The 288358-nt window shown below is 44.5% G+C and overlaps 4 protein-coding genes across 8 annotated transcripts; 3 read left to right on the top strand and 1 right to left on the bottom strand.

Moving 5' to 3' along the window:
* Positions 1 to 27327: 27327 nt before the first annotated feature.
* On the bottom strand, positions 27328 to 41238 carry PERP (p53 apoptosis effector related to PMP22). Its single transcript, XM_058566190.1, has 3 exons — positions 40903 to 41238; positions 31614 to 31754; positions 27328 to 28756 (listed from the first exon to the last, which is right to left on the bottom strand). Exons 1-3 carry the CDS (start codon positions 41114 to 41116, stop codon positions 28530 to 28532), a joined length of 582 nt encoding a protein of 193 aa, XP_058422173.1. The 5' UTR covers positions 41117 to 41238; the 3' UTR covers positions 27328 to 28529.
* A 31603-nt stretch (positions 41239 to 72841) lies between these two features.
* ARFGEF3 (ARFGEF family member 3) lies at positions 72842 to 230891 on the top strand. Of its 5 annotated transcripts, XM_058566185.1 has the most exons (35): positions 72842 to 72992; positions 79046 to 79097; positions 110757 to 110838; positions 113403 to 113534; positions 131018 to 131086; positions 139394 to 139525; positions 142386 to 142508; positions 145690 to 145732; positions 148080 to 148158; positions 156761 to 156865; positions 157684 to 158017; positions 162456 to 162568; positions 163335 to 164245; positions 177767 to 177933; positions 178982 to 179147; positions 183519 to 183626; positions 183947 to 184162; positions 184321 to 184431; positions 186143 to 186293; positions 187545 to 187865; positions 189929 to 190062; positions 192022 to 192167; positions 193699 to 193878; positions 204204 to 204348; positions 205846 to 205968; positions 210500 to 210603; positions 212273 to 212417; positions 215275 to 215403; positions 217357 to 217533; positions 219006 to 219120; positions 219950 to 220052; positions 220268 to 220399; positions 222613 to 222734; positions 227775 to 228993; positions 230380 to 230891. In XM_058566185.1, exons 1-35 carry the CDS (start codon positions 72908 to 72910, stop codon positions 230569 to 230571), a joined length of 6666 nt encoding a protein of 2221 aa, XP_058422168.1. In that variant the 5' UTR covers positions 72842 to 72907; the 3' UTR covers positions 230572 to 230891. The 5 variants fall into 5 exon arrangements, with proteins under 5 accessions (XP_058422168.1, XP_058422170.1, XP_058422169.1 ...); XM_058566187.1 differs by lacking the exon at positions 139394 to 139525; XM_058566186.1 differs by lacking the exon at positions 142386 to 142508.
* A 32401-nt stretch (positions 230892 to 263292) lies between these two features.
* On the top strand, positions 263293 to 267997 carry SMIM28 (small integral membrane protein 28). Its single transcript, XM_058566811.1, has 2 exons — positions 263293 to 263522; positions 266752 to 267997. The coding sequence occupies exons 1-2, from the start codon at positions 263322 to 263324 to the stop codon at positions 267133 to 267135; spliced, it is 585 nt and encodes a 194-aa protein (XP_058422794.1). The 5' UTR covers positions 263293 to 263321; the 3' UTR covers positions 267136 to 267997.
* Positions 267998 to 278165: 10168 nt separating this feature from the next.
* On the top strand, positions 278166 to 284747 carry HEBP2 (heme binding protein 2). The gene is made up of 5 exons (XM_058566183.1): positions 278166 to 278276; positions 278564 to 278664; positions 279291 to 279426; positions 281089 to 281269; positions 283977 to 284747. Exons 2-5 carry the CDS (start codon positions 278578 to 278580, stop codon positions 284173 to 284175), a joined length of 603 nt encoding a protein of 200 aa, XP_058422166.1. The 5' UTR covers positions 278166 to 278276; positions 278564 to 278577; the 3' UTR covers positions 284176 to 284747.
* The last annotated feature ends 3611 nt before the right edge of the window (positions 284748 to 288358 follow it).

Below are 288358 nucleotides of genomic sequence, written 5' to 3'. Positions count from 1 at the left end.
TCGCTACCCAGCTCCCTGCACCTTCGTCCTTTACCATCAGCCAGGGTCCTCCCCTCAGCGCCCACCCCACCTCTCTGCTGTGCCTCTGGACTTCGTCAGAGAGAACTGGAGGGGCCCAGCTTCAAGCCGCTTAGATGTCAACCTTAATGCCAGGTTGCTCCTGACTCTATGCTCCAAATAGCCCCCAGCTGCATCCAGTTCCTCCAAGCCAATAACCTTCTCAGCTTCTGCCAGTCCCTTCTCTCTAGGAGGAGAGCTCAGCTCTTCAACCCCCTTTTCGGTTCTGTCCTGTCAGCTCCTGTCAGCTCGTCTGCCTGATCACACCCCACAGGCGTCTTCACTGAGCGACTGTATCCTCACACGCCCCCGCCAGTGCTCTAACCTGCCTGGCTGGACCTCCCTGATGCCATCACCTGCAGGACCGCCACATGGCATCAGCTCCCATCCTTTTCACAGGCCGCGCTCCACCTGCCTGGACTCGCCCCCACTGCAGCTGTGTGTGCCTGGCCTCCACCCTGCCCACTGGGAGGGGTGTGCCCACTCTCCAGATGCTCTCCTCTGCTCTGTGTGGGGCAACCACTTCCTGAGAGCTGACACCTCAGCTGTGACGCTGCTTAGGATGAAAGTTTGACCCGTGTTGAGGTCAGCAAAACTGCCCTTCTATCCTCCATCCCACATGGAGCTGTGTCACCACCTCAGTGGAGGTTTTCCTGAATTCCCCAAGCTGACCACTCATCCTCGGTGAACACAGAGTACACTGGATAGATCTCTGTGAGGACACCTGTCACTGTAATAACATTTGTTTTTAATCTACATAACAGGGTAGAAAATATTCTCTTCCTTAGTAGCAGGCATGAGATCGCTCTTCGGGCAGGAAACATTTTTGTTGGGAAATAGTCTCTTAAGATCACTTGGACTCAGTGAGCTCCTGAAGAAATGTCACCTTTCTTTCTGTGCTAGGGCCTCAGAGAAAAGGTCAAGATTACAGCAGACACGGAGAAGGATTTGTGCGATCCTCGAAGCAAGTGAGGAGAGTAAAGGAAGGAGAAACATACAGGCGGGGAGAGAAAGAGCAGAGCCATCGAGATACAAAGGCCACACATTTTGATGGGACCCTTGCCCTGGAAAAGGCAACCAGCCTCGGAAGAAGAAGAGCGTTGTCTGGAAGCAGCAGCGAGTTTGGGTTTGGCATCTTGGTGTATGTGAAAGGAGTCAGAAGCAACATGTGTGGACATGGACCCTGGAATCATGAGATTGCAAGCCCTTTGGAACTCGTTGTCTATATAGATATATCTTTTTATATCTCTATATATTGATAGATCAAGATAGATGATAGATGATAAATGGATAGATAGATCAAGATAGATGATAGATATAGATAGATAGATAGATATGGATAGATAGGTAGAGAGATAGATGATAGAGAGAGAGAGATAGACAGACAGACAGATAGATATATAGATGACAGATAGACTGAGATAGATAGATATCTTGGGGAGACTTAGGGCTTCCCAGCAGAGGCGTGGAGGTCAAGGCTCTTGCACCCAGATGTCAGAGACGTGTGGAGAGTAGGGTGGGCCGCTGACATTGGAATAGTCCAGTGTGCCTCCTCCGTTAAGCAAAGACCACATCTTGTTCCTCTCTGTTCAGCCTTGATTCACACAGCACCTGCTGACACACAGGAAGGCTCAGCAAATGTGTTGTGAGTTGGTGAGTTCCTGCAGCTATTCTGGGAGCGGCTTCACCTTGTAAGGCTTATGCAGGACGTCCTTCTATCTTCTTCTACCTCTAAGAGCCTGGAAATGACCATCTGAATAATCCTCACCACGCTTGTGAAGAATCACCTCAAGAGAGTCACCACGCCAGTGGATGATGCTGTGCTGCGTGGCTCGCTGGGCAGAGGGCACAGAGCGCTGGGCAGAGGGGTGGCCACACACTCCTCTCCAGAGAGTGCTGAGACCCACCTTCCTGAGTCAGCTCAGGGTGCGGCCGTGTGCAGGGCCCCAGGCGAAGGGTGGGAATGCTGTCAAAACCTGGGTAGGGCAGGGCGAGGTCAGGCAGGAGGAGCCGTTTCAGCTTCTGTGTGTGTGTGTTCATTTAATTCTCACAATTATCCTCCTAGGCTGGGGCTGGGCGTGAGCGCTCTGCAATGTAGCAGAAATGGAGGGGACCCCAATCAGACACGAGCTATGAGAGCTTGAGGATTGTCAACCCGACAAGAAAACGCACACCTGGCCCTGCCTGGTTGGACCCATCCCTTGGCCTGGCGTCCAGGCCTTCCTCAGTCTGCCCAGTTTTCCTAGCCCACTGCTTTCACAACATCAGAGAGAGGCCTTCAGAGGGTGGCCTCACTTCCTAATTTGGAGGCTGTATGGGTTGGAACCAAGCAATAAAATTTCCACAGAAATCATGAGGGCAGGGACTCTGAGGGACAAAACCTTGACTTATAATTGAATGAGCCACCCATTTATCGCTGGGCTGTTGGTCACTTACTCGGTGTTCTGACCAAAAGACAAGGCGTCTCCATTTAAAGAGCCAGTTCATCCAAGTTCTCGTCGTCTGACTTCCGCGTGCGGTTCACCCAAATGAGTGCTTATGCACTTTCCGGACCGTGTGACTGACACTGAAACGTGTTATGTACCAGAGCACATAATTCTCCTGGAAAGACTCAGAGTAACTGCTGCTTACTCCCTCTGAAAAAACGTGCCAGCCTGTGTCCTCCAGGAGGAGGGTGGCCAGAGGGAGGCTCATGACTCTGGGCCTCTTCACAGCTGAGTTCACAGAAAGAATCAACAGTTGCTTGCTTTGGGTTTCCTTTAGCCAGAGGTGAGGCTGGGCTGTTAGGCTGCATTGTGGTGACATTCAAGTGATCCTTACTGGAGCTGTATAAGGAATACTGGTCCTCTGCAGGTGTGATAACTTAGACCTTGAACACAGCGCTCAGCAGACCTTGCCATTAGGGCCCCCCACGTACTGACTCACGTAATCCTCACAACCTTACGATGGAGGCACGCTGACTGTCCTCTTGTGACAAACTAGGAAACTGAGCCTTGAACAGATTAAGTAGTTTGCCCCAGGGGATAGTTAATAAATTGTGGAACCTGGATTTGAACTCAAGAAGCCTGACCCCAAGACCTGTGTACCTGAGCCGTAAGCTACTCCATTTCAAGAGCTGAGAGAAAGGGAAGACTGACCTGTGAATGTAGTACACAACCAACACGAATTAACTACATGGACTGGGAAACAGCAAAACCACTGGAGAGAAGAGCTCCCCTTCCGTGTGGTTATCCTTCTGTCCGTCCTGTAGTTGTCTTCCTTTAAACCTGACCTTGGCCTGCACTGCCACAGGAAAATGGAGGCTGTGGTTAAAATACAGTGAGAAACCAAAAAAGCTTGCTTTGGGGTTTCAGTGTAGGGATAACGTAAGGAATTTTCAAGGGTAATTTGATTTCCTTTGTATTTCCTTGTTTTTGGAAACAAAAAACAAAAAAAATTTGTTTTTCCTTGTATGCTGAGTTTGGACCCTAACCCCCAATAAAATGCGACTCCATTCGGTTGATGTGAGTGATCTGGGCAAATTTTGTACCATTTCTGTCATTGCTGAATCGCAGTCAAGAGACGTCACAAGAACCGCTGTGCCCTGGTTAGGCGTTCAGAGCTTCACCCTCCTTCTTTGCTGGATGAGGAGCCTCCTACTGCTCAGTGGCTGCGCTCGGTAGGCACCAATGTAGACTTCACAAAATAATAGCAACTAAATAAAAACAACACAGATTTGCAGTCATACGTTGATCAGAACTCCACTAAGTGTTCCTCCATCACACATAAAGCACACGTTGACAAGGACCCCTTCCTACAGAGCCCATTAGTGTCCTCAGGGGCTGTGCGCAGCATGTCTGCCCACAGAGATCCAACGCTGATTGTTCTTCCTCGTTGAAACGCATTTCCATCGTGGATGTTCCAGGGTCGGTTAACGAAGGCATTTAGCCAAAAGCACTTTGGGCCTCTTTCATAATGTTAGCTATTATTTTTGCTGCTAGTTTTAGAAGCTTCTCATCAACAGTGTAGATCAAACTACTTTTGCTCTAAGAAGCTCACTTGGTGTCAATCTTCAGGCAGAGAAGAGGGGCCCCGGACGGGAAACTGAAATCAAGAACAGTGTGTTCAGGAACTAGGAAGAAGGGTGCATCTCCCTTTTGGTTTAGACCAGTGGCTAATCACCATACTTCAGAAGCACCAGAAGAACTAAAACAATAAAAAATAATTCCTGAGCCCCACCCTTGGAGTTCTGATACTGTAGGTCAGGGAGGGAATTACCTGGAAACTTTCAACAGTTTACAGGTCATTCTGATGGTCAACATGGAACAGAACTCTATTGTAAAACTAATCCATTCTGGAAAGCTCTCTGTACTGCATTCCTTTCTATTAGTTCTAGACCTATCACCAAAATTTAATTTTTTCAAGGTTTAATGTTTATAAAAGATGAACAGCTATTATTTAGCATCTATTAATGAGAGTTTAAGATGACAAAATTGACTTTTTGACACAATACCTGTATTTTCTTTCAAAATCAAGCAGGAGTACCCCCTAGGAGAAACTCCACACATTGAGCAAACCCCGGTAGCAGTCACATTCCCGGTTATCCCTACAAGAAGGGGCTGACAGACCGGACGCGTGCCATAAATAAGAAGGGACGATGAAGGTACCTGAAACACTCTCAGCGGCATAATGATATCCCGCTGCCCATTCACCGCTGTCCTTAGAAGCCGGGAGGCAGCTGGGGGCAGCGAGGTGGACACATCACACGCAGGCAGACATCAGATGTGGAGTTGACTCTTCTCTCCGTGCCCTGTATTCCTCAGCAGTGCTGACAGGAAACATGCTGCTCTCCCAGCGGACTCGGGAGATGTGGACGGTGCCCAGTTTCTTCAAACACATTTGACCAGAGTGTGATCTCCCTTACTCTGTAGGAGATTTACATAAACACATGCATTTTATTAGTTGGTTTGGATATTGAACTTTAGTAATGGTGTGTGTTTCATTAATCCAGTTACTGATACCTGTTAAAAAATTTGGTTCTGGTTAGTTTAATTCTGAAATAGAGATTTCTAGAATAATATTTCTGCATGATCCCTCCAACCCCCACCATGAAGCTAACCCTGTTGTGGACACCGGGATTTAAACACCAAGGACGGAATTCCTGAAAGATTGGGTAATAAGGTGATATTTGCCACACGCACTCAGACTGAGAGGTGGAAATTAAAGTGCAATCCAGGGCCTGTCTTCCCCTCCTTCCACAAGAAAGGCATGTTTTCAACCCAGAGTAGGTTTGTTTCGTAAACCAGGTTCTCTAGGCCCATAGACTCACCTCTGCTTACTGCCCACAGGTCACCTCCAGTGTCAGTAATGGACTCGAGGAAGAGTCCCAAGTCCACATTGACCAATGGGTCCGAGAGGAGACTCCTTTAGAGGTAAGGGCTGTGGTAAGAGGAAGCTCGAGGGGGGAGTAAATCTCAGGACACAGGACAGAAGTGGTACAGCCCACTGCACCTCCCCATCAGGAAAGTCTCCTTTCAAGGAAAGCAATCAATTTAGAGGTTTGACATTTTTTCCTTATTAAGTAAAGTTGCACATCCTACAGAGATAATATTCCCATCTTACGGAAGAAATAACTGAGGCCGAGATAAGTTCAGTCTCTTTCCCCAAAAGAACACAGCTGCAAGTGGTGGTACAAGAAGTAAGAACTGTGCCGCTTACTGTTTCATGTCACTGGTTTTCAAACTTTAGGGGATTATAGCATACTTTATTTAATCTTTTTTTAAAATTGTAGTAAAATACATAACATAAAATTGCCATCTTTATTTTTAAGTGCACAGTTCAGTAGTGTTAAGTATATTCACATTGTTGTGCAGCAGATCTCTAGAACTTTTTCATCTTGCAAACTAAAACCCTATACCCATTAAATGACGCCCCATTTCCCCATCCCCCCATCCCCCCATCCCTTGGCAACCACCATTCTATTTTCTGTTTCTATGAATTTGACTACATTAGATACCTCATATAAGTGGAATCATACAGTATTTGACTTTTTGTGACTGGCTTATTTCACCTAATATAATGTTCTCAAGGTTCATCCTTGTTGTAGCATGTGACAGGATTTTCTTCCTTTTTAAGGCTTAATAATATTCCATTGTATGTATACATCACATTTGGTTCATCCATTCATCTGTCGATGGACACTAGGGTTGCTTCCACCTCTTGGCTATTGTGAATAATGCTGCTACAAACATGAAAGAGTAGATATCTCTTCAAGATCCTGCTTTCAATTCTTTTGGGTATACTCCCAGAACTGGAATTGCTAGATCATGTGGTATTCTATTTTGAATTTTTTGAGGAACTGCCATACTGTTTTCCATAGGGACTGCACCATTTTACATTCCCACCAACAGTGCACAAGGGTTCCAATTTCTCTACATCCTTGATAACACTTGTTATTTTCTGGTTTTTTAATAGTAGCCATCCTAATGGGTGTGAGGTGATATTTCATTGTGGTTTTGATTTGCATTTCCCTAGTGATTGCTTATGTTGAGCATCTTTTCATTTGCTTGTTGGTCATTTATATATCATCCTAGGACAAATGTCTATTAAGCCCTTTGTCCATTTTTTAATTGGTCTATTTGATTTTTTGTTATTGATTTGTAGGAGTTCTTTATATATTCTAGATATTAACCCCTTAGCAGATACATGACTTGCATATATTTTCTCTCTTTCTGTAGGTTGCCTTGTCACTCTGTTGTTTGTGTCCTTTGATGCACAGAAGTTTTTAAGTTTCATGTGGTCCCATTTATCTATTTTTGCTTTTGTTGCCTGTGCCTTTGGTATCATATCCAGAAATCATTGCCAAATCCAATGTCATGAAGCTTCCCCTATGTTTTCTTCTAGGAATTTTATAGTTTTAGGTCTTACATTTAGGTTTTTAATTCATTTTTAGTTAATTTTTTTCTATGGTGTAAGGTAAGGGTCCAATTCCATTCCTTTGCATGTGGATATCCGGTTTTCTCAAGACCGTTTGTTAACAAGACTGTCCTTTCCCTGTTGAGTGGTCTTGGCACTCTTGTTGAAGTGCTCACTGCCCCAACTAGGCTCCCTTAAAAGCTTATGATTAAAGCTCACACATGTTGTCGTAAACATGAGATCTTTCTCTGATGTAAATTACTTTGTTATTCCTTTATCTCTTGGGTATGCATTTCAATGTCATTAATTATAGCAAAACAACAACAATAACTTATGCATTGATCAAAATTTGGTTGCAAGCCAATGACAGGATTGTGGTCATCAATGTGCCTCAGCATGCCAGTTGAGCACCACAATGCTATAGTGTAGCCTCTCATGGAAGGTATTTCTTGGAAGCCTAAGAATGTTTTGCCCATCTTTACTAAGCTGAATAATCATATGAATTTAATCAAAAAGATTAAATTTTCTGACTTCTGCGGAAGGCATTACCATTTTAAAGCAAAGTTCATAAATAGGACCAAACAATGACTGCCATTTGACTCATGAATGAGTAGGAAGTATGTTGCTCAGAGTATCTTAATAGACTTAGCTGGAGCCTGGACCATTTCATCTTGGGTCCTTCTGGGCTCTTCAGGAGAATGAATTGAGTCGTGAGTGACTGGGAATTGGGAAGCTTGGTGTCATGATATTCTGGTCCAGGATGTATTACAGATAGAAAGAGAATCATCAGCAACATCTCCAAGATGGACAGGTTCATGCAGCAGAGGCAATGGACATGCCCTGCTCGTCCCTCTGCTGTGTTCTCCTGCCTGTCCAAAGGCAGGCCAAGGGATAACAGCAACCCCCCACTTATACACCAACCATCAGCTCATCCACGTAGCCTCAGTGTTGATTATCTCCAGTTTACAGAGGAGTACATTTTAGGTCCATAGAGATGAAATACTTGGTCAGAGGACACAGGATCAATGATAAAGCATGGCATCCAAATTCAGATTCTTAGACTAGTAGCTGGCTTTCTTGACTCTGCTGTTTCCTTGACATTAAAAAATTACCTAAAAATTCTTTACGAGAATTTGCTACACAGGCTTTAAATACACAAGGTACAAGATTACTTCACTACTATCTCTCACGTATTACTTCAATGCTTTTGGAGACTGGCTGCTGTGACACTGTGCTCCCCTCATCTTCCTCCTTCCTTATGAGCTGCTCCTCCTCAACCTCCTTTACATCTCCAGATGCTGCAGACTCTTAGGTCTTGTGCTCGCCCTTCTTCTTTCCCGCTTTTCCCATGGACTCTAATCCAGCTCCATGGCTTTAAATAAAATCTTTATGCTGATGAGAGCTGACTTCTCTTCTGAACGTCAGGTGGACATATTCAACTGCTTACTCAAGTTCTAGACTTAGATGTCTAGTGGGCTCTTCGAATGGAATATGTCCAAAAGAGAATTTTAGGTTTTCTCCCCCAAATCTGCTTCTGCCTTAGACTTCCCATCTTACTAAACATCCAGTTGCTCAGGACAAAAATGGAGGGGTCATCTTTTATTACCCAGTTTCTCTCATCTCTCACCACCTCCTCCAACCATAACCGTATCCAAGCAAGTACGTCAGCTCTACCTCTGAAATATATCCAGATTCCAGTCACTCCTCGCCGCCTCCGCCACCACTGCCTTGGTCCACACCTCCATCTTCTCTAACCTGGGCGACTGATGCAGTCTAGCAACTGGTCCCTCTGCTTCCAATTTAATCGAAGCACACCCCTCAGTCCCAGTCCATTCTCCAGTTAGCAGACAGATGTTCTAAAAGAATAAATCAGACAATATCATTTCCTAGCACCCTCCAATGCTCCCCATTGCACATAGAATAAAATCTAAAATCGACATGATCTGGCTTTTGCCTCCCTTGCTGAACTCATATCTTGCCGCTTTCTCCTTACTCATTACATCCCAGCTGCACCGGCATTCTTTCTGCTCCTCAAACATGACAAATCCTTTCCCAGCTTGTTCGTCCCTCTGCCAGAAACACTCTTCCCTGAACTTTCCCTTGGCTCTCTTCTCCTCAGCATTCTTCCTCAGCCCAAGTGTCGCCTTCTGGGGGAACTCTTCCCCGGCACTAAAAGAAGTCACCACAGCTCCACCATTCTCTCCCGTTACCCAGATTGCTTTTTAATAGCACTCGGCCCTGTCTAGAATCATCCTATTTATTTGACTTGTTTGCTGACTGTCTCCACGCGTCAGAACGTCAGTTGACTCAGGGTGGGAACTTTGTCTCGTTCGAGTCTGCGTCTCCAGGGCCTGGAGTAGCACCGGGCACAAACCAAGCGTGGGATAAAGACGTGCTGAGGGACGAACGGCAAAACGAACAAGTACAGACAACCTGTGAAACACGGAGGATCAGGAAAAACATTTCAGCCTCCTTACCCGGAGGTAGCTACTCCTCACACACTCTCAGGTTTGGTCTTTTCTCTCTCTCCCTCATTGTGTGTGTGCACGTGTATAATAAAACATATGTAGTATACACTATTTTATGGCCTGCTTTAATCACTTGGCAATAACTATTAAACACACACCCATATCTATAATAATTATTGTGAAGTTTAAATATGCCTGTTTGAAAAACAAGAGAGTAAAAAGTAAATAATGAAAGCCACATCCCACTCAGTCCAGTTCCCAGAAGTAACTGCAGTGAGATTGGTAAACATTATTCCACGGTTCTTCCTTTGTTCACATCAATACACACACATATATATGACGTTGTATAACACACATATATACAAATATATTATATATATACATAAATATGGAAAAATAAGATCACAGAACTCAAACTTGCCTTTTTTATTTCAGAATAGATTGAGATCTCCCCGTGTCATAACACGTTGAAAATTTTAAGGGCTTTTTAACCTTTAAAATGGTTGCAGCGTGAAGAGAGAAGCAGGCCAACAAGAAGTAAGCTGATTCTTGCTTCAGAGAGGCTCAGGAATTGAAGACAAATTGTGTCTCTGAAGGCAAGGACTCGGGTGGGGTTGAACACAGGAGCACAGAGTCCAAGTCTTTATAAGAAGCATACAGAAGCCCAGTTCCCCTTCCCTACTACATGGTCAAGCAACTACTTCTCGTCAATCTTGACAGAAGACCAGAGAGTGCCCAGAGAGTACCAGGGACAAAGCACAGCCAAGGGCAGAATAAGGCACGTGCCGAAAACAGGTGGGCCCTGTCAAGTCCACATACTCAGTGGTGAAAGTCCCAGCCATTCTCCTACCGGCTCCCAGAATAGTGGCAACCAGGCTCTGCCTTCTAGGCAACAGATTGGAAGATTCCGCTTCAGGAAAACCGATCAGCTCCAGAGAAGAGGCTTACAAACATTGGCAATTTGGAGTCCTCCAAGCCAACAACCAGTTTCACCTCCTTAACTATGGTGAAGTCTCCTGGGGAGGCGCCAATCAACACACACAGAGCTTCCAAAAGGGACTTGCCTGTGTCCCGCTCTTAAATATAAATGAATGACCAAGGACCACCAAACATCCGAGAAAAGTCTCAAAATGGAAAAATGGAGACCAAAATATATACATAAACAACCAAAAATGGAGTTCAAAGGAAAAAGAGACAGAAGTGGGACCAAAATCAAACTTCAGAAACTTATTATTGACACCTTACGAGAAATAAGAGAAGATTTTGCTTCCACAAAATGAAACAGGATGGTAGTTTTCCCAAATTAAGAAATAACTAGAGAATTTTAGAAAACTCTTGGAAATTAAATATATGGTAGGAGAAAATTTTTTAGATTCAACAAAAAGACTGAAATATTAATATTGAGAAAATCATTGCAAAGGAAGCACAAAAAGATGGAAAATGAAAGAGAAGGTAAAACAAAAAGAAAAGGGATGGAAAAACGAGGGAGGGAGGGACAGAAAATTAGAAGGTGTAACTAAGAGGTCCAACATACGACGAACAGGAGTCACGGAGAGAGAACAGAGAAGAGAATTACTGCAGGTGGATAAAAACCGACACTGAGGCACATTCTGGATTTCAGAACACGGGAGTAAAGAGAAAACACTAAAATCTTCCAGAGATGAAAAAATGAGATACAAGCAGAGGATTGGCAATCAGAATGGCATCTGACATCTCAAGAACAACATGGAGTCTAGAACGGATACCTTCAAATTCTGGGAGAAGTCATTTCCAACCTAAAATTCTAAGCAAATGAAAAATGAATCAAGAATTAATTCCAATAAAAACAAAAAGTTGTAAAAGGAAGGAAATGAAATCATTTACTATGAGACTCAGCTGAGAACTACATTTACATAGTCATCATAATATAAAATGTGAATATTGATATAACCAAAAATAGTGACATTGCACCATTGGGAAATAGGGAAGAAGTGTCTGTACGTGTGCAGGCACGCCCATGCAAGTGTGTGCATGTGTGTGTGCACGTGTGTACCTACACGTGTAGGGGCAGCAGGATGGATAGAAAAGCGTTATATCCTCCTCTTTCACAGTAAGAGGTCAATACAAAATAAAAAACTCAAGGGAAAAAGGCACATTATTTTGAAGGATGGAGGTAACCATCAGAAGAAACACCTAACTTTTCCGTGGTTGCTTCAGGAGCCTGGACACGAAGAGCCAGGAGAGAACGGGTAGGGCCTGCTGTTTGCATGATAAGCTTTCCGTATTACATGACTTTTAAAATCAGCATATGTATCATTTTGACTTGAGCTTCAAAAGGACACAAAAACTTGGGAAAGTATTTGCACTGTTTCTGGAAATGGGTTAATAAGCATTAAGTTTAAAAAATAAGTGATATTTGCATTTACAATGCTGTCATGGAAAGGCTTTCACGGTTTCTTAAAAGTGAGAAAGGTTGCAAGCTGTAACAAAATTTCAGTTGTGTCTGTTATAGAAATATTTTTTATTTGGAAACATCTTAAGTATTTAGAGAAGTATAAAGAACACAGTGCATACATTTCTGTGTCCACTAACCACAAGTGAAAAAAAACTAACATTCTGTCATTTTTGCTTCAGGTTTTTTAATAAACAAAAGAAATAGAATGTTATAGATGAATTTGAAGTCTCCCTTATTCTCCTCCCCAATCTCATTCTCTTTCTCCTTTCCTAAAGGCAACCATACCACAGATTTGGTGAATATATTTCCAGTCCATGTTTTATGCTTTTGTTACACACAATAATCTCCATGAACAATGTAGTATATGCTTGGTGAGTTTTTAACATTTTGTAAATATTTTCATACTACGTGGATTAGTCTGGAACTGCATTTTCCACATGAAATTCCTTAAATTTATCTATGCTGATACCCACAGATCTAATTCATAGTTTTAACTGCTATATAGCATTTCATTGTTTAAAATTTATTTATCTAAAATGTGTTTATCTATTCCCCTATTGATGGACATTTAGGTTGTTTCTAATTTTTACTATCAAAAGTTGTTTCAGTGAAGGTGTCTGCACCTGTCTCCTAGTGCACATATCTGAGAGTTTTTCTGATGTATAAACCCAGAAGTTGAATTTCTGATTATGGAATAAGCACAGCTTCAACTTTTCTTAATACAATGTTACAAAGTTGTTGTTCCAAATCATTGAGGCTCTTGACACTTTCACCAGCAGTTTAAGTAACCACATGGAGCTACTTAAGTTTCCTCAAGGTTTCTGATTTTGCCAGTCTAGTGGGGGTGAAATAGCGTATCATTGTTTTATTATCATTTGTCTGAAAATTGGTGAATTTGACCATCTCTTCTTATGTTCCTTGGCCATTCAGGTTCTCAGTTTCCGAATTACCTGTTCATATTCTTTGCCTATTTTTTTCTTGGGTTATTTCTTTTTATAATTCATTTGTAGAAATATTTTAAAATATATTCTGGATACTAATGATATATGTATTATGTGTGTGTATATATATATATAATATCTTGGTTTTTTAATGACTGCATGACAAGGAGGAAATTTTATTAACACCTAGAATTGGTAGCACCATAAGGATCTTAGAAAGCAGTATGGAAGCGTATTTCAAAAACTGTAAGTTGAAGGGAGGTACTTCTTATTACATGGTAGGTTCTGGAATATCTCATTTAATCATTTGAGCAAAGCTGTAAGATGGGCATATTTTTCCATTTTGCATGTAGCAAACTGAAGATCAAGCCCATTGCTTGGGTCATGCCAACACTAGTGGAAGAGGTGGGATTCTAGTTGATAACAAAGTCTGTACTTTTTCATGGCACAACACTTACTCTCATTAAAATATGACTCCTGACAATCTATTCCCAAAGAAAAAAATCTAGTGGATAAATGCAAATACATAAAAACGTTCATTGTAGCATTTCTTGACAGTGGCAAAAATATTATAAAAACCCAGGCCCCCAACCTAAGGGAATAATTGATGAAGGCACCCCTGATAATGCAGGCAACCATCTGAAAAGTTAACAGGGAGAGTCCCCATACAGCTGTTGCTGGTTAACAAGAAACCAGTTCTCTAGTAATAAGTCAGTCCACAGTGATGGTGGATGACCAAGTAATTGATTAAAGTGACTTTCCAGGCCACAGAGGCAAACACTGTAAGGGATTCATTCATTTATTCACTCACTGACTAATTCATTTGTTCAGGAGGCACTAACAAACACCTCTAGGCACCAGCCCTTATGTTCTGTGCAGGCAATAGAAAACAAACGAGACGAAATCACCGCCCTCGGGAGCTGGCAGATTAGCATCATGAAATGGAAGCATAAATGCAGAGGAGTCAACACTTACACACTGCGAGTGGGCGGTGCCAGAGAGCCTCACCAACAAAACATGGCTCTCGTATTTCCGTACCTGATCTCGGCTTGCCCCTTGGTGATGGCAGGGGAGAGGAGAAGGAAGAAGTAGACTTAGACTTGCCAATGAAAGGTGTCGGCCTCTGCTGGGTTAACAGTCTCCCTTAGGTGACCTTAGTCCCTCCAGAGGCAAATATTCAGTTACCCAACACTTACACTGCTTGGTTTCATCCTTTCCTCAAAGGTCTCCCATCCATCTCCCCCTCCCAGGAAGAGGCAAGGTGCATGTACCTGTTTGTGGGGGGAGTGGTCTTAACTATGAATCAATCACAATCTTCCTGACTGAGTCCCAATTGCCTCTATCTCCACTTCATCCCTGGAGTGACAAATGGGCTGTTTTTTGGTTCTAGCAATAGCAAGGGAGCTTCTCAGGGACCTTGGCCACCAGCTGCTGCTGACGTGGCCCCCCCTTGGCTTTAGTGGTGCTGTGGATCCCTGTAGCCCTGCAGATGCCTGTAGCGCTTAAGCAGCCATGTGGCAGAGGAGAAATCATAGGCTGTCTTGCCAGGTGGCGGGAGGGTGGGCCCCAGCCCTGCCCCCACAAGCTCTGTGATTTTAGGCCAGTTACTTCACTTCTCTCTGCCAGGGTTTCTTCATCTGTAAACTGGGGATAAGCAACACCGTTATCTCTCTTGTTGGGTGGTCCAGAAGATGAACTGAAGTAATGCCTGCAAAGGCACAGACAGTATCTGGGGCGTTCCGTCAGTCTCTTCTATTGTCGGGATCTCGAGTCAGCAGTCCGAGGCTGGAAATGCTGGACCTGGGCCAGAATATCTTGGGGCAGAGGGGAATAACGGTGCTCTTTGAGGCTTTCTAACAAAATAATGGCCCCTCAAAGACATTCAGATAGAAGACAGATGAATCTGGTGTGGAAACCAGACGCTGCTGAAGGATGTGAAAGACAGCAACCCGAAACTGACGACTGAACAAACATAAGGATGCCGGAACAACCAGACCCTCGTGCCGTCACTCCCTCCCTGACCACCCGAGGTCGTTTTCCAGCGAGCACACGTCTCGAGGGGGCGACCTGACATCTCTGACGTCTCACTGATGAAGACTAGAGGGTCAGCCATCAATTTCTGGGTCAAAATGTAGAATTTAGCACTGGCTTTCTCTCGCTGGTTTACAGTAAATTCTGCAGAAGTCACGTAGCCACTTTATATCAAAATGCCTATTCTCTCGCACAAGGATAATAAAAGGCAAAGCACTTTGAAAAAAAATGCTCCATAAACGTCAGCCGTTTCTCTAGCTTCTGAACTCACCAGATAGTGAGTTGGCCCTTCATCCTCCCTCGGCCTGCCTGGTGACGTAGTGGGGTAGCGGGTGGGGTGAGTCGGATCCCATCCACACCACTCAGCAAGCTGACCTAGACGGCTTCTTTCTACAGTTCTCAGCGGGAGGCAGGGCACAGATACCACACACCCTACACATCATTGGCACCCTCTCAACAATCTCTGTGATCTCTGCCCCTCCTTAGCGGGGAGAGCCACAGTTCAACAAGGTTTACAGGAGAAAACAATGCTATACAATGTTTCAAATCATCTCCATTATATACAAACAACAGAAGCTCCAACTTCCTCAACACTCAGTGTGTGTCTGGTATCATGCTGGCCTCTTTTCATATATTCTTTCAATTAAATCTCACAACAACTATAATTATCCCCATTTTACAGATAAATAAACTGAATCTTAAAGATATTAAATATTTGCTGAACGTCACACAGCTGGTGACGAGCAAAGGCGTCTGACACCAAGGTCTCCTCAGTCGCTGTGCGATTCTGCGTCACGGATTTGCAGTGATGCGGTGTGAGACTGGGTCCGCAAGCTGAGGTGGCCAGGGCCTGGCGGCCAGCTGGTGTCTGGGCTTCAGAGAAAGGGGGGAACCAACCCAGATAATCTCAAAGAAGAATTCAGATCTTCCAGGAGAATCCAAAAGGGAGAGGAGGGAGGAGGACAAGGGAGAACAGAGGACGGAACGCTGTCCGCTGAGACCACGCTCCCAGCTCCCCCAGACTGTCAGGGAAGGTCGAGGACATTGTGAAACTCTCGGTGCCCTCCGAGATCTTGCAGAAACATTGAAAGCTGTTCAGTTCTGCATCCAGGTGGCTGTACGTGTATATAGTGAGATTGAGAGACTGACTTATTGATAATAAGGAATTGGCTCATGTAGTTTTGGAGGCTGACAAGTCCCAAGATCTGCAGTTGGCAAACTGGAGGCCCAGAGCGACGATGGCGTAGTTGCAGTCCGGGTCCAAAGGCAGAAGACCAATGTCCCCGCTTGAAGACAATCAGGTAGAGACAGCAGATTCCCTCTTACTCAGCCTTTTTGTTCAATTCAGGCCTTCAACAGGGCCCACCTGCGCTGGCCAATCTATTTCACTCAGTCTGTGGATTCAGTTGTCACTCTCATCCAGAAACACCTCACAGACACTCCCAGAGTAATGTTTAACTAAACATCTGGGCAACCTATGGCCCAGTCAGGTTGACACATATAATCAGCTGTCACAGACAGAAAACCTCCAAATCGTGTCTGGTTCAAACATACGATGCAGAAAGCAGAAGGGTCCATTTGGTTGGGGGAGGTGGTTTCCTAGGAGGTATGCTGCTTTCTCTAAATAGTGACAGATGGGAATTTGGGCGAGGGAGGGAAGCACACTTATTTTTATTTTGTAAATATATTTTTATTGTGGTAAAATATACATAACATAAAGTTTACCATTATAACCATTTTTTTTTTCAGTGAGGAAGATTAGCCCTGAGCTAACATCTGTTGCCAATCCTCCTCTTTTTGCTGAGGAAGATTGGCCCTGAGCTAACATCTGTGCCCATCTTCCTCCACTTTATATGTGGGATGCCACCACAGCATGGCTTGATGAGCAGTGCATAAGTCCACACCTAGGATCCGAACCTGTGACCCCTGGGCCGCCAATGCAGAGCACATGAACTTAACCACTACGCCACTGGGCCAGCTCCCCATTGTAACCATTTTTAAGTGTATAATCCAGTGGCATTAAGTACACTCACAGCATTATTTAGGCAACCACCACCACTATCCTGGTATGTCTTTGATAGGTAAAAAGTGTGTGAAAGATCATTCTTGGCAGAGGAAAAGAGTAAGCTAACATAGAAAAATGAAATACCAGGAAACTGCAAAAAGTTGGCTATAGCCAGAGTGTAGAAGGCAGTGATGGCGTGTGTGTGTGTGTGTGTGTGTGTATGTGTGTGTGTGTGTATGGGGCAAGGCAGTGGCTGAGAGGGGAACGACTTTCAACATATGAGTCTAGGAAAGTAGAACCAGATCACGGAGGGTTTTGTAAGCTGTGTAATTCCATTGCAATTTAATCCTGCAGGCTACGAGAAGCAACAGAAGTGAATGGGGTGAATAACGCGAAGAAGTGATTCCCAGTCAGACATCTGTGAAATGAGGACAGGTCTGTGTATCGGATGCTGTTGGTGCCCACCTGGAAAGCCCCTTGGCCCACTCCTGAGTCCCTCCTGAGCTGTGGTGGATGGTTCCCATGCTGATCCCAAGCAGCTGTCTCCCTGCGCCTTTGCCTGAGGGATCTGCCAGCTTGCTGGGCCCACGAACGGGACTCCTCTGAAGCGCTGAGGATTTAATGCCCAAGAAGACCCTCAGCCAGTAAGGGACAGAGGTTAGTTGATAAACACTTCACCTTCTGCCTCTCTGGTGGGGTAGTTCTACATGGTTGCTCAGAGGGTCCAGAGCAGGACTGAGCCCAGTCATCTACACCAGTAACCAATAGTAGTAATGTTAACATACACCGTTTTGGGTTTTCTTTTTTCCCTGTATCAATTTCATCACTTTTCCTCAGTTGGGATTCCTGGGATCACCTCCCAAATACTGCCTACTCCGTAATCCTTGTCTCAAGGTCTACTTCTGGGGAAAACTAAACTAAGACAAGAAGTTCCAGGAGTGGTGTCAGGATGGATCCTGCAGTGGACTCAGCCTGGTCATTTGGCCCCAGAACTGCAGGTGGTCAGTGTGGCTGGACCACTGCTCACGGGAGCATCACAGTTACTGGACACTCACCTGTGAGGGCGGGGCTCGAAGAGGCGGCACTGGCTTCATGGTCTCCCTAGCGCCTGAAAGATATACAGGCAATACAGTGATAGGGATTGTGGAATTGTTAACCCGAGAAGTGAACAAAAGTCTCAGGTCCACCAGCCATCAACTCACAGAGGGCCTCCATGGAAGCCTCTAAAGAGGTCCTCATTGCCTGCGTCTGTGGGGCAAACTGAGCTGAAAACCAGGTCTAGGATTTGATATATGAATGATAGACCTACAAAGGAGGCCGAAAGCACAGTCCTAGGAGGTCTTCCACCTGAAAAATCATGCCGTGAGAGGGAAAGAGTTGGACTCTAAGACCTGGTGCGGGGACACTGGGTGGAAAGCTCCAGACGGGCAGAATGGTCCCCTCCCCCTTCGCTTCCAGCCTCCCGTCGCTGGAGCCCTGCAAAGGCCTTCCTGCGGCAGATGCCTCACGAGGTGATGGTGTCCTTCCCTCACTTCTTCTGGACCAGCCACAGGGTGAGGTCTTAGAATACCCTGTATGGGTGAGTAAAGTTCATGCTACAGGAGAACGTGGCCTATCCACCAAAAGAGCCGCAGGCGCTGGCTGACACGTCCAGTAGGCACTGAGGGAATGTACATGGGAGCGGATCTTGAGGATCTTGGATTGAGAGATGGGTTGTTAGAATGAACTACCTCTCAAAAATAAACCGCCCACTTAGAGAGGAGTCCGTTACACCAGACACTTCCATCCTGGAGGGGTAGGGTCAACCCCTACCTGGGTTGACGTTTATTTCAGTTTCCCTTCCCTGCCTGCAGTGCCCTTGCAAGCCCCATGACCCAAGGACTTGTGCTCTTCTGGATTTATTGACATGAGATCCCGTGTAACATTTCCTTGACTAAGGGAGCTAAGGTGTGAGGGGTCACACGACCATGAGACCTGCTGGTGTTTCCAGGGCTGTGTCTCCCGGAAGCTGCTAGACTGATAGCATGTTAAAATAGCCTCTTGGAGCCTCTGCTAAGGAACTAGCTCACTGAGGCCACCTTTCAGGGCTGGGATCAGCCCTTTTTGCCGTCACTCCAGGATCTTATCGGGGCAATTTGTGCTCTCTCTAACAGAAATTTAGGCTCTGCGGAATCAGAGGTCTGGATCCCCAAGGTGGGTCAAATGCTTGAACCAGGGACATAGCAAGGGTTCCACTGAAACTAAAGCCACTGGCCATTGCTGGTTCCTCACACAGGTGGACCAACGGGCAAACAACCTGAAGTAACATCCTGGTGGGGTTGTTGGTCTTGATTATCACAAGGGGACAGAGTTGCTGCTACAAAGTATCAACTAAAGCCTCAGTGACAGTGGCAGCTATGAGGTTGTCATCAGTTCACGAATCCTCCCATTTTTTAATGCAACTTGACAGCCTACAGCCCACAGCTACCTTGAAGCATCAATATCAGAGCTACTCAGTGTGGGGCAGGACGACGTAAGCAAAGCCAGGAGTGTAACCTGCAGCCACGGTGGACGGCTGCCTTGTTCTCTGACAGTGGCCACCCAAGTGTCTGTCTCTCTGCCTCTGGGCCCAAGAGCTTTACCTGGGGCAGCAGGAGTGGCTCACCTGCACGCAGGGCAGCCCAGATGTGCCGGGATTTAAACCCTGGGAGCAAATGTCAACAGTGAGGGACAGCAGTCATTGGATGAACGACCCAGCCTCCCTGTCCTTCAGCGGGACTATTTGGAGATTCATTCTGCACAGCTCCTCAGAGCGTCCTGAGCAGCGCGGAGCCCCAGGCAGTGGTCTGACTGCAAAACATGCCTGATTGTCTTTTTTCTAAGCTCTCCCACTCTTCTCATGCCTTCCTTGTGCTTCCTGAGACCCCTTCCCAGGGAAACTACCTCTCAAGTCCTGTCTCAGGAGTCCAGTTAAGGCAGGTGCCATGAAAAAGGGAAGCATTCTGATGTCAAAACCTCCTTTTGACGACTTATAATTCACTTCAACACATTAATAGTTCTGAAATTTGTATATCAAATTCAAAAATTTTTACATCAAAATCAAAAACAACACCAAAACAAAATTTTTTAAACTATAGTTGCCTGTGTATTCCTGGACACATCTGTGTGGTTAAGAGAATGGACTTTGGAGTGAAACCGAGCTGGCTGGATGGTGGCTCTGCTGTTTACTCTGGAAATCGCTGACCTCTCCAAGCTTCAGTTTCTGACTCTAGAATGGGAGAGAATGTATCTACCCAATGGGATTGCTATCAGGGTCAGGTGAAGCCTGGCACACAGTAGGGGAGTGAGAAATGGTAGATATTATTGCAATTACTTGACCATAGAATCTTTTTTAGTAACATCTATTAACATTTGGGACACCAATATTTTTTGGAATTTTTTGTATGCCTTCCTCTAGGGAAAATCTGATCTCTTATCTTGTGCTGACAACATTAGATCACAGTTCTATAAGTGACTTTTCTTTCACAAAAGTCTTAAAGGCATTTGTAGACTTCAAAAGAAGAAAAGGGTTCCTATCAGTTATTTCCTACGCATGAGAAACCTGTGTTTATTTAACACGTCAGCTTGGATGGAGTAGAAGCCTTAGAAGCGTCTTTGAGGATTCTCATTTTGCCCATTTGTTCCAACTTCTTTGTTGGGTGAAGAAGGTGTTTCAGGAGAAAGTCCTGTGTTAGAGTGCGGAAGCCGCAACACCTATCTGCCAGTCCTGCCTCACCCTGAGATGACTCACCCCCCAGGAGGAGGAAAGGACCAGCTGCTCTGTTACCAAAACAAACAGTGAGAACACCGAAGAAAGCACAACCCACTGCCGAGACAGGCGGCCGGTGTCTACTACTCTCCCATTCCTCATTTACTTCCAAAAGCAGCCTGACGTCAACACAGCGATAAATTCGGAAGACTTTTCTAACCTCTTCTTAGAACAAAAACTGTCATGTTAGGAACATGGACATGTCCATGTTAAGAACATGGACAACCGGGCATGTGTTACACACAGGCCCCTGGGCACCAAACAAGCAGAACTGAGAGGAGTCAGGTGGAGGCTAGAAACAGGCTCTGTGCTGGAAACCGCTTTCCTTCAGCTTTACCAAGGTCCCAGGACAGCGCCCCTCTATGCAAGCATGACAGACAGCTCATCCGATGACCCCAGGGAGCCGCATGAGGCAGCTCAGCTGAGAAGGAGCCGGTTGTTGCTGGAAGCCTGTGGTTACTCTGCTCAGTCAGGACGTGCAGAAGTAGCGTTATGAGCCTAGGAACGTCAGTGCAGCGTTTCTTTTTATTTAATGTGGCATAGTTCCCCTTAGGTTTGCGTATTTCCAGCACATGTAGAGAGAAAAAGACATCATAGGACTTGGCTTTGACTTTAATTGGTGATGTTTCTGACTGATGAATTGACCGTTTGGAGACATAAATTAGAGAGTGGGGAGCATGTTCCCCCTTGTACTGAGTCCCTGATCCCCATGATGAAAGCACCTCTGTGTTCTGAGCCTCACAGAGGAGAACTGGGGAGGTGAGTGGGGGGTGCAGGAGGGATGGAAGAGGCTTGACTGACTCCTGGAAACAATCCTGGTGGTAACTTCATCTCTGCGGGCTCCCCTCTGGAGTGGGCCTGTCCCACTGTGGTGTCTGGATGCCCTCACCCCACAGCAGGGGCTGTGGGCGGAGGGAGGTGGGGGGCCGCGAAGCTGCCCAGGGCGCTCCTGGTAGAGGCTGCATCAGTTCTTTTCCTAAGTGATAACAGCCCACCAGAAGCCCCCCAGAGTGTGGGCCGGGAGGTGTCCTGCTGGCTAAAGCACTGCCCTCCGATAAAGGCGTTCGTGTTTGCTGGTGGTCAGCCAGGAGTTCACTTTACCATGTTGACAGCTCTGGTCCTGCTGTGTCCAGCTTCCAACCACCCAGGCATTTCAGAGGAGATTATTCCAACGGGAAACTCTATCAACGTGAAATTCATTGTGGCAAATGCCAGCTTCCTATACACATTTCAGTTCATCAATCTTCTACATCTGCACTCAAAACCATTTTTCTTTTTTTTTTTCCTTGAAAAAAGGTTTAAGCATTGAGATGTTGCTTGACTAGGAACCGGGGGGCAGGGGGTGCATTTGGAAACATGAATTTTCACTGAAGCATTTCAGTTTAAGAATATCCACCGAGTAACCAGAATACAAAGCATAGAAGAGAAAACAGAATTCGCATATGGCACTGTTACTGGATACACACTCAGGTTACTTACCTGCCACACAAGAGGGGCCAAATAAAACTGGAACGCCAGGCTTATGGCAACGAAAGAGCTTTTATTTCTGGTGACATTAGCTGGGAGATGAGAGCTCTCAAATTTGTCCCATCTCCCCAAAAGATGGGAGGCAAGAGGTTTTAAAGTTTTCGAGGAGAGCATGTGCTGGGGTTTAGGTAGGGGAGGGGAGCATGTGGCTGTGCTGGCTGGCACCTTCCCACCAGCCTGTGTTTGGCCTTGAAGACTGAATTTCTTTCCCTTGACTGTCTGGATTTTTCTGGTTAGTTCTCATCTTCAGCCTGCGTTTGGCCTTGTGAGGCTGAATCTTGACGTCTGGACCTTGATTTCCTGGGAAAGACAGCTCACTCACATAGGAAGGAGGGACAGAAAGTCATGGTCGGTTTTAAACAACAGTTGATTATGCTAACTATGCACAGCTGCAGTTAGCAAAGCTTATCTCAAAGGTTGGCTCTCTTCTTCTAGCCCAGGGAAGATTTTTCACCTCTTCATGCTCGGTTTTAGAACCTGCTTTCAACGTCTCACTCAGCAATTTACTTTTAGTGAGTAGATTCAGAGTTTTATTTCAAATCTAAGTGTTCCTTCCTAAAAATAACCAATTCAAAAACAGTTGATAATAGCAGGTTAATTACCTTGAATCTTTGTACCGGAAAAACTGGCTGGGCAAACCATTATACAACCATCTACCATGACTATTTGGTGACTCATTTTATCACTAAAACAATCTTATGCCACTTAAGCCAACAGGATTCATTTCTTTCCCAGAGAACTGTCTTGAACACCTACATACACACTTGTGAGCTTTCCTTTACTTCTGCAGCTAAAGGGAGTAAATTTTTGAGACTGACAACTAAGCACAGAATAAGTGACAGGGGCTGAGCCTCTTTTCATTTCCATTTCAGGCAGTCTTTCCCCACACCTGAGGTGAGTTATACTCACCTCTGCCACACCCAGAAAACACACCCAGATACTTACCAGAATTGAGAAATCCAGGACAAATGGCTGGTGCGTATAAGAAGGCAAGCTCACCAAATAATTATCTCAAAAAGCAAAGGGCTCTGACCAGGCCCAGTCTGTCTTCAGGAATTTTAAAACCTGAAACCACTCTACAGAGATAAGATAAAGCAATCTTTTGACCCCAATAGACCTGCTTTTAAAACCCCACTGTGAAAATAACTGTTGCAGAAAGAGCGAGGGAAGAAGAGAGTTCCAGACAGGGAGCCGGAATGGACTCCCCTCATCCCAGCTTCCCGGGCAGGCGGCTCTCGCCCGGCAGAGGCACCGGCCACAGTTCCCATCACGTCCTTGCTGCATAATTGCATGAAATATCCTCGTTCAGGGCCATCCCCTTTCACAGCAATTTAGATTTCAAAATTCTTTGAAATCCTATGATGGTTTTACTGGAGTGTCACTGAATTTCCTTCTGCAGAAGGGAATTAAGTATTAGAGGACTGTTAAGAACATTGACTTGTATCTTCCACCTAACTTAAAGTCAAGGTGTCAGGGTTCAGACAATTGCTTCCAGGGAGACGATATCCTCTCAGACGTGACAAGTGTCTCTCACATCTGCCCTATTTTATTGGAAGATTTTGGGTAAAGGTGGAGGGTTGCATAATTAACTTGTGATTTAGAACATTTTCATATTAAAACAAGCATGGCTATATTTCAGATTAAACATTTATATAAAAATTTAAGATAAAACATGGGGTTATGCCTTCACTTTCCTCTGCTTAGAGTACTGGTGAAAAAGATTTAGCTGCGATGAGATATGAATGTGAAGAGGAGCTCTCCTTCCGTGTGTTTCTATGTCTGATCAGGAATATCCGGAGTGTAACAGAAGACAAAGGGCGAAAGATGGTGTGTCTACACCCAGTAGTCCATGTTCTATGTGAATATTATGTGTTCATTATGTGGTTTATTCTGTAAGACATATTTCAAAGTATCCTATAAACAATAATTAAGGCTCACGACATTCTATACAGTGTATGGATGATTCTAGTGTCTTAAAAAAACTACACTTCAGTTAGGACAAGTAATCTGTAATGTTGAAGCAGTACATCTTAGAAAGGCTGAAACTGAGTGCTTCAAAAAGATGCGACTGGGTTTACTGCCGAGGCCTCCCCATCAGGCCACCAAGACTCACTCAGCGACACCCTGGGATGACTCGGAAAATGGCTTCTACCTGTGAGGCTTAGAAGTATCACCTCCCGTGGCCCAGTCCCAGGGAAGTGCTCCGAAAGAAGGCAGTCCAACCGTGAAAACCCGAAACAGGGTGAACTGTGTTCCTAAACACTGGGCAGTGAGATAATGCAGATCCTACAGATCGATTTTTTAAGTCCCTTTTCCCTCTCTCCCATTCATTTCCCTTGGCTGCCCTCCCCCAACTCTCGCTGAAGCAGCAGCCCCACCCTGGCGCGTCCTGGACACTCTGGTGCTCCACCTTTATTCCAGACCTCTGCATCATGAAATGCCACACACACCGGGAAGGCACAGCCCTCCCTGGCAGACAGAGCAGTGGAGGAGGTATGGGGGGAGGGGACGCCTGAGGCACTCGTGGGCGATGACACCACTGCACCCACACCACCACGCTGTGTGCGTGTCTGTTGTCACTGTTGTTGTTTACCAGCTGTCCGACCTGGAGAAAGTTACTTCACATTCCTGTGCTTCCCTTTCTTCTCCGAACAACTGAGACTAGCTGAACCCTTTCGGGGGGTCTAGGTGAGGACCACGCGGGCTGCACATGGGAAGCACTTAGACCAGAGCATGGCCACCTCCTCTGGGTTTTGCCTGCAGGTGGCCACTTTAGGCCAGTTGTTCGGTGCACATTGGGATGGGAGTCTGGTGGGGAGGGGAGGCCAGAACCGGTGAGCTCCTCTCGGGCAGACCCTAACGAACCCGAGGATGTACACTCTCCTCCTGCCACTCCAAGCCTGGCACCTCTTGCAGTTACCGAGCGGCACCGCTGTCACTCCCCTGACAGCAGACTTGAGTTTACTCTGGGCCACAGCTTCATCGCGCTGTTGACAGCGTCACTCAATTTCCACTGTCCAGAAATCTGCCAAATCTCTGGCCAGCTATGGTATCCCTCTTCTGTTAAGGATCTGCTCCCTCTGGTACTTGTGCACTAGTCCCCACTTGTTTCTATAGTGGACAGATGATGTATTTAACGGAGGCCACTCCACCACCTGGAATCAGAAGCTCTCTGGGATACAAATAAGGTTTTTCTTCTAAGCTTTGGGGTTACTTATGCTCATGACAGAGTCTATATTCACTTAGTTAGTAGTTCTTTCAACTAAAGGAATATTCCTTAATTTTCAATTTAAGAAAAAAGTCCATCACAATACGAAAAAGATTTTACCCATTATGAAAATCAATTTGAAAAAAATACACCAAAAAAACCAGCATCACTTTACCCTTTTTCCTTTTTCCCAAGAATGTTTGAGTAAATTAACAAATGAGCAGATACACACACAAACACACTGGATCAGAGAATTTTGAAGGAAAAGAGATCACTTGCAACCGTTTTACAGGTGAGGTTATGAGACCAGAGGGGCTGTGAACTGCCCAAGCCTGCACAGCGAGCAGGTGCCCAGGCTGGGGTGAGGCTCAGACATGCCCTTTCCAGGTCGTCCAGAAAACAGCACAGGTCAATTCAGCACTCACGTTTACTATATTAATAGGACTGTCTTTCAGTGGAGTTTGTAGCAAAAATCAACCTAATTATTATAACTGCATACCTCCATTGTTTTCATTTCCTTAAAAAAGGAAAGCCTATCGAAACTTAATGTCAGTCCCACAGTGTGTGGTTTTGAAGCTAAAAGTAATGACACTCCAGTTACCTTGTGTGACAACCAGAAGACCTTAACATATTACTCCTTTTTTACATTCAACAGTAAATGGCACTTAGCACATCCGACTACTCATAGTGTGAGTGTGAGATAATTGTTTGGGAACCTAGAACTGCTGATTTAAAGGGTGGGGGCTCTTAATGTAATTACAGAGCCAAAACTCACTCAGCTTTACCACAGGAAATTTATGCAATGCATTTTTCACCTTCAGAGGGTTTCTCCACTTCCTCATTACTCTCCAGAATTCTCTGGAATTCTCCTGCTCTGTTTAGGTCACAAAGGGAGCTGTCCTGGTGAACGTGAAACAAGGAATGGAGAGGCTGAAAGAAGTGGGATGTTTTAGCCAAAGTGACGACCCTCTGTGAGTCTTCGTCACAAAGAGTTGAGGTTGAAACGCTTCCGCTATATCAGCTCACTGGTCCCAGGAAGCTGTATTTTTCCTAAAGGTCAATCATTAGGATTTAGTGTTATTTACTGAGGGGAAGAAGAAAGTTGGATGGGAAAAATCCAAAGGCAGCAGGGCCTGCTTGTACCTGCGAGTCATTTCACGTGTGATAGGAGACCCAGCCTCTTAACCTCTATGTGTCCATCCTCTTCCTGAATTCTCTGCTATTATTTGAGAAGATGGCATAATTATAGCTTCAAATTCCCTACATGTCACAGAAATTTTTTTAATGTTGATGTAAATAATTACCTAGACTACATACTTCTGAACTTATGATGAGAAACATTCACCTCGTATTTTGAAAAGCACAGAAGATTCAGTGCCAAGAACCAACTGGCCAACAGAGGCACAAACAGGAAATATCTCCATTCTCCCACCATGCCACACCGCAAGCCTTCTTTATATACACCGTAGTGGAATAACTTTATATACATTTATAGACACCATAGTAGAATTAACCTATGACCAATGGCAGGAAAAAGCCATCCAACAGGAGGTGGCAAGAGGAAAAGAAGAAGAGAGCTGCCTGCCGCCCCTCTACCCACGTGAAGAAGGTCCATCTCAAGGGGAAGCTGTGCCACGAAGATGAGAGAGGATGAGCCTGCAGCTGCAGCACACACAGCCCCCGGCGTCTGGCCGGGCCGGCAACCTCAGTCCATTTCCCTCTGGTGGTGGCACCAGGTAGATACCATCTGATATCTGTGTCCTGGGCCTCAACTGGTCATTAAGGGAGAATTCAGGGACTCAGACTACGAGAATCCATTAAAGCGCATTCAAAATTGTTACTGGACACCAAAAATGAGCAAGACCCTTAAAACTAAGAACCAGCAACGTTTCATTTTATCCAATGCTCTTACCACTCCACCCAAAGCATCTTTAAAAACCCCCTTCCCCAGATGTGAAAAAACAGGACTGCAAAGTAGAAACAAGAGTAGAACACCTGGTTTATTGGGAAATATTCATGTTGAAAACTGCCATTGCTTATTCTGCAACCTACAAAATAATAATTTGATATATAAAATGAATTGGTTTTCATTATATAAGTACAAATGGTAAAAAAAATAATAATAATCCATGCGATACATCATATATTTGTCATTCAGAGAAATCTCCCATCCCTGAATTCCCCTGCTGCATGTTCAGATATTTTAAATTGTTTACCAGGGAAGACCAGGTTTTTAGCTATAAGTGTTTGCTTACAGAGGCAGCCTAGCAGAAGCTGTATCCGCACGATCAGAGCCCAGTCACCTTGAGATGGAAAACTCAGCCACCTCTTCTCCTTCTGTCACAGGAACGGCCCTCCTTACCGAGCAGCCTACCACATCTATGGGTCGGGATGAACCAGACCCAGGCCATCTTTCAGTCCAACCTACTTTGGTCCTGAACATACAGACACAAAACCGTACAGACTTATCAACACAGCATTTTCCCACACCCTAACCCTATAAACCACTTTAAAAGAGAATATTTCACCTTAACATTTCGCTACATAAGGAGGCCCCACTACTGCAACAGCCTTTGGCCATGAAAGAATACTTTCCTAGATGCCATATCAGGTTAACGTGAAGCTTGGCAAAAAATCCATTATTTAGGATATTAATTAGAAATTCTCACAAACGATATGCATTTAGGAAACTATTTTGCTTCTTTAAATAGCTGAACGCTTAAAAAAATATTTATTTTTTGCATTTCTCTTAGAATATTTGGTCATTGACAGTTTTACCAATATCTCCCTCTTCTCCTTAGCCCTTAACAAACCCAGTCCATTCTATCTGGGAAAAACAGAAACTTGATCAGACTACTTAAATCTTTGAAGCCTTCTCATTTTTACCTTATAAAGTGGTAAGTTTCACATTCATATTCTTTTACAAATGTGGTATAAATGGCATGGATAGACATAAGGAAATATTGGCATATTATAGTAATTAGTTCAAAGAAGTAAGTCGTTTAACTCTACAAACACATAAAAGATGACTATGAAACTATAACACCATTTAAGAAATATTTTCTCCCAAATTATGTTAGCATTTTGACTAGTTTAATAGGTTGCAGGTATTCTGGAGGAAACTGTTTCTTCCCCCAGGTCCCCCCAGCAGCAGCGACTCCCTCCTCCTTCCCCTCCTTAGGTGGACGTGTAGAAGTACCGAGGCTTGGCGTTGCCCAGGAGGTCGTCCTCGTAGTTGGGGAGGCAGCAGAAGAAGAAGGCACAGCCGATCATGATGATGGTGGCCGCCCACCCAAAGCCATAGGCCCAGTTGTAGACGTAGGTGACATCAGAGTTGGCATGAAGGTTGAAGGTCTGGGTGTACTTCACGGGGTAAATGACCAGGGAGATGATCTGGAACACCGCTAAGGGGAAGAGAAAATCCCAGAGTATGAATGCACCAACGAATGAAGGAGTGCATGGTAACAACAGATTAACTCCCTCTTCCATACGTTTCTGCCTTAAAATCAGTGTTAAATCCATCTAAACAAGGCTAAGGAAAGGGGCTGGGGGCCTCTAGTTAATCATGAGCCAAAAAATGCTACTGGATATTGTGTCAGGGATGTCAGGCACTGAATGTATGAAATACCATCAGAAATCCATTGGGGACTCTCTCTACAGCACGTGTGCAGGCATCGCACATACGAAAGCAAAAGTGCAAAGCCATGGTGCACAGAGAGGGCAGGACAGTAAAGAAGGGTCTACTTTCTCGTCTATTTCCTGTGCCAAACACATAGCTAATATTTTCAGTGTTAGCAAAAATCACATCTCTGCCTACACACGTGTGTGTGCACACACAGACACACATTTACAACTCGATGTTGATATTCAGTAATACACCATTGGAACATTCATTCAATAAATTAATGAAACAGCGAACCGATGATGGGAATGATCCATGCAGAGAATCTTGAGAAAGGCCTGCAGAGGAAGTGGGAATCTGAAGAAGAGAAATGGGGAGATGGAGGGCAGGGGGATAGAATTAAAAGAGGGTTACCCAGTGCCTTAGGGAAGTGTGACGGAGGAAATGGGAAGGAGCACATCAAGGAGATTTCTCAACTCTTTGGTAGAGGAGTCCCATCATTACAATTATTATTAATGCTTGTATTAATATTTTAAGCCACTTTAAAATAAAAAGAACTTTGTTAAATCTACATTTGTGGTCTTTTTCAATGAGCATGCCTAATTCTATAAAGCTATAATGAGTACATACATGCTATGCTACGTTATGCATTTTTTACTTAATATTCCATGTGTGTACTGCCATGTCGCAGAGTATGAGCAGGGTATAAGTATCAAGGCGGCCATTACCAGACCTTAATGTTTTAATGCTAAGATGGATGAAAGAGTTTTACTAGGACACTTTTAATTGTGGCAAAATATACACAGCATAACATTTATCATTTTAACCATTGTTAAGTATACAATTCAGGGACATTAAATACATTCACAATGTTGGGTAACCACCACCACTATCTATACCTAAAACTTTTCAACATCCCCAACATAAACTCTGTCCCCATTACCCCCTCCCCTCCGCCCCAGGTAATCTCGGATCTACTTTCTGTCTCTATGAATTTGCCTCTCCCAGGTATTTCATATAGGTGAAATCATAAAATATTTGTCCTTCTGTGTTTATCTCATTTCTCTTAGCATCATGTTTTCAAGGTCCATCCACATTGTAGCATATATCAAAACTTTATTCCTTTTTACGGCTGAATAACATTCCATTGTATGTACAGACCACATTTTGTTTACCCATTTATCTGCTGATGGACACTTGGGGCATTTCCACCTTTTGCGTGCTGTGAATAATGCTGCTAAAAACACGAGTGTACAAATATCTGTTCAAGTCCCTTTCCATTTTTTTGAGTATATACCTAGAAGTGGAACTGCTGGGTCATACAGCATTTACTATGACTTTTCAGTGACCGTTAATGTCCTAGCATGTTACTTCTAATGGTGATTTAAAATAGGCATCTGTCTAGTCTTGTGAGACAAGTGAAAGGAAGCTATACCAAATGTGTTTCTTCGATAAGGTCTCATAAGTCTGAACTACAAAACACCAAACAGAAGTGGAGGTGGATGCAACAAGGCTCCTTATGTTTTGTGATTCCCAGCCGTTTCTGACTTTAAAATATTATTCCAAAAGCCAACTTTGAAACATGAGGGACACTGGAGTACACCTTATTTTTAATCAGGAGAAAGCTTTCCATGTACAGGTGAGGGCGGGGCCCCACTGGCTGGTTCTCTGAGGCCCCTCCCTCCCCAGCCGGGCCTTCTCGCCCTCGCTTGTCCTGCCCTAAGTCTGTGAACTCAATTTTTCTAAGCACAGGGAACCCAGCCCAAAGCCGTCTTCCTCCAGCTCATGCTCGATCTCACGGACCCTTCCAGTCACGAGGCTTCTTACCTGTCGAGACCATCCGCTCACTTTGCGTCTGTGCCCAGGTCTGTGGCTGCCTTTCTGCTTTGGTCCCAGGACCCAGGTTGGCATCTTGAGAAATGACCTGCAGCCTTGCTCTTATCAGCAGCTTCTCTTTCTCTCCTCAGGAAACCCCACTCTGCGTCTAAAGCTGACCCTGCTCCTCTGACACACTCCCCCAGGACCACGTGCCTGCCTAAAACCTCAAATACTTCTTCCTCCGAGATTCTAATTCTCGTATTCTATTAATAAGTGTTCACTCTGAGCCCCACCCTCCTGCATCACTAGATCACCCGGCCCCAGCACTAGCTCTCCACTGTAAGGAGGCAGTTCCGCACCCCGCCCCTGCCAGGGCCCCCAGCCCCTGCAGAACACCCTCCCGTGACCCACCACATCAGAAGCTCGAAAAACCCCTTCAACAAGTGAGATGGTTCTGGAAGATTCCAGTCCCCTCGGCACAGAGCTCACAGGAGGCCAGCACTGGGCCACCGTGGAGACGCTGCACCTCCAGGGCTGACACAGCCCTGGTCCCTGGGGGAAGGGTGTCACTGGACACAGGGTCACCTAAGAGAGAGAGCAGCTCACGCGTGGATGGGGAGCACAGAACACCCTCTGAGGAAATACCACAGAGGAAAGGGATCAGATCCTGGAACACAGCTCCCCTCTGCTACTTCTGCCCTTGAGGACACGTTTACTAAGAACAGATCAGGAACTGTAATCGGCATCTTCTGTGTGGACTGGACACTAGTACACTCCGGTCGCCGAAGGTGCGATGCAGAATTGCCGACACAGTGTCTTACCTGCCAGGGCCAGGAGGCCTCCAATGACTCTCAGGAAGACCAGCATCTGCGGTCCACAGAGGGCAAAGAAGGAGAGGATGAAGCAGATCACCAAGATGATGAAGCCACAGAAGAGCATGGCGGCGGCTGCCCTGCCCCACGCTGCAAGGGAAGGGAAAGGGCAGTTAGCAGGACGGACAGGCCAGGTCCACGGACCACTCTTCAAAGCGCCCGGAGCTCTCTTCTTTCTAAGAATTACATTTGGGTGGAAGGACAGTTTTCCTTTTGACAATACTTAAGCATCTCCATATTTCAAGGGAAGAATTCACAGATGTAGGAGGTTTATATACTGATGCACAGTAACGCCTTCTCCCCTCGGTTTTGGGGCAAATGTTTATACCTCTGAAATGGAACTGAAACCTCATTAAACTATCTCTCATTTCATAAATTGCCCATATAAACAGGTATATTTAAAAGGTTCACTCAAGTTCCAACATAACATGATCCTAATAAACAACATTTTTGCTATTGAACAATCCAAATGACAGTCTTTTTAGGAAATATTTCAAACTCCTTTAAAAAGATCTTTGTTTTATATTAATGTTTGGTTTCTGCAAAAATAATCATTGAAAATATATACTTATGACAAGGCAGAGATGTGAGATAAAGCAACTTAATTATAAAGTGACTGTGATTTTTATCACAAGTCTAGGTGCAAGCAACCTGTCTCAATTTTCACCTAAATTTTAACTTCTGAAGTGTTCAGAGTTCGCTGCAGAGTTCTTAGTTATTGATGCTGGCCCCACCAGCAGTCAGGATGAGGGGGCAGCTGAGTTTTAGGTTTGAAGCTCTGCAAGGGCACCTCCCACCCTGTGCAATCCACTCTGCACCCGTGCACATGGGGGGACCGTGACCCTCGGGCTGACAACCCCAGTCAGCACCTCCCGTGTTCACCCTGCACCCTCTCTTCGCACACCTTCCCTCCAGAGGTAATAACCAACGTTTGTGGAGGGACTGCTCGGCACCTGGCACTGGGCCAAGAACTAGACGTGCTCTCTTAATGTCACACCGCTGTTTGAAGGCTCACATTCACCATTTCTTCAGAACTGAGGACCTGATAAGGCTCTGAGAGTCAAACAACCCGCCCATAGCCACACAGCTGCTAAGGGGCCCAGGCAGAGTCTGACTTCTAGAAACAGAAAAAAGAGTCTAAAAACAAGACTCTTTTTTAAGATATAATTTACATCCCATGAAATTCACCCGTTCAAAGTGTACAATTCAGTGGTTTCTACTATATTCACCACTTACAATTCCAAAATCTTCCTCTCCCCACGAAGAAGCCCCATGTCCATTAGCGGTCACTTCCCATCCCCCTTCCTCCAGCTCCCAGCAACCACTCATCTTTCTGTCTGTATGGATTTCCTATTCTGAACGTTTCACATAAATGGAATCATATGCTGTATGCCTTTTGTGACTGGCTTCTTTCACTCAGCATGACGTTTTCAAGGTTCCTCCATGCTGTAGCAGGTGTCAGTACCTCATTCCTCTTTATGGCCAAAAAACATTCTATGGTCTGGATAGCCCAAATCTTATTTATCCGTTCCCTCCTTGATGGACGAGCACGCACACTTAAGCTATTACTTTTCATTGCATTTGAGGACAGCTACACATGCCTCTGCCCTGGCTTTGTTCCCACCCACATGGCTCGGCTGCTGAGTCTACCTCACTGACTTCTAGGTCATTTGACTAGTCAAGTTAAACAAAGACACAGGAGAGCAGGAAGGGCGAGGGCTCTGTAGGCAGCTGGGCCTCATCTATACGCTGCCTCTGCCTCTGTCAGCCAGGCATCTGTAACCAAGGCCAAAAACGCCTTATTTCAGGGTTATTGTGAGGACGAGAGTTTTGTGGAAAGCCAGGGAGCTATTAATCCTCCAGCCCTGGTTGTTCACCAAGCTCCTCATGGATTCGCACCTCGAGTTTTCACCTCCTTCTGCCTCCACGAGGTTCTGAAACATCACACAAAGATGGTTCAGTTACCCCCGCATGTCTGCATCTCCATCCGTCACAGACAGACTCGAGCCAAGTCCCTGTCCCCACACCCCTTCCACACCCTCCTCTGGACTTATGAGTGGCTGGGGCATAACAGGTTACCAAGGAGAAGAAACGTTTATATGTCTCAGAAACACCATGTTTTCCCACAAATTACCCCTCAGTAGCACCGGTCGGGATGGGGCTGGGACGGCACAGACCTAGTTTTACATTCATAATTTTCATTACTTTCCTCCAAATCTTCTTGTTCTTCCTGTGAGATCAATAAGAGATTTTAGAGGCAAGGTAAAATAGATCATCTCAACGTGCAGCCCACAGACCACTGAGTCAAAATCACCACTGTCACTTACTAAACATACAGACTCCTGAGCCTCCCTCCAGACCCACTCAATCAGAGCTGTAGAGGCAGTGCCCAGGAATCCGCATTTTCCTGGTATTTCTTACATCCACACTGAAGTTCCAGCACTAAGACAGACAATTAATCTCCTCATAAAAACAGACGCAGCACTGCCAAAACCGAGGACATAGCTTTCAGTATGCGACCCTCCGTCAATCATAGTCTCATTTTTGTAGATTTTTACGGTTGCTGCCAATCATTAAATTCAACTAAATCCAATCACTCAATTCAAATAAGCAGACACTGATTTTTCCTTTGAGTTCACAAATCTGTGCAGTGAAAAGCAACATCTCTGTGGACGCATGCAGAGGAATGCAGACACGATGCAGAGAAACTGCACAGCAGATGTGAAGTTTCAATAAAAACAGGAAAAACATCCTAACAAGAAACATATTTCAATAACCAAACTTTGACAATCACAGATTAAGATTTCAGAAGTATAGCTAAATAAATTGTGTGACGTTGCTATAAACAGTAATAGCAATAATTTTACTTGTTTACTTGAGGAAAATTAATACAAAGTTAGATTGTTCTATTACTACTTCCTCTAACATCACAGCTGAGGTGTAATTTATGCTTAGTTTCAGGTATTTGAAAGGAATTAAATAAAAGAAATAGTAACCAATTCCCCCAACCTAGAGCCAGACTTCTCTTATACTGTGTCAAATCAATTCAGTTAGTGTCTTGCTTATTTAAAAGGCTGAGTCTAAAGAAAATCAAAATGGAAATTAAGGGACACTGAGTCTTGAGAAACAGAACATGTAAAACCTGCTCCTGCTGCACAGAAACACCTACTGAATCATTTCACGATCATTTAAGACAAATCTCGGGGTGGTTGAAGGTCCTGACTGATGAGTGACGAGCACAGCACTCTGCCTTCTCAAGTCGCGGCCACTCTGCTGTCAAATGATGAGACGGGCTCCACCAGGTCTGCACAGGGCTCCAAGCCCAATATTCTGCCTGAGAAGGGGGCTGACAGCCACGCAGACTGAGACGGCAATTCTCCATAACTCTGTACCCTAAGGACATTTAGCCTCACTTAATGACCCAGAATGAGCCTAATACCTACAAATTTACCCAACCCTTTAGGGAACTATTTATATTTTTATATTATACCATGAGAGCATCCCAATGGAAAACATCAATTTTTAAAACTTATCCTAAAGCAACTTCTTCGGTGATTCAACAGATGGTCCTCAGTACTTAGAAGGCAGACTGTCTATCTTTATTCTGAAGACAAGTCTGTCCTTCACTGTTATTTTATACACTAAATGTTATTGCCTTTCCTGATTGTGTGTGTGTGTGTGAGTGGGTGTATGAGAGAGAGTGGGGAAGATTCTCACCCTCAGTTATCAAGGCCAATTATCATTTACCAGGTAAACAGATGCCGTGTTTCTGTATAGAAAGGTTTTCTGTTTGTTTTGTTTCCTTAAGGGAAGATCAGTTTGGTGTTATACATATTCTTTTCTGTCCTAAGTTTATTTTCTAAGTACCACGTGGAGAAGTTCATATTGTCACAGAAAGCAGCAGCATTATAAATTTACTTATAATTTAGATTCGTTAAAGATCCATTTATCCCCCCCCCCACAAAGCCCCAGTAGATAGTTGTATGTCACAGCTGCACATCCTTCTAGTTGCTGTATGTGGGACGCGGCCTCAGCATGGCCGGAGAAGCGATGCATCAGTGCGCGCCCGGGATCCGAACCCGGGCCGCCAGCAGTCGAGAGCGAGCACTTAACCGCTAAGCCACTTAAAGATCCATTTACATGAAGAGCAGCTTATCAAATTTTGTTCTCGATTGCAAAGATTCAACGTTAAGTCAACAAGACAGAAACCATTCAATGATCATTAATGAAATTCTGAGTTTTTCCTGGGACATGTTTTTAAGTTTTCTGCATGAGGAAGAACGCTGTATCTTTTTCCAGAGATGACTAGGAAAACACAATGTTACAGGGCAAATACGGCTGAGAAAAGACCAGTAAGGTGAACTGATAAGAAAAGAGCAAAAAGTAACAATAAATAAGTACCTTGAACGTCAAGCTAGAAACCATAAATCAAACTGAAGCTTGTGAAAAGAAACAAAAAAACTTCTATTTTAAGACAAGGCGAGCACTACTAATATGTTTAATGTTGTGGGTAATATTTTGGAGACTGTCACCAACTTTTCCCCCAAAGTTAGGATTTCTTTTAATGGATTTGCTGCATTCGTCAGTAGTTTTAACACGTGGACACCAAACATCGACCAAAACAGTCTGTGGCCGACCTCTCACTCAGTGCCCTGCAGACACCAGGCTGTTGCCCAACCCGAGCGGGTGCTTTCCAGAACAAAGGATTCAGCTATTAACAATTCTAAGGCCCCACCTGGTGAATCTGATTTTGGTCAGATTTCTTCATGTTGTTTTCAGAGGGTTCCTGATGTCATTCACAGGCAGAACTGAAAACCGGATAAAGCCATAGTTTAAAAAATAAAAAAGATCCTGTCTACAAGTGGACACAAGCACGGGTGGATGACATATTGAAAAGGCTGCGGCAGTTTAACGAGGAGGTCATCGCAGTAAGAGAAGTCGTGCTCCTGAAACAGAACGCTCGCCATCACCTGGGATCTCGTCACACTGGCAGCAGGCCTCCCAAGAAATCTCCCAGGAAGAAGCGATGCGAGGGCAGGAGGAACGCGGGGTCCCACCGGCGCGCGCCAGCGCTGGTGCGAGTCCTTCACGCTCGGCGCTTGTGCTGGAACTGAGCCCACGATGCTTCACAGAACCACGACATCGGCCCTGCACGGGCTTCCTTTCACGTCTGCGCGGGAAACCGCCCTGCTCAGGAAGACGTGAACCCAGGGCTGCGCCCTGGGCGCAGACAAGATAACTCGGGGACCTCAGGACCTCCCCTCCAACATCAGACAGCCCGTCCGGTCGGAGGAGGCTGGAGGGTAGAATCTGCGGGACGCACCTTCAGCTCCGTTGGTAGAAGAGAAGAACTTGTAAACAAACAGCATCGTGGAGAGAACTGAACGAAGTCGCCGAACAAGGAGAAGCCGGAGCCGTCGGGTGTGGACTAGCGCTCCGGCGAGAGCCCGCAGGCGCGGGGCCCTCGCCTCCCTAATTCCGGTGGTCTGCCAGTCTCGGCCCCTTTCCGGGGAGAAGACAGGTCAGGCCCCGAAAAGGCCCGAGGCCCTCGCTGGACCACCAGAGCCTAGTCTTCTAGGTTTTATAAACCAAAATATATATTTTTTAATTATGAAAATAAATCAAGAGTGGCCAATTTATTTTGCTATGTAAAGACTAAAACACGTGCCCCAAAGAGTCATCTATCTACGAATGCCTTTTCATAAAAGAACCTTTCAGTACCTCATCCTGCGCCCCAAAAAACCCCAGGAGCATAATCTCAAAATGAAGCCCCTTAAGTTCAATGTAGCCTCATGTAAACCTATTAACTTGGTAACCTATTTTTCTCATTTCCTGTTCATTTCAGATCCATAGGGCTAAGTGACCTAAAAATATTTCGTATAATACTCTGATTCTTTGACTTGTCCAAGGCTGATGTCATGTAAAAAACATTCGCCAGGGGCCGGCCCGGTGGCGCAAGCGGTTAAGTGCGCGCGCTCCGCTGCGGCGGCCCGGGGTTCGCTGGTTCGGATCCCGGGCGTGCACCGACGCACTGCTTGGTAAGCCATGCTGTGGCGGCGTCCCATATAAAGTGGAGGAAGATGGGCACCGATGTTAGCCCAGGGCCGTCTTCCTCAGCTAAAAACGAGGAGGATTGGCGGATGTTAGCTCAGGGCTGATCTCCTCACAAAAAAAAAAAAAAAAAAAAAAAAACATTCGCCACATTCTGTGGATTCAAAGGGTGTCGTCTCTGCTGAGAACGAGACTCTGAGCATCTGAATGGGATCCAAGGCAAACTCTGAAACACGCCACAGTGACTCCCGCTGTCATTCCTGCGCAGAAACTAGTCCCCACCAGCCTCGCCGGACAGGCTGGAGCCTGCTCCGACCTGAAATCTACATCGCTGTTGCTGAAAATATCCTCCTGAGTGTTCTCTCTTAAAACTGGAAAGAAGGTGCCAGCAGTGCAAAAACAGTATGCGTGGACACGCATTCAAATTTAATCTTGCATTTTATTTATATGTGAAATTTGAATGATCATTTCAATGTTTGAATCTAAATTTTCTTTTCCTGTTTTGAGAAATATAAACCATGATTTTTTAAAAATTCAAACAAGTATCTGTAAAACTGGGTATTTATTTAGTTGTTACTATCACGTAAAAGAAAATATTCTGTGTATAAGGTGGTTCATTTATGAGGAAAAATGAGGTGATATGGTAATCTGAAAAATTTTTTTTAAAAAACTGTTAATAACAGTGCAGAATATATTATTCTGCTTTTTACATAATTCTAAGGAATTCTTTACCTTTATAAAAATCACCTGTATTATTTAGTCTTAATACCAGTACTTGCCAGGAATAAGCTGTGTCTTTAACACCAAATGAACATATTAATGACATCGATATCATCTAATAAAAGAAATGGCCAAGCACAGTGTAATAAAAAGGTATACTTTCTTTTGTATACTGTAACAGTTACAATGGTAAATCACAGCCTTTATTTTCTAGTACATATCAACAAGTTTTTACAAAGTGGATGTACACACAGTTCTCTATATTGAGACAGCATTTTAATTAGAGCCATCAACCACCCCTTGTGTTTGCACATACACAAGTGGGGGTGTGTAAACTGTTTACCACGTTTCAGATAAAGTATGACCTGGTGTAAACATATATGACGGGTGTAAACTGTTTTCGGCAAGGCCTTACTGGAGCCATCTGAAGATCTGAGGAGTCCAGAGACTCCTAGATAATTGCCCCACGGTGTAGGAATTCACGCTTCTACACTGTGGGGCAAACTCACCAAGAGTCCCTGGAGGAGATGGGGCAGAAACGTAATGACACTCCACCTCCTCTCTGACTCCAGTAGCTGAGACAGGCTTTCCCGGTGGACTCTCACCCGTTTTCTTCTTCCCAGGGCCACCTAATACGGAGGATCTTGGATGCATGATTTGACTCTATGTCTTGAGCAAAAGCCACGTTGAACATGTTTTTGGCATTAAGTATCTTTGCAAAGGTCACAAAGACCAATTTCTATATCAAATTGAAACATAAACTATACACTGGGTCAGCGTTTTCTTTACAATTAAAAAAGTTAATGCTTTCGACTTCTGTCTAATTAAAAAATTAAACTGAGAAACAAAACCTGCTTACTCCCTTCCCTGTAAAAAACACTGTATCAGTCTGAGCTGGAAGAGCCACACCCTGGGAAGGTGAGCTCATATTGCAAGTCAAGAAAAAGAAAGCCTGCATTGTGCATGTTTTACAAGAGGCAGTGCTCTCAGCCCAGCCCTGCAGGCCAGATCCCGTCCCAGCAACTGGGGGTGGCTCTGCCAGCACCTCTGCCTGGGCAAGCTAACCCTCTCACTTCACGTGCCAGGATTGCTGAGTGTCCTCTGGGTCTGTGTAGTCTTTGGAGGGAGGTGTGGTTATCCAAGTCTGTTTAAAAACACACCCGTTTAAGCAGGCCTAAGTCCCCTGCAAGAGACTGAGTTTGAATGCATTTTAACTAGAAGATACAGATATATTGCTTCAAAGAAATTAATTCCCTTTAAAAACCTAAAAGACTTGGGATAATACAGACCCTGGCAGGGCAGCTGTTTCTGTTTTAAGAGGAAAAACACAGACCTTCAGGAAAGCAGGAATTCGGTTCAGTCTTCACATTTTATTACCCGCTAATGAGGACCATGCCTCCTTTTGGGGGAAAGTTCACAGTGGGAACTTCCAAACACTTCCACCCCAGATAAGATGCAGCAGGAGCCCAGATACAGGCCACAAATAAACAGAGCGGTTGCCAGCCCGGGGCCACTGGGGGGAGAGTAAGAATCAAGTCAGTGGTCCCAGCAGGGAACGAGGAGAGGCGGGGCGCCTTCCTTCTCGTTTAAACCTGTTCAGCTCGGTCGAGAAGGCCCTGTTCCCCGGTATTTGGCTTTAAGCTTGATTACCCACTTAAACGCGCCTGTCCGCAGACCCAGCCGCGCGCACATCTACAGCAGGCAGAGGGCGGCTCCCACAGGACCCCGCTCCTCCTGCCACTCAACTAACAAGTCAGACGAATCCTCCACCTGCAAAATATTAAATGTCAACTCCGCTTCATCTGGGGGTGTACAAGATGTGCTTGCTGTTCAGACTTCAAATCAGATCAAAACCAAGTTCTCTGAACAGCAATGCCGCGCTTGAGCCAAAAGACACCCGGGGCCGAGAGCTGACAAGCACAAGCCCGGAGGGTCAACACCGCGGGATCCCCTGGAGTCGCGGCCGCTGAAACTCCCACGGAAGCGGCTTTTCTGACGGAGGAGGAGCCGCTGCCGCTTGGTTCGGGGTAAACGAACCAGACAGCGACCCGAAGGCCCGCGACTTAACCCTTGTATTTTAATCCTGAGAAGAGCCGGAGGCGGCGGAATGGGAGAAAGTTCAGGTCACCAAGAAAATACTCTCTGTTCATTATATTCACTCCTAGACCCTTTTCAGTGGCTGGAATCCTCTCCAGCACGTAACCGACAAACCCCTCCAAGAAAACACAGTTTGAACTAGGACCGTTCTCTTTCCGTGTTGAGCCTGGTCTGGGCACCCTAAGCTACTGCATTCTTTTCTTCTGGTCGGATGCATGAACCCAAGTTCTAAACAGGTATTTTTTGAATCACCTATCACTCCGGACCCTGTTCAGCCCTTCACACCGGCGGCGTCACGAGGCCGCGCGCTCCCAGGCCGGCGCACGCCCGGCCGCGGCCCGGAGGGCTTCCCGGAGGCGGCGGCACTCACCGTATTCCATGAGGCTAAGGCAGCCCTCCTCGGCGGACCCGCTGCCGCCGCCCTCATGGAAGCATCGCCACCACAGCGAGGACGTCTCCTGGTGGTTGCTCGACTGCAGCCAGCCGCGGCCGGCCAGCGCGATGATGTCGAAGGTGATGGCGCTGAGCAGGAGCAGGGGCAGGATCCACCTGCAGCGCTCGCAGGCCAGGCCGCAGCGCAGCATCTCGGCGCGGGCGCGGGGACCGGAGAGGAGGCGCGGGGCGGAGGAGCGGGGATCGGAGGAGCGGGGCTCGGAGAGGAGAAGTGCGCGGAGAGGGGCGCGCAAGAGAGTGGGGCGCGAGCGCGGGCGGCGCCACAAAAGGGGAGGCGGCGGGGAGGCGGCGCCCGGAGGCCCCACCTGGAGGCGGTGACTCAGCGGCTGGGCCGGGCGGGCGGGGCTTCGGTCACTGGGGGTGGGGCGGGCCTACCCTGCTCCGAGCGGGCGGCGGGGCGGGGCCGGGCCGGGGACTCAGGGGCAGGGAGGGTCGGGGGTGCCGAGGGGGCCGGGGGAGGGGGGAGGAGCAAAGGCATCGGGGGAGCCGGAAGGGCAGGGGGAGCCAGGGGGCCGGGGGCACAAGGGCCGGAGCACCTCGGCCGCAGCCCCGCGCCCCCGCAGCCTGCTCTTCCTACCCCTGGACCCTCGCACCCCAAGCGTTTTTCTTCTCGGTGCGTCCGCGTGCGCACATTTCCAGCCGCGAGACACCGGCTACATAGGGAACCCCCGAGGTCGGACAAGGGTGTGATTGTCGACGCCACGTTTAGGTCTCCGGCAGCTTGAGGTGGGCCTTCCGATCGGACCAGAATTGAACGCGCCGACCCCGGGAGCCGCGCGGAGCCCCGCCGGGGCACCGGCTGCACCTCGGACCCTCGGACGGGCCAAGGTGGGTTGTCTGCGCCCCGGTGTCCGGGAGTGGGGAGCAATCATCACTGGTGTGTGAACACCGCGCACTGAACACAGGCTCAGTTCCTCCGCTTCCGGATAGTCCGCTCCCCGCCACAAATCTCCCCCTGTGTTGACCCCACTCGATCCACTCTCTCCTTGGACTATTTTGAGGTTTCTCCAAATAAAAGCGATGTGCCAGCATGCACCCATACCGAGAATCCCACCTGCAGTCCCGGCCCTGCTTCCGGCGCCCGCGTGACCGCGCAGGTGAGCGGTGAGCGCGCAGGTGTGTGGTGACCGTGCAGGTGGGGGAGGGCGGGGGAAGGGACGCCCCAGAGGAACCAGCTCTCGGGGTCCACACCGCGGCGGCCTCGGGCACATCCCCAAGAACATCCCACGAGGGTCATCCCTTTTCTTATATCTCCAAAGGTTTCTTCTGGATCTCTTACTTTTCCCATTAATTTAATATAAAAGACACGGGAAGCACTTAGCCATGTCTACAGTTTAACCCTCTGTATTTCAGTCTCGTGCTCTCCAGAGAAACAGGATACTCCTTTGTCTTGTGCAGGTCTCCGGCACGTTTTGAGGATGAATAAAATAAAAGTACTGAGGAAGTTAGTGTCTGGAACCACATGAAATCCTTTCACGTAAACTTGCTTCACGTCCTTTCATCAGAGGCAAACATCTTCACTTGGAAAGAACAGCACAGGATACCTGCCAAGCTCACTGCATGCGGCATACAGTGTGTGAAGAAAATGTGCCCTCGGGTGTTCAAAGTAATGAAAATATTTATTCAGTTAGCTGTGATAATATACTTGTGAGGAAAAAAATCATATTCTTACAAACCAAATAGAGTGCTGATCATAAACAAAGTGGTTTTAGACAAAATGAGAGCTTCATTGGTGTCTTGATGTCTCTGCATAATTTTGGACTAGATATAATTTCTTTTTCTTGTTCCAGTGAATTTGAGGAAAAGAGCTCATTAATGCCGAGGTGAAGGCAAGGAAAGTGGCTCAGAATTTCTGGAAGAGACTCAAGCGACCTGGTTGGGTTTTGGCAATAACCTACCTACACAGATTCACAGACTGTGAACTAGATGCCCAGGTTCAGATCCTTCCTCATACTGGCTGTGTGACACTGGGCCGCCTAACTTCCTTGCGCCTCAGTTTTCTCATCCATGACAGGGGTCGTGCTCACCCCACAGTGTTGCGATGACTGTTAAAAGAGCTGAGAAGTGTAAAGAGCTCAGGATGGTTCTTGCACAGAGTGAGTCACAGCATAAGGCTTGATGACAAAGATGGTTTTCATAAAGCTTTTCCACTTTAATAAGATTGAAGAGGGGCCTTTTCACGTTTATAAAGGGCTAGTTCCATCTATGAATACCAACCAAAAATCATTGTCTTAGCCAATGCACCGTTCATCCAGCCTGGTCCAGAAATGATGGATTATAGGGTAGGTAGACAGTTCCCCCTGCTGGACAACAGAGGGATTGCAGAGAACTTGACACCGTAGATGGTACCTGAAAAGTTTTTATTTTTATAAATTTTGGGGGGTTTATGGTTATAAAAGCAATGAAATATGACTAACATAAACACATAAATATATAATTTAAGGATGAAAATTTGTAGTTGCTTTGCTCTCCCATCTAGAGAAGTTCTAGTCACAACAGTACCAGCTGCCCGACCTTTGTGGGGAGTTCACCATGGGCCAGTGAGTGTGTCACATCACCTGTCACCTTCACGTGGACGAGGAGACGGGGGCACAACAAGTTAAGTCACTTGCTGGAGATCGCACAGTCCTGGGCAGCAAAGCTGCGCTGCACCCAGGGCAGTTTGAAACCAGAGACAACAACCACTCACAGGAGTGGGGATGTATTTCTCCAAAAGCTTCCTCTTTCCTTCCCTTCTCTCTGCCTTGTAACGTCCACCTGCTGCCAGTTCTCTCCCCAGCTGTGGTGAAACGGTCCCCACGTGGACTGTCAGGCTCTCACCAGCAGAGCAGCGCCGTGGCTGCACGGTGGTGGATAGGGCAGTGGACAGGGGATAAGGCAGTCCGACTTGTGGCTCCCGCTGCCCATGTCCCTCCAATCCTTGTCCAATCTCTCTTCCCGCTGCTTATGCAAACTTTTCATTATCTCCATTCCCTCACCTCCTGTTCCTTCCTCAGCCGACCTAACCTCTCTTCTACCCAGTGATGGTAGAAGTTTAACAACCGACTTCGAAGGGAAAAGAATCCTTGATTTGTAGCACTTGCTGGTTTCCATGATGTCAGGACTTCCCGCATGGCTGACTTCCTGATGGCTTCCCCCGTGGCTGCCAATCTGATGTCCCTGAGCCCAGAGTTAACGAGAAATACACATACTAGTCTCATGTGGTCAGAGCACAATACCCTGTGTCTACCCCCACTATCCTGCTCACACTGCTCTCACGAAGGTCACCAGTAAGCTCGGATTTGCCAAATTCAATGGATGTCATTGGCCTCTTGGTTGCATTAGACTCTTCGATGTCTCCCTCCATGAAACTCTCTACTCTCGGCTCCTACAAAGCCCGGAGACCACCAGGAACACACCTCTAGTCAGATAAAGTCAGATTTATTAACTCGCTGCAGCGAGGGAGCCACAGGGACCCTGGGGGTGTAAGGGGTGTTAGCAGGGCCTAGAGATAAGGTTTAGGCTTATGTTAGTGATTCTGGAGAGGAAGGAAGTGGGTGTTTTGTTCTGAGTTACATTATGTCAGGAAAGGCCATATCTTGTGGTCGTGTGGAGTTTTGTTTTCTCTGTGTTCAGATATGATTATCGCATGGTCTTGGTTTTGTCTTGTTCTGTCACGATTGCACAGTGGCGTTGTCCGATGTTAATTTTCTGTGAAAGCCCCTGTGCTCAGCATCGGATCCTCGTGGCCCAATGACTGGTTGCCAGGCCAACCACCAGCCTTCTGGGATTTTTTTTCCTTCTTACAGGTTCTCCTTGAATCTCTCCACCATCCCTCCCTTTCTCCTTAAGGAGCTAGTTTTCTTCTGCCCCCTCACCCAGTGTTGGAGTCTCTGGGGTTCTTTCCGTGAACGATTTTTCTGTTCATTCTGTATCTTTTCTTTCTGTTACATCATCCTCTGTCATGATTTCAGCCCAGACTATACACTCGTGACTTGTGAATATATACCTCTAGCCCACACTTTTCCACTGTGCTTCAGAACGTTATCTCCAACTTCCAGCAAGTGGCAGTGGATTCTCCCTCAGACGCTTTAACCTCAACCACTACAGAACTCTGCTCCTGAATGATTGTCTTCTTCTGTGGCCTCCGTCACACCTCCACCATCTTGGTCACCAAAATTAAATCTCCAAGATCGTCCTTGACTCCTTCATATCCAGTTTAAACCCAGTAGTTGAAAGCTTTGCCACCTACTTTACCTCCCAAATATTTCAGCAACGCAGACTCTGCCCCAGCCCTGCTGCTCCTGCCTGGTTCGTGACCTCTGCTGCCACAGCTGCCTCCTGACTGCTCTGCAGTCTCCAGTTCTGGACACTTCACCCTGCAAATCCATCCTCCAGAGATGCTGAAAGGATCCAGCCACACGGGACCTGACCCTCGCACTCCCATTCGTGCCCTTCACTGACCCTCACCACCTCTACTATCAAGGAGGAGACCCCTAAAGCAACACACAGGTCACTCTGCGCTCTGCCCATTAGCCTCTCCAGCCCCATCTGCCACCTCTGCCTGCCTCACGCTGTCCAGTCGTTTCTCACCTCTCGCGAATGTGATACTGACATTATTTCTGGATCACCTTTCCTCCCCGTTCCCTCCCTAGTCACCCAGTTACTCCCTATTGATCTTTTACCATCGCTTCAGACCCCACGTCCCCCGGGAAAACACCCCTGGACCTCGGCCGGTTCCCTACGTTCCGGCCTCTAGTCTGTGCCTCCTTCCCCGAGCGCCCAGGTCACCTGGGCCTGTGCTGATCACAGTCTCATAAGGAGCTGTCCACGTCCCAGCAGACACGAGATCCTTGAGGAAGGTGACCACGTCCTACCGTCTTTGCGTCCCCAGCACCTTTCCTAGCGCAGGTGTGGAGTGCCTGTCTGTGACCGTGTGAGGGAGTGAACGGCCGTGTCCTAGCCGCCTGTGGACCTGGCCTCGCTGGGCTTCAGCGTATTCATCTGCTTGTTGAGGTGGTTGAAAAATGAACTGTAAGGAAACTTGTAGCTCTAAAATGCTCCGAAAATATAGATAAATGAAAACATTCCAAGAATCACAATTGAGAAAATATGTATTTGTTGGGAACAGCAGATGGCAGTAGAACATTGTTTTTCAGCATAGGATTTGCACAACTTAAACTTGACCAAATACCCATAGAAAAGCTAATAGTCACAGAGCGAGATTTTTTAATGCCTCTGCACTTCAGTTACAACACTGTGTCCACTCACTCGGTACTCAGGGCTTGGGGACAACATCACTACCAATTGATGCCGCTGCCACTGCAGTGCACCCCGGGCCGCAGGAGCGGAGAGGAGGGCATGCCCCTCGCCCTGGAGCCATCAGCACAGTTATTCAGTGGGAGACAGCCCGTTTGCTCTCTGGACCTAATTCTAAAATCCCAGCTCTAAGACCTCCTGGGACCAGTGTGGCAACATTCCAGAAGGGACTCTTGGAGCCTCTCAGTGGGCGGGAGTGATGAACATTTGTCTATAATTGCCGTTCCAAGAACTCAGCTAAGCTACATGACAAATCGTGTCTTTCTAAATTCTGACACCTGAGAGTTAGACACTGTTATGCCCATCTTACAGACATAAAAACCTGAAACTGAGTGATTAAGGAAATCACCTTAGTAAGTAAGGAGCTTCCAACTTCAATCTCCTTGCCGCAGTGTCCATGCTCTGTCCACTCTGTCACACTGACGCCGTGACCCCTGAGTTGAGGTAAAGGTTGTTTCTTAGGCAGGCACAGCATTGGAACAAACAAGTGACGGAGTTGATGAGGGTCAGTGTAGACCTGCACTACACCTAGATCATGCCTGAATCTCCACGTCAGTTCCAAGTCACTAGGTCAACGGAAGATAAAGTCCTGAGCTCAGATAATGTCACCTGGAACGCAGAAGTGAGTTAGAAACAATAAAGGCCAGCGTTCACTGAGCGTGTCAAGGTACAAGGCGCTGTTGTTAGTGCACAACATGCAGTACTGTCTTTATTCTCAGATCAACCCTCTGGGGCTGGTGCAGTTACTCTGTCTACTTGCAGATGGGGACACTGAGACACAGACTTCAAGGTCACTCGAGGTTGGTGTTAGAGCTAGAATTAAAGCCCAGACCCAGCTTCCTGGTCTGAGGCCTCAGCGCCCGACCACTGCACAAACAATAATAACAATAGCCATTACCCTCACATAGCCCCTGCTCTGAGCCAGTCCCTGTCTGAAGCGCACATTAATTCCTGCTGTCCCCATGGTATCATGGGCAATGTGCAGCTATGGCTTCTGCTTTCAGATGAGGAAACTGAGGCACGGAGAAGCTAAATGCCTTTCCCAGACAACACAGGTAGTAAGTGGCAGAGGGGGCCTCAAACCACACATTTTGGCTGCAGGGTCTGCACATTAACTCCAAAAACTCAATGTTAGTGTGCATATCTTAAATGTATTGGAGTACATTTGAAATTTGTAGAGCGTATGCAGTTGATGAATATTTTAAGACTGCTTATCTCTCCAAACCAGTTCCAGAGTGTTCTCTCTCTCTCTCTCTCTAGCACAAAGACGATTATTGTGCTCCTGGGATGAGCCCTGAAATGCAGGTTTTATATTCTAGGCTTATTTCAGCCTGGAAACTTTCCAATAAATATTCAGTTAACACTTAAATGTGTAATACATACCCTTAAAATACATTTTTTAAAAATACACTCGCAAGATAGGGAAAGGGATGGGGAAGCCCAGGCCCAGGCTGAGCAGAGTTGTATTAAGAATTACACAGGCTTGAGCCGGCCCTGATGGCCTAGTGGGTAAAGTTCGGCTCACAGCTTCGGTGGCCTCTCCTGGTCGCAGAACCACACCACCCATCTGTCAGTAGCCATGCTGAGGCAGTGGCTCACGTAGAAGAACTAGAAGGACTTACACCTAGGATATACAACCATGCACTGGGGCTTTGGGGAGGAAAAAACATTTTAAAAAAAATTACACGGACATGTTTCTTTGATGAACTGAAGGAACCATCCATGTTTGTGAGACTTTTTGCATGTAAAATTCACACATTTCAGTCTGTTTCTGACATAGACATTTTGTTTAACTTAGAGCTTTCGGTGAGTTCTTCTCTGTTCTCTCTGAGCCCAGCCCATAATGAGATCTCAGCCACCACTTGGCCTCGTCCCCTGCCCCACACAGTCTCCCCATTCAAACACCTCCCGGGGCATCCACGTAATCTGCCCGCCCCGTATCTCTTGATTTCAGGAAGTATAACTGCCAAACGATAAATTGGATTGCCATATGGATAGAGATGAGAAGAGTGCTCTCAAATGTATAAATGTTTTGTAATATTTAGCACCTCCACTGAGGGAAAAACAGTGGTTCCCAGGCTCAGGGAACCTGCACTGAGCCGGCGTCACCGTCGTGCGGAGGCCAGTGTGGAGCAGCTGGGCAGAGGCTTCATCATGGCTCGGTCAGAGAGCACGGAGACGACCGCCGGCTCTGAGAACGCACGCAGAATGTCCGTGCCACACGAGGACGTCTTCACATTGCCCTGACAAACTTCAGATTCCTTCTTCTGGAGGTGCGCTTGGCAGAATGGGGCATTTCTTGTCCATGAGGGTCTCCTCATCGCTGTTTCCATTCATCAGACTCAAATGAAGATTCCTTGTACCTAAGTGAAGCAAAATCTCCATGTCTTTTTCTCCTTCTAGTGTCCTGTGCACGCACATATGCACACACATTATATGAAATAAGTATGCTTTGCTTTAGTAAACCAGTGATAAACTTCTGGTTTGGGAAATTTAATAAATTTATGAATACATCATTATTAAATTTATAGAAATATTTATCTTTATGATCTTGGGATATAGCTAGAGAATACTAGTGGGCTTAACAAAAATAAAAATCATTGAAATCTCAAATGGTAAAACACAAATTAATTGTGGGTTTTTTCCGGATTTTTTTTGGTTTTTACAAACCACTTTATGAGTTACAAAATACTTTGTAATTGATGCAGTGATTTGCAGTTTAATTATGGTTATTTTATTTCAAGAGGACCACTTTTTTACTTTTTGAAAGATTTAAAGTCGTGTTTCTTTTAAAATAGCTTGAGTTAATCTGCACTCCATCTGTTGGGTTTGTGGCTGCACGGAAGGATTAGAGCCCCCACCTCCGTCTCCTTTGCATTGACAATTTAATGTGGGGGACAGCTCACACTGAACATGCATGAAAACAAGTGGCATTAAAAGGTATTTATGACTAAGTGCTCAGTGGAAATGTCTGAGTGGATGCTCAGAGGAGAGCTGGAAGGAGAATTATGTGGCAGGCAGATGTGTTGGTTTTCTGTTGCTATATTATCACTTATCACAAACTTAGCAACTTAAAGCAGCACCTCAGTGTTAGCTTACGGACCTGTCACTCTGAGCTCCAGGCAGGCTCAGGCTCCTGTTCAGACTATTCTCTACCCAGGGTCTCCAAGTTGAAATCAGGGTGTCAGCCTGGTCAGCATGGAGCTCCGGGAAGAGTCCGCTTCCAAACTGACTCAGGTGGTCAGCAAAATCCAGTTCTTCATGACCGTACATCTGAGGTTCCCACTTCCTTGCTGGCTGTCAGTGGCCCTCGCTGCTCCCTAGCCTCTTCCGTCTTCAAAGCCAGCAGCACCTTCTCACACTGAATCACTCTGACCTCCTCTTCTGCAGCCAGCTACAGAAAACTCTGATTTAATGGGCTGTGCGAAGAGATTGTGCCCACCCAGAGAATCTCCCCTTTGCCGTATAACAACGTAACACGGTCACAGGAGTGATAGCTCCTTATACTCCTGGGTCCCACCCACACTCAAAGGGGGATTATCCAAGGGTGGGGTTATTGGGGCCACTCATAGAATTCAGGGGCAGTTCATGAAGAAGGAGGGACCAGAGTGTATCTTAAAGGAAGGATGGGTTCTGGATAAATACATGTGCTAAAAAATTTACTCCAGAGAGAGGAACAGATTTTTTTCATTCAATAGGTATTTACGTGATATATTGATATCTGATTATTGGGATTAAAGTGAGGCGCCACGGAGGTGTGCATCCTGGCCTGATGGAGCTCACAGAAGATAGTGCCCACAGACAGAACTGCCTGAACTGTGCTCAGGGATGGTGAGTAGTCCACAGTTCTGGGGACAGAAACGACTCCTCTAAAGAGACGAAACATGGTAGAGTGTAGAGTCACATGGTGTGTTTGTAAGACAAAGCTCAGATATGTGACACTTGACAGTTTTTAGGAGGATGCAGGGATTTTGCAGCCCAGTGGCCTCTGGAAGGAAGATGTAGAGACACCTAACCCTTCCTCTAGAGACCAGAAGTTGTTAAAACCTGCCCAGGTGAGCTGGGTGCCCCAGCCTAGGGAATATCAACAAAACCCTGAATTTTAAAACACTGAAGACATAAGAGATGGCCCAGTGGGCTGGTCCCCATGGTGAATTGTGTGGTCAGAGGAGGGACAGTGGCTCTCGGCACAGGTGGTGGTGGCTCCTGGGTCACAGCTCACCCAGCCCCCCGGCTGGCACACAGGCCCGATGGGATGAGCTGGTGGGAGCTGGGCGTTTGGAGCCTGGGCTGGACTTGGTGTGGAGCATGTGGGAGTGAGCTTAGAACCGAGGGGGTACTGGTCCTCGACGAGCCTCTGTGGCGAGGATGGAGCCTGCAGAAGCGGGCACAGAGGGTCTGGGGCAGGAGCTTTCCTCCAGGCGGAGAGCGCACTGTGACCGTCAAGGTCCAGCAGCTCGTTCTGGCAGATAATGAAAACTACTGTGAGCCGCTTCATGAAAAGGACTTCACATGCGTCAAGTTTACGAATGCAGGGACAGAGCAATAGGGGCAGAACTGGGTGTGACCTCGCCAGGCAAGGCTCATTTGCTTTACAGCCACGTGTCGCTGAGGCATGGGGACACGTTCTGAGAAACGCCTCGTTAGGCGATGTCACCTTGTATGACCATCACAGAGTGCACTTACACACACCCAGATGGTACAGCCTACTGCACCCTAGGCTCTATGGTACCCATCTTATGGGACCACTGTCATGACTGACAAGTCGCTATGTAGTGTGTGACCATAATGAAATCCTAACTCCTTTCTGAGCCCTGAAAGCCCGTCATCATCCGTCCCTGGCTAATCTTGCCAACCCCATCTGATGCCACGTGCCTCTCCCCACCGGCTCCTCCTGGCCTCCTCACTGTCCCTCCAACACCCATGCCCTTCATTGTCCCGAAGATTTTGCAGTGACTGCTCCCTCTGCCTGGAACACACCTCCCTAAGCTCTTCTCATGCCCAACTGTTATGACAGGTTTGGGGATTCGATCGGAGATATAAAAGAAACTTTCCACTCCAAACAAATGGACTGAAGGTATATTTTATTATATGGAGGATAGTAAAGGCGATAGTCCACAAACAGGTCCGAATAGGTCAAATATTAAGAGGGAAAAACATCAGCTTGACTGGAAAGGGAAAACATCCACATCAACTGAAGGGAAATGACACAAATCGACCGGAAAGAAAAACACCAGATGGACCAAAAAGAGAACACCTCAGATTGGTTACTCACAGCATCTACACCCCACTGCTGGGGAGAGTCCCATAAATTGACACGGCTGGGCGGGAATCCGATCATCAGAGGTCCTGGGCCGGGCGTCCCCTCCACAGGTGAGACTCTCACCAGGCCTCGGTTTCCAGCAGTTTATATAAGCAGTTACGGTTTACAGAGCAAGCATTCAGTGTTCCCATGCATAGATGGTTATCAGTGGCATATGTGCACTGAGCCTCCTGGCTGTTGTCCTAGCCCGGCAGTTGTGTATGTGCATTGTTTTCCCTGGTTATCATCCCAACCCAGCACAGATGGTCAGTCTGTCCCAGGCCATGGCGCCCAAAGGATCTTGAAATTCTTACAAATTGCAACTATTTCCATGGAAGAAGGGCCAGTTCCCGGGGAAAAAGGCCTGTTTCCACCACACAGAAAGCAGCTTTATATTTCTTTGTGTGCTGGTGGCTGTAGGTCAATGGAGCAGCCAAACATGGCTGTACTCATGTCAAGACACCAACAGTCTTCTCCCTCTGGCTCCAATTCATTCTCCTTCTTAACGAGGCCAGGGGTGATCAGGAGGGGTCAGGGGGCATCAGGGGATCAGGATGGGTCAGGGGTCAAGGGGACCCCGGGGGGTCGGGGTACCCCCCACTCAGTTACTCTAGCACATTGCCTGTTTATTTCACTTAACGTCATCTGTGTGTCCAGGGTCCCCAAGACCACACTCAGACTCAGTGATCCACTAGAGAGAATCACAGGGCTCAAGCAGTTATCTTCACAGTTGTGGTTTACTGCAGGGAACGGATACAGATCAACACCAGTGAAGGGGAGAGGTGTGTGGGTGACATCGAGGAGAAAGCAGGGGCCCCTCCCAGGAGTCACAGGGAGACACCCTCAATACCCCAACAACCAGGTGAAGATGCCAACCAGACCTGTGCACTGAGCCTGGGGGTCCAGACGTTCTGTTGCGGATCAATCCCTGGGCTTGCAGAGCCCATGTCACTGACCTGACTACTCCGTTTACAGCCCCCCACTCGTGTCCCCCAGAGTTCAGACTGACCCAGCACGGCCCAGGGTCTCAGGGGTCTGAAACACCCTCGTCAGGCAGGACAGTCCAAGGCTCGGAGGTTGTCTCCCAGGAGCTGGTCCAGGGCCAGCCTGGAAGACGGGCCTTCCTCTGGAAGGCGCGGAGTCTGAACAACCTGGGCCTTTGAAGACAGCCCTCTACCACACAGTCTGAAACGTCTTGTTTGCTGTTCAATGCTTATTGACTGAGGGTCTCCCTCCTGAGAAGACGGTTCCGTGGAGGCAGAAGGACCTTGTCTGTGTCCTCCAGTGCTGCATGCCCGGAAATCAGCCCAGGTCCTGGCACAGACAGACACTCAGTAGGTTTCTGCTGAAGGAGCAAATGAACATTTGAAGAAGAATTTACAGTAAGTGCCTCTTGTCTCAGCCTCTTGCAGGAATTTTGTCACGCTTACTCACCTTAAGTGCTTGGAAGAAAGTTATAAAACACAACACTTTCACAGAGAAAACAATCCTCTAAAGTTAAGTCCTTATTAGCATAAAATTCCAAGCATTCCTGCAAGCAATGTTTTCATGTCATGATTATTCGACTTAGCATGAAAATCCTATCTAAACATGTCAGAGGTTTGAAAAATAATTTTGGCTTTGTAGTGAATCTTACTTCATCACAGAGCCTGCCTTTCTCAAATTACAGTAATAATCCTGTTCTAACGTTTTCTGAAACATTTATGAATTCCTTTCACTTACGTGTCAGTAGCGTTTTAATCTTCTGAACTCCCTGATGGAAATATCTTTTTATCTAATGTCGTAATTTCTTGTAACATATTCCAGTGGAGTAAAAAATCCTTCTATAATGAAATGTTTCCAATATAGACATTTCTGCTTTTGAGGGGGTGGGGTTATGATTATGTCACCCGATGCTCGGCTGTGCCATCAGCTCTGCCCACTGATCATAAATTCAGGAGGATGACTCACAAACACATAGCAGATAAAAATGACTTAAAGTCTCTGTTTCTGATTCTTTCATTAAAAACTGCTGCTAAGAAGATATGATTATTCATGATTCAGGCACAGATTATAAAGTGAACTGGTCACACATGGCAGTTTGTTTCCTGGGCTAGGGGTTTACCTAAAGCTAATATGACTGACACGACACTGGGGCAGGACTGCACTGGAAAGTTCGTAGTGTCTTCAGCAAAAAGTGAGTTGTTTAAGGGATGATGGCAGGACCGATGACACAGAGACACTTAGTGTCCCCTGCATTCACTTTGTGGGAATCTGTGTTTTGAGATGAAAGGAATTGTTAGAAAAAAAGAGATTGCGAGTGAGGATGTGTACAAGCTCTGCAGATCTGCATAATCAGGATAATAATAAACCCTGCTGTGGACAATGAACTGAAGCCACAGTCTCATGATGCTCACACTGTTCCTGTTTAGGGAGGTGTGGGTCCCTTGCTTTTGGAAGCATCATTGCTCTGCCCTGAGAAGTCAAACACTGACATAGTCTGCTCAGTGCTAACCCTGGACTCTGGTCATAGTAAGAATCACCTGGGTGCTTACTAAGGTCACACCTTTCTAGGCTCCAGGCCTACAGAGGATGTTTCTGTAAGGGAGGGTATGAAGAATCCCTCTTCCAGGTGGTATTCAGGGCCAATGGGAAAGGTCCTAGACAAACCAGGCCATATGGTCATCAACAGTGTGGCTGGGTGTACGTGTATTTACAAGAAGCCCAAGTGACTCTGTGAGGAGGGATGGGAATCCTCCTGAGGGAACTGTCCCCTCTGTTCCTCGGAGCCTACACTACTTGTAGGAATAGCCTCTGCCTGGAGGGAGCCATATGCTGCGACAAGGAAGGGCCTCAGATGTCACATTTTGCCTGGGACTGAAAGGATCCCCAGCACAGGGGACTCTCAGTGCTAAACCACGTCCTGGGCAAACGGGACGAGTTGGTCACCCTGTCGGGGGAACCAGGCACAGTTGCTTTTCCAGAGACTTAGGAATGGGAGAAGTCAATGGAGGGAAAGTCAGAAAGAGCTGAGAACTCTTGTAGGAGTGGAATATTATTTCCACCCAAAGGCACAAGCCCATGAGAACCCCTTCCCATCTGAGTGTATGCATTCTTTTCCTGGGGCTGCCATAACAACGTACCACAAACTGGGTCCTTAAAAGAACAGAAATTTATTCTCTCACAGTTCTGGAGGCTGCAAGTCTGAATCAAGGTGCTGGCAGGGCCATCTGGAGGCTCCAGGGAGGAATTCTTCTTTGCCTCTTCCTGGCTCCTAGTGGCTCCCAGCGATCCTTGGCCTTCCTCGGCTTGTAGCCGCATCACTCTGATCTCTGCACCCACGTCCGCTGACCTTCCCCCTGTGGGGGGGCGGGGGGCGGTGTCCAAAACCCCTCTCCTTTCTCTTGTAAAGACACCAGTCGTCGGATCTAGGGCCCATGCAAATCCAGTGTGACCTCATCTTAACTAATCATATCTGCAATGATCTTGTTTCCGAGTAACTCGCATTCTGAGGTTCCCAGGGGATGTGAATTTGGGAGGAGGGCACTATTTAAACCAGCACAGTATATAAGCTATATTAATGGAAAAAGAACTATTTTAAAAGATGGTTCTCACATCCCCCTCTGTCTGGAGATCCCGCTACCTGGCACTCCTACTCAAAGATACTCATCTGCCTAGTCGTCCATGTTTAGCATCCCCACCTCACAAGCACAAAGCCCTGAAAAGCCCAACATCACTCCCCACACACAAGGGTGGCGCCCCTGGGTGACAGTGTCACCATCTGCAATGTGGAATCACGTTTCTCAACAACACTGGGCCTCACAGGTCCTCAGACAAGAAGTGTGTGCTGAACAAGAAGCATCTGGGCCTTGTTACTTATGATTTTGGAGTTTGAGAGGGAAAAATAGAACAGAATAACATTTATTAAGCATTCACCTCTGCCAAGTCCTTCCCATGTGTTATTTCATTTCCTCTTCACAATAGCTGTGAGGACAGGCAGCATCAGGGCCAGCTTCCCACTGGCCTCTCCTCTCAAAGGTGCTTTACCAGAAGAGGGGCCCCAGTTCCCATGAACTTGCTTGTTCCCAAGACCTCCTCAGAGCTCAGCAGGGATTGGGTACCATCTGCCTGGAGGCTTTATCTCACTTAGAAGGGCAAACTTTAGTAAAACATAAGAATTAAGGTATTTGGGCTTGTGTCCCTAAACAGTAACAGCTGTCTTCTATTCGCTATTCACAACACTTGGCTCTTTATGCAAGCCTCAGCGAGGGTCCATTCTTCTCTCAAGCAGGTCAGCAGGGGCTGTGAACGAGCCCCGTACCACCCTCTGACACCTGCTCTCCCTTCATCTGCCCACGAGGGAGTTGACTGTACCTGTGCCCTAAGACCTCGCCTACGCAGCTGGACCCCAAAGCCCTCACTGCACAATACAGAGCTGCCGAGACGGAAGCTGAGGTGCGAGGAGTCTGAGTCTGGGGAGACAGGAACCCTCTCTAATGCGGGTCCCTAGGGGACAAGGTGCGCTGGAGGCACATCCAGACCACCAATGGGGACCTGGAGAGAAGGCCCGGGCACCTAGTCTGGGACTCCGCCCAGGTCCTCCAGGAGCCCCGCTCAGATCCTCTAAGAGCCCCGCACAGGTCGCCTAAGAGCCCCGCCCAGGTTCTCCAGGAGCCCCACCCAGGTCCCCTAAGAGCCCCGCACAGGTCCTTTAAGAGCTCCTTGGCTCTGTCAGGCTCCAGTGACGTGGCCGGCTCTGGGCCGCTCCAGATTGCAGAGTAGGGACTTCCACGCCTGCCCGGTTCCCGGTGGCCAGCACAGCAGCGGTCACCATCTGAAGTAGCCGTTAGTTATCCACAGCATTCTGTCTTTGCAGAACGTTGCACTTGGCAAAGCTTACTGAATGACGTGGCGTATGCATTCTTTTAACCTTTCAAACAGTTTGTATTTTATCCAGGATTGCAAAAGATACTTTCTTTAATGCATGGAATGAAAACGTTCACTAAATCACAGTTGATGTAACTGCTTATAAGGACATCACAGTAGCTCGTTCTGACATACTTGTATGTGGCTCACAGGAAAAATAGATCAAGTTCGAGGAAATTCTAATCGTTTTTTCTATATATAAACTGTCATGTTTTCAGAATTGAATTTATAAGAGGCTGTGTTAAGATAGTTTCAAACATACCTAAGAAATAGACATGTAATTTCAAAGGCCTTCTCTGTTTTTTATATGTGGCAATAACTTTCCCGTCCAAAATGTTTGAAGGAGTGACAGCAGCACACGGGTGATTTTATATAAACTTTGGGTCCCAAGTATATTAAATATTTGAGAAACGATAACAATAGAGCTGCCCAAGGTAAGAGCATTGGATCAAAAAGTCGGGATTCTTGGGTTCTCAAACTCTCTAGTAACCAACCATGTAGACTAACACTTCTCAACATCTTCACGCCTTAGAAGTCTTGTCTGTAAAATAAACATAGTCAACGAAGTTAGTCATTCTCAAAGTGTGCCTCCTTGCCCCCAAACCCCAGAACTTTCATTCTGACTTTTCTCACTCATTCTCACTGGAAATTGCAAGAGGCTAATAAACAACCCTACTTTCATCTCTTGCTGAGTTTGGAAATAAGTGAGTGATCAATGCTGGAAATAGAAAGATGGAGACCAAAACACAGGTTTGATTACTGACGAAAGTGTCAACAGCTCTGAGAGTGGAGGTGATGGCCTATTGGGGGATGAGAGGGAGAGATGGAAGAGAGGAGGGGCAGAAGAGAGGGAGAGAGAAGGACCCATGTGTCTTGACATGAGTACAGCCATGTTTGGCCGCTCCATTGACCTACAGCCACCAGCACAAAAAGAAATACAAAGCTGCTTTCTGTGTGGTGGGAACTGGCCTTTTCCCGGGAACTGGCCTTTCTCCCACGGAGAGAGTTGCAAGTTGTAACATTTCAAGGCTCTTGGAGCGTCGTAGCCCGGAATGGACTGGCCATCTGTGCCGGGCTGAGACAATAACCAAAGAGAACAATGCACGTACACAACTACTGGGCTGGGACGTTAGCCAGGGGGCTCAGTGCACGTACGCCACTGATAACCATTTATGCATGGAAACACTAAATGCCTGCTCTGCAAACTCTGTAATTGCTTACTCTGAAAATTACTGATGGTATAAAAACTGCTGGAAACTGAGCCCCGGTGAGAGTTCCACCTGTGGAAGGGACTCCTTGCCCAGGACGTGTGATCCTTGCCCAGCTGCGTCGATTGGCAGGGCTCTCCCGGCAGTGGGGCGTGGATGTTGTGAGTAACTGATTTGATGTGAAGTAATTGATTTGATATGAAGTAATTGATTTGATGTGTTCTCTTTTCGGTCATCCTGGTGTTTCTCTTTCCGGTTGATTTGTGTCATTTCTCTTCAGCCGATGTGGGTGTTTTCCCTTTCCAGTCGGGCTGATGTTTTTTCCCTCTTAATACTTGACCTATTTGGATCTGTTTGCAGACTGTCGCCTTTACTATCCTCTATATAATAAAATATACCTTCGGTCCATTTGTTTGGAGTGGAAAGTGTCTTTTACGTCTCCGATCGAATCCCCGAACCTCTCTTAACACCATGAGAAAAGAGAGCTGGGATTGAGTGTGAGGTCCCTCTAACGAGAACCGGTAAAAAAGACAATTAGAAAAATGGAGAGGAGACAAGGCAAATGTGGTGTCACAGACTCCAGTAAAGGAGCGTGTTTCAAGGAAAGGGTGGTCGATGATGTCAAATGTGATGATACATTTTCACGTATTGAGGAATATGAGGTGGCTATTCTGGTTTAAACCTGACTCAGCCTGAACTAAAGAAGCCTGACTTACAGTCTATCAAACATACACTGTACATCTGCTTTAACCATTAAAGTAAAGAATGCATTAAACATCATCTCAAAGCCAAAGAATCCATCCTTCCTTTCCTATCAGCCAGCATCAGTGCTCCCGGAGATAAGTTTCCCTTTCTGGACATCAAGGTCATATTGACCTGTTGATCTGTAACTAAATATCTCTCTGCAACTCAGATGAATATGTATCCTGGGCATGTTTGATGTATGTTCTTTGTTCTAAAAATGTATAAAATGGAACTGAAAACCATGCTTCTCCCAAACACTTTCTTCCTTCATGGAGATTACCTTCCTGGGCTGCAGTCCTCAGCTTGGTTCAAGTAAAACTTGTCTTATTTCTCTTATCTATAGAATGGTTATCAGTTATTTGCATCGACAAATGCTACTAAGAGATACAATAAAATGAGGGCTTGTCTAAGGTATTTAAAGAAAAGAGACCAGGCAGGAGGGGCAGGGGGAAGGCAGTAAAACAAACCACAGGGCAGGGGAGGCATTGGGAAAGTGTCAGTAAGGAGCCTGGAACCCTCACCCACCCCTCGTCCCCTGGTTCTCTTCTCCCGTCTCAGGTCAAGGCTGAGACACGCTGCTTGTGTGAAGGCTCTCAGCCCCGAGTCTTGGTTAGGCGCCCCTCTACATGCTCCTAGAAGAAGCTTACTTCCCCTCAGGGGAAGGACATGTTTCTTTCTTGATAGTAAACAGCAGCAACCAACTCTGATAAACTTCAGCAGAAAGACAACTTTTTGGAAGGGTGTCTGGTAGCTCACAGAATTAATGGAAAGGCTGAAGGACTAGGCCTAGAAAAGAGGCCAAACCCAAAGGAGACCACAGATGAGGGACACAGGTTCAGGGTCAAGTCTCTGGGGGGTGGGGGTCAACCAGCGGCCACACAGGTTCCTTCACTGCAGAGTGAATCCAGGCTGTCCCCGTGCCTTCACTTTATTCAGTTGTGGGGGAAATCCTACATATGAAACAGGGGATGTGATGTTTATGTGCAGCGTAGAGTATTGACGTGAACGTCTCTGCAGCGGCTGCTGGGCCTAGGTTCTGAAACCCTGAGTGCTCTGCTGATGACCCTCCCTCCCCTCATCTCGGAGGTGGCCGATGTCCTGGATTTGGTTTTATAGTTTATAGTTTTATCACCCGTTTGTGTCCCCAAACTCTATGCAGCATTGTGGGCTCTGCCTGTTTTTGTACTTTATATAAGTGAAATCACACTGATACATTCCTCTGTGACGTGGTGTGATACTGTGATTTATTTTTTTTTTTTTAAAGATTTTATTTATTTATTTTTTCCCCCCAAAGCCCCAGTAGATAGTTGCATGTCATAGCTGCACATCCTTCTAGTTGCTGTATGTGGGATGCGGCCTCAGCATGGCCGGAGAAGCGGTGCGTCAGTGTGCACCCGGGATCCAAACCCGGGCCGCCAGCAGCGGAGCGCGCGCACTTAACCGCTAAGCCACGGGGCAGGCCCGATACTGTGATTTATAGCAAGAAATATGTATTTGGTCTTCCTCCCATTCCTGGCACAGAGCTCCTAAAACCCTTGGAATTTCCTAAGTGATAGAGCCATAAAGGTGACTTTCATTATGTTAATGAAGGGACTTTTGGAAAGTGCCTAAGGATGGGGCCTGGTTGCCAGGGGAACCGACCGAGTGATTACAGGGTTGCAACTTTCAGTCCCACCCCCGACCTCTGGGGAGACATAAGGGCCTGGAAGTTGAATCAATCACGAATGGCCAATGATTTGTGCAGTCATGACTATGTAATGAAACCTCCATTAAAGCCCAAAAGGACAGGGTTCAGAGAGTTTCCTCGTTGGTGAACTCGTGGAGATGGGGGAGAGTGGCACTCTGGAGAGGGCTGGAAGCTCCGTGCCCTTTCCCCATGGCTTGCCCCATGCCTCTCTTCCATCTGGCTCTTCCTGAGTTCTCTCCTTTTACAATAAACTGGTGATCTAGTAAGTAACATGTTGCTCTGAGTTCAGTGAGTTGCTCTAGCAAATTAATTGAACCTGAGGAGGGGGTGGTGGAACCAGTTGGTCAGAAGCACAGGTCACAACTCAGACTTGTGACTGGTGTCTGAAGTGGGGGGGTAGGGTGCGGTCTTGTAGGACTGAGCCCTTTACCTTCGGGGTCTGATGCCCTCTCCAGGCAGGTAGGGTCAGAATTGAGCTGAATTTTCGGACATGCTGCTGGCATGCAAGACCTGCATGTTGTAGGTGTGGGGACCCCCCTCCACCTTGAAATTGAGGCTCAGGACACTAAAAGATGTGGTTTTGCTCACTACATGTTTCTGCGATTTGTCTGTGTTGGTATGAGTACCTATAATTCATTCGCTCTCACCACTTTATTATTTTAATGTACAAGAACTAATTTATCTTTCCTTCTGTTAATGGAAGCATAGTTGCTTCCCTAGGCAACAGTGCTGCTAATTATACATCCATGCCACCCGGCACACATATTTAAGAATTCACTCAGGGTCTATATCAAAAGTAGAATTTCTAGGTAACAGGGAATGTGTATATTTAACTTCACTAGGTAACGGCAAACTGTTTTCCAAAATGGTTTTGACAGTTTGTATTCCCCCTAGCAGTGATGAGCTTTCGCGTTGCTGCACGTCTCCATCAACGCTGAGCGTATCCAGCCTTATCATCCTTCTCAAGCTGGTAGGTCAAGAGAGTAGCTCAGTCTTACTCTGGCCTGAAACTAAGTTTCCCCAGTTACTGCTAAGTCTGGTAGCTTCTCATATGTGTATAGGCCTGCATACTTGCTCTTCTGCAAGACTTCTGTTCATGTCTTTCACCCATTTTTCGTAATCAATTCGTAGGAGTTCTTCATATATATTGAATGTGAGTCCCTTGTCAGTTTGTGGATTCCAAAAATGTTCTCCCGAGTTGGACTGCTCTTTGATTCCTTAGTGGTGTTTTTTGATGAACAGAATGTCTTAATTTTAATGTAGTAAATTTCCTTTATGTTGTTTAAATTTTTGCATCTTGTTTAAGAAATCTTTCCCTCCTCTGAGATCGCGGAGATATTTTCTTCTATTTTCATTTAAAGGTTTGACGTTTCTGTCTTTTCCAAGGTCTTCACATATCTGAGTTTTGTTTTGTTGTTTTTTAAGCGTGAGGTAGGGATCCATTTTTATCTTTTCTATATGCATATCCAGTTTTCTTGGCATCATTGATTAAAAGATGAACCGTCACCTTTTCCCACTGGTCTGCAATGCCAGCTCTGTCATATACTAAATTTCCTGTTATGTGAAAGTCTGGTTAGGGTTTGGCTTCTGTCCGCTGGTCTGTCAGCCCATCCTGTGCCAGCCCCACGTGGTTTTAGTCACTGTGGATAGAAGTCATTGATGGAAGTCTTGACTTCTGGAAGGGCACGCCCCTTGCTGACAGTTTCTTTCTCAAGAACGGTTTAGCTCCTCCTGACCTTTGCTTTTTCAAATGAGCTTTATTTTTTATTTTATTATTTTTTATGCATAACTATTTTTTTCAAAGAAATACTTGTAAAAATGCCTGATACCTAGGAAGTGCTTGATAAATTTTTATTCTTTCTTCTCTCATCTTCCATAAAAGTCAAGTTGTGATTCTTGAACAAACAACTTAGAGCCTCGGAAAATAATATAATTTAAGTTTTGCTGTGAGGTCGGAATAATTTTCCAGTGGAAGACTTAAAGTCTCTGTCCCCCACACATTTACCAAAGCTCCCTTTAACGCCGGGAGTCTTTTCCTGCCTTCATCACAAGTAACAATGGAATTAAGGTGAGAGAATGTCACATGTTTTCACACAAATGGTAGCAACATAAAGGGAAATGAGAACTATCACAAGTTGTCGGTTTAAGACCGATTTCTTTTTGATTTTGGTTTTTATGGCAATATGCATAGCTAATTACATTTGAGAAAATATTTCCCTTCAATTTGATCACAGGATCTCACAAATTCCCTTTACTTCTTTTTTAAATTTATTTATTTTTTCGCCTATTTCTCCCACCCTCCCACCTCCTACCACCCCTCGCATCCACCAATCTGTTCTCTGAATCTATGAGCTTGGTTTTTTGTTGTTGTTGTTTTTAAATTCCACATATAAGAGAGATCATATGGTACTTGTCTTTCTCTATCTGACTTATTTCACGTAGCATAATGCCCTCAAGGTTCATCCATGCTGTTGCAAGTGGCAAGATTTCATTCTTTTTTTTATGGCTGAGTAATCTTCCATTGTGTGTATATATATATATATATATACACCACATCTTTTTTATCCAGTCATCCATCAACGGACACCTAGGTTGTTTCCATGTCTTGGCTATTGAAAATAATGCTGCAATGAACATGGGGGTGCAGATATCTTTTTGAATTAGTGTTTTCATTTTCTTCAGATAAATACCCAGAAGTGGAATTGCTGGATCGTGTGGTAGTTCTATTTTTAATTTTTTTAGTAACCTCAATACTGTTTTCCATAGTGGCTGCACCCATTTACAATCCCACTAACAGTGCACAAGAGTTCCCTTTTCTCTACATCCTCTTCAACACTTGTTATCTCTTGTCTTTTCGATAACAGCCATTCTAACAGGTCTGAGGTGATATCTCATTGTGGTTTCGATTTGCGTTTCCCCGATGATTAATGATGTTGAGCATCTTTTCATGTACTTGTTGGCCATCTGAATGTCTTCTTTGGAAAAATGTCTATTCAGATCTGCCCATTTTTTAATTGGATAGTTCGGGGGTTTTTTGCTACTGAATTGTATGAGTTCTTTATAAATTTTGGATATTAGCCCCTATCAGATATATAATTAGCAAATATTTTCTCCCGTTCAGTAGGTTGCCTTTTCATCTTGTTGATGGTTTCCTTTACTGTGCAGAAGCTTTTTAATTTGATGTAGTCCCACTTGTTTATTTTTGCTTTTGTTGCTTTTGCTTTTGGTGTCAAATTCAAAAAATCATCACCAAGACTGATGTCAAGAAGATTACCACCTATGTTTTCTTCTAGGAGTTTTATGGTTTCAGGTCTTACATTCAAGTCTTTAATCCATTTTTTTTGTGTGAGGAAGACCATCCCTGAGCTAACATCTGGTGCTAATCCTTCTCTTTTTTGCTGAGAAAGGCTGGCCCTGGGCTAACATCCGTGCCCATCTTCCTCTACTTAATATGGGATGCCGCCACAGCATGGCCTAACAAGTGGTGCATCGGTGCACGCCCAGGATCCGAACCAGCGAACCCAGGGCCACCACAGCGGAGCGCACGCACCTAACCACTTGCGCCACCGGGCCGGCCCCCTTTTTAATCCATTTTGAGTTAATTTTTGTGTGTGGTGTAAGATAGTGGTCGAGTTTCATTCTTTTGCATGTCGCTTTCCAGTTTTCCCAACATCATTTATTGAAGAGACTGTCCTTTCCCCATTGAATGTTCTTAGCTGTACTACATTGGCTGTACTATAAAGCTATAGCAATTAAAACAGTATGGTATCAGCATAAAAACAGACGTATAGATCAATGGAACAGAATGAGAGCCCAGAAAGAAACACACGCATTATGGTCAATTAATTTACAACAAAGAAACCAAACAAATTTTAAATTCAGCCTTTTGTGCTCCATGACAAGACCTGTTGGGAATTTCATTAGAATTGCTCGTTATCCAATATTTTGTCTTCTTTACACAAGTGAGATATGTCTCTCCATTTACTTGAATCTCCTTAATATTCTTCAATAAATACTTGGAGTAGTCTGTACAAAAGACCGGTACCTGTTTTCTATATTTATTCCTAGATGTTTTATATTATTTTATGCTACTAAACATTTTTTTTTTTTGCTGGTGAATAGAAATACAATTGTCTTTTTGTGTTGATACTACATCTAGATATCTCGCTAAACTCTTATTAATTCTGAGAATTTATCTGTAGATTCTTTTGAATTTTCCAAGTAGATAATCATATCATCTATAAATAAGGACTGTTTCATGGATTCCATTTCTAATTCTTGTACTTTTTCTGTCGTGTCATTGTGCTGCCCAGGATCTTCGCCAGTACACTGTTGACTATCGGTAGTGCTAGGAGCATCCTTGTCTTGGACCCATGTCCCTTCCTTCTTTTTGGTGCTGCCTTCAGAATCGGAATCTCAAATGGACACATTGATGAGGGAAAATATATGCCACACTTTAGCTTCCACAATATGATGCAGGACTCTTTCTCTAAACTTCTGAGGAATTCCTCCCAAATTGGAAGGATATTCAGATGCCGGACAATAGAAGTAACTTGTAATTGTCTGTATACTTGTCTTTATCCACAGCAAGAGTCTCCTGACCATCCTAATCACCATGTATAATAATGTGCCTATAGGAGAATTTATTCTTCATTTCAAATTGAAATTCTAAGAGCACATCTCCCTTCGATGCACACATATTACCAGAATGGAGAATTCTCCCCCTTCTAAATCACTGATGGAAGCTCCTATGGCCTGTTGCAGGGTCTTTGAGAAGCTAAGGCTTAGGGAATGGCTGAGGATGCAGAATGGAGCATTCTAAAGGACTAGAATTTCTTGTTAGTGTAAGACCCCAGAGGTGACTTTTCAAGTCATACCTTCAGTAATTCCCTTCCTCTTCTCCGGAGGGTGTTTCTACTTCTGTTTCCACAGTATCAGCTAGAGCAGCACCATGTTTCCTTCAGCCTGGGTTGCTAATGAAAGAAGCTTTTGTCCTTTTACAGTTTTCTAGAGGATTACTGCTAGCAGCAATCAGAGAGAGCCTTGGTAAAGAGGATCCCGCCATTACATTCACACACACTTGCGGTAACAGAATTAAAAATTTCTATGTAGTCAACCACAAACAAAGTTAAAAAACAAATTACTAACTTAAAAAAATATTTGCACTCTATGTGACATAATTACTATCCCTAATATAAAAACAGCTCTTACAAACTGATAAAAAGAGATGATAATCCTAATTTTTTAAATGCGCAAAGGAGGCAGAGATGAAACAATAAAAATAAGATGTTCAACTTCATCTTTTAGGTTTAGTTATAAACTAGAACAGAAACTAAATACAATTTTTCCACCTAATAAGCTGGTAAAGGGGAAAAGATTTCCAATACGTTGTGACGCTGAAGAGTAGAAATAAAAGTTCTCTTGTGTGCTGTCGGTGGAGGCAAACATCCGTGTTCCTTGAGCAAGTCTGGCAACATGTTGTTAACCCTTTAGCTGTGTATGCTTTTTGACTCAGCACCTCCACTTCCAGGAGTTTACTCAAGGGAGATATTCTAATAGCAAAGTAACATAACAACTACAGAAGTGTTCACTGAAGTCTCTATAACAGTAACAGCTGGAACCAACAATATTGATCAAAGTTTGTTAGAGTCATCCACAGAGTAACAAGCAGCCATTAAAAAGGAAAACTTGACTGTGACAAGCTAGTGACGGGAAAGACGCAGAATGTATGAGAGCACGTATAATGTTTCCTACATAAAAGTATTCTGACCCGTGGGCACGCACAGGCACATCTGCACACATGGATCCCTCAAGATCCACAAGAAAGGCTGTTCATTACACTTTGTTAATGAGCAGGTGTCAAGCCTGTGGCTGTTTACTTTATCGTTTATAATGTTATATATAATTTCACGTAGACTGGACTCTGCCTGATTCCCTTTTCCCTGGCACCTTTGTTCCTTGAGTTCTAAATGCCTTCACAACTCTGAACGCTGATGTTTCTCTTCCCAGACCCTGAGCGGTCTAACACCGCTGGGCCACCATTTCGATGTGGCCTCTGTGCACTAGGATGTGAGCCACCAGGGGCTCAGGGAGAGAGGTGGCAGAGACCAGCTGGCTCGCTTCCCAGCAGGCCCTTCTCTCCAGGATCTCAGCCCGTGGAGTCCTGACTGCTCCTGTTGTTTTCGATGCCTTCAAACAACTGCTTTTAATTTTTTAAATCCAGTTTTATAATTGCTTTCAACCGTCAGGTTGTTCTGTGCAAGCTGCTGTATCATAGCCAGAAGCAAAAGTCCAATGTATCACATTTAACTACATGTTAATTATTACTAAAATAGAAAACTGTTTTGCAAATAAAGCCATCATTTTTCAATGTTAATATCTATTTTGGGGTATTTAAATTTTTTCCTTAAATAACGGTACACTATATTTTACACAAATTACTTAAAATCTATTAAAAATAATCATTTACTTTTTTAAATGCTCAAGATCACAAATGATTTTATAAACCATCTTCAAATTAAATGCTATTTTCCTAGGCTGAATTTAGCACAAAATTGGATTTAATCCAAAAATATACTTATTGTACTTTCAGATTATACTGGTGTATATTCGGGTTAAACAATATTGCAGATAAGTTTCTTTAATATGTTGTGAATTAGGCATCAGAGTAAGTGAAAGGACCAATGATTTGAATATCAGGTAAAACAAGCTTGAAAGGGAGATTTGAGCTGGAAATATGGATCTAGCATCATCAACCCAGGTGGTCAGCATCTGAAGCAACAGCAAATTCACTACATTTTACCAGACTTGGAAATTTTGCTGGATTAGGACTGCTTCCTAAATGTCCATGAACAGGGAGCTGTGAGGGCTCTCGACCCTTCAAGGAAGTCTTCTACGCATCCCTGGTCACCTCTCTTTCCCATTCCCAGACTTCTGATGCTCTATCTATTCACTTCTCCTCAACAAATGTCTTCCTGTGTCACAAGCAAACAGAAGCCATGAGGCGTGGATCCCACAAATTCCTGTCCCCACATCAACAAACTACACACCATCAGATCCCAGTCTCCCATCTTCCCCTCCTTGTCTGTAGGTTGGCCTTCATCCCGTAACTGGGCCAGTGACTCTGTCTGTATTCTAAACACCGTCTTTCCCATCTCCATAGGATGCTTGTTTCACCTGTTCTGCTGGCTGTCACCTACCTCTTTAACTTCTGCCTTTATGTCTCTTTTCTTTCACTATATAAACCTGCTTCCCACCAACAGACTCTTCGTCTCAAATCTCCCGCTGGTCTAGTGTTTTTCAAATTTCAGGTCTCTACCCATTAGTGGATTGTGAAAGCAGTTAGTCTATTTCAACAGAATATATTCTTTTTAAAAATGAAGTAGTGTGGAACCTTCAATATCGGAAGGCAATATATACATTCTCAGTCACACTGTCCACGTTGCAGTAAATACTGGGGACAACTGAGGTGAGTGACAGCTGGTGGAGGGGCTGTAATGACCGTATGCCTTGGCTGGGATCAGCTGGCTATTCACTCTTCTGTCCACTGGTGTCTCATATGGTTTTCTGGATTTGATCATAATTGCATCAGAAGACTTAATATTTTATAGTTTAATTTATGTCAATGTAATTTACAGTTAATTATGAAGTAAAGTTTAGAATTTATCCATTGTTGGCAAGGGCAGCAAGACTTCTCATCAAGTTTTAGTTATGAGTTAATAATTTTTTATGTGTTTTTTGGATTAGGCATAATTGTTAGGCAATTTTTGACTTTGCAATAGTTGTACATTTTAATCAAACTCTTATAAATTATTCTCAAAATAGGTTATTTTATTATTAGAAGAAATAAGAATGATGATGTGAAAAATGCAGAAGCATGTTCTGGTTGCACTGCCAGATCTGGACCTATAAATAGCGACAACATTGGGAAAAATGTTTCTTCTAATCAATAAATTTTTTAATTTGAGCTTAATCCAAAAAGAAAAAACATGCAAGCTTTTTAAATAAAGATTAAGTATAGCTTGTTAAATGCTCAGAACCATTGAAAATGTATTATTTGCAATGATTTTCTTGCAAATGAAAGCTTAAAATCTTAGGGAAAAAAACAACTTGGAAATACAGCAAGCCAAACTTGTTGATAAGACTTTCAAATATTTTCAAAGAGAGAAAAAAAGACATAAATTTTTTAACACTATTTCACGTTGGCTAATGAGAAAGTGTTACTGTCATATTTCATTGCATATATGTGGCAAAAGAGAAAAATTACATAGTTGCTGAAAAAATTATTCTCAGCATACATGGTCACGGTGAATCTAATTCTTGATGAGAAATCAGCAGAGAAATTTAAAATTATACTTCTAAGTGATAACACATTCCTTTAACAAATTTGTAGTTCTACAGCACATACAGAATAGAATTAATATTTATTAGGCAGATGTAAGCAGACACAGATTGTGTGATTCTGCTTAATGAGAAACTAATATTTCAACTTACTACACTTTCAGTTTATGCCAAATATATATCACAAGACAATTTTTATAAAGGATTTATTGTGTTTTTTAAATTTAACCTAACACATAACTGGTTTAAGTCACTTCATAGAATTGGAAAAATACGTTACTTGAAAAACATACATTGGTAAATTGTAATAGAATTGCAAGTGATTCAGAAGCAAATATGACCAGGAAACATAGCAGAGTGATTTAAAATATTAGAAATTACCATCTACATTACTATTTGGAATCACCGTTTCATATACTGTAAGGATTTGGCATCCTAAGAATTCTACTGAATCTCTTGAAAACAGAAGTAGTGATAGTGGTTTAATTTCTTTAAGAGAATCTTTACTTTCTGATATGTTTGTTCAGAAATTGCGGCTATGGCTGAGATTGGTGGTCACCCACCAAATCCTCTTCCTGCTGCCACAGGAACAGAGCTGTGGCAGGGCCTGGGGACCCAGATCGACTATATTGACCCAGGTGTGTCTCTGCAACTCTCTTCACCAATGGAATAGAGTAGAAGGGATCTGTGTGACCACTGCATCTGAGGCCTGGGCTCATCAATCTCTCTTCCTCTCCCTATCAGCTAGAACACAACCTGCCAAGGACCCATCTCTGGTCACAGAGATGAGAACAACTCCCTCTGGGATGGTGGAGTGTAAGATGCAAGATACGAGGTCCTTGATCTCCTGGAACTGCCGTACCACCTGCACCTCTGACGCAGGACTTAATTTAAGAGAGAAATAAAGGTGGGTTCTGTAAACCACTGTATTTTTGGGTCTTCGTTCAAGCAGCTTCGCCTTTCCATTAACTGATATATGTGTACGTTATATGATGCTGGAGTTATTGTTATGAGGAAAATACTAATCAAGTTATATGAACTCAAGAATGAGATTCACATTTTTCTGTTTAAAAGCAATCTCATTTGGCTAACATTTTTGGAGATGATATTTCAGCAACAAAATTGGCACAAAAACTCATATTTTTTGACATTTTTAATTAACTGAATTTGGATCTACAGGGAAAAAGTAACATTATATTTCAAGATGTTAAATATATCCAACAGTTACAAAATATATTTTAAGTAATCACCATGGTTACTATATGTCCTCAACGCTTTCCAACACAGGAAGAGAACGTTATTAATGATGATACTTTGAATGGAATAGAATTAAAGATATTAATGATATTGCAAGTTTCTGTTTCAAACTTCAAACATTTCCAAAAAAGAAATTTGAAATAGCAAGGAAAAGTATATGGATAAAAGATCCATTTGTTTTTCAAAATCCTGAATCCATATTTGAGTTAAAGTTGATGCCCAAAGAAGAAAGCCAATTGCTAATGCTTTGTTATTCAAACACATTAAATCATGATTATAAGTTTGTCACCAATTCAGATTAAGATTAAAGAAGAATTTGCTGAAATTTGCAATTTCAGTTGCTAAGTAGAGTATCTTGTTATTAATAGCATTCACAGCAACTTCGTTGTGTGAACTAGAATTTTTAACCAACATAACTAAGAACAGCAGGATGAAATGGACATCAAACCAAAAAGCACCTGGGGTGTGCATGCAGCCTGTCCACGTGTCTCCAGCCTGGAATGAATTTAAGAACAGGCCAGCGTGTCTGCAACAGTGAACAAAATTATATTTAATAGTAACTGTTATATTTAACAGTATTTTTTTATAAACAAAGCTTTTGTTTCAGTTTTTTAACCTATCTATACATGTATCTACGTGTATACCGGGTGGTGATGTAAAGGGTATTTCCTACTGTAAGTTAACATTAAAAAAAAAAAAAAGGGGTCTTTCAGATGTTAGCTCAGGGCTAATCTTCCTCAAGCAAAAAAACGAGGCAGATGGGTGACAGATGTTAGCTCAGAGCTAGTATTCCTCACCAAAAAAACAAAAAAAAGGGTATTTTAACTATTCTACGCACTTTCCTTCACAGCCAACATCGCGAGTGGGTTGTTTACATATGTGTTTCTACATGCTCTAACTCCACTGCAACCAGGCTCTGCCCTCATTGCTCTTCTAGGACAGGCTTCCTAACTAAGCTCTCATATCCATCTGATCCTTTTCTGTGTTTATCTTTGTCCTCTCTGTGGCCATTGACCTTGTTGCCTGGATATAACTTTATTTCATTTTCCCATCACCTTAAAATATAACACTGTGCGATTATAAAAGTGTTTAAGGAAAAAATAAACTCACCTATAACGCCATCAGTTAATATTTTATGTTTATTTTCCAGTTATATATATGCATGTACTTTTATGTACAGCCACATCAAATATTTAAATAATAAAATTGGGATAATTTAGTGCACAGAAGTACATAGCATTTTACAATCTTCTTCTTTCGTTTAACTGTATAGTAGAAACCACTTTCCATGTCATTCAATATTCCTCTCCCACATTATTCTTAAAGGCTATATAGCATACTGCTTTATGGATACATACATCATGGAGTATTTATCCATTTCTCTATTGTTGAACATTTAGATAGTTGTCAGTTTTTTAAAATAATTGAATGACACATTGAAATCTTTGTAGAAAAATCTTTATTCACTTCCATAATCACTTGCTTAGGATGAACTCCTAGAAGTGGGATTGCTGAGTCAGCCATATCTATGCTGTATGCACATCCAGAATCCCTCTGGGAATATAGTACCAAGTTACCCTTCCACCAGCACCCATGACATGAGAGGACCAATTGGCCAGCTCCTTACTAACACTAGGCAATACCATTTAAAATCTCTTAGCCAATTTGGTTGACTAAAAAATCACATTTTATTTAAAAGTTTGTGCTCTTTTGATGAGGAGGTGCTTGAACATTTTTCATAGGTTATAAGTTATTTGTATTTCTTCCTCTGTGAACTGAATTCATATTCATTGCCTGTTTTTTTAGAGTGTGCGTCTGTTTTTAATACTTCATAAAAGCTTTTTAACAAAGCTATCCAAACTTTATATCTCTGAACTGATTTTTTTTCTAGTTTGTAGTTTAAGTACATTTTTTTAAATTATAAAGAAAATAAATACTCTTAAAAAGAGTAAAAAATATAAATGCACATAAAATTAAAAGATGAGTTACTCTCTTTCCTCCTTCAATCCACCCCTCAGAGGGGCATTTGCTTTTTAAATTTGAATGGAACTTTTGATGTAAAGGGGCTACATATTGAAATAGTCAAATCTATTTACCTTTCCTTTTGTTCAGTTTCTGTCTTGGTTTGTTAGAAATAATCTTAATGCATTAAGATAAGTACATTCTCTTAAATTTTTTTCTAAACTTTTTATGGTTCAATTATTAAATTTTACTCTTAAACACATTTGTAATTTATTTTCCTATGTGGTATAAAGTTGTGATCTCTCTATATATTTTCCAAATAGTTAACAATGTGGTCTGACATAATTACATTGCCTACTACAATGTTTTTGAATTCTTTTTAAGCACTGGAAACCTTTCTTCAATGATGGCTCCGTGGGTGTGTGGATGGTGAGTAGAAGGGTCCTTCGGGCCTAGGACTTTGCTCGGTACCAAGATGGTTCAAGGAGCAGTCTGGACACCCCTGTCTGTTGGAAGCCCCCCTGGCTGCCCTCCCACATCTCGGGTTTCCGACTGCTCCTCTTGCTTCCTCCGTGGGCACTGGCTCCTCTGCCAATCACTGAGGGAAAGGGGTCCCAGACTGTCCCCCCTGGCTTCCTGCTCTGCCCATTCCATCCAACCTCCGCCAAACCCTAGGCATCCGCAGTTCTCGGTATTGATGGCCTCAAATCCTGGTTTCTGTCTCAGAGCCCTGTCCTGAGCTCCCGGCCCAAAGTCAAACGCCCTCTGGGTGTCTCACCATCTCAGCCTGAGCGTGTCCACACCTGAACTCACGCTCCCCGCTGGCAAACCCTTCTCCTCCGCTCTTCTTTAACGGGGAGGACGGAGCCACCACTCTCCCATTTTCCCAAACAAGAGACCTGAAGTCACCCCATTTGCTACCACGCCAACCGGTGAGTGAATCTCACGCTTCTGCTCCCTGAATACCTCCGGCTGCGTTTCCTCTGTTCCCGTCCACCTGCCGCCGGGCGGGGCCGGGGGCGGGGCGGGGCGGTGGGCGGGGCTCACGGAGGGGGCGGGGCGGTGGGCGGGGCGGGCCGGGGCCTCGGCGGGGACGCGCGCGGTCGGGAGCGGGCGTGAGTCGCCGCCGGCCGGAGCGACTAGCTCAGCGTCCGCCTGGGCGCAGGCCGGGCCTCGCGCGCTGCCCTCGCTGTGGACGGCCGGGCCTGCGGAGCTCAGGATGGAAGAGATCCTGCGGAGGCTGCAGAAGGAGGCGTCCGGGAGCAAGTCGAAAGGCATCAGGGAGAGCTGCGCCTGGGCCCTGGGTAAGCGCGCGGGCGCCTGCGGGCCGGGCCGGGCCGGGCGGCCCTCCGGGGGCGCTGCGCAGCGGCATCGCACCTGGTGCGTTTCGCGCAGCTGCTCGGGGAACTGACTGGGGGCGTCGTGGTCCGAGCGGTGCCGTCACCGCCTCCCGGCGCCCCTTCTCCAGACCCCAGGGGGGCGGTCCCTCCTCCCTTAGGCACGACGACCCCCCCAGACACGATCACCTCCTCAGACACGACCCCCCCAGACACTACCACTCCCCCAGGCACGACCCCCCCTCAGACACGACCCCCCCTCAGACACGACGCCCCCAGACACCACCACTCCCTCAGGCACGACCCCCCCCAGCACGACCCCCCCTCAGACACCACCACCCCAGACACCACCACTCCCCCAGGCACGACTCCCCCAGGCACGACCCCCCCCTCAGACACGACCCCCCCAGACACGATCACGCCCTCAGACACGACCCCCCCAGGCACGATCCCCCCAGGCACGACCCCCCCTCAGACACGACCACCCAAGACACCACCACTCCCCCAGGCACGACTCCCCCAGGCACGACCCCCCCCTGACACGACCCCCCCTCAGACACGACCACTCCCTCAGACACGACCCCCCAGGCACGACCCCCGCCTCAGACACGACCACCCCCTCAGACACGACCCCCCAGGCACGACCCCCCCAGGCACGACCCCCCCTCAGACACGACCACCCAAGACACCACCACTCCCCCAGGCACGACCCCCCCCCAGGCACGACCCCCGCCTCAGACATGACCACCCCCTCAGGCACGACCACCCCTCAGGCACGATCCCCCCTCAGACACGACCCCCCGCCCAGACACGACCCCCCTCAGACACGACCCCCCCCTCAGACACGACCCCCCAGGCACGACCCCCCCTCAGGCACGATCCCCCCTCAGACACGACGCCCCCAGACACGACCCCCCATCAGACACGACCCCCCCTCAGACACGACCCCCCCAGACACGACCCCCCCCTCAGACACGACCCCCCCAGACACGACCCCCCCCTCAGACACGACCCCCCAGGCACGACCCCCCCTTAGGCACGATCCCCCCTCAGACACGACCCCCTCAGACACGACCCCCCCAGACACGACCCCCCCTCAGACACAACCCCTCCAGACACGACCCCCCCTCAGACACGACCCCCCCAGGCACGACCCCCCCTCAGGCACGATCCCCCCTCAGACACGACCCCCTCAGACACGACCCCCCCAGACACGACCCCCCCTCAGACACGACCCCCCCAGACACGACCCCCCCTCAGACACGATCCCCCCTCAGACACGACGCCCCCAGACACGACCCCCCCTCAGACACAACCCCCCCAGACACGACCCCCCTCAGACACAACCCCCCCAGACACGACCCCCCCTCAGACACGATCCCCCCTCAGACACGACCCCCTCAGACACGACCCCCCCAGACACGACCCACCCTCAGACACGACCCCCCCAGACACGATCCCCCCTCAGACACGATCCCCCCTCAGACACGACCCCCTCAGACACGACCCCCCCTCAGACACAACCCCCCCAGACACGACCCCCCCCAGACACGACCCCCCCAGACCCACCGGGGGCTGGCGGACACGGGTCCTGATGAGGGAAGGGGAAGCATCGGCCGGATCCGGCCGGTGCGTGGGCGGGTGGCACCGGGAAGGAGCGGCTCCTTGGTGTGACGTTCCTGGTGGGCCCGCGTGTGAAGCGTCGGCGTTCGTGGCTGCTGCTCGGGAGGAAGAACATAAGGTGCGACGGCGTTCCTCGGCCTCAGACGGCGGCCTCCTGGGGTGCGAGCTGTGGGAGCGCTGAAGTGAGCTCGGGCGGGCAGAGGGGTGTGAACACCCCTCTGACTCGGGGGCCGAGCTCAGCGGGGAGAAGACCGACCGCCATTCCAGCACGGCGGGAATCCGGGCCGCCAGCGGGGCGCGCCTGGGGGAGCAGGGGCGACGTGGCGCTCTGAACAGCGAGGCCCGGGAGAAGGCGGGCGCGCCCGGGCCCCGGCCGTGCCCAGGCCGCGGGTGCTTCCTCAGTTGCCGCCCCGTGAAAAGACAAAACTGAATCCCTCTCTCTCTCCGCCCAAACAGTCGGTGCTTGTCGGGACCCCGAGCTGTGGCTCAGCCTGAGGAGAGCGCAGAGCCGTTAGCGGGCTTTCCGCCAAGGGCAGAGTTCCGCTGGTGTTTCAGGGGACTGTCCCCGTTTAGGTCTGAATTCTCGTGTGTCTGAGTGTGTGTGTACAGGCAATCACAGCAACATCCTTTTTTTAAATTTTTACCTGTGCGCATCATCACAGAGTTGTCTAGCATATTTTCTAGGAAGTTTGTCTTGTAGGCAGAAGCAGGACTTGACCATTTTAGTTTACTGTTAAAGAAAAACATACGTAAGTGAGCAGCTAGGCTCTTAAAGCCACAGAACTGTTTTTGCATTGCCATTGTCATCCAGCGGAGAGATTCAGAGCCGGATTCCCGAGTGCTTCTAATGAAGGGTCACAGGTGGCTGTGAGCCCGACCTCACTCCAAACGTGCTTTCCTTGGAGTCATTATTGCTGTCAGTTAAGCAGATTTAGATAATAGGGAGAAGAGTAATCTAGTATTTTTAACGTTTGAATTCTGATACTCAGCATCTTGTTAAATCAAACTGCAACGTTGCTGAGTTTCCATCCTTGAAGCTACCTGGGAGGCTCAGAGCTGAGACGGGTAGATTATCTGGGTGGAGCCTGGAGTCCAGCCTGACTCTAAGAAGTTGGTGGGATTCCTTTCCCAGTGGTGGTTCTCTAGTTAGCAAGAGGAGACATAAGTGCATGAAATAGTTAAATAACAATATGGGGCATTCATTGTGTGGTTGGAATGAGTAAACGAGGAAAACAGATCCAAGAAGAGGGGATGAATGTGGCGTCAGGGGTGTGGGGGGGAAATTGGTGTGAGCTGGTGGGGCTTTTGAAGTAGATTTGACTTGAAGAATGGGTAGGCTGTGGGTTCCTTCTTGTCTTTGCTTTTTTATTAGCATACATTTATTAAGACCTCCCCTGTGCTGAGCAGTGGAGATATAAGGATGAGTAAGATACTTCCTCCCTGTAGGATTTTGTTAGAAAGGCATGTTGGAGGGAGAATGCAGCATAAACAAAGGCATGGAGACATGGTTTCCTGTTCTCTTTCCCACTTCAGTCCATTTTCCACTGTTCCGTCAATTTTTTTTACTATAAAACACTTTTCACTCCTGAACCCCTGTAAGTTCTTTACAGATTAAAGTGCGAATTTCTTAGAATGCTCTTCAGAATCAAGCCCCAGCCTTCTTTCTTATCGCCCCCCAACCAAGGGCTCAACAGTCTAGTGGCAGTCGGCTGTAGCCCTTTCCTGAGCATGTTGTGCACTGCACACTTCTCTGCCTTTGCTCATGCTAGTCCTTCTGCCAAGAATTCCCTTTCCAGACTCCTCAAGGGCCGACTCACATAGGAAGCACCCCTGAGCTCCTCAGTCAAATCATTTGCTCCTCTGGCTTCAGAGCCCTGCTCTCACAGCTCTCTCAGAGCATCTGCTGCTCTGCATGATAGATGGTTGTGTGCACAGCTACTCTTCTAGGGGCAGGATAACTGAGAAATATGTTGGCTTGACGAGACCAAAGCTAATTCAAGCTGACTTAAGCAAAACAGAATTTGTTCACTCTATTAACTAAATATCCCTTGGAAGGCTAGCTGTGGGTTGAGTTTGGTTCAGGAATTATACACTGTTTCAAGGACCTTGCTCTGCCGTTTGTGGGCTGACTGACATGCTCTGCATGTGCCTCCACAGCTTTGGCCTTGTGACTCACCACATTTAGACCATCTCCTGAGAAAGAGGCATCAGCACACTTAGACCATCTCAGGAGAGAAGGATCATCTCCTACTCGGACCACTGTAGGCGAGAGGGGTCACTGTGACATTTAGACCGTCATAGGAGAGAGGAGTCGTCTCCTTCTAAAACCGTTGTAGGCTAGAGGGGTCATCTCCACGCTTAGGCCATTACAGGAGACAGGGGTCTTCTCCCACTTGGACCATCATGGGAGAGAGGAGTCACCAAGACATTAGACCATCTCAGGAGAGTGGGACTCTTCCAGTCACTCCTATATTGTCCTTGGTTTTGCTTGTTCTCGCTTGACCTGATGGGTCATGTGTGTATACTTGAACCAGTTCTCTGACCAAGGGATGGAATGGGCTAACTGGCTTAGGCCTAGGCCACAAATCCTGGGGTCAGGGAAGGATGATTTCCTCTGAACAGAATTTGGGTGCTGCTTCAGAAGGCAGGGGAGTGGATGCCAGTCAACCAAAACAACAAATGCCGACAGCGTGGACTTGAGCTCCTTGGGCATGGGGGCTGCAGCTTATACTTCCTTGTGGCTTCTGTACCTACAATATGAGAGGCAGATGTTCAATAAATAAATATTTAAATAAATAAATAAATAAATAAATAAGGGAGCATCAGCTTGTGGAGAGCCGGAAAGAGTGCATTCTCCTTCAGGAACTGGCAGTCCCGGGGGCTTGTGGGCTATGAATGGCAAGATGGAGTGGAACGGCAGAACGTTACAAATGGAAGGGACCACGGCCTCATTTAGAAACTCTTAGTATTTCAGATAGATCAGGGGACTCATGTAGAATGGATTTGGAAAACGAAGGAGAGGGGAAAGAAAATTAGAGGCTGGAACGCCAGGTGGAAAAGAAGGATAGTCTGTCCGACAACTACCCTTCTTTCTATCTTCCCACCGCTTCTCCTTCCAGCTGCAATTGCTGTGACCTTCACAGCCCGACTTCCTAGAAACTTCTGAGAAAGTGTCTGTACTGATTAGGGCATTGACCCGCATCCAGAGTTGAATATAAACCCCTCTGTCTGGTGAGGAAAACTGCCATGATTTGGTTGCTTGGTGTCAGAACCTCCCCAGGAGGAGTGGCAGCAACTTGTCCTGGACACCGGCCCTGCCGTGCTGACCCGCAAGGCCTGTGAGCTGCTCCCTGCACCTGGATCTCAGGGCTTCATCTTCTTGTTATCCTGTCTCATCTTAAGGACTGTCCTCAGTCCTTCCACTTCCTCCCTTGGCCTTGTGGCCACACCACCACTGACCCTACTGATCCCATCTTTCTGTTTTGTGGGTTACCCGGCTTACACCCACTGTTCGCCCCATTGGCTACACAGGCCCGGATCCTGTCATCATGTTTTGGCCTGTTCTTCCTCCTGAATCTCAGGGACACAGCTGGTGTCTATTGTTCCCTCTGATCTCTAGGCAGGGTGGGGAGAGATTTTTCTCCTTCCCCAGTGAAAATGGTTCAGATTGACAGGGCTTGTTAGCTCTAAGCAGTGAAGAGAGGCATCAATACAGTTTGGAATGAAAAACTGGAGACAAGTTGGAGCTATTGAAATAGAACAGTTTTTTTTTTGGAGAGAGTAGGGAGATTTTCATTATCTCTACAATTGGAGGCAGTAATAGTGTGAATAATCCACTGCAATGGGCAAGTATTGAACATCCAGGTTGAATTAATGAGATTTAAAGGTGAGCCTCCCAATCAGTACCCTTAACTATAGTGTGATTAAAAAGAAGTTCAAGCTTCCCTCTCATAAATGTGTGCGAGAATAGTGAGATGTGGCCTAAAGTGCTTCGTGAACTTGAAAGTCTCTCACAAATGTAAGTTTTTATTTAAGGGTATTGAAACTGTATTGTCAAGGAAACAGCTTTCCTTTCTCTATTTTGTTGCAAGAACATAGAACGTTAGCCAGTTATAACTGGATTGAATGGGCATTCTGGTTCAGGTTAGGAATTTAACTATTAATTCTGTGTGTCTATAGGGAAATACATCCTAATTTTTAACCTTCCCCAGGGAAGTCTCTGGGGCTATCAAGGGAGAAGGGTTTTTAAGTATGGATGATTTGCATGCAGAGAATTGAGAATTGATTAATGTATAATTATAGGAATTTCTGGGGAAAAAAGAAACTAACAGTGAAATTATGTACAGATCCTCATTCTTTTCGTATTTATTTTTCACTTTGTAATTTTCCTTTTGCAGAAACCCTGGGTGGTGTGGATACCATTGTTAAGATCCCCCCACACTTGCTGAGGTAAGGAGACAAGTTGTTTAATACAGTGGAAGTGAAAAATGCCGGCTGTGTTTTCCTGAAAGCCTGGATGACCTCGTTGGTTTATAGCATTTTACTGTGAAGGACGGCTTTTTTGCATCCATGAACTGGGGTATTTCATGAGGTTAGCATGATGGGAACCTGATTTCCACCTGTTTTTGGAGAGAGTGAAGTCAGTGATCCAAAGGAAACAGCTGTAGGAGTCAGGGGTGAAAGGATAAAATTAGTCAGGTTGACAAATGACCATAACCTAAGTGAAGATGTGGCCAGTGGACAAGATCTTCCACTGCAGATTCGGAAATGGCACCCCCGCTAGGGGGATGCAGCCCTACGCCATGTGGGCTGGACGTAAGCTCTTACTGGCCCCTTGGCAGGACACCATCTCACAGCTCTGCAGCCGCATGCAGCAGCCCTGAGACAGTGAACCAGTTTCCCCACCTTCCTCACCTGTCCCCATCCTTCTCTTCCCCCTCATCCTGAGAGAAATACATGCCCTTTGTGGAAAATTTGGAAAGAACAAATAAGGAAGTATTCCATAATGACACCACCTAGGGATAACCACTGAAAACAGTTTAATAGATTTTCTTAACAGATTTTTTCCACACACATATGTATTTACAAATTAATATGAAATTTTATTTACAAGTTTGTTTTCTGCTTTTGTTTTAGTCAACATCATATGAAGAACATATTCCAATGTCAATATATGTTCTTCAAATTAAAATATTGTATATTCTTCTGTTATACAGCTGCTATAATATAATTTAGTAGTTTTCTTATTATTATTTGGATTATCTCTAGATTTTTCTTTGAGATAATTAAAAATTTTGAACTTACAGTCTTTTGTTGAATATAGTGTCTATACTGTCAGGACACTATGATTTATTAGGTATTTTTTTTCTTTTCAAGTAGATTGGACAAGAATTGTGTTTCTGTCTTTTTAAAAAATTTATTCTGGAGCCGGCCCAGTGGCGTAGAGGTTAAGTTCATGCGCTCTGCTTCGGTGGCCCAGGGCTCGCAGGTTTGGCTCCCAGGTGCACACCAACACACCGCTTGTCAAGCCATGCTGTGACAGCATCCCATATAAAATAGAGGAAGATGGGCACAGATGTTAGCCCAGGGCCAATCTTCCTCAGCAAAAAGAGGAGGATTGGCAACGAATGTTAGCTCAGGGCTAATCTTCCTCACACACGCAAAAAAGAAAAATAAAAAATTTATTCCTTTTCGTGTAGTATCTGCTACAGGCTGATATATTGAGGGGAATTCATGTATTAATCAAACCAAGTGTACTTTTGTATGTGTAATGCTCCTAAATGGACAGAATGTCTGGCAGCAGCGTTGTTGCCTAGAAGAGGGGAGTTCAGCGGGGGAGATGGGAAGACTCCAAGAGGTATGAAGGCATGGGTGGATCAAGGGAGACCATTTCCTGGTCCCTGACTTCCTGGTGCCCTTCCTAAGACTGGTTTGCTTCAAAACTAGTTTGCTATGTCTGCTTTTCCATCTCACCTTTTACAGTCAAAGGAAGAGCACGGCTGTTGCCCGTCCCATCCTGAATCTGACTGTGGTGTGTGGTCCTAGGTGCAAAAATCTCTTCCCACCAACAAAAGCCTGTGAAAATGTTAGTGTCTGGGTTGGTAAAGGGGGTGAATATAATGACCAGGGCAGACATCTTTCTGCAGGTTAGTTTTTACTTCTTGGCTTTCAGCAAAATTGAAGGAGGACTTATAAGTCCTCCTATCCTATAAGTTATAAGATAATAGACAAAAATGTTTTTGATAAGTCTTTATTCTTTTCTTATTTATGTAAAAGTTTCTTACTGCTTATATCTATGAAAATGAAAAAAAAAAGGTATGGAATTGATGATAAACCCCACCTTGTCATAGCAATAGGGAATACTCATCCATAGGTGTATGAACTAATTGAGAAAAATAAATAAGCCCTATCCATTTCTTTAGAAATGCATTTCTAGTAAAATTATACTTTCCATGTTAACTATATTAACATTCTTATAAGTAATTATTAATGTTGTTTGGATCACTTGTGTGCATTAGTAATGATAGCTCAAACCAGAAGAAAATGGAACACATTTAAGCCTTATGGCCACAGGAAATTAAAAAAAAAATAACTTTATACTCATTTTTGTTACAGAGAAATATACTAGGGAGATTAATAAAAGCCTCTCAAGTGTTAAAACATATTATATTGAGGGAAAATTCTCGGGGGAAGTGGAATGGAAATATGAGTTCAAGGAGAAAAGAGAACAATGCAGCCTTTTTTACTGTTAAAGGGGAATTTGTTCATGTATTTTTTGATGGCGTTTGTTCATGTAGTTTTCAAATTGGTGTAATATTTAATTTCTTTAGATACATTTAAATGAGTGATATGTTTTAATTAAAAATTTTAATAATTCCAATATGCCAGAATTATAGCCTTGGCAATTAATTAAAATTATGGTGAAGAGATTTAAATGTCAACTTAAAATGTGTGAGAAAATTTTAAAAATTTCTTAGTGGCTATATGAACAAAAATGTTTGATGACACTGGTCTAAAGGTTGTTTCTCAATCCAAAGGGTTGTTGAACCTACATTGAGACTTTTTGTGGTTTTGGGTCTGTGACAAAAGGTCTGCCTTCAGTGTTAGGGGCCAGAAGGTGACGATGATACCAGAATAGATTCCTGGTGCACTGGTTGGGAATATTCGTCAAAAAACAGATGGCATTTTCCAACTCTTGGTGTGTGTGGCCAGAAGAGTTGGAGAAAATACAGTGTTAATGGGCCTAAGGACATAGGTTTGGTTTCTCCTTTAGCCATTTAGCTTTATTTTCTCCACGATCTGGAGATTTACCCCAGAGCCAACTAGCCATCTTGTACAAGCCATGGGAGGTAGTCACAGAATTGGTGGGAAGGATGCAAGATGAGGAGCTGTGTGTGGATATGTGTAGGTGTCTTTACATATCTTCACCATTATTAGAAATATAATTCAGAATGTTCATCCTAATGGTGAAGAGCAGAGGATGTCATCCTTGTGTACAAAGGAATATGCATTATTGTATTCCAGGGGTGCCATGAGGTCTGTCAGGCATTCTGTGCAGAGGACTCAACCATGTGGACGAGACATAGCAGATGGAGCTGTGCACTCAGAGGTTTTACTCTGGGGGAGGAGAATGAAGACATATATAGCTGGAAAATACTGTTATGTGGTAGCAAGTGTACATTTATTGTAGAATTTTATACATATAAGGAGGTTTCAGTTTGTGATTTGCGATAGTGGGGAGCCTTTGAAAGCCTCTTTTAGGGGATAGGAATAAGCCATAATTAGAACAAAAAAGAGTTACTGAATCAATATAGTCTGGCTTACTCTTGCCCTCTGTTGTCACGGAGGGATATAATGAGGAAACGTACCGTATGGGCTTCCCCCTTGTTGTGGATCAGCCTTCCTTTATCCCTCGATTCAGGAACCAGAGAGTACTTTCTGTCCAGTCCTTATGTTTAACGTGGCATCTTCCACGTTGTTTGAGCACCTGCTCAAAAGAACCTAGTCCCTGTGTTTGTCTGCTCACAAGAAAGAATTTGGGTATGTTAATTATTTTTCTTCAATTATACTTATATTTTAATTATTTTTTCTTCATTTATACTTATATTTAGTATATGGAAAAGAAACCAGGTTCATAAACTATTTCTTGCATTCTCTTGATTTTGTATTCAGATTCAGTTCCATTTCTGTTACATAATCACCTGGAAGTGGCTATTTGCAGATTTTTTGTTGTTGCAGGTTTTGGAAAGGGCTCTAGGGAAAAATTCAAATGTCAGATACTTTTGCTGTGCTATTTTTCTTATTTTTTCTTTTGCCATTGATTGCTTTTCATGTTAAATATATTAACATTCTGATAAATAATTACTAATATTGTTTTCATCAGTGTATACATTGGTAATGATAGCTCAAATCAGAAGAAAATTGAAACCTTGAGAGACCTATAGTTGTATTATCTTTTTTTTTTTTTTGCCATTGGTTGCTCTGAGGACTTCTTGTACAAACTAAAGTCCAGATGTCACATGAGTGATTTCAGTGACTCTAGTGACTGCATTCAGTCATGCATAGGGCATTCTGGGGAGAAACCCAGGATAAAACACTTCAGATGGAATTAAGGAGTGGTCAGAGGCATTGCTTATCTCTGCCCGGGCTCTTCCATGGAGCAGATGCCCACTCTTATTGTTGATACGGTGAGCAGCTTTAGCAACAGGGACAGGAATTCATGCGGAGTGCCCAGCGAGACTCTGTGTCAGGGGTGGAGGAAGGCCCACGGAGCCGTCCTGGGCAATGGTTCCTGAACTGGTTAGTAGACAGTTGGGTGAACATCTTTCCACCTGCCTGCCCTGTGTCTTGTTTTGGTCTTGGGAGTGAGTTTTAACCGTCCTTATCTTGCTCCAGGAGGAGCCTGTACCCCCACTGTCTTTGCTCCTCTTTTCCTTCTTAAACTTCAGGCCTCACACACGTCTTCACAGGGTTGAAGACAACCTCTGAATTAGTGAGGCCATAACGGTGTCCCTCACTCAGGAGGCCGTCGGTAGCTCAGGCTCTGCCTTAGATGGGGGCTGCCATTTCCATGTCCTCCTTGTTTTACAAGCACAAGGCAACTCAGGATGCTCCCTAATAGTGACAGATTTGGTAAAATATCTCCACCAAGACAAGCTGCCACTCACAGTCACTGACTCCATCGTTCGCACTGGTTCTTCAACCAAGTGATAAATGAGACCTGGAAGTTACTGATAAGAACTATTAGTAGCAATAACATGAAGTGTTTTCCATTCTCTGACATCCTTCTATTTACCCTCTCACCTGTGGTTTGGGAATCAAGTGATGTAACCAAAATAACCTAGTCATTTATGGGCTTTTCGGAGCTGATGTGTGTGTTTTGTGAGGCTGTCACCAGGCTTCCCTGGCAGGGAGCCCTGGGCTGAAGCCCACCTGGAGGTACCACAGCTTCTGTAATGTTTAGCTTCTTGCCAGTTGGCACCTCAGCTGTCCTCCCCGAAGCCCCTGTCCTTGTGGTGGCGTGGTTCTGATGGTGCCCAGTTCTGTCTGATCATTTTTCTCTCTGAAATGATGAAGAGCCTGTATTTTATCCAACCCTATTTGTTAAAAGGAAGAGGGCCTGTGCCTCTTCTGTGGACCTCTCAGTACCTTCTCAGTTGTTTGCAGTCCCTGGCTCTTCCAGATCGCTCTTGACCTCCTGGCGTGTTCCCAGGGAATCTTCTGCTTCTGAGTCTCGGTTGGAGTGGTCAATCCCTCCACTGGCATCTGAGCCAGAACGCCGTGCCCATTCTCCTCTCCAGTGGATTTGGAACTCCAGGTTCTGGCTGTGGGTCTGGACGCCCTCACAGCTGCACATAAATCTGCAGGGAGGGTGCTTTCCAGCCCGTGTCAAAGCCCAGAGACCCTCAGCCTCCACCTCTTTGGATGTCCTGGCCGAGCTGCCGCCTCTCTGACTCACTACTCCATCATCCCTGTCAGGTTTCCGGTGGTTCCCTCCCCCAGGACCGGAACCAGGGTGAGGCACGTGAGGCCACATCATGCAAGGACAGGGCCAGATCCTGTCTTCGTGTGAGATTTTGATATTTTGTTCATCGTGGAATTTTTACATTAATTTCGAGTGTGGCATTAGAATATCATTTATCTCGATGGCTGAGTTTTTTAGTGCTCCGTTAAATTTTGTGCCCAAGACCAGTGCCTCCCTCCCTCACCTGAGCTCCGGCCCTGCACTCCCATCTTGGCAGAAAGTTCTCACAGCCTCCGAGGTGCCCACTCAGGGCAGGCTTCATTCCACCTCCTCCAGACCCGCAGATTGCTGTGCACTAGGACCTTGGCTTCTGTCCTGCTCTGAGCAGAACCTCAGTGGCGTATGCCATCAGGGAGCAGCTCTTTCCCACAACTAGGGCCACATTTGGTAAGTCCCACTCCCAGACCCTCACCCACAGGCACCAGGGTTCTACTGGAGGTACCACCCACCCTCCCAGCCTCCTCCTGGCCCAGCTCACAAGTCGACATAAGAGCACACTTGTTATGAGGCCTCTTCCTTCTGCATGCCGAAGCTTGGACCAGAGTTGCAGATCTGGAGGTGTTTGGTTAGCAGTCCAGTGCTCCCCATTAGGTGGGGCACTGAAATACTAGGGGGACATTTTCTGAGCTCTCTTCGTCAAGAGTTTCTGCCGTGTGTCTCAGGACAGGCAGCCTTTCTCACTTGCTCATCCTGCTTATCCTTGAAGACTGAACTGAGTTTGGAGAAGTGACCTTCTCTCTTCTGTGTCCTCACTGTAGCTTTACTTAATCCTGCCAAGGCTCTTCTCCATCAGGATGGCAGTTGTTTAAGGGTTCTGTTCTTAGGCGCCATCCTCAAGGGGTTCATACATATAAATTATTTGTCTTCGCATCCCCGGGTTCAGTGCCCTGTCCATGTTTGTAGGGCAAAACTGCTTCTCCAAACTCTGCATCACACGTCCCGGGGAACCTATGCCTTCCTCTCCTAGAGTCTTGGAAAACGTAGTATTTGGAAGAGTCCATGGCAAATGGAATCTCAACTTTTGCAAGAGAACTTCTAATATCTCACTGACTGAAAGGGTAGATCCCAAGAGTAGACCCAGAAGCCCTGTACCCACTCCACTGACCTCAGCTAGTATAGCCTTAAATCCCTCACCTTCTACTCAACCAGAGCCCTGACAAGCCTGATGTGTATTGGATCAGGGGTGGGAGTAGGTGGTAGTTATTGAGACCCTGATTAATGTTCTATGTCAAAGGACATTGAATATACAGGGGTTTCAGCTTCACTAGGTTCCCATGCTGAGTCCATGGCCCACCTGGAAGACATGCCCTGCCCTGCTCGACCCCTAACGTGAACTTGCCTGGTGTATCTCTGTTCTAAAGGACAAAGAACCTCCACCCCGTGCTGCTGCAGTCCTGGATTTTCCTTCTCTTAGCCCAGGTTACTTACGACAGGACTGGTCCAGATGAGATAAAACTGTCAAGGGAATCCTCGAGATGCCTTATTAATAAGGCAGCCGTTGGCAGCAAAGCTCTGGCTGGCATTCCTCAGTGCCCCTATTGGGAAGAGCCCAGCCGTCACTCTAGCCATGGCCCAACTGCCATTTTGCTTACCTTCTCTGTGGTTCTTCAGAGCCACCTGTAGCCTCATTACCCATTGCTCTTCTGCCAGTTGTAGTTCCTGAAAGTGTCTGACAGCCCTTCTTCCCATTTGTCCTTGTATGTGTCCCTCTCCCCTCTCCTGTCCCTCCCGGCTGAGCCTCTGCCCAGCCCTCTGCTTCCTTTTGCCTGCCTGGTCCAGACACTTCTTTCAGCCCAGACGCTGACGTGTTCCCCCTTGTCTTGATTTGGAGACCTGCTGATTTCTCACCAGGGTGGGAGCACATTCATCAGCACTTATACTTGCAGAAAACCATCCATAATAGCATCCCATTCTTTATACGGTTTTATTTTAATTGCTTTTCTGCTGCTTTTATCTATTTTAGTGCTTTAATTCTGTGCTTTAAACCCTGGAGCAGCTTCTACAGGATGTGCAAATTTTTTGTTTGTTCTTTAGTTGACTAAACATGTCCACGTTAACTGGGAAGGACTATGTGTGACTTAAAATGGATGAGGGCAGCAGATACCTCAGTAGCGGTTTTTGGCATCAGTTTCCATCGCATTGTTATTTCTGCCTTCCCTGGAGAAGTGTCCTGGAGAAGTGCTGAGCTTCCTTTGGTGCCTCCTGCTGTCAAGAGGAGGAAATGGAGGAGGCCAGTGGAGAGCCCCCAGCTTGTGCTAACTGAGTGGAGGTGTCAGCGTACGTGTAGACGGGCATTTCTGATGAGGCTCCCGCGTTGTTCCAGGGGAGCTGCAGGCATCTCGCTTCTCCTGCACTTAAACTCATCCTGAGGTCTCATCTCGTGCTGGTTTCTGCCTTTCCTCCCTGCTATAGCCGACTTCCTTTGCAGAAGCACACAAATGTAAGTTTTGGCTCTGTTGATCTTTTGCTGGTTCTGCACCAAGAAAAAAAAAAAAAAGAATAGGAGATGTAAGACACTTTGGTGGGTCTAAGCCTGGCTCATTTTCAGTCTTAGAGAATTCTTTATCTCAGGGAGCCATGAAAGGAAATATGGAGGGAGACATTGTCAGCCTTGTGGGGTCAGTGGGGACCATTTAAGTGAACAAGGACTTGCCCTGGACTGTTCCAGTTTCCTGAGATCAGGCTTGCCCTAAACGGGTGAGCAGAACGATGTTTCCATCTTGGCCACAAAAACCCGTCTTCAAGGACAAAGGGGCCTGTGGAGAAGCCTGAGCCGTGCGGATGCTGAAATCCACGTTAAGCATCAAGGTGCCCTGGAGGTCTCGGTTCTCTGTTTCCTTTCCCTGCTGCTGTGGAAGATAAAGAGTGTTCCTGTCACCTTTTAACATAGCATAAGTAACAATACCAGACCATTTCCTAACTTACAAACAGCTTCTTCTGTGTGTTATCTGCCAGCCCGTAAGCCAATCCTGATGGTTTTCATGTTCTATTCCCTTTGATGAGGAAGACCTACAATTAGCTCTCAATTATAAGGCTTCTCCTTGTTAATAGCCCCTGACCTAAAAGCATTCTAAGTGATGCAGTCAATTGGAGAAGTGCATAGCCCACCCCAGCTAGGATGTAGGGTGTTCGGCTTGAGGGATGTTTTGGGATGTGAGCAAGACATTCATGTTCAAAACCCATCCGTGGCCATTCATCCTTCCTTTGTGACAAGTAGTTGATGTCTTTATTTTATAGCACTTGGCTCTAAATGGATGTGTTAGAAGGAAACATAACCCCATTTTGAAAAGGTATAACAGTCCAGTCATGAATTTTCTTTCTTAGGCCTCTTTTTTCTTTTTGAATGGAATAAAGGTAGGGTTTTTGCTGCGTGTGTTATTCTGTGCATGGCTTTCATAAATAAACTGTGCTTTACAGGCAATTTAGGTCCAAATTTCCTGTTTTAATTTCAAAGTTATTTATTATTTATATTGATGGGTTATAAAAATGGATTCCAGGAGGTGGGTAGGGACCTGAGCTCATTGATTCAGTGACGTAAACGGTCCAGGCAGGTGTTCATATCTCCTTTTTCACCCTCTAGGACTTGTCTACTGGGGAAGGCGTGGTGCAAACTCTAGAATCATATTTAGTTTCTTTGGACATCTTTTTTTATTAAATATTCTATATTTTTGTTGTATTTTTACTTTACTGCACATTTACGTGCAGTTGAACTGTTTATAAATCGGTGGGGTTATGTAACTGCACAATGACCAGATGTATCTTTTTCAAGTTAAGTCCAGTAAATTTGACACAGGAGACAGCCCTTACCCTGTTTAATGTCCAGTACTCTGTTATAGTTCGATGCTTCTTAGCATGCTTAACAACCTGATGATTCACATTTTCCCAACTAAATTTGGGAAACATTATGATGTAAGTTAACATTTTTAAACATTTACTGTGTGGCAGGGACTCTCTTAGGTGCTATACATGCTGGTCCCTGCAGCCCTTCCGAGTGGCAGGGGAAACTGAGGCTTGGAGAGCCTCCTGAGGCGGCCCGAGGATCGGACACAGAGTCCACCTTCTTACCCATCAGGGAGTGGTACCTTTCCCATTATTAATTTAACACAGAAGCTTATTTTTTCTTATTTGTAATTTATGTGAAAAGCTGAGATCTGTGAAGTTAATTTCATGCAGTAAGTTATTTGATGACGTGCCATTATTGAAAAGAACTCTTGGGAAATCTGCTCTGTTTGGCCCCCACTCATTCACGAGTGCAGCTTACTCATGTAGGGGCAGGATCACCTGGTATTGAAACAGCTTTAAATGCAATTTCCAAGGAGCCAGAGCTGTGAAAAGGGAGATTTCCTATATTCAGACTGAGGGGGAGCCATGAATTATTAGAGCTCTCCAGATTGGTGCCTGTACGTGGCTTTCCCAGGAAATGACCGCAATTGACTTTTCCTCTCTGTAAGGCTGAAGGAGACCTTAAGATAAGACCCTAGGTTGGAATTGACGTGAATACCCACTGGGGAAGCCTGAAGAATTATGTCATTAACTAACTAACCCTCACCTCTCCGGACTGCTGCTCACTTGGCTGAGGGAAAAGGTGGTTTCTTCAGGGGTTCAGATGAGCAAACCTGCAGAGTTACCTAGAGAAGACTTAGTGTAGGGCTTGTTTTAGGCCTAAACTGAAGGAATGCGTCCAGAACAGATCACTTTCCGAGTGGGAGCAGACCTGGGCTAATTTTTAATTTAATGAAGTCTTGAGAGAACTGTTGTATTTCAAAGATTTTTCTTCCCCCTGAAACTGTAACTTCTCCATTGCTTGCTTTATTTTGTAAGCCCCATTTTGTTTTTCTATATTTACCAGCTGGGAGAAAAACTCTTCAAAGACAAAAGGGGTTTTGTATCTTATTTCAGAGACTGTTGGAAGCGAATCAGCCAGGAACTGTGTCCCGCTGATTGTGGGTTGTTGGGAAAGGGCAGAGGGAGGGGCTGGACACAGGCTGCCCAGGTGGAGCTGGGGAGGACTGCTGTATTCACCTGCAGGCTTTTAGCTCCTCCTTGGGAGTAAAGCTGGATGTGGCAGACAAGGCTAGTACCATGACATTTGCTGAAAGGGGGGAGGGGAGCACTGTGTGTTTCAGAGAGAGTAAAAATATAGATGTCATTCAGAGTCAATAGGATGTTTGATTAAGAAAGAAAACTATTGTTAGTTTAAGGTGTGTGCGCCCAAGCCTGCAGTACAGTGGACGCCTTTATAAATATTTGTTCGCTGTGACTGCCTTGCAGCTCTCAGTCTTGAATGCCGACACCTCTGTCAGAGGCGTCTGGAGCTGTGATCGGTGGTCGGGAGACAGTGTTAGGTGGATCTGGGCTCTGGTGGAGGAGCCAGTGGCAGGGGGCAGGTGTCAGAGCCAAGCAGACACTGTTCTGCATGCTGGGAACACCGTGGGGACAAGACACAAACTCTGCCCTCCAAGAGCCCAGCACTTGCTGAGGGGAAAGTACACAGATAATCGTAAGGCACTAGGTCCTGGTTGTCCCACGTGTGACCATCGGGACCCTGTGAGCTTCTGTAAATGGAGATGGACACTAAAGGTCGTGGGGTGCCTCTGTTTCCCCAGTGTGAGCATTGACCAACCAGTAGTAGAGGCAGGAGAGACAGATCTGGAGACCCCATTGCAGGCCCCAGAGGGCGACGTGGTCTTCCCCAAGGGCTCAGCATGCCTGCATGCTGCCCTCTGTCCAGGAGAAGAGCCTCCATTTTACCTCCTCTGTCCTTCGTGTCTCCTCAGCGTCCTAGCAGGAGAGCAGCGTCCAGCCCACAGGGCTTACCTCAAGTCCCTCCATGGTACTGACACATTTTTTTTTCAACTTTATAGAGATATAATTGACATATAACATTGTGTAGGTTTAAGATGTACAACAAGGTGATTTGATATGTGTATATGTTGTGAAAGGATTACCACAGTAAGGTTAGTTAACGTGTCCATCCCCTCACGTAGTTATCATTTTGTGTGTGTGTGTGTGTGTGTGTGCAGTGAGAACTTTTAAGTAAGATCATACAGTATTTGTCTTTCTCTGACTTACTTCACTTAGCATAGTGCCCTCAAGGCCCATCCATGTGGTCATTAATGGCAGGATTTCCTTCTTTTTCATGGCTGAATAATATTCTGGTGTGTGTATGTGTATACCACATTTTCTTTATCTATTCTTCCGTCACATTAATGCAGCAGTTCTTAGGCTTTTTGGTCTCAAGACTCTTTAGACTTTTAAAAATTATTGAAGATCCCAAAGAGCTTTTTAAAAAAATTTTGGGTTATATCTATCAATATTTACCATATTATAAATTATAATAGGAATTTAAAAAATATTTATTAATTTGGGGCTGGCCCAATGGCGTAGTGGTTAAGTTCGCACGCTCCGCTTCAGCAGCCTGGGGTTCACAGGTTCGGATCCCGGGCACGGACCTATACACCACTCATCAGCCATGCTGTGGCAGCATCCCACATACAAAATAGAGGAAGGGCACAGATTTTAGCTCAGGGACAATCTTCCTCAATAAAAGAATTTATATATATTTATTAATTCATTAAAAATAAACACATTACGTTATTATAAAAGACATTTTTTATGAAAAGTAACTACTTTCAAAACAAAACAGAGAAGAATGTTACATTTTTTGCAAATCTCTTTACTGTCTGGCTTGATAGGAAACAGCTGAATTCTCAGCTCTGCTTCTCTATTCAGTCAGTCACAATCTGTTGCTTTGGTTGAAGTAGATAGAGAAAATCCAGCCTCTACAGATAAGTGGTTTAAAATGGGAGGGGAATTTTAATTGTGACCCTTTTCAGATAATTGTGGATGTTCTTTCTTTTTTTTAAATAGGAGTTGACTCTTTCAATTTCTTATTTATTTATTTATTTATTTATTTTGTGAGGAAGATCAGCCCTGAGCTAACATCCATTGCCAATCCTCCTTTTTTTCTCTTTTTCTCCCCAAAGCCCCAGTAGATAGTTGTATGTCATAGTTGCACATCCTTCTAGTTGCTGTATGTGGGATGCCGCCTCAGCATGGCGAGACTAGCGGTGCATCAGTGTGTGCCCGGGATCCAAACCCGGGCTGCCAGGAGCAGAGCGCACACACTTAACTGCTAAGCCATGGGGCCGGCCCCAGTGGATGTTCTTTTTTGATAAACTCCACTGTATACTCTTGAGAGATTGAGAATGAAAATGATTTTGACCTTGTGGACCCTGTGGGGGCAGAAGAAATTTCCTCTACCCTTATAGGTTCTTATGACTTCTCTAAGAATTAAATTCACATGAGACAGGTTAACAGGAGAAAATCAAATTTAATTTTGTGTGTATGGGAACCCCACATACATGAGAGTCAGAGACAGAAAGGTAAAGTGAGGTATATGTGCCATCCTGAGCCAAGGAAGGGATGAGGCCTAAGGCTTCAGAGGGGAGGGGGCAATTCACAGGATGATAAGAAGAGCAGATGTCAGTCGTTAGAGGCTTGCCCTGCCGTACAGATAGGTCATAAAAATTTACTTCTGGTAATAACTCTTATTATGGGCAAGGCCCCCAATTTAAATTCTTTTAGGGAGAGGTAAAAGTTTCTCTTGAACCTGCAGGGTTTTGGTTGCCTTTAGCTCAAAATATTCCACGTGCCAGAGTGGTGCATCCTGGGGATGCCTGTTCTGAACCCCTTCCACCCTCTGAAAGGTCTTAGGCGTCTAGGCTACACTGTGAGAACCATTTCTTCCCCATTTTAGATGCCAGAGTCTTGAATCATTCATTCCTAAGAGTCACCACCTCTTCTCTTAGCTGAGAACAGGAGCTGCTCTCAGCCCTGCCTCCTCCGTGCCTTGCCCTGGGCTCCTGAAGCTTCAGGCCGCACGGTAGTTGTGTGGTTGTGCTTTGGAGGAGGGGCTCTCTGTTCTGCCTCACAGGCCTGTGCAGCTGCCACCTGGGTCACGCTGTTTACCTCTCCCATCCCCCGTTGCTGTGACGTCCCCCTGTGACAATCCTGCGAACAAGGTACTGTGTTTTTAGGAAGATTACATACGACACCAAATGAGACAGTACCTTGCAGAACGTACAACATCGTAAGTGAAATGTCACCTGATAAAACAGGCTCACAGTGTTTTGCCAATTTGCAGCGTGATTAAGGTTTTTTTCCCCTTCTGTGCTGAGTTTCAAAGTGTGATTTTAGATAGGAGAACAAGGTCTGGGAGCAGATAAGAATCTGGATGTAAGCAGTGTTATTTCCGATTCCTGAGAATACGAAGAGGCCTAATTGGTCCTTGGGAATTATAAACAAATCAGCCTGAGCAGGCAAGATCTGGGAAACTTCACTGTGGCGGTTGTAAATGTTCTTTAGAAGAGATCCTGGCATCTGAAATAAGGGAACTGGAACCTAGTGCCACTCTATCAGCATGTTCCTCTTCCATTTTTACGAGACGTTTCTTTGAGCTGGCCTCTTCCGTGGCAGCCCACGGTGCAGGTGACTGTGGATGGAGTGTCGGGGTGGGGGGAGACACTGAGTTTCCAGTGGTGCTGTGGATGGGGTGTCGGGGTGGGGGGAGACACTGAGTTTCCAGTGGTGCTGTGGATGGGGTGTCGGGGTGGGGGGAGACACTGAGTTTCCAGTGGTGCTGTGGATGGGGTGTCGGGGTGGGGGGAGACACTGAGTTTCCAGTGGTGCTGTGGATGGGGTGTCGGGGTGGGGGGAGACACTGAGTTTCCAGTGGTGCTGCAACACGCACCTACCTGACGATGATGGGCTTGTGCTGTTTTTAACGAGAAGACATGCAGGGGTATCCTCAGCTTAAGAGGTAATTGTTGGCGTTTGTAAATTCTCTGGTCCTTCCGTCCTTTTTCTCTGGAACAGAAACCTTTGGTTGCCTACCCTACATCCAGCTACCCTCTACCCCCACAGGACCTGCCTGGTATCAGGAACTGCCTTCCCTATCAGCCCCATGCCTCAGAGGAGCTGTCCCATGGGAGGCTCGACTGTCTGGTCTGGCCACAGGCTTGCCTGCATCAGATGTATCAGTGGTGTGAGAGGAATCTGCCTCATCTTGTGAGGGTGAAGCTCCTTCTTCCTCTGAAACTTATCACATTCAGATGATGCTTATAGCAGCTACAGCTATTTGCAGCTGTGAGGGGAGCCAGCAGCAGATAAAGCCGACACGTCGAGGGTGGGTCATGCGTAGAAGGATGGATAGAACCTGGGTCCTGGCTCTGTCGTGGGAGCCTGAATTTCCTACACTGGGGGCCAGCGTGCCTCCTTGTTGAAGCCACTGGGGGCTGGGTTTCCTGTCACGTGCAGCTGAAAGCCCCCTCACAGACACACCCTCCCTAAAGGAATCCACGTGACTCTCAGGGACCAGGGGTAGGAGGACAGCCCTGGTGAGCATGGCAGCCGCAGCACACCTGAAGACCTCTTGGTGGATCCTCGGCCTCTTGTGTGGCTGCCATTTGGCCGTTTTGATGTTCTTTTGATTTCTTCTGTAGGCTGAGGGTTGAAACCCTGGAGGAAGCATTTGGTAGCTGGTGAAGCAGTGAGAGAGGAGAGCTGAGACGTCTGGGCGTTGACAAGCTGTGGGGCTCTGAGACGGCCGTGGCGTCCTCCCCCACACCCTGGGCACACAGGTGTATATTATAGCCTTGTCCTGCTGCCAGAAGTAACTGGTTCATTGTGACCCCCTGCTAGACCCTAAACTCCATCGTGCTTGCACCCAGGGCCCCTGGTGTCATGTGCCTGCCCCACAGTATCGAAAGCTACCAATTATGGAGCACTGGTCTGTGCCAGGGGTTGTGCTAATGACTGTATGCATGTCTTATTAACTTTTACAATGAGTACAGTAGGTACTCTTATTATCTGTGTGTTAATAGGAAAATAGGCTGGTGTGATAAAATCATGTGCTTGAAGTCACACAGTTAGTCTGTGGTAGACAGAGGTTCAAATACAGGTCTGACCTGAAAACTGTTCTTTTTTCTAGTATGTTCTATGTCTTCAATGTGGTCGCTGAATATGTGTGATTTAGATGTGTAAGAATAGGAGTTATTGTCCCTGTTCCTGCATTCAGGAAGTGTACTGGGACAGAGGGCACATATGCGATGTTTGAGTACTGGCTCCTCTCTAGGAACAGGCTTTACCAGAGTATGTGAGTTATGAGTGCATTCAGCTGCAAGTAATGGAAAGCCTAACGAACAGGGCTTTAAATGAGATAGGGCTTGTTCTGCTCATACAGTAGGCAGTCTGGAAGTAGGCTGTCAGCACTGGTGTGTCCAGGACTCTGCTGGCCTTCCATTGTGTTTGGCTCTTCATACCGTAAAATGGCTGTTGCAGCTCCAGTCATCACATGCCCATTCAAGACAGAAGACAAAAAGACGAAAGGCAGAAGGGCAGTGCCAGCTAAACAGGTCTGGTTCTTTTTATCAGGAAAGCAAAAGTTTTCCCAGAGCCACAGGGAGGCTGGAAAATAGGTAACAGGATTATCGGGAAAGGCTTAGACCAATCTTGATCTACCAGTTGGGGCTGACCCCGCTGTCAGCAAAAACAGAGTTGGAACCTAGTTGCTAAGGCGAAGGCTGCTGACACGGCAGCCACACATTTCACAGAGGCAGAGGCTGTTGGAGCTTGGAGAGGTGATTGAGACATGCCCGCCTTTCGGATTAGACAGCCGAGACGTTGAAGAACACCAGCGTCTGAGCCAGGGCTGGAGAAGACGGCTTGTCTCCTTGGACCCTGCTGTCTTCTCGCTGTGCCTCCCTGACGTTTCCAGGAAGTGTCTGCTCTCAGAGCCCGTCCATATCTCCTGCTCGGTTCACCCTGCCCTCCTCGTGTCTGGTGACGAGCACTGCGTTCCCGAGAGAGCTTCGTGTCTGCCGTTGAGGGGCCTTTCTCCACACTAGGTTGAAAGTGAGTGGGCCCTTTTTACCTCGTAGAAGGAGAGAGACCATTCTTTAGCTCAGAGAGCCTGTGTGGTGGGGTTTTACCAATACACATACTAATTGTAGCAGAATAATAATTATAGCGTTTAAAATACGTGCATACTTGATAAGTTTATTGACACATTTCCCTTCCTTCCATGCAAACGTCTGTATCGGCCTTCAGGGTCTTAGCTTGTTCTCGCTGGTGTTGTGGGCACATGTGTGTGCACTTCTGCAGACTCACTAAGTCTCCTTGGATTTGGGGCATTTACAGCCATGCCTGTTGCAAGTGGCCGTGGTGCCTTTGCTGCTTGTGGTCCCTGTGGGTGTGAATGTCAAGAATAACTCCCGCAGACGGATGTTACCACCCGTGAGGGGTCTGGACCGCCTTCCTGGTCTAGCCAAGCTCGTTCCTTGCTCTCCCGTTTTCATGCCTGGACTGGGATTGGGCAGGCAGCTTTTACTGTCTTAGTTTTACTGTCTTTTGGTCTTTAAAAATTTCACTAAGAGAACAGTCTGATACTGTTTTTTCTCTTCAGTGCGTAAAAAAATACGTGCATATTTATTTTTCTTCCAGTACATGTGCCTTTAGAAAGGTCATGCAGTTATATAATAGCTTTGATATTACCCGGAGGGGAGTAAAGCTGAGGTATTGTAAACGAAACTGCCTGCTGGGTGGTGGGTTTACAGCAATTTAAAACAGGCTGAGGGGTAACCCTAGTGCCCAATTACAAACCCAACCTTTAAAACTGAGTGTATCCCGAGAAGCAGTCTGGTCCTCACATCAGGCTGTTGAGTGGCAGAGGCACGTCGATCTTCAGCCGACTCTGCAGGCCGGGAGGGAAGTGCAGCGTCTGTAACGTGTGTAGAGCAGGCAGCTCGTAAGGAACCAAACCAACCTTTGTGGCTTGCATTCAAAGCCTGTTTTTATTTTTTTATTCGTTTATTTTTTTTTTTGTGAGGAGATCAGCCCTGAGCTAACATCTGCCAATCCTCCTCTTTTTTGCTGAAGAAGACTGGCCCTGGGCTAACATCCATGCCCATCTTCCTCCACTTTATATGGGATGCCACCACAGCATGGCTGGACAAGTGGTGCGTCGGTGCGTGCCTGGGATCCGAACCAGCGAACCCCGGGCCCCCGCAGCGGAGTACGCGCACTTAACCACTTGCACCACCGGGCTGGCCCTGAGTTTGACTTTTTTAGTCCACATTTAAGTGAGGTTATGCAGTATATGTCTTTCTGCCTCTGGCTTATTTCACTTAGCATAACATCCTCTAGATTTATCCATGTTTCACAAATGGCAGGGTTTCCTTTTTTATGGCTGAATAATATTCCACTGTGTATGTATGTATGTACCTATGTAGATATCACATCTTCTTTATCAATTCATTCATCAGTGGACACTTAGGTTGTTTCCATATCTTGGCTGTTGTGATGAATGCTGCAATGAACAAGAGAGTGCAGATATTTCTTCGAGATATTGATTTCATTTCGTTTGGATATATATACCCAAAAGTGGGGTTGCTGGATCACGTGGTAGTTCTATTTTTAATATTTTTGAGGAACCTCCATACTGTTTTCCATAGTGGCTGCACCAATTTACATTCCCCCCAACAGTGCACAAGGGTTCCCTTTCCTCCACATCCTCACCAACACTTGTTATTTCTTGTCTGTCAAGTGTGTGGTGATAGCTCATTGTGGTTTTGATTTGCATTTCCATGATGATTAGTGATGTCGAGAACCTTTTCAAGAACCTGTTGGACATTCGTGTGTCTTCTTTGCTCATTTTTTTTTTTTTTTTTGTGAGGAGATCAGCCCTGTGCTAACATCCGCCAATCCTCCTCTTTTTTTGCTGAGGAAGACGGCCCTGGGCTAACATCTGTGCCCATCTTCCTCCACTTTATATGGGACGCTGCCACAGCATGGCTTGCCAAGCGGTGCGTCGGTGCGTGCCCGGGATCCGAACCAGCGAACCCCGGGCCGCCGCAGCAGAGCGCGCGCACCCAACCGCTTGCGCCACCGGGCCGGCCCCTTTGCTCATTTTTAATCAGATCTTCTGTATTTTTGCTATTGAGTTATATGATACCTTATATAATGTAGATACAAACCCCTTATCAGATGTGAGATTTGCAAATATTTTCTCCCATTCTGTAGATTATCTTTTCATTTTGTTGATGGTTTCCTTTGCTGCAGAAGCTTTTTAGTTTAATATGATCCCAATTGTTTATTTTTGCTTTCGTGCTTTTGGTGTCTACCTAAAAAATCATTGCCAGTCCAGGAGCTTTGCTCTGTGTTTTCTTTCAGGAGTTTTGCAGTCTCAAGTCTTACATTTAAGTTTTTATTCCATTTTGAGTTAATTTTTGTGAATGGTGTGAGATAAGGGTCCAAAAGGTAAAATTTTGGCCTATGCTATGTACACTTGTTTTAAATTATTTAGAAAGTAAGAGAATACACAAATAATACACTTGTGGAAAACAAAGTAATATTTTTAGGTTGTGAAAAGAGTGTGTTCTTCCTATAGAAAATTCAGAAGCCTAGAAAATATAATTATTGGCACACATGTCACGTTATGTGAACTATGTGGTAGGTTTCATGACATCCCTACTTTCTAGATGAAGAAACTGAGGCCCAGAGAGGGTGAGACTTGCCCAGTGCTGCCTAGGAATAACTGTGTAGTCTGAACTCTTGACGGTTGGATGCAAAAGTCAGATCACCCAGAGATGATAAATCTTGATATTTGGTTCATTTTCATCTGAGTGCATATAGTGAAAATTAGGTCACGTGGTATATAATATTTTGTAAGTTACTACTTTCACTTAGTATTATATCAAAAAAATCTCCAACGCCATTAAGAGTTCTTTAAAAACATTTTAAGGGCCCTTAAAATTCCATCAAATTGATATACTATAGGGAAAAAAGTCATGTTGCTATTTCCCTTGTCACAGTTTTGATTCTACCTGTCGGTCAGAAATCGGCATACAGTCCTGGAGCGCTCCTCCTCTGTGGAGGTGTGGTCTTGGTTTAAAGTTAGCGTGCCGCTGTCGTACCGGGAAGGCAGCTCACCTGCTCGGCAGAGGACTTCGCGAGGACGCTTGTGACCAGTTGATCGTGAGCCAAGCAGGGTTAATACACACCCCTCCAGGTATTTCACAACATTCCTAACCACCTGTGTCCGGCCACTGTGTCCTGTGTCGTGGGGGTGGAGGAGGCCCTGACCCTGCCAGGAGGGCTCTAGGAATGCTGGTGGGTCAAGCAGAGCCTGAAGGAGGGTGGCATTTGTGAAGATGGATGGATGCATCAACAGAAGAGAATGAGTCTCAAGGCGCTTCGTGTGTGTGATGAACGATTGCTAGCCTCGGACGGTGCAGCCTCTTGGTGCTGAGGATGAGTTTGGAGGACTGTCCTTGGCCCTTTCCTGTATTCAGACTAGCCTGATGCCTAGCTTTTACATCTTGGCTAAATTTGACAATTTAACACTGAAAGTTTTATTGCTGTAGGCAAAAATTAATAAAAGAGTGAAGGATACAGATTTTTCTATTTTCTGGGACCTGTAGGCCTGCACATTTTATATCTGAGTATGCAGTTCAGACAGAAACAGCTCTCGATTGTACTGAGAAAAGCTGGGACTATTGCACTGGCTTTCGTGTGCTGGGTTGTTTTGGGGGAGAACGTAAGACAGCTGGAAGATGAACATTTTTTATGACTTTGGTTAATTTCCAGGGATGGCTGTGTATGTTTCCCTTCCCCTCCTAGCTTCTGTTCCCTGGTTATGGGGAGGTAACATGTTGCTATGGAAAGAGTGTAGGTTTTTGTGTCATGTAGTCCTTACATTTGGGTGTGAACCCATCCATTTACCAGCTCTGTCCATGGTACACGACTCTGGGAGCCTCCTGAACGGTGCAATGGACGTGATAGTACCCACTGCCCCAGTTCTTGAGAGGAGTAAATGAGATGACGTAATGAGAAAGTTCCTAGCCCACAGCCTCCTCCGAGGGATGGGCTCGTCACTTCTCTTCCTTTCCATATCTCCTCCTCTAGAGCAGTGACCAGAGTGTTCCTAGTTTTTCCTAAGTGTTAAGAGTAGGGTTAAGCTTCTAACAGGACCTAATGCTCTATAGTAGTTAGGTGGCGTGGGACAAATTACTTATTGTCCCTGAGCCTGTTAGCTATTGATGGCATGAAAATGGTTACCTGTTACATAGTGTTAAGTTCTGAATGAGATGAGATCACGTACGGATGCCAAGTCACGGTGCCTGGCAGAGAGTGGGCACACACTGTCTGGAGGCTGTGGTGCGGAAGGGACGGATCTCTGGAGGGCGGCCTTCCTCCTGCTGTCTCCCTGAGCGTCGCTGCTCCTCCTGATTTCTCCTTTGCTGGCATCCTTTCTTCTCTCTGCTCACTGGCTGGAGGCATTTTTCTGAGCTCTGTCCATCTGTTTTGCACCTTGTACTTTTCCATGGAAGTTTCATCCACTTCCAAGGCTTCAGCTACCACTTTTAGATGGATAATGTCTAAATTTTCCTGAGCTACAGACCAGTACATCCAGTTTTCTACCTGTTAGTATTTGGATGGCCAAAGGAACCTTGAACTCAAAATGTGCAAAAGTATAGTTATGTTCCTTCCCACTTTGCCTTTCCAGTAGGTCCTCTCTCCTCCACTTCTGTGCTGTCTCTGGGTTCTGTCTCCTTGTCTCCATTCCCGAATACAGGCCTAACTTCATTGTCCTTTCATCACTGGGCGCTTACCGCAGAGTGTAGCCTTCTTCCAGGCTTTCCTGCACCAGTAAACAATGACGACAATGACAAAACTGTAATAACAAGACACTGGCGACAGTAAGAAAAAGTACAGTGACAGCAGCCATTTGTTGAGTGTGTGCAGCATGCTAGGCACTGTCTTACTAAGCCCTGGGCCCACATTGGAGAGGCCCCATTCTTGTCCCCCCCAGGGCCAAGGGGACGTTCCCACTTGTTCCCTCATGCTCTGGGTACTTGAGACCTCAGAATTCCCTACTTAGACCATGCTGGGCCTCCTTCCAGAAGCAGCATGTGGGCCTTTTCCCCAGCTTGTCTTTCAGAAGGCAGATGGTGCCACGGAGGTGTGCATCTCTAGGCTGAGGGCTGGCCACAGGGCTGCTATTTGCATGGATTGTGGTCTGAGAGTGGCCTGCAGGCTGAGGTGTCCATACCTGTGCCCGTGAAACCCCTTGTGGGGCAGGACAGAGCCAAGGGTGGGAAGGGAAGGGGGTGGGGCCAGGGGCCTTCAGGAGTCTGTAAATGTTAGGATGGCCCTGGGCAACTAGGAATCTTCCTAATGGAGCCTTCTTATGTAACTGTACTATTTCTCCAGGTAGGTTATATCGGTTACATATTTTCAGATGGAGGAAGTGAGAGTTGAAGAGGTTAAATAGTGTACAGGTTGTAATTGGCAGAGCCTGAATTTGACCCAGATTAGTTTGACTGCAAAATTTTTTCTCTTGATAGTCTACTTTGTATCCATTTTCTGCATTGTAGCCGAAGTTCCACTTTGTAGAAAATGTCCATCACACTCTTCCCTTGATTAAAACCTTTCATTAGGTTCTCGTTTTCAGCTGGCTGAAGGCCAGTCTTTCTGGTGCAGTGTGCAAACCCCTTCAAAGCCTGGCTCAAATCTGCCTTGTCACACTCCTTTGTCACCAGCCCTCCCACCGTGACTCACAGGTCACAGTGATACTTGGTTGTTCCATGAACCCACTCTGTACTTTGCACTTGCAGCCTCAGCTGCACATCCTTTCCCTCTTCCTCACCTGGCTGACCAAGTCCTGTCCTGTCCCCTCCATTTCAAGGTCAAGTGATATCACCTTGTCCACGGAGACACTTGCATTTCCCCCACCCCTACTGCACTTTCATAGTTGGTCGTGGGCACCTTAATAGCCTCTGTCATAGGCTGTATGCACCTTAATAGATTTCTGTAGTCAGTCCTGTGCGCCTCAGTAGACTTCCATCATCGGGCGTGTACGCCTTAATGGGCTTCTTTCGTTGGTCGTGTGCAACTTAGCACAAGTACTTAGTGCCTTGTACTTGTGTTGCCTGTTATTCCTTGTCTGTTGCCTCCCTTAGGCCGCGTTCCGTGTGTATGGGGACCATGTGTCTCACTCACCGTTACGTGCCTACATGTTCTACAGAGCTTGGTCAGAGAGTCGGCTAGAGCAATGTTTATTAAAAAATAGATCTTTTTATTACTAAAAATCTTATGTTCTTCTCACAAATGGATTATTAGCAATTTAGGAATATTAATTTTAGTTCTGACAGTTTGTTGATCTGCTAATGGACTAGTTTTATAAGGTGTTCTGACATCATAACTGGAAATTTCTGTTTCACAGAAAAATGTTACTTTACAGTTAGTCCTACCATTTCGCTGTTGTGGCATTTAACTGGTGAGAAGTCATTATAGGAAATGTATATCTGTATTGTTTGTGAGCTTTAAAGGCCAGTGAGTTCTGAATAGAACATAAAGAAATCACAGTTTTGTTTCAAAGTAATTGGATTGTTTTATTTTTTAAGTTACCTGTCTTTGGTTATATAGATTTTATGAAAGACATTTATGCCAGAGAGTTTCTATTTTTCAAGAGGTAGCTACACATTTGCATAAAATTATCAGCACGTAAAAAAGATTGTTATAATATTGTCCAGCTAATTTTCTGTTCTTCTCTGAGATCTGAGTATTTGACTTAGAAATATTTTTTGTTGTGGTGGTTTATTTCTACTTGTCTCTCCATGGTGGAGATTCAGGGCAGAGTCCTACCTCTAGACTGCCAGTGGGAGCATTTTCATCGTGGAAAACATCATTAAGTAACAAAAAACACGTGGTTCTATGTTATGGGGCAGGGCAGAACAGTTCCCGTAGGCACGTTTCATGCTGTTGGTGTATTCACACTCTCTGCCTAGAAGCTTGATTGTAGGAAAACATGTCAGAAAGAAGCAAAATTAAGTTACGCATACTGATTTTAGATTATTTATATGATTAAGGTAATTATATTTTAGGGTCACAGGCAAGCCTATTTTCAGTCAAAAAGGCTTTAGGGAGAAGAAAGAATTCAGTAAGTGTTTGAAAGATAGTAAGGAAATGTTTAGAGGAAAGGAAAAGGGAACCTGTTCCAGGAATACGGCCCAGTTTTCATAAAGTCGGATGGGTGGTGACTTGATAGCAGAGATGAAGTTAGTACAGAGGGAGTTTAGGAAGGATTAGATCAAAGCCGTTATCGGAAACACAGCCATTCAGGGTTCCGGGCCAAAAGCTTTGAAAGAAAGGAAGGGTGTGTTTATGCACGTGACAGATAGAGCTAACTTCACTTTTCTCTATTTCTAAAGGTAATGTATTTTATTCTTGGAAATTTTTTAAATGTAGAAACATATAAATAATAAAACCAAATTCGTCTGTGTTCCCAAAAGGCAGAGATACATTCTGGAGGTGTTTTGAGGAATTTCTTTCCAGTCTCTCTCCCTCCTCCACCCACTCTGTATGTGTATGTAATTTTTTGTTCAAGAGTGGGACCATGGTCTGGTATGTATTCTACATTGCATTCTCATTGCTTAATCTTTTGGCATAATATTTCAAAGCATTTTCCGGTGTTAATGAAAACTTTCCAGAATACTTGTAATTATTGTGTATTATTCTATTCTAGAGATGTACCATGATTTATTCAACATTATTTAAATTATAAATAAAACTACCAAAAAATCTTTGCAGCTAGAACTTTGCTACATCTATGATGATTTCTTTAGAAAAAATTCATAGAATAGAAAATTCTAGGTCAAAGCATATTGATGTTTTTAAGCTCTTGATATCTATTGACAAATTGTTTTTTATGCAAGTCTTAAAGAGCAAAAACTTTCCATGGTGCCACAGGAAGCAGTTATTTGAGGAAGTGTGAAGTGTGTTGATGAAGGTGGGGCAGCCTACGGTGTTTGGCACTGGAAAAGTGTAAAAGTAACATGTAAATGCTGGACATGGGAGATACGTGAGGAAATCTAAGGATGGGTTGACAGTGGACGGAGGAAAGGAGTCTCTGTGAAGGGTCCTTCACAGGCTGGCCGAGTGTGAAATGCTTCACCCACTTCTTGGGAGGCAGTTTGAGCGTGGCAGATGTAACCATCGAGGCCCCCTGCTGCTGAGGAGCTCAGGGTCCAGGAGGGATGAGTTCCCTCTTCCCCTCACTTCCCTCATCGGTAAGTACCCACAACGTTCTTCCTCCTCGTTGGGTCGGTGTGAGGCGTACGTGAGTGCGTGTGCCTCCCCTTAGCCTGGTGCCTGGCACCCTGAAGACTTGAAGGAATGGCACTTCTCTGACTTCCAGAGACTCTTTTATCAGTTTTAGAATCCTTCAGGTGAAAGTGACAGAACACTTGATCCAATGAAAGAAGCCCATGTGTTGTGTCCACACGAAGTGAGAAGGCTGCTTGCTCTGGTCTTTTTACTGGACTTGCTCATCTTTCTAGGCTTGGCCAGCCTTCAGCTGGCCTTGATGTTAACACTTCTCAGGCATTTTCCTTTTTTTTGATTAAGAGACGATGAAATCACACGTGTTCCTATCTTGGACAGGAATGACGTCTGTTTTCCTCTGCTCTGTACGCAGTGCCAGTGCAGTGTCCGAACATCATAGATGCCAGTAGTTGTAGAAAGAGGAATTCCAGAACAGCCTCCTTTATGATTCATATGGGCTTCATGTCTGTTTTTTCTCTAGAAATAAAAAAACTTTAGTGTTTTAGTTACATAGAATTTATATGATTACATAGAATTTATATCTTATGGCAGAAGTATTAATATTGATAATCTTAGATTATAAGTGAAAATACCAAGCCATAATCCATCTTTAATTTTTTTTCAAAGATAAATAAATTCTGGGGTTATAATGTACAGCATGGTGACTGTAGTTAGCAATACTTATTGTGCATTGAAAGTTGCTAGGAGAGTCGATCTTAAAAGTCCTCATCACAAGAAAACAAATTGTAACTGTGTGAGGTGATATTAACTGAACTTATTGTGGTGATCATTCAGCAATATATACATGTATCAAATCGTTCTGTTTTACATCCTAAACTTATACAATGTTGTATGTCAATTATATCTCAGTAAAACTGGAAAAAATTTTTTTCAAAATGAATAAAAATTTACTCTCCTCTATAAATTGTCTTCTTGACCGATAGTGTTTTGTATTTTTTAAACATTGCAAGAATATTAGGTGAAAACATTAAAATGAAAAAGATAAGCCTGTTGTCCTATCACGATACTGCAACAAAACGTTTTTGTATTTACATTGCTTTCTATTCTTTTGCGGCTTATTTTTTAAATTAGACATATCAGATGGCCGAGATGAAATCTAGATGGTATTTAGAATTTCTCCAATGGTTGAGAAGCCTACTTAATTGACTGCCATTGTCCTTTCATTGCAAAAACGAATCTGTTAGCATAGTGAGGCCCATGATGTCAATGAAGGTTTTCTATTGGACAAGAACAGCGGGCATAATTGCTAAAAAGAATACGTGGATTGTTGATGTCAGTACCAGAAAGAAATGGAAGAAAGTGAGTTCCATATTTAATATTTTGTCTGAATACAATCAAATTCACTCACTTTTTTGAGCTAAACAGGACAAGGAAACACAATGATGGTTATTTTTGTGAGGAGCTAATGGCTTTGTAGCTTTAAAAAATATTTTCTTCAGATTATGCAAGTATACTCTAGAGCTATTATATAAAAATTGATACAAATAGGAAGTATAAACAAAGAAAAGCTCCCCCATGCCACTCTCTGGACATCCCCATCGTCAGCGTTCATCTGGCTCTTTCTGAGACAGCACGCTGATTAGTTTTCATCACTGTGTATCTCTTTGTGCTGTTTGGATTTTTTAATATACATATGTGCCTTGTATAATAAAATGGCAGAGAATAAGTTTATATCTTGAGGGAAAATATCAGCATAACCATATTATTTAGGATTCTTTTTCATAGCTTGAATCATATAAAATTGCTGATATGCAACGCTTTCCAACCTACAAAGATGACAGTTTCATACACTCAACTTAATAACTGCAATAGGCTGGCTAAGAAGTCTTGAAGGCTGCAGGAGAAAAGGGGTTTTGCGTTGTTCACAGCTGTATCCCTCAGGCCTAAAACAGTTCCTGAAGAATGAATCCAATCTTTGTTATGAAGTATAAAAGGATTGATACTGATAAAAATAATTTCATTGAATTAGAAATGAAAATAGAAATAAAATGGAAACATTTTAACTGCACTGCAGAGAAAATCAATTAAGGAACCAACTCAGTTCCGATGGCTCCGTGGAATTGACTCTGGCGACGCTTAGTCAATGAAAATCTGTCAGTGTTGATACAAACTGTTTAAAGCATCAGTATTGATAAACATGCATAATAACATCCTGAGTGTCACAACAAGTGGGTGACAACCTGTGTACTCGAATTAGGAAAGGTCGTGACTGCTAGGACAGGTGGTGGCTGTAGCTTGACCCCAGCAGCTGGCTTCAAAGCCACATTTTTTCCACTCGTTCGTACTGCCTATAGGTTCTCGTAACTACACACTGGCTGTGCAGATATAATGCATTGCTTCATGAACCACCACTCAAAATAAGATAATCTACATTGCTTGTTTGGTGTCTGCTCCTCTCTTTTACTTGGCAGACATTTGATTGCTGGTTTTAAGCAGTGTGCCACACACTGTAGTCGTGGAGGCTGTCTGTGGGCAGGCGTCAAGGTAGAGCCTGAGGATGCGGCCTGGAAGACGGAGGGTCTGAGTTTAATCACAGCTCCGTCAGTTACAAACAGGGCCTTGGACAGGTAATCTGATCTTTCTTAGTTGGTTTTGTTGACAATTAAATCCCTACTTTCAAAAATTATAGTTGAATAAAATAGTAAATATAAATGTGTGTGGTGTGGTGCTTTGCACATACAAGCCACTAATTTCTAGCCAGAGCCGTGGTTCTTATGTGGAGGAGTCCAGACAGATGTTGAATAAAGAGCTTGGATCGTAGACTCCTAGAGCTGCCCTGGGTAAGCAGACCTTAGAAGTCTCAGGTATCTTTGTGCCCTTCCCATGTGGAGCATTGAGGAGGAATGAGCCTAACATTCAGGAATATATTTGGTTTTACCTGAGCTCGTATTGACAGGTAGTTTTTAGTAAATCCTAACTCTTCCCCTATTCACCTATTTTAATTTCCCTTTGTCCACTGTTATCTGCCAGCCCAATAAAGCTGGTCTGTGAACCGTGACAGTGCAGTTGAGGACAACAGGCGCAGTCTCCCTGATGTGAGCAGATGGACGTCTTCCTCATGCACCTTCGGCTCTGCTAATTCTTCTTCGAGAAATGATGGCATGTCGGGACGTAAAACTTGGGGCCACTGCCTTCATTTAATTAGGCAAGATTGAATTTGCACATGCCTGTGCACAACAGATAATCGCTTCATGTAATTGAATGTTGGTTCTTGGTATGCCCTTTTCCCAATGAGGCAGCGTCTTGAAAGATCAAAAGATGATTTATTCCAGTACAGTATGTGCACAGGGTACTGAGTGTGTGCCATGTTGCATCTTCATTATAAATGTCACTCTGAGACCCAATTAACAGCCTGTTATTCTCTTTTATTAAAATCACTTTTAAAAAACTTAAGGCAGCAGGGTTTTTATGATATCACAGAGCAAGCAATGAAATCGGTTGTGTCCATGAGCCTCCTTCATTTCCCACATGTTCATTTCCTGTCAAAATCAGGATCTGAGACTTAGTGATCCCCCACCTACCCTGCCACAGGAAGCTACCTCTCTGCCTTCAGAGCCCACCCTAGTGGAACCCTAAGCCCAGCCAGGGCACATGGCCCTCTTCTCTGCCGCAGACACCGACGTTTCCACCATGTTGGGCAGGATCCTTTCCCTTGATGGCAGGGCTCTTAACTTGGGATCCATGTGGAGTTGGGCTTTGGGGGCCTGTGATTCCTATGAAATGATTTGTACACTACCCTAGGAAGAAGATCTTTTACCAGATATTTTTGTGTTCATGATCCAAAAAAGGTTAAGAAACAGATCTATTCTAGCTTTGCTCTGATCTTTTGAGACCAAAGAGTGTTGGAAGGAATTTGATCCTGGGAGTCACGTGGATTTGGGTTTGAATTGTCTCCAATAAATTGTAGCTGTGTGGCCTTGGGCAGGCTATGAAACCTCTCTGAACCCCCATTTTCTCAAATGTGAAACAAGGGTAAGAATGCTAATTTAAGGTTGAAGTGACAGACTAGAGAAATAATAAGTGCTAATTTTCTTTTTTTCTCTTTCATCCCATGAATAAAATGAGACAAGTATCTGTTCTGTCTTGTTCCTTGCTAGATCTTCCTGAGCACCCATCGTGGTGCCTTGCACACCATAGGCACTCAGATGTCGGCTGAATGGATGGTCGGGTGGAGAGAGTGCCTTGTCTGGGGCCCAGATGAAAGCTCTCAGTCTACACCTCAAAGCACTTATTTTCTAAGAGAGATCTTGGTGCTACAGTTGGTTTTGCTAAGACCCTCCCAGGACAGTTAGCCCATGTCCTGTGCACAGTCTCTCTGGATGCTGTGACAAGATTAGATCTGCTTATCCTGTGCTGAAAATCATGATCTGTGCTGGGCCTTTGTCTGTATCGGAGCTGGGCAAACCACAGCCTGTAGGCCAATTCTGGCCTGTTGCTTGTTTTTGTAAATAAAGTTTTATTGGAACATAGCCATGCTCATTGATTTACATATTATCTATGACTGCTTTTGTGCTATGGCAGACTTTAGTAGTTAGGACGGAGACCATATGGATTGCAAAGCCTAAAATATTTATTATCTGCCTCTTTATGGAAAAAGTTTGCCAACCCTGATATATGTTGCCTGTGCTCCTTACTATAACCCTGCAGGATTGGTCTTAAGATGCCCTTTTTATGGATTGGGAAGCTAAGACTCAACAGAGCTAAGTATCTTGGTTGCAATTGTACAACTTACAAATGCTTAGGGTTTGAGTCCGGGTCTGTGTGATGCCACAGCCTGTCTTCTTTCCACCCAGCACTGATACCTTTCATCTCAGCCAAAACCTAGCTGAACCGATGACATCTTCCAGTCCTGCCTGGTGACTGTGACCAGCTTAGGGAGCTGTTCATGATGTCCCCTGGGATTGTGGTGCAACCTGGTGGTCCTGGCATTTGTCCATGACCTGGCTCAGGTCTGTAGGATAAATCTGTGGATACGTCAGTAGGGGAGAGGGTGGAATGAGGATTTCGAGGACTACCACTGTGGATGGCAGGGCATGTGGGTGTGCCGCTGTTCCTGTGCAGACGTGATGCTGCTCCCCAGCGTCAGCAGGGTCAGCGTTTCCAGGAGCGTCCTTGTTTCTGCTGAGCATGGCACCACCCTCGCTTGCTGCCCTTGGAGGTGATGGGTAATACTTGTGTCTTTTCAGCACATTAGCCCCTCAACAGAGACTTTCCCTGCTCCAGGCTGTGAGACCATGAGAGTTTTGGACCTCCACACAGGCTCACTGGTACTGTGCCCTCGTTGGCAGGTCTGACTCCAAATTCTGGAGGGAAGTTCTTTCACAGTGAATTAATGCTGATGGAGCTTTGATTGTTTCAACGGTTTACAGATGAAGTTCTGATTCTTCTGTTAATATTCCATATGCCCATTATTCCTACTTCTCACTGGACTTTCACCCTTCCAATTAGTTTTTCCAAACTTGTGAACTGGTTATGATTAAACAAAATTGGGAAAACCAGCTATTTCTGCTTTAATTGACTGCCTAGCAGTGTTTGCCTTGTTACTGTGACAAGCTGACAATAATGATACAGTGACAAAACCATAGCCAAGTAACACAGTTGGGTAATTTATCCATCTGTCAAAGGATGTCTGGCTATAGTGTTTATCAGTTGTCATATAAAAGTGGGTATTGTAACTTTAGATAGTGAGGGGAGCGGTGAGAAGGATGAGGAAGCGGATGTTCTTTCTGGTAGAGTCTGTTTTGTTGTGTCTTTGTAGCCAGCAGTGGGGAGTGTCTGTGACTCACTTCATCTGTCGTGAAGCTGCTGGTGGAGAAGTCCATGGAGGAGCTGCAGAGCTGCAGGGTGGACAGGCAAGAATCGAGCTGTAATTAACTTTGTGTTTCACTGTTTAACAGTGACCCTTATTTCTCCAAAGACGAAATCCTGTAGTCTTACCCTGTGGCTTGCATACTCTCTGAAGTCAATGACTCTTCCAGTTCATGCTGAAAATATAAAACAGGTGAAAATGGGGCCGCTCTGGTTTAAGTGAGGGTGGAGGAACCTGCTAAAATTAAGCAACATTTCATTTGTTGTGCCAGTGGAACTCCATAGCGAAATAATGGGTTGATTAAAATTCTTGGTCTGTTGTTTAATTATTTAGAGTAAATGTTTCTAACAGAAAGAGATGTTTTTCTTTGTAGCCCTTTTGGTTTATCCCTAACATGTATTAATGCTCAATAGCTCTCCATGGATTTTTTTCTCTCCCATGACACCAGGTCCTTCTCATTGGTCAAAGCTACTGAAGGTTCATTTGTATTTCTATCTTGGAAACGTGTTTATTAAGAACCCATCACAAAATCCAGATATACCTCTTACTGGACACTGAAGAACAAGTTTAAAAATTGTAGGTGATTATTGAACACTTTGAGTTGGGAAGAAATTGACAAGTTAATAGAATTTCAGTCTATGTGGTGAGGCAGCATCATGGTGGTGACACGGTCACTTCCTAGGAGAGGGAGAGGTGTGAGCAAGGCATAGATATGCGTACACATGGTGCTTCCTGGAGTCCTTCGCCCCATGTGTCCTGGGGACCAGCAGTTCTATTAATTTGGGAAAGAGCGAGGCATATTCATGGACTGGGGAGGGTCCCACCGTGTGATAATTAGTGCGCAATTATTTGAGAGACTTGTGTTTGCTTTTCTTGTAGCCATACTAAGAAGGCAAGCGGCTGGCATGCTATCATTTCTGTACAGCTTTTTTGCTGTTTTTTTTTTTAAGTCTCTATGCATTTTCATGATTGTTTATAGCTTGCGTGTGTGTGTTTGGCAGAATTTGGGGGTGGGTGTACATAAGGCTTGTGTCGCTTGACTGCTAGCTCTGCTGAGCTCACACCGTCTCCTTGTTTATGTATTTGCCAGGGAGAAGTGCCTGCTGCCTCTCCAGTTGGCTTTGGAATCCAAGAACGTGAAGCTGGCCCAACATGCCTTGGCAGGGATACAGGTATGGCTCTCACTGCGTGCCTGGGGCGGCAGAAACTGACAGGCCACAGGCATTGGACATGCTGGACAAAGGGATGATTCACATCCGGAGCGGGAGGGCGTGAGATTTCATCACACTGTTCAGAACGGTGTACGATCTAAAACTCATGAATTGTTTATTTATGGAGTTTTCCATTTAATATCTTCGGACCACAGTTGACTGCAGGCAACTGAAACCTCGGAAAGTGAAACCACAGATAAGGGGGAACTACTGTACCTTTTAAGAGGTATTAAATATGAAAGAGTGAGAAAATTACAACTCTTTTTTCTCCAGTGGATTGGAATTAGATAATATATGTGTTAATATGCAATAGCATCAGAAACTTTTAAACATTGTCAATAATATTATTAAAAACTTGGGGCCGGCCCGGTGGCACAAGCGGTTAAGTGCACGCACTCCGCTGCGGTGGCCCCGGGGTTCGCCAGTTCGGATCCCGGGCGCGCACCGACGCACTGCTTGTCAAGCCATGCTGTGGCGGCATCCCATATAAAGTAGAGGAAGATGGGCACGGGTGTTAGCCCAGGGCCACTCTTCCTCAGCAAAAAGAGGAGGATTGGCAGATGTTAGCTCAGGGCCGATCTTCCTCACACACACACAAAAAAATTATTAAAAACTCTTTGCCTTTCTCCAAGGTAATTGGGCCAAACATAAAAATGCATGGGAGTTGGTTTTGAGCTGCCACTGTGTTCCCTATTCTCTAGTATTGCACAGATTTTCCATTAGGTACTTTTTTTAAACCTCAAACACTCTAAGTTACAGTACCCTGTTTTCAAGGGCTTACTTGATCCTGTTAACGTCAATGACTGGTGGGCAGGGCGTCTTCCTCTTACCATCCCCCCATTGACTTCAGGCGCTCTTTTAGGGTTTCTGAGTCTTTATCACTTTCAGTACAGCAGGTTTGTGTATAAACTTTAACTCCGGGGTGCCCTGCAAGCACTATAGGATAGTGAAAAACCTCTCTGGGGAGAATATAGACGCAGCGTCAAGGAGGGTTTGAAATACTTGTTTTCCGTATCTGCAGTGGCATTCAGCTAAAGGAGGGATGAATCAGAATTCCAAAAGCTCTTCGTGTCTGCAACTCTATGCTGAATTGGACAAGGACAAATCTAACAGGGATAAATATAAAATCCTGCGCTGGGGTCTCAAAAACCAACTGTCCCAGGGCAGATGGGGAGGACAGCTTAACTGCAGCCCTTGTGAATGAGAGTTAGGGGTTTCAGGGCAAGTCAGAATACAGGGTGCTGTGACTTACAACTAAGCTCATTTGATCTGAGAATGTGGTTAAAGTTATGCATGACTGTTTTTTTGTTTTTAGGCAATAAACACATTTAGTTATCTTACGTAACTGGAATTCTAGAGGTGGGCAATTCCAGGTTTACAGCAGCTCAGTGGTGCCGCCAAAGACCCCATTTCTTTCCCCTCTGCCATCTTTTTATTTTTTATTATTTTTTAAAGACTTTATCATTTTAGAGCAGCTTTAGGTTTACAATAAAATTGAGAGGAAGGTGTAGAGATTTCCCATATGTCCCCTACCCCAGTACATGCAGAACCTCCCCATCATCAACATCACTCACCAGAATGGTACTTTTTTTTTTTTTTTTTTTACCAAGGATGAGCCTACATCGACACATTATAATTGCCCACAGTCACCTCAGGGTACACTCTTGGTTGCTTGAGTCTTTGATATCAGACCACCTTGAAGTGTTACGTTCACTCTGGAGGCCACATGTTCAGCAGGAGACCATCTGAAACCACGTCATGCCGAGAATATTTGAAGGCACCTGAGGAGGTTTAGTGTGGAGAAGGAAGGACGTAGGTGGACTTCAGATATTTTAGAAGCTTAATCCATGTGGCTCCAGGGAAGGATGAGGGAGGTGAAGTTGTAGGCAGGTGGGTTTTGGTATAGTCTAAGAAGGAATTTTATGAAAAATAAGAGTTGTCCTGAAATAGAAAAAGGCTGTGCTGGGAGGTGTAATGACCCCTGGGAACCTCAAGAAAGTGCGTGTCTTCTTATTTAGGTTTCTGTGGGATTTACTTTCTGATGACAGTACATTAAGATTTATGGATTCATGAATAATCTCTGGGTAAATGACAGCTCACAGTAGGAAGTAAAAAGGTAAATATCTGAAAAATGAACTTGTTGTCTACAAGACCTTCTCCTTTCCTGTGACAAAGCTGCGTTCAGAAAGGGTCTGTGTGAGTGTGACTGTTGGGGCCAGATCCCCGTGCCACATTCATCCTCTGTCCCCACCAACCAGATAGCCTATATGGCTGCCACATCAGAATCTCACTTGATGAAATTCAGAATGAATTGTCTAATAGCAGGAAAAAGTCTTTGCCAAAAACCATTTTTCAAAGGTTTGATGTGTTTTTCTTTTTAATGGTGCAGAGCGTGAGTTCTTTCCTAATGGCCTCAGCTACGTGTCTCCTAAGTAAGGAAAATTACCCTCAGTACATACTAAGAAACAGTGGAATAAGGCAGCCAGGGAAACCTGTCTCTGATCGCTGCCCTGTGCCTCCTACAGAAGCTCCTGTCAGAGGAGAGGTTCGTGTCCATGGAAACGGACTCCGATGAGAAGCAGCTGCTCAATCAGATCCTGAACGCTGTGAAGGTGACGCCTGCGCTCCACGAAGACCTGCAGGTGGAAGTCATGAAGGTCAGTTGACGTGGCTGCAGTTTGCGTCACTGGGACAGGAGCAGACTCTGACCCCCAGCCCTCACTGTTATCTCGAAAATGCCTCTGCATTGTGATTGTGCTAGCATACCCGTCATTTGGAATATATGGTTATTATCCTGGCATATGATCCCCAAAAATTACCTTGATTGTTGAACAGAAAAGACAACTAAGTAAAAAGGTATAATTTCTATACATCTGTAAGATTTAGGGCCTGATCCTGCATATCAAATGTTGCTAGGAAATGTTTTTATCACTTTTTGAGAGAATGTATGTGAGTAGTTCCAGCTTGGGGTAGATTTGATCATTCTGGGTATTCTGCCTGCCTGTATATGTCAAAACAAAGCAAAGACCTAATGATGTTTTGACAAATACTAAGGTTTTAGAATAGTCAGTTTAGGGAAAGGAAGACCATCCTTGGGAGCCCTATCAGAATCACATCTTTTTTTCATCTGCAAATTATGTGAACCTTATCTCCCGCATTGCAATTACCATCTCCCTTTTGGGGCGGTGTCTCTCCCTCCCCTTTCCCCTTTCCCACCTTAGAGAATCCCCATGATCAGGAACCTCTTGTGCTGACACTGGAGTGTGTTGTATCCTGTGAGTGAACAGTGAGCTGGGCAGAAAAGGATGGAAATCTTTGCTCCCAAACAGCACCTTGGTCAGAATAACACAGCTGAAACCAACAAGCTGGCTTTTAATAATGCCGTCTGTCCATTTCCTCCCTGGAGGAACGTGTGTAGAGAAACGTTTAAGAATAGTTGGTGTCATATAATGGTTGATTCCTTCCTGGAAATGCACTGAAGGATTTTTGTCCTGGGTAAGAGACTTCACTTCTCTGGGTTGCAGTTTCTCCATTCACGAGAGGAAAGGTCGACCTCAGTCGTGACACTTCTTCAAGCCCTGGGCCTCCCCTTTTCCCAGTTGGCGGGTGATTCAGCGTCGTGATTCAGAGCTCAGACCTGAAGCCGGCGTGTCTGGGTGTGAATACTTGCTCTCTTCCTGGTTGGATGTCCTTGGACAGGTTCCTTGGCCACTCTGTGTCTTGGTCTCCTCGTCTCTAAAATGGGGGAAATAGTAGCACCTGCCCAGTAGGATTGTTGTGAGGAAGAGATAAGGTGATGTTTGTCAAGAACTTAGCACAGTGCCTGGCACAAAGCAAGTGCTATAGAAGTGTTATATGTTACTCCTCCTCCTCCTCCTGCTTCTGCCAGTACCACCTGCCGCTACTGAGCCATCATCTCAGTGGGTGGGTCTAGGAATATTCTCAGACACAGTAAACATCAAGAATCCCTGAGGTGGCTGCTCGTTAAGATCTCATTCGTCTTTAACTCTCCTTGATTCTGGATGTACAGTTTGCCTGATCCTTTGACATACATTTGGCAGCTGTGCTTTCATAGGAACCGAAGAGTAACCATCTAGACTTGTTTACTTCCCCACCACCTCTGTGTCGCCGGTGAGGGGGAGACAAGGCCACCTGCCATGTTATCGCTTTTCTGACTCCCAAGTCTAGTCTGTGAGTCCTTCTTCTCCTAGTAGGTCTCCACATGCTGGAGAGGGAGCTCTGGTGTCCCACTAAGAGACACACCTCACAGATTTCATATTATTGTGGAAATTCTCCCAGGAATACAGCTTTTTGTGGAATACAGGAATTTGCATTAAAAATTAAAATGAGAAAGTATCTATTCTTCTAGGAGCTATGGAAAGCAGGATGTTTAATGGTTATATCAACAATAACACCTGTTCTGAAAACTTACACTTGCTTTCTAATTCTGTGCGGCGGTGCCTTCTACTCGCCTTGCTGAGGACAGGTGTTGGCACATGTTTGCTCTGCTGGAGATGCTGAAAGGCCTGTCTTAATGGACTTCCTGCTGACGCCACAGTGGACCATGGTCCTTGTAGTTAATGTCTGGGAGGAAATCAGACCTTGTCAGAAAGAGAAAAACAACAATCTGGGCTGCCATTCTTTACAGTTAGATTTCCAAAATGCTTAAAAAGATAAGGGCCTTTGCTACATGCTATCATTGTTAACTAAGCATTGGAATTGGGAACAAGCATTTCAATTCACAACAAACCTAGCCTAAGCTAATTTTTTTGTAGTATACTTTTAGTTTAGATGAACGTTTTTAGCCAAGCAGCTAGAAAATTAATGATGCAATCACTACTTTAGCATGATATTATTATTACCATCAATTCAACTTCAGAGACGGCGGTCTGACTGTGATGGCACGAGTGAGGGCTCCAGGCTCATTTCCGATTTCTGAGGTTTAAGTTACTTCTTTGGTATAAAGTTAGCCAAATTATAGCATTTGTGGTTTAGAAATAATAAGTGTTACATCCTTTCTCTATGCGTGAGGAATTTCTATACCAACTTCAGTCGTCTTCAGAAGCCTGTTCAATTTTATCTGGTAATTCTGATATACTGAAAATGACCCAGGCATAAATTCTTAGATATCTAAGTCCTTGTTTTGCTAATGTCATTACCACATTAAAATGCTTTTACCACTTGTTCTCCCAAAAATTATATGGAAAAAAAAGAGAGAGGGGGCGCACCCCAGGGGCATAGTGGTTAAGTTCTCGCTCTCTTCTTCGGCAGCCCAGAGTTCGTGGGTTCAGATCCCAGGCGCGGACCTACGCACCGCTTATCAAGCCATACTGTGGCAGGTGTCCCACATATAAAATAGAGGAAGATGGGCACAGATGTTAGCTCAGGGCCAATCTTCCTCAGCAAAAAAAAAAAGAGAGAGAGAGAAAGAGAATTGGATGAGTCCTCAGAGGAAAGACTGGATTCCATTACATGCGAATGTATATTAATTTATTCTTGGTGCTTCTCCATAACTCATTCTGATAATAAATTATCTAAGCCAGATATTTGCTGTAAAAATCCTCCAGTCATTTTATATAAATATTTTATTGGTACAGAAAATCTTTTAAAATGAGATATGGTAGGCATTTTCAAATACCAGTCTGAGTATACTATTCAGGAGAGATAAAGCCACACCATGCAGTTTTTATGTCTTTCCAACCGTAGCATAGTACATTTTTATAACAAATCCTAGGTGCTATTTTTAAAAAAGCTCTATCATGCATTTTACTTACATATTGCTATCTACTAGTGTTTATAAACACAAGAAATTGAACCATGTCACTCACACTCTTAAGATGTCTAGCGATTGTATTAAATTCCTGGAGAGAAAATAATATGCTTTCCTCGTTTAGAATTTCCTTAAGATTAAACAGGAGCTAACTAATAATGAAACCCAAGAGTCTAATGGTAGTGTTCTCATTTAGAAAGAAGGCTCTAGACTTTCAATTGGAGGGTTAAAAAAAAAATCAGTGATACTTGCTTCTGACAGATTAGAGAGGAATGAAGTTGGATCACTTAGTTTAGAAACTGCTTTACATCTGTTTCACTAACAGGAGGGGAGAAAAAGTAGGCTTGATTTATTGAAATGGCCATGGAGTCCAAATAAAAATTTTATAGCTTGAGCAAATAAAGTGTCAGATTGAAGAGAATCAGAAAGAAGGTTTCTCTGAAGATACATTACCTTTGAAATGGATTAGCAGACGGCAGGGAGCTACTCAATATTTAGGTTAAATACCTGTCCGCTTGGTAACGTTGTCCCGTGCTGTGAGCCGTGCAGACTTAACAGGAGCCAGGTACATGACTAATGACATCTCTGACTAGAGCAATTAGGACTCTTTTTCCCCCTCCTTCTGGTGGATAACCTCTAGTGAAGTTATGAACCGGTATAGCTGGCTGAGTCTTCAAAGAGTGAAGGGGATTACTGGCCTTCTGCCTCTGTAAGTGTGTCAGAGATGAGAGCATTCTATCTGGGGAGGGCAGGCCGGCTTTGATGGGGAATGATGTGATACCGGTTGCTGAGAAAGCATCTGATGAGTATTCTCTTATCGGATGCCTTATTTTATGTGCATCTTTAGGTAGCAGATGTGAATATTAGTGGAGTACTTTACATTTTCAAGGGAGAAGTGACAAAGGCTAATTATTTAACCTGTATTATGCATCAGACACTCTGGTGAGTACTTTCCAATTGTACTCAGATCACACACCCAGTGAAGTGGCAGGCCCAGTGTTTGAACTGTGATTCAGCCTGGGGCCAAACCTGTGCTCTGAAGCAGAATGTCCTAAAAGACATGTAGGTGGTCGCCATTACTGTCCCCATTTTATAGATGATTGAACAGAAGTCACAGGCTAGGAAGGGGCAAAGCTAGGAGGGGCTCAGAGTACGTATTCCTTCTCTGGTCCGTGAGCTAGATTCACATGTGAAGAAAGAATTCAAGTCTCTTCCCCAGCAAATTACTAATGGCTCTGTGGGTGTGTGTGTGTGTGTGTGTGTGTGTGTGTGTGTCAGATGGGTTGGGGGAAAGGAAAGAGAATATCATTTACTGTTGAGGTGTTTTTATGTTTTATAACAAAAGCCAAGCAAATGTTGTCAGAAAATACAAAGCTGAGTGACTCATGGAAGAAGAGTCTCCTCTCTGTGGGCTGGTGGACCTGAGCTTCGGGGAGCCCATCAGAACTCGGATCTTACGATGAGAAGGAGAGGGTGCTTTTGAATTCTGTGCCAGCGTGCAGTCAGCGCCTGGGTTGGGGAAAAAGAACAGGCCAAGTGGAAGGACTATTTTCAAATCCCCTCTCACTCATGCTTTAATGGCAGAGTCTCATTTGGGGCCATTTATCTAGATGGTTAGTTTTGATGTTCATAACTGTGCACTTGTCTTTCTGGAGTGGCTTCTGAAAGGAATGATCATTAGTGAAGTTTGAGGGGAAATGGATAAAAAGCCTTGCCTTCTCATAACAAGGTGAAATCCCTTCTTAGCCTTAAGCTGCTGAGACACTTTAGACGATTTGCAGCAATCTCTAGCATTAAGGAAAAATCCAGTGTTCAATGAAAAATGTTTAATTTCTGAACCTACTTGTGGGAGGTTGATCTGATGTGCTTACAAGCATGTGATTTCTGCGATTAATGCAGGGAAGTGTCTGAAATACGTGCTTCTGCTAAGTAAACGGTTCTCAGACAGCCCTCCCTCTTCGTGCTGCTGAGATCCACTGATGATGGTCTTCTTCTACTTTGTACACACATTGATAAGGTTCTTACTGTGTTTTTCTGCCATGCTTCTACTTTGGTATGACTGTATTAGACAGACATTAAAAATATATGAAAAAGTAAGGAGCTGACATTGAAAACTTAGAATTGTGACTTTCATTTTTAAATAGTTTATGCACTATTTTTTGAGATGAAGAGATTTGCGTATTATCTATTAATTTCTTTTTTTGAGCACCACCATTTCCAAGTGCCATGCCATTTGAATACGTTTGAGAACAACTCTGCTATGTGTTTTAAACCTTTTCCCCATTATTGTCATTAAGCAAGTACAAATGTTTTTAGAACATCCTCAGTATTTACTGTGGATGTTATAGAGTTCCTAGTAGAGTGGGGACAGCCTGCAATTTTTCAATCATTGATTCAGCAAATACTTGACTGCTTCTTGTGTGCCAGGCACTGTGCTGGGTACAGAAGCTCCGTGGTGAAGAAAACGAAATCAAAACCAAACAAAAACAGAATCTTCATCTGTTTGGAGGCTAGTGATGGAGATAGAAATCAATGAAATACAAAAATACACGTAAACTGTGATAAATGCAATGAAATAAAAATCTAGGAAGCTAAAAGAATATTTATAATCAAGCATGATGGAGGGTAGACAAAGAGGAGGACAGAGGAGGCTAGTCTCAAGAAGCAACATTTAAAGTGAGTAAGATTTAAAGCATAGGAATCAGACAGGCAAGGAAGAAAAGATTGCTGTATTAGGATTCGTTTCAGCTAAAATAAGGTAGACGTTTATTTTTATTTTGCATGAACTTGAGTCAGTATTGGCTGAACCACATTCTCAGAGACCCTTGGTTCATGGATTTGTTTCTCCACCTTGTGGTCCACAATGGTGCCCCATCCCCAGCCCACACGTCTGCATTTCAGCCAACTGGCAGGAGAAGGGTAAAGGACACTTCTGCTTACATCCCGTTGGCCAGAACTCAGTCATATGGCAACACTCAGTTGTAAGGAAGGCTGGGAAGTGTAGTCTTTATTTTGGGCAGCCGTGTGCCCAGAGTTCTGCTCTTGAAAAGGGAAGGAATTGTGTTGAGAGATCTGGCAGTCTGCCACAGTCACTTATCACATGAGAATCACAGTCTGGCTTGTTTTCCCCCAGCCAGAGGCAGCTGGCACATCATCCCTTCTGCCACCTCCTGCTCTTTTTTTACTGCACTTTTCTCTGAGGGAAGGTATGACAATGCATAGGTGAGGTTAGCAAGGGTCCAATGGACTGCCTGCAGTGGCCTATTGTAATCTCTCCAATTGATCAATCCTAAACTCTTGACTTAGGCATGACTGGAAAATTTCACTAGTTAGTAAGTGAAAACTAATTACATATTAGTATTGTTTTTATCCCTTTGGTGCCTGGCAGAGCATCTGGCACATGGCTTACAAATTGCTTGTTAATTTGGTTATTGACTAATGGCGAGGAGAAGGAAACACATGTGGTAGTTTTCAGTGGCCCAACAAGATAAATGACAAACAGAAGAAACGAAAGTGGTGATTATAGATAGTAATCTGTGTGAGTTCGAGATGAGAAAGATCGACACAGATTCGCACCTTGGAATTGACGTGCCCTCACACATCATCAGGTCCTTCTTTCTAAAGGTAGATTGAAGTTGGAGTGGCTCAGATGCTTAGCTGGGCTCACACAGTTGTTGGTAGCAGAACTGCTTTTTCAGCCTGTTATACTTTTCTGGAAGGGCTCTGTAGCATGGCTAGGAGTTGGTCTGGTCTTGGGTGTGTGGTTTTGGATAGGTGGAGAGGAAGACTTTCCATACCTGTGTTTGAGTTTACTGCAAGGTCAGTGTGCGTAATATGGCTTCTGAAAAATAGGAAAACGTAACGAGGGACGAGGAATCACTTACAGTAGATAGGCCTTCACTGGGCAACCTGCAGTGGCCAGTGCGTCTGTGAGAGGGGGAGAATGGCCTGATGTACCTGTCCTGTGGAACAGTCAGTGGACTCTGTTGTTTGTAAACTTCTCATTCCTTTTGTTCTTTCATAGTATCTGGTAGCACAGCTTCTGGTCCTAGAATGCCTGGTGATCTTGGGAAAGTTACTTCATTTATCTGTGCCTCAATTTTCTGATCTGTAAAATGTGAATAATAATGACACATAGCTCCTAGGGTTGTAGTGAGTCTTAAATGAGTTAATATAAAAGAAGTGCTTAGAATAATGCATGGCACAGGGTCAGTGTTAGCTTTCATTTTTGTTACAGGTATTAGAAAAAAAATATGTGTAGCATAGTAATAAAATGAACACCCCTGAACTCACTTAAATTATGAACCAGAACATTAGAAATACCGGGGCCAGCCCAGTGGTGCAGCAGTTAAGTTCGCACGTTCTGCTTTGATGGCCCAGGGTTCTTCGGTCCGGATCCTGGGCACGGACCTACTCACTGCTCATCAAGCCACGCTGAGGCAGCGTCCCATATAGAAGAGCTACAACTCTACAACTATGATACACAACTATGTACTGGGGCTTTGGGGAGAAAAAAGAAAAAGAGGAAGATTGGCAACAGATGTTAGCGCAGAGCCAATCTTCCTCAAAAAAAAAAAAAAACTACCGCTGTTTTATGAGTTTCTTCTTATCTCTTTTTCTTCCTCTGTAGCCCCATCCATTCAGCCTGTAACAGGGTAATTTTCTTTTATAGTAATGGAAAAGAAGAGTGTGTGTTTCCTCATATATATTTCTGATTCATGAAAAAGGACCTCATCAGATTTACTACTGTTGAATTGTAGCTCTCTTGCTTAAAAGAGGAATTTTGTAAATTATATCAGTTATCCACCTCGATATATTTAGGGTCCTAGCCATGAGCCATGATTCCACGGTCTGCAGAAAACACCCCACTATTTATCTGTGCCAGTCAGTATCTCATCCATCCTACTGGGCAGAGTTCATGTGATTTTGGTATTCTAGAAGAGCCTTGTAATTATTAAATGTTTAACATGGAGAATCAAGTTGGCATTGGCCCTTTATAAGCTCTGTCCTGCGGGGCCTGATGGGTCACGTCTGTAAGCATTGGCTGTGAATTGTCAGAAGCCTCGTGTGTATGTGGACAGACTGTCGAGATCAGGCACCCATTCCGGGGAGACTCTGAGAGGGGAAGAGAGAAGAGGAGTAAGGGTGTTATCTGGAACATTCTGATGAAATGTACTTCTTAAAAATCTAGCTGTGCGATTAGGTCAAAATAAATTAGTTACAGGTTAAACGAGAAAAGATAATTCATTGATTTTTAAATTGGTTTTCTTTTAGACTTTATTTCATTGGTTGTGGATATATTTTTATTACCAACAATATATAAAACATTGTGGGATTAAAAGCAAAACATTCAAAGACAGGGTTTATAGTCTAATAGGAAAGAGATACAGATGGACACAGTTACCATAATTCCAGGTAGTTGCGTGTGTTGTAGCAGAAGGAAAGTTCGGTGGGAAAAGTCAGAAAGAGAAACCACATTCAGCTGGGCAGATCAGCATTTCAAGGAGGGGATGCTGTTTGAGTGGGACTTAGAGAGGTGTTTGGAGTTCAGATCCTTATATTGGGAGGGAGGGCCTTCTGGGTGGAGAAGAGAAGGCCTGGAGACAGAGAAGCACAGGTGTCAACTGGGCTTAGTGAGGGGTAGTCGGCAAGCAGCCTGGAGGGGAGGCTGAAGCAGATTCTAAGGGGCCTGGTCGGAGGAAGCATTTGGGACTCAGTGGAGGTCGGGTGCCCTCAGAGGAGGCAGGAGAGTGACGTGTTCAGAGCTGGGGGTTGGGTGTTGAAGGGGGTGGGGGGCAGGGTTTTGCAGGAAGCTCTGGGAATTAGCAGAACCAAGGCAGAAACACTGGTGAAATGGCTTATTGTGAGAGCCCAAGCAAGAGGTCCCAAGGACTTAAGCCAGGTTGGTGGCAGTAGGAGGGGTCCCCTGCAGCTGAGTGCACTGAGCTGATGCGCAGAGAGAGGACTGGGAGTAGCTGGTGACTGGTACTGGCTTAGGCGGTAAGTAGGTGAGGAGGGAAAGTCCAGGATGATTACAGGGCTGGAGCCACAGCTTCTGGCTGAATGATGGGTTATCAGGGGCTAACTTAGGAGAGAGAGAGTTCATATTGTCAGATATCAAAGAATTATAATCTTTTAAGAGAATAATTTAAAGAAATATAAGTTGTTTAACATTACAGACTTTCCGAAATAGAAAAAGTTAATTGTAAACCCCTTCACCATGACTGGTTTTTGTATATTCATTTCTAATCATGTCTGTTTATGTGCTTACAGTTATAGTCATCGTGCATATAGGATTTTATTTGTTGCTTTTCACTTAACTTTAGATTATAAGCATTTCCCACATGGCTGTATTTGTTCCCTTAAGGATAATTATAATGGTTGCACAACTAAGAATTTTAGAGCAGGAAGAAATTGTTAGCTGTTTACCGTAGTAGAGACTTAGTGTGGTTGACATGATTTTCATGAAATTGCATATATTCATTTGTGATGTTTATAAGCTGAAAGTTGGGAGAAATGTTGACTCTAGAAATAGATTCGTGAGGCCTCTGGTTACAGGTAAGAGGTACAAGAGTTTGCTGAGGGAGAGAGTTTTGAGGGAGGAGAAAATAAGAACGATTCACTTATTTGTTCAAGGGAATTACCTCAGTACAATATAATTTAATGTTGATATGTTTTTTTCTACGGATATCACTGGTACAGTATTTACTAGAATTAGGTGCTAAGGGCACATCTGATGAATATCAGTGTATTTCACATTTATTGCTGATGGCAACAAATAAAGCCAGAAAAAAACCTGAGACATGACCTGATAAGTGATTTGAAACAGTTTCCAAACTGGGGATTCAGAGGTCTAGAAAAATCTTCTGTTGACTAAAAAAATCTCTCAGAATAGCTATTTGCCAGAATTTGGGCAGGTTGAGCCCATTTGGCATTGTCTAGGGACATTTTTGGTAGTCACAACTGGATGAGGGAGTGCCACTACCCTCTAGAGGGTAGAGGCCAGGGATGCTGCTAAACATCTATAGTGCACAGGACAGCCCCCCAAAAAGAATTATTGGGCCCAAAATGTCAGTAGTGCTGAGGTTGAGAAACTTGCATCAAAATAAGAAAAAAATGCTTATCTTTGGCACCCACGTTTTAAGTTTAGATGATAAGAAGATGTCTGAAATTCTGTGTTTACTTTGTGAATCCCACCCCCTCACCCTAAAGATACACCTTCTTGCTGTCTTCAGAAGACCGAGCCTGCCTTGTTGTCTGCACAATAGACAGTTCAGCAGAGCTAGACCAGGAGGGAAGGAGTCTGTCTGCATCTCCCGGCCGAGGTGCGCTTTCAGCGGTTCACGTTCCACCAGGCTGCACTCGCAGGCGCTGGGCAAGCCCTGCACCCGTGGAAAGGCGTTTGGTGTCTCCATATTCCCCTGCTCATCACTGAATTTTCTGTCCTCGTTTTTGCCGAATTTGAGAGAGTGAAAAAAGAACTGGGAGGCTTCTAAAGAGAGAAAGTATGCAATTACTTTTAATTTTATGAAGTTTCAAGCCAATATACATGAGAGGCCAGAAGGAAATGTGCGTTAAGTAACAAAGCTAAATTTTCAGACAGAACTAGAGCTGAGGTGTGAAATGCACCTGGCATTAAGGATTTGGGGGGAGTCTGCCCCTCTCCATGCACCAGGGGACAAGGCCTTCTGTGGCTGTTCTCACATTTTAGTTACTTTTTTGAGCTAGAATAGATTATTTCGTTTGGTTCGATTTATAAATAACATCTGGTCTTTGGAAAAATCAAACTACAATCACTTCAAGAAGCACTCGTGTAAATTAAGATAATTTTAGTAGTTTAAGAAAGAGAAGAAGAATTCCCTGTTCATTCAATACGCCCCCATGTCCTTGGTGTGCCTGAGGGCAGGTTGACTCCCTAGATCAGCTCACCTCTTGATGGTACATTGTCTTCTTCCATGGGTTTAATTTATTGATTGTGTGTGTGATAACACATGAAGTTTAGAGATTCATGAAAAGATGAAGATGGCATTACAGTGGGTGTACTGTGTGTAGACACTGATATGCTTTCCCGAGCACAGTGCATTTTCCCAGTCACAGTGCTCATCACAGCTTATTGTAACCCCTTATTTTATGACTTCTTCAAAACCAGATGTCAGCTCTGCAAGATCAGAGATCAGGGTGTCTTTTTGTTCACTGCTGCCCACCCAGCACCTAGCACTGTTACTGAATACATACCCAGGTTCCTTACCTGCCACACAAGAGGGGCCAAATAAAACTGGAACGCCAGGCTTATGGCAAGGAAAGAGTTTTTATTTCCGGTGACTTCAGCCGGGAGATGAGAGCTCTCAAATTCGTCCCGTCTCCCCGAAAGATGGGAGGCAAGGGGTTTAAAAGGTTGAGAGGAATGTGGCTGCTGGTAGGGAGGGGGTGCTGTGGCCTTGCTGGTCTGCGCTTTCCAGTCAGCCTGTATTTGGCCTTGTGAGGATGCTTGGAGGGAGGAGGAGGGTGAGATAAGGGAATCACAGGTGGGTGTCCTTCAACCGTCTCCGTGGTGGATGGTGGATTCTGGCGCCAGGAAGCCAAGGAGTTAAGGTCTGAGAAGCTTTAGCTTCTTGATATTTTCTGGATATCAGTTTCCCTGTAACAAACCTCAAGAGCTAGTAATTAGCCAAAACTTCAGTGTCAGCCCAGCTTGAGGCTACCTGGGCTTTTAACAATTTGTAACTTCTATCTGCCTTGTGAAGTTCAGGGATACAAAGGTTTAAAAAACTGATATTTATGTATGAATGTAACTTAGAGAAGCACGGAAAGAGGATGGGTGCTTTTGGTTTTAACCACATATGTGCTGGATTTAATGTAGGGGAGCTGACGTCAGGGCCGGCATCAGTACTGCGTCTGACCCCTGGCGACACTGCAGTGAGTACTTGTTGAGTGCATGGATGAAGGCCTGAGAAATGTGACACACAGCCGAGGTGTAACATGGACATGCAGTTGCTACCCCGTAGGTTCAAGAATCACTTCCTCACTCCTACGTTCCCTGGAAGTGGTCCTGTAGAGGACTCATCTGGAGCCTTGGCGGAAACCAGCTCTTTGACTCATGAATCTTGAGCAAGGTACCATTTACTCTGTTGAGTGCAAAAGACAGGTTCTCAGCAGAGCATAGCAGGAGATGTCAGGCAGGAGAGTGTTCCTGAGTCTCATGGGAGGTGCCCTCTGGTTAGCAGAGTTGACTTTCTCCCTGTCCCAGGTGAGGTTCTGCCAGAGAGCTGGACATCCTGAATGGGGGATCACTCAATTCTGATTGCCCTAACCAGCTCTTCTGAAGCTCCAGTATTATTACCTATGTGGTTGCAAAAACTGCCTCCAGCCAGTCACAACACCTGGATCTGGCATTCAGATTCCCAGGACAGTTTTCATCTGTACCACCAGGCTGTCTTACCACTGTCTACACATTTTACAGTAATGACTAGGCACATAGATGCACAGTCCCACTGAAACTGTGAGGTTGGTTACTCATGTGGACAGTACCAAGAGGGACTGAGCATGGGACACAACCCACCACACCTCCTGGGGCCCAGCAAGTTGATGTAAACATGGTGGGCATCAAAAAGGCACACGTTACTACTAAGAAGCTTGTAAATCTCATGGGGGGTGGAGAGGGCACACAGATTTAAGTGGTATATCTAAACTGCTCCAAATAAACAGTATAGAATAAGCCTTTTGTATTTTCTGACCATTTTGTAATTGTCACATCTGTAGAGTAATATATTATGCATTTTGAACAAGGTATATCTTTGTTACCCAAAACATATTACTTTATTAATAGCTAATACAAGCTTTGTGAATTATGTGGGAATGGGGGTATATGAGAGATTCCAGCCAGATTGACTAGAACAGCAGGGAGGAGGTGGAGGAAAAGTGGTAGGACGACACCCAGGTTTCACATATGGTGACCGACCACTGCCTTCTCTTCTGGAGATTCCCTGCCTCCCTTCACCAAATGCACCCCAGTCAGCGCGTTGGCACTGGAGTGACGAGGATCTCTCTGACTTTGTCTGCATCTCATTGTCTGCTCCATCACTCTGATTTCCAATTGTCTCCGTACATCTGGTTTCAGTTGTGATGTGTTGCTCTGACCAGTCCTGAAATAACATGTGCAAGACACCTGAGACAGGGCGTTTCAGTTGACTTGCAGTAAGTCCCAGCCTACCTTTGTAGCGTCTTCTCTAGCCTCTACCTTCATGCTCCCGGGCCTTTACTGGTGACGTTTCCTTGGCTTGGTACACCTTTCCCTCCCTTATCCCTCCTGGATCAGTGCTTTGCTTACGTGTCATCTCGTCTGTGAAGTCTCTGTTCTCCAGAGTGCTGCTGTCTTCCAGCCTGCAGAGCTGTGACATTCCTCACAGTTGCAGCAGCACTTACTGCCGTCAGCATGAGGACAGTTGTGCAGGCAGTGGTGTCTCCAAAAGATAGTGAGGTTTCAGGTGTCAAAGATTGCACTTGCTTTGTGTTTGTGACCCCAGCAAGGAGAACCTTGGTGAACAACGACTTGAACTGATTTGGCACCTGAAGGGAGAACATGAAGGAGAGAGAGGGTGGAGCTGGGTCAGAATGGTGAGATCTTGGGGCAGTAGAAACTGGGGGCAGTGATGTAGAGTAGAATGCAGACTTCAGAGATTTATGCTTTTGAATGTGCATACTCTGAATTTTTTTTTTGACTTAAAATGTGCCTAATTGTTTACATTGGAATGGCTGCCATGAGTTACATCAGATGGAGACTTGTTTCATCTCTATGAGAAGACAGCCTCAAGATATGCACTGTGTGCACTGTTTTTTTAAACATTTAGTTAATTTGTTCCTCTAAATATCTTTGTGAGGTGGGATGGGGATTTTAAAGATAAGGGGATAGAGGACATAGGCATAGTCACACAGCAGTTAAGCACCGAGTCACATGCCGCAATCATGTACTAAACACTTGGGTTTAGCCCTGACATCGCAGCCCCTGCTCGTCATGATTGCCATCGCAGGGCCAGGTGTTCCCGAGGGAGGAGCCCCGGGAGAGGACTGACCCAGGGTGATCCTGACCCAAGGAACACCTGTGACGTGGCCCTTGTCATCATTACCTCCACATCTGCCCCCTGTTCCTGACGTGACTGCGCTGTCCAGACTCTCATCACTTGTGCCCAAGTCCTGCAGTAAATCAGCTTCCCTTGCTGCTTTCCAGTCTAATCTTTTTTTTCCAGGGTTTCTATACACGTTTTAAATTGAGGGGTTCCTCTTGTACATGGTGGCTATTCCGTTGTTGTGTTTTGATGATTAGGGTTTTTATTAGCCCTGTAATGATCTCTCCCTTTCCATGGAAGGCTTTGCGCCTATCTTCCTGTTCTCTTAGCTCATCTATGGAGGCCGTGCCAGCAAGCTCAATTGCAAGATGCCTGTCACTCAGGTTCCTGCTGTTCAGTGATGATGCAGTCAGTATGCTTTAATGACCCTGTGAAGGATGTATTTTTAATGGAATTGCCTTCAGTATTTAGGTCCTTCTGTTTTCCTTGAGACCAACGTGCTCAGAATGTGAATCTAAACCCTTTGCTCTCTCATTATGCAGTGGGAGTCAGACACATTAAATTAATTGACTGTGGCCCTAAGTTTCCTACACCCAGTCTGTGTTTTAATCCAGTGACTTAATGCTTGCTAGGCACTGGGCACGTGAACCGTTAATCCATTTATCATTTTTGGTAAGTTACTTCTGTCTGCTGCATCATCCTCAGTAGACACTGTGCCCTTTATATATCGTGTGAGTCATGGGGCTGTGGGCACTGTCAGCCCTGTGATTAAAACCTGCTGTGCTTCCAACACAATAAACTGCGCATGAGCTTCAGGAGCCAGTTTTCTTAACGTGCTTCACTTCCGTTGTTTTTTGTTTTTAGTTTTTGCATATAGCTCAGTGAGTCTTCGGATAGTAATGGCCAGACATTAGGTATGGAGAGCCTTGTTTCAAAGATCTTTTGAACAGGATCAGCGTTGGCTGGGCGCAGGGATCCTCAGTTTCCTTCAGACTGTTGCTGGGAGGCCTCGCTCTGCATTTGCGGGCTTCCCTGTGGCAGAAGGAGTTGAGCCTCCTCTGTTCCCCTCAGAGTCTTGGTTACCAAATATTACCAACTCGACACCCTTCATAAAGACTTCACCATAGGCACTTCTCCCACTTCCTCCAGCCACTGCTACCAAAAAGCAGCTCTTGCTCACAGAAAACTGGGTTGGCTTTTGAAAACTTCTTTCTAAACCTACTCTTGCACACCTGATATGAATACCCAGAACGATGGAAGGCAGAACGTTGATCGGCAGTCCTATAAGTAACGTTAATTAACCAGTTCAGACAAATATTTGTCATCAATATTTTCATATTGTAATGTGTTGCCGGTTGTTATTGTAAATACTCAAAAAACCAAGTGCCCAGATGGACTGACTCACCTCCCCACCTCCGCAGACTACCACCTCCACCAGCCGTTCTCTCGTACCCTCCCACCCGCCTGCCATGAAACATGGTGTAAAACAATAACTCAAGAAAGGGAGGCTGCACCATGTAGCGAAAAATCAAAGACAGCGTCATCTGATAAAGCCTTGAGGGCCTTTCAGATGCCCAATGGATGTTATAGTCTAATGGGAAGATTCTAAGTAAGAAAATAAACGAACCAGTGGTTTAGGAGGCTGGTGTGTGTTCTGAAGTAAATGAAACAAGGCAATGGGATAGAGGCCGTTTTAGAGAGGGCCGTCAGAGAAGGCCACGTGCCTCTCGGGGTGACGTTGGAGTCGAGAGCTGAAAGAAGCCCACCCAAAACATGAGCAGCATGAGGAGCAAGCGCAGGAGGAGCCAAGGACAGGAGGGTGTCAGGCAGAGGCACCCCCAGGACAGAGGGACAGGAAGAGGCGGCCTCTCCCAGCCCAGACTGGGTCCTAGTGACACTGCTCCCCTCGGCTTTCATCCCTTCTTGCGTACCAAACCCTGACCCCCAAAGAGAGCCGTTAAACAAAGCCTTTTCCCGTGAGGCCAGGGGCAGTTGCTCCCACAGTCCCTCTCTTCCAGCCAGCATAGCTCTGGGACGATTTTCTCTCCTGGATGTCAGGCACTTCAGGATCCAAAGACAGAGGAGCAGACCCACAATTAACTTATCTAACCTTGTGACTAACATGGGCAAAAATCCATTTTTCCTTCTTTAATTACATACATGTTTGCTTTCCCCGAAGAACCACTGCTCCTAGGGCTGGCCTGGCTGGTAGCTAAGACTGAGAGACTGGAGGGATTCCTGCACCACCTGACCATTGCACTTCTTGGTGTGCTGATTAGGTGTACATCCTCTGCTGGGTAAACGTGCTAGGCTTCAGTGCTCTTTCATGAACTGAGCAGAACCAGATGAGAAATACGTCAGAAGGCTGCCACTGACAGGCCAAGTTTCAGGCAGGATGTGGCTGCTTTATGTCTCAGACTACCAGCGAGAAAAGTTGCAGCTCAGAAGCCAAACGGACAGGCGAGAGCCTGGCCTCTTATCTACAAAATTAGAAGCCATTCTTAAAATACCCCAGGCTTTTATTGATCTATTTCCTAATAGAGCTCTAAGTAGGAAGTGAAATTTTTAATGGTCCTTAAAGATCTTGCAAATGTCATCAACTCATTGTGTACAGATCTTGGAGGATAAGGGGAACCTGGGACTACTAAGTAAGGCCCGGGCAGCGTTCTGGGAGAAATTAGAGGAGAGAAGAGGAAAGAGTGCCTGTGAAAGAATTTATAATCCCATGTGGATTTGGGAATGGGACAGACACAGGAAAATACAGTGCAGCTTGGGTCTAGCAGGAGGTAGAGATGGTACTGCCGGTGGTTCAGGGCATGGAATCAGATTACTTGAGTTCAAATCTCAGTTCCACAACTTGTTTCCTATGTGACCTTGGGAGGCTTATTTAATTGTTCTGAGCTTCAGTTTCCTTATCAGTAAAATGAGGACAATCATAATGACACTTATTAAAAATATCAGTCTAGATAATTCACATAGAGAGCCTAGCACCAAGCCCGGCCATGTGTTTTTCTTTACTGTTGGACAGTCCTCCTGGAGTTGCTGTGGAATGGTTTCTGGCCAGTCTTGTAGTGGTCCTTCCCTTAGGGAGGGGTTAGCAACCTTTGCTTTTTAAATATTAGTTTCTATTTTATTGGGCAATGTGTGATCACCAATTAGCAGTGGGTGGGACAGAAAGAAGCAGATAGAGCCAAGAGCAAAGGAGTCGTAAAAACAGGACCGCACAAATGGCATGTGAAATGGAAACTCATTTCTAAATTTTTGACTGCTCTCTGTTCTTCCCTCCCTCACTTCCTGGCTGTTAAAGGTTTTACTCTGCATAACCTACACCCCGACCTTTGACCTGAATGGGAGCGCGGTGCTGAAGATTGCAGAGGTGAGTGCCCACTTCTCCCCTAGACTGCCATGCTGCTCGTGTTTGTGTCGCCTGCTCACAGCCGCTCTTCTCCATCTGGGATAAGTGTTGGGGTGGAGCGGGGCCCTAGCAGTGGGGTGAGCCTTCTCTGATCATTGCTGTGGGAAGCAGGCCGTGTGGTCCAGCATCTGTGGTTGTGATGCTCTGCATGCTGTGGTTGCTGTGAGGCTTTAACCATGGAAATAACAGTACTGGTTCTCCCTGCTCTGCTACCTCGACCTATTGTTCCTACTGTTGCTTTCTTAGTCTGTTTTTCCTAAGATTAATTGAAAAGCACTTGATTTTAAAAATAGTTTTTAAGAAACCAAGTAAGAGATTTAGAGAGATGTTTATTGATTAACTTCCATCCCATCTCCTAAACCCTGCTGAACGCATTTTGTGACTATCATTGGAAAGCCTTCTCTTTCTGTCTGTATTGCAGCCTAGGGTGGTATGTACCTTCCAGCACTCCCGAGAGTATGTCCAACAGGAAATTTGGCTTTGGGCTGCTGGCATGTGCCTTCAGCTTTTGGAAACATCGTCGTTCCAAAGCTGTACCTTAATATGCTTAGAATAATTTTCCTTCCATTTCTTGATAAGAATATCTTCAGGATTCGTATGTTATGACAAGAGTACACATTCAGACCTCAAAGAGGCATAGAGTTTTTTTTTTTCTGTTATTTTTTATGGTAATGATTACCATTTATTGAGTATACCAGGTAGATGCTAAGCACTTTAGGCATATTTTCTTTTTTCTTCTTTTTCTCATCATTAATGAGGTATAATTGACAAATACAAGTTGAATATATTTAAGATGTACAACTCTATGTTTTCAGAAACATACATTGTGAAATAATCACCACAGTCAAGCTAGCTAACATATCTGTCCCCTCACATAGTTAACATTATCATGGGTAGTATTTTAGTACTTAGATTGGCCAATACATGTGCTTTTATGGTATTGTATGACATTAAAGAGTGCAAATTAAGAGAAAGCTATTTTTGAACACAGAAAACATTTTTATGTCTCTATCAAAAGAAAAAGCAGAAGTTAGCTGACCCCTCAGTACAATATAAATCACTTCTCAAATGCCTGTTGTGTAGGTAGAATGTTTTTCTATAACACATTTATATGTTTTACTCTATGTAACTAAAGAACTAGAATAGCTACCAGTATTTTTAAATTGAATTTCAAGGGACACCTGTGAGTGCTCTTATTGTTTGCAGGTTCACTTTTTTTTTTATTGTGGTAAGAACACTTAACCTGAGATCTACCCTCTTAAATTTTTAAGTGTACAATCCAGTAATGTTAACAGTGTTGTGCAGCAGATCTCGAGGACTTATTCATCTTGCGTGGTTGAAACTTCATACCTGTGGAATAGTGACTCCCTGTCCCCCACCCCAGCCCCCGGCCACCACCATTCTAGGCTCTGTTTCTGGGAGTTTGTTTTAGAGACCTCATGCCAGTTTGCTTTTAAAATGACAAATGTAGTTTCTGATCATAGCAAGAGACAGGACTGGTGTGTAGGAGGCCTGTTGGCCCTTTGCCATGTGAAGGACGAGAAAGGAAATGCACATGTCACTGCCCAGCCACTGCCCCGCCGGTCCCCCTGCTGCTGGAGCTGGTGCAGGGGGACAGGGTGTTGCAGAACCCTCAGGAGGGGAGGGCTGCCAGGGATTCCCAGACGCCCCTTGAGAGGAGGAGTGGGTTGCCTTTATCATCCTCCCAGGAACCAGGTTTTGAATGAGAATCTGGAAGCTTCAAGATGTAATACCTGAACAGCAGACATGCACGGCCAGGGATACCAAGTCAAGGGTGTTCCCTGAGGGCGTCTGGAAGCCAGAGGAAGGACTCAGCAGGCCTGTCCAGACAGGGTGAAACGTCGAGCACAGAGGTCTCTACCAACACCAGTACAGAAAAACACACTTGTGTTCTGAGGAGGACCTCAGCCCCAGAGCCGTGTAAAGATGCAGGCCTTCGAGCGGTGGTGTGAGAGCAGGGCTCCGCAGCCACCCTGTTTGGGTGTAATTCCGGCTCTGCTGCCTCCCCGTGGTGTTGCCATGGATACCTCCCCGTCTTCCTGTTTGTTCTCTGGAAAGGTAGTGCTCATGGTATCTGTCTCGTAGTGTGGCTGTGCAATTAGACAGGAAAACAGAATCCACGTGTGGAGCTTGTAGTGCAGATCCAGCTGCGTAGTGGATGCTCGGTCGATGTTAGCTGCCTTTGTGCTGGAGCTGCAGGTTGCTGATGATGTCCAGCTCCCACTACATAGTGTCAATCTGGCCAGGACCCTGAAAGGATGGGTCATGGATTGGGCAAGCTTGCTCCCGCTTCTCATCCCCCCTGCAGCCCTCTGAGGTCCCCTAGCTGGAAAAGAGCTCCCAGCAGAACATCAGTGCAAAGGTAATGAAGCAAGGCCAGCTTTGGCTTGTCCATCATGCCAAAGGCTTGAGACTGTATTCCTCTGAAGGAAGGACGTGGTGAAGATCTTGAAAACAGACTTTTCATCCTGTATTTGATAGTGGAGGTCCTCCCTTTACAGTGTGCAGGCTCCCAGAAGATGTTGTTAGTTCCTGCCTCTCCTGCAGACCCACAAGCAGATCCTTCACCTCCTGTCCAAGGCAGGACTTATGTCTTGGCTGCCAGTTCTCCCATGCCTCGCTAGATCCTCCACTCTGCTCGGGTGACTGGACACGCTGGAGGATCCACCAGCATAGCAGCGTAGGGAGGCTGCTTCGTAGCAACACCAGAGACACCATTTCAAAATGATTTTGATAAATGGCAGAGTGCAGACTAGCTCATCTGTGCCAGTGTGGTACCTGGCATAACCACCAGCTTCAGGAGAGTAAGACCCCGACTCTTCTCTCTGGCCAGTCCGTGGGTAAGGACATTTACAAGCTAATCTGCTAAGAGGGGCTGAGTGATCCGTGAGCACGACGAGCACACAGGTGCCAAGGTGGGGGGTTCACTCTGTCCCGCTGCGCTGATCAAGAAGCCGCCCACAGAAACACCCTGGAGAGCTCCCCCTGCTGAGGAGAGTGGACCTTTATCCGTCAGGCATGGCTGCAGCTCAGCATGTGTCTGCTGGTTTCTCTGCGGCCGTTCCCTCTCAGACTCAGTCCTTCTGAGGAGGCATGAAGACATACAGTGTCACTCATGGCAAGACAAGTATTTAAACTCAGAGACAGTGTTATCCAGCTCTACCTAATATTTATTTAGCACTTTCTCTGTGCCAGGCACTTTTCTGAGATCTTTACCTATATTAAATCATGTAATCTGCACAACAATACTGTGAAGCAGGGAATATTATTATCCCCATTTTTCAGATAAGGAAACTGACACAGAGAGGTGTACCAACTTTCCAAAAGTCACACAACTAGAAAGTAGTAGAACGGGGATGCAAGACTGGCCCATAAACTGAGCTTATGGTCTTTACTCTGTGCAGCACGTGCTGTCATCAGCTTGGTGTGGGAGACCCACTCCTGGGGGCCCTTTGCTTACCCCTGTATAAAGGGTGGTCATCCTAAAAGGTCTACCTCTCCCCTCGTCCCAAACCATGCTCAGGCACAAATACCCTGCAGACACAATGTTGACGTTAAACTAATCTTGCCTTTGTCTTTAAAATATATCTTTTTATTAAGAGAATTGTATGCATCAATTCACTGCTAACAGTGCTTAAAGATCACAACAGGAGACAGGCTTACGAAAGGTTCCCATGTAAGGTTGACTATTTTCAGTAGTTACTTGATTGAACTTAGACTTTTCTTCTTTCCCCTCCTGAAGCTAACTCTCTCACATATGGGATACTGACAGGTGCAAAGCTTTGGAGGCCTTACTTTTAAGTTGGTGATTCTCGTTGAAGGCTGCACATGAGACTCACGTGGGAAATGTTAGCAAAAATAAGGTTCCTAGGGTTGCCCCAGAAATTCTGAGTGTTTTGGTCTTGGAGAGGCCTGGGCATACACATTTTGAAAAAGCTCCCCAGTGATTCTACTGTAGTCAAGTTGAGAATAACTGCTGTGATGGCTACCTTTCCCTCCAACCAACCTTTGCTGTAAAACCGTGTTGAAGTGAGCTGTCATGTGGGCCTCCAACCAGGTGCGTCGTCAGGGCCTGGGAGCTCGTTAGAAATGCAGAACCTCAGGCCCCACCCAGACCTACAAATCAGAATCTGCTCTACAACAAGATCCCCATGTGATTCATATGCATATTAAAGTTTGAGAAGCGCTGCCACAAGGGAATGTTGGTATAATCTCATTTTAGATGATGTTCTGCCAGATGTATGGACTTAAAACCCAGGTGAGAGCTGCCTTGCGTCTCTGCCATGGCTGATCAACCCCCAAGAGTATGGAGCCCCACACAGCAGCAGCAGCCTCTCAATGGCAACTCCTCAATAAGTACAAGCTCTTCTCCTAATCCCTGGCATCTTCTCTTTCATCATCTCCTCCTGCCAAATCACCTCCACATTTCCCCCTCCCATTTGTCAGTGCTTGATATTTCTCAAACTTATTTCTTAAATGTTTTAACAATTTAATCTGCTACAAATGTGTTTTCACCAATAATGCCCGTTGTCAGCCTTTAAAAAAGGAGGATCATGCCACCCACCCCATTCCGTGTTTATATAGTCTGGCATAAAATGAGCACAGAGTAGATCTATTTATATGAAAAGCATAACAACAACTTACATTATAAATAGAAGCATAGGGATCAGTAGTTACAAATATTAGATTATTAGATGAATAATGTATAGGTAATTTAGGGTAATAGTAGACTCATCTGAAATCATTGTTTACCTCAGATACACAAAATAGGAATAAACATTTATAGGCCTTCATTTTATCTTTCCTCAAATTTGCAAAATAGCTTAGAGCCTTTTGGTTTTCACCATAGAAATCACTTAAGAAATGCTTTTTCATCAACAAAAAGAATTAACTACATAAGAGAGTTATACTGCCACAAAAAATCATAGTATTCTTGTAGACTTACTGAAACCCAATGATTTGCACACTTTGAAGGGCTTTTCATCTGCTAATTTAGCCTTTGAAAATTTGTATCTCTGTTTTTAAAGCAGGACATTTCAGCCTAAAACTAGCGCTTAGCTCCTGGAAACTTTCTTGATTGTATGTGAACTTTTGATAAAAATAAGTCTTTTCACTTAAAGAAAAAAAGTCTTTTCTCTCATTGTCACCTTTAGCTAGGGAGACAATTTATAAAAACACCGTAAAATAAACCATTTAAAACTCCTGTGGAAATGTTGGGAAAGAATCCAGACGTGTCTCTGGTATCCATTGACTGTACTCAAGGACAGAGCTTATGCTGAAACCTGCTGATCAGGAAGTAGGGTGTGCGCTGAAGTACGGAAAGCCCCATGGCACTGCTGAAACTGTAAAAGGATCAATAAGTGCTTAAAACGCAAATAAGAGGCACTCCTTGTGTGTGTATCTATCTTTAACTTACTTCATTAAACTGCAGTAATGACGATTTTTCAGAACAGGGTCTTTTATGATGCAGGAGGAATAAGAAATATCACCAGATTTAGGAATGGACAATTATGAAATATCCAACATGTGTTTTCTGTTCAACTTCGTGAATCAAATAAAACTCCATATGGATACATAATCCTTCTCTTCATTGGTTGAAAGCTAGACCCAAGATTTCTCTTAGTATAATGCCCAAATTAGCAGATATGTTGAGTTTTCCAAGGATAGTTACCCTAATATAGGAAAAAGCTGTGGGAATAAAAATTGCCACGGTCTTGTGGTTAAAGAAGAGGTGGCATCATAGCCAGAAGCTCTGTGACGCTAATTTGAAGATGGTTAATGACCTTGTTCCATTGGAAAGGTTTGGGACATATTCTCATGTCTGCTGAAGGCTCCTCTATGGGATTTCTCAAAGTAAGAAAACCTAGTTCATAAATGTATATTTGCTGATTTGATCTTATTGACTCACTGGGAGACTTCGGTCTTTGATTCTGTCACATGCTGTCGGGTTCAGGCAGAGTCTGTCTCAAAGACTGTTGTTTTTTTCTTTAAGATTCTTACTTTCAGGGACCTCCCTCTTTCACTCCATCTACCCATCCATCCCTCAATTCCAAAACACTGATTAATAATAGTAGCTACTAGTGGTTGAGTCCCTAGGGCGTCTCAATGGTAGCATTTTACGTATGTTCTCTTTTAATCTCTACCACAACCAAGCTAGATAAAGAATCCCAGGGAAAGTGAGGTTAATTTACTTGCCCAAGTTTCCACAGCTCGACATTCAAATCTAGAAATTTTATATTTTAAATATATGGTGTTAACCATGCTGTATTGCTTCCTGGCTACCCTCAGTCTTAGAAAAGTTGGTAGAATCTTGCCGTAATGATATTGGTAACTGACTGAAATACTTAGGCATCTTCTCCCCTTGGACCTTTACCAAGGCATTTAGTTAGACAATGGCTGTATGGTGTTTTTACATGTGAAGCAGAAGTATTGATGCATTTCACTTTTTTTGTGACCATAGATTCGAGTGACCACTGGGCATATGCCACTTTCTTGGGTATCTTTACGTACTGACACTCAGTTTATCTTTTCTGACTGTTATATTACCATTAGAAGATCTAGAGTTTAGTTCCACTTGCTACCCTAGGGAGCTTAAAAACACTGAGGCTCAAGACCTGCTGCCAAAGATCCGATTTAATAATTCTAGTTGTCACTAATTGGGCTGACTTATAACTCTTGAAATGTTCAGAGATACTTTTTGTTTTTAGTCTAATGTGGTAACAGTATTTCTGAGACATACCTCCAATAAAATATTCTACAATTAAGGGGCAGATAGTGTCCAGACATAACCCAGAAGACAAGAGCACAGATGACCTGACCCATTTATCTTGGAAGCCTCTCATTTGTTATGTTCCCTCTAAGACTGGGAGGAGTAACCCCACCTCCTGGCAAGGGATCCTGGACTATTGTCTCAAACCAGTGCGTAAGGAACCGCTGGAGTAAGGAAATCCCGTTCTAAGAAGCTTCTCCACTTGTCCTTCTGGAAACTCTTTTGTTCCTTCTGGAAACCATTTCTTTTCTACCTCGTGGGCCCGTCTCTTTACTCACTCTGGTTTGACTCCTCTGAGGTATCTTTTCTTTGGCTACTTACTGCCGGATGGGCTTTGAGCAAACGAGTCCTTTTGCAAGGAATTTCCACGCTTCCCTTTAACCTCTGACTTGCATGGCTCTTGAAGAACTGATTTGGAGTTAGAAGATACATAGAGAAATGCAGAGATCCTCTCTACTTCATTTTGGGCTGGTGCATGGGCAGAGGCTAGAGTTCAGTAGACGCTCTGTAGACCAAGCAAAAGGCTCTGCCTGGGAAGGTGCAAGAGTTTAAGCCATTTTAATAGGCCAGCTTAAGCAAGAAGAACTTGGAGGAGGAAGAGGGAGGTCACAGTCAGATTTGTCCATGTGTGCCTGGGCACTTTAAGAATTTCCTTTTAAGTTGAGATCCAAAAGGAAAACCAGCAAATTTCCCTACCCAAACATGGTGATCAGACTTACTTATACACATATTTCTTGGGAATAATAAAACAACTTCAGTTCACTCTGTGTGTGTATGCATCAGCAGGACCCATTTGATGAGGTGCCTCCTGTCACATACCCACCTGTTACAGCTGGTCACCTGCAAATGGCCTGGCCATGGAGTTGTCATCTTGATTCAGGATAGACTTTAGACTTGTAGTGATGATCAAAATTTTCTTTGGTTCTAGTGTGATCAACAAGCTTTCATAGTCTTCCCTGTGTGGAAGACATTCCTTTGCTTTCTTGTAGCTTAATCTCTGATCCTCTCAATTTTTTATCACCATAAATTATTTTTCATCTCTGTAAAATTTTTCCAGTTGGAAACATACTAGCTCTTCTCTCTGTGGAACTTATTACTCAGTATCATGCACTGTTTTAGCAAAGCTGTGCCACTAACCCCATTCAGATAGGAAAGAGAAGGTAAACGCGCAGTTTAACAAAATGGAGGTCATACATATTTTGCAAAGCTAAGCAAATTTCTATTGTGGCAGCTTCTTTAAAATTTGTCATCACTTTGGCCAATATTGAATATCCGCCACATTCCACCACGCTGCTTCATATTTAATAATAGTGATTTCACCCTGGGTTTAACCTAGTACTGTTATTTATCAGTTTACTTACTTGATATAAAACTTTTATTGCTTATGGCCAGCTTGCAGACTTGTGTTTTCTTGTTCTTTGTCCTTCGGCTTTTGTGGTTTATGTTGCTTCATTAACGATTTGTGTTTTTGCTCACAGTTGTGTTTAGCATGCCGTAAAGCTGGATGTCCACAAATGCATGAAATGATCAAAATGTCCATCACGAAACTCCTCACTGCCCTGTGTCTCCGTGTGTTCCCTGGCGATCAGGGGCCTGTGGCTTTTCACAAGGTACTTGACTTGGCCCATTGAGCCTCTGGCTGATGTGCAGGATTGAGGCTTTTTAAGTGTCAGTTCTGCACTACGACAGCAAAGGGCATGGGAGGTAGAAGTGATATTGGAGATATGAAAAGAAGAAATTGATGAGCCCTTTCCAGAAACTCAGCCTGCCTTTGGACTCGGTATTCTCTTGGCATCTCTGATTCAACGTGTTTATTTTACCCTGCCTCAGCGTAGAGGAAGAAAAACATTCGCTAAGTGAAAACGCACTCACCTTGAATACGGTGGTCATAATGGAAACCCTAGTCCTGTGAACCTTACTGATTTACCAGTCTATTAGTAGTATAGCAAGTTTAAGAAATATTTCCTTAGAAGATGTCAGGATAGCTGATAAGGCATTTCTTTCTGGGGACCTAAGGGTAGTGATATTATCAGATACATGGTCATTTTTATATTTAAAAGGATAGCCTTTTGTCATATTAAGTATTTATACTCCAGACTTAGTAGAATGAGCTTCTTAGATCAATACTTTGTTTTTAGCAAAGTAAACATGCCTGTGTTTTCCTGTAATAAGACCCTCCTGCAGGAAGTCACCGGCAGTGTTGCACTCTGGGGTCAGCAGTGCACACGGAAGCAGTGGGGACCTTAACACTCAAAGACGTGCACTTGGGGAGTTCTTGTCTGTTTACAGCACTGTCTGTGTTACTTAAAACCCGGTTCCTGCTGTGTGCCTTCTTTCAGGACTCTGCAGTGACTGATAGAGTTTTTAAGGGAGGTTGTTTAGTGGGTATGGCTCTCAGTATTCGGGAGAATTGTGTTTATGTTGCATGTAGTTCAGCTCTCAAATTAGTTACTCTTTCATCTCGAATGCTGCTAAGGTTTAAAATTCCCCCTTAAATTTATAATGTCAGAGCTTAGAGATCTTATAAAGAGCAACAGTTACAAAGACTCCTTGGGAGAATGTAAGATTTAAAGAGAACTGTTCAATTCTGAGGTACAAATGGTCCTAGTGTACCTCCTTACACTGTGGAGAATTTGGTTTCATCAAAGTGAACACCACCCTCACTTAGATGTATTTTCAAGGTTTTTAAACCGGTTCATCCCATTCAAAAGTAAAAAGCTTTTCAGGATTAAAACACATACTTTTTTCTGAGTATTTATAAATTGTACCTTCAAGTACATTATAATGCATGATCATTTGAGAAAATAAATTTAAAATTGACATGCCCTAAATAGTGTTTTGAAACATAAATATTTTGGAACTTGCTCTTTAACTTACAATGAGTTAATCTAAACCAAGTTCCAAATATACTTTTGAATTTTAAGTGCTCATTTAGAATATTAAACATTCTAGAAGAGATAAATTAAACTGTTAGAAAAATTTACTTTTACCTAGTTAATGTTACCAAAAAGATTATTAGCGTGAGGCCGGGCAGAAAGTTCTAGCTGAAGCAGTAGCAACAGCAAAAGTTAACATTTAGTCTCTCGCCCATCTCAGTTATCCATCATCAAATTAAATTTGCCATTTAGGTGAGAATCCTGTATTTTCATTGTGGATAATCTTGGAGTTATTCCTAGAAAAATAATTCAGGGACATTAAATCCCTTTGTTTTCTTTTTGTGGGACTAAATATGCTTGGTAAAACGGAAAGGATAACATACTTTAGAGAGAAAAACATGGGCAGGTTTAAAGCATCCATGTATTCTTATGCCCATCCCTGTAGCTTCTAGAAGAATTAGAAGTAATAAAATATGAAAAGTCATGATATTTAACATCAATATCATCAAATAAGGGATTTTTTTTTCAAACTGGGATTTCGTCATGCTACAACCATCAGGAAGCCTTCTCAGGTTCAACTAGACGTTCAGACTTGCAAGACCCAAATAGGCCACAGCCGGAGTCTTGTTTACTCAGCAGGTGTTGGACAGGGAGCCGCAGGAGGTGGGGGACCAGGAGCCACGGCAGGAGCCACAGCAGGTGTGGGACGGGGGGCGCAGCAGGTGTGGTACGGGGGGCGCAGCAGGTGTGGGACAAGGGGCGCAGCAGGGCAGGGCAGGCATGTGTGGCTCACGGGAGTCCAGAGGCTGGTGCCGGGCTCTCAGACATCACCTGAGGAGCAGGGCGCTGAGAGCCACCTCAGTGGGTGCACAGCCACCTTGGCTTAGCAGCCCTGTTTCAACTCTGTGGGACCAGTATTTCTGTAACAACGCCATGAGCAGAGCTTGCAGAGCTCCCTCGGAGGGCGGGACCAAGGACAAGGGTCACCCAGGGAAGCCCAAGCCTGTGAATTCCTACCAGGTTTTCATATTTCATTCCCAGTTTTCCCAGTTCAGGTGCAGCTTAGTTATCAGAGAGCAGTTTACTGTAAGCCATGCTGCCTGGTGACACCGCTGACGTCCACATTTATCAGATTTCTAGGAGAACACCACAGCTAGAGGGTTAATCCAGGGTCAGATTGTTTATAGAGCAGGTAAAGGAGTTTCACTAACCCTTTCCTCACACTGCATAACTCAGCAGTTAATAAATTCTGTCCCTCTGTTGCCATGGAGGGAGTTTTTCCTTATTAATTTCCAGCCACCTGAGTTTGTTCTAGATAGGATTATTTGGCATTTCTAACAGTCACGAATTTCCATTGTCCTGTGATACTCAGAAGAATAAGCTTGTAAAAGGATAGTCCTGAGGGAAATATTACTTTTCCTATATGCTTAAAAGCAAATTCCTAGGGATTTTAAATATTTATAGGACTTATTGATAACTAGTCCTAAATCAGGCTGACTTTCTGTTTAAAAGAGATTTAATATCCCCTCCAGCATGTTGGTAATTGAACTGGTACCTACCGAGCGTGTGTGTTGCTGTCTTATTTTTCTACCAGGTGTGCATTGAGACATACATGTGTAGCTGTCACCAGCGCAGTATAAACACTGCTGTGCGGGCAACTCTCAGTCAAATGCTGAGTGACTTGACTTTACAGTTACGACAGAGGCAGGAGAACACGGTGAGCCTCGCGGTGTCTGCACCTTCATCACGGTCTTGCCAGCCTTTGTGTCCAACTGCATGCTGTGTGTTCCATGTTCCACATGGCCCCCACCAGGGCTGCTTCCTGCCAAAACAGGAGAGAGGGCTGGCTTGGTTTAGAAGAACATTTATTTATATAAATTAAGTTCTTTAAATATATCTCTGCCTGTTTTACTCTAAAGCTTTGAGAGTTGTTTTTCCATACAGTTTCTATCATTTTTTAGACATTATTTTAAAATTCACTTTTCTTTTTTAATCATTTTTTTAAAACTCATATTGAAAATTTTTATAAAAACTACTGTGATATATTAACAAATAGAAGTAAATTTGAAATTAAGAAAAAAATCATTGCAGTTAATTACCTACTTTGAGGTTTGGTGTGTGTGTTTCTCTGTTAACTAAAGGTTGTGGCCGGGGTCTCCTTCACCTGCTGGTGCCATCAGCTTTAGGAAAGCTGAGTTTGCCTTCTCTCTGCATCAGAGCCCACCAGAGCTTTTTGCTCTATGCTTGAACATTGTCGAAAATGAGCAGTCCCAGAAGAAATGTAAATGTAATTGGCTTCTTGTATATATTATCTTCTGGGGATGTTAATGAGGCAATGATTCCTCTTCAAAATTGGTGTTTTTAAAAAAACTGCCTCTGTAAAAATTCATATTAAAATTCTTTTAGAATCTGCAAGAAGTGTTCAGAAATGAACACTTTATTAGTTATTTTTTAGAGTAGGAAATCTCAGTGGCTGTCTGAAACATCTCAAATTAATTTTATGAAAATTAAGATTTCATGTTTAACTTCAAAAATTTCTAATTTTTAACTTCAAATAGTTTCTAATTTTTTGAAAATCAGAGTTGAGTGGAACCTTAGGGGTGATCTAGTCAGATTCTTTTATTCCTCGCAAAGCAGATGAGGAAGACGAAGCTCAGAGAGATGAAACAGATCTGAAATTGGTGCTCTTTTCATTGGAAGAGCCGGAAGGAACCTGCCTCCCAGCTGACTCCCAGTCCAGGTTGTTAACGTGCAGCCTGGCCGCCAGTGTTGAGAGAAGCAGCGCTCATCTGAAAAACAAATACGGATTTTTTCTTTTGTATTTGCCACATCTAAAGCCCAAGTTTCTATTAAAGAATTGTTTTAACTTTAGATATTTTTATTACATTAGCTTATTCTTTGTTAAAAAGTATTTCATTCATACTAGCATTTTGAATATGGTGGTGTGGGAATATTAGTTTAAAAGAAGTTTGTCTATAAACAGAAAACATATTAAGAGAAAAAAGTATTTTTACTGGAAACAATCTATGATGTTGAGAATTCTTGTATTAATATACGATCATATTCCATCCTTGCTAAATGCCAACATGATGAAATACTATAACAGTAATGATATTTTTATGTTTTAAGATGAAACATAAATGGGACTTTGTAGTTTCAAAGTGACTTCAGTTGTGTTAGTTCATTTAATCTTATCTGTTCAGTTCTAAGCAGGAGAGCGTTAGGGTTCAGGTGAGATGACCGAGCCTTTTAGCTCCTGGTGCTCTTCTGTAAGAACCATCGCAGGTGCAGCTGCAGAGGCCTGGATGAAACTGGAGAGTTGTCTGCCTCTGTGCCCTGTATTAGAAGAGCACTTATTTGTGGCTAACCAGCTTTCTGGTCCTGCTCATCACTGACCATCTGCACTCACCCCAGCCAGAGACAAGATCCCAAATTAGGTGGAAAATTAGTGCTTCCTGTTGTTTCGTTTCTATTACTCTTGTGGTCCCTGGAGATGTTTCCATGTCCCAGAAAAACACAGTTCTCAGGATGCTAATATTTGAAGATTTGTGATGTCTACTAGAGGGAGACACGTGTTTTGCCACCTAAGAACGTTTATTTTTGAAAAGCTGTTAAGGAGAGTGGTCTGTAGGAATGGTGAGTTTCTCTCATGGACGCTGAGCATTACCTAGGGAAGGTGTGTGTAGTGTGTAGCATCACTGGAAAGCCCTCATGGGCCATCTCAGAATTAGGAAGACTTAACTGCAAGGAAACAAATCTAGAATGCCAAAGCATTAACATGAAATGTATCTTTGACCTAATGTCTATCCCCCCTGCCCCCCATGTCAGGACAGATAACCCGATTTGATTTTGTATCCTCAGAAACCCTGAGTTATTGTCAGCCTTTATTGTTGGATTATTTAGAAGATAAAAGCCATTGTTAAATTGTAAGTTACTGATTTCAAAAAGCAAAAATGCCACATGTAAATATTTGAGGGGTAGATGGTGGTGTTTCTCCTGTCCTTAAAAATGATTCAGGTATATTACCTCCAGAAAATGTTGTTCTAGCCGTGTGCTGAGCTGTGGACACTGGCACAGCATTTCCAAAGAATGATGTGGAAGCAGCTGAGTTTGCAAATTAATGAACAGAGAATGGTAGAAATATAACGAGTTTGAAAAAACAAAAACAGTGCCATGGGATGGTGATATGTCTAGTTCATTAGCGTGAAGAGGCCCTGTTCTCATCTCCTAGTGCTAAGAGGGAGGGAGATTGAAGAGCCTCCTTCCAGCTCTCCACTCAGTGGTCACTGAATCATCCCTTACTATTAGGAAATGTCCTTCTCTTCCTGTTCTCCCTCCCCTGGAGGTTCTGTCTCTGCCCTGATAGTTCTGGATCTACCTGTGCAGCCTGGAGTGCTTGTCTGCAGTCCCGTCAGATGGGAAGCTGGTGCTCTGACCAGCAGCCCTCTTTGGACCTGCACCCTGAGGTCCAGGAGCCTGATCCTTCTTGTGACTAAGAGTCTGTATTCGTTAGGTGCCAACTGGAGTGTAGTCTTTGACCTTGGGACAAATTGTTTTCTGTGCGAAGGTAACTCACTGTTTAGGCAGGTATTGCCCCAAGTCATAGCTCAACACCCAGAATCATGAAGTGCACCATTGGGCTTAAACTTTGGGAAGTTTGTGGCCTCTGGAATGAGTTATTTTGCAACTAATAAGCTCAATTCCAGACATCATAGCCTTTTCATAAATACCACGAGTACTGAAATGCTGTCAAGACTTGGAAAGTGCACATAGGTAAGTTAGCTGAGCCCAGAGCACTCAGAATGACACTTTGTTTCCTAGAATTTTCCATTGTCTTAAGAGTCAGGAGTTTTCTTGCCTGAATCTCCTAATTGTCCTGTGTGTGTCTCCCTTACTAGATAATTGAAAATCCGGATGTCCCACAGGAATTCAGGAGTCAAGGTATTGGATTTGATTTTTGCTGGTTCAGTTTAAAAAGCGTGTATGACAATGCCTACTGTGTGCTTGCTGTTGGGGACATGAAGATGAGGAGGCTCTCGGATCACTCACCATTCTCCTCAGAGCTTCTGCTGAGCTCTGCCTTCCCTGGTGTTGAATCAGCTGCATCGTCTTCTGTCCCACTCCTGTTCTACCTCTGTGAGGAGAGTCACCCTCACATACCTTCCTGTTGGAGCCTGGCTGTTTAGTTCCTTTGTTCTTCATGAAGTCAGGTTTATTAATTGTTAAATGAGAGTTGGATAGATGGTTGTAGAAACCTGACTGACATAAAGTGCTATTGTACCCCCAGTATGTTTGTGAAATACCGATTTTTTGATATGAAGAATGAGTCATCTCACAGGGAATCTTGCAGAAGGACAGACAGCCCAGTTTAAGTAGCAGATGAAATCAAGGTGAGGAACTTTCATCTGACCCACAGGAAAAAAGAAAATAGAGATCCACATGTAACTGACAAGCAGTTTGATTTTTTAAAAAATTGGTAGAATTGCTTTCTGAAAGAGATATGAAAAATTCAAATTATTTGATTAAAAAATTGAAATATGTTTTATTTCAGATTTTATTCAGTAATGTAAAAAGTACTGGAAAAATCTGCTTTTCTTTGATATTTTTCCAGTTAGTAATAGGGAGAAGGAGTGGAGTAGAGAGAAGCTGGAAAAGGGAGGGAGTAGAGGGAGGGAGAGAAGCAGATAAACAGCACCAATTAGGAGAAAAAGACCAAAGGAAGGAAATGAGAAGGAGGAATACGTTGTTGTTTTCTAGAGTGTTGCTTGAGTACATTGTTGTAGTCGGGTCCTCTGTGCTCTCAGGCTGTGGGCCGGACGTGCTACAGCATCTTCTCACCTCTGGGAGCTGCCACCCATGTGTGCCAACATTTCCACCTGCCTTTCTCTCCTTTGTTGATCGCAGTTCCCATAAAATCTCCATGTTAGTGTGGGATAATTTTACAAACCAAAACGGAAGTTCAAGTCCTCTTAGTCAAAGACGTATCTTTAAAAAATATATTAGTAAACAATTGATGGACTCATTTGAAATTTAACTAAAGTTGAGTTTAAGGACTACTTATGAGTTTTATTTATTTTAAGCTGTGTTTTATCACTGTACCTTATCATTTCTCAATTTTTTTCCTGCATTTAAGATCGTAAATTCTGAGGATCAGCCACTTCTCTTTCCCCTGCCCTCCAACTTTACTTTTATTTTCTCTCTTGCACGCTTGTCATTTTTTTCTCCGTCTTCCTTGGCCTCATGGTCATTATTCATTTATACATTCATCAAATACTTAGACACATTTGTGTAGATCTTAACTGGTTTTTATTATAAAAGAACACGTGCTTCTACTTGGTACTTCATCTGGCCCAAAAATTCTGTGAAATTGGGATTATTTATCCCATTTTGCCAAAGGGAAAACTGAAGCTGACCCAAGCTCATGCAATCAGCAAGTTGTGGACCAGTACTTAAACATATTCCAAATTTCAGCCTTTTTCGGTAGACTCCAGTGCTCCTGTAGGAGGTTTGTTGCTAGTTTCTGGACATGAACATGTTTGCAGGGAGAATTATTTTTTCTAACATTAGCAGTTGCTCTATTAACAACAAAGACCATGTCTGAAGATGGTGACTGAATTATTTTGCCCTCTTTCCCTTGTTTCTTAGTTTGAGTTTGAAAAGCTCATCTTTTTTCCATGCTGCCACGTTTTCTCTCTCTGGGATACAAGACCCAGAAATTCAAGAGGTCAAAATAAAGGATACATGTACAGTCATGCACTGCATTACGATGTTTCCATCAGTGATGGACTGCATATGTGATGGTGGTCCTGTAAGATTAGTAGCATAGAGCCTAGGTGTGTAGTAGGCTGTAACATCTAGGTTTTGAGTAAGTATGCTCTGTGATGTTCACACAACGATGAAATCGCCTAATGACATTTCTCAGAACATATCCTGTTGTTAAGCGACACATAACTGTGTAGTCTACTGGCCTAAGTATTGAGAAAATTGTTGTCAATTTTGTTGTTTCCTAAATTAATGAAATCTCCTTTTGTTAAGTGTAAATGAATTTTATTGATAATAGAAACAATCTATTTTCTTTCTAGACTATCTTTTGAGTGTTTTACTTTAGAAATGAATAATTATATTTAATTCTTTTCTGTGATCGTTTTGGTGGCCAAAGGAAGGCTCAGCATCTGAAAATCATCTTTTCAGTCCTTAAAACATCAAAAGCGGAGAATGGGAAGGACTGTTGAGGAAGCTTCTAGTGCCGCTGCCAGTGTCTAACGCCTGTCACCTCCTCTGTTTGAAGGGTCGACGGTTGAGTCCCTCTGTGACGACCTTGTCTCTGTGCTCACTGTTCTGTGTGAGAAGCTACAGGCCGCCATCAAGTAAGTGCCTTCAGTGTTGGTGCTCTCATTCACTGATGGTCTATTTCTGAAGTAACTTGTCTACAGTATCACTTAAAATTGCATGTTATAGGGACAGAGTTAGCCCCCATTGGAATTCCCCTGTCATTCCTGAGAAATGTATTCAGTGACCTTGGGCAAGCCCACGTTACCAAACACTGTCACTGAAGGAGAGAATTTTCTGATGGGAAAATGATACCACGGAAAGGAGTTAGACCCTCAAGCATGGAGCTGAGTGGAAAGAACGTTGGCCAGGGGCTGGTGGGCATGAGGGCAGGGCCTAACCCGGGCACGTTCCAGCTGTGACCCTCAACAAGTCTCGGCAGACCCTGCTGCTCCATCCTCTGCTGTTGAAGGGCAAGGTTGGGCGGCATGACTGTGTTTCTTCTAACATTGCCTGAGCCTGGGAGCTCACATGCGTATCTTTAAAAAGAACACAGTACTCCGACTTTTTTTTTTTTTTTTTAGTGTTGAATGATCTTCAATTCATTTTTTTCTTTTGAAATGCTTATAAGTAACTTTTTTTTCTTTTTTAAATTTCATTGTGGTCACATTGGTTTATAACATTGTATAAATTTCAGGTGTACATCATTATACTTCTATTTCTGCATAGATTACATCATGTTCACCACCCAAATACTGACTACAACCCATCACCACACACATGTGCCGAATTATCCCTTCCCCCCCCTCCCTCCCCCCTTCCCCTCTGGTAACCACCAATCCAATCTCTGTCTCTGTGTGTTTGTTTATTGTTGTTATTGTCTACTACTTAATGAAGGAAATCATACGGTATTTGACCTTCTCCCTCTGACTTATTTCACTTTGCATTATACCCTCAATGTCCATCCATGTTGTCACAAATGGCTGGATTTCATCATTTCTTATGGCTGAGTAGTATTCCATTGTGTATATATACCACATCTTCTTTCTCCGTTCATCCCTTGATGGGCACTTAGGTTGCTTCCAAGTCTTGGCTATTGTGAATAACGCTGCAATGAATACTGGGGTGCGTGTATCTTTACGCATTCGTGTTTTCATGTTCTTTGGATAATTACCCAGCAGTGGAATAGCTGGATCATATAGTAGTTCTATTCTTAATTTTTTGAGGAATCTCTGTACTGTTTTCCATAGTGGCTTCACCAGTTTGCACTCCCACCAGCAGTGTGTGAGAGTTCCCTTCTCTCCACATCCTCTCCAACACTTGTTGTTTCCTGTCATGTTAGTTGTAGCCATTCGGACGGGCATGAGGTGATATCTCATTGTGGTTTTGATTTGCGTTTCCCTGATAGTTAATGACGTTGAACATCTTTTCATGTGCCTCTTGGCCATCTGTATATCTTCTTTGGAGAAATGTCTGTTCAGATCTTTTGCCCATTTTTTAATTGGGTTGTTAGTTTTTTTGTTGTTGAGATGTATGAGTTCTTTACTTTTCATTTTTTTGCATCTAGTTTAATCAGCAGTCACACAGTGGTTGCACAGGTGGCTTCTGCTGCTTCAGCTCCCCGTGTAGTAGGTTAGTAAGATGACCTGTGCGTCCACAGTAAAGCCAAATCACAAAAGACCAGACTTTCCAGGATGAGGTGGAAAGTCCCTACCAGCTGCATACACAGTCAACTGCAGAATTCCACAGCACAGTACGGTTCTGAAGAGTCCATTGAGTTGTGAAAGACACATTAAACTGTTGTTTACTGGTAACTAGAATATTTAATAATTCAGCAAACTTTTGCTTGTCGAATTTTACTTACAGTAATGAGCTGAAAGAAGCAGTCCAGTTGCAAACATGAACGAGGTCTCACTTTGCTGGAAGAATTGCAGAAACTTGTTTGTTGTTTGTTTTGTTTTTGTTTTTTTATAAAGTCAGAATTATTTTTAAGTTAAGCTTAGAATTATTTTTAAAAGTTGCCAAATGGTTTCTACGTCAATGTGCCCATCGTTTATCTCTAGGTCACCTGCCTATTTTGACCAAATGAAGCTCTCTTCATATCAGGCACTTAAAAAATGAAGAGACCTATTTAATATATAGGACGTATAAACCAGAGAGAAACACTGCTTGACTTCCTCCACAGCCCCTCATCAAGTTTCTCCCACCCCCAGACCCGAGGCAGGGCATTCTTTTCCCTCAGAAGGGTTGTGTTTAAAACAGATGGGATGCAAATGGCTCCACCTGTACCCTGCTCAGGTCCCCACCTTCCTAACCATGGAGCTCGGGAGCAGATTATCGTCCAAACCCGAGGGCTCCACACCAACTGCAGTGACCCCACCTGTAGGGTCCCCTGGGACAGGCTCAGGTTTTGTCGTCACCCTCCTTCACTCTCTGGTGTCCTTCCTGGGAGAGGCTCTGTATTCCCTCCACCTGGCCATGACCAGGGTTCGGATCTCTGTGGTGCTGACTCCACCCCTGCCCTGTCCTCTGGCGTAGCAGAGCCAGCTGTGATACCAGAGTGGGACATATTGAGAAATATGCCCAACATATTTCTCATTGGCTTGTTTTCTCCTAAGATACAATTGTGTGCGGTGTTTAATCACTGTTGGCTCAACTGCTTTATCTTTGTTGGATTAGCTGGGTAAACCCCGGTTCTGCCCCTTACTAGCTCTGGATTTTGGGCAAAGATCTCAACCACCCCAAGTTTATGTATCCTATAAAATAATTAATGTATTATTTTAATTATAATATAATGTATTGCTTATTATTTTAATTATTATAATGTTTTATGTAATATATTATAATATTATATAATAATATATATAATAATTATATTAGTTTTATGTAATGTAATATTATATTCTAATATATTTTATATTATAGTAATATAAAATATATTAGAATTTTTGTAAGGACCAAATGAGAAAATTCGCTTAAAAAACAGTTGATGCCCAACAGCCAGAGATCACCAGGAGGGCCTGAGGGTAACAGAATTCGGTTTGTTACTTTGTCATAGTGGGGAGCCTGCACTCTATGGGAAGCCAGGGCATCCAGTAAAAGGGTGTTGGAAGGGTTGTTATAGGACTGAAACCTGAATCAGGTGACTTGGGGTGGGTTAAAGGCATTGAAGGTCTGTTCAAGGATTGGGTGCTGTCAGGAAGTGGGGGCAATTCTAGCATTGGTCATCTTAGCTTTTATCTAGCCGATGAGAGGAACAGATGGGAGCTGGAGTTGTCAGTGGAGAAGAAGCGGGAGTCACTCACAGGGAGGACAATATTTGGTCATTTCTGTGGTTGCACAGAATGTTTTTAATCCCTGTGCAGGTGTGACTGTAGACTGGCTCTCATCTTGTTCCATCACCTTCCTGGAGCGTTCTCACCGCCGTTGGCCTTCTGTGAAATTGTTAGTGTTGACCAGAGGACACCACAGCTGGCTGGTAGCAGCAGTGCCAGCTGTCGCGGATGCTTCGCCTCCATGCCGCACTCGGGTCTTAGCAATTGTCAGGGAACAGAACAAAGACCACCAAAACTTTGAAAATATACAGGCTTTGTCCATTACTTTGTAGGCAAGGGAAAACAAATGAGCTAAATGTTTTTTGTCTGAGTGTTTGTTAAGGGAAGGCTCTAAAGTTTTTAGGTGCTAGAACAGTGAGGAGGCTCATGGTAGTTAGGCCATTAATAATAAAAATCTAGCCCTGAGGGTTAGTCAGAACGAGTCTGTAGGTCGATGACAAGTTTAAAATGTACCATTATTCCTTGGTAGGGAAAGTCTTCAGCTCAGTCCAGTAAGGGCTTCATGTTTCCAGTTCTTTAGAACCTGGATGGCTCTAACATCAGCTGCAGAGACCCCCGTCTGCAGAGGGACCATGCATCCTGGTTTACCTGGGACAGTCCAAGCTTATGCCTGTTGTAATTGTTATAGACATTCAGTATTGCTGTCTTCTAGGAAGGACTGATATAAGTGGAATTTTTTAACTGCATAGTGCCTAGTATGTAATAAATATTTGATATCTATTAGCTCTAGAATGGTTTGTTTTCAGAAAGGTTGGTGCTAATTCTAGTTTATGATGCAGTTAGGAACACTGAGCATCTTACATCAGAAATTTGACTGTCAATTATTAGGAAAATACATTCCACAAACTTACATTGCAGATGCGTACACACACATTAGAAACTAAAGGTCAGAGATTTCTATCAGTCACCAAGAAAAATGAACACGTTTCTGAACCATGTGACTTGATGATAGGCATTATATGGGGAAATAGTTCACGTGATGTGTGTGTTTTTCTAGAGTTTCTCGTTGGACCTTGGATTAAAGATGGCTATAGGCATATTGTTATTAGCTTAAGGTGTTTATAGGAGTCTCATGGTCTTGCTTGGTTTTTCAGTTCAATTCCTCAGTCATAATTCTGCCTCTAGAGCCTGTTCGCTTCGTTTGATTTAGTCTCTTCCATCACGACTCCCCTACCCTAGGACGGGGGTTCGTTGCTGACGAAGCTGGGAGTGCAGCACGCTTGTGTGGCTTTGTTGGGAGACCTTTGAGTCAAGCAGGTTGGAGAGCACCCCACCGTCAGCTGCTCTTGCTCTGGTGATGCGACACCGTGTTTTGACACCGATACACCTTTTGTTTCTGTGAGCTAAACTTGGCAGCTCTCCTACCTTCTAAATATTGTCTTTCTCTGAAATCACACTGTGGTCAGTACTTCCCCTCAGCACCATTTCCAAAGTCAGTGTCCAGATCCCTCCTACGGCTTTGGCTCTGTCGGATGTGTAGTCATGATATGTCCAGTCTCTCAGGAGAATTCAGAAAATGCATTCAGCTGTGCAGAAGAACTTGCATGCCTTGGAGATGCAATATTGATAGAGTCCTGTATTAGACAAGGTGAGTTACGTGATGCTGTTTAAATCCAAGAGATTTTGGAAGGATATCTGGGCTTAGAAAGACACGTATTCATTCTCTGCCTGTGGTCTCCCTCCACCCCTCCCCTCTCCTCCTGGTACAGACTGTCAAGGAAGAATCTGCCAAAGCAGCCTTGGCATCAGTGAGGCAGGGCCGTGTCCATCTGTGGCTTCCAATCCTGTTCCACTGCTTGCACAGTCACTTCACTCCCCTCTCCTTTCTCTAACTAAGTTTGAATCTGTGTCTAAAGGAGGCGAAGACAAAATGGTTCCAATAAAACAAAATCCTCAGATCTTCGAGGATCCAGCAGTGCCACCGGGTTGCCCTTGCAGTAACCTTGCCGGGACGAGCGGCTGCTCAGCTCCACGGCCCACAGTACACTCACAAGAGTTGTTCTCCCCAAATCGTGGACCTGGGAAGAAATCCAGAGATGAGCAGAGACAGAGACCAGCAGATACTCAACCTGCCAGCCATGAGATGCTCAAACAAAAGACTGGGCAAAGTGACTCCCAACCCTCCTAGGTGGGCAGAGTTTCCCTCATGTGATTTCAAAGAGTTGGCTGGTTTCTAGGCTCCTTGCTGCCCTATGCGTTTCACATATTTGTGTGTCTACAGAAGCGCGCAAAAACTGTGCACATGCACATGTGCGTCCAGCAAGGGGGCGTGTGGAAGGGAGGGGCTTGTATTTCACACAGCTCCTTTAACATGACTCATGCGAGGCCCTGAGCACCCATCTTTCCAGAGTGCTGCGGCCCACGGAAAAGCTGCCACATCTGTCTCCAAGGAGATGCCTGGCCATTACCTTGGCAATGCATTCTCTATGTCATTGAGTCTCATGCCTTAGGGTTGAGGTATTGCCGTGACACACTTTGTAGGTACTCGTAGGAACCTTGACTGCTCATAGATTTTTTATGGGTTTATTTCCAGTGATTTCAGAAATTGAGAGTCTTTATTGTCTATAATTATTTTAGCTTTATGATGCTAAACTGACAGCTTGAGAGATAGACATTTTTGAATTGGAGAATTTAATAATTATTTTTTTTCTTAATAATGAGTCAAGTGATTGGTCAGAAAGATTAGCCTGAGACTATAGCAAAGGTAGTCTTTTCAGGACTGATTTTTTTTTAAATGTGGCTTTTAATTGATGTTGTAGGGCCTCCTGTTTTGCCCTCTCCAGTTCATTCTATAGCATCCAGAATGATCATTCTAAAATACAAATCTGGTCCTGCCACACTTCTTCCTGCAGAATGAAATCCAGCGTCTTAGCATGGCCCACAAGACCCTTCCTGATCTGCTCACTGCTCACCTCTCCAGCCCCACCTCTTGCTGATGACATCTTCACCTCTGCTCCAGCCACACACCCTCTCCCCAGCACCTCCACACGACAGACTTCTTTCTGGGTCTGTCCAAGGAGGGTTAGATGCCACTCCTGTATGCTCTCATGGAACCTTGTGCTAAATTACTCATTTGTAGCACTTCCTACTCAGCACTTTATCTGCTTCTTACTTGTCTCTCTCGTCCCACAGGAATGAAGACTGTGCCATTTCCCGTCAGAAACTACGTCTTGTTCAAAGCTGTAGGGGAGCTGTGGGTGGAGGAGTGTGAGGATGTAAAGTTCTTACCTGGCCCAAGAAGGGCTAGTTATGTCTTTCCTCTCTTACTCTTGCTCCGGCCATCACCTTCCTCTTGGCAAATAGTAATTGTTTTTGTGGAGACTCAGCCTTTACCTTTACTCGTCTTCCACCCTCAGCAGGTGTGGTCAAGTGCATCCAAATCGAAATGGAATTCCCTTTTTCAGAATAATGGCGTTATTTTAATCATTATAGTTCTCTTTGGAGAAGGGAGATCGTTTTAGAGCATGGGTCAGCAGACTTTCTGTAAAGGGACACACACTGCCTCTGTTTCCTGTTCATTTTTCGTTTTTTCGTTTTACAGCCCTTTAAGAAAATGAAGACCTTTTTTGATTCACAGGCCATGGGCAAGATTTTGCCCTCAAGCTGTAGTTTTCCAATAGGTTTTAGAACATAATGTTAACTTTACAGAGACTATACTGTCAGGGTATTTAACATAGCACCTAAATGAGGGAACCCTGCCCCATCTCAAGATCCTTGTCTTGCAACTACACAACCTTCCTCAGTTTGGCAGATGTGTGGACTTACTTTCTGGCCTTTGGGGCAGTCTGGTGTCAAGTTTTCTTTCTTCCTTCCTTTCTTCTTAAACCTCTAGTCTGCCTCTCACTGCTCTTGTCTTTCTCTTTCACCCCCTTCTCCTGGGAGTTATTTGAACTTTAAGTACACTAAGCTACCTTTTGGCATTTATTTACTTTAAATTAGTAGAAAGGTGACTCAACCAAAAATTATTGTTAGGGGCTGGCCTGGTGGCATAGTGGTTAAGTTCAGCGCGCTCTTCTTCAGTGGCCCAGGGTTTGCGGGTTTGGATCCCGGGCATGGACCTACACTACTAGTTGGCGGCCATGCTGTGGCGGTGACCCACATACAAAATAGAGGAAGATTGGCACAAATGTTAGCTCAGGGACAATCTTCCTCACCAAAAAAATATATATATATATATTTTTAAAAGCAAGTTTTCCCTTTTTCTGAATATGCCATTCCACACAGGATTCCTGAATGAATTCTTGTCAAAGTATTTATTATATGCTTGTAGTAAATATCTTCTTGAAAATTAAATTCTTCCTTACCCCTACTTGTGATTCTTGCCAGCCGCCTGAGTGGTAATACTTTCTGGTGGGCTTCACAGAAAACTTACCCTGGGTATGAGAATGGGCATTCCATGACGTTGCCTGTTTCCTTCCTTGTCTCTGTTTATGAATCCCGTGATAATTTTAGGGAAAAATAATTCCTTCATTGAAAAACCATGTTGCCTTCAATAAATAAAGAAGAAAAGTAAATTCAAGTTAATAAAGTGTTGACCAATTAAAAGATAATGTGGTAAGTGGTCTCTTGAAAGGTTTAGACAATTAAACATATTAAGAATTAACATTTCTGGAATAAAGTGTGGAATTATGTAATAATAAAATATCAATATTTATTCGCTAATGGTAGCAAATGTACCATTCTGAGGTAAGATGTTAGTAACAGGATAAACTTGTATAGGAGTGGGTGAGATATGTTCACTCTCGGACCACGCTCAGTTTTTCTGTAAATCTAAAACTGTTCTGAAAAGTAAAGTCTGTTACTAAAAAAATCATCCTAACTGTATTAGTTTGCTAGGGCTGCCACAACAAAGTACCACAACCTGGGTGGTTTAAACAACAGAGATTTACTGTCTCAGTTCTGGAGGCCAGAGGTCCGAGATTAAAGTGTGGGCAGGGTTTGTTCTTTCTGAGGGCTGAGGAAGGATCTGTTCCAGGCCTCTCTCCTTGGTTTGCAGACGGCCATCTTCTCCCTGTGTCTCTTCACATCACCTTCCCTCTATATGTATTTTCCCCATTTTATAAGGACACAGCCACGTTGGGTTAGGACCAGCTCTGATGACAGAGGGTGTGTCATCCCACAGACAGATTGCCTGTGTGAAGACCCCGTCTCCAAATAAGGGCACCTTCTGAGGTGCTGCGGGTTAGGATTTTAACATATGTATTTGGGGAGGACACAATTCAACCCAGAACTCTAACACCCCCCAACCCACCCAAAAATGAACACTTCGGTAATGCCTGACATTTTTCCAAGTGTTTCCCACACGCGACCTCTTTAATCTAGCCTTTGTTGTGTATGCGTTTGTGTTGGTTTTGCTCTTCTGCAGTGACAGTCAGCAGCTGCAGCTTCTGTACCTGGAGTGCATTCTGTCCGTGCTCAGTGGCTCCTCCTCCTCCATGCACCTGCACAGAGGCTTCACAGACCTGATCTGGTGAGCGCCCGTCCCCACGCCCCCACCAAGTCTGTGGGTCTCTTCCCACAGCATCCATGACCTACCCATCACTTCACCTGTGTGTAAATGTTTTAGAGGGAAATTGCTTCGCTTAGATGCACCAGTCCAAAGTACAGAGAGAGACTGATGATTACTGTAGCAGAATATGCCTCCACAGCCCTCGTGCATTTGTTTACATCATAGGATCGTGAGACTCAGGAACAAGGAGATTATCTCCTAGGTTATTAGTTTGTTCTAAGAGCTTAGAAAGGCACCAGAAAGTTGCACAGGGGCACAAGAGCTAATGACCCTTATTGTTAGCCCTGGTGCCTTCTCCATCTCAACCTCATAGTCACTCATAGTCAGAGATCCACACAGGGACACACAGGCAGCCAGCTAGTGGCTCTGGGTTTCTGGGCTTGTTGACAGGGAAGACGTTGAATGATATGTCAGAATTTTAAATTAACTTCTTAAATGAGAAGTACAAATAATTTTGTTATTTATATTAAAATGAACCTTTATAACTAAGCCATTTAGCATTTTGTGTCTATTTCCTCACATAAGATGGTTTCTTAATACTTCTCTTGATATTTTATTTAGTTAACCCTAGGTTGAGTTATAAGGAATTCTGTTGCCATACCCAGAAGTGATGGAGAGACATGGCCAACTGGGGCGGAAGGTAGCCGGAAGAAGAAGCAACAAAGAACTTGACTCTTATTAGTCATTTTTGTGGCGTCTGGTATTTACTCTCAGGACGGTATTCACATGTTATCATTTGGCTTGTAGTGAAACTAATTTTTCCTCCCGTCTCTTCCCAGGAAAAACCTTTGTCCTGCTCTCATCGTGATCCTGGGGAATCCAGTTCATGACAAGACCATCACATCTGCTCACAGCGGCAGCACGAGTGCCAGCATCGAGTCAGACTCCGCATCTCCTGGAGTTTCCGACCACGGCCGGGGCTCGGGCTGTTCCTCCACCGCGCCAGCCCTGAGCGGGCCCGTGGCTCGGACTATCTACTACATTGCAGCTGAGCTGGTCCGGCTGGTGGGGGCGGTGGACTCCATGAAGCCTGTGCTCCAGTCCCTCTATCACCGCGTGCTACTTTATCCCCCACCCCAGCACCGGGTGGAAGCCATCAAAATCATGAAAGAGGTAGGGAGGCACTGAAGAATGCCCCGGGTTTGTCAGGCAGGTCTGAGCACAGTGTCCTGCACACGTGAAGCACTCAGAACATGTTTGCCAACCACTTGCTGGAGCTTCTGTGAAAGAGAAACTTGCTGGGACTTTATTACTACCACAGGGTGCCCAGTGACAGGCAGCATCTGTATGAGCTGTGTGCATGTGCTGGAGCAGGGTGAGGAGGGTGATGAGTGCTCACTGAAGCAAAGCTGTCTGATCAGTCCAGCGGCGTGCGTCTGCCTAGGCCCGGGCTGGGATTCCTTCTGCTCCCTTAGGTACTGTTTGCACAGATATAGATGCTCATTCACCTTCATGGAAATTGGATTTCAGAGTGATTTTATACTCAGGTTATATGTTATCCAGAAAAGAGCTTCACCATCTCTGATTGCTGCAAGTAATCCTTCTTATGCCTCATCTCTCCTGGTGTCGTGACCCCAGAGAGAACATAAAGGTTGTCCAGCTTAGAATAGACAGCCCAGTGTGCCACTTCTTGGTTTTGAGGAGGAATTAGGGTTATTTTGAAGGTACTTCAAACAAGGATTCTTCTGCTTTTTCTCAGCCGAAAAGAAAAGTGGTTCACATTTTTATATTTGTGAATTTGTTCTTGAAGGTCAAATTGCATTTGCTTTTGTAACCATCACCAAAAAAATCAGAGTACCAAAATGCCCTTATTTATGATTCATTTATTTTAAGCAATATTTGCTACTCACCAATTTCTAAAAAGCTTAATTTGGATTGCTTCTTGGTGTTGTTTTCATGAGAATTGACTGTAACGAATAATGGAAAGTTCTGACCCACCGTTTCTAGAAATAAAGAAGGGATTCAGATTTAATTGCTGATTAAGAAAATCTATGAACACACAATAATAATTACCATTTTTTTTGTTACCAACTATATGCCAGGCACTTCACATATATTATCTTTAATATTCATAATAACTTTGTGAGATTGTATATCAACTTTTACCAAAGAAGAATGTTACCTCTTTTCCCCATCAGAGCTCCAGGCCATGGAGATCAAAGGGTCAGCTTTCCTAACTGATCACCCCTAGGTTGGTGAACACAGTACAGCTTTGGGGACAAGCAAGACTAGACTACTCCGGCACCACCCAGACAGCAGTGGCCCTCCTCTGGGGACCTGCCCAGCCCTGTTAAGCTTGAACCCTGGAGGAGCAGGAGTGAGCTTTTCCTGAGTAGGTGGGTCTCCAGGAAGAGGAGAGTGGAAGGGGCTGGCCGCACATGCTCAGCTCCGTCTCCTAAATTTACCAGTCAGCTTAGACCTCCCCCTCCACTGGAAAGAAGTGAGAGAAAGGGAGAGGGGCCCAGGGTGTTCCTCCCCACAGAAACATGATCCCAGGGAAAAGCAGTTTTCCTTCCCATAAAGAAACTAAGGCTTCAAGGGGTCAAATGATTTGCCCAGGGTCATGAAGAAAGAGAAGGGGTGCGCACCCCCGTCTGAGCCGAAGCCCATAGTCTTCTCCTGCACCACACTTATGTTCATATGTAACGCAGAGGATTCCAGCAGCTCCTTTCCCTTTCGGGAGCCTGAGTTTAAGAGTCAAGGTTTGAATCCTCTCTCTGCCAGTCACCAGCTGGGTTATGGTAGCTAAATCATGTCACTCTGAGCTTACAATTTTCTCATCCATACATAGTAACAAGATTCCAAAGGTTGCAAGTTCAAAATGCTATGAAGTTTGTATAAGTGCTATGTAAGCGTGAAGCGATAAATATTTGGTGCACTTATTGCTACCCTAAGGAAGAGAAAAACTAGCCAAATGAGAACAGCTGGTCCTTATTAGCTCCTGCCTGGAGAAGTGCACCATCTCCTTGTCTCCTGCCTGTGTGTTTTGTTCCTCTTGTTTTCCCGGGCTTATATTCATAAGTCACCACTGTTAACAATTTCTCCACTCTCTAATGGCTCCTTGTTGCCTCTCCCATCAAGTCTGAAGCACTCTGCCCCCTTTGCAGACCCTTCTATCCTCATTCCCATTTCCTATCATCTCCCAGGATCACACTAATTCTCTCTGACCAACCTGCGTTGTTCAGTTCTCACCTTCCTGCCTCCATTCCGACTCTCTGTCCCTATTCTCATGGCCAGTGGGCCAGACACTGCTGACACTTCACACAGCTGTTTGCAGGCTCCCTTGGGAAGATGACAACATGCCCATTTTCCAGATGGGGAGCCAAGGCTCCATGAGGAGAAGTTCCTTGTCCAAAGTTCTTGTGAGCAGTGAGGCTAAAACGTGAGCCCAGGTGTTCTGAGTAGAGCTGCCTCTTTGCTGTCAAATCCTCCTCCTCCACAGCTCTGCTTCCTCAGACCACGAATTTTGCTCTTCTTTAAACCCTGTCCCACCATTTAGCCATTGATGACGTGTCCCATCACACTGACTGTTTCACAGAACAACGGGGAGCAAGCTTCTCGTCTCCCCAAGTGTAGCTGTGGGTACGTGGCTTTTGTGAGCCCCCCTCGTGTCTGCACCAGTGCTTGACTCAGAGTAAGTGTGGAGTCAGTTCTGACTGAGTGACCTGACTGCAGACAGGGGTCTGCACAGAGGCTGTTTCCTCAGCAGCAGCCTTTCTCCCTCAGAGCTGACGGGCACTTGAGGTGCTGCCTGCCTAAAGCCCGGATCTCTGAATGCTAAGGACATACTTTGTATCCGGAGTACCCCAGCCACTGCTCCACATCCCTCATTCCCACTGGAGGAAACTGAGATTAAACAGGTCTTGCCTTTAAGTATTTGTTGAGGGTTCTCCAGAAGCCTAATCACTCAGTCCCCTTTTCTCCAGATTCTGAAGCAGCTGAGACATAAACACTAAAAGATTAGTGTGGGAACTAACATGTATCATCTGATTTCTCACTGGTAAAGTCAGGTGAGAGAGAGTAATGGGATCCCAAGGGAGAGCGAGATTCCCCACTCCTACCCCTGAAATGCACGTACCCTTCCAGTGAGAGGTGGTATGGCGGGAGGCCCAGAGGCCCCTTGGTTCCCTGGGATATAGCCAGGCAGAGAGAGAGGGCTTTGCCTCCATCACTCCGCTTTTGATGTGAAAGAGGTAAAATGCGGAGAGAAAAGTGGAAAATTCATTTCTGTGCCTCCAACACAGCAGAAGTTCCCAATTCTGGGGTAAGAAAGAAATATGGAAAGAGGGAGAGAAGCATGCCCTTACGACATAACTTTTTCTACTTAATATCCTGTTTTCTGTGAGTATAAATTGCTTTGAAAATAATGGACATAGCACTAGGATGTCTACACCAATACACTTAGTTAACCAGGCTGCCCTGGAGTTAATTTAGCCTTGGATTGAAAGTTTCTGTAAAGACTTCTACCATATAGAAATAAAAATTATTTAGAACTGAACAATTATGAAAATTCTATACATGAAAACTTGTGGGATGCAGCCAAAGCAAGTACACAGAAGGATATTTATAGCTTCAATTGCTTATATTGAAAAATAGAAAGCCTAAAATTAATGTTCTAATTCTCCCACTTAGGTAGTTAGAAAAAGGAGAGGAGATTAAATTCAAGGAAAGTAGAAAGGAGGAAAAATAAAGATAAAAGCAGAAAGTAATGTGATAAAAAGCAAATATAATATAGTGGATCCATAAAGTGAAAATACCAGGACTCTGAAAAGACTAAGAAAATTGGAAATCTTCTGGCAAAAACAATTGAAAAATTCCAGAAAAGGAGCAAATCAACAGAGATAAGGCTGGGAACACACGAACCAGAGCTGTCACAAACAGTGAAGAGACGAGGAAGAGATTAAAGCAATGACAGGCAGTAAATCTGAAACTCAGATAAAATGGGTAAATCCCTGGGAAATCACACAACCTTTGAAAAGTTGGCTAAAGAGGAAGTTGAGGACCTAAATAGTCCTATAATCTTTTAAAAGAAATTGAATCAGTAGTTAAAATCTTTCAATTAAAAAAAAATTACTGGCCCCATGTAGCTTTAGAAACAGTTATACCAACGTTCGAGGAACAGGTAATTCTGATGACACATGAACTTTTCAGAGAATGGAAGGAGGGAGTGCTTCTCAGCCAAGTTTTTATGTTTTTTAAGTAAAGCTAACTTAAAAAACTTGATAGCAAAATAAGACACAGAGTCAGTCTCACTACAGAACATAGATGCTCCCAGCTGTGTGCTGTACGGTTTTTCAGAACAGCCCTCAGAGGATTTTCTTTGTCTGAGCCAGTCCTGACCTGGGGAGCTGGGAGTCCAGTGTGCATTCTGTGTCACGAGGCAGCCACATCAGTTTTATTAAGATCTGTGGTTCTGAATAGTGGTGTTTCTCCTTAGACTATATTACTCAGTAAAGAAAGTACATGTTTATTTGATCTCACCATTTTAAAACCTTGCGATTTTTTATGTTATTCACTTTTCGGCTATTTTTTTTTTTCCTTTTTCTTAAAGCTACTTGGGAGCCCACAGCGTCTCTGTGATTTGGCAGGACCCAGCTCCACTGAACCAGAATCCAGAAAAAGATCAATTTCAAAAAGAAAGTCTCATCTGGATCTTCTCAAACTGTATGATACCTCCCCCTTTTCTATATTGCCTGGCAAAGACAGCTTCTCTGAACACTCTAAACCTTGACTCCAAATTCCTGATTTTTTATGAACCTATGCTATATGGAATGTGACTGTTTCACAACAAACCCACAAGCCGTCTGAGAAGGCTTATCTCAATTTATCATCGTCATAGAACTTTCCATGTTTTCATGTTGACTTAAACCCAATATACAAAATGAAATGTACAAAAATTATTCATTGGGGTTATTTTAGGGAACAACTTTTTGAATTACAATACTGTAGCTATAGGATTCCTGTACATGTTGCCCCCTTTTACATGTAGAAAACTGAATATCATCTGATTTGCAGTACTTGTATTCACATGCATCTGTTCCGGAATATGTTTATTTTATAGAAGAGGTCCACGTTACCATATAGCCGTAACTATTTTCTTATGAAAACGGAACATAATACAAAAGTGAGATTATTCATTGCCTGTCCTTGTGAGGATTGTAAATTCCCGTCTAAAACTTTTGTTTGTTCCCAAGTAAACCAGCCCACCAAGAGGCAGTGTGATTCGAGGTGGGACACTTTACCTAAGGGTTTTCCTCTGCCACATTGAGCATGTTTGTTTCAGTTGTTGTTCATTTTATTTTTGGCCCAGACCATTTAATTTCATGTGGTTTAGAGTACCCGTTTTGAGTACTGCGCTGTTCACTAGTCTAACAGTTCTTGTTCGTCGTGGAGCTTGTGTTGATGCCATTTTCTCCTTTGCACACTTCAGCATCATGGATGGCGTGACGGAAGCGTGCATCAAGGGTGGCGTGGAAGCATGCTACGCCGCTGTGTCCTGTGTCTGCACCTTGCTCGGGGCCTTGGACGAGCTCAGCCGGGGCAAGGGCTTGAGCGAAGGGCAGGTGCAGCTGCTGCTCCTGCGTCTTGAGGAGCTGAAGGATGGGTCTGAGTCCAGCCGAGACTCCGTGGAGATCAACGAGGCTGACTTCCGCTGGCAGCGGCGAGTCCTGTCCTCAGAGCACACGCCCTGGGAGGCGGGGAATGAGAGGAGCCCTGACATCAGCATTAGTGTAACCACCGACACGGGCCAGACCACTCTGGAGGGAGAGTTGGGTCAGACTACACCCGAGGACCACCCTGAACACCACAAGAACGGGCTCAAGTCGCCAGCTGTCCAGAAGAGCAAGGAGGCCCTGACTAAGGCGTCAGAACCGGAAGCAGTGGACCAGCCTGACGTGGTGCAGGGAAGCCACACAGTTGCGTACCCCGACATCACCAACTTCCTATCGGTGGACTGCAGGATGAGGTCCTGCGGGTCTCGGTACAGTGAGAGCAACTTCAGCGTCGAGGACCAAGACCTTTCCAGGACAGAGTTTGACTCCTGTGACCAGTACTCGATGGCAGCAGAAAAGGACTCAGGGCGGTCTGACGTGTCAGACATTGGGTCAGACAACTGTTCACTGGCTGACGAAGAGCAGACCCCGAGAGACTGCCTGGGCCACAGGTCCCTGCGAACCGCTGCTCTGTCTCTCAAACTGCTGAAGAACCAGGAAGCTGACCAGCAGAGCGCTAGGCTGTTTGTGCAGTCCCTGGAGAGCCTCCTGCCTCGCCTGCTGGCTCTGCCCAGTGTGCGGGAGGTGGACTCCGCCCTCCAGAACTTCGCCTCCACTTTCTGCTCAGGTTTGTAAATATTTTTTTGCTATATTGTCAACAAGAATATTCAGAGCATTTTGCCTTAATGGGCAGTTACCGTTGTGCCTGTGGTTTCAAGTGCTCACAGCATCTTAAGGAATCTTTGGGTGTCTTCTGTGTAAGGAGAGCAGAGGAGTGTAAGGCTTACTGTTAGCCGTCTGTTGAATGGTGCAGCCGTGGACGACTGGAGTGTACTGTGAGGTTGATAAAGGCACGTGGTGCAGAGTAAAGTGTAAGAGGTAGCTGCCTTCTAGAAAGCTGCTGCTCACAGAAACGAGACACCCTGTGCTTCTCAAAACACTGAATTCTTGCTGCGCTTCTGTGCCTTGGTGTCTAAAAATCGTAGAGCAATGTACTTCTAGTATATACTACGCAAACTGTTTTGAATGAGGTTTTGGATCGATTCAGGCTGTCCTCCTGATATATTCTGAATTCCTCTGAACTTCCAGTGTGTGAGATTCCGCTGTGTTTTGGTAACGTCATGTTCTCCAATCATACCGTTCCTATCTGTCGAACGGCAGCACTATGGCCTAGACCATGTGACCTAGGCAGGAGTGCTGTCGAGGATGCTGGCCACTGCACCAGACAGTCATGCTGGTTTTATGGACGGGCAGAAGATGATCCCCTAGAATTTTGGGGGAGAAAGGAGACTGATACGAGGAAGTAGCATTTCACACCATGAGTAATGAATCAAAAGATAGTTTTCTTGAGAGGTAATTCAGAAAGAAAGCAGTTGATGGGTACGTGAAGTTTATGGCAGAAATAAGTGATTCCCTGACCCCAGGGTGGTCAGCTATACTTCCCCTGGCATTCAGGGGTCTCTTGATCACAGGACACTGAGGGGGCACCTCCCTGGGCCTGTGTGCAGATAGAAAGGACAAACCTGAGGACCGACCCAGAGCCGAAGAGGCGCCGGTCACCACCGGCTCTTCCACAGGGGGCCTTGAGCGTGTGTGTGCCATCACACTTACCGCAGGCGTCGTCCGCCCTCCCGCTCGCTCTCAGCTCTCGAGAATACAAGTCAGGCCACTATGTCTAATTCATATGTGATCTTCCAATAAGTAACACGTCATGCACACACAGAATATTCTAGCCCAGGTACTGGAACTTGGTAGAAGCTGACTGCTGTGTTGTTAAGAGGTCGCTTAGTAAGTATCTGTAAGAAGCTGACCAGACTGGCCTCTGTCAAAGGACAAGAGAAAGACACTTCAGTCCCGGTATGTGTAAGGAAGGACATTTTTAAATATGAGAAAGATCCAGAGTTGTAGCTCCTCTGCACCAGAGGAGGTGCAGAACCTCCACTCCTGGACTTCTCAAAGGGCTCTCTGGCCGATCTAGAGGATGTAAAGAGATTCATGTAATTTCTCAGCTTCCCTAACTGCACTATGATTCTTTTCAAGGCATGAAAATACCAATTTTTTAGGCTACTCAACATTTTTTTCTCAATATTTTTCCTTTTGTAATTAAGTTTAAATGTGAACTTCAGATATTTTATTTGTGTGACGGAACACACACACATATACACACATGATTCATGTGTTTCATTAAAAGACTGGGAAATGTAAAATTACATTTCTCCCTAATATCTTTTATACTACCATCATTAAATTTGACATTCTTTTATTGAACATTCCTAATGTATGTGTTTTGTGTGTCTCATCCTCCCCGCTCTGTGTCTGTCTCTTTTTTCACACACACACACACACACACACACACACACACACACACACACACATCCTTCTTCCGTCAACATTTATAGAGAAGCTTCGCTGTGCTATGTGCTGAGGGTCCCACGATATGCGTGGCTTATTCTCAGTAAGTATTTATTGACTATATATTAATGAAGTTGCTCTTTGGTCTCTGAAGACATGGAATTGTTCATGGGCTGACGGGGTCGTAGGTAAGCCTGAGTTGGGAGGAAAGTTCCCTGCCCTTGGGGAAGGGGTTTGGTGGGGCCTCCGAGCCTGTGCCTCTTCCCAGCTAGAAATACTCATGGGGAGGGGGGCTCAGCAGCCTTCCCTGACCACCCTGCTGTCCTTGGCGCCAGGGCAGAGGGGCCGGCACACCTGGGTAGTCCCCAAGCACAGCTGCGTATCAGATCACGGAGCTGCCACTGGTTGCAATGATGATGGCCTTGAGTCATCAAGAAACGGTAAAATTATATCTGGGGTCTTCTGCATGCCCCAGTAATTCCAGATAAATGACTTGTCACAGTGGGAAAGACTGACTTCCAAGGGCCCTGCCTCATTTCCTATGGGCATTAGGAAACATTAGCGAAGTCTTTTGTAAAATTTGAGGCCAAAGCAAATTTTTACGTTTGTGTTTTTGTCCCTTTCAAATCAATATTTGTAGGGCATGCAAAATAGGGCTTGAGTGAATATTTTATGGGGCCCCATGAATGTGTAAACTGCTCAAATTTTAGAGGTCTGTGTCTCATAAGACCCAGTATGTTGTGTGACATTGATTTTTTCGTGTAGAAATCAACCCAGTGAGAAGGGACTTCAGACTGTATTTTGGCTGTTTCCAAGTACAGCTTTTGTGATGGACTGTGATTCAGTTGGTCATTTATCTTTTTAACTCCAGTGACCTCCAGAGTGCATTTACCAACTAGGAGCCGGTCTGTATTTCTGATTACAGACTATCACTCTGTGGTCCTGCTACCAATATGCTAATTCTCTTCCATCACAGCTGTGGTTTAACGGGTCGTGTTGAATATTGCTGTGGTCAGCTACTGGCCGCTGGCCTGGGGCCTGGGCTGAGACAGTGCTCTCCCTGCCTTCAGGTGTCGCCTCCAAGATGAAAGATTCATAAAAAAGCAGTTCTGTGTCCCCCAGTGACAGGGGCCTTGGCTGATCTCTTTTGTTCTCCAAGAAGAAGTTATGAAAGTGAAAACAGGAGACAGGAGAAGAGAATAGTCTCCCTGAGTCGTAAACCAGATTATTTAGTTTGATGTCAAAAGCTTCAAACCTTATTTGCCAGACCCTCCCATCAAGCATCTGTCACTGACTGGTTATCAGGGTCTGCACACCTGGCTGAGGTCAGACTCACCCGGCCTTTCCAGGGACTGCTGTCCTGAGACAGCTAGTGTAGACTTGAATGAGCCCCCTTCATCCCACATGAGTCAAGGGAGCCTTTCCTTTGAGGACAGTTCAAGTTTCTTATGGTGGGGGAGTTTGAAAACATTCAGACAAACATGGTTTTTATAAAGGTGGTGCTGAATGTAAGCTGTGATTGCTGCACATACACTGCCCTGATCCTGTGTAGAACAAAGTGGCCTCTGTGGAACGTGACTCCTCGAGGACAAAAAAGAAAGAGTCAACTTGCACTACAATTGATAGAGAGTCATGGGCACCTGGCTTTGGGATTGCTGGTCCTTAGACTGGTATTCAGTTATGATCTTGAGACTTACTGTGACCAAAGTTGAGGCTTATTGCAAGGACTTTGATATTTATAAAGTACCAAATTTTATAAAAGATAGTATAGCAAGTAGGAATCTCAGTTGTCCAAGAAATATCTTTTTCTTGAAATTAAAACATATTTGACTCCAGACCCCTAGTCTGCCTAACTGGCAGGACACTTGATCTCTTCCATCCCTCAGGTCCCCACACCAGAGTCAAACCAGAGCTGGAGCTTATGTGGCATCTTCACAGGCTCCCCTGTGACTGTGCTACTTCCCTGCTCGCCGGGGGCCTGGGATGCTCTGGCAAGGCCAGGAGCCCCTGTGTGCCATCGTATGTCCTCCTCTGCGGTCCTGCCAAACTTCCAGGTACTGCCAGGCAGCAGAGAGTAACAGACCCCCAACCTTTGCCCAGCCAGGGGGTCTCCCTTCTCTGCCATGCTGCTCACTCCCTCCTCTGATTGCCTTCCAGGAATGGGCCACAGTCTTGGGAAGGAGCTCTGGCTTTGTGATACAAAACCAGGAGGGCAAGTATATTGTTGCCGGCTTCAATTTTTGGCCCTGTGATTTATAAAAAATCTTGTGTATGAGATAGTCCTTTATCTGATGGCCTCTTATTTCCTTATGCTAAGTCAATTGGATCTCTTTCCTCTTCCCCTTCTAAGTTATTCTTGTCACAATTTATTCTATCTTGTGTTGTGGGTGTGTGTTTAAAGTGATGAGGTTATATTTATTTTTGGTGTTTTCCTTTCTTTGATCTTTGATTTTGGTATTTAAGTGGTTGCTAACCTATTCCGGTAAAGATCTACTATTTTTCTGATTTTGTCTACCTATTTTTCTCCTTGATCCAAGCTGTGTATTCTCTTTCTCTTCTTTTTTTCAGGCCTGAGGGCCTTCTTGAGCATTTCTTGTAGTGGGGGTCTTCTGGCCATGAACTCCCTTAGCTTTTGTTTATCTGGGAAAGTTATTATTTCTCCATCATATTTGAAGGATATTTTCACTGGATAGAGTATTCTTGGCTGAAAATTTTTGTCTTTCAGTATTTTGAGCATATCATTCCAGTCTCTCCTAGCCTGTAAAGTTTCTGTTGAGAAATCCGCTGAGAGCCTGATGGGAGTTCCTTTGTACGGTATTTTTTGGTTTTGTCTAGCTGCCCTTAATATTGTTTCTTTGTCATTGACTTTAGCCAGCCTTACCACTATATGCTGTGGAGTAGGCTTTTGCCTGTTGACGTATTTAGGCGACCTATTGGCTTTACTTACTGGTATTTCCTGCTCCTTCCCCAGATTTGGGAAGTTCTCAGCTATTACTTCCTTGAATAGGCTCTCTGTTCCTCTTTCCCTCTCTTCTCCCTCAGGAGTACCTATAATTCTTATGTTACGTTTCCTAATAGAGTCAGATATTTCTCGGAGACTTTCTTCATTTCTTTTTAGTCTTAGTTCTCTCTCCTCTTCCATTTGGAGCATATCTGTATTCCTATCCTCTATAATGCTAATTCTTTCCTCCATATTGTCAGCTCTGTTCTTTAAAGATTCCAGATTCTCCTTTATCTCTTCCATTGTGTTCTTCATGCCTGTCAATACTAATTGGTTTTTCTTTATGATTTCAATCTCTTTTGTGAAGAAACTCCTTATCTCATTGAATTGTTTATCTGTGTTTTCTTGTAATTCGTTGAGCTTTTTTATGATAGCTATTTTGAATTCTCTGTCATTTAGGTTATGAGTTTCTATAACTTCAGGATTGATTTTTGGGTGCCTGTCATTTTCCTTCTGGTCTGGTGATTTAATTTACTTTTGCACCATGCTTGCTGTATTCGCTTTGTTTTTCCTCATCCTGGAAATATCTGGTTGCAGTTTCCACCTGCTGCCACCGTGTGGGGGTTAAGGTCTGTGTAATCTGAGCCCCCTGCGCTCCTCGGTGGCCACTTGCGCTCCACGGTGGCTGCTCTGACTGGCGGGCTGAGCTGCAGTGTCGGGCATGTGGGGTGGGGGGGGCTCTGTCATTTGCCTACTGGGTCCCTGCGGGGGGAGCTTCTCACTCGCTCCTCGATATCTGCTCTCCTGGGGTGCTCAAACATTGATGGTACCCCTGCAGCAGTTCTGAGTCCTCTGTGTGGGAGTTTCCCACTGGCTGAGAGAGCCCGAAGAGCTACGGTTTCCCCGCAGAGGGCCTCCCCTCCCCCCTCTCTGGGAGCTGCGCCAACCCAAATCGCCGATCTCATGGGGAGGGAGAGGATTTCTCCTTACCTCTCACCATTTCCTCCAGGGACCCCAGCACGTCCACTCTCAGATGTGCGACAGTGTGGGTCTTTCCGAGGTCCCTTTGTGCTGTGCGAGAGTCCCTTATTGGTGAATGTCCCTTTTGTTGTATCTTAGTGGGGGAAGAGTTTACAGGAAAGCTCACTCTGCCATGATGCTGACATAACTCCCCTGGTGTTTTTGGGGCCTGTGATTTAAACACCCCAAAATATGGTAATATCAATATACCTCAATATCTTTGTGGAATACAGAAGGTGACACACAGGAAGAAAACCTCGCCTCTCTCAGTTAGGATTGGGTTTGTTTGCAGATAGCAGAAAACTCAAGTGATTACTTAAGAAAGAAAGAGATTCGTTTTATTTCCCCTCAGTTAAGTCTGAGGTGGGCCATCCAGCACTCTGTGATGATCAGGGACCCAGGCTCCTCCTGTCTTTCTGCCCTACCCCTGTTAACATGTGCCTTTCATCCTAGGGTTTCCTCCTTTACCAAGATGGCTGCTGCTAGTGGAGCTGCAGCCTTCACATCACGGTCCAAGCAGGAAGGAAGGGGAAAGAGTGGCAAAAGGCCCACCTTAGAGTTAAATAAGGCTGCCTTAAGGAGCTCTCTAGAAGTTCCACATAACAACCTCGACTTCATTGGCCTTCCCCGGTTACAAGGAAGACAGGGTACATTGCAACCCCAAATAAAATCATAATTCTGTTGCTAAGAAGGAAGAGAATGGTTTTGAGTAGCAACTGGCAGTTTCTAATACAGCACCATATTCTGTTTTAAAAACTGAGTGTAGATTCAGAATTATCCTTATAATAACATCATTAGTCAGTTCCATTCTCAAGTGTTTTTTCAAGCAGAAAGAGAATTAAAGGTAGTTTGCCAGGAGTTTTGCATATGTGTGTATACATATATATATAGAGAGAGAGAGAGAGAGAGGACACTTGAGGCCACAGTGTTGTCAGGAGCGCGGGCTCTGAAGTCATGACCACCTTTCACATTCCCGCTCTACCACTTAACAGCTCTGTGACCATGGGCAAGTACTTGCCCTCTCTCTGCTCTGCATCCCTATCTGTGATTTAAGGATAATAGTAATACTTTCCTTATGCATTCTGAAGATTAAATGCAGTAGCACATGAGGGAGAAAGATGAGGATTCAATCAAAGTCTGGGGTAGTGGGAGTGGCTGGACAAGCAAATAGGAAGATCTGGGTGGAGAGCGGGCCATCTGCATGAGTGACGTTGGAGGTAGGACGTTGGCGTGGGGTGACTTGATTCAGGGTCTGACTGTGGGAGATAGTGGGTAGAGGAGGGACAGAGAGAATGATGGATGGCACGGCTGTCAAGGATCTAAGAGGACCTGTCATCAGATGAGCTGTCCATCAAAAGGCTGAAGTTGTGCAGGATACTGGCAGGTGTCAGCGTGGAGGGAGAGCAAAGGCATCAATAAATATGGACGTTCCTGGCATGTCACATGTGAGAAGGAGGAGTGGAAGGTGTGGGCTAATGGCATGAACCTCAAAGGACGAAGGCTGGCTGATTGGTTGGTTTGTTGGTTGGTTTGCTTTAATGAAGGGAGGAAGAGAAATATTCTGGAAGCAGGGTTAGGGAGTAAGTAGTCTAACAAAATCCTCCTCCAATACCCTGATATTTGTGGAATATGAAATTTGGAGAATATAATAATATAAAGACAAAAAATAAACAATAATCACCATCCAGAGATTCTCTCTGAAGTATCTGGGTGTCCTTTCTTGGAGTCATTTCTCAGCATATAAATGTGCTCATTCATATGTATCTACAAGAATAATAATAGCTAACACTAACGTGGCACTTCCCATACGTCCTGCATTGTCTAAGGGTTTTACATATATTAATTAACTTAATACAACAACCCCACAGGGTAGGTAGTATTACCCTCATTTTACAGATGAGGAAACTGAGGCACAGGGAGGTTAGGTAGTGAGTCACCCAGGGTACCCAGCTACAAAGTGGTGCTGCCGGATAGGAACCTTAGCAGTCTGGCTCCAGACGCCGTGCTCTCAGTTGTCACGCCAGACCAGGGCGGGTGGATGGGTAGATCGGAGATGTCCTGGTGGAAAATCAACCACAGCAAATGTGTAACAATCTTCCAAGTCCTGACAGACAGATGTCCATGGAAACCTGGCATCTCATTGGCTCCTGGGGATCTATACTAAGGGAACAGAAACCCAAGCAGAGATTCATATATCGAAATGCATATGAGAGCATTATTTTACAGCAAAAATATTGGAAGTAACCTAAATGCCCAAAAGTAAAGGAAGAGTTAAATGAGTTATAGTACATCCATTTATGACATTATGTAGCCATTTAAAATGATGTTTTTGAATAATATTTAATGATAGGGATAATGGTCATAATTAATTTTTAAAAGAAGGATTCAAAATTAACATCAAAATATTAATAATACTTAGAATGGTATGATTACAGATTATTTTCATTTTCTTCTTTTTCCAAATAGCTAAAAAATTTTTCTTATAACTTCTGTCTTCATAAAATAAAACAGTAGTGTCATATAAAACCTAGAACCATACACTTAAAGAAATCTGTTACTAAGCAGTGTCATATAATCTATTACAAAGATTTAGAAAGTGGACAGTGCCCATCACTTCGAGCAGGTGTGAGGGTGTTCTTGTGCACCATTGGTAGAAGGAAAAATTGGCATAACACTGTTTGGAAGATATTTTGGCCGTATCTATCAAACTTATATATATATTTATGTTTTTGGGAATTTATCCCACAGATACACTTGCAAAAGTGCTAAAAGTTATTTCATCATTTCACTTTTTTCATCACTGAAAATACATAAATATCCACCAATAGAGCATTAATTAAATAAATCACAATACAACCATGCAGTAGTATAGGCACAGTCATTAAAAAAGTATGAGGCAGATCGACAAGTGCCAATATCAAGAGATGTCTGAGATATATTGTTTACAGGCACCAATTTGCAGTGCATTGTATGTAGTACAACCTCATTCTAATTACCGTCAGCCCTCCGTATCCACGGGTTCTGTATCCAAAGGTTCCACATCCCTGGATTCAGCCAACCGTGGATGAAAAGGCCTGTGATGGTTGTGTCTGTACTGAACATGTACAGACTTTTTTCCTTGTCATTATTCCCTAAACAATACAGTATAACAACTATGTATATAGCATTTACTTTGTATTAGGTATTATAAGTAAGCTAGAGATAATTGAAAGTACATGGGAGGATGGGTGCCGGTTATATGCAAATACTACGCCACGTTATATAAGGAACTCGAGCATCCGTGGATTTGGGTATCTGCAGGGGTCCTGGAACCAATTCCCTGTGGATACTGAGGGACGACTGTATATTTCTACACAATAAGTGTGTACCAGGAAGGAAGTCTTTCTGGGACGGGCATTATTGGGGCTTGGGAGAAGCAGGGACTATTGTTCTTATTTTTTATACTCTTCAGTACTGGTAAATGTTTTATATCAAGTATTTAATGTTTATTTTTTAAAGATCAAGTTATCTTGGACATGGAAGAGACTTTTCAAGGTCATTTATGCTAATCTTGTTTTCAGTCTTTCTCTGGTAACCAGTCAAGCAAGTCCTCGTGCCCCTGACAGTGAAGCACATTTTAATTATACAGGGAGAGAATGGACTGTAGTTACAGAACACTGGAAAAAACAGATAGCCAGAAAACGTTAAAGATCGTGGTTCCTGTAGTTTGTCACCCCAAATGTGATAGCACTGCAGTGAGACCAGTCAGAAGGATGAGCGGAAAACAGGTTGTCTATTACAAAGGGACGTGGCAGAGCAGCTTCTTTCCACAGCATCAGAGGCAAGTACAGCACGGCACAGTGCAAGACACCTGCAGTGTGTGCCCAAAAGACCTTTGCCAAGTCTAGCTGTACAATCGTGTACTGCATGGGGATGTTGTGGTCAACAATAGACTGCAGATATGACAGTGGTCCCAGAAGATCAGGACTATGGAGCCTGGGTGTGTAGTAGGCTATACCATCCAGATTTGTGTAAGGACACTCTATGATGTTCACACGATGATGAAATCGCCTAACCACGCATTTCTTACAGCGTGTCCCCATCATTAAACAATGCGTGACTATCTGACTTTGGGTAAATTACATAACATCTCCAAAACACCTTCCTTACTGGTAAAATTAAGTGAGTCATTTGGTATATAGCTCATATTTCAAATGAAATAATATAGGAAAAGAGATTGCTTCTAGAAAATAGAAAGCACTGAATAAATTATAGCTATTGTGTTATTTCCATTATTAATATCACCGCTGAACTATATCTGGCATAGCAAGAAAATGATTCTCTTCCTTAAGTTGATAGATTATACCTCCTTATGTTTGATTATCAAATTTGCCAGCTCTTTGTAATGTAAGAAATTAATCCAGGGGCCGCCCCAGTGGCATAGTGGTTAAGTTCACGCACTCGGCTTCGGCGGCCCAGGGTTCACCAGTTCAGATCCTGGGCGTGGACCTACGCACCATTCATCAAGCCATGCTGAGGCGGCTTCCCACATAGAGCAACTAGAAGGATGTACAGCTATGACATACAACTATCTACTGGGAGATAGTTTTTTTCTTTGGGGAGAAAAAAGGAAAAAAGGGAGGAAGATTGGCAACAGATGTTAGCTCAGGGCCAATCTTCCTAAAAAAAAAAGAAAGAAAAAAAAGAAAAGAAATTAATCTGCACAGAGATATAGGCCAGTACCAACAGACTGCTCCTAATAAATCTGATAAGTTATTTCAGAACTCGGCATGTCCACCAGCAGTGCCTTCCGGGGCTTGGTCACATCTCTGTGAATGATTCAAGTCTCTGTGTCAGCAGACACATTAGCTGCCTTTTCACTTTCAGGATCTGAGCATATTCCAAGGTAAATAGTAGTTGGTTTCAAAATTCTAAAAGAAATTACTGCTGCTGTCTAAGATCAAAGCCGCTTGCAGATACTTTGTTTTTCCTGGTGCAAAGACTCCAATGTTCATGTGTAATCCAGGGGTTAAATGCCCGACAACGCTGAATGCTGCTTTCTGTTCCCCATGGAAGGAGACTGGTCTTGTGCCTTTATCTCCTCCAGAGAACTGGAACCAGCCCCACCAGGACCTTAAGCATGTAAAGTGTTCCTGTGGACCATCAGGGCCGAGACACACTGCTCATAGCCTGACCAAGGGTGTCATTTTAAAAACCCACTCTCAAAACTGCCCTTCCTTTTAAAATGCATCTCTGCCCCATGACTGCAAAGTGCTCTCAGCAAAACGTCTCTTCAGGCAGCTGCAGAGGTCTTACAGGACTCTATGAGGCAAGGCAAAGGCCGTGCCTAACCTTTGACTGCCCACGGCAGTTTTACTGGAATAATATGCACTTACTCCCACCAAAACATGTTTATGCTGTTCTCAAATATAGCAAAGTTCTTGATGTTTTTTCAACTTCAAAAGCTTTTTCTGGTCCATGTCGTCTTACTAGCATATTCATTAAGAAATTCACAGGTATAGAAGTAAACATTCCACTTACAAATTTGTATTTCCCACTTATTCGATAATTCTTGAAATTTTTTACTTTTCATGTAGGAGGCAATTTTTGATTAAAGGATAATTGTAGACATGCTCTAAGAGTGTATGCATGTGTGTCATTTGCATGCACATATTTAGGATGGGCTGTGCCACCTACAGCCCTAAATCCTGCCTCAGAGTGTTTGCAGGTGCAGCCATGGGGCTGACACCACACTGTGAGGGAAGCTGACCGGCTTTGGAAGTTGAACAAAGCACAGACCCTCCCTGGCTAAATGAGCCTGTCTCTAGAGCATGAGATAGAATTGTTGTGGGTTTGTTTTTGGTTTTCAGTTAATTTGTAGAAAGCACAAAGAGCCCTTCAAAATGAAAACACTGTAAGTATAAAATAATGTTTCAAAAAATAATGGGGGGAAACCAACAGCTATTAGTTTATGTATATTTTGAAACTCTCTGCTCATCGATGAACAGCTTTATTGAGATGTAATTCACGTACCATACAGTACACACATTTAAAGTGCACAATTCAATGGTTTTTGATATATTATTGTTTTAATTGTGATAAAATACATATACCATAAAATTTTCCATTTTAACCATTTTTAAGTGTGCAGCTGAGTGGCACTAATTACATTCTCAATGTTGTGCAACCATCACTACTATTTCCAGAACTTTTTCATCATCCCAAATAGCAATCCCCCCCACCCCCAGCCCCTGGCCCCTCTAATCTACTTTCAGGCTCCATGAATTTGCCTATTCTGGGTACTTCACATAAGTGCATCACAAAATGTTTGTCATTCTGCATGTGGCTTGTTCACTTAGGAGAATGTTGTCAAGGCTTCTCCATTTGCAGCACGTGTGAGAACGCCATTGTATGGATGGACCACGCTTTGTCTATCCATTGATCTGCTGATGGACATTTTGGTTTTGTCCACCTTTTGGCTATTGTGAATAATGCTGTGTTGAACATTGGCGTGCAAGTATCTGTTCATATCCCTCCTTTCAGTTCATTTGCCTGTATCCTAAGAGTACAATTGCTGGGTCATATGGTAAGTCTATGTCTAGCTTTTGAGGAACGTTGTTACCTTTAGAAAAGTTTGTACCTATGAGTTACTGCAGCAAGCATCTTATGTGTGTTATTGCATCTAGTTCTCATAGCAGACTTGTTCACTCATTCTTATTCATTTATTCAGCAAATATTTTTTAAGGGCCCATTGTGGGCCAGGCACTGTTCTAGGCACTGAAGATTCTGTGGGGAACAAAACTGACAAAGTCCCACCCTCTCATAGATCTTACATAATAGTAGTGATGGCAGACAGTAAACAGATATATATTAATATAATGCTGGTAGAGGGCCGGCCCCATGGCTTAGCGGTTAAGTGCGCGCGCTCCACTACTGGCGGCCCGGGTTCGGATCCCAGGTGCACACCGACGCACCGCTTCTCCAGCCATGCTGAGGCCACGTCCCACATACAGCAACTAGAAGGATGTGCATCTATGACGTACAACTATCTACTGGGGCTTCGAGGAAAAAAAAAAAGGGAGGAGGATTGGCAATAGATGTTAGCTCAGAGCCGGTCTTCCTCAGCAAAATGAGGAGGATTAGCATAGATGTTAGCTCAGGGCTGATCTTCCTCACAAAAAAGACATATATATATATAATGCTGGTAGAATAAATGCCATTGAGGCAAGGGGAAGGAATCCAGGGTGAGGAGGAAGAATATTGCAGGGGGGTGGCGTGAGGGGGATGCTGTTTCAGATGGAATAGAAAGTGAAGGTCTCTGAAAAGCTAACACTTGAGCAGAGACCTGGAAGAATCGAGGGAGCAAGTCATCCAGGGATCTTGGGAGACCATTCTGGGGAGGGGCTAAAACAAGTGCAGAAGCCCTGAGGCAGGCCCAGGCGTGGTGTGGTCAGGAACAGCAGACAGCTCAGGTGGCTGCAGAGAGTGGGAAGGAGGGAGAAGGCGAATGAGGGTTTATTATATTGCAATGGGAAGTCACTGGAGAGTCTGAGCAGGAGATAGACACAATCGGTTGTTCTGCCCATTTATAGGTAGAGAAGCTGAGACTTGGAGGATTTAGGTGATTTTGCCAAAGTAGCTGGTGAGTGAGAGATCCGGAATTGCCCAGCTAGATTCACTGCAGAATCCGTGCTCTTCCCTGCAGCCTCAGGCGCATATCTGACCTAACGATACTCCTTGCTGGCTGTCGCTACTTTATAAAATGTTCCTCTCACCAGATTAGTTCGCGGCTCTCGCAGCTGGTCTTGCTGAGCACGTTGTTCGTGGCCCCAAAGGTCTCCTGATTCTCTCCCTTAGGCTTGATGCACTCTCCCAGACTGGATGGGAGCAGCAGCCTTGGCCTGCAGATGCTGATGAACGCGGACAGCCTGTACACGGCCGCGCACTGTGCTCTGCTCCTCAACCTGAAGCTCTCCAACGGCGACTACTACCGAAAGCGGCCCTCCCTGGCACCAGGCATGATGGTGAGTGTGACAGGCAGGGGCCTCTGGGCTGGAAGGCCAAGCATCCTTGCCCTGAGCGGGACGGCATGGTGTGCTCTGTTCCATGCTGCTCTGGGATGGGCATGGCCGTGGGTCTGTGGAGGGTGGACAGAGACGCAGTGCAAAGGAACAGGTGTGCAGTTTGCACAGCACCATGAGCTGCAAAGCTACCCATCTTGCTCCAGAGAGTAGAGAACCCCCGGTGCCAGGAAGTGGCTGCCTGTCAGCGGCCAGTAATTTCATCTGGTGGCATTATCCAACACACACACACGTGTAAGACACGTTCAAAAACACGTGATCAACATGTGAACGTAACATCAGAAGATATACAGGGAATGGTCCCCTTTCCTAAAAATGAGGGCATGGTGTTACAAAAACTCTTCATTACGTCCCAAAATGTACCCAACCTACTCGTGACCCAGAGCTAAGCTTCCAGTGTGGATAACAGAGCACCTCCAGTAAGGTGTGGAGGGAGCAGGATGTGATGCCTGGGGCATGGCTCCCTTGCCTGAGCCAGCCGCCCCGCAGTGTGCCCTAATATCAGTTCGTGAGCCTAAATCCAGGGAGTTGCAGGAAGGGAAACAGCAGTTGCTCGTTTGCTTAATAAACTGCTGACTCCCAAGAGTGAGTGGTGGCTTCAGGAATGTGAGTCAAGTGTCTCTAGAAACATGTGCGTTCTTTCAGGGAGCGCATTCCCTCTCTGCTGCCCTTGGGACAGTGAGAAGACACTGCTCTGTTCAAGATTTCTGAGCAGTGTCTAATCCTCCCACACCTCAGAGTGAAAGTATAAAGTGTAGTTTCCCTCATCCGTCTACAGGTTCCTTAAAAAGATGTCACAAGTGAAAGGAACTCCATGGAGTTTAGAATTCTTCACTTCAGTGTCCCCTCCCCTCGCCAGCCCTACGCCCAGTCAACAAGGTTTTGTTTTCTATAAGCCTTGCCTCAGTTAGGGCGTGCAGAGTGGAGAGGAGAGGAGCCCGTTTGTTTGCAGGGGTGGCATTTGGTCCCTTCTCGTGTGCTGTCTCTGTAGAAAGAGTTCCTGAAGCAGTTCCAGACCAGCGGGTCACTGATGGTCTTCTCCCAGGCCTGGATTGAGGAACTCTACCAGCAGGTGCTCGACAGAAACATGCTGGGAGAAGCTGGCTACTGGGGCAGCCCTGAGGATAACAGCCTTCCCCTCATCACCATGTTGACCGGTCAGTGGCCCATTCTCGGCTGCACGGCACTCGGGGTGGGGTGCTCACGCTTCACAGCCCCTTTCAGAGAAGCAGCAGTGTGTCAGGCAGACCTTGAAACAGACCCACAAAGCTTCCCTGACCGTGGGTGACAGTTCCAGGAAGTGTCATGAAGTCCCTCATAGGACCTTTCTGTCTCTTTTCCATGTGAGACCCTGCAGGGCTCACTCTGCCCCATTAGATTAGGAGTTATTTAGCACCTGAGTCTGTTGGTGTAAAACTGTAGGCCTCTTTTGGGCATATGAAGTGCTCTCTGGATGCGAAGCCCAGACTTATTCCTCGAAACTCACACGTGTTAGTAGATACCCTCTGTCATTCAGTGCTTCTGGGAATTTGCCAGTAATGTAAAATGATTGATTTTAAACTTGGCTTCATTCCCATTCCTGTCCATCTCAGAGGGCCTCCCTTCCCTTCTCAGCTGCTCCAGAATTTAAAATAATACCAAACAGTTGCCCTGCATCTTTGTCTTCAGTGTCCAGAGTGTTTAAAATCCTATTTAACTATTAGAAGTTCACATGAGAGCATAGAGAGCAGGATGGAGTGTGGCCATGAAGCAATTTTTTTTGGCAAAACAGCCATTCATGGCTTTTTGTGGCCTAACTGTGATGTCAGATGCTCAAGACTTTGGTATGGTCATCAGTAGCCTGTCCTTGTTTGATCTGGGTTGCAGGACTGGTCTCTGATTTGAGAGATCTCCTCTCTTGGCTCAGCTGGCAGCTTCTGTAGAGCACAGCCCTCCGCCTGTCCTCTTGGTGCCTCGGCCACCACATGTCCACACACAGCTCTGCGCCAGGCACGCTGGCAGGAACAGGACTAGGCTGGAGGGTCCAGCGGGGAGACAGAGTCTGTTATCCAGAGGGTACATTCTGTTGCCTGGGGTTGGTCTCGGAGGCTCTTACAAAGGTGGACATTGTAAAGTGCCAGGTGGAACCCGACCATGAGGCGTTCAGGGTGAGGCACTGTTTAGGAGTCAGGCAGGGAGTGAAGACATCCAGGAAGTGTGTTCACAGCAGGCAGAGTCCTGGCCATTGTTTGGCGCTCGGAGTCCTGGTTCCAGAACCAGGATGGAATTGGGAGAAGCAAGACTGGGTTCCAGGCCCTGGGGGTCAGGATCACTGAACAGGTGACCACTTTGTGTTTTATTAACCCTGTAACATTTACATGCATTTGAAAAAGAGGAGTCCATAAATGTGTGAGACACTTAACACAGTCTACCTGTAAGCAAGGCTTGGTTCCCATCTGTCTTCACAAACTCCCTAAGGTAGGGATCGAAGGTACTGCCCAGACCTTATAAGTGCCTTGGAATTTGGATGAGGATCCTAAATGTGCCAGCTTTAATTTTCACATACCATAGTTTGTGGCAGAATTGATCTCCATGACTCTCTTACCTGAACCTTAGTAAAAGGAGTCATTCAGTAGATGTAAAAAAGAAGAAATAAAGGCTATTCACGGTAGCCATATTCATCGGTCATTACGTTAATCGGCCCTCTCTTTTATAATGGAAGAGTAAGTGCAATTGCTGCGTCCGTAGGAAAGTCATCTAACTTGAGACTAATGATAGAAAAACATAGGCTTTTCATAAGAATTCAACAAAATAGGGTCCTATGATTCTTTGTAGCGAATTCCAGGTGTGAAGTGACGAGTGAATTTGAGCAGCAGTTAACCCAGGGCTTGGAAACTTCCATCTGATCTTTTCATTATGTGCCTGAGAAAGCAGTGGCAGTGGTCTCCTCATCAGCACTGTGCTCACTGTGGCCATTCCTGGTGTCATGTCAAGGTGTTCTGTAGAACTGTGGAATTAGCGCTCAGATTGACTTTACACTACTCGAATTCATCAGTCCTTTACCTAGCACATAGGAAACATTATAGCTTTGATAAATGGCAATTTCTGGTGAATGTCATTAGACCATTTGACCATAAGTCAAATTAATTTCCATGAAACTGGTCTGTTCCCACTTTAGTAGCCGTATAGAGTTCACCCTGCTTTTTTTCCCCAGTTTTATTGAGATATAATTGACATTTAACATTGTATTAGTCCAGGGTATACAACATAACAATGTGACATATATATATATTGCAAAATGATCACCACAATAAGTTTAGTTAATGTCAATCACCTCACATAGTTACAATTTTGTTTGTTTGTTTGGTGAGGAAGAATAGCCCTGAGCTAACATCCATTGCCAATCCTCCTCTTTTTGCTGAAGAAGATTGGCCCTGGGCTAACATCTGTACCCATCTTCCTCTAGTTTATATGGGATGCTGCCACAGTATGGCTTGACAAGTGGTGCCTCAGTCTGTGCCCAGGATCCGAACCTTCGAACCCTGGGCCGCCAATGTGGAGCACGAGAACTTAACTGCTACACCACCTGGCCAGACCCTGTTACAATTTTTTTTCTTGTGATGAGAACTTTTAAGATCTGCTCTCTTGGCAACTTTCAAAGAGATAGGTTGCCGGAAGTCTCTAGGCTTCTTGGAGTTACTGTAAGAATCAAAGCTATAATGAAATAATTGTTTCAAACACGTGCAACCAAGTCTCACCCTGTGGGGATGAGGGTGAAGTTCTGGGGTCGAGGAGTAGACTCACGCTGCTCTCTTTTCACGTTCCCTCCCTGTGTTGCATTCAAGTACATCTGCCTCGACTCCATGGCCCCTTCTCCAGTGGTTATTTCCTTTATACTGAGGAATTCAGGGCCCAGAGCATGGAGTGCTTGGCCCAGGGCTACAAGGCTACGTAATTCAGAGCCAAGGCTGAAGCCCAGGCTTCTCAACCCCGGGCGAGTCTCTTCTTGCCAGCGTGGTAAGGAGCAGTTCATTGAGCTAATTCCATAGATGAGGGTTTGTTTTAACAAAAATTTAAACAAGGTAAATTAGGATCAGGTATTGAGCTAGAGTATGGTGTCAGGCAAGGTGCCTGGATGGGAGTTAGAAGACATGAATACTAAGCCTGATTCCTTCTTTTAGCAGCCTCATGGCCTTGGGCAACTTACCTACTTTGAATATTTGTTTCCTCCTCTGTGAAACAGGAAAAATAACGCCTACCCTGCCCACCTACTTGGAGTTGTTGGGAAGATCTAATGAAAAAAATGTTATGTGAAAACACTTTGAAAATTGTAAGGTATTATTATTAAGGTATTATTATTGTACAGTAATCCCCCGTTATCCGCAGGAAATACTTTCCAAAACCCCCAGTGGATGCCTGAAACCACAGCTAGTACCAAACCCTAAATATTGTGTTTTCTCCTATGCCTACACACCTATGATAAAGTTTAATTTATAAATTAGGCACAGTAAGAGATTAACAACAGTAACTTCTCGTTGGCATATCCGAATCGCCAGCATCACTGCTCTTGTGCTTTGGGGCCATTATTAAGTAAAATAAGGGTGACTTAACATAAGCATTGCCATGCCTGACAGTCGATATGATAACGAGATCCTACTAAGTGACTATATATAGTAGCATGTACAGTGTGGATCCTCTGGACAAAGGGATGATTCACCTATCGGGTGGGATGGAACAGGAATGTGCAAGATTTCATCACGCAACTCAGAATGGCGCACAATTTAAAACTTATAAATTGTTTATTTCTGGAATTTTGCGTTTAATATTTTTGGACCACAACTGACCATGGGTAACTGAAACCACTGATAAAAGGGGACTACTGTACTTTGGAATCAGATTATACAATTATCTGACCAAAGAGGCTTATCCTCTTCTTACTTCTTATGAGGAAAATCTGAAAGAGAAATCCATGTTAGGGCAATCCTAGGGTAACATATAAAATCTCGGAATAATGCATGGTTTTGAATAAAAGGGAGTAGAGTCATGCATCGCTTAACGATGGGGACACATTCTGAGAAATGCGTCATTAGGTGATTTTGTCTTTGTGCGAACATCACAGAGTGTACTTACACAAACCTAAATGGTACAGCCTGCTACACACCTAGGCTCTATGGTACTAATCTTATGGGACCACCGTCATATCTGTGGTCCATCATTGACCGAAACATCAATTTGTGGTGCATGACTGTATTCAAAGATCAAAATATTCTAAATCAATAGATTTTCTAACAACAGAGATAGCAGAGTTTATCTTTATTTTTTCAAATAAAAAATAGACAACAACCTAATAGAAAAATGCTCTAGCAATGAAAGAAAACTATACTGAATGAATAAAACAAAATTTTTAATATTCTGATAAAAGGTTGCTACCTACTTGGTACATAATAGATCCAATGGATATTTGCTGGAGAAAAATGAATATTGTGGTGGCTGTTTTTTTTGACTGGAGTGTTCTAATCAAGGAAAACGCTGCTCTTTTTCCTCGACAGATATTGATGGCTTAGAGAGCAGTGCGATTGGGGGCCAGCTGATGGCCTCGGCGTCTGCAGAGTCTCCTTTCACCCAGGCGCGGAGAATCGATGACCCCACTGTGGCAGGTAGTGGACACGCAGATGTCGCCTGTGTTACCAGCAACTGAATTCCTCTGTGGTGCTTTCTGTGCTGACATAAACGAATCAAGGTTTTGTCTTGGCAGAAGAAGTGCCCAATGGAGTTATTTAGCATCATGTAGCTGGTGATACAACATTCGTTATTTATAAGCACAAAGTGAAACACAGTCCAGTATAATCCATTAAATTATACTTCCTGTAGTGGCATTGTGTACAAATGGGTACTGCTGATCTGACGGTCACTAACCCATGTTCATTGCCAGGTTGTTTGGTCTCCAGAAAGTGACCCACGCCCCTTCCTGTTCTAGGTGTGGCGTTTGCTCGCTATATTCTGGTCGGCTGCTGGAAGAACCTGATCGATACTTTGTCAACCCCCCTGACTGGCCGAATGGCAGGGAGCTCCAAAGGCCTGGCCTTCATCCTGGGAGCGGAAGGCATCAAAGAGCAGAACCACAAAGAGCGCGACGCGATCTGCATGAGCCTTGACGGGCTGCGGAAAGCCTCACGGCTGAGCTGTGCGCTAGGTGGGGCCAGAGCAGTGTCCCTGACTGGGGCCTGAGGGGTGTCCCGAGGAGCACGTGCGAGTGGCCCTCCTGGGAAACAGGCCCTGTAGAAGGGGCTCTGTTCGGGGAACGATCAGAGAACAGACTCGGCTAAGGGCAGCCGTTTGTCCTCTCCACAGGAGTTGCAGCTAACTGCGCCTCAGCCCTTGCCCAGATGGCAGCGGCCTCCTGTGTCCAGGAGGAGAAGGAGGAAAAGGAAGCCCAGGAACCCAGTGACGCCATAGCACAAGGTAGCAGCTGAGGGGCCCGTGTGCACACATCTGCACGTGCAGGCAGACACTCATCCCATTCCGGGGGTGAGACACAGCGTATGTTTACCACTGATCACGAGATCTGCTGGGGCATAGGCTTGGGTCTCTTCTACGTGGCCGACCCTGCAGAGTGCTTACAGGAGATCCCTCTGGCCACAGGAAGTATACTGGCCGCTGGCCGCCGGGAAAGGGCTCTCGGCTGCTAACAGGAGTCCTGTAGGACACCAGAGGCCCACCTGGCCGAACTCGTCCCTCTCGGTCATCATCTGGCCACTGGCTTTGGCACTTCACAGAGGGCACGTTTGAGGACCCTCAGGTTATGGTTGCGCACGCAGAATGGCCAGTTTTCTGAGTGGGGAAATGAAACAGATGGAGGGAGTCCCTGAGAGGAAGCTCAGGAACACTGTGCTCTTGTCAGGGAAAAGCCTGAGCTTTGTGAACTCAGGAAAGAAAGGATTTTTAACTTGTTAAAATCAGTCAGTCAATGAAGCGGATGATTATCTAGACGTAAGGAAAGAGAATCGCCTTCCTAATAGCAATGGAGGTAAGTGGCAGGCAGTGAACAGAAGGAGAAATGGGAGGCCTGGTCCAGTTCGTACTACCTCTGTGTATCAAGTAAGCCAGGTGCAGAAACAGCTGGCGCATTGTTAGCTGAGAAAAACGGGGTAAGTCAGTGTTCCTCAAACTTGAGTAGTATATAGAGATTCGTGTGAAAGCAGCTCTCAGATCCCCAGTGTTAACTGAAAAAAGGGCATCACAGTTTTACTTAATATATACAACCACAAATTACATAAAAATTCCTACATTTAAAGTTCTTAAAAAGTTATAAAACCATAATATTTAAATTATGTACAAATTTTTAAAAAATCAATATCACATCCATGAGACAAATGATGCTTTGCTAAAAATCAGTTTGCCCCTAAACAAGAATATGGTTTGGCTTCCTCAGTAGGGAGCATACTGTCGTTCTGGTTTCTGGACCATCTCTCAGTTATCCCACCAGACTCATCCTCCAGTGACTTGAAACCTTACTCATGGGGGATGTTGTCATTTGGCCTTGCCTTGGCAGTGTGCGTAGTTGACATCTTAAGTCACCTTCTGCATCCTTTCTCATTAGTCATCACAATGAAAAGGTGTTATTTGAAGATCACAAATATAAATGTAAACTCACAGTAAAATGGTGTGGTGATTTTCAGTTACAGAGCAGTCATCGTGGCACTCGGTGTACATGCACAGGTTTAGATGGTCATCGTCATGAACACATAACACTACAGAAACCTCAGAGAGAACTTGCAGGCTGCCGGGGATTCTTTCTTATCATCCATTTGAGTGCACCGGCAGGGGGGCTGTGGGCACAGGTGGCTGTAGCTGGGGTCAGCAGGTGAAGCCCATCCTCGCTGCTGTGAGTGACCCAGAACCCATGGGTGGGCCTGGAGGAACCGTGCCTGCCAGCTCAGGATCCATCCAACTTCAGAAGCCGCAGAGCCGGGGTCACCAGTGTCTGTGGGCCTGGGGGCTGGTAGTTTGCATGATGAACCACGGGGACCTACATTGAGGAACTTGCTGCCAGTGGCACCCAGTGACACCTGCTCCCCTTCTGCCCGCACCACAGCACGTTCTTTCCTTTTCATCCTCTCTCCCTCTCTGTCTCCTTCTCGGCTGTTATGTTAATGGTGTCTTTCTGGCACAGTGAAACTCAAAGTGGAGCAGAAGCTGGAGCAGATCGGGAAGCTGCAGGGGGTGTGGCTGCACACAGCCCACGTCTTGTGCATGGACGCCATCCTCAGTGTGGGCCTGGAGATGGGAAGCCACAACCCCGACTGCTGGCCACACGTGTTCAGGTGCCCGACGGGACCCCGCCCCAGTCCGCTGCACAGTGCACAGCCTCGTAAGACGAGAACACAGCGATAGCTCCACAGTCCTCCCACGACTGAGACGAACAGCTCGTCTCTCCAGGCGTTGGCATTGAGGCGGGCCTGGGACGGAGGAACTGCCCATGGCGCGGGCACAGGGCGGTGCCAGGCTGTTTCTTAAACTCCCCCTTGGCACACGCCTGATGCCTCAGTCCCGTCAGAGCAGCGGTGGGGCAGTGGGGAGCAGGGTCATGGCCCATGGCAGGGCTCGGGCGTCCGGATCTTGCCCAGGGCACCAGCCGGATCTGGGTTCAGTTTAACCTCCTCAAATAGCAAATACAGCCGTGAATGTTTGTCCAGTTTCAAAGAGAAAAGTGTGCAGATCATTCATGGGTTGAAAAACCCGCCTTGAGAGGGACACATGAAAAAGCCGGGATGAATCAGCCGGGAGCAGAATGGGTTTAATGTGGAGGCTCTGCGTTGCTCTCACAGGCAAAATGGGGAAAAGAAAATGACTTAAATTGTATCCAGACAATTTACATGGAATCGAAAACTTGATGATAGACTATCAGAGTGGAGTTTCCAGGCCAGTCTTTAGGGGAACTGGGCGTTTTCTGGACGAGCTGTCTTCATCCCAGCTTCTGTTGGAAGTTGGCGGCTGTTCTGTGTGTTGTGACCCTTCCCTGTGTTTGCCACGGTCAGGAGACCACCCCACCCCCTCCCAGCATTGGTTACGTGGAGCTCTCGGGACCGGGCAGGACGTGGCTGGGCAAAGCCCCGGAGTGGGGCCCACTGTGGCCGGAGGGCCTATCAGCCAATTGCACACTCATTCTGGGATCTCAGAGTAAGGAAACGCTCCCCAAGTCCTAATCAGAGCTCCAGAGAGAGGAGAGAGGGCCCCTTGGGAAAACTGCTCAAACAGCCAAAGTCCAGATGAGCTGTAAGCTGTCCAGGGCGGATCTGGATGGACAGGGCTTCATTACCCACCTTTCTCCCAGCTCGTGGCGAGTGAGTGAATCGAGGATCCTTACCCAATTCCAGCCTGTCTGGTCCAACTCAAAAAATATGTATAGTGAGGAGAGAGAGGGTGAGAGAGGGAGATGTGGCTGTGACAGGAGGAAGGAGGAAGATGGGGGGGACTGCAGAGCTGGCCGAATGTGCTTTGTGTCTCCCTGGGTTGCAGAGCTGGCCTGGCAGGGCTGCAGCTCTTAATGGCTGCTTGTCTGTGGCTCTCTCTAGGGTCTGTGAGTACGTGGGCATGCTGGAGCACACCCACTTCAGCGACGGCACCTCTCAGCCCCCCCTGACCATCAGCCAGCCCCAGAAGGCACCTGGGGGCTCTGAGCTCCTTGGGGCCCCGCAATGTGAGGGCGCCTCCCTGGAGCAGAGCCTGGAGCAGGAGAGCTCGCTGAGCACGACCCCAGTCATCCAGCCTCTGTCCATCCAAGAGCTCATCAGGGAAGGCAGCCGGGGCCGGGCCTCTGACTTCCGCGGCGGAAGCCTCATGACCGGGAGCAGTGCCGCCAAGGTCGTGCTCACGCTGTCCACCCAGGCCGACAGGTGCGCACCGTTCTCCCCTCACCTCCTGGCGGCACCACATCCAGCTCCTCTGGTCTCAGATCACGCCCAGCACAACTTGACGTGTCAGCCAGTCATTTAAACCTCTTGATTTTTTTTCAAATGTGCTCTGTCTCTCACCACACCCCACACTTAGAGTGAGCTATTGTCTGATGACGGGACAGTAGGCTCTGGAGGCATTTGCCCGGGGTTAAAGCTATGCACTTACTCCCTGACGTCAGGCACCTCCACCTCCCTGGGCCCTGATTTCTTCATCGTGAAATAGGGTCATGGGGCCGGCCTGGTGGTGTAGTCATTAAGTTCGAGCGCTCCACTTTGGTGGACCGGGGTTCGCAGGTTTGGATCCCAGGTGCAGACTGACACACCACTGTCCAGCCATGCTGTCGCGACGTCCCATATAAAGTAGAGGCAGATGGGCACAGATGTTAGCCCAGGGCCAGTCTTCCTCAGCAAAAAGAGGAGGATTGGCAACGGATGTTAGCTCAGCACCAATCGTCCTCACAAAAAAAAAAAAAATAGGGTCATAACGTGACTCTCTCACAGGGTAGCCGAGAAGTTAAATTAGTTAGTACACTGGAAGCACTTAAGACAGAACTTGGCAAATAGTAAAAATCCAGTGTGTTTTGATAATATTTTAAAATCCAAGAGTATGATATGTTATGAAACGATGCCCAGCAACCATGTTAAGGTTGAAAGGGAAAAATCGACAGTACCGCAGCTGTTTGATGACACTTCCTGGTGTTGAGAGTGCTTTTAGTCTCCAGTCACACATGGTGCCACCTCACGTCACTCTCCGCACGTGGTGGCCGTGCCCCAGGCCCCCAGCACAGGTTCCGGAGGGCTCACCCCAGGGGACAGCAGGCGGTGGGGATGTGGGAGGAGCAGTCGCTGGCTGGGGCCCGGAAGACCTCAGTACACGTCTGTACATCGCTGCCCCGAGACTCAGCTCTCAGTCTGCTTACGCGGCACGTGCAGGCTGACTGCGGTAATCCCTTCCCTGCTCACCCAGCGAGGTGGTATGAAGGCCTTTCGGAATCTGGCCAGTGGTGTCAGGGAGATGTGGTAGCCACACTGTCTTCCTCCTGGGAAAGAGGGAGAAGAAACAGGCAGTGGGACCCAGAGACCAAATGGAGTTAAATTGGAATTATAAAACAGCAAGAAAAATGTTTTTGTTTCAGTAATTTGAGAATGATTAATCCACCGATTCCCGTCTTGTTCAGTCTCTATTAGACACTCTCCCTTGCCCAGTGTGTGGCACCCCACAGGGCTGCTTGCCCCTGTGGTGTCACCACAGATTTGGGAGGCAGCAGCGGGTGACCCACGAGCAGCGGGAGGCTGCTCGCCTCACTCCTCATGAGGCCACATGAAGTGGTCCTTGGTCTCAACACTCGGGTTCCGGGGAGCCTCGGGTCCCCCTCTAAGTCCTCCTCCTGAACTCTGGAAATTTGTGCGCCCAGCCTAGTGGGAAACAAAAAGAACCCACAAGGCCCATGATGTTAGGAGTAGACACCTGAGCTTCCACACGTCAGGGCTCCGGGTGCCTGAGTCAGAGGGGCTGCCCTCAGGGGGCTTACAGGATCTCCTTTGCTGGGCTTATGTATCCTCCTCAGAGCCAAGCCCAGCATTATTCTCATCAGTTGTAGCCCAACAAAAGCCTTGATTAACTTGCTGGGTTTTTCTTTAATATAGCTTATGAAACTGAAGCTAATTCTAAGGATTCCAGTCTCAGTTATTCAGTTTCTGGGAGCAATTCTTTGCCATCTTTCAACTTCTTTCCAAACATTTTGTGAGTGCCTACCATGGGTGAGCTGGGCCATGAGGATACAAAGATTTTTTTTTAAACGTGGTCTGTGCCCTGCAGATTAAAATCTCGTAGTTAGAGCAGACTTATACCTAGTAATTATAGATAAAATAATACCGTGCATTTCTTTACAGTGTTTACACAACATTCTCATTAATCACTACTAACAAAATTACCATAATCATTCTGCCACAAGGACTTTGCTGAATTGTTTCCAAGTAACAAATCTTTTTGTTTCATCCAGGCTCTTTGAAGACGCTACGGATAAGTTAAACCTAATGGCTTTGGGAGGTTTTCTTTACCAGCTGAAGAAAGCATCACAGGCACAGCTTTTCCATTCTGTCACAGATACAGTTGATTACTCTCTGGCAATGCCAGGTAATTCTTTCCCTGAGAAACTGTGCCACGAGGTTAGGAGGAAACAGCCCAGACCCTGACACCAGCAGCCTGAAGACTGAATCCACGTTCCCTTCGCATACGGCCACTGAGCTGAGTTCAAGGGCAGAATTGTCATCCTTTTAGAGCGTGATGGGTGGGGGCGGTGTTATTCTTGTGGATGGAAGTGTTGCTGCTGCCCCTGCTGCCGCTGTTACACTGCAGCTGCACTGGGTGATTCTACGCAGTTTAGTGCTTGTCATGTAGAAACTGGCCACTCAGGGTGCAGACAGCTTCACATGAGGGTGGGAGCCCTTCTTCATATCACAAACCACCCCACTCACCTCTGTCCAGCCAGCTTACAGAATCGGCTATTGATTCCAAAAGGGACAGGTGGGAGAGAAAAATGCAAGGATCAACAGAAGCCTCATGCCACTCTTAGGAGAACTGCTGTCAGGGCATATCCCTTTAATGATGGGTCAGTATCACTGTCTTCGCTGATGAGGCAGGGGAAGAGGAAAGGCTCTCTGGAAGGCCAGCCTGTGGGAGAGGGAGCAGAGCTGTACTGAGTTGCCCGGGGTCCCAGATGGGTGGCACGGAGCCACATGCTGGGCTCAAGTGCAGCTGTCCCTCAACAGCCAGGGTTGTGCTGAAGCAGTGAGCACCTATCCCTGTGAGTTCAGGCAGAGGCACAGAGCCACATGCTTGGGACCCACCAGGGTGGCAGGTTGGATTGTACAACTTCTGAGGTTCCCTCCGTGTTTAGGAACCTGAAGTTCTAAGTGTAATATATTTGGCCTTTTGATCCTTACTGCAGATTCTGATTTGAGAAACACCGTCCTTACCCCACTAGTTTTTAGTAGACTTTAAAACCTTAGCTATATAATGTCATCCTCCTTGACCCAGCACACTTCCAGAGCATCTCTGAGCCCAGGGTCAACCTTCAAAGGCTTTCGCATGGGAGAAATCAGCAGGCCCTGAGCTCACAAAAAGCAATGAGCAGGGTCAGGAAGAGGCAGCAGACCTAGGAGGAGGAAGCATTGGCTTTGGAATAAGTCAGATATGAGTTAAAATGCTGTGTTCACCACTTACCAGCTGCGTCATCTTAGGTCATTTCACCTTTCTGGCATTCAATTTTCTAATCTGTCAAATGACAATAATTACATTTACTTCTTCAAGTTTGCTTTAAAAATTAAAGTGATTAAAGATGCGAAGAACCAGCACGATGTCTGATGCAGAGTAAACATTCAGTAAATGTCAACCGTTATTATTACTGTCATTTTGAAGTTTATTTGATATGGCAGGACTCATTAGAGAGGCACATTCTGGTTGCAAGAGCCTGATAACGATCAGCATTTTATAGGCAGTGTAGGAGAAGCCACAGGACATGAGGAAGAAGGGAGTGGAGAAGGCTAAAGTGACAGAGGCAAAGAAGTGCAAGAGATCAGAGTAGGCAAGGACTCTGCGGAAGCGGGGCAGGGCAGGTGACTGAGCAGCAAAGGGCCTGCCCTGCTTCGCAGGGGCTTCAGCGGTGGTACTGAAGATTGACGGAGTGGATGATGACAGTGAAAGATGGCGATGACAACAGTAATGACAGGAGCTATGAGTGTGGGTCGGTTAGTATGGGCCAGACCCTGTGTAAGCACTTTAGGAGTATCATCACATTTAATCCTTAGAGGAACTTTAAGAAGGAGGTACTATTGTCCCCACTTTCACGGGGAGAAACTGCAGATTTGGAGAGGTAAACGTCTGGCCCAGCGTAACCCGGTCTCTGAATGGTGGAGCCAGGATCAGCCCAGCAGTCTGACTTTGCAGCCCTCCTCCCTAACCACTGGATCGTTCCTCCTTATCAGCAGGCATTGTTCACACTTGTCACGGCAGCATTGGGGGCACTGGTGGACAGGAGAGGTGGACCCTGGCCTTGCTGAATTAACCACCTGGTCTTCCTCTCCTGTCTTACAGGAGAAATTAAATCCACCCAAGACCGAAAAAGTGCCCTCCACCTGTTCCGCCTCGGGGATGCCATGCTGAGGATTGTGCGGAGCAAATTGCGGCCCCTGCTCCACGTGATGCGCTGCTGGGGCCTTGTGGCCCCGCACCTGGTGGAGGTGAGCGCCTGGACGTGGGAAGCGCAGGGACTCCAGCAGCAGAGCCAGCACAGGGGTCTCCAGTCAGGTGGGGCCACAGTAATGAGAAGGTCTCCGCCACCTGGTCACAAACATCGTAGTCCTCTGATTATACATCATGGCATCTGAAGGATCGCCCCAAAGGGCAGCACTGCCCTGGCTTCTCTCTGACCCTCTTTCTCTGCAGTTATGTGACGTGGCTCGGTGCCCTACAGACAGTTTTTCGTTCTTTATGCTCTGGTATCAGCCTGCATCTGGAGCTTCATTTCTGTACATGAATGTAACCAGGCTTCTGTTCCTGCTAGTCTCTCTTTTCTAATAGCTAAATACTCTGGGCAGTGCCTTCTAGGTAGGGGAACCATACGTCTTGGTTTTCCCAACAAAATAAATCCCAGGACCCGTTTCACTCTCCAAGGGAAGGCAGTTCCTATGATAAATTATAGGGTTACACTTCGTCCCAGCATCTCAGTACATGATGACTGGCTACATCTGAGTTGAAGGGAAAATTGTTGCCCTGATTTGCAGTGATAACTATTCTTCATGGTCCTTTAGTGCTTCTCTGGTAGCCATATGTCATAAAACAAAGTATTTTTGGGGAACTCAGTTTGCTAACCTGAGAACATTCTAGTAAGGACGGGGGTAGAAAACAACTTAGTTACAGAGAAACAGTGTATCAATTATCTATTACACTATAATAAACCACCCTAAAAACCTAGTGACTTAAAACAGCAACCATTTATTTAGCTCCAGATTCTCTGGGGCAGAAATTTAGGCTGGGCTTGGCTGGGCAGTTCTTCTGGTCTGGGCCAGGCTCAGCTGGCCTTACTTGTGTACCTGTGGTCAGCTGGTGCATGAGAGCCTAGACTAGGGAGGCTGGACCAACGGGCCTCTCTGCGTGGTCTCTCACCCACCAGCTGACTAGCCACGCTCGTTCACGTGGCATTCTTAGGATTCCAAGGAAAGAAGAGACCAGGTCCCAAGTCAGAACTACCTTTTAATTCTCTCCTTGTATGGTATTTGCTGTCGTTCCATTGTCCAAAGCAGGTGACGCATCCAAGCCCAGGGTCAGCGTGAGGGGACTGCTGAGGGCGTGGGCACAAGGAGCCCTGAGCCTGTCAGAGCTTTGCCTTGCAGTTGCCCCACCTTCCAAGGGACAGGTGACTAGTCTGACCTTCGCATGTTTGGGCACAGCTGAGAAGGAGACCATGGGCAGTTCCCAGATGAGGTTCTGGTGTCCTTATAGGCAGCATGTTCTGTGCCACCCCAGAAAACTGTCATGTTACAGGAAAAAACAATTACTAGAAACTCTGATTTTTCCAGCAACATTAAAGTAACATTGGAATTGTGTCTGATCAGTTGGTTAAATTATTAAAAATTCAATTCAGTGTGCTGTTCATCTATACTAATCTCCTGGAATTTTTTTGCTATAACAGAATTGCTGCCTCCACCTCCCTACAGTGAGGAGGGTTAGGAAAACCCCTGATGGTGTTGCACTCTCTGGTGAATTTTGCAGGCTGCCTGCCATAAGGAAAGACATGTGTCTCAGAAGGCTGTTTCCTTCATCCATGATATACTGACAGAGGTTCTCACTGACTGGAATGAGCCACCTCATTTTCACTTTAATGAAGCACTCTTCCGACCTTTTGAGCGTATTATGCAGCTGGAGCTGTGTGATGAGGACGTCCAAGACCAGGTCAGTGTGTTGTGGTGGTCAGCATTGGTGTCATCACAGCAGGCTCTCACTGAGTGCGCTGGCAGGCACTGTTGTGTGAGCTTTGCATATTTAATCTTCCTCATAATCCTCTGTGGAATCTGTGACAAAAAGAGGTTAAGCAGTTTAGCTAAGGATACATGATTACTGATTGACCGAACTGGGATTTGAACCAGGCACACGGCTATACTGGCCTATTCTCTTAACCACTGTCATATCCTCTGCTGGGAGACAGATGGTAAAGAGACTAAATGGAGACTTCATACCAAGCATTACGGTGGGCTAGGAACACAGACAGATCCTCTGTCTCTGAAATCTACTAAAAATGTTAAATAAGGGTTAAAAAACTCCTTTTGAGGGGCCGGCCCTGTGCCATAGCGGTTAAGTTGGCGTGTTCTGCTTTGGTAGCCCAGGGTTCACTGGTTCGGATCCTGGGCATGGATCTACTCACCGCTCATCAAGCCATGCTGAGGTGGCGTCCCACATAGAAGAGCTACAACTCTGATATACAACTATGTACTGGGGCTTCAGGGAGAAAAAAGAAAAAAGAGGAAGATTGGTAACAGATGTTAGTGCAGGGCCAGTCTTCCTCAAAAAAAAAAAAAAATTCCTTTTGAATACACTGACACACTGGCAAGAAAGTAGGGATTACTAAGATGCCCAAAACTAAGTAAGAATGGGAAGCCAGAGAAGTAAGCAGAGCTCTAGGATTGGATTTGCCAGGAGGGAATTTGCCGTTAGGTGAAGCTGAGTGTCTGCACTCAATCAAAAACAATCGGCTCATTAGGAAAAAACGTGTCATTGAATACAAAAAGAAAAACAATAAAAATAGACACACACACACCCTCCCCCATCTCCCCTTTGGGGATCCAGATGTTGGAGTTATCAGAGACAAACTTTAAAATAACTGTGCTTAAATGTGTTCAGAAAGATTTAGGATAGCAGGGACTTCGGCTGTGGTTCATGAAGAAGTCAGTGAATCTTCTCCATAAAAATCAAATACACAACAAGAAAAAATTGTCAAAAGCGACCACTTTAGGGATCTGGAAATTGACCAAGGGTAGACAACAAATTGAGTAGTATTTATGTTTAAAAATAGCTCTTGCCAGAACTTTGGTTAAGAACAGGGGGACTGTGTGACCCTCTTGCTGAAGACTGCACTCATCACTCCTGCTCCCAGGCTGTTGGCAAGAATAGAAGTTTGACCAGCGTGGGGCTGACTGGGAAAGTCATCAGTTTTTCTGCTTAAAGGACAGACTTGGTTTGGAGAAGAGGAAAAAAGACCCTTGGTTTGTCAACTAAAAGTTCATTTCATTAGGAAATGAACAAGAGAATCCTACAACTTTGCTAGCCTAAAGTTGCAAGAGTGACCCAGTCAGAAATGTCACATGAGGACACAGGAAACCAGAGATTCTTAGAAGGACTAGATAAGTTCTTCACACATCTCTGGCTGACTAAAACATGGGCATATACAGGACAGACCATAGAGATCCCATCAGAAAGTGAAGACCAGAGAGACTTAAGAACTGGCTGAACTTTGAGGGCTGGCCCGGTGGCGTAACGGTTAAGTTCGCACTCCGCTTAGGCAGCCCGGGGTTCGCAGGTTTGGAACCCGGGCATGGACGGACCTATGCACCGCTTATCAAGCCATGCTGTGGCAGCATCCCACGTATAAAGTAGAGGAAGATGGGCAGGGATGTTAGCCCAGGGCTAATCTTCCTCAGCAAAAAGAGGAGGATTGAGGGGCCGGCCCAGTGGCACAAGCAGTTGAGTGCACGCGCTCTGCTGCAGCGGCCCAGAGTTCGCCGGTTCAGATCCTGGGCATGCACCGACACACCACTTGGCAAGCCATGTTGTGGTGGCATCCCATATAAAGTGGAGGAAGATGGGCACGGATGTTAGCCCAGGGCCAGTCTTCCTCAGCAAAAAAAGAGGAGGATTGGCAGATGTTAGCTCAGGGCTGATCTTCCTCACAAAATAAAAAAAAAGAGGAGGATTGAGAACAGATGTTAGCTCAGGGCTAATATTCCTCACTAAAAAAAAAACCTCACTCAATTTTGAATATTCTCCCCAGCCTACACTCACAGATTGGTTGGCAGAGGATGGAAGCTTTAAAGGTTCAAGGTATTTATTTGAGCACAATCTCTGCCCTCTTCATCAGCTGACCACTAACCTATGCAGACATGGGGCCAACCCTAGGAAGTCAGGCTAAAAATAAATTGAGCAGAGACATTGGTGCCTCATGCCACAGGAAGAGACAGATTCCACAGTATGAGGCCAAGCAACTTAGTTTAAAAGAAAACTGAGGAAAATAAATCAGAATCCAGCATTGCTACAAGATGTTATCTAAAATGTCCAGTTTTCAGCAAAAAAATTATGAGACATGCAAAGAAGAAAGAGTGATACATACTTGGAGGGAAGAACAAAAAGTAGAAACTGACTTAGAGTGAACTCAGATATTAGATTAAGGGACAGAGACTTTAAAGCAGATATTATAAATATATTCAAAGAATTAAAGGAAAATGTGGTGATAATGACTCAAAAATTGGGAATCTGAGTACAGCTACAGTAGAAATTTTGAAAAAATGCAAATTCTAGAGTTGAAGAGTGATAAATGAAATGAAAAATCCACTAAATGGGCTTACCAGCAAGATTTGAGATGGCAGAAGAAAGAATCAGTGATCTTGAAAATAGATTAATAGAAAGTACACATTCTGAAGATCAGAGAGAATTCAGTTTGACCAAAGATAAAGCCTTAGAGACCTGTGAGACAATGTCAGGCATACGTGTAAGGGGGGTCCCAGGTGAAGAAGAGAAAGACAAAGGGGTGGGAAAATGTATTTAGAGATGTAATGGAACCCCAAGTAGGATCAGCACATCAAAGATACCTACAATAGATACATTGTCATCAAAATGCTCAAAGACAAGACAAAACCTTGAGAGCAACAAGAGAAAACAGTCAGTACTGCAGGGGACAACAGTAGACTAATTGCTGACTTTTCCAGGAGGAACAGGCTGGAAGACCATGTAATAACACATTGAAAGTGCTGAAAGAAAAAAAAAGATCAGTGAATAATTCTAGAGACGTTACTTTTCAAAAATGAAGTAAAAACATTCTCAGATTAACAAAAGTTGAAAGAATTCCTTGCCAGCAGACCTGTCCTACAAGAAATACTAAAAGAATTCCTTCAGACTGAAAGGAAATAACACAAGATGGTAAATCAGTTTCACAAGAAGTAATGGTACCTATGTAGGTAAATATAAAAGATTATGTATATATTTCCTCTTTTTCTTAATTTATTTTAAAAATATTTAAAGCAATAACTGCAACACTATTTTTTGATTTATTAAATATAAAAATGTAATATAAATAACAGCAGAAAGAAGGGGGAGAAAAATGCAACTGTGTAGAAGTAAAGTTGCTACATTTTGCCAGAATTAAGCCAGTATTAACCTGAAGTGTATTGTGATAAATTGAAGATGCATGTTATAATCCCTAGGGCACCAACCAAGAGAGTCAAACAAAAGACAGATTAACAATAAACAGAGGAATTAAAATAGTACACTAAAAATATGTTTAACACAAAGGAAGGTGGTAAAGCAGGAGCAGGAACAAAAAACACTGATATATATGGAAAACAAATAGCAAAGTGACAGATGTAAATAGAGCCGTGTCAATGATAGCCTTAAATATGCATTGGTGAAAAGATGCTCAGCATCGTTAGTCATTAGGGAAATGCACAATGAGATATCACTTCAAACCCCACTAGGATGCCTTCAATTAAAAAAGACAGGTGATAAGTTTTGGTGAGGACGTGGATTAGTGCGAACCCTCATACTCTACTGGTGGGAGGGTAAAATGTGTCACCGCCATGGAAAACAGTCTGGCAGTTCCTCAAAAGGTCTATACCCAAGAGAAATGAAAACATACGTCCTTACAAATCTTGTACACAAACATTCATAGCAACATTATTCATAATAGCCAAAAAGTTGGAAACAGCCCAAAATCCATCAGCTTATAAATGGATAAATAAAATGTGATATATCTACGCAATGAAATATTATTCGGCAATAAAAAATATAAAGTACTGATTTGTGCTACAGCATGGATGAACTTTGAAAACATTACATTAAATGAAAACCTGTCACAAAAGACCACATTTTATATGATTGCATTTATATGAAATGTCCACAGTAGGCAAATCTATAGAGACAGAAAGTAGATTAGTGGTTGCCTAGGGCAGAGGACAGGGTGGTGGGGTGGGGAATGACTGCCAACAGGTACTGGGTTTTAGGGGGCCTCAATGAAAATGCTCTAAAATTAGATTGTGGTGATGGTTACACAACTCTGTGAATATGGTTAAAGACATTGAATTATACATTATAAATGGGTAAATTTTATCCTATATGATTTGTATTTTAATAAAGATGTTTTAAAAACAGGAATTGACCAAACTATCAAAAGGCAGAGATTGTAAGACTGGATAAAACAACAAGATACTACAATATGCGGTCTACAAGAAACAGATTTTCAGTTCAAAGACAAATAGATTGAAAGTAAAAGGATTGAAAGTGATATGTGTGCAAACAGTAATCTTGAAAGAGCTGGGGTGACTATATTAATGTCAGGCAAAATAGACATTAATATGAGAAATATTACTAGAAATAGAGACATTTAATAATTATGAAGAGGTCAATATATTAGGAAGATATATCAATTATAAATGTATATATACCTAACAATAAAACCTTAAATAGACAGGAAGCAAAAACAGAATTGAAAGGAGAAATAGACAATGTAAGAATTATAGTAGGAGGGAAAGGGGAGTTACTGTTTAATGGGGACAGAGTTTCAGTTTGGCAAAAGGAACATGTTCTGGAGAGGGATGGTAGTGATAGTTGCACAATAATGTGAATGCACTTAATGCCCTTGAACTGTATACTTAAAATGGTTAAAATTTTATGTTAGGTATAATTTTACCACAATAAAAAAAGAGAATTATAGTGGGACTTCGCAGCGCTCCTCTCTCAGTAGTTGATAGAGCAACTAGACGGTGAATCAGTGAGGATGGAGAAGAGAGACAGCAGCAGCAACCAGCCTGCCCTGACTGACGTCTGCAGCACTCCACCCAACAGACGAACACACGTTCTTTTCCAGGGCACATGGAACGTTCTCTGTGATGGATGATACACTAGACTCAGTAAATGAAATAGAATTGAAATCATACACAGTATCTTTTCCAGCCACAGTGAAATTAAATTCAGAGTCAACAACAGAAGGAAATATGGAAACCAAACAACTCAATTCTGAGTAGCCCATGGGTCAAAGAAGAAATTACCAAGGAGACTAGAAAACATCTTGAATAAATGAAAATGGAAACACAACATATCAGAATTTGTGGGATACAGCTAAAGCAGTACTTAGAGGGAAATTATGACTGCAGATGCTCATAGTAGTAAGGAAGAAAGACCCAAAATCAATAATCTAAACTTTCACCTCAAGACACTACAAGAAGAGTTCATCCAAGGAAGATAAAAGGAGGACAAAATAAGCCAGAGCAGAAACCAGTGAGATTGGGGAAATCACTGAAACCACAAATTACCAAAATCAAATGAAAGTGGGACATCACTGAAAACCCTACAGAAACCAAAAAAATTATAAGAGAGCATTATGAGAAAATTTATGCCAATGAAATAGACAACTTAGACAAAATGGAAAAATTCTTAGAAAGACACAACCAAAACTTTTTCAATAATAAATAGAAAATCCAAATACATAGACCTATATCAAGTAAAGAAATTGAATTACTAATTTAAAATCTTCCCACAAAGAAAACTCAAGCCCTGTTGGTTTCATTGTGAATCTGTAAACTATTTAAGGAAGAAATAATAGCCCTACACAAACTCTATCAGAAAATAGAAGAGGAAGGATGGCTTGTAAACTCATTTTATGAGGCCAGTTTTACTCTGATACCAAAACCATAAGGAAAGAAAACTACAGACTAATATTCTTCATGAATGTAGACCCAAAAATCTTTTAAAGATTTTTAGCAAACTAAATCTAGTAACACATAAAGAAGATTAAACACTGTGACATACAGAATTTATTCCAGAAGTGTAAGGTTGGCTTAATAGCTCAAATTCAATTAATAGAGGATTGAAACCACATGGTCATCTAATTAGATATAGAAAAAACACTTGACAAAATCCAACACCCATCTTCAATAAAAACTTTTAAGAAATGAGGACTAGAAGGAATTTTCTCAATTGGATAAAGGGCATCTTTGAGAATCTTAGATCTCACGTCACACTTCATGGTGAGGGACTGAATGCTTTTTCCCTATGATCAGGAACAAGTCAGGATTTCCATCTTTACTGTTTCTATTCAATATTATAACGTTTACTCATTGTATAAAAAATTAAAGGCATCCACATTTGAAAAGCAACGTAAAACTGTCTTAGTTCACAGATAATGCGGTCTTGTATGTAGAAAATCCTAAGGGGTTTACAAAAAATTACTAGAATTAATAGTGAGTTTAGCAAGATCACTGGGTATAAGAGCAACATATTAAAATCAATTGAATTTTTTATTGGTGTCATAATAGTTTACAACATTGTGAAATTTCAGTTGTACACTATTATCTGTCAGTCACTATACATATGTGCCCCTTTACCCCTTGTGCCCACCCACCAACCCCTACCCCTCTGGTAACCACTAATCTGTTCTCTTTCTCCATGTATTTGTTTATCTTCCACATATGAGTGAAAACATACGATGTTTGTCTTTCTCAGTCTGGCTTATCTCGCTTAACATAATACCCTCAAGTTCCATCCATGTTGTTGCAAATGGGACGATTTTGTCTTGCTTTATGGCTGAGTAGTATTCCATTGTATATCTAGCACATCTTCTTTATCCAGTCATCAGTCGATGGGCACTTGGGTTGCTTCCACATCTTGACTATTGTAAATAATGCTGCCATGAACATAGGGGTTCATGAGTCTCTTTGAATTGTTGACTTCAAGTTTTTTGGATAAATATCCAGTAGTGGTATAGCTGGATCAGATGGTATTTCTATTTTTAATTTCTTGAGAAATCTCCATACTGTTTTCCATAGCAGCTGCATCAGTTTGCATTCCCACCAACAGTGTATGAGGGTTCGTTTTTCTCCACAACCTTTCCAACATTTGTTGTTTTTTGTCTTGGTAATTATGGGAATTTTAATAGGTGTAAGGTGATATCTCATTGTAGTTTTGATTTGCATTTACCTGATGATTAGTGATGTTGAACATCTTTTCATGTGCCTTTTGGCCATCTGTATATCCTCTTTGGAAAAATGTCTGTTCATATCCTCTGCCCATTTTTTGATCAGGTTGTTTGTTTTCTTGTTTTTGACTTGTATGAGTTCTTTATATATTTTGGAAATTAACCCCTTGCCAGATATATGATTTGCAAATATTTTCTCCCAGTTGGTGGGTTGTCTTTTTGTTTTGTTCGTAGTTTCTTTTGCCTTGCAGAAGCTCTTTAGTCTCATGAAGTCCTGTTTGTTTTTCCTTTGTTTCCCTTGCCCGAGTAGATATGGCATTCAAAAAGATCCTTCTAAGACTGATGTCAAAGAGTGTACTGCCTATATTTTCTCCTAGAAGTTTTATGGTTTCACATCTTACCTTCAAGTCTTGAATCCATTTTGAGTTAATTTTTGTGTATGGTGTAAGATAATGCTCTGCTTTCATTCTTTTGCATGTGGCTGTCCAGTTTTCCCAACACCATTTATTAAAGAGACTCTCCTTTCTCCATTGTATGTTCTTAGCTTCTTTGTTGCAGACTAGCTGTCCATAGATGTGTGGTTTTATTTCTGGACTTTCAATTCTGTTCTGTTGATCTGTGTGTCTGTTTTTGTACCAGTACCATGCTGTTTTGATTACTATAGCTTTGTAGTATATTTTAAAGTCAAGAATTGTGATGCCTCCAGCTTTGTTCTTTTTTCTCAGGATTGCTTTAGCTATTCGGTGTCTTTTGTTGCCCCATGTGAATTTTAGGATTCTTTGTTCTATTTCCATGAAGAATGTCATTGGAATTCTGATTGGGATTGCATTGAATCTGTAGATTGCTTTAGGTAGTATGGACATTTTAACTATGTTTATTCTTCCAATCCATGTGCATGGAATATTTTTCCATCCCTTTATGTCATCATCAATTTCTTTCAATAGTGTCGTATAGTTTTCATTGAACAGGTCTTTCACCTCGTTGGTTAAATTTATTCCTAGATATTTTATTCTTTTTGTTGTGATTGTAAATGGGATTGTCTTCTTGAGTTCTCTTTCTGTTAGTTCGTTATTCGAGTATATAAATGCAACAGATTTTTGTAAATTGATTTTGTACCCTGCAACTTTGCTGTAACTGTTGATTATTTCTAATAGTTTTCAGATGAATTCTTTAGGGTTTTCTATATATAAAATCATATCATCTGCAAACAGCAAGAGTTTCACTTCCTCCTTGCCTATTTGGATACCTTTTATTTCTTTTTCTTGCCTAATTGCTCTGGCCAAAACCTCCAGTACTATGTTGAATAAGAGTGGCAAAAGTGGGCACCCTTGTCTTGTTCCTATTCTCAGAGGGATGGCTTTCAGTTTTTCCCCATTGAGTATGGTGTTGGCTGTGAGTTTGTCATATATGGCCTTTATGTTGAGGTGCTTTCCTTCTATACCCATTTTATTGAGAGTTTTTATCATAAATAGGTGTTGGATCTTGTCAAATGCTTTCTCAGCACCTATTGAGATGATCCTGTGGTTTTTATTCCTCATTTTGTTAATGTGGTGTATCATGTTGATTGTCAATTGAATTTTATAGCTGAGAAATAAATTATCAAAAATTGAAATTAAGAGAACAATTTCATTCACAAGAGCATCAAAAATAATAAAAGATTTAGGGCCGGCCCGGTGGCGCAAGTGGTTAAGTGCGCGCACTCCGCTGCAGCAGCCCAGGGTTCGCCGGGGTCGGATCCCGGGCGTACACTGACGCACCGCTTGTCAAGCCATGCTGTGGCAGCGTCCCATGTAAAGTGGAGGAAGATGGGCACGGATGTTAGCCCAGGGCCAGTCTTCCTCAAGCAAAAAGAGGAGGATTGGCAGATGTTAGCTCAGAGCTGATCTTCCTCACAAAAATAATAATAATAATAATAATAATAATAATAAAAGATTTAGAAATAAATTTAGCAAAAGTTCAAGACTTTTGCACTGAAAACTACAAAACATTGCTGAGAAAAAGTAAAGAATATTCAAATAAATTATGAGATATACTGTGTTCATGGATTGAAAGACAATATTTTTTAAATGGCAAATTTCCCCAAATTGATGTGTACATTCAGTGCAATTTTGAAGAAATCAGCAAGATGATTCTCAGATTTATATGCAAGTTCAAAGGATCTAGAATAGAGAAAACAAATTTGAAAAAGAAGAACCATTTTGGAGAATTTACACTACTTGATTTCAGAACTTTAGTCATCAACACAGTGTGGTATTGGTGTAAGGATAGACCTATAAATCAATGCAACCGAATAGAGAATACAGAAATAAATTCTTACGTTTAATTAATTAATTTTTGACAAAGATGCCATTGCAGTTCAGTGGAAGGAGAGGATATTATTTTCAGCAAATGGTGCTTGAACACGTGCAGTAAAAATGAACTCACACCCTTACTTCTCACCATACACAAAAAAGCAATTCAACACAGATCACGTAAGAGAAAAAACTAAATGTTTCTACAAAAAGACACAGGAGACAATCTTTGAGACCTTGAGTTAGGCAAAGGTTTCTTAGAAATGACACCGACATGATCCATAAAAACAAAAACTGATGAATTGGATTTCATCAAAATTAAAAACTTTGCTCTTCAAAAGACACTATTTAAAAATAATAAAAAGACAAGTCCAAAGCTGTGAAAAAATATTTGCAAATCATGTATATCAGGAAGAACTTGAATCTAGAATGTATAAAAACTCTAAAAACTCAGTAAAAAGACACTAATGAGAAAAGAAAAACCTAATTTAAAGAATAGCAAAATATTTACAAATGTCTGATAAGCATGTGAAAAGTTGCTCAGCAACATTAGTCATTAGTGAAATGCAAATTAATACAATATGGATGCTTATTTAGAAGATTTTTGAGTGAGTTTGTCTGGTTTCTGATTTTTCTCTTTCACTAAAATTAACCCAGAAATGGGGAGCAGAGAAGTACATCACCCTTCCCAGAAATTCCCCTGCTTCTTTTAAGGGAAGGGTTTTAAGTGCCACCTCCTTTGCCTCTGCCAGGTCGTCACGTCCATCGGTGAGCTGGTTGAAGTGTGTTCCACCCAAATCCAGTCGGGGTGGAGGCCCTTGTTCAGTGCCCTGGAAACAGTGCACAGCGGGGACAAGTCTGAGGTGAAGGAGTACCTGGTTGGTGACTACTCCATGGGTAAGAGTGTTTATTGATTTTGTATCCTGAAACTTCACTGAATTCGTTTATTTTAATTTTTTCGGTGGAGTCTTTAAGATTTTCTATATGTAAGATCATGTCATCTGCAAACAGAGACAATTTTACTTCTTCCCTCCAAAATTGAATGTGTTTTATTTCTGTTTCTTGCCTAATTGCTCTGGCTAGGCCTTGCAGAGGAGTGAGTGTGGAAGGAACGTGTGAGTGATTTTTGCTGTAGAGCAATAGTTCTCTTGCAAGCTTCATGCTATCCAAAGAAAGTGAACAAGAAGGAAGACTGGCATTCAGCTGTTGTACCAGCAGGAAATAAGCTGGTGCAGCAGGTACACAGGTGCTGAGCTCTGCCTGAGCTTCGTCAGGCCCTGCCCTTACCAGCGGGTTGGACAAAAGGCCGAGAGACTTCCCTTGTTTCGCTTATACATATCTGCGTTGAGTGAATTTGTAAAGCCAAAAAGAAAAACGTCATCTGCTTGCTAGTAAGAAGCAGAGCAGTATCATAACACTGGGGGATCTGAATTAGGGAGATCAGATCTGGCTGGAAATAGATGGGCACCCATATGGCAGGCCCAACAGCCAGGGGCGTTGTGTCAGGGTCCCCAAGACCACCCCTATGTGCAGAGACCCACCAGAAGGCCTCAGGGCTCAGCATGTAGTTATGCTAAGATTTATCATACGCTCAGATTTATTACAGGGCTCACAGCTAAGGTTTATTATAGCAGCATAGTATGGACAAGCCAGATCATAAGGGAAACAGAATCTGGGGGATCCCTGTGCAGGCTTCCTAGTGTTCTCACCCTCCCTCAAAGGGTCTCATGGAGCACACTCTTCCCCAGAAGTGAAAAGGCAGCAACATGAGTGTGATGTTTCTGCCCGGGGAAGCCCAGCTGAGGGCTGGTCATGTAGGTACCCTCTGCTTAGCAAGCACCGAAATCTAGACTCCCCGAAGGCAAGTGGGTGTTCAGAATAAACCATATTGTTTGCACAAACAGTCTAGGCACAGTGAACCACCCTTATCAGTTACCTGTTGCCTGGGAATATTCTGAGAGCCAAGTTCCCAGATGCCAGCCGAGGGCCAGCCTTGCAAGCAGACCTTTCTAAGGACGGCAGTCCCATGCCTGCTATGTTGACTCTTTTCTGCATGGGCATGAGTAATTAGCATGTGCCATGGGGGGCTTGTCTAAACCTTCCCTCCCTAGAATTATGTGCACAGAACTCCAGAGGCCCGCCTGTTTCACTGCCCTCTGACCCACACATTGCCTCAGCCTTGCGTTCAACCAGCTCTGCCCTCCTTTCTGCTGAGCTCCCCTGCAGGCACAGCTGAGAAGGACGACATGGGAGCTAAGCCAGTTGTCCAGTCAGAAGGCCCAGGCTTCCCTACAGTACATCTTTTCCCAGGCCCCATGGAATGTGCTGGGAGTACTGGCAACCTGAAGGGAAGAGACTTCGCTGTCTTAAAACTCTACAATCTTCCTCCCTCAGGAAAAGGCCAGGCTCCAGTGTTTGATGTATTTGAAGCTTTTCTCAGCACCGACAACATCCAGGTCTTTGCGAATGCAGCTACTAGTTACATCATGTGCCTTATGAAGTTTGTCAAAGGACTGGGTAAGCAGAGTCCTCCTCTCGTGCCTCATGACAGCAGGGGGCCCTTTCGGGGATGGCTTTGTCTGAACCTCCCGGAGCAAGCAAGCTTCTGGGATATAGGCAGATGGCGGTGCATTGTATACTCAGAAGCAGAAAGCTTACTGTCAAAGCAGCTTGGATTTTGTCCAGGGTTATTTTTCATTGTATTCTTGGGATAATCTTGTAATGATGCGTGTTTTCAATCTATACGTTATTTTACTCCAGCTTCTTTTTGAATCTTAAAATAGTCAGTATTTACTCAACAGTTGTCCTTACGCAGGAAACTGCTGTCCTCGATGTCACGTAGTCAGCAGCCCGAGTTTGAGTTCCCAGCTCCTAAACAAAAAATAAGAATGCCTCCCCCCAGGCCTTATTAATCGTAAAATGTATTTTGGAAGTATAGAGATCGCCCTTCTTTGAGGCCTCACGTATTTCAAGAACTACCTAGCTGGTTTTGTGATTAATTTAGGAATACTTTAACACAGTAGAGGCATGCTGTACAACATTACCTGCTGTAACATCTGGGGTGCAATGGAAGGCAGTGGTGGTTAGTTAAACCAAAAGTTTAGAAGAAACTTAAGTCTTAAAGTTTTGAGGGTTTCACCCTGGAGTGCTCTTAGACCTAGAACCTGAGGGTCTTTTATGTAAGGAAAATATAAGGTTCACAATATTCTTTTCTGTTCTTGCTAAACAACTGACAATTCCTTTGTAAAAGAAAACTGGACACAAAGAAGCTAGGTGACTTCACTCATGTTCCCCTATGTTAGAGCAGGAACAAAATGTAAGTTTCAGGATAGAGGCTGGAGGCCCCAGGTCTGATCTGTGGGCCTTGGGATAAGTGCAGGACCCTCATTCTCTTCTCTGCACTCTGGGAAGTAGAGGGCTGAGCCGAGGCAAGCTTGGCAGCCCCTCGCTTATCGACTCTATGTACAGGGCTTCACAGGAAGATTTCTTTGAAATGACAGAGTAACAGGTAATTTTTTTTTTAACTCTGCTCTATATTAAATGGAAGCCAAGTAATTTAGTGTCTTAATCATAAGATCACCTTAAAGTATGAATCTTTGCATTAGATAGTAGAAAATTCAGGTAAAACTCACTCCTCCTTTACTCACATGACTGCCACACTCCCACTTCTGACACCAGATGTGTGGGTTTTTTCCTACACCAAGCAATTTTCTGTGACACCAGCTAGATGTCCTACAATTCAGTTCAATTCTGACACTAACCAGAGTTCACACAGACCCCACAGGTTAAGGGCTCAGTCCTAGGAGACTGCCCCCCATCTCAAATGCCAATTGCAAGTAGTAGGTCCCCAGGTTACCCACAACTTCAGTCCACTTGTCTACAAATCAGAGGTTCTTATGACCCCCACCCCTTGGATTCAGTTTGTTAGAACAGCTCACAGAACTCAGGGAAATGCTTACGTTTACCAGTTTATTCTATAATAGAGGATGTGATAAAGGATAGAGATGAACACCAGATAAAGAGATACACAGAATGGGGTCCAGAAAGGTCCTAAGCGCAGGAGCGTCTGTCCCCGTGGAGTTGGGGTGCACCCACCTCCTGGTGTGGATGTGTTCATCAACCCAGAAGCTCTCCAAACCCCATATTTTGGAGATTTTTATGGAGGCTTCATCATGTAGGCATAATCAATCGTTAACTCAATTTCCAGCCCCTCTCCCCTTCCTGGAGCATAGAGGGTGGGGCTGAAAATTCCAAGCTTCTAATGGTGTGGTCCTTCTGGTGACCAGCTCCCAACCAGGGGTCCACCAAGCATTGCCTTATTAGAACAAAAGACTCTCCTATCACCCAGGAGATTCCAAGGGACTTAGGAACTCTGCATCAGGAACCAGAGTCAAAGCCCAAATATTAGAACGAAAGATGCTCCTAGCATTCTTATCACTTAGGAAATTACAAGGTTTTAGGAGCTCTGTGCCAGGAACTGGGGGCAGAGACCAATGTATATATTTTCTATTATTTCACAGTCCTGTATTTCATTTAAGAACCATGATTATTGGTATTCTATTGTTCAGTGAACTGTTGAGTTCCTGCTACATGGGTGTGGTGGTCTGGACGTGCTGTGGGGATACAAAAATGACTAAAACATGCTTCCTGCCTGTGAGAGACTCACAGACACATAAATCAATAATTACCGTTCAGGAAGTTGAATACATTTATAGAGGCTGGTAAAAAAAAAAGCCATTTATGCTGAAATGAACAAGCAGCTGAAACGGGTGTGTGGTAGTGGGGTCCATGCAGGCTTCAGGAAGGGAGTGACATTTGAAGTTTGTGGAGGGAGCTGTCTGTTTAGTTTTCTAAAGATATGGGTACACTGGGGGTGCCCACATTGGAGGGATAATGGGTGAGGAGTTGGAAAGAAGGAAGAGGCCAGGCTGTGAGGCTCTGCAGGCCACCTCAGGGAATCTGGGATATGTGGGAAAGGTTTTTAAGCTAAAGAGTGGGGCTATCACATCAATATCAGAGACTAAACTCTGGCAAGCACGTGTCTCTGTATGTGGGGACAAGAGGCTGCAGTGGGAAACTAGTGCTGCGGTGGTTTGGGAGAGCATAGAGAGGATGGAATTCAGGATATTGGAGAGGTGGGATCTACAGGATGGGACTGCTCGGATGTGGGGCCTGGAGAGGAGGAACTAAGGATGACTCCCCACTCCCCAAGTTTCTTGCAAAGACTGATGTTACCCAGAATTTGTATGTCCAAAAGGAGAGCAGATTAGGTGTGGAGGAGAAGAAAATGTAGTTGGACATTTGGACATGTTGAGTTTCTGTGAAATATTCAGGTGGAGATGCCTAGCAGTATGTTAGAAATTTGAGATTTTATCTTAGGGAGGGAGATGGGACCTGAAAATAGAGATGCAGAATTATCGATGTGCACGTGAGTATATTTAAAACAGACAGGTTCTGTTTTTTCTATGAATTATAAGGTGAGTTATTTGTGTGAGGCTTGCCGTCCGTGGGACGTCTGAGCCCCCAGTATAGCCATGCTGGCTTGTACTGCCCGGCTCTGGGGAGCGCCATCTGCACAGACTTTGATGAGCAGCGCAACAGCTTCAGTAGAAACTTTGGAACACTCACTGTCATCAGCAGGATAGGAAAGGAATTTATTTTTAATTCCCATGTGGTTATTTCAGCATGAATTTGAGCTGGTCTGTGTTCTTACATTGTAAGGTGTGCTACTCTAAACTGGGGTTGACAGACTGTGGCCCACAGTCTGTCTGTGGCCAAATCTGACCCACTCATAGTTTTTGTGTGTGTGTGTGCCAATCTTCCTCTTTTTGCTGAGGAAGACTGGCCCTGGGCTAACATCCATGCCCATCTTCCTCTACTTTTTATGGGACGCTGCCACATCATGGCTCTATAGGCGGTGCACCGGTGCATGCCCGGGATCCGAACCCGTGAACCCTGGGTCGCTGCAGCGGAGCTCGCGCACTTAACCGCTTGCGCCACCGGGCCGGCCCCCACTCATAGTTTTTATAAACCAAGTTTTATTGGAGCACAGCCATGGTCATTTGTCTATGGCTGTTTTTGTGCTACATTGTAGAGTCGAGAAGTTGCAGCAAAGACAGTATGGCCTGCAGAGCGTAAAGTTTTTACTGTCTGGCCCTGTACAAAAACGTCTGCCAATCCCTGATCTAAAACATAGGAAAGGTTTATCTTTTGTTTTTTTTTCAAGAAGAAACATGCCTCTTTATCTGCTTCTAAATTTTAACTAATACCTAGTAATTATGTCTGTTTACCCACAGCTGCTTGCTATGATTGTAGACAGTTAGAAGTAATTACAGTACTGTGGAATGATTTTATTAAAAAGATAGAAATAGATTCATAACATGAAAAGAAAAATGATAATTCTAACTGCTATTTACCTATGGAATATCTAGATGCCCTCGACAGATCTGTTAAGTCTCTAGACATGTACACAAACAGTAGAAATCATTTCAGTTCCATTAAGTGGTCTCTATACCCAGACCCCAGATGTCTGGAATCTTCCTCGAGCCTTCATTTATCATCACTACTGTGCGCTGAGCGCTGGCAGCAAACAAGGCCCTCCTCAAGTAGGGAGGGCTCAGTGCTTCCTTCCAGCCAGCGCGGGGCTTGTCTCCGGGATCGTCCTCTGTCATCAAAGCTTCAGCAGTCACACCATCAGCAGCAGGGGCCCAGGTACCAAAGAGCACCGTCCAGGAACTGAAAGTACTGGCGTAGAATGTGGAAACGTGTTTGTTGTTGAGTCAAAAAGGATGTTACCAAACAAAATACTCCCAACAGAATAAGATGGACAGTGTGTCCTAACTGTATTTAACATGTACTCATGCGGGGGAAGTGACCAAAAGGATTTTTCTCAGGGTTGTACAATTTGGACTAGTTTTTCCTTTCTTCTTTTTTTATCTATTTTAGTAGACATTTGGTGAACTAATGCTATATGACTAAATCAGTCTTCTGCTGTGATGGGATAAACAAGGGTAACTTGGTTTGTCTCTGTCCCCCTTGCTGCCTCTAGGGGAGGTGGACTGTAAGGAGATTGGAGACTGTGTCCCAGGACCAGGAGCCACGTCCCCAGACCTGTGCCTCCCTGCCCTGGATTACCTCAGGCGCTGTTCTCAGGTAGGGGCATGCTCGTGCTGAGCCCCAGCCCTGAAACTGGCCTCAGAAGATGCTTGCAAAACATGTGTGGATGTCTTGCTGAAGTCCAAGAGAAACACTTTCTGCTCAATGAGGAGATGGGGGTTAGATTTGGTGTATAAATTTTTGTCCCCACCCCTTTCGTGAAGGAGAGAAAGAAAGTGATAAAGATACACTGGGACACACAGCTGGATCCTGAGACCTTTGAAGTGTCTCATTTATGCTCCGATGCATGAACTACCAAAATCTCTATATTTGTGTCCGGCTGTAGGGAAGGAGTCATGAGGTCGTGGGAAGTCTTCCTGATAGTACCACAGCCTGGATGGTGGGGGTGCAAACAGTGAAAAGAGACATAAAAAGAATGAGAGAGATGTATTTGATGAAGATCTAGTAAAGAAATCCAGTAATGTGAACAGTGACCTTGGTTGTGCTAAATCCAATAATTCTCTGTCCTTATCCGTGTCAAATGCTGCTAGAACAAGACTATACACCTCTCTGAAAGCCCTTTCCGCCCAGGCTTCAGTGACACCCTTTCTCAGTAGCTTTTCTCCTATCTGAGGATGTTTCTGCAGGCCTCTCCTCTTCTGTCTGTATCCTCTCCCTCAGTGACAGCATTAAGCCCCGTGGCTTCAGAAAGGACACGCGGCCCTGGCTTCTTCCTCCAGCTGCCTGCACAGGCCCCACGTGACATGACCCCCACTCCCTCCCCACCCTCAGACCCTCCTCACTCACTGTGCTCCAACCACACTCATTTCCTGCCCCTCAAATACCCCCCTGGTTACTGCTCAGGGCCATTGCTGTCCCTCTGCCTGGAATTTTTTCCTCAGATCTCTGTGTGACACTCCTATCTCCAGATCTCATCTGAAACGTCACCCCCTCTGAGGGACCAGGGTTTGAGTATCTACAAGCTCCTCCAACCTTCCCCACACAACCCATCACTCTTTCTAGGCCCACTGGTCTAATTTTTCCCACAACATTTGTGTCAGAAATTTTATTTATTTGTGAAGGATTATTGTCTGGAAGACCCACAGGACAGAAATTTTGTCTGTCTCACTCACAGCTGTTTCCCTGGTCTCTAGAGCAGGCACAGTTCTGATTCGGGAAGATAGAAGGACCCCTGGGAGTTTGCCTGGGGCCTGGGCTCTAGCAGCCAGAAGGGAACACAGAGCCCGGGCAGTCTCTTAGCTCTGTTCTCATACCTTCGTCTCTCCACCTTGCCCTCAGATGCCTCCATCTCCCCATTTGCCCCGTTTTCTTGACGTTGAGTCAGGGAAGGGGAAATCAGATCTGGTGTCCCATTTGCCTGCAGACTCTCTTCTCAGTGATCCCATAGAGCACTTTCTCCCTTAGGCAAAAACTCTTGATGTGTTTCATGGCTCCCTCGTAGGTTTATAAAAGTCTGTAAAACTCATATGCAGTTGAGATGCTGAAGAGGTGTCCAGAGTCGTCTTCCTCTGCCTCTTTGTTGCTGTTGGTGCTGTTGCATCTGCTTGAGCTACCTCAGAATCCAAATCACAAACAACTTCAAAACATGCATGCGCTGGGAGCTTCTCTGCTTCTCTCTCTTCCTTCCATTACTGTTCTATAATTTTATTGTTTTTTAACACCCAGAGTGCAATTTATAATTGCAATTTGGTATTTTTTTATTTAGTTATTGGCCAAAATCTACAAAATGCCCATAAAGCCAATATTCCTTAGTGGGCGACTTGCTAGCTTGCCTCGAAGACTTCAGGAGCAGTCAGCCAGCAGTGAGGATGGAATTGAGTCAATCTTGTCTGATTTTGATGACGACACTGGTAAGTTAATTGATTGGACTAAACCAGCTGATTTGCTTTGTTCATCTTCCCAGAAGTTTAAACCATGAATGAAGTAGCTTGTAGGTCATGAATGACTATCCATTTTTGTTGTTATTGTTTGTAATTCTAACAGAAAAAGTCTACCTGAAGTTTCCATGGACTCTCCAAAAACATTTTACAGCTGACGCCTCCAAACCCATCCTTTTAGGTGGATCCCTCCATCTAAAACCAGTGCAGATTTGCAGATTCCACTAAATATGGTTTCTAACTCCGAATTCTCCTGAATTTAGCAAATTGGAATGTGGTTGCATCTGGTGCATTGGTACTTAAATTGGCTGGTAATTGTCCTTAATACCTTCTAGGAAACACAATCATTATATAGTTACTTCCTGCAGGGCTATGTGGTTAGAGACTGAGGAAGCTGAACCATTACTGAAGAGAGGACCTGTTGGTGACTGGTGAAGCTGCAGGCTCATGAGGAGAATAATTTTAAAGAATGTGTTTTACATTGGTTCCCATGTAATTTCCTGTGAATTAGAGTTCAGTCTAGGAGCTTTGGATAATTTTCAGATGAGTTAATTCATGCTCACACTTGCTGTCTTCTGATTCAGATGACCCTGTCCTATTTCTAGATCTAGAAATGGAAATGATACCCTTAACAGGGTCTAATATCGGGGCATAGGTTGTTCAAATCCTTGCAAAAGGACTTTTGGGGCAGGTTTTTTAATTTGCTTTTTTGTTTGTTTTTAATTTTTCTTCTGTTTAATTTTTCTGTTATAAATTCATTTATGAGGGTGCCTAGAAGTATTACAGTCTTCCACAGGGATTATCAACAGTAAAACCTCTCTAGTTCAGACTAGTTGTGAGGAAGAACTATAGAAAAGAATAAATATCTAATGTACAGAACAATTAAAATATTGGAAATTGTCTATTAGAGGTTTCACTGTAATGATTAGATAAGAATAACTTTTACTTAGCATCTGAAACCTTCAACCCAGACAGTGACAAGCTAGTGCTGCTTATCCACAGCACAGTCTGTAGAGCAGTCGTAAACGGTTTGTGACGGTGAGCATTCCTGTCCCATTTGTGCAAGTCATTAATCCATTTTTTTTTCTAGGAAGCCCATCTTCTGATGAATAAAGCTCAGCCAAGCACCTATCTAAAGTTTCCCACAGTATAAATCCATCCAGGGCTTTAAAGTTATAATTATATATGAAGCAGCTAGATCAGAGAAAAGAATAAAAGAGCTTTCAGTTAATATTAAAAATTAATTCTCAGGGCCGGCCCAGTGGTGCAGTGGTTAAGTACGTGCGCTCCGCTTTGGTGGCCCGGGGTTCACGGGTTCGGATCCCAGGTGCGCACTGGCGCACCGCTTGTCAGGCCATGATGTGGCGGCGTCCCATATAAAGTGGAGGAAGATGGGCACGGATGTTAGCCCCGGGCCAGTCTTCCTCAGCAAAAAGAGGAGGATTGGCAATGGGTGTTAGCTCAGGGCTGATCTTCCTCACAAAAAAAAAAAAAATTTAATTCTCACCATTGATATATTCTTAGATATTATTCCTCTGGTTTCCAAAGGCAAATAGTTACTTTTTTTCTGTGGATATTTCAAACCTATATAAAACGAGACAGATTGGTATAATGAACCTTCATGTACCCATCACTCAGCTTCATCTATAGTTAACTTATAGCCAGTCTTGTATTATGTGTGTCTTCACGCATGTGCAGCGCACTCTCCTGTGTCCCTCCCTCCACTTCCTCCTTTCCATGTTATTTTAAAGCAAATCCCAGACGTTGTAGCGTTTCGTCTGTAAATGTTTAGTATGTGTTCTTTAAAGATAACCAACATAACCATAATGTTATTATCACACCTAAAAATTAGCAATAATTCTTTAATGACATAAAATTTTCCAGTTTTCTTATAAATGTCAGTTACTTTTCAGGATTCACATAAGAACCACACTATGTGTTTGGCTGTGATGTGTCTCTTACATCCTTTTCAATCTATAGCTTTTCCTCTCCAACTCTTTTTTATCCCTTTGCAATTTATTTGTTGAAGAAGTGAGGTACCTTGTCCTGGAGTTTCCCATTTGGATTTTATTGTTTGCCCCCGCAGTTATGTGTGACACGGTGACATGTCCTTCTGTCCTCTGCATTTCCTGTAAATTAGCTTGTCCACACCTGCTCATATTTTGAGGTTCATGAGAACTTCTTGTCACTGAGTTTTATATTTGTTGTCCATGACTTTGATTTTGCCTCCTATTAATGGGGATATTCAAAACTGGAGAAGTCGTTTTCTAATGGGAATATTTAAAAAATACTATGTTCTGATACAGTTTTCTTTTGGAGGAAAATTAGAAGTAAAGTATTAAAATCAAAATGTAGAGTGGGCTATTTTTTTATATTCTACTCTAGGTCCTTTTGTATAAAGCTAGAGAAACTGAGTCCTTTTCTGCCTCAGCTGTCTGAGCGTGAGTTCACATGTTTCGCAAGGCAATGATGCGGAGGAATGTTGGCTTATGCAGTGCTTGTGTAAAGGCAAAACTAAAACTGTTTGGACCTAATAAAAAGAATCTCATGCTTTTTCCCTCACTGAGTAGTGAGCAGTAATGAGAATTACCTCTTCCTGAAGGGGAGTAAGGAAGAAATTTGAGAGGGTTTTTCCTTTGCCTGTGTCAGAACCTGTAAATCATAATCTGTGGATGCTCACAGGCCCCGAGGGCTGCCCCGCTGGGGTGCCTCACACCCGTGCAGCACCTGGCAGCTCACGGGACCGTTACGGGTAGCATGTACTTCGACCTTGTGGTGACTCTGTGTTATGTTTGACTGGATTTCATGGAGGCCTGGTGTTCGTTCCCAGGTCTAATAGAAGTCTGGATCATCCTGCTGGAGCAGCTAACGGCAGCCGTGTCCAACTGTCCGCGTCAGCACCAACCGCCAACCCTGGACTTACTCTTTGAGCTGTTGAGAGATGTTACCAAAACACCTGGTAAATGTTTCCATGTCTGTCTTTCTGGGAAGTTGTTATATACACTACTTTCTTCAGGGCAGTATTTCTGTGAGCGGCATCTGTTTCACTGCTGTAAACCTAGACAGCATAATAGATGCTCAGTGGTATTTGTTGAGTGGCTGTGATGCAGTGACGTTTGAGAGATGGCCTGTTATTGTTTGCGGGTCTTTCCCCGAGTCCATTCACAAATGAAGTGTGGTGGCCAGTTGGTTGAGTGTGTTGGGGCCCCGCAGTAATCAGGCCAAGGCTGTGGTATGGATGTCTCCATGAGCAGTTGGCTTTCTCACTGCTGTGGTTACAGCCTTCCTCTGTGGCTGGATCTCACATGGCCCAGGGCTGTCGGGGCCCCGGGTCTACCACCAACACAAACAAACCACTCAGATGTGTGTGCAGTATTAAGACAGCAGCATCCATCTGGACCGTATAAAGGTCATGGGGAGTTAGATTTGGAAAAAGAGATCACCTCGTACCTGATAGTTCAGAAAAAGAATGGCCTTTAGGAATTTATGTCTTGTTCTGAATTATTCGAGGTTTGCATTCACACTTACTCATCCACATTTTCCCAAGATCAAAGAAACTTTTGTAGAAGTTTTAGTTTTCACCAACAGAACCACAAATGAAACCACTAGTTAATTCCACAGTAATAAGAGGAGTTTTGTATTCAGCCTAAACTGATGAAAACTTGATAACTGATACTCTCTTAAGATCCATAGCAAAGTTTATATCAGAATTTTTCCCAGGAAAACTATCATAGCTACTCCCACATGTTATAAAGTTAGAAGTCTTCCATCCAAGAATAAGCAGGTATTTGATAGAATTAGTTATATGCTACTATTTCTAAGTCTGTTTCGCAGGTCAGGACCGTTTTCTGCTTTCACGTTGATTGACACTGAGTGAGTGTGAGGAGCATTTAACCCAATAATTCTACTCCTAGAAATCTGTCAAAGCAAATTAACAGTAATGAAGACAAAAATGTGTATATATAATGATGTTTGCTGAAACATCTTGAATACCAAAAAAATTATGAATGCCCTAAATGGGTTAACTAAATTGTGGTAAAAGTGTTTAAATATTCTACAGGCATTAAAATGAATATTTGTGAATAATATTTAATGACATAAATAATTGTTTACAAGGCATTATGTTAAAATACGTATAGTATGGAGTACAATCTCAACTTGATGAAATTTTATGCATTTATAATTACCTGAACACAGATACATTCAAAAGTACTAGAAGGAAATGCATCAAAATGTAATTTTTTTCTTCTTTGTATTCTCATGTGTTTTTGTATTTATTATAAAAAGGCTGCCTTGCTTTTCTAATCAGAATTTTAAAAATCCATCAGCATTTTCACAAAGATTTTTATTATGGCATTGTCTATAAAGCAAAAAATTAGAAACACCTTCAATGTCCATCAGGAAGGGAATGGATAAGTGTTACATGTTCACACAGTGGAATAGTGTGTGGCACTAAAATGAGAAATATCTGAAACACATATCGTTAAGGGCAAAAAAATCAACATGCAGACCAAGGTTTACATTATCCCATTTATATAAAAGTAATGAAAAACAGAACTCTGTATCTCTCTATGTTTCATGTAAATAGATGTACTTACATCTTAAAGGGTGTCCTAATGATATGCGTATATGTATCTGTGTGCTTGCATCTGGGGACTAAGGAGTTGATCAAGGGATATTTAGCTTTATCAGTATTCTTTGAGTTTTTATGAGTGCATCCGTGTGCATAACTAAATCATGCAGAAACAAAGAGAAAAGCACCCCTAAAGACCGTGAGGTCCCCCACCTGTGCTGGATTCTTTCCCTCGAGGCTTCTCAGAGACCAGCAGTGCTGCATGACGGCAAGGAGCTTCCCTTTCATCACAGGAGGGCTGCCGAGATCACAGTTCTGATGCTGGCTTTCCTTTCTCAGGACCAGGGTTCGGTATCTATGCAGTTGTTCATCTTCTCCTCCCTGTGATGTCCCTCTGGCTCCGTCGTAGCCATAAAGACCATTCGTACTGGGATGCAGCCTCTGCTAACTTCAAGCATGCCATTGGTCTGTCCTGTGAGCTGGTGGTGGAGCACATTCAAAGCTTTATACACTCAGGTATCTATGGTACCAAAGCAGTTCATGATGAGTGTGTCTTTAGGAGGCAGCGTCATTGTCTAAAAGTGCCTAGTAAATACTTAATGCAAATACCAGTGCATGATTTTTGTCCTGGAATTATTAAAATAGAATGACATGGTCAGTGCCAGCCTTCAAATAGATTATCAAAAAGAAAATTGACCCATGTGTCCTCTACAAAATTATCAAACAGAATACTTAAAATACATGTGTGACTAAAAATGAAATACCTAATAAGGTCTAGGATATTTGTGCATTAGCAGAGGGGAGGCAAGTTCAAGTATTTAACAAATTAAGAAAGAAGAAATATCCCTGTAGCCTGGGGTTGTGTCCTGTTCTCCTGCTTCATCTGGGGACGCTAAATGGAGGAGGCAGGGTTTTAGAAAAGGCTTAAATTATGGGCAAGAATTTGCTTAACATGTTACGGGTGAAGCGAAAGTTCTTAATATCTGTGGCATTCTGAGAAAGACTTGGAGGTGTGGGGTGGACGTAGGCTGAGGCCAGCAGGTGGAGGGGCTCGAGGCGGGGAGTGCGTCGGCAGCAGCACCAGGAGCAGCGCTGGGGAGACAGAGATTCTTGCCGTGGGAGGATCTGGGAGTTTGAGAGCAGAAGAGACACCACGCTGGCCTTAGAGGTTCTAAAGAAAAGGGAAGGGCATACGGAAGCATAAAGGAAGAGGTAAGAGGCTCCCTTGTTGGAGAGGTTGGAGACACACCCAGGGAGAGTCCAAAAGTGAAGATATCTCTCTACAGAGTTTAGTAAGGACCATTTGCCCTGCCAACAGGACGAACTGAGAAAGAGAGCAGTGGGTGTTTCCACGAGGAGGTAATACTGTGTCCACAGGGGCAGGTGTTCTTGACCAGGTCGCTGCTCTCCACAGCCTGGGACCCTCAAGGATCCTGCTGAAAACTGGTTCTGTGGCCTCACAGGGACTCTGAGGAAAAGAATACAGATGTAGTCCTTGAATTGAGCACATAGAATGTGATTTGGGGAGTCCTATTTTCTGTAGTCTGTGGATAGTGTGCAAACTGAAGCCAGACTGAAAAGGTCCAAGAAGAGGTAGGACGAGAGACATTTTTGTTTTCTAAGAGCATTTAATTCAGTTTAATTTGACTGTCAGCAGTAAGGAAAATGTTTTATTTTTCCCCTTTTTCAAAGAATTTAGATGAATTATGTACTTAACTTTTAAAAATGTACATCAACACATAAAAGTGAACCACATATTTCATCTTGATATGTCTATAAATGGTTGAAACTAGCTAAAGTTGGGTAAAATCCAAGAACATTGTTGTTTGAATGGGTTTTTTTTGTTATTAGGGCCATTTTTCTCTCTGTTCTGTTTCCCAGATATTGATATATCTTATCACTCAGACTTCCCTCTTTCGTGATAGATGCCATTTCAGCCATTCCTTTACTGTAAGCTGAGTGGAACCTTGCCTTGCCTCTTCCTGCAGACATCAGGTACGAGGCCGTGATCAACACTATGCTGAAGGACCTCTTTGAGTTGCTGGTGGCGTGCGTGGCCAAGCCCACGGAAACCATCTCCAGGGTGGGCTGCTCCTGTATCCGGTGAGACAGGGTCCCTGGCTCTCCACAAAACTGGAGTTTTTATTATGAAATCCAAGGGAATTAAATTGTTTTGTGATAGCAATCCACTTTTTGGTTTGCTTTTAATAAGTGAAAATGATGTTGTATAAATAAAAAGGACTATGTGCTAATAATTCATTTTAGAGTTCAGTCAGCAAATATTTATTGTGTGAGTCATTATACCGGGTACTCTGCTGTGTAGAAAGTGATGTAAGCCAAGGTCCCTACCCTGGAGGAGCTCATAGCCTCTCCTAGAGGACATGCTAGAGAGAGGCGCGTGAAACGTGGTAACAGTGAGAGGCTCTGTGGACGCCCTGGAAGTACAGGAGGGCGGGTAGGGCAGCCAGCAAGGGCTCTTTGTCATGGTGACACTTGGTGGGATCTTCCAAGGGGGCGAGCTTGTGATAGGTTCTCGCCGTTCTCTTTGCCAGCAGGAGAACAGCAAGAACAAATACATGGGATAAGAATTATAAGGGACAAGAGGGATTTCATTGTTTTGTTTGATCATTTTATCATTTGTTTTGATTGTAGAGGAGTAGTGGAAAATGGGGCTAGAATGGAAAAATTAGCACAGAATATATACAGTCCTCCATGCAAGCCTAAGCTTAAACACCAGCCTACTTGTAATGGGGATCCGCTGATATTTTTATATTAAAATGGTTTAGGAAATAGTATTATGATGATGGAACACGGGCAGACTGAAGGCAGAGTGATAAGAAGACAGCAGGACATGTGAGGAAACTGTGGCATGAGTCTACTCACACCTCTGTGTGTGCGGATTCAGGACTTCTTTCCTTGTTTCTTCTGGCAGGTACGTCCTTGTGACGGCGGGCCCCGTGCTCACGGAGGAGATGTGGAGGCTTGCCTGCTGTGCGCTGCAGGATGCCTTCTCCGCCACGCTCAAGCCAGTGAAGGTAAAGCGCTCACAGGTTCCGGTCTTCCTTAGCTCCCTGGTGCCTCGTCAAGTTAGACATCTGGATTCTGCCTCCTCCTCAGAGCAGGCAGTCTCACTTGAAGTCTTGCAGAGGGTGAGGAAGAAGTGGCTGGGTCAGTGCTTTGGTCCCAGACACAGGGACTGGACCCATGAACCCAGACGCACCAAGGGAACGTCTACTGTGTTTCTCCCTAGGATCTGCTGGGCTGCTTCCACAGCGGCACCGAGAGTTTCAGTGGGGAAGGCTGCCAGGTGAGAGTGGCAGCCCCCTCCACCTCCCCCAGTGCCGAGGCCGAGTACTGGCGCATCCGAGCCATGGCTCAGCAGGTAAGGGCTGCGGCTTTTGATCCCAGGGGCTCTAGAAGCTCCTTCCTGAGGGTCTTGCATCACCAAACGACCTGCCATTCCCTTTGGGGTATACACCTCCTGGCCTGACCTCTTGCTAGTGCTATTCCTTACCAGGAATGGCCTTAACCCAGTCAGCGGTGTATGGCCCCCTCTACCGTCTCTTACGTGTTGCATCCTCCAGCACCTTTTTCTACCTGGCCACTGCACTTCATACATAACTCGACTGGCTTGTTCTGCTTACATTAGAAGTATTACTATTACCGCTAGACTATGAGTGCCTAAGAGTTTAATTATTTTTTTCCTTATATCTATCTCTCATACAGAGCACAGAGCTTAACATTTACTAGTTGCTTAATAAATTTGAGTTGAATGTAACTGATTAGTAAAATTAAAATGTACTTGCCCATAACTTTTTCTTCTGACACATGTCATAAGTCACAGAAGTTGGTTGTGAGCTCCTGAGGAGCAGAGAACATATTCTGTATGTTTGCCTTGGGATTCCTGGAGCAAGCACGTAGAAAGTGCTGAGTGACTGCTGCGTCAATGAATTGCTGAATCACAGAAGGCCTTGCAGCATAAGCACAAGATGTGTGCCCAAATGCTTGAGTGCCATGTCAGTCTGCCTCTAAGAAACCCTGCCTGGGGCTTTCATCAGCAGTCCAGTCAAGCACTGTCCCTACACTCACATCTATTCATAACAGCACTATTCATAATAGTGAACATGGGCTAAATTCCCAACAACCATTGGTTTGCTAAACGTCTGTCATGTAATAGCAACAGACTTATTTGAATTATGTCTTCACATGCAGAAGATAATTTGCATATACATATGTGTGTGTAGTGTGTGTTTAAAATATAAAGCAATTTTTATAAATGTATATGCACTGTCAAATTGAATTAAATTTGAAAAAATGAAGTGAGTTGAGGGTTATATTCAAAGGCTCCCTTTCTCTGCAAGGTCTGTTTAAATTCTTAGTGAAATTTCCCCTTAGCACATTGTTCATCCAGGATGCCCTGATTATCAACATAAAGAACTCAGTCACTTCACATTGCCAGGTGAGAAGTTGCCCGGCCAGTTCTGACTTCTGAAGGGCTTTTGCCAGCTCTCCTCAGGTAGTAGGACAAGAACCTTCCCCCTTCAGCTTCTCACATCCTCTGTGCACATTCGTAACATCCCGGGACATGATGGTTCTGCTGTTCTGAAGGGAGAGAGCATCCAAGGCCGGTCCACAGAGGTTGGGACAGAAGAAATGTCAAAAGGCTACAATGAAGAGCCACTTCCAACAGCCTGGCCATTGTGGATGGCTGCAGCAATAAGTCTGGCTAGGAACCATGACAGAGAAGCCAGAGGGTGGTTCTCCAAAGGGAGAGCTTCTCTAAACAGGAAGCGATCATACCTGGCTGGTAAAGAGCTCCCGTGTGTGTACAGTGGTCTCTTCCACCACATCCCACCACACAGCGAGAATATGAAAATGTCAGTGGAGTCCTGTTCTGAAACAGCTCGTTACTGGAGAAGGACAGCAGAGACCATTTAGTGAATCTTTCACTTCTTAATATTTCTCTCTCTCTTCCTCAGTCCCAAACCTTCCTCTTGTATTCACTCTTCAGATAACCCAGTATTCAATAATCTCACAACTCTTACAAGATTTGGAAAGAAAAAGCTCCTTAAAAATACTCATGTTTCCAAAGGGACATGATGACTCTTTTCATGGTCACTTTTCCCGTTGTCTAGTAGGGGGCTTGGCCGCATCAGTAGTCGTGACAGGAGAAGTCCTAGTTAAGTTCTTATTCCTGCATTGGGTGGAGTATGGTACCAAGCAGACACCAAAATCAGAGAAGATCTTGACAGACACGGCCCCTCTGTTCGCTCTTAATATGAGCCATCAACACTCGCTCTGCGCTCTGCGGAGGGGTAGAGTGAACTGTCGTATGGTGGAAGTCGCAGTGTTGTCAATGTCAGCAGCTCGCTTTACTGAATATTTGCTCTTCCAGAGCTTTCATGTGCAACACACACATTAACTCATTTAATCCTCTCCACAAACGTACCAGGTAGGAACCCGTTGTCCACCTCACTTGATGGGTGATAAAATGAGTAGAAGGAGTAAGCAGCTTGCCTGGGGCCGTCCAGCTAATCCCTGGTGGAGTCAGGTCAAGGCGGGTGGAGCTTGACCTCACCTCTGTACACCCCTCAGGTCTTTATGTTGGACACGCAGTGCTCACCAAAGACTCCCAACAACTTGGATCATGCCCAGTCCTGTCAGCTCATTATCGAGCTGCCTCCTGACGAGAAGCCAAGCGGACACACCAAGAAGAGGTAAGCAGCGAAGCTTAAACACTAGTGTGCTGATAAGTAGCGAAGTTCATGTATTCCAGTTCTGGCTCATCATAAACCAGGCTATGGCCCAGAATACTGAAAACATTTGTGGAGTCATTTAGCAATGGTTTTCATAGGAAATTGTTAGCCTTTTAACCAGATTTCCCACATGTCACATGTATCAGTTTGCTAGGGCTGCCAGAACAAAATACCGCAGACTGGGGGCTTCAACACAGAAATGTGTTTCCTCCCAGTTCTGGAGCCTGGAAATCCAAGATCAAGATGTCAGCAGGATTGGTTTTTTCTGAGGCCTCTCTCCTTGGCTTCTAGATGGATGTCTTCTCCCTGTGTACCCACCTGTGTCCTTATCTCCTCTTCTTGTAAGGACACTGGTCGTATTGGACTACAGCCCAGCCGTATGACTGCGTTTTAACTTAATCACCCCTTTAACAGCCCCATCTCCACATACAGTCACATTCTGAAGTGCTGGGGGTTAGGGCTTCAGCATATGCATTTTGAGGGGACACGACTCAGTGTGTTTATAACATTATACATATTATAATCTTTTTTTTAAAAATAATTGTAATTTGAGGCATGAGTCACATTGTTTCAGTGAGAAATGCATCCACTTCTCGTGAGCAATCCAGTGGTCGGGAGACAAAAGGGTCTGTGCCCACCACAGGACACTTTCCCTTCTGAAATACCGTCATCTGCCTAAAGACTGTTGTCCCAGAGTTGAAGATGGAGGCCGTGACTGAAATCTCCCCCTTCAGACCTGGGGCGCACCGTAGTCACAATGAGAAGTATTTGAGGATAGACGTTTCCACTCCCGTTTCACCCACGAGGAGACGGTCAGAGAGGCTGGGTCACTTGTGAAGGACACATTCCTGCGAATGGCGGAGCCGGACTCAAAACCGTCTGGCTGAGATAATGCCTGTGTCCTTCACTGCTGCCTTTTTAGGGAGAGAGAGTGATTTTTCCAAAAGTTAGCCAGTCAGTTGGAGCAGTTCGATTAATAGAATCATTTGGGTGAAATTTCCAGGTACTAATTTTTTTTAGCCAAGTGTGTGGAAGATACACAAGGAAAAGTTACGAAGCGTGAATAAAAGCTGGAACAGCTGTGAGCCTGCCACTGAAGTTCAGAAACGGGACTTCACCAGTGTCCCGAGTGCTCCCCCAGATCTGGGCTCCGCCTCCCCACTGAAGGCCTCCTTTTCGTGGTGGTCCTTTGATGGATGCGTACCGGAGGCCGTGTGCTCCTTCTCACATCTTTGAGCGTTAACTGTTTCAGAATTTCAGTTCTTTCCCTACCTGCTTCCTTTCTTATGTTTCTAGTTTCCTTTCAGCCAGCTTTTCTTGCTGGAATATTCTTTGAAGTAAAAGTGGGAAGAGCAGGCTGAGCTCACAGTGTAAATGAAACGGACCAGGATCGCCCCGGCGCCAAGGCTGTTGGTTTAAAGGTTCTAAAGGCTTACGACTTAACATTCATCAGCATGGTTCATCAGTTTGCTTAGTCCTGTTAAACACCTACCCCCTCAATGAAGTTCAGTAAGAGAGGAAAAGCATATTGAATTCCATAGCAGAGCCCACTGGCTACTGAGCCAAAAAATATTCCCTAGCATTCTTTACGAGCTCTACACAAACTGTATTTTGCATTCTTGGATTTGACTCATTACAGAGGCAATGCTTAATTTAGCACAGGATGTGGTGGGAGGTGAGTTAGACCTAAGAAAAGTTTGCATATATGCCTGTCAGGTGCATCCTCAAAGGTCCACGTTAAAATCACCCATGGAAAACAAGACCTAAATGAAAACCAGATTACAGCATTTAGACAAACGGCTTTAACACTGGGAGCTCTAAGCTTTACACAGGCCACATAACCTTACTTAGAGCTTTAAGATGTACTTTAAACGGTGAATCTGTTTGTCTCTGCTGCTGCTGACCTTAGCCTGTCTCAAGTCAGCCACTCATCATGCAGTTAACTCGCCAGCATCCCCTCCGGAGGCTTGCTTCCCTTTGCAGTCGGCATCCGAAGCGGGAGGCGTAGGTCTCACCACTTCACAGTCCCCTGTGCTGAGAGAAAGGTCGGAACACGGAGGTTCAACGCATTGAAAACGTGTTTGTTGATGGTGTTTGTTCCCGATCTTGCTGTCTCCTGCCAGCACCGAGGACTGAGTTGCGCATCTGTAAACAGTGATTTCACTTTGTCGATATCTTTCTGGAATTTTCATCTCTGCAGTATTGCTGCTGCTTCTCTTCTTTGTTTTCTTATTGCTGCATCACTTTTAGCTTGAACCTGAAGTCAAGGGGATTTTCTGTCCTTTTCTACACACGCAGCTGGCAATGTTATATCCTAAAGCATCAAAGGGAATGTCTTGTTGACAAAGACAATTCAGACATGGCCTTGCACCAGCCCTTTCGTTAGGTGTTTGCTAGAGAAGGGCTTTCTGTTTCTCAGGGAAGGTAACAGAAACATCCTTGAGGGCGAGGCTGTTACACTCCAGGGCTGATCACACCCCCTCTGGGTATGCTTCCTGCTCCACTACAGGAGCCCAGGCTGCCAGGCATGGGGCCGACCTGTGGGAGCCACTTCTCAGCGAGAGCTCTCTCCCGGGCCAGGGCTCTGTGCAGGCCCCAGCACTCAGAACCCGTCTTGGTTTGTTGTTGGGTTTGTCTTGGAGATTCACTGAGTGCTGCTCTCACCAGACATTTTCCCAGACCATGGAGACAAGAAGATGAGTCAGTCACTACCCTGTCCTTGGAGGACCTTGTGGTGTGGGGGAGACAGAACAAGGGAATGGGCTTGCGCCTCAGTGACGGGATTTCCCTGCTGAGTTAGGGTCCTGGAGTTGTGGACATGAAGCACTAGAACAGGTCAGTGGCTGTCAGAGCCCTCTTCTTCAGAAGAATGCATATCCATGTCTCTTAACACTTTAAGTAACTAGTCAGAAGTTACTGAAGTAGGAGCTGAGGGGAGGGCCAATGGGGAGTTATTATTTAATGGGCACAGTTTCAGATTGGGATGATGAGAAAGTTCTAAAGATAGATCATGGTGAAGGTTATATAACACTGTGCATGTACTTAATGCCGCTGAATTGTACTTTTAAAAATGGTTAAAACAGTAACTTTGTTAAGTAACTTTTTTTGTGGTAAAGTACACTGAAGTGATTTCTTAGGAAAGGCTACTGTTTGAATGGTAGTCCTTTGCTCCTCGTCCCATTGCTGAGGTTTCCCTCCGAGCACCGCTGCGCAAGGGGCAAGATCAGCCTTTAAATATACATGGGAGGATTTTTGTTCTTTTCTGCTAGTTATACAATAATTTTTAAATTCAAGGTTATAGCTAGACATATGAGAATCGAGAAAAAAATTATTAACATAACAGTTAGACCTTCGAAATCAATATTGTTAACGAGAGTTGTCATAATTTTGTAATTACCAGTTATGGGAATTCTAACTATTTTCATGAAATTCTAAGAGCAGTGAAAAGAGCATGAAACTTTAAGCCCAAAACCACATGGTGAATTAAAATGTCCGGTAAGCACAGTACCTGGAATTGAAGTTGTTTTCTTAGTACAGGAATCCAACAAAGGGGCTGAACCATGAGTATTTGAGCCCTCCCTTCTCACACTGCCTTCTCGGGCTGCACCCTGGTCAGGAAGAACATGAGGTTGTCGTGACCTGACCAGATGTCTGGGGGACGCGCCCTCTCCCACCTCCCCATCCCACGAAGCTGACCTGAGAGGCATCTCGGTGGATCCAAATGAGCACTAGAGGCCCTGTTGGCAGGAGAGGATGCAGAGGGAGTTAGCGTGTGGTGAGCGAAGGCCGCCCTCTCTCCGAGGTTTGTTCTAGAAGGCTGTGAATTAGATGACCAGTTTCTTTCCTTGAAAATGTTAGCCTCATAATACCGCCAATGTTAAAACTTTTCAGTATTGGCTTTCCTCTATCTCACGTGCTGGAAGCACTAAGGTTTTTACATACATGCACCTAAAGCATTAACATTTAATTCTGGAAAACTGGTTTGGTTCCTGCAAAGCCAGACTTCAATAAGATTATAAAAACTTTGGGCTTAAGAAAACATGGCAAAGGATAGGGAAAGGGCCAATTAAAATTAATATAACTCAGCAGAAATTATTGCTTTCTTGATTTGCTATGTTTTATTACTCATAGTTGTGAGAGAAAATAAGATGTGTCACATCCCATAATTTTGCTACAGTAATCCCCCTTATCCGCAGGGGACACGTTCCAAGACCCCCAGTGGATCCCTGCAACACCGGGTAGTGCTGAACCCTACACATAATATGTTTTCTCCTGTACATACACACCTGTGATAAAATTTAATTTATCAATTAGGCACAGTAAGAGATTAACAACAATAACTTCTCTTTGGTGTATCCGAATTGCCAGCATCGCTACCCTTGTGCTGTGGAGCCAATATTAAGTAAAATAAGAGTTTCTTAAACACCAGCACTGTGATACCATGACAGTTGATCTGATGATAACCAAAACGGCTACTAAGTGACTGTATATAGTAGCATGTACAACATGGATATGCTGGACAGAGGGAGGATTCACATCCCAGGTGGGAGGGCACAGATTTCCTCACGCTCCTCAGAATGGCATGCAATTTAAAACTTATGAATTATTGCTGGAATTTTCCATTTAATATTTCTGGATCTCAGTTGATAGTGGGTAATTGAAACTGCAGAAAGCAAAACCGTGGATAAGGGGGGACAACTGTACATTAAAAATTTTTTATAAAACTGTTCTTTTTGTTTTCTGAGGCTTGTTGATAATTGTTAATTCTGTCATAACTTATATAAATCTATAAAGTATCTGGAATTCCATTAATCATGATTAAGATGGTTATCGTGTAATGGCCCAAGAAGTTTTCCCTTTTTTAAGCAAGACATTAAAATACTAGTAATTTACTTTGTTGTTTTGCGTGTGTCGTTCTCAAGTGTGTACCATTGGAATCGCTGTAAAGTGATTCACATGAGGCGGCAGGCTACTGACCAGTCCCTGTCTTTGCATTTGCAGTGTTTCCTTCAGGGAGATCGTGGTGAGCTTGCTGTCTCACCAAGTGTTACTGCAGAACTTGTACGACATCTTGTTAGAAGAGTTTGTCACACGCCCCTCTCCTGGGGAGGAGAAGACGATCCAGGTGCCAGAAGCCAGGCTGGCCGGCTTCCTCAGATACATCTCCATGCAGAACCTGGCGGTCATATTTGACCTGCTGCTGGACTCGTACCGGACGGCCAGGGAGTTCGACACCAGCCCTGGGCTGAAATGCCTGCTGAAGAAAGTGTCCGGCATCGGGGGTGCCGCCAACCTGTACCGCCAGTCTGCGATGAGCTTTAACATTTACTTCCACGCTCTGGTCTGCGCTGTCCTCACCAATCAAGAAGCCATCACTGCCGAGCAAGTGAAGAAGGTTCTTTTTGAAGATGATGAGAGAAGCACAGACTCGTCCCAGCAGTGTTCATCAGAAGATGAAGACATCTTTGAGGAGACTGCCCAGGTGAGCCCCCCAAGAGGCAAGGAGAAGAGGCAGTGGAGGGCTCGAATGCCCTCTTTGAGTGTCCAGCCCATCAGCAATGCAGACTGGGTGTGGCTGGTCAAGAGGCTGCATAAGCTGTGCATGGAACTCTGCAATAACTATATCCAGATGCACTTAGACCTGGAGAACGGCATGGAGGATGTTCCCACCTTCAAGAGCGACCCCTTCTTTACCCTGCCCTCCTTCCAGTCCGAGTCATCCACTCCATCAACCGGGGGGTTCTCGGGGAAAGATACGCCTTCTGAGGATGACCGAAGTCAGATACGGGATCACACAGGTGGGTCTCTGAGCCTGAGGGGGTCCAGTGGAGAGCTGCCGCCACTGCCCCCGAGCCCCAAAGGGGAGAAGAAGGATCACAGCCGGAAGAAAGAGTGGTGGGAGAATGCGGGCAACAGGATCTACACCATGGCAGCCGACAAAACCATTTCAAAATTGATGACTGAATACAAAAGGAGGAAACAGCAGCATAACCTGCCCCCCTTCCCCAAAGAGGGCAAGGTGGAGAAGAAGGGAGAGGCCCTGGGTCCGCGGGGCCCAGACTCCCCACTGCTGCAGCGTCCCCAGCACCTGACAGACCAAGGGCAGGTGCGACATTCCCTCAGTGCCGGCCCCGAGCTGCTGCGACAGAAGAGGCCGCGCTCGGGCTCCACTGGGAGCTCCCTGAGTGTCTCTGCCAGGGACGCCGAAGCCCAGATCCAGGTGGGTTCCTCCCGGCCAGAGAGCACGGGGCGGCGCGCTGGCAGTGCGGAGGGAGGCTGGGTTTCCAGTGACAGACATGTCCCCTTCAGGAGCACTCGAACCCCAGCAGGAGATATAAGCCAGTTTACCTCCCAAGTCAGCACGCCTGCGCCTGAGAGGAGGATCCATCTGTGTCAGGGTATCAGTGCGTAACGGATATTTTATTCTCAGATAGTTTCAGGAATTGTTTTTATAGGTTATAACATATTATTGAGAATCAGGAACCCATCTGTATAAATAAGGTGAAGCTAAAGCTTTTGAAATGGATGGACTTTAGCAGTTGTTGAGTCCTGAGTATACCATTTGAAGCGAGCACTGAAGAAATTCTCTAGTTATGAAAAATTATTAAAGGAAAAGGCAAGCTGCATATTATTATGCGGTTATACCAATGACTTCTTTTCATCTCAAGTTTTCTAATCCATCCTAAGCACATAGAAATCCTCATTCTTCACGGTGCTTTGAGTATTCCTATTCCTTCATATAGTTAATATTTGTAATTCTATGGTACATCAAAAAATGAGTTTGAGAAGAAAACAGTGTTGGTACTGTTTTGTTCAACTTGAGAAGAGATTAGGTGGGCAAAGAGAGAAATGGAGGGATCTAGAGTCATGAAGAGCCCTTTAAAAATAGTCTGGATGTTTATCTTAAATTGTAGACCCCTGTTGCAGGCATAATAAGTTAGGAGATCTTGGGCCCTAGGATTCTATGAACCTACACAGGAGTATATGCTTAGAATGAACATAAATTTGAAATTAGTATGAATTTTGGAAGATACCTTATTTTCCTCTGAAGTGTCTTGAACATAGAACTAAACTTCATAATTCAGAATCTGCAGAAGTCATCTTAGACTAGATTTGCAAAGGTAGTCAGACTGAGATTCGCGGTTCTTCTTGAACACTGACCTTCTTGACAAATAACATGCCTTAATTGCCTTCTCACCTCTTGGAGAGGTGCTTGTGATTTTAAAAGTTATCCTAAATTAAGGTAGACCTATTCCAAGTTTTCTAGGCATTATAGGGACTGCTGATTAAAAGTGTCCCATGGCCTATGGAAATCTCATTATGAGAAGGCAAGAGTCTTTAAAAATCTGAGGAATAAATAAGATTTTTGTAGTTTGTGAAAGCTAAAAATAAGGTATTCCTAATGTTAGATGAGTCTCTGCTATTCCTTATATATATGAACTTAAAATAAAAATTTATTATAGACACATTAAATTAATAAAGACTAATTTATTGCAGCGTAAAGCCTGAGAGAACTCATTTGCAGGTGGAGAGGGCTTAGCGCCATCCGAGAGTTCAGAGGAAACCACAGGAGAAAGCTGCTAATTCTCTTAAATCTTTCTCTTAGGCATGGACCAACATGGTGCTAACAGTTCTCAACCAGATTCAGATCCTTCCAGACCAGACCTTCACAGCCCTCCAGCCAGCAGTGTTCCCGTGCATCAGCCAGCTGACCTGCCACGTGACTGACATCCGAGTCCGCCAGGCTGTGAGAGAGTGGCTTGGCAGAGTGGGCCGAGTCTATGACATCATTGTGTAGAAGACTCACGTCCGTTCCCAAGGAGATACAGTAGCGAGGGTTAGAGTATAGAGCATGCCTGCCAGTCCAACTGATCGCGTTTTCCCCACGGAAACCAGTGTCTCAGAGAACAGTCAGCCGCTCCCTAACTCGTCAGCACTGGGGCCGTTTGGATACTAAGGCTGTATCTAGATGACACAACCATACTCTGATTTTGCACATTATTTCAGAAGAGTCTACATTCCTTGACACATTTCTAAATCCTGAAGTTTATTTCCCAGCAATGTTATCGCCAAATGGGTCACTTTCAAGGACCACTCCTTTGAAAACACTACATTGATCCATCATTTTTTTAAAAAAAATAATGCAATTGCTAAAGAAATATCTGCTGGTAAGTCAAGCTGATGTATACTCAGACATCCAGTACCAGACATTATTAATTGGAGGAAGATTTGTATTATGATTATCGGTTTGGCAGGGAGAGCAACAGCTGGAAAAATATATTCTTGGGTGTCATAATCAAGAAAGGGATGACTTCCTCTGTGAAATATTCCAGAACATTCTAAATTGTTCCTAAGTTGTCAAGATCTTCTGGTTGGTATTCGCCAACCTCCTCGGTAAGGTACTGTTGTGCCTTATTTCCCTGTTTCTGGAGGAAGAAAATTCTTTCCTGGCAGGGTGTAAGTCTGTGGCATGGCAGCCTTTGACACACAGTACCCAGTGGTGACGTTCCACGAGACCTAAGAGGGACTGGCCGCCAGGCCGCCTTGGCTGTCCCGTGAGTCTTTGCTTTTGCTCCCAAGACAAAAAAGGAAAGAGAAAGAAAGAAAGGTGCCTTAGCTCTTTGTTGCACAGACATTTCTATGCTCCACAGTGATCTGAACATAGGGTACATTTGGTTTTTAAGAAAACAAAACATTAAAATGCAACTCATTTTATATCGACACCCGTGGAGGAAAGGAACTCAGTTCTTCACCCAGTGAGCAGGCTTCTCAGGGAGGGGGTGGGGAAGGAGATTATGAGGAAATCGCTTTAAACCTTAAAATTTATACAACAGTCAGGTGACCTCATGGTGTCAGCCACACAAGCCCTAGTCTCAGAAGAAAAGCAAACTGAAGGAGAAGGGCACAGCATGAAGTTTAGGAAAGTACATGTTCAATTTAAAGTAGTTCTCCCTGGCAAGTAAATTACCCTGTGTTTGAGGTCTTTTTATTCAGGCCAATATTTTAAGCGGATATTTCTTTTCCTAAATATTACTAGAAAATTAATTTGGAAGCTTTGTCTTATGATTTACAGTATATTTAGCATTTCTTAAATTATAATAATGATTGAAACTCCTCAATCAAGCCCACTCATATACATTATAGAGAGTAGAGTTAGTTGCTAAGACATAATTTTCCCAGCCCCTAAAAATTATTTGTAATCAAATGTCATCCTTTAAAAATAAAACATCAACTCTTCAGAATGGAAGTAAGGATTTAAAACTGAGAACTGTATTCAGTTCTGGTATTTTTAACTTTGTCTTCCTTGAGAAACATAACACGATCTGCAAGGTAAGAGGAAGACAGGGCTCCCTGACTTATTTAGGCCATCTAGAGTAACCTCGTTATTCATGTGCCAACTAGAGAGCACCCCAGGACTCAGAAGACGGTTTTCCAGTTCCACAAAACACTGTTTGCCTTCAGAGTTTACTCATTAGACAATAATTCAAGTGTAGAAACAGGTCAACTATTTGATCTTAACAAGCAGTGACTTGTTGGGAGAGCAATGAGCCATGTTCCATACTTTTGAATTTTTATATTTTGTAAGTAGAATTGAAAGTTGAGTAGATACTTTTTTTTTTTTTTTAACAAAAGCAGTACACCATGGTTGTTTTCTTTTTCTTTTTGTAGCTTATCTGAGGTTCAGTTCTCCTTTGTGAGCCCTGAATACTACAGAATTTACTGGGGAAAGAAAAAAAGCTTCAGTAAAGCAGAGTAATTACAAAATGTTTATATGTAGCAACTTTTTATAAAGTATAAAAAGTCAAAGGAAGCCAGTCTCGATTTGTGGGTATCACGTCCCAGAGTCTGTTACTTGTTCAGCAGGCAGAATTCATTCTCGGGCAGAGAGTCTCTATTATGGGATCCGAGGCTGGTTTATGAAAATAGATCTACCCCATCCTGTGTCCCCACTCAGCTCTAGTCCTGGCCTGACCGAGTCCCAAGAATAAAACCCTGAGAGCCTTGACCCACAACTCGGTCAGGGATTTGGTCCCTCACTTCATCTTCTCCATCACCCACCCCAGGGCCAGACAGGTCTTCATCCCACCTCCAGATTCTGGCCAGATTCCAGCCAGAAAATTAGCTAAGTCACAGCAGTGCTTCTCACAGGTATTTGCAGTTTTCAAAAAGGACATTGTTTGATGCAAATTACCTCTAAGGAACAGGACTTGAGGTCACAGCGAAGTCAGTCAAATCTTCCCAGGGGTGACGAAGAATGGGAGACCATTAAAAACCCCTGGTAGACGAGTAGTCCCTTCGCAAACTGCCCCGCCCGCCCTCTGTCCTGGTGTCTCAGTTTCCCCATCTCTTCCTTCACTGTCTCCCACAGCCTTTATAGTCACAACAGTTATTACCGTATATTCACGGATCTGAGCAGACAAGGCTTTGCACATTGCTTTTAGTTGCCTGTATTTACTGCCAAAAGTGTGTTACCCTGAGGTTGAGATTTACTCACTAATGTTTTGGTAAAGTGTCCATCATGTAAAAAGCACCTGGAAACAAAGCGTAAAGGGATTCCTGAGAGCAGCCCAGCCAGGAGCACCACACCCTGCAGCAGGGCTCTCCGCCAGGAGGCCGTCCTCGTGCTCGGCTCCCCCGGCTCTGGCGCCTCCCGACCAGCCTTCACACCCTCCTGTCCTCTCTCCCGTGTGGTTATTGTCTAGCTTCCTCCATCTGTGCAAAGCTAGGGCACCTTTTACCGTTTTTAGGCTATTCAAGACTGACCCGTTAAAATATTAGCTCAGATTAAAATATTTTCAATCAAACATGACAAAATGCAACATAAGTCAAAAGTACGTTTAAATGGATACTTCTTGGTACAGCAGCATTAGGCTCTTTGTTGTTTTAAGGAGAGGCTTATGCAGGGTCAGCAGAGAGTCAGTGGCCTGAACTGTGAGAAGGTAATGCAGTTATGTAATAGAGACCCCCCTCTTCCCCCAAATACGTCGCAATACTGCTCATATAGCTCAGTGTCAGTGCCATCAAACCACACAGAACGCAGACCCTGCGGGGGGCTGGTGACAGCAGCAGGAGGCTCAAGGGGCAGGGGAGGTGCCGTTGTTGAGTGCCACTGTGAATGTGGGTCTTTACCCACCTCGTCACGTCTGAGTCTCACAGTAGCCTTGTGAGACGGGTACTGTCTTCCCCATTTCGTCAGATGAGGACACAGACCCAGAGAGTTTAAGAAACTTGCTGGAGATAACCAGTAAATGGCAAAGTTGGTTGCAGAAGAGGTGTTCCTGAGCTCAGGCCATGCTCTCTTCCCACCTTCATGCCCCTAGTGTACAAACACTTCAGTGTTCTAGGGAACTAAACGGTTAAAATAAGTGGAAATGACTTGATGTCCCAGATCCATAGTGTTATGAGTATTTTTAAAATAGGGTTAAAAAAAGAATAAGAAAAAGATAGTGTTTATACACGGAAAGATCATATATAACAATTTTTTTTGGCTGTTTGAAAATAAAGGAAACAAAATCTAAATTTTAATCTTAAAGCAGAGCCTCAGTGGTAATTTAGAAAACTCACTAAATTAGGTGGAAATGAGGGAATAATATTGTCCTTGGCCGGCTGTTATACAGAAGAACCAGTCTGTGTCTAGAATGATGTGCACGATTTGGAAACCTCTTTCAATTCCCACTTAATCACTCAGAATAAAGTGCCCTGTAGCCAACAGTGCCTCTCTACTTGCCTCCCAGGAAGTAGATAATACTAAATTTGTAGGTAATCAAGGTTCAGGAATATACAAAGTAAAGGATAACCATTCTTCAAAATGCACCTTCTCTGAAGAGGAAGCGGCTGGTCGGACAAGATTGTTTAGAGACCCCGGTACTGAGGGCATCAGGTCAATATCCATAGCATCCTCATGCTGTGATGCCTCCCCAGATTTCTGCTTGCTTTGCAGAGGAGGAAGCAGGCAGAGGTCAGTCCACACGTTGCACCATGCGGATGACAGAACTTACACGTGCTTGGGGACTACTTAGCTGAGCCTAGTCAGACTTAGTGTGGCCTTCAAAACTTAAGCACTTTTTATTGGAATTATGAGCTTATTATTGGCAAGATTTATGAAATTAGTAAAAAAAAAAAAAAAAACTCATAATTATGCCTCATTAAAAAAAATGTGTTCTCATTCATTAGTGGACCAATCTAGAAAACTGTCTTTTTGTGAGATCCTCTTCCTCTGCTTGCATTGTAATGTTTGTATTTGATGTGGAAGTAACTAATAACTTAAAGTTTTGGACTAGAACACCATTTAGACTTCCAAAACACAATTGTTACTTCAGGGAGGATAGGCCAAAAGAAAATCATCCTCTGGAATAGTCTAGGAAAAACTCAGTTGAAAACAGTGCTCGCTGTCCTCATAAACAGTGGCACCGCTTATTGAAGAAAACACACTAGCACCCCGCGAAACCTTTCCCCTCTATCTCTGTGTAGTAATTCAGGGGGTTCCAGGGAGGAGAGGCTGGTGGTCATCTTAGTGACAAAACTGCAGTCAACTGCTGGTGAATCCCATTCGGTTATGGTTCTTCCGGCCTTTCAACCACGGAGATTGTACTGTTACTTCCTATCCTGGAGGTTTGAGTAGGGGTTGTCTAGTATCTTTTGACTTTAGAACAGTGGTTCTTAAACTTTCGCAAACATCAAAACCACCTGGAGGGCTCACTTATGCCCAGGGTTTCTGAATCAGTAGGTCTGGAAATTTGCATCTCTAACAAGTTCCCAGGGGAGGCCAGTGCTGCTGGTCTGGGGACACAGATGGAGAACCACTGCCTCAAAAAAAATCTCCAATGACCACCTTTAAGATCAGCCTGACTTATCAAGCACTAGAGGAAAACTGGACTTAACCTTGGGCAGACAAGCTGGGATTGGATTCCTACAGCATACCCGCTCAATCTTCCCCGGTTTCTTCTACCAATGACTGGTTTTTACAAGCCAGAAGACAATGAATGTGTAAGTTCTGTGGAAGAGTGAGGTCAGTGTGAGCTTCTGGTCTTTGTATCTGGAAACATTGATGCTATGGATGGTCATCTGTATCATGCTGACTCTTTGACTTGTACTGAGGTGATTTTAGATTTAAGTATGTGGTGTTTGAGTTTCATCTGTCCGTACACCTGTGATGAGATGTTTCCATGTTGACTCCATTACAGCCTTGGCTCCTGGCTTCCAGAGGTTTTTGCATAGTGGCTCAGTTGCCAGTAGTTTTGCATCCCTCATCAGTCATCAGAATCTCAGCACATCAAGACGGTATTACTGCTCAGTGCACCTTCGTCTGTCACTTAACTGTCTGGTGTAAATTAATATTTTAATTTCCTGTTTATCTGTAAGGAGTCTACCAAGTGGCTTCATGGAAATTTGCAAACTGAACCAGCCCTCTTTTGAGCAGTACATGTGCCTGTTTTAAGAGCTTTGCGGTTAAATATGTTTTGCTTGTGCATGCGTCTGCACAATGGAGACCATGTTCATGATCTCATCTTCCGAATGGTGGGAAAGATGTGAAAGTACATGCGCTCTCTGGAGCACAGTGAACTCACATTAACGCAAACATGGACAGGCCTTAGTTCATCTCTTAACTCTGTTCAACTAATTAGCTTCAGGAATTTTTTCCATTAAAAAAATAAGAATCATTGAGGGAATAATTCAAGAGAAAAATGTTAAGTACCTTCAAATCATCACCGTATAAACACACAATTCTTACTGATTTAATAAAGTTTCTCTAAAGACTTCTGCTTAAATACCCTGGCATCATTTAAATTGCTTTAGATTGCTATATGAGTAGAAAGTAATGACTATATTTACCAGAATTAGTGAGATCAGAAAGCACATCAAAGTATTAATGGGATCAAGGATTCAAGTCCTTGCCCCCGTAGATGGAAATAATTGAAGCTTTTTTGTTTCACTTTTGTTTCCCAGAATCATTTTTGGAAATTATGTTTGCATTTAGTTCTTTTGATAATAACTGATTTTAAACTAAATTTAAAAAGTTAATCTCTAGGAATAGTTTATTTTGAATTTGTTTTACCAACTGGTGCCAGAAAGGGGAGGGGGACTCTAAAAGTCAGTCTTGTGAACTACCATGTAGGATATTATGCTTGCTCTTTAGGTGAGGGCAGCCCAAGCCCCTGACCCTCCCAGCCACCGGTGGTATCCACGCTAACTCATGATTACATGCAAGCTACTTTGTGTTCCTCCCTCTGCACTTCTTCCATCTGATTCTTGTTGGAAGTGGTCCCTAATAAAAATCGGTTTCCCGCTAAGTAGGCAAAACTGGACAAAGATTGACGCTTTTAATATTTTTGGTTTCACTTCAGTTCGAACCATGTGGTGGAATATTGGTGTGGCAGGATGGGAGCAAGAGGGGGCTCCTGGAGGGAAGGAAAGGCTGGGTTGCTTTTGTTTGTGTTGGGAGGTGGGTGGGGGGAGGGAGCTAAGAATAAGAAGTTTATGGCCCTAAAGAAGCCAAAAGACTGTTATTCAAGATGATTTTCCTGCCGTTCTAAGAGGAATAAACTTAAATAAATATTATGAACGGGTCCCCTACCACCGTCTCCCACTCTGCATAAAGCCAGTGGTGGTAAGGGTCCTTTATCCTGTCTTGTTTATGCCAAAGAATCAACCTGTTTTCATTGAAAATTATAAATAAATGAAGCTTGGTATAGCCATAAAGATTTGAGTCAGTGTGCCATTTTATCTATAGAATGCAGAATTCATCCTTGCTACCCGTTCACCAGGAGCCTTGAAGCATTTCCTTTACTAAGGACTTGTCAAGGAAGTACAACTTTTGTTTTGCCTTATTTTCTCAGTTTGGTCACATTTATTAAAAAATAAAAAAAACCTGAAAACCACCTTTCTTTATATGTTGATATAACTGATTTGATATGATCTGTCTGTCTGTTGTTAACAGGTCCCTGTAAGCAAACTTGCAAGTGTATTTTGTGTACATTTTATCTGAGGTGAAAATGAAAATTCTAAAGAGAAAATATTTTAAAAGACATTGTATTTATGTTGCTTGTGTTGTAGAATAAAGATTCAAATGCATTAAACAATCTGACATGTGAAACAATTTTCTTTACCAAACAAATATATCAAAATAATTTATGTACATATCGTGTTTACAGAATTCTGCCAAAAGAACTAGCTTCCTTTCCATGGCATTTTGTTACTCGAGGTGGTCACTGTTGACAATTTGGTGCATGCCTAGAAAATACATTTGAAGAAATATACACACACACACCCCATTGTTTCCTTTTTTAAAAAAGGCTTATTTTACAACATTGTTTTGATTTTTTTCTTCATAAGAATGGATATCAGCTTCCTATCAATAGATATTTATTCTATTGATGTAATTTATTCATTTAAAAAACTAACTTACCCTTTGTTCATAAACAACTAAATCCCTCAATTAATAGGAATGTTATTATTAAAAGGTAATATTGAAAATACAGCCACTTTTAACTTCATGATCTTGTTGGATTGAAGTTTTAAAATTGACTGTTTCAAAGGCTATTAATAATAGGAGCCTAGGAATCATCATGCCCAAATCGTGGAAAACGCCTGTTTGGCGGGTAGAGGGAATCTGTGTTTATGACCCTAAATCACGGCCCTGTCATTCTCTCGTACACTCCTGTCGTCTCCCAGTTGCACTGTTAAGACTCAGTCACTTCCATCCTACGGACGAAATAAAACTAGGACAGACACCCACTTTGCAGAAGGACATCACAAACATAAGTGAGCAACCGTGTTCATGGGTAGGGCAGCTGGTGCAGAGCAGAGAAGGCCTGGGCCTTAGCCAGAGAAGTGGCGTTCACATCCCAAGCTTTGCCCTCCTGGCAGCAGGAAAACCAGACGACACCTGAGTGCAGAGCTCATGGATTCTGCTCTATGAAATGAATATCAACTCTGACCTCAGAGTGTTGTTTCATAATCACACGAAAGCCCCAGGGTTGCAGTGCTTTGTAAACAATAGTGCCTAATAGATGCTCACTACTACGTGTTGGAGGATAACCCATTTCAGAAGTAGTCCCAGTATTTTGCAGGATGATTTATACTTGAAATCTAATGTGACCTCTCCTTGACGTTCGTACCCATCAGTGCACCACAGCACAGAAAGCCTAGCATTTTGTGCCAACCTTATATGAGGATGTCAACAGCCCACATGCAGGTCACTTTAATCAAACATTCTGGAAATAAATGCTAGGTCAATAGACAATTCTTCCATTATTAATATCCAGTGATGAATACAATATGTGCATAAATCTATGTGTAGTTCTTAGTAAAGACCTGATAACGCTTCAACTATTTGGCTTATGATCAAAACTTGTATTATAATTTAGCTTTGATGAATATTTCATATCACTCATCAGAAAATTCACTTTCCCATCTGGCTTAAAGGTAGGTTCAATCAGCAAGTGAAAGTAAAATTGAAGCCTAATGCAATATTGTAGCTTTCGCATACTGACCAACATTCCTGTCATCTCTAGCCTTTGAAGGAGCTCTGCGGCAGCCTTCTCTCTCTTCCTTGTTTGTATTTACAGATTCCTAGCTACAGCATCAAGTCATTGGTGCCCTGAGTCTGCCCTGCTAACTTAATCTAGTTGCACGAAATGTTCTGTTGTCAGAGAAACAAACCAACCAGTTTAATGATCTCATCCAAACTCAGAGATGGCAACAGCATAATTAAATCCCAGAGAAACTTATAAACAATTTCTAAATCATAAAAAAGTACTATTTCAACATGAAGGGATCACATTCACAACACTTTAGAGCTGAGGACTCAACTGTTGAACTTCAGTTGAGTTTGATATGGTTTCCTGGCCGTCCTTATATCAATCTATCTGTTATTTGCTATATTAGCTATTGTTGTAACCGGTACAAATGACATGAGGAAGTAAAACAACATTCTTGGCCAGGGTCTCTGGCAAATAACCTTCAAGAAAATAATGTTGTGATGCAGACAGCTCCAGCTCAACTTGAAAAAATGAGTATTGAAGTTAATTTACCAGTTATAAAGAAAGCTGTGTTGGCTATATTATAATTAAAAGTTCAATATTCCAAGGTTTGCTTTAATTGGCTCCTGGGATGGCCAACAAATCAGTAAATACCTGATGGATTTTCTTAATGTAACAATGGGTTATGAAAATAACATTCTTCTAAAAGCCTAGAATAGATTTATTTTTCAAATGGGAGGAATATATGTTATTACAGACCTCTCAAATCACAACCATTTAGAAATGGGCTTCTTGGAAAACTGAGCATCTGTTCTAGGCCCCACCAACTGAAGGCACAAGCAGTGTTTACATTAGTACAGGTTTAGACAGTTAAATTTTACATTGTTAAATTAGTAAGTTTTTTTTCTTTTTTTCTTCCCCAAAGCCCCAGTACATAGTTGTATGTTCTAGTTGTAAGTCCCTCTAGTTCTATGTGAGCCGCCGCCACAGCATGGCTACTGACAGACGGGTGGTGTGGTTCCATGACCGGCAACCGGGCCCCTGGCCCTGGCCCAGGCCACTGAAGCAGAGTGCACCTAACTGGAACTGCTAGACCATCAGGTCTGGCTCTTAAACTGGTAAACTTAATTTAACTAGCTCTTATTCCTATGGGGAAAAAAGTTTGTAAAACCTTTAGGGACTAGAGCATGGCATGGGGTTAAAAATAACGTCTCCTCCTTGCCAGGTCTCTGTCAGCCCCCTGCTGTGTTTGGCGGGCAGCAGCCCGGCCCTCTGGACACTCTCAGCTGAGCCCACATGTTCATTGCTGCTTCCCTGCTCAGGCTACTCCAAGGAATTGAATGGAAAGAAGTTAACACAATTGTAGGGTTGTTTCAAAGGCTGCCACTGAAAGGATGCACAGGATTCAGTAATTATCAGAATAACTGGGACTGTGTCTTTCATGAAACCATGTAGCAGCCAATATTCAGAAAGGGGCACAGGTATGGACTTAAAGGACCAGATTGTAGACGAATGTTACCAGACCACCTTTCTTCAATACAAGTCTTTCCTCAAAAGCATTAAGTAGAATCCTATGGCTGAAAAGTATATCTGAGATATTAATCTATGTTCTTTTTTCCCCCCAGTATTTTCCCCATTCCTTTCTTCCTATTCAAGTAGATAGTTGGCTCAAGGGTTCACTGTTTCATGGGAGGGGTATGGTGAGACAGAATAACAAAAAAATTACTTGTGAGATTCTCTGGCTCTCATACTCTAAAAGCCTAAGCCATATACATATACACATGCACACATGTAAAAAACTTTTTGGGTTTTTTTTAATGTGGTTTTGAGGGAAGGGTGCCATGGAAAGGGAGAGTGTAGACAAACTCTCTAGGGTAGAAACATGAGGGGAAAGAATTCCTTCCTCTTTGACTAGAACTGAATTCCCAGGGCTGGAAGGAAGGAGAAGTTGTTCCACAGCAGGAAGGCTGCAGGTCGGGGAGGACCCCTGTGCTGGCAGGGCTGTAAGAGCCCAGAGAAGGCAGGCCTTTGTAAGTGTTCCTTGGCTGCAGACTGGCCAGACAGGCTGGAGAAGAGTCCCAGTCCCTGGGCGTGGAACAGGGTAGCAGAAGGATCACACCTCAATTTGTGGTGTAGAAGCCACAGAGTGAGCAGCCTGGAGGCAGAATGGAGGCTCAGAACACGTCTGTGCTGAGCTGGAGAAAAATAAAGAAAATTAAAGTTTGATGTATGAAGTTGTGGCAGAGATGAATAATCTAAAAATCACCACATGTCTGATTGTGTAAGGCATTGGAATGGGGTGGGAGGGGGAGACAACTGCCCCTACAAATGCAGAGTTATTTCCGAAGAAGTGCCCAGAGTTGGTAATTGAGGAGCCCTCCCAAGTCCAGTGTCAGTGGCCCTCAATGTCGAAAGGTGTCTGCCCCCTTCGGGAGCAAGGCTGCCTCATGGAGTTGTCTCCCCTCGGGGTCCCCAACTCCCTCCCCTTGGAGGTGTGAGCTGTTTGGCGAAGTGGAATTTGGTTGCTCCCACTGGGCAGGGCTGCTGCAGGTAAACCCGATGGGTCCCCCACCTGGCTCCACAGCCTCCTTCTACTTTATTCTGGTGAACTCAGGCCCTCACCGCCCTCTGCCAGTAGCTGCAATAGTTCCACATCGTGTTTTAGCTAACCAGCAAAGACACCGCCCACTCCATGTGGATTATAGCCAAATGCAGGCTCAGAACCGTAAATACCTTCTTTATGTAATCTTCATAAGGAACACAACAGGACAGCAGCTTGCTGAGGACTCGACCTCTACCAAAAACATGCATCCCCTCACCCACAAGCCTCCTCCCTCCCCAGCTCCCTTGGGCACCTGACCCGGCCCAGCCACCGGAGACAGTCTCAGATCGTAAAGTCTGCAAGAACCATTTGATTGACTGTTGGACTTGCAGGTATCCAGGCCTTGTAAGAGTGGCGCAGGGCTCAGGGGTCCGTGTCTGGACCTGCCTTCAGAAGGCTTCTGATGAGAGAGCCTATGGATCACGCTTTGAAGGTTACTCTAAGAAGCTTAGTCTTATTCCAAGAATCTGATGTGTAATCTGACTGCAAATAAAAGGCTATCAGTTTGGTCCCTAAACAGAAGAGTGACATGGAGGCCCAGAACCGGGTAGCGTTCAGGCCCCGGGGCAGCTTCACTGTAGCCTATAATTTGTGGTACAAGAAGAATTGGGGTCCACGGACAAGGAAGGGAAAATTTACAGCCTTACTTTCACTGACTCTTTAACATGACTGACATTTACGTGGCCTTCGGTGTTGAATGTAGGCAACGCACTGCCATGAGGAGGCCGCCCCTCAGTCTCCCGGGAGGGCCTGGAGCTGACCTGGTTCTCTACTGTGCTGTGGGGAACAACGCGTCCATACTACTGTTTCCAAAGGCGCGTGTTTTGATAACTACATTGGCTTCCTTTGTAATTAAATGTATTTTACTGCATGCATTGAAAGTTATTCAAAATTATGCTGAAAAGGGAATCATAGACCTCCAAACTGCAAAGGAGTCCATGGCACAGTTAGTTACGGAGTCCTGTCCTGGTATTATCCTAAGGAAGGATGGCTGTAAATCTGGGGTAAAGTCACCAAATCACGTTTTGGACAAGTACATTTTCTCTCTAGTGTGACCTTATATTCTGTGGCCACCTGGGGGTCAGGAGCCCCAACTCCGAGCCCTGGATCAACACAGGGTGTTTGCAAACACATCACTCCAGGCCTCCGAGCCTCATTCCCCTGTCTGCTGTGTTTCGGGGCTGGTGAAGGGATTGCCAGGACCCCTTAAAACATAAACAATTCAATTTCCCGGACCAGAGCTCTGACACAAGGTGGCTCCTGTACATTCTCACTAGGGGTCCTGCTGTGGAGGCATTCAAATGAGGGACCGCGCACAGAATTTTTCCTGCTAGGAAGTGTCTCCCTGCTATAAAGTAAAGCTTACTAAAAATACAATTATGAATGTATTCATGAACTTCATATACTTTTTAAAATTCCAATTGGTTTGGTCTTAAAACACTGTAAGGAAAAATAGAATGGCCTAAAATTTCCTTCCACTCTCATTTTTTTTCTTTTTGTGAGGAGGACCAGCCCTGAGCTAACATCCAATGCCAATCCTCCCCTTTTTTGCTGAGGAAGACTGGCCCTGGGCTAACATCCATGTCCATCTTCTTCTACTTTTTATATGGGACGCCACCACAGCATGGCGTAACAAGTGGTGCATCAGTGAGAACCTGGGATCTGAACCGGCGAACCCTGGGCCGCCGCAGCAGAGCGAGCGCACCCAACCAGGCCGGCCCCCACTCTCACTTTTAAAAATGAAAAAATTCAATGTTTTTATGTCAGGATTGGCCTTTTAAATTAAAAAAAAAAAAAATTTGTCATGTAAATTTTTTAGATTGCTTTGAATTTGGTATATTTCAAAAATAAAAATAGAGCTAACAAAGTTTAAAGATGAAAAGGGTGAAGGATAAATCAAAAAATTGATTTTAAATTCTTGTCCAGATTTACCTCCCTACTAAGGAATATACCATCCCTTTAGATGCCTGGAACCAATTTGACTGCTAATTCCTAAGCTAACATTTATTCTAAAACATTCAATAACTAATATTGCCAATAATTTTACTAAGGAAACCTGATGGATAAAAGATCAAACCCATTAATTATCACGATCTCACACTATTAGCCAACAGACTAGGGAATTAATGTAGGGGAATTTTACCTATAACACCAACAATAGGACAACCAGTGACTATTTAATCGTTTCTTCTTCATCCATTGTCTTCATTTTTAACTGAATTTATGGACCACTGAAGTTAACATTTTCTTAAGAAAGATGACTGAGGGGACAGAACTTTCCAAAGGACGGGGGTCTCTGGGGCTCCACGTTCACCTGTCGTAGAAAGAACATGTCCTGTCTGAGTGGGGCATCAGATTGTAGAGAAGAAACAAGCCCCCACGTCCACATGCCCTAGCCTCCACACCCAGACCTCACAGACAGTTCACGTACAACACGTCTCTCGTCCTCACCAGCCTCTGTGGAGTGAGTTTCTCAGGCCACATGTCACAGACGGAGAAATGCAGGCTCTGGGGAGTAAAAGAGACGTATGTAGCTGAAGGTCACGTGGCCAGAATTCAAACCTGGTTCGTTCTGACCACAAAGCCAGCTGTCGCCATGATAACATGACACCTTGATGTAAAAATTAAAGTGAAGCTAATGGTCTGATGACACCTTGCCAGTGCAGCGTCTCCATCCTCAATCAGTCGAAATCACCCACAAACTGAAATTCATACCTTCTTTAATCTGCACTCTCAAAACACTAGTGTTACACTCGTCCTCATGATGAGACAATCTGGTGTCATGACCACGGGAAATCCAGAATCAATCCGTCCACTGTAGGAATAAGCAGCTCAAAATCCAACTGAGGGTCTTCTTCAACCCAACAACCCGGCATTTGCCAAAGGATAACCTGAGAGAGCTCCTATTTAGGACAAACTTGAAGGTCGTTGTAAATACCCACGAGTTTTAGAATTTCTAATTTTATTCCTGCATTAGGTTACACTGAGAAGCAATGTCTTCAGACCACATTATCTCAGCTTCCTTTAGAAATGCCTTCACTGAACTAAGATTTAATGTTATGCCCTCAGCTTCTAAAGAGAGTCGATGTGAGAAATTGCCAGATTTGTCTTCCACAAATCCATGTTAATAGTAGGTGCCCCTTAACGTTACTCATTTGTTTCCTTATGTAAGGAATCAGGAGGGCAGTGTTTCTACAACTCAGGGCCACGGTTTTTGATGACCGTTATGTGATCTTGTATGAAATATCTACTTTTTTAAAGTGGGTGGTTATTTGTTTCTGTTTCTGCCTTAGCTTCCAGGAAGCTCAGCTTCTTGACACGCCTCGTTCCCTCCTCACAGCCACGCGACGGGCTCCAGTCCACGTCGTCTCACAGCGAGTGCCCAGCTGGGAACAGTCGGGAGTGGAGCCCAGTCCCTCTCTTCCTCCCGGGGAAAGAACGGTTTCTCCCTCACTCCCGGGAGCACCCACCCCCGCTCCTTCGCTTTGTGTTGTTTTTATTTACCAACAACCTTAAAGCCTTTTCGTAAGCGAGTAATACATAAATCACACGTAAATAAAATATTCCCTCAAGAAGTATGTGACCTAGCTAAGTCTGTGACGTAACTAGCTCGTACACCTACAGGTCCTCCTGACCACACAGGGTCATCCCAGACCCCCGGGGTTTCAGGTCCATTCTAGCCACCGTTCAGCAGTGTAACCACAGAGAGAAGCAGGGCTGCCGCAGTCCCTCGGGGGTCCCTCAGCACCCATGGGGAGAGGGAAGGACGACAGGGTTTCCAGTCTCTTTGGAACTCGTTCTTGTCTAAAGAGTTGAGACCTACAAGAGGAGGATTGTGACCCCAGAGCTCTCAGAGTTAAACTTCTGCTTTTCAAAATCCAACAATTCCTTCGAGCCTGCCAGCCTACCAGCACCTCTCTAGCTTCATCTCATGTACTGTGCATTCTCACAGCATTTTTAAAAATCAGTCTTATAGAAGTCTAGGTTACATATAATAAAATATACCAATTTTAAATGTGAAATTTGATAGGTGACACAAATATAAATCGGTGTAGCCAACACCTCAATCAAGATATAAAACACTTGCACCACCCAAACCATTTCATCAAGCCCCGTAGCCGCCAATCACCTCCTCTCCCCGGCCCTTGGCAACCACCGATGGGTTTTCTGTCTCTACCATTTTCTTTTTCAGGAATTTCATATAACTAGCATCATACAGTGTAATATTTTGTATCTGCTTCCTATCCCAAGTGCAATGCTTCAGAGATTCATCCACGTTGTTGCACGTGTCTGTATTGCATTCCTTGACATCACTGAGTATCCATTGGGGGGATATACTGTGAGTTTGCCGCTCATCAGTCGATGCACACCATCTTGTTTCCAGTTAGGGACTCTTGTGAATAAGACTGCTGTGAACAATCATATATGTCTTTGTGCAAACACATATTTTCATATCTCTTGGGTAAATTTCTTGCAGTGCATTGCTGGATCTTAGGGTAAATGTAGGTTTTATTTTTTTAAGAAACTGAAACTTTTTCCAAAGTAGCGATACTATTTTGCATGCCCACCAGCTAGTGTGAGAGCTGTGGTTGCTCCACATCCCTGCCAACATCTATATTGTCAGGAGGATTAAAATATTTTTAATCTTATCCATTCTAGGGAGGTATGTGGTGACATCTCATTATAGTTTTAATTTGTGTTTCCCTAATGACTAATAATGTTGAGGACTTTTCACATGTTTATTCTTCATTTCTATGTCTTCTTTTGTGAAATATTTGTTCAAATCTGCTCATTTTTTAAATCAAGTTGTCTTATTGTGTTGTAAGAGTTATTTTTATATTATGGATACAGTCCTTTATCAGATATAGGTTTTGCAAATATTATCTCATAGCCTGTGCCTTGTCTTTTCATTTTCTTAACAGCAAATTTTGAAAAGCAAAAGTTTTAATTTTGATGAAATCAACTTTATCACTTTTAATCTTTGAGGGTTCATGATATTTGTATCTTATCTAAGAAATCTTTGCATAACTAAGGTCACTAAAAATTTGCCCTGTGTTTTCTTCTAGTTTTCCCACTATCACTCTTAGTTTAAATCAATGATCTATTTTCAGTTAATTTTTCTGTATAGATTGAAGTAGAATCTGAGTTTGTTTCATTCACATGGATGGTGTTCCAGCACCATTTGTTGGAAAGATTATCGCCTCCCTGTGGATTCACCTTGGTACCTTTTCAAAACATCAGTAGAGCGTGTCCTGTGCATTTATTTCTGGACTCTATTCTCATCACATGATCCACATGCTTATCCTTACACTGAACCACACCAACATGGCTACCATACCTCTAGAGTGAGTCTCAACAGCACGTGTGTGAGTCATCCAACTTTGTTTTTTCTGAAATTGTTTTGGCTATTCCAAGTCTTGTTCATTTCCATATAAGTATTTTTTTAAGTTTATCAATTTCCCCAAAAAAATCTGCTGGAATTTAGGTTGGGATTGCCTTGGATTTGTAGATCTATTTGGGGATACCTGACATCTCAACAACATTAACTCTTCTGATCCTTGAATATAGTCTCTCTCTCCATTTTTAAAAGTCTTCTTGAGTTTTTCTCAGTAATGTTTTGCAGTTTGTGTATTATTCTTGCATATATTTTGTTAAATTTATTCCTAAGTATTTTGTTTTTATGCTATTATAATCTGTATTGTTTTTGCTAGTATGTAGAAATACAATTGGTTTTTCTAGATTGACTTTATATCCTGTGACCTTGCTGAAGTCACTTCTTATTTCTAGTAGCTTTTTTGTAAATTCTATCAGATATTCTACATAGACAATCTTGTCACTTGAGAATTAACATAATTTTATTCCTCTTTCCCAATCTATATGTCTTTCATTCCTTTTACTGGCCTTACTGCACTGAATTTAGCTTCCAGTAAGATGTTGAGTAAGAATGGTGAGAAAGAGCATCTTCACCTCATTTTTGACCTCAGCAGGAAACATATCATTCTTTCACCACTAAGTGTAATGTTAGCAGTTCTTTATCAGGTTGACAAAGCTCTCTTCTACTCCTAGTTTGCTGAAACTTTTTTTCTCGTGAGTGATTGTTGAAGACTGTCAAGTGTTTTTTATGCATCTGTTGAGGTTATCATATGATTTTTCCTTTTTTTAGTCAGTTAATATGGTGAAAAACAAGCATAATTTTCTAATGTTAATCCAACCTTACATTCCTAGGATAAATCCATTTGGTCATTGTATTGGTCTCCTGTGCCACCATAACAATACCATGGACTGGGTGGATTAAATAACCTTTTGGAGGCTGGAGGTCCAGATCAAGGTGCCAGCAGTGTTGGTTTCTGGTGAGACCTCTCTTCTTGGCCTTTCAGCCAAAAACCTGCTGAGTCCGAACACGTCCTTTCCTCTGTGTAGAGAGAGAGAGAACTCTGGTGTCTCTTCCTCTTCTTATAAGGACACCAGTCCTATAGGGTTAGGGCCCCACCTATATGACCTCATTAAACCTTAATTACCTCTTTAAAGGCCCCATCTCCAACTACAATTACATTGGGGGTTAGGGCTTCAACATGTGACTTTTGGGGGGATATGATTCAGTCCATAAAGGTAATGATGTGTTATCCTTATCATATATTGCTGGATTGAATTTGCTAAAATTTTATTAAGGATTTTTGTGTCTATCTTCATGAGCAAGATTGGTCTGTAGTTTTCTTTTCTTGTAATTTCTTTCATTTTCATATCAAGGTGACACTGGCCTCATAGAACGAATTGCGAAGTGTTTCTTCCTCTTCTACTTTCTGGAAGAGTTTTTGTAGAACTGATATTGTTTTTTCCTTAAATGTTTAGTAGGATTCACCAATGAATACATCCGGGACTGGAGTTTTCTTTGGGGGAAGGTTTTAAACTATGAATTTAATTTCTTTAATTGATATGGACTATTCAGGTTATCCATTTCTTCCTTTTTTAATATAACAGCTGTGTTAAGCTATAATTCACATACCATATTATTCACCCATTTAAAGTGTACAATTCAGTGGATTTTTTAGATTCAAAGGGTTGTTCAACCATCACCACAGTAAATTTTAGAACATTTTCACCACCTCAAAAAGAAACGTTATGCCCTTAGCTATCACTCCTTTCCCTCGGCCCCAAGCAACCACTAATCTACATTCTTTCTCTCTAGAAATGCCTATTCTGGGCATTTCTTATAAATGGAGTCATATAATCTGTAGTGTTTTGTAACTGGTTTTTTTCACATACTGTTTTCAAGATTCATCCATGTTATGGTATGTATCAGTACTTCATTCCTTTTTATGACTGGATAACATTCCACTGTATGGACAGACCACACTTTCCTGATCATCATTTGATAGACATTTGGGCTGTTTCCACCTTGTGGTTATTATAAACGTTTGTGCACAAGTTTTCGTTCCTCTCACGTAGATACCTAGGAGTGTAATTGCTACATCACATGGATGTCTAGTTCTTGAGTGAGCTTTGGTAGGAATTTACTAATTTTATTTACGTTGCCAGATTTATTAGCCTGAAGTTGTTCATAATATTTCCTTATTTTTTTAATATCTGTGATAACGCTCCTTTGTCATCCCTGAAGTTAGCAATTTTGCCTTCTCTCTTTTTTGTTTTTTTTGTGAGGAAGATCAGCCCTGAGCTAACATCCATGCAAATCCTCCTCTTTTTGCTGAGGAAGACCGGCTCTGAGCTAACATCTATTGCCAATCCTCCTCCTTTTTTTTTTCCTCCAAAGCCCCAGTAGATAGTTGTATGTCATAGTTGCACATCCTGCTAGCTGCTGTATGTGGGATGCGGTCTCAGCATGGGCAGACAAGCGGTGCGTCGGTGCCTGCCCGGGATCCGAACCTGGGATGCCAGGAGCGGAGCGAGTGCACTTAACCGCTAAGCCATGGGGCCGGCCCCTCAAGTTTCTTAAGGTGGCATTCAGTTCAAATAAGTTTTCAATTTTCTTTGTGACTTCTTTAATCCTTGTGTTATTGAATAATATGCTGTTTAATTTCCAAACATTTGGAGATTTTCCAGATAACTGTCTATTGATTTCCAATTTAAATTCCAAGGAACATGATTTCAACCCTAGTCAATTTATTAAGAATTTTCATGCCCCATAATATGGTCTGTCTTGTTAAGTGTTCCATGGACACTTGAAAAGAATTTATATTCTACTCTTCTTGGGTGGAATGTTCCATAAACATTAACAGGGTCAGTTATACTGAGAGGGAATGTTAAAATCTCCAACTATAACTGTGGGTTTGTCTAATTCTTCTTTTAATCTCTTCTATTTTTGCTTCATATACTGAAGCTCTGTTGTTAGCTATATATATTTAGGATTTTTATGTCATCTTAACAAATTGACCCTTTTATTATTATGAAATGTCTTTTTAAATCCCTGTTAATATTCCTTGGGCTGATATCAGTTTATTTGATATGAATCGTTTGGTTACTGATTGCACGGTATACTTTTTCTATTCTTTTCCATTTAACCTATTGGGATCTTTATATTTAAAGTTAATTTTTGGAGAAAGTTTACTATTGGGTCCAATCAGTTGGGCAAAAACAGAAGCCCAACATTACGTTGGCTCAAGACTGAGAAACCACCACCCGTGAGACTGGAGGAGAACAGAGTCAGGTGTCACAAAGTCAAGGAAATGAGCAGTCCAGGAGAGAGATTTCAGGAGGAACATCAGTAAGTTGAGGACTGGAAACAGTCCAAGGTCGATTTGAAGGACGGGATGACTTTCTTCAGACCACTTCAGGGCCAGGATGAGGGCAGAAGCCATACTGTAGAGAAAACAATTGGGAGACAGGAAGGCAGGAGCAAAGACCATTTTTACCTTGTGGAGGTGAGGAGGGCAAGGAGCTCAGAGGAAGGAGAGCCAAGGAAAAGGATTCAAGTTCTTGTCTGTGGATCTCAAGATGGGACACAGTCTGACGCTTATGGACTGAGAGGAATCCTTTGAAAGAGAGAGGCTAGACAGTCACTGTCCACAAGGGATGGGGCGGATGTGGCACCTATGGTGGCGAGAAGGGGAAGGATGGGGGTGGGGGGTGTGTCTGTGTCTGTGTGTGCCTGTGTGGTGGATGAGGAAATTTGACAAAAGTGAGAGTAGGACAGAGTTCTTGCTGCTTAACAGTTATTTCAGAGAGAAAAACTGAGCCTAAGAGAAGAAAGGGGGATTGGCAAATGATTTAAAGAGCGTGGTGAATGTCAGAAAGCGAGGAGACTGTGCCTCCCTCCGACTTGGTGTGGAGGCCCCCGTGGCTCCAGTTCCTCTCTGAGCACACAGCGCCCACCTGCCTCACTCTGACCCCTGCTGTCCATGTGCTCATCTGTCCCACACAATTACAGGCTTCTCTGGGCAGGGACTGTGTTTATGTACACATCACAGAGCCTAGAACTTAACAGATACCCAGTAGAAAAGCTGCTCCTAAATGACGTGAACATATTGCTGAGCAGTGAAGGCTCTGTCGACTTGTGGTTAACTCAGAGCCCACTACCTATGAATTCTCCAGACTCCCACATTCACTGAGTGAGGGATAAAGAGTTCCAAATTTCAGTTCAATATTAACTGCTCCCTATGTTATAACAATGATAGCAAATATCTATTTGCAGAGAGAACTACCAGCAGAGTCTTAAAACCATGTGTCAAATATAAGCAAAATATATAAAGGCAAGAAATTGAAATATAGGCTTCAGCAAAACTTCAAATTATAAATACTGTTTTTAAAGAATGTGGCTTAAATTGGGAATGCAGATTAAAGTTGGCATTTCAAATCCAATGTCCCCAAATTAAATCACCAGTATCCCAATTGTATGTCAATGAATAGGACTGTTAAATAATGCACACTTCAATTCAAAGGCTTTCATCTGGATAAATGGGCCGTGAACTCACCATTAATGCCAGCCCTCTGTGTTTCAACAGCAGTGCCCTGGAGGGTACACACATCTTTCTAAACCATCAGCCTGGCTGTTGGGAGACCACAGCATATACCCCTAACCAAGAACAGTATCTGTACCTTTTAACGTTGATAACACCCATCCACTGCTCCCTTCCCCCTAAAATCTAAGATTTTCCTTATATATTTTAACAAATATGTGCCCCAAATATAAGCCTGTCCCAGGATAGTCAGTTCTCAGGAACGTGTCTAAGAGTGAGTGACACCACGTACGGGAACATTTTCACCTGGAAAGCAATGGACATTCCACGTACAGAACTTTCCAGAGTTAGACAGCACACTGGATTCATAACGTGCAGGATTTTGCCCTGGCTGTGACACCAACACATTGTGAAACACTGGACTAGTCACACAGCTTCAGTATCCTTGCCTGTAAAATGGAGGGGTGAACCAGGACAGCATTGCTCAAGGAATGTTTCTTGGAAAATTAGACTGAAAATGAGTCCAAAAAAAGCTCCATGACCAAATAAGAGTCAGAAATGCTCTATCCTACAGCAATGACAGCAGGGCCCTCAAGAGTCTGACGGGCAGGGGAGGCAAAGCTGGGACAGAGCAGAGAGCAGCAAGGTCGTGTTTCCTCTGTCATCAGGTACTGAACTCTGAGCCTCAGGCTCCCACAAGGTGGACAGGCTGAACCCGCAGCTCCACCTTCAGCCCTGACTCCTCAGATGTGGCCGGGTGACCCCAGGTTGGCGCTGGCCCCATCAGTACTGAATGTGAATCATCTCTACAGAAAGCATCTTCAATTTAGTATCTCAGGATCCCCATGGAGCAGGTTCAACAAAACATGAACTCTCAGTTTTAAAAGTCACCAAACACACAGGGAAAAATCCCACTCGCACTCTCCTAAGAGAAATTCAGCAAAAATAAACAGACTTTGACTCTAAAGGACTCAGATATCTAAATGATCAAATAAAGAAATAAAGTTATAAGAAATATTTAAAGAAACGAATAATAGATTCCAAAAAATAAAGGATTCTAGGAATAACAGACTATAAAAAATTGTCAACCACTTTCGAGGGGAAAAAAAACTTGAAAACATCTGGAAATGAAAAATGTCATTAAAATTTAAAACTCAAGGATGGATGTGTTTCACAGCTGATTAGACTCAGCCGAGTGGAGAATTACTGACCAGTCCATAAACGCAGAATGCAGCACAGACTCAAAGTCACAGAACACAGAAGAGAAGTTAAGCGACGTGGAGGAGAGAGGGAAAGGTCTAAAATGCAGGTCATGAGTCTCAAAGAGGATGAAGGAAGGCGACGAACAGTGATTCCAAATTCTCCAAAAGCTAATGAAAGACATGAACCCACAGATGCATCAAACACAACTTATAATAATAATGATGTGGGGCCACTGAGTCAAGAGTCAAAAAAGCATTTTCAGACACAAGCCGCTCATTCCTTCGTGCACCTTTATTTTGTGTTCAACATGGGGACAAGACCCATGGGCAGTAAAGAGCTGCAGTGCAAGTGTCTGTGTGGGGCCATTCTATACAATTTTAACTATTTTTACTATTCTAAAGAAATGTCAAAGGAAAAAGTATTAGGTGGTCTGGTTAGTCTCAAAGATTAGGGCATGGGGGTGGATGAATGAGATGTGTCCTTGCATTCCAAGGTAAAGTGTGCCTCAAGGAACACGTAGGCAAGAGAATAAGCCATTGATCACCCCCTGAGGTAAATTCCTTGCTCCTAGCCAGAGGTGACTGAGTAATGCAAGACTGAATGAGGTCTCACGGAAAGAATTGGAAATTGTAAAAAGAGTCATAAACAAGGTTTCGACCACGTCAATAAGATGTAAATAAAATATCTTCACCCTTAATTTCATAGTGATATTGAAGACCAAAAACAAAGAGAAAACCTTTAAAGGCAGCAGACAAAAGAGACAGACCCGCTACAAGGGTACAGCAATTACAGACATAATTAACTTCTCAACAATAGCTGTTGAAGACAGCAGTGTAATATCTTCAAAATGCTGATAAGAATATCTGGAAATATTCACTCAGAAAAGTTGTTTCAACAATGAGAGTGAAATAAAGGTATTTCTTTTTTTAAGTGATTTTATTCCTTCATGAAAGGAAGATGGATAATGATTGCTGAAGGAAAGTCTGAGATGCAAGAATGATAGTAAACCGAGAAATCTGTAAACATATAGGTAAATCTAAACCAGAATCATCTGACACAACCGTGTCTTATTTTCAGATTAAAAAAGAACAGAACTGAAATGAGCTGTCAAGCCACAAAAAGACATGGAGGGACCTTAAATGCATATTGCTAAGTGACAAAAGCCAATCTGAAAAGGCTACACACTGATCCCAACTAGATGACATTCTGAAAAAGACAAAACTATGGAGACAGTAAAAAGATCAGTGTCTGCCAGGGGTCCAGGGGGAGGGAGAGATGAACAGGTGGAGCACAGGGGATTTTTAGGGCAATGAATCATTATCCTGTATGATACTCTAATGGTAGATACATATCATCATTCATTCATCAACACCCATAAAATGTACAACAGAATGAACTCTTACGTTAAACTATGGACTTAGTTAATAATAATGCATTTAATATTTGTTCATCAGTTGTAACAAATGTACCACACTAATGCAAAATGTTAAAAATAGGGGAAACTGGGGGTAGGGTGAAGGAGTATATGGGAACACTGTACTTTGTGCTCAATTTGTTCTGTAAACCGAAAACCTAAAACTACTCAAAAAAAAAAAAAAAAGTAAAGTCTATTAATTTAAAAGAAAAGAACAGAACTAGAAGATCAGATCATCCAAGTTGGGAGGTAGGGCTACGGTGAGCCAAGGTCTTTATATTCTTTGAAACAAGATGAAGATCTGATTCACATATTCAGAACCCTACGACCAACAATTAGAGAACAGTCATGGTTTTCAGCCACACACGAACACTTATAGAAAAAGCAACCATATATTTTTATTAAGCTATAAACTGTTAAAGAACTGGTATCATGCCAACATATTTTCTGAAAACAATGAAACATTGGTAAATCAAAACAAAGTGTAAATGAAAACTCCTCTGACTAGTAGAAATTAAATGCATGTCTACATAAGTCTTGGGTCAAGTAAAAATAATTGAAATTTTAAAGTACTCAGAACTAAATAATGAAAGTTCTACATATCAAAATTGGAGATGCAGGGCCGGCCCCATGGCTTAGTGGTTAAATGAGCGCGCTCCGCTGCTGGCGGCCCGGGTTCGGATCCTGGGTGCACACCGACGCACCGCTTCTCCGGCCATGCTTGAGGCCGCGTCCCACATACAGCGACTAGAAGGATGTGCAGCTATGACATACAACTATCTACTGGGGATTTGGGGGAAAAAATAAATAAATAAATAAATAATGAAATACTGCTACGGGAATATAAATTGGCACAAACACATTAGAGGATAATTTAAAAAAAAAAAAATTGGAGATGCAGCTAAAGTAATAGAGAGTAATTTATAATCCTAAATGCTCATACTAGAAAAAAAGACTAAAAATTTTCTGCCTTACTATAAGACTAAAGACTAAGTTATTACTATAAAAGACTAAAAATTTCCTTTCATCTCAAGAAATTTAGAACAATCAGAACAGCAAAATAAATTCAAGGAAAATAGAAAATAAATATATTAGAGTGGAAATTAATAAAATAGAAAACAAAGATAGAATGAAGAAGCCCAACATGGTCATTAGAAAAGATTAATAGAATTGACAAACCTATAGTCTTGTGCAAAGATAAAAAGAAAATTAAAAAGACAAAATTGGGGATGAAAAAAGAACATAACCACAGATAGAGGTGTGATTTAAAGAGAATTGATATGAATAATGACAATACATTGGACAACAAATCTGACCAATTTATAGAAAAATAAAAATTTTTGGATATGTGAAACATTACCGGCATTCTAAGAGTCAGAGCTACACAAAAATAATCCGAGAAGTATGGCTCCCTCCCCTCCCTCCTGCCTGCCAAGTCCTCGCCCCTCCATCCAGAGATGCCCTTTGCTCTTTTGCACAGCTGCAGATTATGCCTCTGTGTGGACGCATAGGTCTATTCAACCATTCTCTTACATGTGGCATTTATGTTGTTTGAGATCCTACAGTTTCTCATAAAAGTCCAAAAAGAAGATTAGTTTTCAATTGTTTTTCAAAAGCTGACCACCCAGATTTTGAATCCCTTATATCCTTTGTTATTTCTTTAAACTTTTATTTTTTCCTCTTGGTTAAAACCTCAGAAGAGAGGGCAGGATCAGGAAGTAAACATCATGTGGACCGTGCGTAAGGTCTCCTGAGACGTGGTGGCCTTATTAGCTCTCTGGGGGAATAGCAGGCTGGCCACGCAGAGACTCAGGTCAGGTGTCATCCATGCCCATTTCTGATATTAAGGGATTCTACTGAAACATCACTCCTTTGACTACCTCCCATGTTTATATTTTGATTGAGGAGTCCCTCAGCGCTTGATCCGTGCTTACTTTTTTATTATAAATGATAGATGAAAACGAATTGTGATAGAGTACAACAAAAGAGGACAAGAGGAGGTAACTGCCTTGAGTCAGGCATTCTCACTTTTGTTTTCGCCTCCAGTCTCTGTGTCATCTGATTCCACCTGCAATCGTGCTGTGCTCTTAGAACCTAAACCAACTAGAACATGGTTAACATTTGTGGCCTGTATAAGCAAAAGTTTCTCATTTCTGGTTGGCTTGACCCATGACCAACTTAGTGCCCAAAGAACTACATGGTCAAGTTGCTTAAGTCTGTCACTTTAGACATGTGTGTGGAAATACCGCCAAAAGCCCCCTTTTATTTTTTGCATATACATAAGTTCCTGAAATGAGACAGTAACTGGAATATTGCTATGGATTAATTAACCGCAAAAAGTGAATGAAGGAAAATGTGGAAAATGTAGATAAATAAAATTCTTAGACAATCCAAAAGGTCCCTACAAGTAATTTCCCACGAAATGGAATTTCCATAATTCTATCTATAATCACAAACCCACCAAAGATTTCATTCTGTTAGCATAAGTGTGTGTTTGGGGTGGGGGGTGTGTTTAGATAAGTTTTTGTTCTTATTTGGGCAAACTCACATAAGTATTGACTGAGGTACAGGAGAAAGAATACTGAGAACCTATACATTGTTATTTTAATTATATAACTATTTCAAAAATGTATTGTTTGTTGAAGGAAGAGATTTTGTCTCAATTATCGGACTTCATATGAAAATAGTCAAGATGTATTTGGAATTCATTTCTCCTGGATTTCAAATCATTAAATCAAATCCATCAAGCATTTTCATATCATATCTCTAATCAGAGGGAGAAAACCTTAATATAAACAAGGGCTTCAAAACATGCTCTTAAATCAGAGCTAGAGGATGCTCTGTTTGTTCTCTTCTGTGTCCAACAGCAGCTACTGCTTATCCATGAACTGTGACCCATCTAACATATGCCAGTTATATTATTTGTTCCAGTCCAAGCTACTTGCTAAACTTCACATTTTGGATAATGTAAGTGACATTGCTTTACAGGTGTCTTATTGGGAACATCTTTTGGGGGTTTTGATGAGCTCAAGTTCTCGGCAGTGCACAAGCCCCTGACTCCAGTTCCAGCAACTGTTGAGTGTGGATGAGTGGAACCTCCACAGAGCAGGGCCAGCCAGCGTCGATGCAGCTCCAGCGCTCACAGGACCACCAACAGGCCCCCTCACAGGCTCCAAGAAATGCAACCCAAGAAGAGCCTCTGGTGGGGTGGTCTTCCTGCCGCTTTCAAAAGAGTAACACAGATGACACAAAAAATGAGACTCCAGTATTTCTCTCTCCCCAAAGCTTTCAGTGCCTACTGTATGTCAGGCCCTGACTGGGCTTTTGAGAACTGTAATTTAAAAGCAATTCTTCGTCTTCTATTAGTGAGATAAAGAAAGACTTTCAGACACTTTCAACACGGAATGTAACATGAACTAACGCAAGCGTGTGCGTGACACAGAAGCAGAGCGGGGGAGGTGCTGTTGACCGTGTTGGGTCCAGTGCTGATGGAGGTAAATCAGGGGCGGTACCAAAAAACAAACGACGCTAAAGAAAAAACGGGAGTCTAGGCAAGGAATTTTTCCTACGAGCCTTCATATTTAGTGGTCCACATTCGCCCTCCGAGTTTTTCACCGAGGAAGGCTGCTAATCCTGTTCTAAGGCGAGCAGCGGTCTTTGTTGTCTAAATGTCCCTGCTTCCCAGTGGGGCACTGTTACCGTTCCAGAGCTGCTCCTGGAATCCCATAATCTTGGGAAACCTTGGAAATATTTCCCCCAAGATTGTTTAATGCCAACCTTAACCTCCTAATCTACAAAAATAGGAATAATTCTTATAACTTGGAATTCTTGTAAAAAAATAGATAATATGATATATGACAATTTAGGTATTAAATAAATAATGGTGTTCCTCCACCCCGTCTAACCCACTCTCTGTAATATATTTGAATAAAGAAAACATGCATAGACAAATTACACAAGGATTTTTAATCTAAATGTATCTACCTACTAGTTCCTGTTTTAAATTCAAGAATATCAATTTGACTTCCAAACTTACGTGGTCATTATTCTGCTTTAAATATGCCTAAATTTCCAATCCAAGTACAGAATACTAGGAGCCAATGTCTGAAAACACCCGAGTTCATAACCAGTGAACACCTTAAGCTTATAAATTCATATGCTGCGCCCCGATTTTTCTGAAGAATTGAGATTTTAAAAAATATTTTTCCTTTGTAGATAGAAATAAAAAAAATAGTACTCTGAGAGAGTAGGTGAAATGACCAGAAAAAGGCACAGCGGAAATTGCTGGGGCGATGGAAATGTTTTCTGTCTTGTAGGCAGAGATCACAGGAGTGAACGACACTGTAAAAATCATGGAACTGAACACATAAGATCTTTGCACTCTGTTTTATGTTAATTGTTCCTTCATAAAATTTTTTTGAACCTTCTGTTCAAGCCTCCATTTCCATAACAGCTCAGATTTTTCCAAAGTAAACTTCCCATCAATAATTTTTCTTTTTTTATTGTCGTGCTTGCTTGGTTTAAGAAAACCACTCCGGAGTATCTTCCTCTCTCAGTCTCTGCTGCTGGTGGATTGAGTCAAACCGTGTACGTCTCTCTTCTTCCAGATTATCAGGGCCAAAGTCTAACAAAAGCAAGGCCAGATCAGCTGCCCCCCAGGTGACCCTGGGCTCCTGGACTGGATTCAGGCGGAGATGCGCCACAGCGCTGCCTCAGCCCGCTGATGAGATCTCAGTCATCCTGATCAAATATACACTTGTTTAATTCTCATAATAGCATCTTGAGAAAGTACACTGACCAGTTTGCTAAAACTCAAATGTATTTACTAGTTTAGAAATTAAATATGAAAAAAGCCCTCCATTTCACCCACGTCTTTAGTTTATTTGGATCCCCGACCATCCGTTTTCAGGGACTGTTTCTCCATCAGTGATGAGAAGAGAAACACATAACAGCAAAACCAACCCCTGTGTCCAACGACTCACAAACAAAGAGAACCAGAAAACCTCGAAGTCCTGTGAGTCTTGAAAATATCACAGCAAATTAACAATGTTGAGTTCAAGGGGATTAAGAGAAAACAGAATGCTCAGATGGGTGAAGACAAACCGATTTAAAAAGAAAGAGAAGTAAGAGAATCCAGTAGAACGTGGGAAGACCCTCCTCCCCTCAGTTCTGAAATACTCAGGAGCTTGGAGGTAGTAATCCAACTTGCAGACTGACGTGGGCAGTGTCTGCAGCAACACCAAGCCACCGAGTCCTGAGCAGAAGACTCTTAGCTGAGAAGCCACGGGAATAACGGGACGTGCGCTGCCCGTTAGTGTGGGGAGAAATAACGGCAACAAGCACACTCTGCGGGGGTCTGAAGAGAGACTCTAAGGGTTCAAGTCCCACAGGTGTAACTTCCTAGAGTCAGGATGACAGCAGTTCCCGAAAGTTCAGTCCCCTGGCTCCACGGCTGAGCACGTCCCGGTCAGTTAGGTGTCACACAGGCCATTTCGTGCAGGTCCAGTGGGTCTTCTCCCAGTTAGCTAGCAATCCCCTAACTTGTTTTGAAACAGTATAAAACTGACTCGGGTAAGTGCCATAACATTGGAATAACAAATTTGCTGTGGGAATTCAGAGGAAACTGTGATTCATTTCCAATTTGAGTGGAGGGCAGGAAATTGCAGAATATTACAATAGGTGACTTTTATGTGAGCCTTGAAAGACGGACAAATCTTGGAAACTATTATGTCTTGTTTATCTAACACATATTCATAAAAAAATTACAAATGCTGATGACCAAAAGGAGAATCATAGTCCCGTAAAAACAACTCATAATCCTGCCACTTAGAGAAAATGCCATTGTTAACACTGACTTTTTTGTACGTACAGAGGAATGCAAATTTACAGCAAACATGCAGTTATCTGACAAGTTCCTCTTAATATGTGGTGAACATGTCTACATCTTTCTGGTATTTATTCTCAGGTTATAATATCTCTATGCATATATCTTAACTTATTAACCAATAATCATTTTGTGGACTTTTTTATTTCCGGTTGTTTGTTATTGTAGACATTTAAGATGTGTTAAAACGTCTTTCAAAAATACATCTCTTCAAGCAGTCATCCAATTATGTCTTTGGGAGGAATTCCTAGAAGTGGAATTGCTGAGGGCTGACCTCTCCTGACGTTCCCTTTTCTCTATAATCTATGACCTTGCTCCGTTTTTGTGTGTAACTCTCTTGACTCTGCTTCTCTCTCAGCTGCTGCATCATTTCTTGGATCACTTTCAAGCAAACAGCTCGGGAGTCGTTTCCCTTCACCAGTCGTTTCTCTCTTAAAACCGCCCCCATCAGGCTTGTCCCCAGACACTGCACAGACCTGCTCTTGCCCAGACAATCAGTGACACCACCCACCCCCGCCCGTCTCGTTAAATCCAGCAGTCACCGTCATTCATCTTACTTGACTATACGGGAGCTCCTTCTAGAAACATCTTCTTCCCTTGGATCCCAGGACCCCCCGCACCCCTGGCCTCTCTTCTACCCCACTGGCCACTGACTGTCTCCCCACTCCATTGATACTCATCTTCTTGGTGATCTCATTAAGTCATGGGTTTAAATACCATCTCCCTGCCAACAAGTTCCACCTATTGTCTGTGGTCTGGTCCTCACTCCTAAATATCCCCACCACAACATCCAAACTCACACACGTTGAAACTCACCGTGTCCAAAACTCCACTCCTGATCTTTACTCCTGCTTAAAAACCAAAACAACCTGCCCCGTCTCAGCCTTTCCTCATCTTTGCAAATGACAACAGTCATCCTTCCAGCTGCTCAGGCCTGAAACAGAATCCTTCTTGATCTTTTTTTTTCATCTGACACCACCTTCAGTTCTTCAGGAAATCTTGTTGGCTTATCCCTAAAACAGATCTAGAATCTCACCACCCCCACCACTACTACTCTGCTGCTTCCTCTCTCCCTGAATTATTAACAGAGTCCCTAACTGGTCGCCCAGCTTTTGCCTTTAGTTCCTATGTGTGTCTCCAACACAGAGGCCTGAATGATCCTTACAAAATAGAAGTCCTTATAAATTGTCACTCCTCTGCTCAAAACTCTGCATGGCTCCTCCATTTTGCTTAGAGTAAAAGCCAAAATTCCTACAAAGCGCTGTGAGCCCTGCACTCTGTGCTGCCCCACCACATCCCACATATCCTCTCTGACCCTACCTCCTCCAGCCACCCTGACCTACCCGCCATCCTGAGACCTTCCCAGGCACGTGACTCAGGGGCTGTGCACTGGCTGTTCCCTTGGTCTGCAATGCTCTTCCTGCTGATATCTTCATGGCTCAGTCCCCTGCATCCTTCAGCTTTTTGTGCAATGATCGCTTTCCTTATGAGGTCCTAATTGACTTTCCCCTTTGAAAGTGCCCCCTCCTTCAGCATTCGCTCCTCCTCTGCTTTTTCTCCATAACGTTTGTCACTTTCTGATATATTATATAGTTTGTGTAATTTGTTTCTCTTAGTCCCCCAAAACATCCATAAAAGCAGGAATTTTTGTCTGATTTATTCCCTGCTGGAGGAGGGTCAATGCTATAGATGAATATTTAATGTTTTTGATCCAGAATTCCAGTTTGCTTCTCAAGAAATGAAGGTATTTAAATGAGTAGACAGGTAGAGAAGGATGGTCCGTGCCGAGGACATACAATTGGCAAAGCCACTGACACGCAAGAAAGAGAAATAGAGCCCTGGTGGCCAGGTGTTCCTCATGTACTGGTGTGGGGACACAGGATTGATTTAAAACAGGAGCGCATCGAGGGAACAAGACAACATTGTAACTAAAGCACAAAATCAGCTCACTCCACAATGAGAAATAAAAGGCTGAAATTGCAAGAGTTCCACACTGAGGCCTGGGAAACAGTGAAAACTTTTACCAGAAATAAGAAGCTTGACCAAGTGCCAGATTCTATTGGGGAGAGTAGCTATCTTTGAAAAGGTGATGAAAATTATGGATCCTGCCAAGAAAATTGGACATGTCTACAAAGTTTAGAGAGTGCATCAACCCCTGAATCCTATCCGCAGACCACCCCAGGCCAGTGATGGAGCATCCTAAGTAAGGAAAAAAAAACCCAGTTAAATATTATTTCAGCATCATGAAGTTCACTTGAATGAAATGATGCTTAATAAGGATAAGTTGCAATATTGAGTTGTAACATTGTGAGTAAATATTTGAAGCTGAAATTTACTCCACTGAAAGAAAGAACCTAACTGCCATGTCTTAAATGTTAAATTCTCAATAAATGTGCAGACTTAGACGTCCTAAAGTTACCTCAGTGAACATTCAAATTGAAAGTTTCTCATTTTACACTTGATACAAGTAATTTTATAAAGTTCATAAGATAATCAGAAGAAAGACTATTTAGGTATTGGTAATTTGATTTCTTTTTTAAATTGAAACCAGCAAACTACCATCCATACGATCTGAGCCATTGTCTGTCTGGCTTACTGTACAACTATATCATTAGCATCTTTCCTCCAAATAACTCACTAAAGTGTTTATTAATGGATCTTGCTTCTCTACCAAATACCCCTTCTCTCTGTACCTTAGAATCCAGAAACAACCAAAGGAAATTCAGGTTGGGTAGCTTTTCTTGCTCTGCTCTGTCTCTGGAGAGGGAGATGGGAAGGGAAGGGGGAGGGCCTTCTTTACATCTAGATATAAACAGCTCTCTATTCCCTGAGACCATCCATTGCACTATAATAATGCAAATGCAGAGAACCCTTCTGTCTGAGATCTGCTCCATATCTGATATCTGATACCAATCCCTATGGTGATAAAGACCACAGCAACAAATCCAGAGACAGTGAATTTGAATACAGTCTGTCCTGTGAGGCGTCTGGTTGGTTTCTTTCCCTGTTGCCTCTCATCAGAGAAGGAGTTTACCAACAGCCACCAGCCAAGCATGTCCAAGCTGGAGCCAGGCCAAGAACAAGCAGCACTGCCAAAACCTGGGCAGCGAGTGGACAGCGGGGGTGCCTCGGCGGATGGAAACATGCGGGAACTGCTGGGCAGCAGCTGGAGGAAGTTTGGACACGGCGGCCGGGGGACATACAAGTGGTTAACCAGTGAACCGAGCCTACCTCTCCCGGAAACCCAGCTGCAGGTCTGTACTTTACTCCTTTTCTTCTTAACGCCTTTTCTTCCCCAAAGTAGCTTTGTCAGTTTTCAAACCAACAATGCCTGTATTTTTAGGATCTTAAAGCTTAGTGGCAACATTTTGCATTATGGGGTGACAAAAATATGGATTCACTGATAAGGCATCGCCTAAGGAAGTAACCTGAAAGTTGTATTCTTTTGACAATGATAAAATTCAAGCAAAACTTGCCACAAATATATTCTAAGGCCACCTGATATATCAAATATATCAAAGAACATCTGAAGCTAGGAGTCAACAAATTTTTATGCTTGGTTTCACAACTTTGTTCTTTGCTCAGGAAGCAACGTCCACGTATTCAAAATCAAGACCCTCCCGGGGGGCTCAGCTGTGCAGCGATCACCATGTCTGAGTCAGCAGAACAAGATTCACATCAGGGAGGGTAGCAGGGGAATAAGGAGGGTTGTCTCTCACTGAGAAATGCAGCGGTCACCTTGCTTTGTCAGGGAATCACCAAAGAAGCCCCAATCTGAGGCAGCATTAAGGGAAAATATTTGTAGAGACCTAAGAACTCAGAATTAATTTTAGGATCACAAGGGAAGTGAGAGATACTGCTGTCCCACAAGAAAGAGTGGAGCAAAGCTATTTTCTTGTTGTCTGGAAAAGTCAGCTGGTGAGACTGGTGTTGAAGTTCTTCAAAACTACCTTTTACAGAAAATAATTATATACGTATATATAGTGATATGTCCTTCAGCAGTTACACTTTTGCTGGATGTTTCTTTAAAATGTTCTCTGAAAAACAAACCCTTGAGTCAATATACACATCAGAGAAACACTAAACGTTAAGAAACAACTTTGAGGAAAATGAACAAATTAGAACATTTGTCTAAAAAAGTAAAGACACCCTTCCTACATTTAAAAAATCCAGAACAATTTGAACCAATATACCGTGAATCATGAAATAAGCAAATTAAGGAACTCCATCACAAATCTGTCCCATAGACTGGTACATCTCTTAACTGCAAAACAGGAAGCACTCTTTATCTCCAGAAATTGCCTCAATCTGCTGTGTTAGCTGTCTTCTAGTGCCACTCGACATTTGGACAAATTTAACCCAACCAATGGCTGTGCCCATCACAGGAGGGGCTGTGGCATTTCTCCCTTCACAAATTTCTGCAAGCAATACTGAAAACACCAGAAGTGGCAAAATTGTAAACAAAAGAGTGTATTACATAAAACCTCTTAAATGGAACATTAAGTATCTTTATATTCCATGCATATTGAATTTACAGGGCGTAATAGCATATTTAAAATTTGATGCCCACAACTGTTCAGAAAATATATTCGTCCATATTATTAATGGGGAAAAATAAGTTGTGCAAAATGCTCCATGTTTATCAAGGTTGGAGAGTGGTTGTTTTAAGTACTAAAAAGACATAATAGCTTTAACAGTTTTAGTGATTCATCTAGAGGTAGAAAATAAACATAAGTCAAACTGCTTTTTGACTCCCATTTGATTTCTTAATAATTGTACATTTATTTATGAGTTTATTTATCCTTATAGCTTTTGTAATCAAAGTCCCTTATTACAACACAACAGATTTTAAGTCAATAGTTCTGATAATAAACTAGATTATGTGTGAGAAAACAGAATCCACGGTTTGGAAATATAACAATCACACACATAAAATATATTAATGTTGCTAAAATATTTTTCTGAAAATATATATTTATTAAAATATAAACTTAGTAATGCCAGATTTTGTTACTGTATTTTCCAGCCTTATCAGTAAATTTCTAGACTACTTCTGGCTATCTTTAGCATTTTATTTTCTAGTAAGTGTGATCATTTGTGTCCCTGAGATATAAATATATAAATACCTATTATTCACCAAGAGCTTTACACACATTAATTCACTAAATTCTCATGCCAATCCTCCAAAAAAAGATGTTATTATTTCCACTTCACAGAGAGAAAGCCCAGGCCCTGAGGGGCAAGAGAATGGTCCAAGGTCACAAGGGAATTAGAAGGTCATTCTGTGATTCAAAGCCAGAGCTTCAAACCCAAAGACGCTGCCCTGCTCCTCAAGAAAACCCTTAATTTTAATGCATTTTAAGCTAATATCTTAACTCATAGCTTACTAAGGACTAAATTTCTGGCTGTATGATTATTAAATAAACCATCTAATTTTGAGTCAAAATAACACACATAGTTGTAAATTCTTTAGGCAGTAAAAGAGATTATACAAACAACGCTGGATAAGCCAGTCCCTTAAGAGGTCATGACCAGCAAAACATTTGTTCTTTCCATCAAAATCGAGGCGAGAACCCCAGTTCTCATAGTTTTATTATTATAAGTTTATTTTAAATCAGCAGATAAAGAGCTTAATATTTTGTTTGTTTTAAATACAATTATAGGCTTTACATTTTTTTCTTTTCCTCTCTAGTGGACACTACCATTTACATTTGTTGCTGTATGCTTTATATAATAGAGAAGCTTTTTAATACTTCATTATTTCTTAGTAGCTTTATTTAAAGCAATGTCTGTGCAATTTGGAACAGGATTTATTTTTTCATACTGTTTTTCTACCTTGCTGTTGAAGCATCATTTCATGCCTATTATATTATTTACTCCATCAGGAACCACCATTACTTTGTGCGCTAATAGTGTAAAATCAATACCTTTGAGATTGCTTAAGAATTTACCTGCAATTCTTTTTCTTTAAAGAGTTCAAAATATTCCATATTGATCCTACAAATTGCAAAAAAAATTGAAGAAATTTTAAGATCTCATTCATTGTAAGCATCAGCTATCAATTCAGATTTCATATTTTGTGTGTTGTATGAACACATACCAATGACAGCTTTTGCTCCACAATTAAAGAACTTAAGTTCCATATGATCCTTTTGTGGCAATAAACCATTATTGGTCTAATTCTAAATAAAATAAGTACATAAATCGTGAGTTCTCATTCAAAGAATGAGTGGCGGACCTACCACCTAAAACTTACTGTACTATTTTTACCTGAGTGGAAATATTGTAGGATAGTGTCAGCGTGCTCTTCTGACATGCTGAACTCGACTCTCTTCATTCCACGTGGGCTCAAGCTCACTGGCATAAATGAACAATTACAGTGATTTTTAGGTGAGTAATGATGATAAGAAGAATAAAGATGAGGATGAGGACGGGCCTTAGAAATGCAGGCGTCTCCTAACACAGTGCCGTCCCCACCTCCAGGGCGCCCAGAAGATAAGTTCCAGCAGAGAAGACGCGGAGCCCTTCCTGTGCATCCTCCTTCCTGCCACCATCCTGCTCTTCCTGGCCTTCCTGCTGCTTCTCCTGGTCCGACACTGCAAGGACCCCCGGCCCCAGGCGCAGGTTTTCAGCATCGACCCCCCAGAGCACCCACCGGCCGCAGAGGGGACTGACCTCCTGCCTGGCTTACCCTGGAGCAGTGAGCAGGACTTCCCGTACTCTCCCCTGCCCGGGTGGGGGGGCCCCCACTCTGCATGTTTACCGCCCTCCTATGAGGAGGCCACCAGGCATGCCCCTGGGGAGGATGCCCGGGATGGGGTCCTCCAGGAGGAAGAGGGCTCACCTGGACTGGAGGAACTAATATAAATGCTCTCAGAAACCACTGAAGACACAGCTCTCAACCCTTAACAGACCCCGTCTGAGGAGGGGCGAAGGTCATCGGGGCTGAGGAAGCTGTTGTTCCCTGCAGACCCTTGGCTGAAGGGACAGTCTGGGCTGGGAAAGCCTGACAAACGCCCATCCAGTCAACCCGTCTCAAGTTCCTGAGGGAAAACCCTCCCCAGGTTGTTCTAAAAGTGACTGGGCTCTTCTAAAATGCACACATCCCTGGGGAAAATGGGATAGAGCTCTGTGAGTGGAGAAAAAAATTAGAATTACTAATGAACATAGGAACTAGCTCTGAAGAGAAGGAAAATAGGAAAATGCGGATATGCCAAAGGTTACTGCTTCTGCCACCAAGTAAAACTTCTCTTCCTACACAGGTTTTTCAGGGTCTTCTGGGTTCATGTCTGCGAGGGCTTTAGGATAGTAGAGAGTTCCAGAGGGAAGAAAACACACCTCTGGGGCTGCGGGGGTCGATTGTTGTGTTGTAGATGATGGTGAAATGTGTTTCAATGTTAACAGTCAAAGTACAGACACTTGCGATCATTTTAGTTAAAAAATAATAAAGCTCTCCCAAATGGCCTCCTCACAGTGTCTCTCTTGCTCACTGTCTTCTGATTTGCTTCCTGGAGCAGAGGACTCGGCTTGGCTTCCCGGGAACGTCTCGCACTAGAGCCTCGGGGCGTCCCACGGTCCAGTGGCAGAGTTGCTGCTGTGACACATGTCAGGGGATACGACAACAGAATGAGTGGCTGTCGCCCAGCAGAGTAGAAGTCAGTCTAACCCTGGAAGGTAAAGGTCAAAATTTTGGATCAAGGGGTAAAGAGAAACACAGGGACCTTGTGAACCTCACAGTTCAAACTCTGGCTTCACAGAACCAGAGCTCAGGGAGGTGACATCCCTCGTCCAAGGCTAGACCCCTCCTGAGGGCTGAGCTGGCGCCAGAGCGCAGGCCTCTCTGATCTGAGTGCGAGCACCTTCCACTGCACCCAGGGCTCCCCGAGAACACCACACAGGTGGGAGTCAGGGGGGCAGCTGGATGAGCTCAGCGAGTCTGGAAAGGACGCAGACATCCCTCTCGTTTTCAAAAGGGCGGTGGAGGGGGTCGTGGACACTTGGGAGCCATCAGACGACCCCTGGAGGTAGGGGGCCAGGAGGGTGACGTGGATGGTTCTTAACTCTTATTCAATGCTATAATTTCAGGGGGAAAACTGTTTTTATTTGTTTCCTGGGACAGTATCCTCACCACGTGCTGATGCAGAAGCACTGGCCGCAGCAGACGTGCTGTTTGTGCTTTTGTTGGGGTCTTTTTTAAAGGGAAATATTTTCTAAATTCAAAAGATACTTCCACTGGAGAAAAAAATGGAATTATAGTATGAGCTATTGTCCCTTTTTACTGAGAATAATAAAAAATATCACATTTTCATAAAGATAGTTTATTCCCTCAACCAAGATCCTCCATCAACATTTGGCAATTTGGGCCAGCCCTGTGGCTTAACGGTTAAGTGCCCAACCTCCGATGCTGGCGGCCCGGGTTCGATCCCGGGCTCGCACCGACGCACTAGAAGGATGTGCAGCTATGACGTACTGGGGCTTTGGGGGTAAAAATAAATGAATAAAATTATAAAAAAAGCATTTGGCAATTTATCTGACACCTCAGTATATGAATCTGTTATCACCTGGTACATATTTTTACAGATTTTAGACATATGTATAAGGTAACTGGGCAAGTATTTCTTTCCCTTTTGATAAGCAATCTGGGAAAATACCAGAACACAAGAAGCATGCTTTGTTTACTATGTATTCTACTTCTCCATACTTAAAAATATATATTTTTTTTAAACAAGGGAAGTAGTACATAAATTTTGCAGTGTGGCTTATAATTTCTTAAAATGAAATACAGTGTACATGGAAGTCAAAATTAGCATATGAATGTTGATATTGAATCACATATCAGTTGATTTCTACAGTTATTCACTGTTGCTGTATGTGGGACGCGGCCTCAGCATGGCAGGAGAAGCGGTGCGTCGGTGCAAGCCTGGGATCGAACCCGGGCCACCAGCAGCAGAGCGTGCACACTTAACCGCTAAGCCACAGGGCCGGCCCTGTAACATTCTACTTTTTAAAGATAAACTTATCAGAATCATACGTTGCTATTTAAAATTAATTTCCTCTCTATAATTGATAGTTTATGATTTTAAGTACTTCCTAGTTTCAATGATAGTGATAAAAGGTTCAAATTGAGTATTTTCTAAAACTATGTGTTATTGTTATTTAAGAAAATGCATTGAATTCAAGTGTCAGTATATTTTCGTTTCTGCAGCATCAATCAGTCTTTCTAAAATTGCTGAAAGTATTTATGTGTTTGTATATTTTTGACATACTTTGAACAAAAAGACAGGCAAAGCTAGAATAAAGTGCAATATTCAATGTTTGTATAGCATTATAATTTATGAGGTAATGGTCTGTTCAGGAAATTTACCTGCACTGAACAAGACTCTCTGGGCTTATGCATTGCAAGTACTTTTTTTTTTTTAAAACAATTGCTTCTTTGTTGTTGTTGTTGTTGCTCAGTAATGCACTGTATTTATTTTTTTTTCTTTTTACCTTTTGATTCCCTTCACACATTTTGCCCACCTCCTACCCCCCACCTCGGGCAACCACCAATCTGTTCTCTGTACCTCTGACCCTGCTTTTTTTTTTTTGGATTCCACATATGAGAGACAACATACAGTGTTTACCTTTCTCTGTCTGACTTATTTCACTTAGCATAATGCCCTTGAGGTCCATCCATGTTGTCGCAAATGGCAAGATTTCATTCTTTTTTATGGCTGGATAATATTCCAGTGCATATGTGTATGTGTGTGTGTGTGTGTGTGTGTGTACATATACATATATATCACATCTTCTTTATCCATCCATCCATTGATGGACACTTAGGTTGTTTCCATGTCTTGGCTATTGTAAATAATGCTGCAATGAACATGGGGGTGCAGATACCTTTGAGTTAGTGTTTTTGTTTTCTTCAGATAAATACCCCAAAATGGGATTGCTGGATTACATAGTAGTTCTATTTTAATTTTTTGAAGAACCTCCATACTGTTTTCCAGAGTGGCTGTACCAATTTACATCCCCACCAACAGTACACAAGGGTTCCCTTTTTTCTACATTCTCACCAACACTTGTTATTTCTTGTCTTTTTGGTCGTAGCCATTCTGACAGCCATGAGCTGATGTCTCATTGTGGTTTTGATTTGTGTTTCCTTGATGATGAGCGATGTTGAGCATCTTTTCATGTGCCTGTTGGCCGTCTGTATGTCTTCTTTGGGAAAATATCTATTCAGATCTGCCCATTTTTAAATTGGATTGGTTGTTTTTTTGCTATTGAGTTGCATGAGTTCTTTATATATTTTGGATGTTAGCCCCTTGTCAGATATATGACTTGCTATTTTTATTGTTTTCACAATACAAAAATGCAAAACTAGACAACCCTTCGATCGTTCAAAAGGAACAAAAAATGGTGGCTTTAACCTTTTTGACACGAACATTTTTATGCTAGATATACAATGTGGTACAGTTTTGGGAAAATAACAAAGTAAGCCAAAAGAGAACACATTTCTTTTTATATGTAATCTGATAGAAATAATAGTATCTTTGAGAACCGAAGCAAAATATAACCTATTTGAGTGAAAATTAATAAAATTTCTTTGGGAAAATTGTACTGAACAATTCCCTAAAGATCTTTAAGGAAAGTGGACAAACAAATGGAAATGAAATCTCGGCAGACAGCCTTCTTCAGATAATTTTATCCTAAGAATCTAGTCCTGCCCAAGACTCTGGCAATTCTCTCCCAGCTACCTTTCCTTCCTCTTCCTTGCTCACAGAACTCTGATGTGGTTCTGGGATCCTGAGGCCACCGGCGTAAGGCAGACCAGATCCCTCCCAATGCCAGGGGAAGAGATAGTTAATCATGGTGACTTCAGTTCCTTCACCAGGGACTGATTTAGTCTTCAGGACCTAAGGGGAGATCTACACAAGAGGAGAGTCTTGTTCTACAAAAGGTTGCCTCATATTAAAAATAAGTGCTTGGGGGACCGGCCCCATCATGCAGTAGTTAAGTCCGGGGGGCTCCACTTCAGCAGCCCGGGTTCTCAGGTTCAGTTCCCTGGTGCAGACCTACACCACTCATCAGCCGTGCTGTGGTGGTGACCCCACATACAAAATAGAGGAATACTGGCACAGATGTTAGCTCAGGGCCAATCTTCCTCACCGAAAAAATAGTACATGGAAGAAAATATCAAATATCTGCATCTTTGCTGGATGTTATGTGTCTGCATGTGATGCCTGGGGCTGCCTCAGCCATCTTGCAACCATGAGGCAAGACATCAGCCAGGACTAATATTGAGGATAACAGAGCAGAAAGATGAAAGACACCTGGGTTGACGACATTGCAGAGCAGCTGAATTAATCCTGCAACCGTTTATATTTTAATGAGAGAATACCTTTCCTACTGTTTTAAGCCATTTAAGCAAGGCTTGTTGCTTGTAGACAAAAGCATCTCAACTGCTACGATTTCTAAGGCTGTTAAGGAAATGCTTAAATATGCGCTGACAAGACTCATTTAAATGCTAGGACTCATTTAAGATGTTACCAGTGATCCAAGGAAGGAAACATTTTCTCTTATGGAACCAAACTAAAGCAGCGAAGCAGACAAACTACTAACCAGGGATCGTCAAACCATACAGCCCACAGGCCAATCCCACTCGCCACTTGTTATTGTGCATCCTGCCAGACAAGAATGGTTTTTACATTTTTAAATAGTTGAAAAAAAACATCAAAAGAAGACTATCTCATGACATGAAAATTATACAAATTCAAATTTCTGTGTCTAGAGATAAAGTTGCTGGGACACAGCCACGCCCACTTGCCAACAGCCGCTAAGTCAGCTGAGTCTTTGCAACAGAGACTATATGACCTCCAAAGCCTAAAATAGTTACTATCCAGTTCTTCAAAGAAAAAGTTTGCTGCCTTTGCTATAGACCCATGTGTTTCAACCCTGGTTGCAGGTAGAATTACTCGAGGAGCTTTTAGAAATACTGGCCCACCCAGACCAATTGAATAGAAATAGAGCCAGTGATTCTAACATGAGGCAAGGCTGGAGGCCGTTACTCTAGGTGGTGTGAGTGGCCACAAAACACCGTGAGCTTCAGTGCAGACAGACATAAGGTGCCGGGCTCAGAGCAAACTAGACCGGTGCCTGTAGCTCTGCCCTGTCCTTTACGACCCAACATCCTCTGCAGACTCTTTCCTGAAGCCGTCAGCCACACTCCAGTTCCATCCACAAAGCAGGATGTGCAAGCAGAGTGTTAGCAGCAGCCCTGTGAACAGTAACCCTTGTTTAAATGTTGACACAACGGGCAAACACGGTAGTTAGCAGCCTGAGAAGACAGAGTGGAACAGAGAAAACCCACGAATGAAAGGACTAGATTGTTAACAGCCAAGATGTACTTGGGGAAGAAATAGTTGTAGCCAGAGAGATGAAGACTGGGAGGGAGTGTAATAGAAAAAGTGACTAGAAGGTGGACATTTTCACTGAATTCTACACTGGACCAGAAAATCTCATGAGTGCATCATTTCATAAAAGGAAAAGGGGTGCAGTGTCTGGTCTGGCAGGGAAGGAGCTTGGAAGTCATCTCTCCGTCCTAACACCAAGAAAAAGCTGAACAAACCGAAAACCAACAACTCTTCCTAGACCCATTAGAGAACTGAGGTCACAGGGCAAACAACTGCCCCCACATTAGAGACAGACGGACAGACAGCCCATACAGAGAGCACCCACGTATGAGAGCAGAAGCCTCCTCAGGAACATGAGGGTAGGGAACCTGAGGGGTAACCCACGGATGGCTGGAGGCTCATTCTGTTCTTAACAAGGCCTGCCCTCAGGAGAAACTCGTTAACCAGAGACTAACCTGCCCAGGTTTTATCAGAGCCTAACTGACCTGGGGGAAGGGAAACACCCAACTCCAGCCCATTCTACCCATCCTGAACCATCAAAGAGGGGAGAAGGTGGGTGGGACTGAGAAGCACTCGTGAAGTTCAGAGTCCAGAGGCACAGGTCCACTAAAAGGCTGAGACGTAACCATCAGGCTCTAGAACACCTCCCCTCCCCCACACCTCACCACATCACTAAAGGCCTATTCACAGCAGTTCATTAAGCCAGTAGGAACATAGTTGAATTCAACTCCACCATCAATCAACTGGATATAATGGACTTCTACGGACCACTCATCCGACAACAGAGGAGTACACATTCTTCTCAAGCTCACATGGAATATTCACCAAGATAGACCACATTCTTGGCCATAAAACACTCTGTAACAAATTTAAAAGAGTAGATATCATACAATGTCTGCTCTCAGACCACAATGGAATTAAACCAAAAATCAGTACAGAAAATAGCTGGAAAATCCCAAAATACTTGGAACCTAAACAGCACACTTCTAAATAACCTGTGAGTCAGAGAAGAAATCTCAAGAGAAATTTAAAAATATTTTGAACTAAATTAAAAGAAAAATACAACTTATCAAAAGTTGTAGGATTCAACAAAAGTAGTGTTTAGAGGGAAATTTATAGTATTGAATGAATGTATTAGAAAAGAAGAAAGATCTAAAATCAATAATCTAAGCTTCCAGCTTCCAAACTAGAAAAAGAAAAGAAAATTAAATCAAAAGTAAGCAGAAGAAAAGAAATAATAAAAATTAGAGAAGAAATCAATGAAAATGAAAACAGCAGATCAATAGAGTAAAATTAAGGAAACCAAAAGCTGCTTCTTTGAAAAGAACAATAAATTGATAAGCCCATAGCCAGACTGACCAAGAAAAACAGAGAGAGCCCGCCACAGTCATAATGTGGCCCTGGGAGGGAGAGTCCTCCAAATCAGGGAAGTCAGCTTCAGGCGAGGAAATGAGAAATCTGAATTTTTTCAGGGGAAATAAGAATGGATTTCTCTCCCTCCTCCCTACACATGCCCAGAGGTTCTAGCCACATCTCCTCTCACTTTGTTAATGTCATCATAACAAAAAGTTATGAAACTATCTTAATAAGTTTTCCCCTATAGGCAGAATGTACAAGAACACATGTTCATATGTGTTGAGTGGGCAAGAGACCAGGTGAGTTCAAAGAACAGATTTCAGTTCTGAATGAAATGGTCCAGAGTTCTTATTCACAAAGACCGTACTAATAACTACCATTTATCAGGATACGACATGCAGAGCATTGGGCTAATAGATAACTGGGCGTTACTTTAGGAATCCTCAAAATCACATGAGGTGAATACCATCCATTTGTACAATGAAGAAACAGATTCAGGAAGGCTGAATCTCGTACCCAAGGTTGCACAACCAGAAAGTAGCAGAACTGAGCTGGAAAGCCAGACTCTTAAACACAGGTTTAAGCCTCGAAGGAGGCACCTTCTTCTGACCTGGCAGTGGGGTGGCTCTGTATGTTGAAGGACACAGATTGCAGAATTTGTGACTATGACAGGATTGAAACCACGGTAGGCCGAGAAACATGCCTAGTGCCAGTTCACTGGTATAAACAATATTTCCTCTCTGATGAGTAGAATGCGCTGTGTACTGGACACACACAGGGGCATCGCTTCCATTGTCCTGGACATCAAGTGAAGGTCTAAAAGGACTGCAGCCATGAGAGCAACACTGATGGATTCCAACCTGTCTGCACCTCATCCATTGGGCTCTCCTGCCTGGCCAAGCTAACGTACCTCCTCATGTAAAATTCAATTTGTACAACAAATACGAACCTGGACAAAATCCCCATATTTCTAAACATTAAATAAATAATAAAAACCAAACTAAAAAAAATTATATGATGTATTTAAATATGAGTTTGTATTAATATAAAACCTATATTTATATAACATTTATGAAAATAGAATAAAATATATAAAAATAATATAACATGCAAACAATCCTTCTAAAGTGTAAGTACAAGCCAAGTCTCCAGGGTCAACCCCAGGGAGCTGCAAGGCAGGATGGGTGTGAGACCCTAGACCAGGCTGCAGTGGGACAAGAGACGGGAAGGTCATCGAGGTCAACGTTCTTCAAAGCGTGGTCCATGGAATGGTGCTGGCTCACAAACGATTTGTTTCCTGTCTGAGGTAAGATAACTGGAGAAATTGACAGTAAGTGTTTAGAAACATCATAGGAATTTAACATTTTTACAGAACCCACGCACATGATTGCTGGACTCCTCTCACTGAGCGTGACTCAGACCAGTTAATTATAGCTGAACCTGTGGGCTGAGAAGCACGAAGTGAGCTTCACATGGTCTTGCACAGTAAACCGCGTACTGGTTTATGATGAACGAGAATTCTTTAAGAGGGGGTCCTTCATCACAGAAAGCCTGAGAAGCCCTGACCCAGAAGACAGATGCTCCCGCTCAACTTCTCCACTTCCCGGGATTCAGCTCTTCAGCCACCACTGACCTCTCCAGGCCAGGGACGCAGTCCAACGTGTCGACCCAAACGGACTCAGGCGTGGAACTGCCGGGGAGACCACGATGAGGGACCTGAAACAGGCTGAGAACTGACTGGTTCACAGGGTGGTGCTCACGACCCGGGCAGAGTGGTCTCCTCAGAAGTGGGAGCACTGAACACAATTACACCTCTGTCCTAAAAAGTCATTACGGAGCCGAGTCTAATCCCCACCCATCCTTTAATCTGTCCTAATCCAGGAATACTGTCAAGAGCCAGCAGTAGCATAGGCCCACGAGTGAGTTTACAAGAACATCTTAGCTGCCCTAAGACTCTAGGACACGGTCCTTGATCAACTGACCTATTAGAAACATTTTCTCTCAGCTGCATCAAGGATTTCGTTTCCTTTAAGAGCGTTTTGAGGATGTGAGCCCTCTGGCTATGGTGTATTTGGTTGTCTACTTACTTCAAAGCATGAACCTTTTAAAATCAGGTTCTCACCGCAGTCTGAGTTGTGTCAAGCTTTACACGGATTAGAATTGATATTTTAATTTTTAAAGACATCCCAGCTTTAGACCTTGGCTTTCTTATCTTCAACCCCACATTCAATAATTGTCCCTTCATTTTCTGTGGCCACGAGAAAGGTGGTTCACAGGTGCTCCAAAACCCTCGCTCACTCTCTACGTGTCTGATAAGTTCCGACTGGCATTCATGTAACATTTATCAAGCAATTATGTGTCAGCACTGAGCTAAGTGCTTAGTATAGAAGCAGCTTCACAGGTTGTGTTGTGTCTAAATAATGGATGAGTATTGTAATTCTCACCAAAACTAGAGGAGAAGCCAGGCAAAGGAAACGATTACACCTCCTGTTAGAATACCAAGCTGCTACCCACAGTTATCATATTTAAGATAGTGGAAACTATAAAAAGACCCAATATTTAATTACATTGTGGGGGCAAGAATGGCCCCAGAGTAAACGATGACCTGACATAAAATATGTGAAGAGCAGGGCCACATTTTATTCATTGCTAAAACCCACCAACACCCACTACAACACCATACATAGAAGATCCTCTTCTGGTTATTATTCCTGAAAAATAATCACTCCAAACTTAGTGGCATAAAAATAACCATTTTATGAAGCTCACAGATTCTGTGGGTTCTGCAGGAATAGCTCGTGTCTGCTCCACGACCTCTGGGGCCTCAGCGTGGAGCAAGCATTTGAGGACGTCTGGAGGTGACTCAGTGGTGCGGGCTGGAGTTACACGGACCCTTAGTCACTGGGTGCCTGATGCCAGCCGTCAGCCAGGACCTCAGCCAGGAACCTCAACGTGGCTCTCCACTAGGCTACCTGGGCTTCCTTCGGCGTGGTTGTTGGAGTTCTAAGTGTCCTTAGAACTATGTGAAAGCCTGAAAAGACCTAGCCTCGGAAGTCACAGTGTTACCTCCGCTGTAGTCACAAGCCCTCCCAGTTTCAAGGAAAGGGAGCCTAGACGCCCGTCTCAGTGGGAGGTGTGTCAAAGTCACGTTATAGGAGCAGCATGCTGGATGGGAGATAATGGTGCAACTGTCTCTGGGAAGTAAAACCTGCCACAAGTATGGAACAGTCAGTGAATGAGTAAACAGTGTCAGCGATGGACACCAGTGCTTTTCTCAAATACCCGAGCTCTTCTTTGAGAACACAGCATGATTGCGCTTTCTCACCCTCCTGAGGTCAGTCAAGGCCTGAGGATTTGCTTTGGTCAATGAAACACGGGTGAAAGTGACGTAGGTAACTTACTGCAGGAAGGGTTTACAGCCAACCCTGGTGACTCACAGATTCCACATTTGCAAGCTCAGCTACTTGCTAGTACAAGAGACGAATACGTCTCTCCAAAATCAACACTCCCAGCACTCTCTCCATCGCTGGTGGATACGTGCACGCATCGAGCGATGGGAAGTTGGAGCCACGGCTGCGCGCTCCCAGCTGAGGGCGAGCAGGCTGAGCTCAGCCTTCTTGTTTCAGCTCTCGGACAGTGAACAGCGTCCTTTCACAGTCCACTCAGGGCCACGTTTTCCACATTTTGTGGTTTTTGTTGTGATTTCGCTGTTTAAAATGGCCCCAGGCACAGTGCTGAAGTGCTGTCTGGTGTTCCTCAGCCCGGGGCTGCAATGTGCCTCTCTGAGAAGATACACGTTGTTGAAACGTCGTTAAGGCAGGAGCTACTGTGTTGTTTGAGTTCAACGTTAATGAACCAACAAGATACAGTAACACACGTAAAACGAGGTTACATATTGATCGGTTGATGAAAATGTGGACAGAGGCTTACGGGGACCTAGGTCTGCATTTCCTCTAGAAGCAGTGGCTCGGTGCTCCCTGAGTCAATGTTTGGGTGTGGCGACGTCCACACCCACGGGGGCGGGGCGCTCACATCCCCCTCCCTCACCCCAGTCGCCCCCGGCGGAACCGCTCCCAGCGCGGGTGGGGCCGCGAGACAAGTTCCCGAGCCGGTGACACCGGCTCCCCCGGCTCCACAGCGACTGAAAACAAGGGCGGGGGAGGGACCCCAAAGGAAGCCGGGCCCAGGGCCCTGCAGTCCGGTCTCCGGCTCGGGCCTCAGCCCAGCGCAGGGACCCGGCAGAGCGGCGAGGTCGAGGTGGGATCGCAGCGCCCCCTCTCGGGCCGGGCGCAGGCGGCGTCCAGCGCCCCGGGTCTCCGCACTGCGGGGCGGGGACGCGCGCAGGCAGGAGGAGGGACGTGTGGCCGGGTCCGGGCGGGGTCCAGCTGTCTCTGGTCTCCGCACTGCGGGGCGGGGACGCGCGCGGGCGGGAGGAGGGACGGGTGGCCGGGTCCGGGCGGGGTCCCTCGGTTTCTGGTCTCCGCACTGCGGGGCGGGGACACACGTGGGCGGGAGGAGGGCCCGGGGTCCCGGCTCTCCCGCAGGGTCGGCGGCGCCCATGGCTGACGCGCTGGAGCCGGAGCCCGGGGCGGCCGGAGCCGTGGAAACGCCGGGCTGGACGGCGCCCCTGGACGCTGGCCCCCAGGTAGGCGCGGAGGGTGCGGGCGGGCGGGGCGCAGGGCCGGAGGATCCCAGGATTTCAGTACAACGCACAACTTTTAAAATGGCCTGAGCCCGGGCCCCAACCTTCACAAAGGGGAGAATTCGGTGGGTCAGCCGTGACCCCTGGTACTGGGCACGTCCCAATGTCTTTTCTTTGCGGTAAAAAAAAAAAAAAGGATCCCATCAAGTCCTGGAACCCGCGGTGGGACCCCCGGGCTGCGGGGCGTGACGGAGGCTCGTTTGGGACTTGAACTGAGCGGACCCCCAACTCAGGAGGGCCTCTAACGCGAGGGGGCCAAGGGGGGCGTCTCTAACCCGGGAAGGGGGCGGGGAGGAGGGGGGGCGCGTCTCTAACGCGAGGAGGAGTGTGGCGGGGGGGGGGGGCACGTCTCTAACTCGGGGAGGGGGCGGGGAGGAAGGGGGGCGCGTCTCTAACCTGGGGAGGAGGATGGCGGGGGGGGGGGCGCGTCTCTCACTCGGGAAGGGGTCAAGGAGGGGTGCGCGTCTCTAACCCCGGGAGGGGGCACCCTGACCGAGAGGGGGGCGCCGTGCGGTTGCGTCGCGCGTCCCGCCTGCTCAGAGTCGCTGCCCGGTTGCCTGCTCCGTCAGCCCGGGGGTTACGAGCTCCGACGCTACGGCCCAGCCAGGTGGGTCAGCACCCGCGTGGAGTCTGCGGACTGGGACTCCGCCGTCCACACCGGCTTTACCAGGCTGAGCAGCTACGCCCACGGCAGAAACGAGACAGGTGCGAGGTTGTGTCCCTCGTGGTTGTGTGCCTGTGGTTGTGTGCCCTGTGGTTGTGTAGCTTGTGTGCCCCATGGTTGAGTGTCCCGTGGTTGAGTGCCCCGTGGTTGTGTGCCTTGTGTGCCTCGTGGTTGTGTGCCCCATGGTCAAGTGCCCCGTGGTTGTGTGACTCGTGGTTGTGTGACTCGTGGTTGTGTGCCCCATGGTTGAGTGCGTGGTTGAGAGCCCCGTGGTTGCGTGCCCCGTGGTTGAGTGCCTTGTGTGCCTCGTGGTTGTGTGCCCTGTGGTCGAGTACCTCGTGATTGTGTACTTGTGGTTGTGTGCCCTGTGGTTGAGTGCCCCGTGGTTGTATGCCTTGTGTGCCTCGTGGTTGTGTGCCCCGTGCTCGTGTGACTCGTGGTCGTGTGCCCCATGGTCGAGTGCCTTGTGTGCCTCGTGGTTGTGTGCCCCGTGCTCGTGTGCCCCGTGGTCATGTGCCCCGTGGTCGCGTGCCCCGTGTGCCTCGTGGTTGTGTGCCCTGTGGTTGTGTGCCTCGTGGTTGTGTGCCCTGTGGTCGAGTGCCCCATGGTTGTGTGCCCCGTGGTTGCGTGCCCCGTGGTTGAGTGCCTTGTGTCCCTCGTGATTGTGTGCCTCACGGTCGTGTGCCGTGTGGTCGAGTACCTCGTGGTTGTGTACCTCGTGGTTGTGTACCCTGTGGTTGTGTACCCTGTGATTGTGTACCTCGTGGTTGAGTGCTCCGTGGTTGTGTTCCTCGTGGTTGAGTGCCTCATGGTTCAGTACCCTGTGGTTGTGTGCTTTGTGTGCCTCGTGGTTGTGTGCCCCGTGGTTGTGTGACTTGTGGTTGTGTGCCCTGTGGTTGAGTGCCCTGTGGTTGTGTGCCTTGTGTGCCTCGTGGTTGTGTCCCTCATGGTTGAGTGCCCCGTGGTTGTGTGCCTTGTGGTTGTGTGCCCCGTGGTTGTGTGCCTTGTGTGCCTCGTGGTTGTGTCCCTCGTGGTTGAGTGCCCCGTGGTTGTGTGCCTCGTGGTTGAGTCCCCTGGCTTATTGTTGAGTTTTGGCTGATTAAAGAAAAATCCTTTAGAATAGAATAACCAGGTCATCAAAGACAACGTTTGACGACAGGACTGTGCTCTGGCCCCGGCAGCATCTGGAGGGGGGGTCATTCTGGGTGGTGCGTCCTCCTCTGGTCCTGCTGGGCGAGTGGCCTCTCCCCGGCTAATGCCTGGAGATGATGTGGTGCCCGGGTAGGGGGCTCAAGAAGGCAGGAGGAATGAGGAGCACGGGGTCCGAGGCTCAGGACACGCTGGTTCTGGCTCTGGCGCTGTTTGTGTAGATCACTTAGCTAATGGGACTCCAGTGTCTGAACTGTGAAAATAAAGAATGGCTTGTGTGATCTCTCATTTTCCCTTCTATCCCTAAAACTAGAGAATTCATTAACCAAAAGTATTAATAGTACAAAAAGTGTTCAATGTGGACAGTGGATAATTGAGTCCTTTTGGCCTTATTTTTTAAAGAAGAAAATTATCTTAAAGGTAAATATTTATGTCAGTAGTGCAAAAACCTCAGATCAAAAAAGAATAGGTTAAGTTTTTTAAAGTAGTCATACATACACTCCATCTGCTTTCATGGTCTCCTTTGTATTTTAATGTATGTTTTCATGGCGCAGAGACGAAAATAAAGATGACAGCTCCCGTGACGACCTGCGTGGAGCCCGGGGCAGGTCCCTTTAGCCAGCCTACCGTCACCGTCTCCCTGTATGTGCCCTCAGAACAGCAACTTGATCCGCCCAGGCCCTCGGAGTCAGATGTCTTCATTGAAGACAGAGCCGAGATGACGGTGTTTGCATGGTAAGAGGCTCCTTTTACTGGCCTGCTCTCACAGTGCTGCTCCTACGGGGTTTCAGCAGCTCTTCACCCTTCCGTAAAACAAGTCCAGTGCATTTCGTGGTGTTTTCCTACCGGCTCAGTTTTACATGTTACTAAGGGTCTCTTGCAAGATACAATCAATTTATTGAATGAAGAGTATATTGCACACCTTCCACATGTAAGACACAATACAAATTATACCAGAAAAAAAAGGCATAAGACTGTTCTCACCTGCCATCTAGTCACCCTGAACAAAAATGCTGTAAAATGCAGTGTGTGGTCCCCTCCTCCCAGCTTCTAGGCTCTGACAACCCCAGACTCCTCCTGTTCCCCAGCCCAACAGATGGGAGCTGCTTCCTGCAGTTACTCCTCTGTTAGTCTTGTTACTTTTCACATCCCTAGGACCTGGCCGACTCAGTCCTGACATTACAGTCTCTCTGTTGAAATTCAGAGACACATGCATGCGTGGTGATCATCTCCTGTAGCCCCTTGATCACTCCGTCTCTCCCTCGTCACCACCCACCTGACAACGACTCGCTGTCTCTGCCTCCTCCACTCCGTGTACCCCTCTCACCCCGTCGGGTGCAGCCCGCTCGGTCTCCCTGGGTGCTCCTGTCACCCTCAGCAGGGCCCTCGAGCCTGTCACATGATGGTCCCTCAGGACTTAGATCAGGTGGCACCTCATCTGTGAGGCCTCCCTCAGTCTCTCCAGCCAGCCAGCACTTTGTCCTTCTGTTGTTCTAAGTTAGGATGACCTGAGTATACACTGCAGCTTCTCGTGAACACGGCAACGTGTCACTCTGCCCACCTCCTCCAGCTCCGAGCAGGGCACGCATGGGGGCGATGGAGGTCAGTATATGTTTGTGTGCTGAATAAAGCCTTGGACAGATCATCGCAGAACAACATGTATTCAGAGGACAGAAGATAGCTTATAATTAGAGGGTTCAAGATTTGATTTCAAAGAAGTAGGATCTGAAAACAAATTCCCTTTAGGCAGAACATACCAAGAGCTGGCTATTCCTTAAGGAAATAAACAATAAATTTAGGAACCAATATATTTCTTAACACATGGTTCAGAATTATCATTATCAGTCAACACGATGAAAATTATCTTCAATATTTTAAATACACGTGCATAGATTCCTACACTTATTCAACAAGGATCTAGGAAGTTTTGCACACCAGGAATGATTCCGGGTGCCCAGGAGACCTTGTTGAATGAAACAGGCCTGGTTTGTACCCTTGAGAGCCCGCATCATATCTGAAGAGTGGTGGGACTGATCTTTTCCATCGGCACATTGATAATAAAGCCTATGCTGAAGATGGCATATTAGGAATATTTTTGTTTCTCTGTGTTCCTATTCTTTTTTTTTTTTTTTTTTGTGAGGAGATCAGCCCTGAGCTAACATCCGCCAATCCTCCTCTTTTTTTTGCTGAGGAAGACGGCCCTGGGCTAACATCTGTGCCCATCTTCCTCCACTTTATATGGGACGCCGCCACAGCATGGCTTACCAAGCAGTGCGTCGGTGCGCGCCCGGGTTCCGAACCAGCGAACCCCGGGCCGCCGCAGCGGAGCGCGCGCACTTAACCGCTTGCGCCACCGGGCTGGCCCCTCTGTGTTCCTATTCTTAACCTTCAAAATAAAACCCATCATGTTTACATGTCAGCAACTCAGCTTGGTCTGTGTGCTGTCTTGATTTAATCTCAGGATATGTATGTTTATATACTTTAAAATCTATACTTAAACTTTTATTCTCTTTTCCCACTTTTATTTCTATCTTTTGACTGTTTTTGCCTTTCATTCCTGTAGCAACCTCCTCACTGGCTCCTTCTCCCCAGTGCCCTTTCCATCTGTCTGCCTGTATTCTTACCAGATCTGATCGAGTTCCTTTCCTGCTCAGCATCCTTCGGAATAATCTCAGAAGCCTTAGGACGATGCACGAGGTTCTTCCTCCTGGCTCTGCCTCACCTTTCTGACCCCGTTTTCTGTCTCACTATGAAAATGCTTTGTAATTTTGGACTTCTGCTCCTTTTCCTATCCCTTCCCTTTCTCAGCTCAGCAAAACCACCCTCCGTTCCAGACCAGCTCAGGTGACCCCCAACCCCGATTTAATCGTGTCCTCAGTGTTCCCACAGCACTTCGATCCCGTCTCTGTTAAGACTCTTCCATTAGACTGTAAATTCAACTATATCATGAATTCATCTGTACAGGGCCTGCCCTTTTCCCAAGGAGAAGCAGAAAGGGGAAATGTTTGATAGAAAATGGAAAGTCTGGAAGGGAGGCTTCTGAGGGGGTGTCAATGGGTCCGCTGACCGACAGCATCAGCATTACTGGGAGACTGTTGGGAACTCGGAGTGAGGCCCCATCGCAGACCTCCTGAGTCTGCATTCTAGCAGGATGCCCTGGTGACTCAGATGCACACTGAGGCTGGAGGAGCAGAGTTAGCGCAGGAGAGGGTGTAAATTCCACCTCCGCCTGCCCACGATGGGTGTGCTCCTCCTGGGCCTCCTCAGGGTGTGGAGGTCACATTGAGACTGGGGCAGAGGAAGGAACGGTCGGTTCAGCTGCTGAGAGGGAGGACCTTCGAAACTCACTTCATCAGCATTCGTGGTGTCAGCTCCTCTCTTCCTCAGACCGATGTTCGCATCAGTATTAACATCACTCATGGTCGTCCGTTCTCCTCTGTAGGTCTTTCGACGGATTCTCTAGTGCCCAGAAGAATCAAGAACAACTGTTGACGTTGGCAAGCATTTTGAGGGAAGAAGGACAAGTTTTCGATGAAAAGGTTTATTACACTGCAGGCTACAGCAGTCCTTTCAAATTGCTTAACAGAAACAACGAAGTGTGGTTGATTCAGAAAAATGAACCCTCCAAAGAAAAGGAATGAGAAATGAGAGGAAGCTCCATTGCCAGGGGCAAAGCTTCTGTTTACTGGAGACGCAGCACCACCTATAAGTAACCCATGTGTCTGCCATCTCTGCCTGAGGGTCCTCCTGTGACTGAGCTTATCCCCAATGTGCCTCTTCAGTGCTTGAAGCTTCATCAGACACGCAGATCAGGTAGCAGGGGGCAGCATTCTACACGCCCGTGAATGGGACACCACGCTCTGCAGATCTTGATGTCCCCGAGGCTCCATGTGGAGTTACTCCCCCTCTTCACTGTATCACAATCACATTGCCTTTCTCTACTTGGATGTGGGTCACTTGATGTCATCCCCTCCAGATATTGTCAATAAAAATGTTAAAGATTTATCCCGGGTGGAACCACTAGGCTGTCAGCCTGGAGAGGTGACAGTCAGTTGGACACAAAAGTGGAATTGTTTTCTGCAGCTGCCACTGTTGCGTTCTCTGTTGAGTCCTAATCCTCCTTGGCCCCCGGCCCCCACCACCCAAGAAAATTCTCACAATTCCCAAAAGTGTTGATAATATTTTGTGACAAAGAATAAATTTATGAAGTTAGGGACTGCCTATCCTATTTTGATACTCAATAATGGCACGGTTTTAAATGTTACCAAAATGTAATTTAAAAATTCAGCTGAATTTTTAAAGTATTTCATATAGCATTTCTGGAGGTCGTATAAAAATGGTTAGTTTTTCAGAGCAGGTTGCTGCAAAATCAAGGAGGTTGAAATCCTCTCCTAGGAGTGTAGGAGCGTGCGTGTCCTGGGGAAGACAAGTCATGTTCAGACCCCTGGAAGCTGTTGCAGGAGGGCGTGGCTTTTCCGTGGCTCCGAGGATGGTGGTTGTAGGCGTGAAGGAGAAGAGCTGGTTGGAACTCAGTCACTCTGACAGTTAAAGCTGCCCAGGATGACACACTCCCAGTTCCCGGCACGGTTGTGTTTAAGCAGAAACCATGTGGTCACTTCATGGGAGATGTGAGCATCCGATGGATGAGAGGATCGGGCAGGTGATGCTTAAGATCCCTTCACCCCAGTGTTGTGCAGTATCTTTTGAGATGGATCTCCCTAACCTGGCTCCAGTAGAGCAATGGTTGCTGGTTCCCGTGGCTGCCGTGTGGACTGCCCTCTGGAGCACCCTTCCTGCCCTTCACCTGAAGGACCACAGTCAACCCTCGGAACAACTCTGTGCCACGTTGTATTGTCTCCATTTCACAGACGAGGACATGGGCACAGAGATGTTTCGTGCCCCAGGAACTGAAAGGGCATGGCTGGCCCGAGCCCAGGCACTCTGACTCCGGGGTCCACCCTGTGGACCACCAAGTCCCGCTGACAGACGGCTACTCGAGATGCGGCCGTCTCAGGCCGTCAGTGCATTAGGACACACAGAGGCGTTCTTCCTGCGCATCATACGTGCACAATGAACATGACTCTGACCTCAGAGACACCTTTGAGACTGGAATTTTTGATACAAAACAAGCTAGATTTCTGGTTTTGATATTATTATGGATATAAATTTTAAAATCCCAGGCAATTATTTTCCAAAGGCATTTGCTTGCATTCTTTATTGATTCTTTGCATTTTTGTGCTTGCCAAAAAGAAATTTCTTTTTTTAACTCATTTACCATCATCAACTGTCCAGTGGGAGGACACCTTCTAGCCTCCCACTGGAGAATGTCCACAGTACCAGCCTCTACTGGTATGAGGTAGATATTTCTAATATCTACTCTAGAGTCCTACATAAAATAGGCATCTCTTATGCAATAAATTCTATTTTAAATGAGAAAAGCATATTTCTGATTACCAAGATTTAGTTGTAATCTGAAACATGTTCGATAAAAACATCGATTTTGTACAAGTCCAGGGTATCCCATTTTTCCCTCCTTTTCCATAAACCATAAGCAAAAAATTTTTCAGCCCTAAATTGATCAACCCAGAAAGTATTTCTTACAGCACTGAATCAGTTATTTTAATTATGTGGCTGGCACTGACTACAAAATATCCCTTACGTCAACATTTCTATTGACATTTTTCTTCTCTTTGGTATAGGAACTTGGTGTCTAGACTCTGTTGTAAGGGTGAACCCCCACCTTTGCTGCTGGTCTAACTCTTGCTCCATCAATCCTCCCTTTCCGCTTGTCTCCAGGACCTCCCTGTACAGCTTCCAGTCACTACTCACCAACAGGCTCAGATTCTGCCCGGTCCTCTGCCCTCCGAAACCAAGACCAGAGCCCCCCTAGACCATTGTCTAGGATGACAATTCCCACCTCTCCCTGCCGTGGTGTCCAAAGGCTTCCCTGGAGCTCTAGGGGGTGAGGAGGCATCTTGGGGACCCTGCGGGAATCAGGGGGCAGCCCCCACCCACCTCTGTGCCCCCCGCAGAGCCGTCCACGTTTGTCCGTGTGTATGTCAATGTTTCCTGCGAGTACATATTTCAAAAAGTCTGAAAACAATTCATTTAACTCCATGCATTCATTCATTCAAACCTTTCTAGTCATCACTTAACCCTCTAAAATCTTGCTTTCTCCCTAAACATTTCACTGAAATGTCATTCATGTCCATTCGTTTTTGAATAAGGCATCACGGAGTCCCCACTGTGTTCCAGGCACTGCACTCGGTTCCAGGGCCCGGGGCACGGTGGTGAGCAGACCTCTTCGTCACTCACCCGGCGGCGTCCCTCGCCCTTCTCTCCCGTCCGCCTTCCTGCGGAGAACACCGCGGGGCCGGGGCAGCCCGGGCTCCGTCCTCGCCGAGTTGACGTCGCAGAGGGAGAGTTCAAACACCAGAGAAACGGGGCCAGGGCTGGAGTGCAGGTTGGCAGAGTGCAGTGGACGCCACGCGGGGGTCAGGCAAGGGCCCTGTGAGGAAGAGACGTCCGAGACTCGAGTGATGAGCTGGAGCCAGTCAGATGGAGGCGGGGTCGGGGGCATCCAGGCAGAGCAACAAAGTCAAAAGGAAAGGCCACCCTCGGGATCCAGAACAAGCAGGCGCGCGTCCCGCTTGCTGAGCGGAGAGCTGTGCTCGCAGGACGCCTCTCGGACGAGGGGAGCCGCCGACCGCGCGCGGGTTCCAGGACGCGCCGCGGTCGGCCCAGCGGGCTTGCGGAAGCGCTTCGGGTCACTGAGCGTTAGTCCTGGAGGCGCGGTCCCAGGGCGAGCCCGCTGCTGCTTGCCGCGATTTGGAGCCCGGTTCAGAGGCGAGGGTACTGAGGCAAAGCTGTCATTGATGGTTTCTGGGACTTACTTGCTACTGTGGCCAAAGAACAGCCATCTCTCCTCCGGGACTTGCGGTTGTGGCGACAAGCCCGTGGCGGCGCGCGCTCAGACCCGCCTTCGGGAGAGGACCGGCTGCCCCGCGGTGAGGGGTGTGGTTCGCCGCCTTCTCCAGCCTTCTTTCCTTCAGGGTGACCGCAGATTTCAACATCAGGACACCCTGTTCTCAGGGGGTCCCAGTCTGTGACTGTGCAAGGCAGGGGGAGCTGACAGCCTGCTTTTTTCTGGGTTCTTCCAGCCAAAGACCGAGCACCGTGGGGGTACAAGGACCCAGCCATTTCTGCCCCACTCACGGCCCTCTAATAAACAGACTGTGCTCTGGAGCTCCCGGGTGGGCTGCAGAGACCGGATCAGGACCGCACTGCAGTCAGCAGCCGCCAGCCCAACCCTGCTTCCCCTCTTCCCTTCGGAGGAGACCGCCATACGTCTTTTGTGATCCTAACTCCGCCTCAGCGTCACACTGGCACGACTGGGATCAGGGCGACCCCAGGCTGTGGGTGTCAAGACCGCGTTTGAGGACTGGGCTACCCGGCCGCCGGCCCTGGGGGACAGGCAGGTCGCAGGCAGCTCTGAGCACCAGGAGGCCGTCTAATGGTTACCGCTACGTGGAACGGCACACTGGATGGGAAGGCACTGCCGGCCGTGATGGTACCACGGGAGCCAGACACTGAGAGGCCACAGCACGGGACCATGGCCTCTGGGAAAAGGGGAACAAGGTGAGTTCAGTGAGGGTCAAGCTTACGGCCGGGAGGCAGCTTCTAGGCGGCAAAGCAGGGAGGGGGACCACACAGAGACCACCGGCCTCGCTGAGCTGAGGAGACAGGTCAACGTGAGGGAGGGCGAGGCAGGGAGGATCGGTCGGGCAGAGCGAAGGAGAGGAGGAGGCAGCACACAGCTCTGCC

The sequence above is a fragment of the Diceros bicornis genome, chromosome 23 (genome assembly GCF_020826845.1).
Source record: "Diceros bicornis minor isolate mBicDic1 chromosome 23, mDicBic1.mat.cur, whole genome shotgun sequence".
In the NCBI taxonomy this organism is placed as follows: domain Eukaryota; kingdom Metazoa; phylum Chordata; class Mammalia; order Perissodactyla; family Rhinocerotidae; genus Diceros; species Diceros bicornis.
This window is presented reverse-complemented; position numbering and strand designations above follow the sequence as displayed.

Excerpts from the sequence above, each read along its gene's own strand:
- PERP (XM_058566190.1), bottom strand. The coding sequence starts at position 41,116 with ATGCTGCGCTGCGGCCTGGCCTGCGAGCGCTGCAGGTGGATCCTGCCC. Across the intron at positions 31,755-40,902 it reads CCTTAGCCTCATGGAATACG|CGTGGGGCAGGGCAGCCGCC; the intron begins GTGAGTGCCGCC and ends CTTCCCTTGCAG. Across the intron at positions 28,757-31,613 it reads AGGCCTCCTGGCCCTGGCAG|CGGTGTTCCAGATCATCTCC; the intron begins GTAAGACACTGT and ends TCTTCCCCTTAG.
- ARFGEF3 (XM_058566185.1), top strand. The coding sequence starts at position 72,908 with ATGGAAGAGATCCTGCGGAGGCTGCAGAAGGAGGCGTCCGGGAGCAAG. Across the intron at positions 113,535-131,017 it reads TGCAGGTGGAAGTCATGAAG|GTTTTACTCTGCATAACCTA; the intron begins GTCAGTTGACGT and ends TGGCTGTTAAAG. Across the intron at positions 139,526-142,385 it reads GGCCTGTGGCTTTTCACAAG|GTGTGCATTGAGACATACAT; the intron begins GTACTTGACTTG and ends TTTTTCTACCAG.
- SMIM28 (XM_058566811.1), top strand. The coding sequence starts at position 263,322 with ATGTCCAAGCTGGAGCCAGGCCAAGAACAAGCAGCACTGCCAAAACCT. Across the intron at positions 263,523-266,751 it reads TCCCGGAAACCCAGCTGCAG|GGCGCCCAGAAGATAAGTTC; the intron begins GTCTGTACTTTA and ends CCCCACCTCCAG.
- HEBP2 (XM_058566183.1), top strand. The coding sequence starts at position 278,578 with ATGGCTGACGCGCTGGAGCCGGAGCCCGGGGCGGCCGGAGCCGTGGAA. Across the intron at positions 278,665-279,290 it reads CCCTGGACGCTGGCCCCCAG|CCCGGGGGTTACGAGCTCCG; the intron begins GTAGGCGCGGAG and ends CTGCTCCGTCAG. Across the intron at positions 279,427-281,088 it reads CCACGGCAGAAACGAGACAG|AGACGAAAATAAAGATGACA; the intron begins GTGCGAGGTTGT and ends TTCATGGCGCAG.